The sequence below is a fragment of the Ursus arctos genome, unplaced genomic scaffold (genome assembly GCF_023065955.2).
Source record: "Ursus arctos isolate Adak ecotype North America unplaced genomic scaffold, UrsArc2.0 scaffold_14, whole genome shotgun sequence".
NCBI classification, from domain to species: Eukaryota; Metazoa; Chordata; class Mammalia; order Carnivora; family Ursidae; genus Ursus; species Ursus arctos.
This window is the reverse complement of record NW_026622808.1, coordinates 10,695,098-10,975,515: the sequence shown is the minus strand read 5'-3', so window position 1 is coordinate 10,975,515 and position 280,418 is coordinate 10,695,098. Positions and strand designations below refer to the sequence as shown.

At 52.6% G+C, this 280,418-nt stretch overlaps 10 protein-coding genes across 25 annotated transcripts; 7 read left to right on the top strand and 3 right to left on the bottom strand.

Annotated features, from left to right (window-relative positions):
* Positions 1-45,476: 45,476 nt before the first annotated feature.
* NLRP1 (NLR family pyrin domain containing 1) lies at positions 45,477-80,517 on the top strand. Of its 4 annotated transcripts, XM_026520711.4 has the most exons (16): positions 45,479-46,283; positions 46,880-47,077; positions 49,064-49,267; positions 57,460-59,086; positions 61,993-62,163; positions 64,606-64,776; positions 65,102-65,272; positions 66,747-66,836; positions 68,183-68,271; positions 68,816-69,218; positions 70,488-70,711; positions 75,173-75,435; positions 75,865-75,990; positions 77,880-78,021; positions 79,245-79,289; positions 79,739-80,517. In XM_026520711.4, the coding sequence occupies exons 1-16, from the start codon at positions 45,836-45,838 to the stop codon at positions 80,065-80,067; spliced, it is 4,701 nt and encodes a 1,566-aa protein (XP_026376496.4). In that variant the 5' UTR covers positions 45,479-45,835; the 3' UTR covers positions 80,068-80,517. The 4 variants fall into 4 exon arrangements, with proteins under 4 accessions (XP_057167362.1, XP_026376496.4, XP_048082860.2 ...); XM_048226903.2 differs by lacking the exon at positions 77,880-78,021; XM_057311380.1 differs by lacking the exons at positions 45,479-46,283; positions 46,880-47,077; positions 49,064-49,267 and adding an exon at positions 56,258-56,600.
* A 15,343-nt stretch (positions 80,518-95,860) lies between these two features.
* Positions 95,861-97,294, top strand: LOC113271076 (uncharacterized). Its single transcript, XM_026520764.4, has 2 exons — positions 95,861-96,747; positions 96,842-97,294. The coding sequence occupies exon 1, from the start codon at positions 95,876-95,878 to the stop codon at positions 96,242-96,244; it is 369 nt and encodes a 122-aa protein (XP_026376549.1). The 5' UTR covers positions 95,861-95,875; the 3' UTR covers positions 96,245-96,747; positions 96,842-97,294.
* Positions 97,295-103,537: 6,243 nt separating this feature from the next.
* MIS12 (MIS12 kinetochore complex component) lies at positions 103,538-108,482 on the bottom strand. 9 transcript variants are annotated; one of them, XM_044391696.3, is made up of 3 exons: positions 108,117-108,206; positions 107,479-107,607; positions 103,538-105,311 (listed from the first exon to the last, which is right to left on the bottom strand). In XM_044391696.3, exon 3 carries the CDS (start codon positions 105,269-105,271, stop codon positions 104,651-104,653), a length of 621 nt encoding a protein of 206 aa, XP_044247631.1. In that variant the 5' UTR covers positions 105,272-105,311; positions 107,479-107,607; positions 108,117-108,206; the 3' UTR covers positions 103,538-104,650. The 9 variants fall into 9 exon arrangements, with proteins under 9 accessions (XP_044247631.1, XP_048082861.1, XP_048082862.1 ...); XM_048226904.2 differs by having other exon boundaries at positions 107,475-107,607; positions 108,117-108,200; XM_048226905.2 differs by lacking the exon at positions 108,117-108,206 and adding an exon at positions 107,933-108,057 and having other exon boundaries at positions 107,475-107,607.
* Positions 108,483-108,524: 42 nt separating this feature from the next.
* On the top strand, positions 108,525-119,455 carry DERL2 (derlin 2). Of its 3 annotated transcripts, none has more exons than XM_026520744.4 (7): positions 108,525-108,929; positions 109,771-109,833; positions 111,814-111,887; positions 112,997-113,090; positions 113,987-114,182; positions 114,642-114,732; positions 118,947-119,455. In XM_026520744.4, exons 1-7 carry the CDS (start codon positions 108,837-108,839, stop codon positions 119,050-119,052), a joined length of 717 nt encoding a protein of 238 aa, XP_026376529.2. In that variant the 5' UTR covers positions 108,525-108,836; the 3' UTR covers positions 119,053-119,455. The 3 variants fall into 3 exon arrangements, with proteins under 3 accessions (XP_026376529.2, XP_026376528.2, XP_057167359.1); XM_026520743.4 differs by having other exon boundaries at positions 109,768-109,833; XM_057311376.1 differs by lacking the exons at positions 111,814-111,887; positions 112,997-113,090; positions 113,987-114,182; positions 118,947-119,455 and having other exon boundaries at positions 109,768-109,833; positions 114,642-117,982.
* A 5,110-nt stretch (positions 119,456-124,565) lies between these two features.
* On the top strand, positions 124,566-138,816 carry DHX33 (DEAH-box helicase 33). Its single transcript, XM_026520724.4, has 12 exons — positions 124,566-124,897; positions 126,972-127,132; positions 127,729-127,956; positions 128,131-128,301; positions 130,430-130,615; positions 131,201-131,312; positions 132,364-132,523; positions 132,608-132,696; positions 133,238-133,365; positions 133,683-133,886; positions 135,364-135,450; positions 136,418-138,816. The coding sequence occupies exons 1-12, from the start codon at positions 124,642-124,644 to the stop codon at positions 136,724-136,726; spliced, it is 2,091 nt and encodes a 696-aa protein (XP_026376509.3). The 5' UTR covers positions 124,566-124,641; the 3' UTR covers positions 136,727-138,816.
* Positions 138,817-140,202: 1,386 nt separating this feature from the next.
* C1QBP (complement C1q binding protein) lies at positions 140,203-145,024 on the top strand. The gene is made up of 6 exons (XM_026520742.4): positions 140,203-140,476; positions 141,133-141,283; positions 143,016-143,115; positions 144,239-144,334; positions 144,444-144,566; positions 144,652-145,024. The coding sequence occupies exons 1-6, from the start codon at positions 140,272-140,274 to the stop codon at positions 144,799-144,801; spliced, it is 825 nt and encodes a 274-aa protein (XP_026376527.1). The 5' UTR covers positions 140,203-140,271; the 3' UTR covers positions 144,802-145,024.
* Positions 145,025-145,077: 53 nt separating this feature from the next.
* On the bottom strand, positions 145,078-153,217 carry RPAIN (RPA interacting protein). Its single transcript, XM_026520748.4, has 7 exons — positions 153,103-153,217; positions 151,482-151,652; positions 150,440-150,500; positions 148,457-148,568; positions 148,263-148,326; positions 147,160-147,300; positions 145,078-145,222 (listed from the first exon to the last, which is right to left on the bottom strand). Exons 1-7 carry the CDS (start codon positions 153,181-153,183, stop codon positions 145,193-145,195), a joined length of 660 nt encoding a protein of 219 aa, XP_026376533.1. The 5' UTR covers positions 153,184-153,217; the 3' UTR covers positions 145,078-145,192.
* Positions 153,218-153,262: 45 nt separating this feature from the next.
* NUP88 (nucleoporin 88) lies at positions 153,263-176,604 on the top strand. The gene is made up of 17 exons (XM_026520726.4): positions 153,263-153,992; positions 156,568-156,737; positions 157,478-157,603; positions 160,190-160,276; positions 161,319-161,495; positions 163,950-164,136; positions 164,439-164,586; positions 167,873-167,971; positions 172,560-172,650; positions 174,251-174,352; positions 174,757-174,915; positions 175,122-175,247; positions 175,332-175,397; positions 175,503-175,583; positions 175,810-175,936; positions 176,021-176,139; positions 176,391-176,604. The coding sequence occupies exons 1-17, from the start codon at positions 153,690-153,692 to the stop codon at positions 176,452-176,454; spliced, it is 2,232 nt and encodes a 743-aa protein (XP_026376511.2). The 5' UTR covers positions 153,263-153,689; the 3' UTR covers positions 176,455-176,604.
* Positions 176,605-178,118: 1,514 nt separating this feature from the next.
* Positions 178,119-271,198, bottom strand: RABEP1 (rabaptin, RAB GTPase binding effector protein 1). 2 transcript variants are annotated; one of them, XM_048226906.2, is made up of 18 exons: positions 271,073-271,198; positions 237,551-237,679; positions 217,188-217,391; positions 215,350-215,510; positions 211,942-212,061; positions 206,202-206,337; positions 202,851-203,029; positions 200,833-200,964; positions 196,122-196,589; positions 194,998-195,102; positions 193,422-193,538; positions 189,130-189,228; positions 185,407-185,547; positions 182,714-182,903; positions 181,939-181,994; positions 180,375-180,473; positions 179,551-179,667; positions 178,119-179,038 (listed from the first exon to the last, which is right to left on the bottom strand). In XM_048226906.2, exons 1-18 carry the CDS (start codon positions 271,104-271,106, stop codon positions 178,937-178,939), a joined length of 2,589 nt encoding a protein of 862 aa, XP_048082863.1. In that variant the 5' UTR covers positions 271,107-271,198; the 3' UTR covers positions 178,119-178,936. The 2 variants fall into 2 exon arrangements, with proteins under 2 accessions (XP_048082863.1, XP_048082864.1); XM_048226907.2 differs by lacking the exon at positions 237,551-237,679.
* Positions 271,080-275,575, top strand: LOC113271079 (F-box only protein 11-like). 2 transcript variants are annotated; one of them, XR_003322052.4, is made up of 3 exons: positions 271,234-271,322; positions 272,548-272,649; positions 274,738-275,575. XR_003322052.4 is itself a non-coding variant. In XM_057311375.1 (2 exons), exons 1-2 carry the CDS (start codon positions 271,105-271,107, stop codon positions 272,579-272,581), a joined length of 252 nt encoding a protein of 83 aa, XP_057167358.1. In that variant the 5' UTR covers positions 271,080-271,104; the 3' UTR covers positions 272,582-272,743. The 2 variants fall into 2 exon arrangements, 1 of the variants encoding a protein (XP_057167358.1); XM_057311375.1 differs by lacking the exon at positions 274,738-275,575 and having other exon boundaries at positions 271,080-271,322; positions 272,548-272,743.
* Positions 275,576-280,418: the final 4,843 nt, after the last annotated feature.

Sequence of the window (280,418 nt, the reverse complement as noted above, 5' to 3'; positions counted from 1 at the left end):
CTGACCTGACCGGGGCTGGGAGCTCACGCAGCCCAGCGAGGGCCACGGAGGCCACCCGGAAACACCACCCGCCCGGAGATGAGCAGAGATCCCGGGATCCAGGAGTCGGGGCTGCTCCGAGGCCGATACCTGCAAGTGACGGGGCCTCGGGTGCTGCCCCCGCCCGCATCCCTCCCCAAGCAGGAGCCCCGGGTGGGGCCTCACGGGCCAGGTGGCGGCAGCAGACCTGGAGTGCCAGTAAGCAACCGGAGCTCGAGGAAGGGGGTGCATGCACGAGGCACTCTGTTCCTCAGTTTACTCATCCATGAAATGGAAAGAAAACCCACCTTTTATGGTTGTTAGGGAAATTAAGGTGCCGCTGTGTCCGAAGCAGTTAGCACAGTGCTTGGCCTGTGATGAGTGTTCCCGTTAGTATTTGTCACATTAATACCTGACGGCAGGACCAGACTCATGGCCAAAGCCTGGCCGAGGGGTCCTCTGGGCGACCCCAGCACGGCCTCACCCCTGCCTGCCCAGCTCTGGGACTGAACCTGGGTGGGGCTCAGAAAGCCCTGCCTGGGAGGGGTGGACGCTGAGCCAAGGGGCACGGTCAGCGTGTCAGTCCCACGGCAAAGGAAGGCCTCGGTCACACAGGACCCCGAGACCCTGTCCGGGACACAGTTGGAGCCCCTCCCTCGGCAAAGCTCCTCAGAGCTACTTTGAGGCTCAGACACACCAGCTCAGTCCCGGGCTTCCCGGTGAGGCCCGAGCGGACAGAGGACACCGGACCCTGGACGGGGAGGGGCGGAAAGGTCAGCGTGGCCTGGGGCATGTCACAGTCTCCCCTCCTGGCCCCTTCCTCTGTCTGTGTAGGAGTTACGTCAGCAAGAGCACAGCCGTTTTGCCCTATGAGCCGCACTGGAACATTCTGGGCCTCCCTCGTTCAGCTTTGCTTACAGAGCTTCCTGGGAAAGGGCAGAAGCAGAAACCCTCACAATACGCACAGAGATAACAGCACCTCTGGTCCTGTTTCCTCCCCACGAGGTCAGGCTCCCGTGAACGGCTAGCCTTCTCTTTCCTAAATGCGTTGTCCCCGGGTCTACGTTTCACGTGAGGGACTGCACAGAACTAGTGAGTGGGGGAGACAGACGGAGTCGGCATCGAAACTCCCGCTGGCCTTCGTGGAAGCACGGGGCTGGGGCGGCCACGCACAGAAGTGCGGGGCCTCGGGGACGCGGCACGAACGGGAGACGTCTGGGACAGGAGTGCGTCCCCGGGGACAGGGCCCTGGAGACGAGGGCAGGTTGGTGACACGGCATGGCCTCCAGGTTGGAATCTTGTCTCCACCACCCATGTTTCCTTGGATAAGCCTCTTAGCCTTTCGGAGCCTCAGTTCCCTCTTCTGTAAAATGGGGATAAGTAGAACCAGTGTTGCAACCTGTTGTGAGGTGTGAAGGGTCAGGAGCAAAATGGGCCCTCAGCGCACGTGACTTCGCTTCCCGTCCCTGAGCCCAAAAGCACCAGCATGGGCGGGGGTCCAGGGGTGGGTTGCTGCCCCGGGGAGGGACAGCCAGCAAGGGCAAGCTGGGTTTCAGCCTGAAGAGGACACGGGGCCCAACAGTGGCTGAAAGAAGTAGATCTGAGAACAGGCCCGGTTGTTCCAGACGCAGACACGTGGCATCTGGGGGAGGAAGACAAGGGCCGGAGCTCCAGATGGAGGCCGCGGTCTGCTTAGCGCACCTCGACCTCAGGCTGACAGCAGGCCCGATGCTGAGCCCAGGGCAGAGGCCGGAACAGTAGGACCGTCCTGGCACCCAGGCTCCAAGCCCAGCCAGCTGCGGGGTCTGGTGGCCCCATTGCGGGAGGGGAGGGTCTCCCAGGATTGCTGCAGGGTGACAGGGCTGCTGCGGGAGGGGAAGAGCGTAAGCACCGGGTCCTACATCCCCCTTCCAAACTGTGCATACGAGGGATGGGGACGTGACTGTGTCCAAACTTAGCCACCTTCCGTATTATCTGGGCTGCCCTCCAAGCTGCCACTACCCGGGCCCCCCGACCCTGAAAGCAAGTGACTTTGCCTTTTGGATCCAGTCCGAGCGTGTGCCACCACTCCCTCTCCTGGGAGGTGGATCCTGTCCGGTGAGTCCCCTCTGTCACCGTCACCGCAGCCCTTCTCCCCTGCCCCTCGGCAGACAGCAGGCCTGACGCCTAAGACGTCACGGAGCGCAAGCGTGGACTGGTGCACGACCTGTTCCCCAGTCCCGGGCTGACCGCGGGGACCAGAGGACTCCTTAAAGGGAAAATCAGCAACTTGGCCCCAGATGGCGGCAGATCCTGAGCCCGGGCCCAGACCTCAGAGCCTCAGAGCTCTCGCACAGACCCGTGTGTCACGCTGCAGGCTGACAGAGCTCTTCCGTGTCCCAAGCCTGTTAAGTCCCCACAACGACCCGGATAAGCAGGGTGATCAGTAATTACCTCCATGGGGCGCAGAGGGGCAGTCTCAGAGAGGCCAGGACACTCACACAAGGTCACACAGCTAGTAAGTACCAGGAGTGAGACGAAAACCCGGGTCTCCCGGCTTCCAGGAACTTGCTTTCTCCTCCCTGCCTCCGCTGCCCGTTTGGAGGGGCAAGGTGAAGCTCTGGGAGGCCCCCACGGGAGGCTGCATCTCGAGGACTGCCTGAAGCCCTGGGTCAGGTCAGGTGCAGATTTGTCTCGAGTTCTCTTGAAAAGAAATCACGCTCAGTTCTTTGGGCAACATTAGCCCCCTGTCCTTCCTCATCATAAGGTCAAAACACCCAACACGGGGCAAAGGCTGCTTTCCATTTTCCCTGGACAGAAGCAGTGGGAAGAGCTCAGCACCATGCCTTCAAGCAGAGTCCTGGGTCAGCCACGTATGCCCTGTGGCCTCGGGTAAAGCTGCTCAAATATCCCTGACCTCCGTGATTCATCCTCAAAACAGGGCTCTTGCCCTAGCCTGAGCTCCCTGCCTCGGACCCGGGGTTCGAGGTTCTCACCCTCCCCTCCCTGCCCTCCTAGGAAAGAGGAGGCCCCCCTGGGTCCTCTCCTGGCCTTCCTGATCCTCCCTCCTTTGGCGCCCCAGCCCCAGCTCACACCCAGTTGCCAGGAGCGAAAACAAGGAGCACAGTTCAATGGAAAAATCAGCCCGAACAATTGTCTGGCCAAATTGACTTGTCAGTCACCTGCCCAGACAGGGCCCAGGAGGATCACCTGATCTCCACACAGGAAAGAGTGATTTGTAAGCTTTGAGGCCAGGAAGAAAAACACCCAGAAAAGGCCCATCACGGCGAGAAAGGCTCGGGCTGGGTTTCCATAGCGATGCCGGGAGGAACAGGGGGAGCGCGAGCTGCTGGCATGACTCAGAGCTTCTCCAGCGATCCCCCACTCCACGCGGGACATCTACCCCCATGCCCCTCGGCAGCAAGGACCCCTCCAAAGCCAACCCCTCCCCAGACCTTGAGTCCAGGCAGACATTCCCCTGGAATGCCTCACACGCCCTCTTCTGGGTCTGTGATGTTTTGGGAGAGAAATCCTCAAATCTGGTTCATACAACACGTTGGAAATATGTACCATCAGTTCATCAAATCACTGCCCTTCTCGGAGCCTCGTCGTTAAAAACAGTCCTTCTACGTGGCGCTATTGTAAGCATTAAATAATAGATGCTTGACAGATGGGAACTTATTTACCCTCAGTTCGCTCGGCACTCCACAGTTTGCAGAGCTTCACCCCCAGGGTCTCATGGAATTTGCCCGGACACCCCCATCTGGCTGGTGGGGACGTGGGCTTAGAGCCTCGTGCTCTCCCTGAGGTCCTGCCACTGACAGCCCGGGCGGGCCCTCCCCAGTGACTTGGGACTCTCCATCAAGCAGACTTTTCAAACGGTTGTTTAGATGTTTGGGAAAACAAATTAATTCTGAAGACGCAAACATGAAACATCTGATTCCGGAGAAAAGAAGAGACGTCGAGTGAGTCCAGTGTGTTTGCTGGAGGAAGGACGTGGGGCCAGGGGCAGATCCGGGCGCACAGGCTCCGCTGGGCTGCACCCAGCGTGAGCAGAAGCGTTTGGGGAAGACAGGCGCCAAAATCAAAGTAGTAACTACCTCTTTCACCTGGTTTTCCTCTAGGTCGGACACTGCGGAACGTTTACGCTGGGAAATCCCATGTAATCTTCCAGACAGTCTCATGTAACAGGTGCATCTTTCAGTTGGGATGTTTTAGGTTGCAATTAATAATTTTTATTTTAAAAAAAGGGGGGGTTAAACACTAAAGGGGCCTCCAGCCAAGAAGGTATAGATGTCAACGCTGTCTCCCTCTGACCCCAACGCACAGCGCTCATAGATAAAATATAAATAGTGAGAACAAAAGGGACATAGCTACTTTCAAGAGCAAGAAAAATATCTTTCTGTACTAGAGGTGCTAGAAAAACAGAGCAAAGGCTGGCTGGGTTGCAGGTGTGCTGGGAGGCAGGCAGAAGGGTCTGAGAGCCCTGTCCTGTGGGGTACAAGGGACTACAAACGCCACACAGGAGATAGAGGTTCTGACACAGACTCCCCGGGCCCGGCGTAGGGTTCCCTGACAGGGAAGGAGTGAAAACCAAACCGTAATGTACCTCAGCCTGGGTTGGGGTTCACCTGAAATCCCGAGACTGGGAAGATGAGAGAAGGAAGGAGCAGCCTTCCCACCAGGACCCGGGAAAAGCAGCCGGGCTCTTGGATCTGCATCGTCCCCCATCGCCTCGAAAAACTGCCCCCTCAACGTCATGGTGAGCCCAGGTCCTTGGATGGGGCCTCGGTGGAGAAGACCACAAGGGGGAATGTGGCAGAGGGGACGGAGGGGATCCCCACTCAACATAATCCCACAAAGCTAAGCTCTGAAACGTGGGACAGAGACCAGCGCTAAGGAAAACAGCCAACAAAGCCAATCGTCGGGAGGCTGATCCACTCCAGACCAACACAGACTGATAGAGCAACGAGAACACGGCAGTTCTGGTTGTCGAGGACCCGCAACGGAAAAGGAAGAAATCGCGTGAGTGATAACAGTAAGTGACTCAGAACACAGCTCAGAGAAATAAGAAAGAAAAAGAAAACTATGGAAAAGCTGTCAAAAAAAAAAAAAGACTCTGGCTCAAACACGTGTCTAACCCGAGTCCCCAAAGAAGAGAATAGACAGGATTAATTGAACATATACAGACAGCGAAATAACATACACTTTTTAAGCCACATCTCATAATATGCCAGTGAGACTAAAGAACACCAAGAACAAAGAAAACGTTGGGGCGCCCGGAATGGCTCAGTCCATTGAGCATCTGACTTCATTTTGGCTCAGGTCACGATCTGGGGGTCGTGAGATCGAGCCCCTCATCGGGCTCCAGCAAAGAGGTCTAATAGGCGTGGGCTTCTATTCGTCTCCATACCCTGCCTCGAAATATATAAAGTAAAACCCAAAAGAGTGACCAGGAGATATTGACTGATACCCGATCACAGAAGAAGAGTCTCATGCTTCCCCATCCAGAAGCAGGTAGGTCAAGCCGTGAGGACATAGGTTATTTGAACCACATATTCCAGAGAGTGATGTAATAGGTAAATCTGGAAACCTGCTCCCGAAAGCATGGAGTGTTAATTATTTTCGGGCACACCGAGCACATCATAAGAGTTGATAGTATTGACCAACTGGGAAGAATCCACATCACACAGACTTATGTCCTCCAACCAAGGCAAACATGTGAGCATTCAACAATGAAAGTAGTTTTGAAATGCATTTGGAAAAGAAAAAAAAAATGCTCCGGGATAACATGAATTAAAAAAGAAATTCATGATGGAAATGTATGAAATACTTGGAAGCAGACCCCAAGGGCTATACTCCACGTGAGATTTGTGGGACGTGACGGAAGCCGTACCTAGAGGAAACCCCCACCTGCAATGTGCTTATTAAAAAACAGGAAAGATTAAAAGAAAATGAGTTCCTTGCCTCCCTGGAGAATCCAGGAGAAGAACGTCAGGGTAGAAAAAAGGAAATAAGGAAAATGTCCGCAGAAATTAATGGAACGGCGAACGTATTACAGAAGATTAAACCCAAACACGACTCTGGGAAAAAATAATGAAACAGACAAGCCTCAAACCAGGAGAAAAGATACAATAAGGCTTGAAATTACCAAAAAAAAAAAAAAAAAGGCAGAAAAACACCTATGAATAACTTCAAGACAATAAATACATGGACCATTTTCTATAAAAGCATACATTATGAGAGCCGGGAAAGAAACAGAAAACTTGAATAAACCAATCATTTTTTACAAATGTAACAGGGAGTCAGAAATCTCTTCCCCTTCCCAAAGACAGCAAGCCCAGCAGCAGAAGCAAGCTTTGGAAAACCCACGACAGAGATGTAATCCCTATTTTTTTTTGCAAGCTGTTTCACATAGTGTGTGTGTAGGGGGGGTGACCTACTCATTTTTTTTAAAGATTTTATTTATTTATTTGTCAGAGAGAACGCTTGTGGACGAGTAGGGGGAGCGGCAGGCAGAGGGAGAAGGAGGCTCCCCGCTGAGCAAGGAGCCCGACGTGGGACTCGATCCCAGGACCCTGGGATCATGACCTGAGCTGAAACCAAGAGTCAGACGCTCAACCCACTGAGCCACCCAGGCGCCAATACAGGTTTTCTTCAAATCCTAAATAAAATAGTGACAGATCCATTCCAGAAGTGTGTAAAATACAACATGACCCCTATAGAGTTTATCCCAAGAACTCCAAGATAGCTCCGTATTAGGAAATCTGTTGATGTAATTCAACATATCAGCAGATTAAGGAGAAAATATTAAGGAATCATCTCAAAAGATGAAAAAATGCATTCGGTAACATTCAGTGCTCGTTTGTGATCAAGGAAAAAGGAAGAAAACTCGATAAAATACAGACAGAATGTAATTTCCACAACCTAATAAGGCATACATAGCAGGAGCTTCCAGTAACTGTTGCAATTGAGGAAATTGTAGCTTCCTTCTCAATCAACTTAGGGGGAAGCGCAGGGTGCCTGGTATGGCCAGCATTCTTCACAATTGTCCTGGGAGTTCAGTGATGCAAGAGAGAGCGTGGGGGTGGGGGCACGAGAGAAAGTTCTGGAAAGGAAGCTGTAAATAAAAATTGGTCATTAATTTCAAATGATACACGTATCTGCATAGAAAAATACAACATAGATGCTCGTTGAGGGAGTGAGTGAGGGAACGAAGGAATGACATGCGGTTGGTCCCTCGGGATCGGGCAGACACAGACAGGAGAACGTCACGGCTCACCTCACGGTTCGTGTCACGGTTCCCTGGGACTCAGCCTGGAGGGGTGGGTGGGAGGGCAGGCTGGTCTGCTCACCGGACCTCACCGCCGTGCCCCCCAAAGTCAGGAAGAAACTTTCTGTCCTCCTGACCCTGCTTGATTTAAATGGTGGATAGTTTTTCATCATGGATTAACTTCGGTTTTCAAATCTTGCAATCAAAGATCGTTTGTCTTGGTGGCTGAGTTTTGGGTGGCTCCCTGGAAGTCTGGACGTGTCGGACTCACCTGAGCCTGGCCCCAGCCCTGCGGGAGCTGCTGAGCACTCGTGCACTGACGCCCCACCACCACCACCACCAAAGAGGGGATATTGAGCCTCAGGGCTGAGAGGCACCAATCTATTAAGGGATCCCCTGCTTCCGAGCTTCCCACGCACATATCACTGCCGTCCTCCAGGCAGATGCAACGAGACGAGGCTGACACCCTCCCTGTCTGAGTCTGAGAACGTGGGAGGCCACGTTGTGCCCCAAGTGCAAGGGGCTTGGTTTCCTTCACCAGCCGGGGCAGGTCCGGTCTGCCGTTGAGCTGAGCAGGCTTCCACGGTCTGATGCTCGGAAGGACCCAGCCCTCGCTGGGGTGGGGGGTCACAGCCCACGTGGTTACCGACCTCCCACCTCCTGGAAAACAGCCACACTCACCCGGACCACAGAACCCCCAACCCTGCCACCTCCTCCCCAGTCCTAGCCCAGGGAGCTGACGTTGGAGGAGCCCCTCCTTACACTACACGGGCAGGTCACCAGTCTCAGAGGTCCGACTCCAGCCGCCTCCCGGCAGTGCGACCCAGGGAGCATGTCACCGAACCTCCCTGGCGTCCGCTGCCTCATCTGTGGAGAGGGGATCCGACACCTGCTTCCGGGCATCATGGAAGGATGCGGTGGGGACAGTGCCCACGAGAGCTCTGTGGACGGTGGCCACTGACCTCTCGACAAACACATCGTCCAAACGGAATTAAATAAAGACACGCGATGCGGGCGGGAAATGAAACGTGCAGGGTTTCATGGAGGGGCAGCTCAGGAGCTGATCTGGGGATGAGAGGGTCTCAGTGGGCAGAGAGGGGCACAGAGGACGGGCGCCCCGGGTGAGAGAGGCAGGAGAGCGGAGTGGGGCAGAGGCTGCAGGACGGGCAGTGGTCCCACGGGTGGTTGAGGGCCAATGAGGAGCTTACAGTGCCCCGCAAAGAGCTAGAAGCGCCCTGGGAGGTCATCCATTTCTGGGGGAGCACGATGGGGCGAGATGCCCTGGTGGCCACTGGGGGGCCATCTGGATGGGGGGCCATTACCTCTGTTCACTTCCCAACCGTGCATCTTTTCCCTCCAAAGTGTGAGCTCCCAGAAGCAGGTGCTGGGGGGACCGACCCCTGGTCCCCGGGGCACAGCAAACAGAGTCAGACTTCGAGAAGGTCTCAAGCTCCCCTCTCCCCACCCCTCTCTCCCCAGAAGGAGGAATCCACACTAAACACAAGAAAGTCCACTGTCTCGGGGAGGAGGCAGGGTCTGGTTGACCGGATCTCAGGGCATCGACTGGACGGATGTTTCTTGCAACAGGATTTTCAGGGGGCTGAAAAGCTTCCGTCCTGTTGGCGTGCTGACCTCCGACGGCAAACCCTCCTTCCGAGCAGTGGGTTAAATTGTGTGTCAACCCAGAGATCTGGTCCAGCAACAACCCACCCCCCCGCCCGGGCGCCTCTGTGAGGGTGTGTGGGATGAGCTGGCAGGTGCCGCCCCCACCCCCATCAGTTGGGTCAGAATACCCACAAAGGCTGACCCTCCCCCAGTAAGAGAGGACCCCCCCCTTGCCTGATTGCATTCACATTGGGACTCACTCTGAAACACAGCTCTGCCCGGGTCTCAGGCCTTCGGGCTCAGCCTGAAACTAAACCGTCAGCCTTCCTGGGTCTCCAGCTCACCAACTCACCACACAGATCATGGGACCTGTCAGCCTCCATAACCACACCAGCCACTCCTTATAATGTATATGGTGTGTGTGCGTGTGTGTCCTGGCATATGCAGTCGAGCCGAGGCCACTGCCCAGACCGGGAAGGGCAGGGTGAGGACAGCCAGGAAATCCTCTCTTTCCTCTGCTCTCTAGACCTGCTCCCTCTGCTGTTGGCTTTTCCTTGCACTGTAGCAACAAGAGGTAAGGTTTGGGTTTGAGCATTAAGGGAGAGAACAGACAGCCTGACCTCCCTCCCAGCCGTGGGTCTAGGCCATCCGGGCATCTGTAGCATAAAAGAAGGACGCCTTCCACAAGGTGTAACCGATGGACTTGAATTCTGCATCGAGGTTTGGGTATCCAAACCTCGGCTCCTTAAAAACGAGTTCCTTAGCCTCTGTGGCTGGAGGCATTTTCCTAAATAATGCAACAGAATGTCTCATCCCATGTGCTCCTCATGCAGCATGACGTGCGGTCAGCCGTCCTCCCAGACTCCGGGACCTCCAAGGGCAGGGAAAGGGACCCCCGGGGGGCAGGAAGGATGGAGCTTCTGCCCGGTTCACACTGTTCAGGGAACGCTCACGCTGGAGAAGCCAGATACATGCGATGAGGAGACTCAAACCCGCCCACGCAGAGGGACCACATGGAGAGAAGGGTCCCCGACCAGCAGCCAGCAGCAGCCACCACACGTGTGATGTGAGTGCGCGGGCTTCTGGATGGCCTTGGGCATCGTAAGGACAGAATGACGTTCCCGGTCCTCTGATCATACTGTCCTCTCACGGCCCCCAGTCTCACCAGCTGTGCACCTGGAGAACAGGAGGCATGAGACGGGGAGGAATGGATGCTGGCTGTGAAGGAGAATGCTCTTGGCCTCCCTCAAAGACCCCCAAGTTCCCCCCATCCTTGTGGGACACATGAGTCCCTGCCTGCCCTAATGAGACGGTCAGCTTGGTCAGACAGCAGCAGGGATTGTCAGGACGGTCTTTGTGTTCTAACCACTGTCCTGCATTGGCCCAGCCCAGCAGGACTGGGGGGGCTGGCGGGTCCTGGCCCAGAGTGCTCGCCTGCAGGCCTGTGCACAGAGCAGGCGCCAGACGCCACGCACAGAGCTCCCCAGGGAAAGGAAACATTGCTGGAACCCCAACACAAGGACGAGAACAAGAGGGTTTCAGCAGGCTGGAAGCCAGATCGTGCAGGGTCACGGGCCATGGGCAGGTGGGATTGCAGGCAGCAGCTCTGTCTACACCTCCAGCAGCCCTGCTCCATCCAGCTGGCTCACGTGGTCATGTCAGTGGCCATGGCAAGGGCCCAAGGTCCACCAGCACTCGATGTGTGACAGCGGGGTCTCAGGAAGCACCAGGGGAGTTTCCTGTCCACACTCGACAAGAAGGAAAGTGAGACAGACAGAGGGCATGATCGTGCTGGACCCTTCCTATCCCCTTACAGCCTTTGCAAAGACCTCCCCGCCCCCAGGAACAGCCTCATCCACTCCTGGCTTAGCTGGCTTGCTCACCAGCAAGGGAACCAGCTAGCCGAGGTCAGGCCTGAGTAAAGCCTCTGAGCTCGGCCCCCAGCTCACACACTGGAGCAGACATTGGCCCATCCGCTCACGGCCAAGCAGATGAAGACCCAGCCCTTGGCAGCCCCAAATCTGATGCCCTCCCACTTGGCAAAGCTGGCAGGTCCACGGAAGCCTTGGCAGGTACCGGCCAACAACCTGAAAGTGAGCCCTTTAGGAGGACTCGGGGAATCTGCTCACGAGGCCGGAATGTCAATGTCCCTCCGTGAGGCTCTGACTCTGTCCTGACAAACGGTACCCGGCTGGCCCATCAAGGGGGCCCACAGTGGCTCATCCCAGAGCTCTCCACCGAGGAGAACGCTGCATGGCTTCTCCCCAAGTCCCTTCACCAATTCAGCTCAGACACTTAGTCATACCTACCATGGTAATTAACACACGGTGTCCAAAAAAAGACTATTTAGATGCCCTTTAATATGGGTCATCCCATCTGTTCCTACAGAAGCCCGGTTCCCAGAATAGCCCAGCCCCAGGATCTGGATTGAGGGTAGAGGCAGATTGTCGGCAAGTGCCCACCTGCCTACGGACGGCCGCCAGCGCCGGAGCCCACCAGGTCCAGGGGCAGCTGTGACACCAGGGAAGTTCACACCCCAGCCTCTCGTCGTGTCCCAGAGTCAGGGAAGGTGGGCGGTGATGTCAGCTGAGCTCCGTGAGAAGTGCAGTCCTCAGAATTCCCTTTCCTGCGTGCTTCCGACTTCGGGGTGGCCCCGAGAGAAAGAGGCACGAGATCTGGGAGGCAGAATAAAACACCGGCCACTATTCTTTGAAGGTCAGGGGAGGAACTCCACAGACCACGTGGCAACTGTCTGCTCACCCTGTGGGTATGGGGGACACGTGGCTTGCCTCCTCCAGCTCCTACTGCGTGTCCTCCTTAATTCGTCCAAGTCCTGGGCCAGGTGTGTGTTTAACTCTGCAACGAAGGGTCCCGGCTTCTCCAAGCCCTCCGCGCCATCCAGAGTGGAGCCGTGAGAAGCACGCACGCCAACCGTCCTCTCGGCAAGTGCAGCTCGAGCGTCCGGGCCGGTACCGCCCCGACCTCAACGTTGGTTGATGTTCTTGTTTATGGTAACAGGTAAGACAAAGGGAAATCCTTGCTGAATTGAAAAATAACTTTGAATGCCAAAAGAAGATTTCCTTTATTCACAATGTAACTGCTTTTTCTAGAGCTACATTGAGCCATAAGTAAGTTTTAAGTTTAATTTTATGAACGCTTTTCTCCCATACAAGCCGAGGCAATCAACAGTACAATAAATCAAAGCCTGATTTAAGCATTTGCCAATTTCTGTGGTATAAATACTCCCACCAGGGGGCTAATTTAAAGCTACCAACGTGATACCACTGAACGTGGGGTTGGGAAGAGGTGCACGGTGGCACGTCGTTCGTTATATGGTATTTCCACCCTACGGATTAAATAGACATAAATAACCCCTAAATCTCAAGTAATAATAAGACACAACAGAATCATGAGGAAGTGTTAAGTTTTGAGTATGTATTACCTCTATTATTCACGCTATTTACTTAACGTAAGTTCATATCATTAAACTTTTGATAATGGCCGTGTTTAACAACCGGATCACAAAGTTCCTGAAAACGTCACGATGAGCCCTCGCACGTTGGAACGAGCCAGCTGTGGCGTGACAACAGTCTTACGAGCAGGTCTGACCCAGCTCCCACAACGGCACAATGTCTGCCTCCCCTAATAGGCCCCCTTATTCCGTAAAACTCAGCATGTTTCCACTTCTGTGGTTGAGCCCAGCTTGACTAACACAGAGCTTAAGGGAATTCATGAGGTCGAAGAGGATCGGGGTGGCCGTCCGCACAGCAGGCTCTGGGGCTGACCATTTCCCAACCGTGACATGGTGGCCGTCCACACAGCAGGCTCTGGAGCTGACCATTTCCCAACCGTGACATGGTGTCCGTCCGCACAGCAGGCTCTGGGGCTGACCATTTCCCAACCGTGAGCACGCACCCACCTTCCCAAGGGCTTGTGGATCAGATGCATTCACACGTCCGCAGGAAGGCACACATCCTTCCTGCACGCACGGGATGGGAGGATGCAGAATGGGGTCTGGACCGTGGTTCCCAGCCCGGTGGAGCAGCCAGGACGTTAGGGAGGGACGACCCAAAACACGCACTGAGGGGCTGTCCCTGCAGCCGAACTGCCCAGACCTCAGGCCGTTGGGCACCCAGTGAACCACTGGGGTCTCGCAGCAAATGTGGGGACACAGCCGTGAATCTTAGTAGCAACTAACCCAGGCGGAAGGGCTGTCCTGTGTTAGCATTCACTTGTTCATTCATTTGTTCACTCACTGCGCATTCTGGGCTGCGCCTTGGGCTGGACACTGAGGGCACAGTGGTAAAAACAGATGCTTTTCCTAAACACGGTGTGGTGCCCTGGAATGGATTCTGGGACAGAGAAAAGGGCACCTTTAGAAAAACTGGTGAAATCTGAGTAGTCCCTAGTTTAGCTCATGGCATTGTACCAATGCTACTTTCTCAGTTTTGCCCAAAAGCACCCGGTTATGCGACAGATTAACACCGAAGGAACTGGGGGAAGGGGACACAGAAACTCTCCCTATTATCTCTGCAACTTTCATGTAAAAAAAGATTACCCTAAAATGAGAGGGTTTTTTTTTTTTTAAGATTTATTTATTTAATTGAGAAAGAGAGTGCGAGCAAGGGGAGGGGCAGAGGGGGGGAGAGAGAGAGAATCTCAAGCAGACTCCATACCCAGCACGGAGCCCAATGCGGGGCTCATCTCACAACACTGAGATCATGACCTGAGCCAAAACCAAAAGTCGGACGGACACTTGCCTGCCTAAGCCACCCAGGCGCCCAGAAAATGAGTTTTATTTTTTAAATGTGAGAAAGAGAAAAAAGAAAAGAAAAGAAAAGAAAATCCAGACGCACCCCTTGCCCGCCAAGGCCAGGGCCAATCAGATGAGAGACAGATTGAGGAAGGCAAGGTCTGTCTTCTTGGAAGGGGGCTGAGGACTGAGCCCCTCACCAGCACTTGGAGCAGGAACTAAGCCTGGAGCTGAACACACCCAGGACCCAGGATGCTGTGACTGCAAGAGGCTCGAAGGCTAGGCTTCTTCTGGGTGCCCTGGACGTGCCAGGCGTGCCTGGTTGGGCAGAATCCAAACTCTCCTAGGGAGTGAGACATACATGTGGCCGCTTCTTCTCTATATTGGTGTATCGTTCTAGGAAAACTTGTCCCATAGAAAACTGTAAGGGGTCACCCTTTACCTCTCGGGGGAGGACAGCAACTGGACATTTTCCTGATCGTAGGACTGAATGCTCCTGCCAATCGGTCAAGCAGCAGGAAATGAGGCTAAAAACCACCCTAAGGGAACGAACGGAAGGTGCGGAGAGGCGGCCCCAGCTAATGTAATGAAGAGTTGGCCTCTGTGCCATGCCCGGCAGCCGCTGGCAAAACCCTATTTCCAGCCCAGCTTGTGACATGTGGCTGAGAGCACATGTGGGGACCAGGCAGCTGTTGGCTCAGGAGTCCCCACGGGGAGCACCAAGAGCCAAGGGCAACACAGGGTAAGTCCCCGAGAACAACGTGATCAGCCCAGGGACCCAAGCCAGCGAGTGCCCCATCTCAGACACAGGTGGGAGAACAGGCTAGACCAGTTTTCAACAGCGGTCTGGGCTGACACCCCACCTGCCTACTGGTACAGGGGTCGTATTTCCCAGTTCCACCATCACAAGGACTCAGGCGGACCTCAATTTGGGATCAAGTACACCCCAAATTTTTTTTAATCACCCAAAAGCTCCAAGAGATTTGGTGAGCTTTTTAAAAATATGGCAAGTGTCCAGAGTGGGGCGGGGAGTGGGGAGGTTAACCACTGAAGTAACCATATGAAGTATAACCAAATTCACATCCACAATTATGAAGCTGGACATCCCAGTGATAGAAACTCAATTCAACTCACTTCCAAGTCTTCCCTGATTCGCTTCTGCTGGCTCCAGCTTATTCTGTGATATCTCAGAAAGGCTTGCTCAGAGTTTTGAACCCAAGGCTTCAAAAGCATATTTGACTTCTTCAAAACAGAGACGAGGGCCTTTAGTTGGTGGCTATGGCTTGGAGCTGGAAGGCAAGGCTGCAAGTAGGAAGAAGGAGGTGGAGAAACAGCTCGGGCTGTTTGCAGACTCCTCGGTGCTGGGTCCTTGCTGCCAATGAGAGACCCTTCCCGGACTCTCAGAAGCATCTTTTTCAGGCACAACTGTGCTCTCTCTGGACAGATAAGGAATCAGACGCCGGGTCTCCTTAATCTCTGTTGCCCAAAAGTGTCGGTGAAAGTCACAAATCTTGAAAGTAATTGATCTGAAAGAGCACAGAGCAGATGGTGCCCTCCCTGAGGAAGGAACTCCAAATCCTCTTCCCCTACACGCCCTCTGGTGTGTCCAAGGTCAGCCTCCCCGACATCTCAGAGTGGATCTGCCAACTCAAGCCCTGACGTCTGCCCTTAGTCCCTGGGGACCACTGCGCTGTGGGGTTACCAGCCACAGCTTACCCTGCAAGAAGGGGCAGGGGGAAGGACACCAGGAAAGAGACAGGAATCCTGGCATCAAACAGACCTGGGTTTATTTCTCAGCTCTCCCCCTGGCTAGCCGAGGGGGCTTGGGCAGCCCGTGTGACTCCTCGGGGCCTCAGTGTCCTCATCCCTTAAATGGGACAATAATAGCAACTACCTCATTGGAATGTTAATGCATGTAAAGTGCTCAGCACAGGGTCCGGGCTTACAACACACTAAAAAAAAAAAAAAAAAAAAGATGAGTTGTTGGAATGTGCACAACACTTAGTTTCTAAATTCTCTCAACCCATTTTCCATTCAAGCCTCACATGCCTTTATGAGCAAGCTGAGCAGATATGTTCGCCCCCAGCCTCAGATGGGGATACCCATCAATCCTTTTCCCGAGATCACACAGAACTAGCGACAGGGCCAGGACTGAAATCTGTGCGTGGCTGCTTTAAGTTCTGTGAGCACAGCTCCCCTGCTCCGAGGCCCTCTTCCCCTCCCTCAAGCCCGGAGCCTTCCCCCCCTCCCCTCCGCCCGCCCCACATCACCAGCTGAAAGGGATCAGAAGAGATGAAATCCCCAGGCCCTCATCATTTAATTCACTTCAGGTGATATTAAAGAAAGCTTCTTGGAGGGATAAAATGGCACAGCTCTCTGCCACCATTCTCCTTGGGAAGGGTTTCCATGGAGAGAGTGCCTGTGTCTCCAGAAGGCCAGCCCCTGGCTCCCTCACCGGGAGCTGCTCTGCACCACTAGAGCAGGAGAGATAAATCCGCTTCCAATCTGCCTCACTGCGGTCCAGAGACCAGCAAGGACCTGCTACTTCAGCCCCCCGTGGAGACTGTATGGGCATGTACTAGACAGGATGGAGTGTGTCTGGGGGGAGGCGGCAGAAAGGCAGCTGCTGTCGTGACGGAAGGGGGTCTCGCCTGCTCTAGGGAAGCTGGTCCCATTAAGGGGAGTTCCTCTACCTGCACCAGCAGATGGGAGAGTCCCTGCTGATTCGTGTTCAAGGAAAACCACTGCCATCCCTCTCTGTTCCCTAATGAGGGATGGAGGCCTGGATGACAGTCCTCGTCAGCACCATGGAGAGCTGCCTGCTCCCAGGCCTGTGGGAGCTCAGCTGGGCTCTGGGCCTGGGGGGGGGGGGGAGGCAGGGGGAGAGAGAAGCATGGGGGCCAAGAGGGAGAGGGGGAGGAGGGGGAGAGAGGGGGGAGGGGAGAGGGAAAGAGAAAAAGGTGGGAGCCAAGGGGGGGGAGAGGGAGAGAGAGGTGGGGGCCAAAAGGGAGAGGGAGGGGAGGGGGAAGAGGAGGAGAGAGAGAGGGTGGGGTAGAGAGGGAGGGGGGAGGGAGAGCAGGGGGAGGGAGGGGAGAGGTGGGGGCCAGGAAGAAGAGAGAGGAAAGAGGGAGGAGGAGGAAGAGGGAGAGAGAAACAGAGGCAAAGATTTGGAGGCAGCAGAAGACAGAGGGAGGGACAGAGACAGACAAACAGGCAGAGTCATCAAGGCAGACAAAGAGACATACACAGGGAAGGAGACAGAGGAGGAGACTGTTCGTTCCCCAGATCGTCACACACAGAGCATCTTGACGTCGTTCGGACTGTGCCCGCACCACTTCTCCCTTCTCTGGGTGCCTGTGCACAGCCATTCCACATCCCCTTGCCAGGATGAATCTGTTTATGGTGTCCTGTGTCTCCAGTGAGAGTGTAGGCCCATCAGGGACGGAGATGGGTTCATACTTGTGCATCTAAGTCCTAGAGGGAGACATTCAACTAACATCATGTGCATGAACGTTGAAGGGATAAGATCTTCTTCCTGGAACCAGTGGTCAGTTGCTGGTCCAGATGCAAGAGCTTGAAGTTAGAAGTGAAGCCAACAGTACCTGTGACTCCATCTAGGACCTATGCTGGGAACCCCACGGGGATTAAAGGAGGTCTTCCAGAGACCCTATATTTTATTGTACAACATGAGCACTGGAGGTCACATGACGGAGAGGTCACAGCATCTCCATCAAGCCGTCACCTCCAGCTGGTGCCATGGGGCACTGCCCGGGTCCTTCTTCAGGCTCATTCTCCCAGCGCCAAAGCTCCCTAGCAGCTGACGGCTGCTCTCCCTGACTGCCCTCAGCCAAAGAGAGCAGGCAGGCCAAAGTTGGCCCCCATGCCTGGGGACAACTGCATCCAGTGACTGGTCAGTGTGAGGTCCCTTACCTCAAATCAGGATGGCGTTAATGGCTCCAGGGCACCCTGTGGGGTCAGGTGTGGCTGAACACGGCTCACCTCCTGTGTCTGCCCCGATGGGCTACTGATGACAAGGGCACGCCCTTACGGATTTGTGTATTCACAAATACATCTCAGAGTCATGTCCCGGGCAACCCAACCCAGGGCACCATAACCACCCCACATGCCATCCCCTCTCCAGGCAGCAACAACAGGGAGAGAGTTCTGCCTCGGACTGACCGAGCAATGTCTCTGTTTGGTGTCCTCCCATCCACAGGGACCAGTCCTCTCCCTCGGAGCCACACAAAAGAAGCCATATCCCTCTGCCCCCAGACGGCCTCTCAGATATTTGAAATTAGCCATCATTATCAGGGAGCTAGAGGAAAGGGAGCCTCTCACACTCTATGCATGTATCAAGCCACACATTGAACACTTTAAATGTCCTGCAAGTTTATTTATCAATCATATCTCAGTAAAGCTTAAGAAAAGAGAGGGGGGGGAGCCTGGGTGGCTCAGTCGATTGAGCGTCCAACTCTTCACTTCAGCTCAGGTCGTGATCTCAGGGTCATGGGATCAACTCCTACATCAGGCTCTGCACTCAGCAGGGGTACTGCTTGGGATTCTCTGTCTCCCTCTGTCCCCTCCCTCTGTAAAAAAAGGGGGGGAGAGAGAGAGAAAGAAGGGAGACAAAACTGGCCATCATGTCTCCTGAACGCCTTCCGCCACCCCCTCCAAGCCAACAGACCCCACTGCCTTCAACCATCCTGACACTGGGCACCCACATCTTGCTGCCCAGTCTCATGGCTTCTACAGCCCCATGGGCTGCCAGCTGCAGAAAGAGGAGCCATGCCCCGAGTTGGGGTAGCAGCCTCCCCCCAGCACAGCCACACGGCAGGGCGGGGACACCTCACGCCCGCACGCATGTGGTATGTCTCCGTCTTCAGCTACTTCTCCTAAGCCCTGAGCTCTTTCCTTTGGAAAACATGGCAGACGTGGGCAGACCACCTCCCAAGCCACGTGTAGTCACTGCTGGTGATTCTTTCCACCGGAGATTTGCGCCTTTTGTTCTAAACGACAATTTTTGGCCAAAATGAATCTGGCCGTCACATCATCCCACGCAGCAGCCAAGATTCTCACGGCAGCAAAGACGAGCCCTTTATTCCTTCTGTCTCTGACTTGGGTCAGGTTGCAAATCCAGCAGATACTGCCCTGGTGGGGGGATAAGAACACATTATAAAATGGTCTGTTGTCTTTGAGAGGGGAAAAAAATCTCATCTTAACGGGCGCAACACATGTTACTATGACTACAGTTTTCAAAAGATTATGAGCAAGCCAAATGTCTCCCATTATTCATACAGAAAAGACAATGTTTTGCCATCAGCAAACGATGTGCCCACATCAAGACTCACCGCCTTCTGTCCGCGTGTGCGGGAGGGAGCGGCAGGTGTGTGTCCTCCCCCACCTGCCGTTCCTGGGGCCCTGGGGAGGGCGCGAAGCCCTGGGGAGGACGGGGCATCCGGAACGCCACAGCTGCAGGCAGAGGGCTATGGAAGGCTGCAGGGGAAGGAGGGGCCCCGAAGCGTGGAGAGCTGCTTCCCAGGAGGAAACCACAACGGGATCTGCCAGAAAGGAGGTGGCCGGGAGACTGCGTGGGCTGCACTGTGTCTGAACCCTCCTTCCAGAGACCACGGGACTGACCAACCAATGGCCTCCTCAGCCTCTATGCATCCCGCCCCGTGCACAGCCCAGCGTCCCGAGAGCGGGAGTGTGGGGTCAGCCCTGCCCTCGAGGGGTTCACAGCACACCGTCAGTACTAGAGAAGTATTGCCACATAGTCTGGAAACGCCGTGGAATGAGCCCCGATGAGATGTGGCTAATTGCAAACTGGCCGCTCCCAAGATCCTAAAACCGAGAGACTTTACATAAACTCTCAGACTTGTTACAGCAAATCAGGTCCGGCCGCATTGAGTCCACAATCCAAATGGGCAAGGATGATCCAGACCCACCACACCCTGGCTCTGCCTTTGCTCCACGGGCATGAGTCCGGAGCCTTCTGGAGACTTCTTCCCCAGGAGGGAGCTGTTGGATTAGTCCCCTGGGGGGGAGCAGGAGTTCTCTAGGCGGAAAGGTTAAACAGCGTGGGAAGAAAAACCCCAGCCAGATGAGGAAAACGGTGTGTGCAGAGGCACTCGGGCATGGGACAGCCTGGCGCTGGAGTCCGGCTCCCTGGCAGCTGGCCTGGCCCATCCAGGTTGGCCTGGGTGAGGGGTTGGAGGAAGAGGAGGGGGTGGGTCCCTCCAGGAACTTGCAACAAGGGAGATCACGTCTGAAGGAAGCCTAAGAAAGGAGGCTGCTGAGGAGGGGGCAGGCCTGGAGGGTCTGAGGGGGGCCCTGGCGCTCCAGCTGCCGTGAGGGCATGACAAAGCCCCCCAGGGCTCCGTGGGTCAGAAGCTTGGAGGGAGCACAGCGGGGACCATCTGTCGGGGCCTCAGCCGCGGGTTTCACCGTGGTGGGAGCTGGAATCCTCTTGGGCACCTTTATTCACGTGCTTGGTGGCTGGCACAGGCTGTCGGTGGGACCTCGGCTGGGCTGTTGACCAGAACACTCCATACGGCCTCTCCACACTCTCCACGTGGGTTCATGTGGGCTTCCTCTCAGCCCCACAGCTGGCATCCAAGAGCATCTCCGGAGAGCGGGGCCGAGGCACGCGGCACGGTGATGCTCTCGCTCTGGAAATCACGCGGCATCGCCTCGGCCACGCTCTATCCGTCAAGACCGTCCCCAAGGTCTGCCGGGTTGCTGGGGACAGGGCGAGGGGTCCACGTGGGAAGTGAGATGAGAGGCGTGGCCGATACTGCTATGCACATCCTCGGGGAATACCGTCTGCCACCTTTGGCTCTTTGCAAAGATCAACACAGCAGATGCGTTCCCCCAGCTTGTGTGTTCACCGCGAGAACGTGGGCTGTGCCACACAGAATCGGGCGAGGGTGATCAGCCAGTGACCCTTGCAGCCGACAGGGAGCCATGGGAATGTGTTTGCAGCCAACAACACTAAGTCTGAGCTGTGTTTTAGGAAGAAATCTGGGAGCGCAGTGTAGGGTGCCTCAGAGACAAGAGGAAAACGGGAGCGATTCTCTGATGACGGGATAGAACCCTGTAACTCAGTCCCAAGGGGATTTAAGAGCCACAGAGCCCCCCTCAGAGAGCTGGATCTGCAGCTGGAAATGCAAGGCAGAGCCGAGCACAGATCGGGAGTGGAGGCAGGTGCCTGCGGGGGGGGGGGGCAGCTCAGGGAGAGCCTTGCACCTGACCCCACGCCAACACCAACACCCAGGGGCTTACCCTCTATCCCTCAGCCCCCGACTCGCCACAACCCCCTGGCGAGGACAGGAGCTATCAGGGGACTAGTAGGGACGGAGGAGTCCACATGCCACGGCTGCAGGAACGGTCCCCACACTCCGTGGGAGGGTGCGGAGGTGCAGAGCTCTGTGTCATCAATAAAAACAGGTTTTCAAAAGGACCCCCGGCAACTTCTTTACTGCCTCTCTTTGGCCCCAATTCATTTTGATGAAGATTCTCCGCTCTCCTCTGCACGTTTGTCGAAAGCCTGTAAAAACCCAGTAAACGGTAAAGAGCCAACGGGCAGACCTCTGTGCCGAGAGATGCTCGCGGGACATTGGAGGCACATTCTCTCGGCTGCTCCGGGTCTGGCTTTCAAGCCGTGCGCCGCGAGGACCCTCCTCGCTCTTTGTTACCTTCTCTTTCTTCTTGTCATTGGTTTGGTTCTCCCAGCATTCGCTCTTGACCTGTGAGAGACACACGTTCTCCTGGACATCAGACCCGGGGTTTTGCTGCCGCGCGTCCCCCGGAAACGCACTCTGAAGCCGTCGTTACCTCCGGGGTGAAGTCTGTGCGCTCAGGGGCGTCCACGGGCTGTCGTCTGTGTCGGCAGACGTCTGACCCTCCGTCTGGGGGTTTGGCATCGCAATGGGCTGCATGTTCGTGTCCCCCGCTGCACCCCAAATTCCTATGTGGAGATCCTGGCCCCCAAGGTGATGGTATGAGGAGGTGGGGCCCTTAGGAGGCGCTTAGGTCATGAGGGGGGCCGTCACGATGAGATGGGCGCCCACATAAGCCGGTCCGCGAGCAAGGAGCAATCCCACGCTCTTTCCGGGACGTGAGGTCATGGGCAGCTGGCAGTCAGGAGCCCAGGAGAGGCTCCTGCCACACCCCACGTGCGGGCACCCGGATCTCGGACTCCTGGCTTCCAGAACCGTGAGAACTAGATCTGTGCCGTTTGGAAGCTACGGAATCGGTGGTGCTTTGCTGTGACAGCCGAGGGATGGAGACAGTCATCTCAGAGCTCACCGGGGCGGCTGGAACACTGAGGATTCCGCATCCCAATGCTGAGGGGCACGTTCTGCCTTGACAAGCTTCTTAGCAGCCCGTTTATGTGTCCACTTGTTAATTTCCTCTCCAAGCAGTGAACTGTAAGTAAAAACGGAGTATTCTGGATACTCTGGGTGGGCCTGGTTCGATCAGGTGAAGGCGTGGAGCAGGATGGAGGCTTCCCTGAGGAGGAAGGCATTCTACCTGAGCACGGACGCTGCGGCTCGGACAGAGCTCCAGCCTGTCGCTCCCCATGGCCTGGCCCGCCCAGCCAGCTCCCCGAGAGCAGAACACACACGTATCTGCACGCATCCCACCTCCTTCTGTTGTCTGTTGGAGCCTGACTGATGCAGGGAAGGAGGTGGCCTGGCAGCCCCAGGGGTCCCAGGAGGGAGGCTGGGAGCAGAAGCAGCACACACCCCCACTTCCTGGTGACCAGGACACCTGTAAGGAGGGCGTGCGTGACCTGGGGCCTTGCTCAGTGCAGAGTTCCCATGTCACCCTAGAATGGCTTGCTTCAGTGTCCACGAGATACCAAGGGCCTTTGCACAACGGCAGGGCCGGGTCCTTCTCTAGAAGACCGTCGGGCCTCCCTGACCCCCAGGGATCCCACATCCACCCACTGGGGGGCTGAATTCCAGCCCAGACCATACAGGGGTCGTACTCCCCCTGCAAGTCTGCTTGCGGACTGACCTGCGGCAGAAACCTTACCTCCTGCTTCCTGCAGAGCCGGGCCAGCCCAGAGCCGGGCACCGGGGTCGTCGGAGCACCTTGCTGGGAGAGCGAGGTCATTGGGCGTGGCAGAGCCTTGCTTTCCCACAGCTGCCCAGCAGTGACCGCCTTCGGGCCACTCACAGGCCAGCGGTGGAGACAGAGGGTAAACCCGGCGGGCAGTGCTGTGTGATCTGAAAGATGCTGGAGGGGAGCCGCGGCCGAGGGAGTCAGAGAAGGGGGTGCATGCTCCGGGACGCTCAGAGATGGCTCCTGGGGCCACGCTGGCTCTCGCGGGTAAGTGGGAATGCCCAGGGGACGACAACAACTCACTTTCTGTCCTTTTGAGAACTAACTCTGTGCCTCCCATATTCCTAAGCGCTTTACCCGGGCTCTTCCCTTCATCCTCACGATGGCCCGAAACGGAAGCCCCGTCATTGTGGTATCTGCCCCACAGACGCAGGAAGGAGGTGCAGAGAAAGTAAATCCCCGCCCCCAAATCACGCAGCCAGCCGGTGGTGGGACCGCGGTGTAGACGGGGGCAGCCCAGTTCCAGAACCGCTCCCCGAGACCACCTGGGCAGGAGAGGGGCGTCCCGGTGCCAGGCGAGCGCCATGGAGCCTGATGCAAAACCTTCTTCCCCACAGATTCGGAAAGTGTCATGATCTTGGGAGAGCATCACCGAGGCGTGCGCGTCCACCAAAGCCGAGAGAGTGAAGTTATAATAAGCTCTGGTTTCAGTAAAAATAAAATATTTAAACTTCAAATAACGCCGAGAGTGTTAACACACCTCGTCTTCTAGTTTTCGGAATTTAAGTGAACCCTGCGGGAAAAAAACCACATGCATAAGAACGCGGTGAGAGACTTCAGAGCGGCGGTCTCCGGCCGAGGGTGAGGCGCCCACGCGGGACACGGACTGCGAGGAGGCGACAGGCACTCTCTGGGGAATGGAGATGTTCACAGAGCGAGGGCAGGCGTGGTCGTGGTGGTAGACACATGACGAGAGTCCCCCGGGCTGTACACTGAAGACGCGTACCGGGTGCCACGGATAAGCCACACCTCGATTTTAAAATACACGAACACACACTGAACGGTTTCTAGAAGTGACCGATGTGTGCGTACAAGTCTGTGCAACGGCAGAACACGCGAGTTTCGGCTGAAGCCCCACGGGGAAGACCAACCCCGTCCTGGGGAAATTCCTCCGCCCGCGGACACGACCTGCGCGTCCGTGCAGCTGCTGATCGTGGGAAACGTGCTGGTGGAACGGGGACCAGAGTTTTTTACTTTGTGTCATTTTAACCAACTTAAATTTGAGTGCAAACAGCCATGCGTGGCCAGTGGCTAACGGCCTTGGACAGAGATTTCAAAGACAAAGTGGATGTCCCACCGGGGCGTATGGATTTCCCGCAAGGAGATGACAGGGGGGCTTTGAGCGACCCCTGCGTGGGGGCTGGGGTGCTACATTCAGGGACGAGGCGGAGCTGGGCGGGGGGTGGGACTCCCTCCAAAGTCAGCCGATCCGTTCAGCTCACTCCGTCGTCCCCTGAGTAATTCGGTCACATCGGTCACTTCTAGAAACCGTTCGGAATCTCTGCAAATGCTTGGAGATGCTCGGTCAACCACTTGCTGCACGGGGGAGGGGACCAGAGGCCTGACCGAGCTCAGTGTCCCCGGGGGGGCTGCCACCTCGTAGCATTCATGCCACAGGACTCCAAGTCCCCAGGAAATGCCAGAAAGTGAAGGATCCTCCTCCGGGCCCCAGCCCACACCCACGAGTCCCCGGTTCTTGGAGGACACTTTGCATCATTTCATAGGAAACACTGTTTGGTTTGTCCTGGAGGGAAATCCCAGACCATCATCTGTTCTATACCTGGGGAAAGAGAGCTGTCCCAGGAGAGGCCGGCTTGAGCTTCTGGATGGGAAGCCCTCCAGGGATATCTTAAGCTCTTGCGGACTCGGGAAGTTTTCCAACCCCTCTCGGGACTGGAAAGGGCAGGGCTTCCACGTCCACCCCGGGGGGCTCCCAAAGAGACCTCACCCCCAGCCACGCTAGGAGCCAGGCAGTGGGGTGGGCCTGGCTCCAGGCTGTCAAGAGCTCCCAGTAACCAGCTCAAAGCGGGGAGATGGTGGTCTGGGCACACGGGGAGCCAGGCATCGTGGAAAGGAGGCTGGGAGCCGCGAGCTCTGCGAGCCTGCCGTGCCTCGGTGGGCTGCACGTGGCCAGGTAGCTGCAAGGGAGGGAGCAGACGGGCGAAGGCCCAGGGCCGGCCCTGGCTCCAGCAGAGGGGACATCTGTTTCGGCAGGCAGAGCACCACGTGACAGACACGGCCTCGTTCAGAAGGGAGCAGTCTGTGTTTGAAGAGAAAGGGCTCATCGCTTGTAACACAGAGAGAAAGGCGGCTCCCACTCAAAGCCTATCTGTACTGATCAAAGGACAACCACGAAGGGAATTCAGGAAAAACAACAGAAAGCCAGAATTCTCTATTGGCGTGAGGGTGTCTGTGGCCCCTCGGCGCACAGTCTTTCAGGATTTTGGAGAGTTGTGCGAACATGGACTCACTCGTTTCTATGAACACATAGCGTGGACTCTGCCAGGTGCCGTGGTTCTGGGGTGGACCTGGGATGAAGTAGGTCATCATCAAGAGAGGTCGTCGGGCTGAAAAGCCTCTAGCTGGGCCAGCGTGACATTCGGAAGTTAGCTGGCCCGGCACGGCCAGCCACCACTCAGAACGAGTGTGGCCTTAGCAGCACGTCCAGGCAGACAGGTGCTGGCCCCCAGCCTGGGGGAGACAGGGAGGGGGACCCGCTGGGCTGCACCTCATGGGGGCATCGCCCATGCTGGGCTCTACTTTCCTCTGGAGACCGGCACTGGGGGAGTCTCTGGGAAACTGCCCCCCGGGCGCCTGGGCTCCCTGCTTTATTACATATTTCTCCCTTTGCTCACCCGACTATCTCCAATTTGGGGAGATGCTCATAAGCCTTACATTAAGAGCAGGCCAGTGCAACATTATGATGAACCCGTCTAAATTCAGACCCAGTGCTCCGCTGGAAATCAAAGGGCACGTGCAGGGGCTAGTAATAGAATTTTTAAAAATTTGATAGATAACGTGTGTGCGGAACCACCCAGCCCCTAAATACCTGGATTCTGGGTAGAAGTCATGACTACACAGCCTCATACATCAGGCGTTGTCTTTGGGAACCAGTAGCAGAAGCTAGAAATGACCATTTATTTCTTTCCCCTATAAAAGAAGCCCCGAGATGGGCAGTGGAAAGTTTTCCACAGTAATGAGGAGCTGGATCTTTAATCTTTCCGCTCCAATCTCCATGGAACACGGTGCCATCCTCAAGAACCCTCATGGCCCAATATGACTGCTGGAGACCTAGCCATTACGTCTGTGTTCCAGGCAGAAACCAAGCAGAGGAGAGGAAACAGAAAAGTCACAGGCCACTGAAGCGTTTCTGTCCCCAACACGTGGAATAAAGTCGGGGTCCCGCGTGGAGGGCAAAGAGGAGGACGGATATCCGGGAAACAGGCAGCATTCTGGCTTGCTTGCTGGGGCCACCCGAAGTGATAGGAGGTTGTGCCAGCCGAGGCATCCTGGAAGAATGGCTGACTTTCCCCAGAGTGCACATGGCAGACTCAGTTCCTCAGGCCCCTCACTGGGTGGTGGGAGGCTGCTCCGAAGCTTAGGAACCCCAGCTCCCCGTGAGGAGGAAGGCTCCTCGTGGAAAATGGGATATTGGTCTTGAATCGCGCTAAGTCCTCAGGGAGAAGGATTGGTGCGCAGTGCCTGGATGGTCAGCCTTGTGGGGCGTGGGGGCCGCCGTTGCCTTCCCGGGGTGGGGGGCTGGGCGTGCGTAGGACGTGGGATTAGATGTCCCTCCTGAGGAAACTGGAGGTGGTAAGTCAGGCTCTTGTCTTCAAACAAATTACAGCACGGGGAATTTGCATGGAAACCCAGCTGGAAACAGGAGGAAAGAGGTCCGACGCTGACCTGCCAGGGAGGGGGTCAGAGAAGCCGGACTTCTCTCTGGCCTCGGGGAGGGTGAGATGGGAACAGAGGCAGCATCCTTTGACAGGTCAGCGTGGGGCGAGCAAAGCTGGGAGAAGGGACCCGCTGGCTCGTGCCGTCTTCCCCTTCCTCCTCCTTTTCCCTCTGCCCAGAAATTCCGTCCCGCCCCCGCCCCCCCAGGAGGATGGCAGGGAGGCCCCCTCCAGGCCGACAAGTCAGCCCCAGACTGACGGCTCCACCAGTCAGGACTTGCCGGTGCCCGAGACGACAGTCGGCGCCCGCCCGCCATGTCCTGTCTGCGCGTCACCGGCACTCAACAGTTTTTTGGACAAATTCACGGGTGAACAAATGAACAGCAGAAAGCGGCCGCAGGAGCAGCCGACCTCGCTCTTTGAGGGATAATCCCCACACAAGGAGGCACAGACCTACCAAATGGACCTGTTTCAGTTCCACCCGGGACCGTGTCTCAGAGAGAAAAGCAATCCATAAAATGTCTGTGCAGTAAAAACGAATGATCTGGGTATCAATTGCTCAGAAATAAGCCTCTAATGTGAACAATCAGAAGTGAGGAAAAATCAATACGCTGCTTCTCATTGGGTAGAAATGGAAAACAAGCTTCATTTTCCGCCAGCCCCGGGGACAAAAGAGCAAATGAATGGCTCCTGTCAGGGGCCCCGTGCTCCCTCTCTGCGCGGAGCCCGGCTGGGGAAGGTGAACCCCCGAGGGAAGGCAGGTCCATCCCCACGCCTCGCGTGTCCATCTGCACGAGCACTCGTGCGTGTCAGCACCCGAACACAGGTGCCCGCACCGCTCGCTCACACGGGCCCCCACCCCCGCAGACTCCAGACACATGGAGCTCGTGGAGGTCAGCCGCAGGGCTGTGCCGCTATGCGGTTGGCTGACAAAGGAACGGACAGGAAGTCTGCGGCACTCCGAGGACCCTGCCAGTGTCTGCACCCCGTCCGGTCACCCAGGGGGCTCCCCGCCCTCCAGGACGCTTAGACGTCTGTGGACACGCACGCACTTAGGAGACCCCCTCTAAACACCTGCGGGAAGCCCAGCCCCGGGGATATTCTCTACTGGTTTCCTACTTCTCCCCAAAAAATGAGCACAAACTTCGTGGCTTAGAAAGACACAAATGTATCATGTCACGGTTCTGGGGGTGGGAAGTCCAAAACGGGTTCAAATGGGCTAAAAGCCAGATGCCGGCCGGCAAGGCGGTGTTTCCCCGCGGAGCTGCCCGGGAGGATGCGTCCCCAGCCCCTCCCAGCCGCGGGAGGCTGCCTGGCTCTGAGGCTACCATGTGGCATTTCCAGGTCCCCGCGGCTCTGCACCCTCCCTTCCTCTTGCACTCCGAGAATCCGTTCTGCCACCGGGTCCTCCCAGGCAAAGCAGGACTGTCTCCCGTCTCAAGGTCCGCAGGTGCACAACCGCGGCAGGCAATCTCACACACTCCCGGTTCCGGGAATCAGGACCCCGCATGTCTGAGAGGCTCCCACTCTGCCCCACACACACCTTTTCACAGCACAGTAGCAGAGGCGTGTGCGCGGTGAGAGGCAGACAGTTTTCTGATCAAGATTGTGGGTTTCAGAGTCAGGTGCCCCACTGAGTTCCAGCCCTGGCTCTGCCTCCTGAGGCTGCGTGACCTGGGGCCCCTTTCAAGCCCCGTCTCAGCCTTGGTTCCGTCATCTGGAAAATGCAAACGATGACACCCTTACTGCATTAAGCATGTCTTTTTATTCCGATGTTTCACATGTGGGACCTCCTGCGACCAGCCCGTTCCCAGGGATCGTCAAGCACCTGCCTGTGATGGCGGTTTTCATGTGCAAACTGACCCCAGAGCTCGTGCACCCCGCCACCTGCTCTGCTGGGCTCCCACACCCAGGGCTAAGCCTCCCCTGCACCCCGGAGCCTGCTGAAATTATTCAAACTCACCAGTCCCAGCCCGCATTGCTCTGCCTCACCTGTTCCTCCCCATGGAGAGCACAGTGAAGGACCTCGTCCACATCTTGCCCTCACTCCCTCTGCCTCCTGGCCAACCCCATGCAGGGCATGGCCTCTCCTCTTCGGAACAGCAAGCAACGAATTATCTTTTCAATAGTAATCATCTCCCGGTCTGTCGGTTGGCCTTACTTGAAGAATAACAAAGCTACATTTCATGGGAGTGTTCTATTATGGGCTGTTGCAAGGTTCCAGTGGGCTCGTGCAGGCCAAGCGATGGGTCGAACGCCCAACCATCCATCAGCTGTTGCTGGGACACAGCCCACAAAATCTTACGTACGAAGCCTGGAACTCAGTCGTCTCCCCAAGGCTGTGTTGTAATGGCCACACCTTCCATTGGTGAGGAAGCATTTGGTTTTCCAACCCCGTGACTTCTGGGCTGGAAACTCCGCCCACAAAGTGGCCAACTCCTCCTGGAGTTTATGTCTTTCACATGCAATCGGCAGCACCCAGCCCGTGCTTTCAACCCCTGGCCTCAAAATCCCTTCACCCAACGTGACAGGTGCTTTAGGCGCATTTTGCTACCTTTCAGGTTGGTGCCAGGCTTCCCCGCGTGTCTCCCCACTGCAGAGCGTGGCTGCTGTTTCACCAAGCCTGCTGCACACACCCAGGCTCCAGGCCGACGCCACACGCCTCAGGTTTTTGCTGGAGGAGCATTGCACCTCAGTGCATCAGCCAGCTACCGCCGTGTAACAAGCACAAGACCTCAGGGCTGTACGGCGATGGGCACGTGGTCTCGCTCACTCCTGCCTGGGAGGGAGACGGAGCAGCAAGCGATCACTGGTGGACTGTAATGCGATCTGCCACACGCAGTGAGGACATCGTGAGTGCTCAGCGGATTCAAAGTCCATGCCAGCTCCCACCACGGCGACGGTTAAATCGTCCACATGCCACCAGGACTGTAACCATGACTCCATCAGCCTCTCACCGTGAGGCCTCAGAAAATCCCTTAACTTCTCCAGGCCTCGGCATCCTTGTCTGAAGAGTAAGGCTGATGGCACCAGAAGGCCAAATGCTGGATCCCGCCATCACCCCACCCAGGCCTGTGGCAGACTCATGATCCATCAAGGCGCCCGCCCACTGGACTCGCACCTGAGCTCAGAGTTGCTCCCCTCGGTGCCCCGTGTGGAAGTCTGCACAGCCGAGTGGACAGAAGCTCAGACTCCTCTGGATGTGAATCCCGGCTGCAGCCCCTTTCAGCCATACCACGTGGGGCAAGCCACAAGCCACTAAGCCACATGTGCCTCGGTTTCCCCGTCTGTAAAACGGGAATACTTGCAGTAAGCACATCGGAACGGCTGTGAGAATGCCGTGTGCTACAAAGCATGTGACTCGGAGCCGCATCCGGCACATAGTAGGACCATATAAATATTAGCTGTTGGCTATGATTATCGTATTACCTTAAAATAAGGGGAAGGGCACCAATTTGGAGAGCTGTGCTCTGTGCAGCCCTGCCCCCACCCCCGGCCAGGAAGCCACGGCGTCTGGTACATCGGATAAACCCAGGAGGTGGGAGGGACCCCGAGGACACGGTCTCGGTCCGGTCTGTGAAATCCCAGCACGTGATTCTCAAGCAGGACCCACAGGTTTTGGGAACCCATTTCTAGCAGGGAGAAGCTGCGGGCCCGGAGTTTCCGAGGCTTTTCCGTCCGCGTGTGTGACTCATTTAGAGTGACAGTGACGGATGAGGGGCGCGTGCGGAAGCCGGAGAAAGATGGCACATGCTCGCTTCGGGTGGAGGGGAGGACTAGGCACCATTGTCTGCAGAGGCTGCAGGCAGACACGCGGCTTGCTCGCGAGTCAGTGGTAATTAACTCAACCCGGGATGAAAAATGGGGTGTGTGTGAAAATGTTATACTCCCCGTGTAATAATAAATCGTTAGCAGATGCTGCAGGGACGCGGATTATTACTGATGACTTTGGGGAGACAAAGGTGTGTGTGGGAAATGTCGATTTCAGGGGAGCTCAGCTCCCGCCCGCCCGGCTGGCCACGCACTGGGGCCCTGGCGTTGGCACAAGAAGCAGGGAAGCACCGTGCACGCGGACCCGACCCGGTTCGCCCACACTCGCAGCTGCTGTCCTCCCAGGATGGGGAGGTGGACACCTCCCCTGGGACCCCTCCTGCAGGGAAGCCATTCCTGGACTTCTCCCTCGGCCAAGTCCCGAGGGCTCACGGGCACAGCCCCTCCGGACACGGTGTCCTCACCCTGCCAGGTGCCACGGGACAGGACTGTGCGCAGGTGGGAGGCCTCTTCATCTGGGCCCCATGCCAAGATGAGCTGATGCTGCAAATCCCTGCACATCAGCACCCCTTTACCCCGTCCCCCCCACCGCCCTGCTCCTTCCCTGCAGTCCTGCCTCCACAGAATACTGGGCTCCTTCAAGGCAGACACAGCAGAGCTCACATTCACGCTTACTTGCTGTGTGACTTTGGGCAAGTTGCTTAACCTCTCTGAGCCTGTTTAATCACCTACAACTGCAAGGATTAAGTGAGACAATGCATGCCACACGCCTAGTCCACAGCCTGGCACTGTTTAAGGGTCGCACAGATATGAAATTTCCCTTATCAGCCATCCTCAGTGCAAACCCCTTTTTCCTGCCTGACAGGCTCTCCTGACCGAGCATCTCCTCCAACTTGCCGTCCTCAGCCCCTGCTGTAATGAAATCAAAGTGTCCCAAGTCCAGCACTTTCTCTAGAAGCGTCCTTTCCATGCACGGCCACATGGAAATGGCCCGCTCCCAACCTCCCAGCTCCTTGCTGTGGTCACTGGTTGCATTCATGGCTCCAAATTTGTTTGCTGCTTCCCGCCGCCGCTCCGCCGAGTTACCTTCCCCGGCTGGCCGTGTGACTTACCCTGGACACTGGGACCACAGCACAGGCGAGGCAGGAAGACACTCGGAGAGTGTGTGTGCTCTGAGGCTCGTCCTCTCCTTCTGCTCTTGGGACCCCGAGACAGCCGGGCAGCCAGCCCAGCCTAGCCCATGGGAGGAGAGGGTCCCCAATCATCCCAGCCACTGCAGCAGACACATGGGAAACCCCTCGACCCCAGCAGGCCCGGCAGCTGACAAGGGCCATCCTGCTGAGCTCAGCCTGCACGGCGGACCCATAAAACCCACGGGAACGAAACAAATCAATGATGCTCTCGGGGGCTTGTTACAGCAGCAACACCCTCTCCCTACAGCACTCGGGAGTTTGGGATGGGCTCTGATGGGTCTAATTCCACCAGGCCAGTCCCAACCTCCTCGACCCGGGCTGGGCCACGGGCCGGTGTGAGCTCGCTGTCCTTACGAAGCATTTGCCAGGAAGCTCCTCTTCCTCTGGAGTTTCTAACGTGCAGATGTGAAGCCAGACCCGCTGCCTCCTTTTTGCCTCCGTAAGCAGAGCAGTGTCACGACAGAGACAAAGACAAAGCAAGCGGAGAACACGGAAAATCGGAGGCCGGCACCAGTGCAGGAAGTGGACCCTCCATGCTGCTGGACCTCCCGCCCGTGAGCTGGTACCTGTCCTTACTGTTTAAGCCACTCTGAGCCCGATCGCGCCAACCCCACACCAAAATCGTCCTCGCTGCTGCGTCTCCTCTGCTACGATGAAGAATGAACGTCCCCCGGACGACTATACTTCCCAGCCAGGCTTCTCCACTCCGAGAGCCCTCCTCCCGTCCCACCCGACAGCCAGGCGAGACCCTGGTCAAGGTGTGAGCGCCTCACTCCCGAGCCAGCGGATCTGTTCCCTGCAAACCCTTGACTCTGTGTAGCAGAGAGTCAGTCTTTCTGGTGTTTAAAGCTGTGAGAAGTAGGACTCCAAGCTGTCCTGCCGCGTGAAGAAAGTTACCCACCACGGGAACGGCAGATGGAGCAGACATGCCCGAGAGGCAAGGCATGGACAGAGACGGGGACAAAGCTGCAGAATGTCCTGGGTTCCCTGCGTTCTTGGGACCCAGCCTCTGCTCTGTAACCCTCCAGCCCCAGCATGCAGACACAGCCTCATCGTCCCGCCGGGCGCGGTCGAGAACCTCGCCCCTTGACCCACATCCAGCCGCAGACCACTGAGCTTTGCGGTAAGCGAGCGCCCTGTGGCAACATCCCCTGTCACTCCCTCCACGGGCACTTACAGAGAGCTCCGGTCAATCGGCGACGCGTCAAGCCCGGCTCCTGCTTCTACCAAGTTCAAGATCTGGCGGGAGTCACACCATAAGCAAATAAGGTCAGCATGGTACAGTAAGTCCTGCGTTTAAGACTGGCGTGTCCTAACAGCCCCACGGAGAAGCACCCACCAGAGAATGTGCTCCGGAGTGGCTGAGCCCTGAGTTCAGGCTTGAAGAGTTCACAAGAACGTGGAGGCAAAGGGTGTTCTAAGCAGAAGGTAAATGCAAAGTCACCAGAGTGTCACTCATATTTCAAAGAACGTTCGTTGAGCACGCACTGCTTTCCAGGTGCCATTACGAGCACAGAGGACGGTGTGAACGAAATTCCGCATATTCGTGTCCCTTTCCGGACAAGGCTGTGAGCTCCCCCTCCGCTGGGGGGATGAGAACCACGTTAACACCTTAGTGACCCGTGAATCGTCCTTGTTCCTCGCCCCAGCCACGGAGAGCCACCGATCCACCGACCTGTATGTCGTTAACACTTCAAATTTATCCGTGCTCAGTGTCACCTTGCTCATCTCAGGAGATCTGCCGACCTACCGAGATCTTTGCAAATGCCCAACAATCGCGCAGTGCATTTGCCGTCCCGCTCAGACGTGCATTACCTGTGGCCGGGAACACACCTGCCCCCGGCATCTTCATCCAAGCCCAGAGGTGACCCAACGGACATCAGACCTCCCGCACCCAACAAGCCCGAACTCCGACAATGTGCTCGACGTCGTCTTTGGCTGCATACGCAGACGAAACTAACCCTGCCCTTGACGAGTTCCGCGCCCAGCCAGACCTACAGACAGGCGGAGACCAACCTGACCCGGGAAGGAGGGAAACATTTCTGAAAGAAGGGGCCATCTAGGCTGGCTCCTAGCGGACAAGTAGGAGTTGGCGGGGTGGATATGTGGAAAAGAACACTGAAGAGGCAGGAACAGCCTGTGCAGAATATGACATCTATGGGAGCATAGATGTCCCTTCAGTGGGAGCATATGGGTATGGTTGCAGCTTGGGGCACGCGGGGGTTGCGGAGGGGGGCAGGGACCAAACAGATGGTTATCAAGGCCACAAAAACATCTGGAGAAGCCACCCGGTTTTGTGGTACAGCCGAGCATGCCCGAGGCTCCAGGCAGCCCTGCTACTTGATAAATAATTCAAAGCCCCGTCTTCAGGACTCCACATACATCTCATTCAAGGAGCGCTGATGTATGGACATGGCTTTCGAACACAAAAGCCTCTGATTCTATTTTGTTTAAAAAAAATAAAAAGCAAGCCAGCAGAAGCACTCAGGATGCGCTTCACGATAGGCGTTCACGGAGCGCGAGAGCAGGGGGGCCCCGCGGGCCAACGGGAGCAACACGCAGGACCCCCACGCGGCCCACCCGGAGAGAAGCCCCTGGCCACCTGCTCCCCCGCCGCACCCTGAGGGGCAGAGAGGGACAGAAGGGCCTCGCGGATGGGAGCCCTGCCCCAGCCACGCGGGAATCTGGCGCAGTGCCCCCACCAGAGCCCAGGCAGGTGCGGTTTCCCCTCCCATGAGCCTCGCTGGTTTCTTCAAATCCTGACCGTTTGTGTGCACAGACCCCTTTCTGTGGCAGCAGCGAGACCCACAAACAGCAGAGCCTCCTCTGGTCTTCGGCAAATTGCTTAACCCCTGGGTGCCTCGGTTTCTCACCTCGTACACGGGGTCAGTAACCAGTAGGTACCATGGGATCAGAGAAGGTTCCCCATGGCTTCCTGGACACTCTTGTCTTTAATTCAAATCGTGCACAGGGGGCAGGATGCCTGTTGCCATGTTCGTCTATGGGCTGTTGGTCTCTTTCATATGATTTGTGGGTATCGACGGTGTGACTCACGGACTCACCTTTGTAGAAACACTGTTACCATACACACACTTCGCTGGATATTTCTTTACTCTGCAGTTACCAGGTGTCGGTAAAGGTTGGCTGGGCGAGCTTTCTTATCACCCTGTCAGTGAGAATATAACTGGCCCCGTATTTTGGCAAAAATGTGTAAATATATAATGAAATTTCAAATATCCATTTATACACACCCTGAAATCCTCTGATCAGAATGTGTATCTTGCAAAAGCAGTGTTACAACATTGCTTGTGGAAATAATGTAAATGTCTGTCCATAACGGAATGAATAAATTATAGTGACTACATACAAATAAAATTTTACACAACCATTTTTTAAAAACGCCATATGGGCAGACTTGGAAAGATGTCTACAACATACTGTAAATCGAAAAGGGAAGTCATACACAACGTGTATAATGTTAATACTCGTTTTTTATTTTAAAAGCCCCATGTAATAAAACCTAGCTAATGATTTGGGGAATACGTATTGTTAGGCATGTACCTAAATATGTCATCCCTCGGGAGATGAGCACCATCATCCCATGTGTCAGAAGAGGAAACCGAGGCACGGAGTTCAGCAAATGCCCCAGGGCTGTGAAGTTAGTAATGGCGGGAGCCCCAAAAGAGCCTGGACGCCTGGCCCCTGAGACACCGTCTGCAACCACAGCTCCACGTGTCCTAAGCAAAGAAAAAGGTCTCGCACCAGGAGGAGGAGGAGGGGGGCCTCTCTCCACCCACGTCATCCACGTTCGTGTTGTTTGGGTTTGTTACAATGAGCATGTAATTGAAAAATAAAAATTTTGTAAAAGCACCCAGCCATGTGGAATCCTTGCCTGGGATGGGAGCCAAGAGGGGGTGGAGGGAACCACAGGCACTTTCCTCGGGCTGGGCTGCACTCAAAGCGGGCTACAGGCATCTCCCATACACACCTTCCCCGTCAGCAAGGAGTGATCCCAGGGGAGGGACCAACGTCAGCAGGAGACAGTCTGAGGCCAGTCTAGCTGGGTGGTTTTGCCAAGAATCTTGACCTCTCTGAGCCTCCATTTCCCTCTGACGGAGCATTGGTGCCGTCCCTACGGACTCATTAGGGGCGAGGGTCAGAGAGTGGGAAGGGGCTGCTCCATCCTGGGCCCCCCATGCTCTGGGGGACCTGGAACCACATGAATGATGAGGGTCTCTTGGCTGACCTCGTCTGGGAAGGTTTTCCTGTCCCATGGCGTCCACATCCAGCTCTTGGGTCCAAACTCAGTTCAAAGACGGGGGGTTCACAACGATAGTACAAACTCAGAAGCCCAGTGACCTCCCCTGACTTCAAGCCCTCTCTCATTGCAAAGGACAGAACGCGCAGGACGAGATTCGTCTGGTCCCATCTTGCCCGGCGCTCCGGTGTCCGCCGTTGCTGTTCCGAGTCTGGGCCTGTGTTTGGAAGAAGCAGTTTGCCTCAAGGTTCCCTCTCGGTGCGTCTGGAAACCTCCAGGACAACAGAATGCAAACCCGGGGTGTGGAAAGAGCAGAGCTGGGACTGTGGGGTCGGCCTTTAGAAACCAGACCAGGGGGCCCTGGGGGGGCTCAGTCGTTGAAGCGTCTGCCTTCGGCTCAGGTCATGATCCCAGGGTCCTGGATCGAGTCCCTCATCAGGCTCCCTGCTCAGCGGGGAGCCTGCTTCTCCCTCTACCCCCTGCTCATGCTCTCACTCTCTCAAATAAATGAATTAAAAGAATAAAGAAAACCCAGACCAGAGGCTGCCTCCATGAGCAGCAGAAGGAAGCACTGGGCAGTGTTCGGGCCCCTTTGCAGTCTCTGCCCTGACCTTAATACGACATCAATATTAGCCCCCCGAATATTACTCATTATCACCTGAGTGGATCGGATTACCCAGATAGGGTCTCAAACGCCCACCACTGCACCTGCAGCCCTCACGGCAGGCCGACCTCGGAGCGCGGAGGGTTCTCCCCTCAGACGGTCCTTGAGACATCGGCGTGATGCTCCAAAATGTCCCAGGCCGCTTGCTTCACCCCCGGTGTGCGTGCTCCACGTTCTCAGCTTTAACGACACCCTTCAGGGGCAGCAGCGATGGCACCGAATGGCACTTCCACTTCCAGGAAAGCAGCCAGACTCATTAAGTTAATAAAGGAATTTAGTGTAGAGAGATGCCTCCTTCACACGCGTTCCCGGAAGCCCGCGCGCCCCCAGCTCGGCGGCAGCTGCAGCCTGGTGGCCCCACCGAGTCACCGAGCCATGGCCGCCGCGACCGCGCAGGACAGAGCACTCAGAGCCAGCCCGGACCTCTCTCCCCATTCTGCACCCAACGCAGCTCCCCAGGGCCCCCGTCTCCCAGCCGGGGGGAGCCCCAAGGAGCCCTGACTGCTCCAGGTCAGGAGCACGGCCCATCCATCCGCCCAGGTCCTCAGCCGGACTGTGTGAGCTCTCAGAGGAGCCATCACCAGAGCCGGCCTCCACGTAGCCCTCCCGTCCCGCCTCCCCTTGGCGGACAGGGCCGTCTTTCCCAGCTGCCCATGTGATTCTGCCTTGTTCCTCTTTCAGCCCCCCGCTGCTCTAAGGAAGACGGAGGACGGTCCCACGCTGTCCCCGCTCACCCCAGGCCTTCGGTGCCCCTCCCCCCCACGGCTCCCTTGCTTCTTGACAACTGCAACTCAGCCCTCAAGTGTCTTCTCTTTCCTGATCCCCAGGCCTCTTTCCCTCCCCCTCCCCTGTCAAACTGAAGCTAGAACACCCTTTATTTCCCGCCGCAGGGGAAGCCTGTGCGTGGTCCCAGGTGGCCCGTGCACCTCCCCTCCAGCCCCCTTCTCAGCCCCCACACCGTGACTCCACCACGGGTTCCAAGAGGCTCTTCATCTCCCGCCATCCTGCAGGGAGCACGGGAACTCCGGTGCGGTCAGCCTTGGGTCCACCCAGCCCAGCTTCTGTCTCCTACAGGGTCCCCTAAGGGACCTTGTCACCACTCCCCTGCGGGGATGACTGTGTGATGGACTTGCTCCCCTCAATCATCCCACCCGCATCGATTGCTGGGTTCAGCCAGGCCTCTCGGGAAGGGTTTTCTGTTTCTTATTGGCACCAACTCTTGGTATAATGAATTCCTGAAGCTTGCTGCCTTGTGACTATGCTTCACACATTGTTCTTCCGAGTTCAAGGCGCAGAAGTCACCCAGCATCCTGGACCCAGTGGTCCTGCACCACTGCCCTGAACTTGCTCTGCCAGGAGCCAAGACCCTCCTTCACAGGGCAGGGGAGGATTGGTTCAGCCAAGGGTGCAGATCGCCAACATCGCCCAACGGGAATTGTAAGCCACGTGATGTCAGGGGACAACTCTGGCTCTTAAGTGGACCAGCAGTGGGTGGCTTGCAGAAACAGTGTGCTCAAGGCAAAGGGCCCCTGGGAGCAGAAGCCCCCAACAGAGGTTGGTCCAGGACTGGACCTTCTGCAGGTCTAAGCACTAGACCGACGGGTCCGGGGCCTGCTGGGAAAACAAAGCATCTTGTATTCCAAATACAGGGAATTTAATACAGAGGATGAACCATGGTCAGGATGAAAAGGCTAAGAAGCCAAACAAGGACACAGAAGCCCCCCCCCACCCCAAGTTAGCAATAGCAGGATCAGCATCCCTGTAGGGCTGCAGGACACAGAGAGGTGACGGTTTATTACCAGGGACATCCAGCCTGAGCTAGAGCCGCTGCAGGGGCCACCAGCCAGGAGGCGAGACCGCAGGCCGAGGCAGGTGCAGCAGGAATCTGCAGCAGGGAGCGCCGAGGCCAGAAAGTGCCCAGAGCAGAGAGGGGGAAATGCCCCTCCCTCCCTCCCATGCTCCAGTCTCCTGCCAGACCCAGACGGAAACCAGGGGCAAGGGGCCAGGGGAGCACGGTTCTCGGGAGAAGGGCCGAGTGACACTTGCTGGTCCAGGGACCAAGAGATTCACCCACCCCAGCTCCGCTCCACTCTCCTTAGAGTTTCAGAACCTCTGGCGTGACCTTTCTCCGCCTTCGTCCTTCCAGCACCTGTCCGCCCGGAGCAGTTTCTGTGTCTGTCCATCCTGGGGCTCAATTAATTCTACAATCCTCTAAGTACGTCTTATGCACCCAGCACATGCCAGGCCCTCTGCAGGGCAGGGCGAGGAAAGGACCAGGGAAAGAAATAAGAAGTAAGATCCAACCCTTGTTCTCGAGGAGCTCACGGTCCGAGGGGCCAAGAAGCAGAGTCTGTATCACAAGACATAAGCAGGAGCATGGTGGGTGAGAGAAGGCTTCCTGGAGGAGGCAGCGTCCAAACTTTCTCCAGGGCCTGTCTGCCACACCGCTCTCTCCAGTCTGAGGTTTGCTCCCCCGGATGCACCTTTTGCTCCATATCCAACCCTCCTTCCTCCCTCCCTGTCTTCACCTCGTATCACACGAGGGCCTCAGACGGTGGCAGGAAAAAACGGAGGAAGCAAGGTGGGCTCCTCTCGTCAATGCAGATGTAAGCACAAGAAGGGTCCCTCCTCTCCTGCTCCTCGGGGAGACTTCCCTGAGCCATCCCGGGAGCTGAGAACCGCATCTGCGTTTCCCACGTCCTCTGCACGGTCCTGCACAACTGGAAATGATGCCCCTTGGACGGAGCGCCTCCTCCGTGCCTGGAACCATGTGGGCCACCGTGAGCCCTCAGGGGCCGGCGAAGCGCGCTCCCCGCCCCACAGTTCCCCCCTCGAGCCCCCACGAGCCGACTCCACGAGCCGACCGACTCGCTTCTCCGGGCCGCCTCTGGCACACGCCCTCCACCGCAGGCCCTGCAGGGACTGGCAGGGAGAGAGAATTCAAAGCCACACAGTGCACACGAGCACTGCACATTTACCCCATTTGGCTGCAGGCAGACCTGACCCTGCAGGGTCCCCCGGGGCCACCAGGGGCAGTCATGGCATCAAGAGAGGACATAACTCAGCGAACATCTGTTAGCAGCAGGTTCTGCAGCAAAAGCCTGGGAAGAAAGCAAGGAGACAAAGGTCTGACTGGGGCCGGAGGCAGCCGGGGGCTGGTGAGGAGCCCAGGCAGCTCCGTGAGGCCGGCTTCTTGTCCTACTGGTCATTCACCCCTTTGCCCGACAAATACGTAGTGAGCTTCCAGTCCTCTCAAGCACCTCTCTGCAGCCAGTGCTGGGCAGGGCTGTGTGCTCGGGAGGCAGAAACCGTGCCCTGGGCGAAGTTACAGCCTGGGAAGCAGACAGGCAAGATGGGAGGACGGGATGACGGGAGGACGGGAGGACAGAGGTCCCCTTCGTGGGCCGTGCCTTGCAGCCTTGATGGGAGAAACTGGATCAAAGAGCCTTGGCCTGATTGTTCCAGGCCATGCCTCCTTGAGAGGGCAGACCCCCCTCATCTGTAGGATCCGACTGGGTGGCAGGCCATGTCCTGTGTTCTGACCCAAAGTGACCAGTGTGGGGGCCCAGGAGACACTTGAGAGGCGACACCTAATTCCTCCGCTCTCTGGGACGTAGACAGGAATCAGGAGAGGGGAGACCTCATCCTCGCAGCCCACCCCCTGAACGGCCCCCTCGTGGTCCCAGAACCCTCCCGGGCTGCTTGCTTCTGGTGCGTTCTCTGCAGCTCAGAGTAGCCAACGGTCTTATCTCTGCTGATCTGTCACCACCCAGCGGCCAAAGAAGACGTTGTCGGTAAAAGAGAGCCTGAGTGATGGAGTTTAATGACCCGTTGGCACACGGACTTGTGTTGTAAGGAGGCTTAGTGGGGCTGCCACGAGGGGCCTCATTAATTCTCCACGCCGAGCCCCAGACGGCTGAGGATTTGGCCTGTTTTTGCAGGCTCCTTACCTCCCAGAATTATTCCCGCACTCAGCACCTCTCACTGGGCAGAAGTCCAACCCCAGAGCTAATCCCAGATCCATCTCTGTATTTTGCAGCTCAAAGCTCCGCTTGGGTGGGGGGTGGAGGGAGGGAGGGAGGCGATATTCACCTAGTGCAAGGGGCACAGATGCGTTTCGGGAAGGCTTGGGCTTCCCCGGGTGTGAGGGCCAGAGCGAGCAGCAGGTGCACCCAGACTCAGGCAGCCGCCTTGGGAGCGAGGAGAGGATAATAAGCCTGTTGGAGGTGGACGCAGCTCGTCACCCTAGGGCACACCGCGCAGCGCCCCGGGAGCGGTGTGAGGCACAGTGGGGGACACACAGGGCTTTGGAGTTTCCGGTCTCCGCTGAAAAATAAGCATGAGGATCCCCCGGCTTAGAAAACTGTTGGGAAGATAAAGTGAGCAGCTTGGCAAACTCTGCCTGAAGTGGGTCCGTTTCGAGAGATGCCACCACCCGCCCCTCCCCCCCCCAGGACCGCCACCAGAAACACCAGCTCGACCGTTTCCTGCCCTCACCGCCCGTCTTGTTCTGGAAGGACCTGGGATGTACACGTGGGCCCATACGAAGATGTCAAGTGAAGTTATTACGTTGCCTTGTATATCAGGCACGGTCGCAGCGCGGGTGGGGACGAGCTGTAAGGGCAAACCAAACGCCAGGTGGTACGTGAGCCATGTGCCTGATGCCTGCATCTTGTACGGGTTTCTAAGAAATGGGCCAAATGCGCGACTTTAAAACTTCTAGACGACAAACCAAAGGCTCACGACATTTCGAGAGAAGGTGTTTGAAAGCAAAGCATAAGTGCGTTCCCAAGAAACGTACGTTTCTGAACCAAAATTTTAAATGTGTGTTCTCTTCGATCCGTAAGTTTCTCTTCTTGGAGGGGTTCACAAGTGTGCTGGAGGACACCCGTACGCACATCGGCGTTCATTGCCACGTGGTCGCTAACAGCAGAATGCCGGAGAAAACTAGCTAAATCTCCACCCAGTGGACTGATTACATAAATTACAGTACAGCTCATGGCCGGGATTGCTCACTGGTCCACAGGACGGACCACACGCCCACACAGATGATTCCGGAAGGTGGTGGACGCTGGGCCTGTGTTGGGGGCTGGGGGACGTGGGGGAAGCCTGCTCTCTTCCTGGGGGTCTGAGTCCACTCTGCCCCACCTCAGAGATGGGGAGGGAGCTGAGGAATCCTAGGGCTGGGGGTGATGGGACTGGTCAGAAGGGCATCAGCCACATTAATTTTTAATAGGAACTAGCATTATTTAATAAAATCAATGAAATAAATAAGATAAGATAAAATAAAATAAAATAAAATAAAATAAAATAAAATAAAATAAAATAAAAATGTTTAATGTGCTCCTAAAAGGCCCTGGAGCAAAGACCCAAGACACCAGAACAAGGGAACTGAACACCCAGAGCCAGAGGGAGCACGCCTTTGGGTCCTCCGGCCACCGAGGCAGGACCTGGTTTCGAGGCACAGAAAGGGCTCCAGTGCCATCCAGTGGCCACGGTGGGCACTGTTCAGACGGACAAGGAGGAGGCCGGCCGCTCAGTGTGGACTACGCTGGGACTGTTGGAGGCACAGACACTCGCGGTGAGCAAAATGGTCTCAGCACCCCACCCCGCCCGGTGTTCAGGGAGCTAAGGTCCTCCTGGCAGGTGAGGGTGACAGGAAGCCAGCAGCACACCTCTGAGGCCAGACGGTGCAGAAACAGAAAGCAGCTCAGGGGTCTCGGGGAGGGAGGGGGCGGCCCTACAGGAAGCCAGGAAACAAGCCTTCTGCTATCCAGGGGCAACCATTCCAAGAGGATGGGAGAGCATGTGCAAAGGCCCTGGGGTGAGAGCGTTCTTTGTGTTTCAAGGATCAGAAAGGAGACCAGAGGGGATGGAGGTAGGACAGAAAGTCAGAGAAGCATCAGGGGCCAGATCATACGGGGCCTCGTGAGGCACTGGTGCGACTTCAGTTTTTACTCCAAGAGAAATAGGGAGCATTGCAAGGTTTTGAGCAGAGAAGTCACCTGGCCTGGTTTATGTTTTGAGTAATTCTGGCTGCCAGATGGACAGTAGACAGCCAAGGGGCAATGTCAGAGCTTGGGGGCAGTTAGGATGCTACTGCAGTGGTCTGGGTACAAGATGGGGGGGGGCTCCCCAGGGCGGGAGCTGTGGGCACAGTGAGAAGTCAGGTTCTGGACGTGGGGTTTGAGGGAAAGAAAGACATCAAGGGTGCAAGGGTGACCCCAGCGTCTGGGGTCCTGAGCAGTTACTGGCTGAGATGAAGAGCCTGGGAGCGGCAGGGTCCTTCCGTGCGGGCACGTATCGAGTACGACACAGTAACAATGGTGAGCATGGTTTATGATAAACACATTGCACAGTCCAGCAAAGCCATTCATTTTATGTGTTACACGTGTGGGTCTGTGTCTGTCCGTCTGGAAGGACACGGAGCACAGTGGGGACAGCGGTATCTTGCGCGGTGCGTGAAGCCGTCCCGTTAAAACTGCACTCCTCTATTACTGGTGGAACAAAGATTAATATCTCAAATCACTACTTCATTACCTTTGTGGTCTGACACCAACGCTGTGCAAAGCAGGTGCAAAAAAGACAAGGCTCGGTTCCCTGCCTTCAAGGAACCCATGATCTTGAGAAGGGGTAGTAAACGGTGTTTCTGGACCCTCTGCTCCGTCCATGTCCCGTGCGTGGCCCGTTCACACTGGTCCGTTTACCCGTCACAAGTACTTGGGCCCGTGGCCGTCCCTTCCTTCCCTATAGACAAGATGCAGAGGCTGACGTGGCACAGTCACGGAGAGCTGATGGCAGAGCCATCCAAAGACCCCAGACCCACCAGATGCGAAGCCCCTGTGCTTTTCCTGGCAGCAGCCACCTCCAGGCACAGACGGCAAAAACACAAGGAAACGGTGGGGTGAACGGTGAAAGCAGGAGGGGCTTCCTGGAAGAGGTGCCAGTTGGGTTGGCCCTTCAGAAATGAGTAGGATTTGCGCAGGTGAAATTTTAAAAAGGGGAGAGAGGGTGACTCGGTCAACTTCCCTTAAGCACCTGCCAAGTGCTCCAGCAGCTCTGTTCACTGCATCCACGAGCATTATTCGGTTTTAAACCCTCTGAAGCAGACGTGACTCCCCCCCATTTACAGATGTCCGTACTGAGGGCCAGCGCAGGAAAGTGAGTTGGCCGAGATTTCAGAACTGCTAAGGACAGAGCCGGGCCCTCTGATTGCAAAGCCTGTGTTGTTTCTTCCGAATCCTGCTGACCTAGAAGTTAGCGAGCCAGAAGAGGAAAAGGCCTTGACCAGGGCATCCGGACACCTGGCCCCCAGTCCCAGCTGAGCCACTGACCTGCTGTGTGATCTGAACAAATCCCCTCGCTTCTCTGGGCCTCATGCCCCCCCCCAAGCTTGAAATGAGAGGTTTAGTCCAGGACTCACACACTCCACGTCTGATAGCCTAGGGGCACCAAAGCTGACACGCGCAGATCAGACACCCAAGAGAAGTGGGGACAGGTGAGTGGGCAGAGGTGGAGGTCGCTGGGCTGGGGGGAGGGAGCTCTTGTTCTGCTCTGTCAGCCTCTCTCTGCCTGGCCTTGGCCTCGGCCTCCAAGACCTGGGGTCTCCCTCATTATCCAGAATCCTAGGGCCCCCCCTTGTGATGTATTAGAAGGTAAATATTTGGGTTTTGCCCCTAGTTCCTGGCACACAGCTCCTAAAACCCTCAGGCTCTCAGTCTGCATGCTAATGAGGTAGCAGGTGGCTGGGCCCCCCAGAGCTGCAGGGTGGGGGGTGCTCACCCAAAGACCAAGGCAGGATGTCCACAGACAGGGGCCAGAGGGTAAGTTAATCCCCAAAGCCAATGTCTTAATCAATCGCACCTAGGAAATGGAACCTCTGTAAAGCCCCTAAATGACAGGGTTCAGAGAGTTTCGTGCTGTGAGCACATGGGGTGCTGGACCGCCCCCCTCCCCACACCTTGCCCTCTACACCTCTTCCTGCCTGCTCCTGACTTGTATTCTTGATAATAAACGGCTAAGTACAATGTTGTCCTTTGTCCTCTGGGTCCTTCTAGCAAATAATCACAAATAACAAACCTGAAAAGGGGTCAGGGGGACCTCTGGATTTGCTGACGAATCGGGCAGAGGGAGGGTGACCTGGGCACCCCATGTGCACCTGACAGCAGGAGGGGGGCAGTCTTGTGGGGCTGAGCCCCAAACCGCGGAGCCTGTGCTAACCTGGGCATACCTCCCACTGTCCAGGGCCTTGGGGTCCCTCGCGGAGGGCTCAGATCCCGCCCCCCCCCCGACATAGGAGCAAACTGATGTCCAGAGGAAGGAAGGGGTCGCAAGAGAAGGCGGTATGCAGAGGAGCCTGCGCTGTCAAATCACGACGTCTCCAGAACCGCTTAGGCAACAGGGAATCTGTCGGTCCTGTCCCTCCTCCACCCAGAGACCCTAATCTCTGCCAACTGAGAAAAGAGGAAGACAGCCGGCGCCTGTCTCCCCAGAGGCCCCGCTTTATGGCCAGGGGCGGGGGTTGTTCCTCTTTCTGGCGGGAACTTCTGGTAGCTGAGTGCCGGCAAGCAGACGCCCCTGGGGCCAGGAACGCACACCTGGGTACCCCTCGTGGCTCAGCGGGATGGGCAGTGGGGCTCAGGAAGGCTGGCCACCCAGGACGGGCTGGGGGCAGGCCCCCTGGCCAGGACGGAGCGGTTCAGTAAGGAGCTGCCCTAGTGACTCCACCCATCCCGAGCACGCCCATCCCGAGCACGCCCCCCCCAGGCGACGCCCACCTGCCGGGAGGGTCCACACCCTGGCTGCGAGGCCCCGGGCAGGAAAGAGCTCTGGGTGTCACGTGGGTCTGAGCCCCGCCCCACGGCGGCCTGTCTGAGCCCAGACCCCACCCCCCACCCCCGCCTGCGGAGAGGGCCCCTCCCGGGTCTCCGGCATGCCCAGCCTGTTTCCTCTGCGGGCTCTGGCTCTGGCTCTTCCCCGCGGACGGTGTGCCATGGCCAAGAGGGGCGTGAAGAGGCCTGGAGCGCTTGGCTCACACACTTTCCGGCACCATCGAGGCTCAGGCTAGGACCCTGAGGAGCACGGAAGGATGAGTGTCTCGGGCACATCCCATTCACTCTCCTGGCCGGCTGCACCCCACTCTAGCGCCCCCACAGAGCCCGGGCTCTTCTATGTCTCCCAGGCCCTCTGGGCTCCTCCCTCCCGCGCTTGGCTCCCACCCCACCCCCACCCCCCCGCGCTGTCCGCAAGGGCAGCGGCCCTAGAGTTCGTGCTGAGTGCTGAGTAGGAATTCAGGAATGGACCCGACGCAGACGAATGATCCCAGTGGGCGTCTTGCCCTGGGACAGGAGAGGGGCAGAGGCGAAGGGAGACCGTTGTCCTTTGCCCGCCTGACGCCCCTTTGCGCCCGCCACCAGCCCCAGCCCAGTGGCCATCCCGAAGGTTCCCTCAGCAAGGCAGAGACGGCCGGCAGAGTCCAGTGGCGGCTGGCCTGGTACCTGGACGTGATGGGGAAGGAGGAACTGAAGGAGTTCCAGCTTCGGCTGTCTGAGAAGCCGCTCTGCGGGCCCTCTCCCGGCCCCACCGTGGCTCAGCTGCAGAAGGCGGGTGGCTTGGAGGTGGCCTCACACCTGGTGGCTCAGTATGGGGAGCAGCGGGCCTGGGACCTGGCCCTCCACACCTGGGAGCAGATGGGCCTGAGCGGGCTCTGCGCCCAGGCCCGGGCAGAGGCGGCCTTGATGTCAGGTGAGCGCAAAAACCCCCTCTGTCCCCTGGCCATCGCCTGGCCCCCGATCCCCTGGGGACCCCCACCGAGGAGCCCCCTCCAGGCCTTCCTCTGGGCAGTGACTCGCCAAGCCAAGTTTGTTTCCAGGCCGCCCTGAGTCCCCGCGGCGCCTGGGGGAGGGGCTGATGGCCCGACGCGCGCGGGGGGGAGGCGCGCGCGGGGGAGAGAGGCGCGCGGGGTGGGGGGAGGCGCCCAGCTCCCAGGTGCAACTACTTTGACGCCGTCGGCAGCGCGGGCCCCGGAGCCCCGCGGCGGCGGGCGCCATGTCGGGCAAGCGCCTTCCGGCGTCTCTGCCTGTTTCTCATCTCTGGAACGGGAGTGGGAAAGCCTGTCTCCTTGGACCGTGAGAGAGTTAAGGAAATAATCCGCGGGAAACACGGAGCAGCGAGCCTGACAGGCAGCGAGTGCTCCTTAACCCCGGTCTCCGCGGCTCAGGGGTCGCAGGCCTCTCCTGGCGCAGACAGCGGAGCTGCTTCGTGCGCAGAACCCCGGCCTCAGCCCCCAGGTCCTGCCTGTCCCGGCGACGAGCCCCCACCTCTGTGTCTGCCTCCCGCAGCCGAGTGCCCCTGGTTCCCCTGCTCCCCGAGTGCACCCAGCGAGCAGTCCCCCAGCGGGCCCACCTCCACCGAGGTGCTGAAGTTCGTCCAGGACCCAGAGACGGGGAGTCGGAGACAGCCGCCGGGCACATCTGGACACATGTGGAACCCTAAGGCTGGCCCTGCCGGCCCCGGCATCCCCCCCGATTTCCACCCAGGTGAGCCTGGGGCTGCATGGGGCTCTAGGTGGAGGAAAGGGGAAGGAAGAGGGTTGGGGGAGCCAGGCTGGGGTGGTGGAGGCAGGCGGCCTGGAAGCAATCTTCTAGAAGGTTCCACCGCTGAGGTGACACGCCGTCGGAAGTGAGAGATGGGGGCAGGAGACCTAGGCTGGGCGGGTGGCACGTCTTACTCTGCTGGGCACCAGGTGCAGGACCGTCCTTGCCCAGGCAGAGCTCGGGGTTATCTCGGACTCTGAACATCCTCAGGGCCAGGGTGGTCTGGAAAGTTCCAGGGTAGACTGTGCTCCCCAGATAAGCCCCCAAGAGGAGGGCAGGCTCATTCCTCAGCCGCGTAGTTCCCTTTCCTGACTTACACCTTATTTCCGCCTCCACCATCCTGAGTAGCCCGGGCTGAAGATCTTCTGTTTTAAGATTTGTTTATTTTGAGTTGGGGGGCGGGAGGGGGGAGAAGCAGAGGGAAAGAATCTCCAGCAGACAATGCGCTGCGCGGGGAGCCGGACGCGGGGCTCCAGCTAGCAACCCTGAGATCATGACATCAACTGACTGCCCCCACCCAGGAGCCCCTACCCCGGCCACAGATCTTGACCACAGCCCGCCTCTTCCCCCTTCTCCTCCCGGCTCTGAGTGGCCGCCCGCCTCAGCGCGGTGTGGAAGGGCTGGTCCGCGCTCGGGCAGGGCTTGCAGACGGAGCCAGGGCTGGAACCTAGTACCGGCCGTTCCTGCTGCCGCGCGGTGCCAGTCCTCATTGCTCATCGCGCAGCCCCTCTGCTTTCCCTGCCCCTGGTGCCCACCGCACCTCTCCGCTCCCCAGTGCGAGCTCCGCTGCCCTCGTTTCCCCTGACCTCACCTGCTTTTTGTGTGGCCGAAGCAAGCCGCTTCATCCTCGCCCCCTCCTTGTCCCCACTTCCCCATCTGAGCCTTCACGCTCTGCGGTCTCCCCTCCCCCCACCCCCCAGTACAGAATGGGCACGTCCATGATCCACACCAAAGAGTGCATTTGCACAGAAGTGTGAGTGCACAGTGCTGACATACTGTGGGAGAGAGGATTAGACCGGCCACATGTCCCCTTGCAAGGGCCCCTCTGGTGCCCCCCCCCCCAGGCAGCACCGGGTCCCACTGCTTCTCCCTTGTGATGATTGTGATGCAGAATGATGCTGCCCAGTCCCATGTCCCGGGTTTAGAGGCTGCCTGGTAACTTCTTGTCCTAGAAAGCAGGCGCGCGACCCTGCTAAGTGGCTTCTCAGCATCTTTCTACCTAATAGACATTCTCGCTGGAACTTCCAGACCGGCTCCTAAGAGAAAACCGTGTCTCTGTCTTTATGATTCTATTTGGCAGTGGTTTTATCGAGATAGAATTCACCTGTTTAAAGCGTCCAACTCAGGGGTTTGCCGCCATCAGTGTTAGAAGATTTTCATCTCCCTCCAAAAAAAACACCACCTTACCCACTCCCAAGAGAAACAAAAACATACCTTCGCACAAAAACATGTACGTGAATTTTCATCGTACCGTTATTCATAAAAGGCAAAAAGCATCAACAACCCAAATGCATATTAACTAATGGATAAACAAAATACAGTCTCTACATACAGAAATTATTTTCCGATAGAAGAATGAAGTACTGATGTAAACCACAACATGGATAACCCCTGAACGCACGAGAAGTCAAAGAAACCAGTAAAAAATGGTCATATAGCACGAAATTCAGTTTATATGGGATGTGCAGGACGGGCAGATCTGGAGAGGTAGAAAGTACTTTCGTGGTTGGCTCTAAGTGGAGGGATGAGGGGAGCAGTAGGCAACGTTGAAAGGGTAAGGTGGGTTCTTCTTAATCTTTATGGTTTTAAATCTGGGATGAGCAACACCCATCCCAAAGGATTGTAGTAAGAGCTCAGAACGGAGGGGCCTAACATAGAAGGGGTGCTCAGTATTCGGCAATTTCCTTCCTGTCTTCCCCTCCCCCCCAGGAGACCCTTCCTCGCCCTTTTATCAAGCCCTTCCAAGCTCCCCAGACCAAGAGTCACCACTCCAGGAGTCACCCAGTGCTCCCACGCCCACGTTGGTGCTAGAGAATTGGAAGTCCCTGATGCACCCCAGCCCTGAGCCCAGAAAGCAGGAGGCTTCCAGCGCTTGGTGGTCTCTGGCTGAAACATCTGCAAACCAAAGTACAGGTGAGGCCCCTGCAGAGCTCCTGGAGAGGGGTGGGTGGGGCCGAGGCGTGGGTGGGGCCAGTCGGGCAGGCTGATCACAGAGGGTCTGAAGCACATCTGAAACCCCTCTCCGGAGCGCCCATGCTGGCCGGCGTCCCTCCATCGGGCTAAGCCACTGTTTTTAGGCGGCCCTAGAAATTATAATGCAGGTGCATTGCCCAGTGCAGGAAACACATCAGGCTTTGTGCCCAGTGCCTCCCTTGCACACTTGCTCAAATGTCGCAGCCGTTCCCTCCATAGGGCCGATATCCTTATCACCCCATCATGGAGATGAGAAAAACAGGGCTCAAAGAGGTGAGATTGCACAGTTCCTGGAGGCAGGGGTGGATTTCAGCATCCGTGTCCTCCCTGATGCCAGAATCCACACCTTTAACCCCCACATCGTGCTCCCTCTACCGTGTGGGTGACAAGGACAGTCACAGGCTTGCGGGCTCCCCATGCCACCCAGGGCCTTAGCCACTGCCAGGCCATCCCCTTAGAACCGACCCTAATGCTCAGAGATGCACCCTTGAAATCTGAGAGATGTTAAGTGGAAAGGATTCTTTCCGCACCCAGATAGGAGTAAACTTGCAGAATTCGTGGTCCTGAAATGTGTATGGCCCAGGATCAAAGTTGATTGATTGACTTAATAAGTTACACTGCCTTCTATTCAAAAAAGGATGGAAGGGAGAGAGGGGAGAAAGGAAGGAAGGAAGGATAGATGGATTAGAGAACATTTTACAGAAACATGCAAATTCAATAACCTTAAAATAAAGCAAGGATGAAAGCCACGAGTAATTTGCAATTACTTGCCAATAATTAATTATTAATTGATTTTGAGCATCCTAGCAAGCAAGGCAAAAAGGGGAATGTAGTAGGGTTACATAATATCTGTTAACACAATAGAAAAGATCAAATCAAAAGAAGCACAGTTTTTTCCTGACTCTCAAGTCTTTGTTTTCGCCAGCTTTATTAAGGTATAATTCGCAAGTAGAATTGGATTTAAAGTGTGCAAAGGTTTGCTAAACGTACGCATGGTGAAATGTTCACCACAATCAAGTTAATTAACACGTTCATCACCTCACATACCTGCGTGTGTGTGTGTGATGAGAACCGTTAAGATCTGCTCTCCACAAGTTTCCAATACGCTCTACACCAGTCTTAAGCATAGTCACCATGGCTGCACATTAGACGCTCAGAACTTAGTCATTTGATAACTGAAAGCTGGTAGCCGCTGACCAACGTCTCCCCATTTCCTCACCCCCAGCCCCCCCCTCCCCCGGGCCACCAGCATTCCACCCTCTGCTTCTATGTTTGACTTTTGGTTTTGCCTTCTTTTTTTTTTTTTTTAAACATTCCACATCTAAGTGAAACTGTGTGTTTGCCTTTGTCTGGCTTATGTCACTTCACGTAATACCCTCTAAGCTCATCCGTGTTGTCACAAATGGCAGAATTTCCTTCTTTTTATGGCTGAAAAACTGTCCATCGGACATATGTGGCACATTCTCTTTATCCATTTATCAGCCAGAGGACACCTAGGCTGTTTCCGTGTCTTGGCTGTTGTGAATAACGCTGCAGTGAAATGGGGGTGCGGATAGCTTCTCTCGAGATTCCTTCAGATAGATGCCCAGAACTGGAATTCCTGGATCGTAGGGTAGTTCTGTTTTTAATTTTTTGAGGCAGCTCTATACTGTTTAACATCGTGGCTACGCCAACTTTCATTCCCATCAACAGTGTGCAAGGGGTCCGTTTTCTGCACGTCCTCGCCAACACCTGTTCTATCCTATTTGACGACAGTCTTCCAGACAGAGAGAAGTGCTGTTTGAAGTGCGTCTCCCTAATGATTAGTGACGTTGAACACCTCTTCGTGTACCCATTGGTCATTCGTACATCCTCTTTGGGGAAAAAAATGTCTATTTAGGTCTTTTGCTCATTGTTTTTGTTTTGCTGTTGAGTTGTATGAGTTCTTTATATATGCTTTATATTAACTCCTTATTTGATATATGGTTTACAGATATTTTCCCCCTTTCCATTGGTTGCCTTTTCATTTTATTGGTCATTTCGTTTGCAGAAGCATTCCAGTTTGATGTAGTCCCACTTTTGTATTTTCACTTTTGCTACCTGGGCTTTTGGTGTCATATCCAAAAAATTATTGTTGAGATCAACGTCAAGGACCTTTGCCCCCATATTTTCTTCTGGGAGTTTTATGGCTTCAGATCTTCCATTTAAGTTTTTTAATCCATTTTGTGTTAATTTCTGAGAGTGTTGTAAGGTAGGAGTCCAGTTTGATTGTTTTGCACATAGATATCCAGTTTTCCAACATCATTTATTGAAAAGATGATCTTTTCCTCATTGAGTATCTCGGATCCTGTGTCAAATATCATTGATCATTTATGCATGGGTTTATTTCTGGGCTTTCAGTTCTGTTGTATTGATCCATGTGTCTGTTTTTATGCCAGTACCATACTGTTTTGATTACTCTAGCTTTGTAATAATGTTTGAAATCGGGAAGTATGATGCCTCCAGCTCTGCTCTTTTTTTTCGAGATTGCTTTGGCTATGAGGTTTTTGTGATTTCATAAGAATTTTAGGATTGCATTTTTTCATGTGCATGAAAAAATGCCGTTGGAATTTTGATAGGGATTGCACTGAATCTGTAGATTGCTTTGGGCCATAGGGACATTTTTACAATATTAATCCCTCTAATCCAGGAACATAGAATATCTTTCCATTTATTTGTGTCTTCTTCAGTTTCTTTTGTCAGTATGTTACAGTTTTCTGTGTATAAGCTTTTCACCTCCTTGGTTTAATTTATCGCTAAATATTTTATTGATTTTGATACAAGATAAAAAAAAACTATCAGAAAGATAGCTTATTGTTAGTGTATAGAAATGCAATTGATGTTTCTGTGTTGATTTTGTATCCTGCAAGTTTACTGAATTATTTTATCAATTCTAGCAGGTATCAGTGGAGTCTTTAGGGTTTTCTATCTGTAAGATCATGCCACCTGCAAACAGAAACAATTTTACTTCTTTCTTAACGATTTGGATCCCTTCTGGTTTTTTGTTGCCTAATTGCTTTGACTGGGATTTCCAGTACCATGTTACAAAGACGTGGGGAGAGGAGCACCTGGGTGACTCAGTTGGTTAAGCATCTGACTCTTCATTTCAGCTCGGGTCAAGATCTCAGGGCTGTGAGATCGAGCCCCACATCAGGCTCCGGGCTCAGCAGGGGGTCTGCTTAAGATTCTCTCTCTCCCGGGGCGCCTGGGTGGTGCAGTCGTTAAGCGTCTGCCTTCGGCTCAGGGCGTGATCCCGGCGTTCCAGGATCGAATCCCACATCAGGCTCCTCTGCTGGGAGCCTGCTGCTTCCTCTCCCACTCCCCCTGCTGTGTTCCCTCTCTCTCTGGCTGTCTCTCTGTCACATAAATAAATAAAAAATCTTTAAAAAAAAAAAAAAGATTCTCTCTCTCCCTCTCCACTCCCAAAATAAATAATAAGTCTTAAAAAAAAAAGTGGTGAGAGTGGGCATCCCCGTCTTGTTCTTGATCGTGAAGGAAAAGGTTTAGCTTTTCATCATTGAATGTGATGTTCGCTGTGACCTTCTCGTATATGGCCTCGGCCATACTGAGTATGTTCCTTCTGTACCCAGTTTGTCGAAGTTTTTATCATGGAAAAATTTAATTTTGACAAGTGCTTTTTCTGCGTCTACTGAGATGATCATTAATTTTTATACTTGATTCTGTTCATGTGGTGTATCACATTTATTGGTTTGCCTGTGTCGATTCGTCCGGGCATCCCAGACATAAATCCCACTTGGTCATGGTGTATGAGCCTTTTAATGTGCTGATGAATTTGGGGTGCTAGTGTTTTGTGGAGGATTTTTGCATGTGTGTTCATCGGGGATATTGGACTGTAATTTTCTCTCTTTGTAGCGTTCTTGACTGACCTTGTTATCAGGGCAGAACTGGCCTCGTAACGTGACTTGGGAAGTGGCTACCTGCTCTTGCATTTTGGAAGAGGGTGAGAAGGATTGGCTCTAATTCTTTAAATATTTTGTAGAATCTGTCAAGGGAGACGTCTGGTCCTGGGTGCTCCTCGTTGGGAGATTCTTAATTACTGATTCAGCCCCTTACTAGTTACAGGTCTGTCCAGTTGTCCTATTCCTTCATGATTCAGTCTTAGTGGGTTGTGTGGTTCTAGGGATTTATCCGTTTCTTCTAGGTTGTCCAGTTTGTTGGCTTATGATTACTCAAAGCAGCCTCATGATCCTTTGTCTCCTCCATTTCAGTTGTAATTGATTTTATTTATTTGAGTTTTCTCTCTCTTTTTTTTTTCTTAGTCTAGCTAAATGTTTGTCGATTTTGTTTATCTTTTTTAAAAAATCAGCTTTTAGGGGCGCCTGGGTGGCTCGGTTGTTAAGCATCTCCCTTCGGCTCAGGGAGGGATCCCAGAGTCCTGGGATCGAGCCCCGCATCGGGCTCCTCTGCTGGGAGCCTGCTTCTTCCTCTCCCACTCCCCCTGCTTGTGTTCCCTCTCTCTCTGGCTGTCTCTCTCTCTCAAATAAATAAATAAAATCTTAAGAAAAAAATCAGCTTTTAGTTTGGTTGGTCTTCTGTTTTTCTAGCCTCTCATTTATTTCTGCTCTGATCTTTGTTATTGCCTTCCTGCTGCTAATTTTGGGCTTGGTTTGTTCTCCTTTTTTCTAGTTCCTTGCGGTGTAAAGTCAGGCTTCTTTATGTCAGTGTAGATCTCTGTAAACTTCCCTCTTAGAAATGTTTTTGCTGCAAATCTGATCTCCTACTCTGCCCCTGGCGATATGTTCTGGTATGCTGTGTTTCAACTTTCATTTGTCTCTATTTTTTCCCGCTTTTAATTTGTTCTTTTAACCCATTGATTGAAAGGGTTGCTTAATTTCCACTTTTTTATAAATTTCCCCAGTTTCCTCCTGTTAGCAATTGCTAGTTTCATATCGTTGTGGTTGGAAAAAATACTTGAATGATTTCAGTTTCTCAGACTTGTTGAGGCTTATCATAGGATCTGTCCTGGAGAACATGCTATGTGCGTTTGAGAAGAACACGCATTCTGCGGCTATTGGATGGAGGGTTCTGTGTGTCTAACACATACGTTCTGTTTGATCTAACATGTGGTTCAAGTCCAGTATTTCCTTACTGATGCTCTGTCTGGATCACCTCTCCATTGTTGAAAGTGGGGTATTAGAAGTCCCCTACTATGACTTGTGTTGCTATCTATTCCTGCCTACGGATCTGTTCGTATTTGCTTGACAAATTTGGTTTTATAACATCCTGATGAATTGAACGCTTCGTTATTATATAATGACCTTCTTTTTCTCTTATACTTTTTTTTTAAAGATTTTATTTATTTAGTTGACAGAGACAGCCAGCGAGAGAGGGAACACGAGCAGGGGGAGTGGGAGAGGAAGAAGCAGGCTCATAGCAGAGGAGCCTGATGTGGGGCTCTATCCCATAACGCCGGGATCACGCCCTGAGCCGAAGGCAGACGCTTAACGACTGCGCCACCCAGGCGCCCCAGTTATACTTTTGACTTAAAGTCTATTCTGTCTAATATAAGTTGAGCTACTTCTCCTGCTCTCTTTTGATTTCCATTTCCTTGGAATATCTTTTTCCATCCCTTCACTTTAGCCTAAGTGTGTCCTGAAAGCTGAAATGAGTCTCTTTTAGACAGGATGTAGTTGGGTCTTGGTTTTGGGTGTTTGTTTGGGGTTTGTTTTTGTTTTTTTTTTTAATCCATTCAGACATTCTATGTCTTTTGATGGGAGAATCTAATCCATTTACATTTAATTTCAACAGGTACGGACTTACTATTGCCATCTTGTTTATTGTTTTCTGGCTGCTTTTCTGTTCCTTTATTCTTTACTTACTCTCTGGCCGTCTTCCTTTGTGAATTGATGATTTTCTGTAGAGGTACGCTTTGATCCCTTTCTCTTTATCCTTTGTGTATCTACTGTAGGTTTTTGCTTTGTGGCTACCGTGAGGCTTGCATAAAGCATCTTACAGCTATAGCACTCTATTTTAAGGTGAAAACAGCATAATTTTGATTACATACAAAAATGCTACCCTTTTACTTCCATACATGCACACACTACATTTTATGTTTTTGATGTCACAGTTTGCATCTTTTTATATTGTGTACCTATTAACAAATTACCGTAACTAGTTATCTTTAATACTTCTTTTAGCCTCTGTACTAGAGTTCAGTAATTTACACACCACCATTACAGTATTAAGAGCATTCTGAATTTCACTATACACTTACCTTCACCCGTGAGTTCACTTTCATGTATTTTCATGTTACTAATTAACATCCTTTCATTTCAGCTTGAAGAACCCCCTTTAGCATTTCTTGTAAATCAGGCGTAGTGGTGATGTGCTTTTGTTTATCTAGGAAAGTACTTCACTTTCATTTCCGAAGGACTGCTTTGCCAAGTACTTTTGGTTGGCAGCGTTTTTTTTTCTTTCAGCACTTTGAATAAATATATCCACCCACTCTGTCCTGGCCTGCAAAGTTTCACTGCTGAGAAATCTGCTGAGAGCCTGATGGGAGTTCCCTGGCATATGATGGGTCTTTTTCTTTTTTCTTGCTCCTTTCAAAATTCTCTCTTTGGGTTTGTTTGTTTGTTTGTTTTACAGTTTTATTATAATGTATGTAAGTGAAATCCTCTTTGGGTTTAATCTGTATAGAGATCTATGAGCTTCTTGTACCTGGATGTCAGTATTTTTCCTCAGTCGTGGGCTGTCTTTAGCCATTATTTCTTTAATAAGCATTCTGTCCTTTTCTCTTTCTCTTCTCCTTCTGGGCTTCCCATAATGCAAATCTTACTTTGCTTCATGGTGTCCCATAATTGACATAGACTCTTTTTTTATGTATTTTTCTTTTTTCTCCTCTGACCAGGGGGTTGCAAACGATCTGCCCTGGAGCTTACAGGTTCTTTCTTCTGCTTGATCACCTGCATCGTTGATGCTCTCCTTTGCATGTTTTTTCATTTCATTCATTGACAGAGGTGGGGTGGCCCTCCGTCACCGTAGACTCACCAATGCTAGAGGCCCACAGGCCCCATCTCCCCCAGAGTCTTCCTAGCACACCCACAAAAGTAGCAAACGTAACTCTCGACTCCGGAGGCCCCGCAGGTTCCCCAAGGTGAGCTGAGTCTCGGGACCCAAAGGAGTCCCTTGTGTCGTCTCTGAAATCTGCCAAAGGAGAGAAGTGAGAAGCGCTCAGAATATTCTGATTGAAGAGGAGATGGTGTTTTAACAATGATTCCATGTGGAATCGAAGGTAGGAACCCGAGGTCCCTTCCTGGGGGACCGTCTTTGACATGTGCTCAGCCCCTCACAGTTCACAGAGCACCCTCCTGGCTGTCCCGGGCGGGGTCCCCAGAGGCAGCCCCTGAGGCAGGATGTGAGTGCAGGTGGTTTACTGGGGACGTGACTCCCCGGAAGCAACAGCAGGAGAGAGAAGTGAGACAGGGGAGGAAGGAAGACAACGCAATCTGCCCTGTGAGAAACTGAGATTTGGTGTTTCTGGAACCTGTGGGAGATGGTGTAGAACGCACAGCAGGGTTGTCTGTCCTGGGGCCAGGGGACCCCGTCCGCTGTTGGTCAAGGGCTCCTTCCGGAGACAGCCCTCAGACAGACCACCACAGGCGCGGGCAGAAGGACGTCCCTGGCCTGTGCTTCTGTGGTGGGGGCTGAGGTCAACATAATCTCCTTCACTCCTCTGTGACCTCCTACGAGGAGATGCCGTGATCCCGTTTACAGGCGAGAAAACCGAGGCCCAGTGGGGCAGACGGCTCAGGCCATGGGCTTCACGAGAGCAGAGCTGTGTTGCGTGTCTCATTCCCTCTTTATGCTCAGCCCCCAGAGCAGCGCCTGGCACAGTCAGCCCTTGATGAATATTTGCAGCATGAAGGAAAGTCACCAGGGAGTGTGATTTGGTCAAGTCAAGGCGAGCTGGCATTTTCTCCCCACAGCCCACGCTCCTTCCGCGGCACTGGCAAGAGCATGCGAGCACTGGCAGCCAGCACAGCGTGTGGCTTCTAGCGGGTGCCTGAAACCGTTGTCGATTGAATGAATGAACGAACACAGGAGCAGATCTGTTCTAACCTTTACGTCCCATCTTTCCCTCCCTTACATAGAAATCGGAGAAAGTTGCCAGCACCAGAAGAGAAAGAGGCCCTGCCCGACACAGTCATGGGAAAATGAGGATTTGCACCAAGAATTCATACAGCTGCTGCTTCTCCATCAACCTCGCCCCAGACGCCACGAGTCCCTCATCGAGTGGAGCTATCGCCACGGGGTAGTGGAGAAGCAGGGACATTTGATTGAGGTCAAAGACTTATTTGGCCCAGGCCTGGGCGCCCAGGAAGAGCCTCGAACGGTCATCCTGCATGGGGTTGCTGGAATCGGGAAGTCGACGATGGCCAGGCAGGTGAGGAGGGCCTGGAAGGAAGGCCGGCTGTACAGGGATCGTTTCCAGCACGTCGTCTACGTCAGCTGCAGAGAGCTGGCCCGGTCCGAGACGATGAGTCTGACGGAGCTCATCACAAAGGACTGGGCTCCCCCCATGGCTCCCATCGAACGGATCCTGTCTCAGCCCGGACAGCTGCTCTTCATCCTTGATGACTTGGACGAGCCGAAGTGGGTCTTGGGGAAGCAGAGGCCTGAGGGCTGTGTGCAGTGGAACCAGCAGCAGCCGGTAGACACCCTGCTGGCCAGGTTGCTGGGGAAAAGCCTACTCCCTGAGGCTTCTCTGCTGATCACAGCACGGACCTTGGCTCTGCAGGAGCTCATTCCCTCTGTGAGGCAGCCACGGTGGGTGGAGGTCCTGGGGTTCTCCGAGTCCGGCCGGAAGGAATATTTCTACAAATATTTCAAGAGTGAAAGTCAAGCAGTCAGAGCCTTTAGCTTGGTTGAGTTAAACCAAGCCCTGCTGACGATGTGTCTCGTGCCCTTGGTGTGCTGGCTGGTCTGCACTTGGCTGAGGAAGCGGATGGAGCGGGGAGAAAGGCTCTCACAGGTGCCCCAGACCGCCACAACCCTCTGTCTGCACTACGTTTCCGAGGCTCTGCCAGCCCAGCCCCTTGGGTCTCAGCTCAGGGGCCTCTGCGCCCTGGCTGCCGAGGGCACCTGGCGGGGAAAGAGCGTGCTCAGTTGGGAGGATTTCTGGAAGCATGAGTTGGAGGAGGCCACCGTCTCCGCTCTCTTAAAGACGGGCATTCTTCGAAAGCATCCCTCCTCCCTGAGCTGCTGCTTTGTTCACCGGTACCTGCAAGAGTTCTTCGCGGCAGTGTCCTGCGTGCTGGGGGGTGAGGACGAGAGAAGCCATCCTCCCGACGGCGTCGGAGGGCCGGACGACCTGCTCAAGGCGTATGGGAGGCTTGACGTGTTTGGGGCTCCAGCCACGCATTTCGTGTTCGGCCTCCTGAGTGAGCAGGGGCAGCGAGAGATGGAGGCCGTCTTCCGGGTCAAGGTGCCTGTGGAGCGGAAGCGGACACTGCTGCAGTGGGCCACGTCCGAGGTCTGGAACCTGTTCCACACTCTGCCTCAGTGCTCTCTGTCGATGTTCCGCTGTTTGTACGAGATGCAGGACGAGGCTTTCCTGACACGCGTGTTGGTCTCTTTCGACGGGGCGAGCACGTGTGTCCACACTGGCCTGGAGCTGCTGGTGTTCACGTTCTGCATCAGATTCTGCGTCGTGAAGAAGCTTTACCTGAATGAGAGTGGACCGGACAGCCAGCCGTGGGGACTCGTCCACGAGGCTCTGTGAGTACCCCACACCCCTCCCTCCAGCCCCCGTGTGGGTCCCGCCACGCTGGGCACCGCGGCCGCTCCCACGAAGCCTGGGGCCGGGAGCTAAAGAATCCGAGGTCACCAGTGACTTCTGACCGCCACATCTGACCCCCGGTTCCCTGTCTGCTTCCGTGTCCTGCCTGCCTCTGGGCAGGCCCTCTGTGGTTTCCCGTCCTGTGTCTGTGACGATCGCCCCCTTTGCTCCTGAGGCACGTTTCCACCCCCACGCTGGCCTGACTTGTCTGTCTGTCTCTCTCGGAGAAACTGCTCGCTCAGCTGCCTCAGGCAACCCCCTGATGGCCGTTGACAATGACATTGGCCCTGCCATGTCCCCCCATCACCTGAGGATGTGTGGGCCTGCAAGAGTGTCTCTATTTTTCCCTGAAAAACTGCCTCCCTTGCTTGTACCCAGGATGCACTGCTGGTCAGCCTGAAACCCACCCCGTTCGAGGGGATGGAGCACCTTGTTCTAACCGTCCTCCAACCCGGGTCCCCCCAGCGCAGTCGCAGTACTGATCGCTTAGTACCTGGATGATTCATTCCGTAAATACTTATTAGAACCGATTTTGTGCTAGGCCCTCTGCTCTGAGATCACAGACTAATAAAACACAATCTCCGTCCTCAAGGAACTCAAGACCTGAGGCAGAAGACAGAGGCCATTCCCATGATTAGAGTAGAGAGCGGTGCCCACAGGGACAGGGGCACGGACACGGCTCCGCCAGAGCCTGAGGAAGGGAGTGAGCACACAAGTAGAGCAGAAAAAGAAAGGGCCTCAGAGGAAGAAATGTTGGACTCAGGGCTTTTATTTTTTTATTTTTTTACATTTTTTTCTTTTCACGATGACGTTCGTGTTTACCGCAGAACGTGAGGTTATGTCGATACGCAAGCAGATGAAAATCAGCGTGGACCAGCATTCTGTCACCCAGAGGTGGTCCTTGTGAACCATCAGGGGCTACCCGCAGTCTTTCTTCTACGCACTTTTCTTTGGCAGAGCTGAACCGCGCTGTCCATTTTATTTTGTGGTCTCTGTCTTTATTTTTTAAGTCATCTCTACCCCCAACGTGGGGCTCAAACTCACAACCCCAAGATCAAGAGTCACATTCTCCACCGAACGAGCCAGTCAGGCACCCAGGTCTTTTATCTTCACACCAAGGCAGTCTTCCCCCGTGTAACGAGGGAGCCCGCCACAGCCTCATTCTGAACGAACACACGGTATTCCACGGGGAAGGCGCCATGACTGTTTTGACCGCTTCTCTATTCTGGGCACGTAGGCTGCTTCTCACTGTGCGTGGTTATACATGGGAGCTGGTCCGTCAAGAAGGACCTGGGCACAGGTGTTGCCAAGGGCGGCAGCCTGACGTGGGGCCTTCAGAAGCATGCAGAGTGGGTGCGTGGGCAGAGGCTGGGGGTGAAGCAGGGGGAACCCGGGCGGTGAAGCCGGAGCAAGAGCGTTCCCAATGGCGGTGACAAACGGAGAGGGTCCCAAGGTGGGGCGGGAGATTTGAAAGGCAACTGAGCCGGGAAGGCAAGACAGACGGAGCAGCAAGGGGCCACTATGAACAGACAAGACAGACGGAAAGAAATGGAAGATCAGCCAGAGGTTAGAGGAAGGGAGCAGGGGATCAACCCAACGTGGTCGGAATGGGCAGCTTCCAGGCATTTGGCTTGTACTTAAGCGTTGCACGTTTTGAATGATAAACGTTTAACTGTTTCTTATTAAAGCCCCTCTGATTAAAGATGGCACATGTTGGCTGAAACAAAAATGTAAAAATTTATGGTTCGAATTCCACAAAACGAAATAGGCATAAAAGAAATTTAAATAATTAAGATTTCAAATGATGGTTTTGGGGGAGGTATGTCTGTAGCATTGACCCTCCTGGGGCTGTTGAAGCTTTGAAGTGAGGTAAGGCGTTGGGGGTGCTCTGTAGTATCTTTCAGTCCTCACAAAACCCTCTGCAGGGGGTCTCTTGCTGCCCTCCTCTTGCAGCCGAGGACGCTGAGCGAGGCTCGGGGAGCTGGAGCGCGAGTACATGTGTGTGCAGAGCCAGTGCTCCACTCCTCTGCGCAGTTCTGCAGACCTGCGGGAAAGACTACCGGAGTGGGGGGCACACTGAGACGCATTGGGTCGAGGTGCTACTGGGTGTCAAGGTGGAGATGCCAGTCTGGACCCCGGGGTAGAGTTTGAGCTGCTGAAGCCTTGGAAGTAGATGAGCTCACTAAAGCCGTGTGTGAGAACGGAAACATTAAATGAGTGGAAGGTATACGGGGCAGAGAGCCAGCTCTAACACCCCCAGATGGAGCCCATCATCCTCCGTCCTGAGACACTCTCCTTTGGCACTTCCTCCCAGGGACCCCTCTCCATCCTTGGGAGGGGGTGCCAAGCAAGCCAACCCGGACAGCCATATACCCGGTCACATATACCGTTCCCCTCATGTGTCATCCTCAAACCACCTCTCCCAGCCTCTGCTCCCTCTTCCCCTCCCTCCTTTCCTTTCTGGGCACTGGGATTCCAGAATGTCTGGACGAGAGGAACACAGGTGTGTCTGCATTGAAGGGAGGAAGGCTCCCCGGGCTCCTCCTCTGCACCAGGACCTCTGCTGGGCACTTCAGATAAAAAGAGGAAAAACAGCTGCCCTCGAGAAACTCCCAGACCAGGACAGAAACAGACACACAAAATGCACACTTCAGATGATGTGTCAAGGGCTGCAGAATGAGGAACCACACAGAGGAGGGGCGTGCAGCCCAGGGGGACAGGGGGCAGAGGAGCCATGGGGAGGCTGCTTGGTCGGTCCTGGGCTTGGCATCCCGAGGGGCAGAGCTGCACTTCAGGCCCTGCACACACAGCTCACGCCCCTCCTGTCCCTGTCCCCCTCCCTCAGGCTCAGGTGTGTCCCCATGACAGATGCCTGCTGGCGGGTCCTCTTTTTCACTCTCCGGACCACTGGAAACCTGAAGGACCTGGACCTGAGTGGAAACCACCTGAGCCAGTCCGCAGTACAGAGCCTTTGTGAAGCCCTGAGGTTCCCTTCCTGCCACTTGGAGACCCTGCGGTGAGTCCGAGCTGGGTCCTGCTCTGAAACAGGGATGGGCAGGAGATCAGAGATGGTAGCTGAGTACACTTTTGGCTCTTCTGTTCAACATTGTACCGGAGGGTCTATCCAGGACAATTAGGCAAGAAAATGAAATAAAAGCCTTCCAGGTTAGAAAGGAAGAGGTTAAACCATCTCTCTAGAGTTAGTGTAATCTTACATATAGGAGATCATAGCCATTAGAACTAATGCACGAATTCACCAAGATTTTAGGATATAAGGTCAACGTATAAAAATCAGTTGTACTTCTGCACACTAGCAATGAGCAATCCAAAAACGAAATTAAGAAAACAAGTCCACTTACAATAGCATCAAAAAGAGAATAAAATACTTGGTAGATTTAGCAAAAGAAGAGTGAGGCTTATATACCGAAAACTACAACACATGATTAAGAGAAATCTAATGATACCTTAAGTAATGGAAAGACATCCCATGTTCATGGATCGGAAAAATTAATATCATTATGATGGCGACACTCCCCAAATTGCTGTACAGATTTAATCCGTATGAAAATCATAGCTGCCTTTCTTGCAGAAGTGGTTGAGCTGATCCTAAAATTCATATGCCAAGATAAGATTGCATGTCAAGCATTGGGGAACCCCCCCAACGTTTACTGCCCAGGAAAAGAAAAGCCAACAAAGAAGACTGAGAAGGAGCAGCCAGGGAGGTGGGGAGAACACCAGCGGAGTGTGCTGCATGGAGCCCAAAGGAGCGGAGGGTTCCGAGGACAGTGTGGCCAGCAGGGGCCGTGGCTGCTGGGAAGCCAAGTAAAGCAAAAGCTGAAAACTGTCCAATGTTGGATTCGCGTTAGGGAAGTCATGGGTGATCTTAGCAGGAACGGCTTCTGCCATGTAAGGGACCTGCAACCAGACTGGAAATTTCCAGGTGGAAAATGAGACCACAATATCAAGACTCGGTGATAAAAAAGAGGAAAGAGTTACAGCAGAGGGGAGCGTGGGACCAGCTAAAGAAGAGTGTGTGTGTTGGACTACTTGCTTGCGTTTAAGAAGAAGGAAAAGACCGGACTTTGAAATTCGATGATGAAAGATACAGGAAGGGGAGGAGTAGGGGACTGACTGGCCTTGGTGGGGAGGGAGCGCCTTCTCTGCGTCTCAGGAAGACAGACAGGACGGGACACAGAGAGGTAGGCACAGAGGCACACGGGCTGGACTGTGGGACGCTGTGAGGTTTCCATCTGATGGCTCCATTTTTCTCTGTGGGGTAGGAATCGAGTTGTCTGCCGAGAGCGTGAGGGCTGGCTGTGGATGTTTGGGGAAGACACCGTCCTGAAGTGGCCACTGTAAAGTGGGGGGTTTCCACCTGCTCCTGGTCATGGTTCCTAACGGCCACACCTGTCCTGTGACTCAGGCGGGAGTGGGGGTTGGGTTCGGGAGCAGGAAGATGGCAGAGTTTGGGGTGAGCCAGAAGGATGTGACGGAAGGTCACCTTTAGGATGTTGGCGAGGACAGATGGTGGAATCTAAGCTAGATTCCAAGGGAAGTGAAGAGAAGGAAGGGGGGATGGAGAGAAAGGGGAGCCAACGGAGTGTGAGAAGGCAAATCCAGCCTTGCATTGTGCCTTCCTGTGTCCTCTTCCAAAACCATTGCCAGTGAGAGCTGCTTGGGTCTGGTAGAAAAGGCTTCTGAAAGGGACTCAGAAATCCCACCTCACATCCTGGGGGGAAGACATCCATCTTCCACAAACCCCTCACGGGGTATAGAACTTCATAATCTCCATGTCTTCTGGGGTCTTCAGGAAAGAACCCATGGACATTGCACAGAAGGGACAATTATTTCTGTTTCCCAGACGATAAGAACTGAGGCTCAGAGAGGTCCACTGGCTTGGCCCAGTTTCCACAGCCAGAAACAGGAGATCTGAGACGGGAACCCAGCGGGGACACAGTCGGCACCGGCAGTACCTCTCTGTCGGGAGAGCCCAGATCCGGCTCATGCCGGCTCACTGGGGTCATGTCATAAAAAGCAGGGGTGTTGCCCCAAGAGCATCGGCACTAGGTCGGGTAGACGTGACTCGTTCTCCTCACTGGAAACACTGGGGGAGCTCAGAGCATTATTGCTTTTGGATGCAAGACCATCTAAGTAAGACCCTCCAGCGAAGTCCTGAGTGACGACTGGAACGCTCCCGTAAGAGGTTGCATGGGCTAGGATGGAGGATCCCGGGGTGTTCTGCTTTAGGGGGGCACGTCGAATTGAGCATATTACTTAGGCAAAGAGAAGGAGCTGGTGATCTGAGAGAGGAGTGTCAGAGCAGAGGCAGGACGGCATGGGGGAAGTCTTGGGCCGCCTCTGGGACAGAAGGGAAGACGGGCTGCCTGGGAGCGAAGGCTGGGGAGGGGCAGGACGTTGGCAGGTGTCAGTGGAATCGGCAGGTATGTGTCTCCCACAGGTTGGCCCGCTGCGGCCTCACGGCTGAGAGCTGCAGGGACTTTGCCTCGGCGCTGAGCGCCAGCCAGACCCTGACCCACCTGGAGCTGAGCTTCAACTCGCTCCTGGACGCGGGAGCCGAGCACCTTTGCGAGGGGCTGAGACAGCCAGGCTGCAGGCTACACCGGCTGCTGTGATTGTCCTCACTGACCGTTTGTGGGGGTGGGCCGGGAGGGGGAGAGCGGCGGGAGCTGCGGGGGACAGAGCAGAACAGACACGTCATTCCGGTAGAAGCCACCACACTCCCCTTAGCTTTCTCTCCTATGTTAGAAGTCCCCGGTCTGTTGTCCTGCACCGTAAATGCCCTGAGTGTTGAAACCCACCAGGGCTCCCTCGTCGGCAGGCTCTGGGCACCCGGCAGGGTCGATGTGGTTAGCCCCGACACCCAGCCGTGCAAGGGGACACCGGGCACATTAGTCATACAGGTTACGGTGGGCCTGGGCGCGTCTCTCCTGCAGACTGGTCGGCTGCGGCCTCACGTCCGGCTGCTGCCAGGCCCTGGCCTCCACGCTCAGCACCAGCCCCAGCCTGACCGAGCTCGATCTGCAGCAGAATGAGCTGGAGGACGTCGGCGTGCGGCTGCTCTGCGAAGGGCTCAGGAGCCCTACCCGCCAGCTCATGCTCCTGTGGTAAGGCCTGCGGGGTCTCGGGCGGGGGGCCAGGGGAGGGGAGACGCACCGGGTGGCAAGGTCGTGGAGGCCGTGGAAGTGGACAGGGGAAGGAGAAGGGCCCCATAAATGTAGGTCAGCCTGGGCTCTTCACCAGCTCCAACACGGACCCAAGCCGAGGGGCTCGGGGAAGTCTTCATCGGAGACTCAGGTGTCTTCATCTGTGTAATGGGCGCATGTGTCCACCTCACGAGCTACGAGAAGTACAGTGCACGTTGGAATGTGGGCAGTCTGGGAAGAGACTCGGACAGGGGGACATGATCATCAGGAGCGAGGCGGGCGACTGTAAGGGGACCCGCAGGCCACTTCTCCCTCCTCCCCTCCTCACCGCGTGCCTCCCACGGGCCCGCGCCAGGCAGGCTCTCGGGACATGGGAGTGAGCAAGCAGGTGGGGGCCCTGCCCTCCTGACACTCACACTCCAGTGGGAACGAGGGGAACGCTAGTCGCCAGTCCCGTGCTAATGCACAAATGCGGATTTCCGAGCTCCGCCGGGAGCTGTGAAGGGAAAGCGAGGGTCTTCTGAGTCTGTGGGGTGGGGGAGGATGGAGTGGACTGAGGGACCTCGAGGCCGAGACCCCAGGCAGAAGCAGGAGCCGGCCAGGCTCAGGCAGGGGGAGCAGCCCCGGGCAGGATGGGCACAGAGCAGATCAGGCCTGCAGGGTGGGGGCAGCAGACCACCCTCCCTTCCGCCCTGAGGTCCTGGACAGTCGCCCAGGGAGCAGCCATCCCCGCTGGGTTCTCTCTGCCTCCTTCCTCCACACCCTGAAAACAAGCCCGTGGCTCTTTCTGGCAACACCCCTCCCTGCAGCCCCCGGCTGGGCCCTGTCGCATTCAGCAGGCCAGGGGCTCCAGGACCCACACACCCTGGTCCCTGTAAGCTCCAGTTGGCCCTCGGAAGGGGTCTGCACAGCCTGGGTTCTCAGACCTAGGGAGCGGGGGGCTGGACACCAAGGGGCCAGACCCCGGGGACTGGACAGCGTGCAGGGAGCCCTCCCAAAGCTGACACTGACCCTTCACGACCCGGGGGCTGGCACCTCCACCCCCAGCCCGCTCCGCACACAGCGTTCTTGCCTCTCACGGTCTCCCACACATGGGAGGGCCTGCTGGGGCTTGGTCCTTGCGGGCTGGAGGGACTGGGCCCCAGCTCCCTGGCCACGAGTCACATCCTGGCTGCTTGCCCTCTGGCATGCCGCAAAGGTCTCTGCCTCCTCCCCTCCCGGACCCAGGGGACCCGACCCACAGGGGTGAAGGGCTCTGACGGCTTTGGTGAGTAGGGCGTGCACCTCCCCGTATGGGGCGCGGGGCTTCCCACCTGCCACCTTGTCTGTGGCTCGTGCACGTGGAGCAGGCCGACGTGTGTCAGAGGTGAGGACTCAGAGACCCCGAGGGGGCAATAAGCATCCCGGGAGAACCAGGCTTCCTTTGTGCTCACAGTCTGGACCAGACCCAGCTGAGTGAGGAGGTGACCCAGATGCTGAGGGCCCTGGAGAAGGAGAAGCCTCCACTGCTCATCCACAGCGGATGGTAAGGGGGTCAGGGGGACCCAGAACCCCCTCGGGCTGACCCAGGCCCAAGGCCGTCACTGGCCAGAGCCAAGCCCTGGGGTGGAGGCAGACAGACCCGGGAAGTAGCCAGGAGGCCACGGCTGCCAGAGTGGGCGTGTGTGTGGAGTGCAAATAGAACGGGTCACTGCGCTGCTCAAACCCTTCCAGGGGAAGACCAGGGAGATGAACGGGAACAGAGGCAACGGGAACGCGGGTGGGGCTGGGAACAAGAAACCAGAAACCTGGAGGGGGAGGCAGAGTCAAAGAGCGAGAGGCTTGGGACCAGACCAACGCCGGGCTGGGGGGCTGGCGGGCGAGCCCCGGGCAGAGTCCATCTTCCCCACGGGGAATACGCTGCAGCTGCCCTGCTTCCCCCGGTTTGGGGCACTCGGGCCCTGACCCTGCATGGATGCCCACGTTTGTGGCTGCAGTTCGAAGGGAAAGGGCACGAGGCTGGGTGGACCTTCCCTGCAGACCCACTGTGTGTTGGGCAGGCCGCAGGGAACAGGGCTTGGTGCAAGTTACCCCCCAGCCCGTGTCGCTGTACCGGGGGTGGGTAGGGAGTGCTTTCAAGGGCTGGTTTCACCCTGTCCGAGAGGAGCGGGGCTGAGCCCTGAAACACTGGAGGGATTAGCTGGGCCCAGAAGGGGGGATCCCAGGCAGAGGAAGAGGCTCCCAGCTCGGCTCCTTCGAGGAACAGACCGAGGCCTGGTGTCAGGAACAGCACCACTCAAAGTGCGGTCCGTGGACCAGCAGTGCCTGGGAACGCGCCAGAAATGCAAATTCTCGGGCTCCACTCCAGACCTGCTGAATCAGAATTTCTGGGTTGGGGGTACCAGGCCCGTGTGTCTGACAAGCCCTCCAGGCGAGTTTGAGAACCCCTGGTCTAGGGGTGAGTGAGCAGGGGGACGGGCGCAGCGGGTGGGGGCAGGGAGACAGGCAGAGCAGAGCCTTCACCCCAGCAGCAGTGGACAGACATCTCGGGGCTTCCGAGGGGAGGGGGAGCAGCCTCTGTGCCCGGAGGGACGGCCTGGGAGGGGCGAGAGCGGGGGAGAGCAGAGGGGTGCCGCAGGCCAGGGTAGAGGCCATGGAAGGGGAAGAGGATACAAAGAGCTACTATTCTGGGGGGAATGACAGGTGACCCGTCAGTTCTCCCACATGGGGGGTCAGGATGACACCCCAGTTCTGGCTCTGGCCTGGAGGGCTGAGCAGATGGGGTCATTCACAGGGAAGGGGCTCCTGGAGAAGCCTGGACTCGGGCCACACGTTCAAATTGGGACAAGCTGGAGACAGCCCTAGCTTCCTCTAGGATCTCTGTGTGTCTAGGACACCGAGTGTGACGATGCCTAACGAGGGCCCAAGCGAGGAAGGGACAAGCGGCCTGTCCTTACCCAAGCAGCACGGACAGGACTCAGGTAGTCCGAGGGTCCAGGCTGGGGGCATCATGGAGGGGTGGCTCCATCCCCTTGCCGCTGGGGTGCGACAGGGCGGGTTTCCCCCTAATAGAGTCTACCCCGTGGGAAGCCTTCCACTCCCAGAACCTTGCAGGACTTCTGCTTCCCTCTGTCCCAGCCTGGGGGTTGGGGCCTGAGAGTCCTCTCTCCATCCCTGCCCATCCATGCTTTGAGCCATGTTCGGCTCACAGCTGCCCACCTGTAGCCGCTGGGAAGAGCAATACTTCTGGGCGGGTGGGGGGTGCAGGGCTGGGGCTGGAGCAGGGCTGGGACTATGTTGGGCTGGGCTGGGTCACGGGCTGGGGCAGGGGCTGGGGCAGCAGGGCTGGCCCTCCTCAGGCAGCAGGCAGGCAGCTGCAAGAGCGGGGACAGAGGCTTCAGACCCTCCCTGCCGTGAGCCAGGGAGCCCAGCCTTGGGAAGGGCCCCCCGCCATGATCTCGTCACGGGGCTGGGGGGGGTCAGACAGAAGAACCTAGAGCTGACCACTGTCCTGCCTGTTTCCAGAGAGAAGCTCCCTGCAAGCAGCTCTGGTGGAATTCTTTCTGCCTCTCCCTGTCCCTCCGGAGGACCTGGCTTCCCCTGTCTCTCCGGAGGACCTGGCTTCCCCTGTCCCTACGAAGGACCTGGCTTCCTCTGTCCCTCCGGAGGACCCGGCTTCCCCTGTCCCTCTGGAGGACCTGGCTTCCTCTGTCCCTACGGAGGACCCGGCTTCCCCTGTCCCTCTGGGGGACCTGGCTTCCCCTGTCCCTACGGAGGACCCGGCTTCCCCTGTCCCTCTGGAGGACCTGGCTTCCCCTGTCCCTCCGGAGGACCTACACAGGGAGCCTCTGGGGACCAAGGATGACTTCTGGGGTCCCCTGGGGCCTGTGGCCACGGAGCTGGTTGACGAAGACAGAAGCCTGTACCGGTGAGGGGGCTGGGGGCGGGGGTGCTGCTGACCCGGGCTGGCCTCCCACATCACCCTCCTCACACCTGCTCCCCACAGCCCGTCAGCACCACATCCAGGGTGCTGGGGTCCCCTCCCCTTCCAAGCCCGCAGGCAAGGACAAGGCTGAGATCCTGAGTCAGTGCTTTTATTATGGAAAAGGGGGTTTTATTGTGACAGTTTTCAACCTTGAACCAAAACGGGGCCCAAGGAACTTTCATATACCCATCACCCAGGTTCAGCAGCCGTCTCGCCCAATTTATTCCGTTCTCCCACCTTCCGTCAGAGCATTTCAAAGATTTTATATATTTATTCATTTAAGAGAGAGAGCGCAAGTCAGAGGGCGGGCGGGGGCAACTGAGCGGGGAGTCCGATGAAGGACTCGATCCCAGGACCCCAGGATCATGACCGGAGCCAAAGGCAGGTGCCCAACCAACTGAGCCACCCAGGTGTCCCTCTATTAGAGCATTTTAAATCCAAGATATTGGGTGATTTTACCCCTAAATATTTTGTGATGCATTTCTGAAAACGCAAAGAAAGACCTTTCTTCGCTAACACAATAACCGTTAGCAGATGTAACGTTCTCAAGTCCTTCCGATCAGCTCGGGCCCAGTCCGCGTTCAGAGGGGCCCACTCGTCCTGGCTTATCAATATCCACAATGTGCAGCTGTGGTGTCCGTGGTCACAGTCGTGATCCCCTCCACGACACATGGCCACGCACCTCCTCTCTGCTGAGAGGTGGTTTCCCTCCCACCTTACCCCTGCGGACGCTGCCCGCCTGCGACCCCACTACTCACCGCCCGCGACCCCACTGCTCACCGCGTGGGGAACCTTGGGAATATCGCTCGAGGCCCCGGCAGAGCTGTTTTCATTTCCAGGGGTGTGTCGTTAGTAGTATTGTGTAGACTATATTGGCAAATAGGCCTTTAAAAACAAGAACGCTTTCCTGTTTCATCACCATCACCATAATAGAAACGTAACCGCCCCCAGGCTTACGTTAATGTGTCTGCGGGCTCCAGGTCCCGCAGCACTCACACCTCGGAGAAGGGTGTGCCTGTCACCCCGGTTTACAGAGGACACGATCAGGGAAGTTCAGTGACCTGCCCGTACAGTCAGAGGGCAGCAGGACACCGAGTCCTTCTGGCTGCCGCGTCTGGGTCTGCGACGCTCCACTGGGTCCACAGCGCCCTGCACGGGGTCTGGTGAGTTGGCACAGAGTAATTCTGGGTCCCCCTCTCCCTGTTCCCTCAGCATTCGCTTGCCTGTGGCTGGCTCCTACCACTGGCCCAACACGGGTCTCCGTTTCGTGGTGAGAGGGCCCGTGACCATCGACGTGGAATTCTGCGCCTGGGACGCCGGCCTGCGCGGGATGGTCCCACAGCAGGACTGGGTGGTGGCAGGCCCTCTGTTTGACATCAAGGCGGAGCCAGGGGCCGTGGCGGCTGTGTACCTCCCCCACTTTGTGGACCTCCGAGGTGAGCAGCGGGGAGGGGACGGTGGTAATGAGGGGCCTGGAAGGGGCTTGGGTGGCGGCGTCCTGCGGGGGGAGCGCGCGGCTTCCTCAGAGAGACGGGGTTATGGAACGGAAGCGCCGTGCTCTGCGCAGCTCTTTTTTTGAGGCATGTTGGTCTCCCAGCCTCCTCATTCTTCTCTCCCGAATTACTCGAAAGTTTCCCTGAATAGGAAGTATTCTCCTCGGTAACGAGAATAACTGGCATCTACTCAGTGCTCTCTACCCAGGTTGTGTCCCTCATGGTCCCGGCAGGAACCAGGCCATGTGGTCAGTGGTGGATTTGGAAGAGACAGGGCCATTTACAAAGTGAGGGGCAATGAAGTAACGGGGCTGTCGGGTCCCCACGGGCAGGACTAGCGCCCGACGGGGAGCCGGGAACGGGGGCTTCCCAGGAGGATATGGAGTCGTGAAGAGTAACGAACGCACCTTTCCCGACCTCTCTCGCCTCCGAAGACCTCCCCCGTTAAAGTTCTAACAGCTGTGAGCTCACAGTCAGAAATCTCCCACACCGTGAACAAGGCACCGCGAGCGAGAACCAGTGGGAACGGCAGGTCCCAGGATCAGCCCCACGAAGACTTCAGACGTTGAAATCATCAGACACGGCCCGTAAAATAACTATGTTCCATGTGCTTGAGGAAAGGGTCCTTAAGATATGCGCGAGAAGCAAGGCGCTATTACCAAGGGTCAACCGAGTTCAGACACAAACTAAATTTCAGAAAATACTTTAAAACATGGAAAAATAAAGATTCAGCGACGTGGAAGAGGCCGTAAGAAGGCCTAACACACACGTCTGATCAGAATCCAGGAGGACGTGACGGACAGGACAGAGAAGATGCAATGTTCGAAGAGAGACTTGCCAAGAAATTTCTCCAGTCGCCGAAAGATGGGACTTCGTTCTCAGGATGAAAAAATCCCGAGAGTCGAAAGCAGGAGAGAGAGAGAGAGACATCTGGACCCATCGTAGCGAGACTGCGGAAGGTGGAAGCCTAGGGGGAGGTCGTGGCAGTGGCCAGGATGGACACGCCCAGCAAGGTGGGGCCGCCAGGCTGACCACAGACTTCTGAACGGTGGCTCTGGACGTGTCTCCCGAGGTTCCCTCGTAACAATGGTCCATCGAGAAATTGCAAACACAGAAAAAATCGTTTTTCAAGAGAAGAGTAAAATTGGTGAAACGTTTAAAGGGTTTAATGACGATCGGTGATTTGATGGACAGTCGGTGTTACGGCGGACACGGGGCTGAGCACTCACACTGTGTCTGGTTGAGTTAGATCAGAAAGGGGGCTGTGGTCGTCACGGTCCGTTTATGTGTCGGCTGGTAGATTTGTTTGTAGTGCTGTCCCAGGAATTAAATATATCTGGGTAAAGGTACGGATTTACTTTAGACTTTAACGCACATTAAACTACCAGGGTCATCAATCGAAGACCATACGTGTAAGAAGAATCATTGACAAAGTAGCAGCAAGAAAGATATGGAAAGAAAAATGAGAAGCAAGGAACTTGGCCAGTTCTGGGGACCGGAGGCTCATTTGTCAAGAGCACACAGGCTCGGTGTGAACCACTGAAGCTTCGGGAATACAGCATGGGGGCCAGGACCAAGGGGAGAGGCTCGGGGGTCCCGGGGGTGCCTGGCTGGATGGACAGGGTCACTAGGGAAGATTCCAGAGTGAAGCATGGGTGGGGCAGGTGCGAGATGGCTGGGGGGGGGGGGGTACCCACAGTAACCATCCTGCCCCTTCCACAGAGTGGGACCTTGGCCCAGGGCGTCTCCAGGTGCCCTGTCGGGGACAGAATGCTTGGCCGGTGGAGTCGGTGGGCTCAGCTCTGCCCAGCAACGAGGGACTGTGGCCTCCACACTCGGCCCAGGATGCTCGGGGCCACACCACCACTCCCCCTGCTCGATGCCAAGATATTCTGGGAAAGCCTCCGCGTCTGAGGCCTGGGCGAGAGAACACGATCAGGGCCGCGAGAAGGCGGCCTGCCTTTTGCTCGGGGCTTGTGCCCTTTGGGGTCTGTCCGCAGACCAAGAAGCAAAACGCACAAAAGCAGCTTGTAGCTCAGGCCAACCCAGGAAACGGCCCCTCGAAGGAATCCACGCACCTGCCCTGTGGGCTGCAGCTGGGTCCTGTCCTGGAAACCACGAGCTCGCTGCCCAGCCCGGCCCGGTTTAGGACCTGGGCCCTGGCTGCCTGTTCACTGTCCGCCGTGAGGTCCTCTGTCGAGTTATGGCATCGGGTTATAGCTTTCCACGGTGAGCTTTCTGCCGCTGTGGCCAGAGCCTCGAGCTTCAGCCCCTCCAAGTCTCAGCCGCACCCCAGAGCCTCCCAGACCCCATGCTCGCGGCGCTGTCATCCTTCTGTGGGACTGGCTCCGTCAACCGCGGGGTCCAGGGCAAAGTGAAAACCCGCAGCCCTCTGTTCCACAGTCATTCGGAGCCTCAGCACCAGGACAGCGGGCCACTGAACCAAGCACAAGGCCCTCGTGGGCACGGAGCCCTGTGGGACCGCACAGGCTGCGGCCCCTGCAGCCAGTTCTGTCCTTTTGGGCCCCCCTCCCCCGGCCCCCGTCTCCTTCAGCGCACGGGGCAGCCTGCCTTCCACAGAGCTCGTCCCCCCAGAAGTGAGTTCGCTGGCTCCAGGGACTCAGTCCTGTCTGTGCTGCCCACAGGGGAAGGACAGAGCTCGCACAGCCATCCGGGTGGGGTCACCCCAGCTCCTGTGGGAACGCACCTGTTCCAGATGGCCGGGAGCCCCCGGCACGCCCTCCGTGCCGTGAAACTGTTGCTTCTCTGGGACCCACACCTCCTGAGTCGTACGGCAATGGAGTCCAGAAATCACTGATTCTGCAAAACGTATCTTCAAGAGACCTTTCCCTCCCCAGAACCCCACGTGTTACCAGGAGTGGGCCTGTCGTTGAGGGGAGAAGCAGGAGGAACCACACAGCCTGCTTATAGCGTTCCCAGTCAGGCTGCATTTGACCCCTAGCCACAGCAGGCGACCCTTGCCGTTCCCAGGGCGTCACGGACAGAATCCCCACAGTCCCGTGGGGAGGGGGATGCTGCACAGCGAGGCTAGTGACTCAGACCCTGAGAGCAGGTGGTGCTTTGCGGGGAGTCAGAGCCCGGCAGCCCCCGTCACTGACCGCCCCTCCAGCCAGCTCTCCGCCCCACCTTCACGTGTTCCTCCTCAACCAGGAGAGTCGCGTTACTCCTCAGCAGCTCACCTGAGCCTGGAAGGTGCAGGTGACACGCTCCGCAGGGAGGGCAGAGCCCTGGGACCAGCCGCAGAGCCGAGTACGGGCTCCTGGACTGTGGGGGCAGCAGCAGCCCGAGGCTGGGCAAGGAGGCGTGACGGCGGCACTCGGGATGCTCTAGGTCCTTGTCCTGTTTGCCATCTGTCCCTGTGCTGGGCCGTGATCTCCAGGACTTTAGTGCCCGGGTCGTTCCATCACGGGGCAGAGATTTACTGGGCACCTTTGTTTAATCAAGAGATGAGTCCCTGAGCCCCGACCCTGCCTCTGAAACACCCTCCTCTCGATGGCGGGCTCCGAACGTCTCCAGTGAGGCCAGCCAGAGGCAGCGTCTCGGTCCAGGATCTTCCCCGCGGCTCCCCTCCTCTCTGCAATCCGTCAGTACAAAGACACCATCCAGCAGCAGGAAAGGAACGGAAATGTTGGTTCTCGAGTAGCCGATAGGTTTAATGAAAGATCGGGCAACAAGTCTTTAAGGAAAAAAAGAGGGAAAAGGCGGTGAGCCGAGGACGCTGAGAAGCCAAGACACCCAGGGTGGCAGCAAGAAAGGGAGGGAGGGCCCTCCTGCCACAGCGGCCACCGGCTCCCCACCCCATCCGGCTGCCAGAAAGGTCCCTGCCTCTTCATCTGCCCTCCACCGCCTCCAGATCCAGGCCCCGGTCAGGAGCACCCACGGGGGCCAGCCTGGGCGCAGGGGTGTGTCTCGGCCACTGGGAGCAGCGGCTTCCGGGGGGGGGGGGGGGCTCGGTTCCTGCCAAGCCCCTCACAACGGTGGGGGACGAGGTTCTTCCCAAAAAGGGGAGTGTACACATGACAAACGCAGACACCACGTTGGTCACTCCATGTCCTCGCTGTCCCTTCCTGCTGTTTGTTCTCCCGCAGGCCTCCCCCACCGGCCTACACGGTCAGAGTTCACACCAACACGGCTCCACGGGGCCAGATGCCCCCAGCACTGGGACCAGGGGCTGGGCCTGGTATGGGCTCGGCTCAGGGGGGCCCTACCGTGCTCCCGCCCTGGAGACGGGGTTGCCCACAGCCTCCCAAGGCCCCAGACCGAGGCAGGACCCCCCTCCTCCCGGACAGGCCACTGAGCCCCCGTCCCCGAAACCTGCTGCCCCGGCCCAGCCCGATCCCTCGAGGCACTAAATCCTTGTCTCTCAACTCCGTGCTTTGACAGGGGGCCACGTGGACACCTCCCTGTTCCAAGTGGCCCACTTGAAAGAGGAGGGGATGCTCGTGGAGAAGCCGACCAGGGTGGAGCTGTACCACGTGGTCCTGGAGGACCCCAGCTTCTCCCCCATAGGTGTGCTCCTGAGGACCATCAACGCCGCGCTGCGGTTCTTCCCCGTGATCTCCGTGGTGCTGCTGTACCACCGTCTCCAACTGGACGAGATCGCCTTCCACCTCTACCTGGTCCCCAGCGACTGCTGTATTCAGAAGGTGGCCCCAGGAGCCAGGCCGGGCCGGGGCAGGCTGTGGGCAAATGCGGGGTGCAGCCCGAGAGCCCCCCAGACGGGTCAGCGGGAAGAGGGCGGGCGGGTAACCCTGGGACCTGGTCGGCCACGGGCTGCCCCCCGTGAATCAGCTTAGGGGGCCTCTTGCCCGGCATCCGTGCCCAAACCACCTCCGCCCCCCGAACTTCCTCTCCAGCGACGCCCCAGGTCCCACCTGGCATCACAGAGGCCCAGCACGGGGCTCTGGGTGCCGCAGGCCGTGGGGCAGAGCGGCCCACTCCGTCCACACAGACACACAGAAGTACCACCTCCCTTGGCTCAGACCACATTCCGTGGGCAGAACGCCGTGGACGGACCCTCTGAGCCACACGGCCGGCCCAGCCCCTCCCCTGACCGTGCTCTGTGTGCCCCTCAGGCCATCGATGACAAAGAGAAGAAATTCCAGTTTGTGCAGATCCACAAGCCGCCCCCGCTGGCCCAGCTCTACGTGGGATCCCGCTACATCGTGTCCGGCTCGGGGACCCTAGAAGCAATCCCCGAGGTAAGCAGGCCAGAGGCTCGCCCGTCAGCAGGGTCAGAGGTCATACCCGGAACTGCTGGGGGGCGCGGCGGGGAGCTGGGGCCCAGCTGACAGCACGGGGGAGTTGGGGCGAGCAGCGTGAAGGAGGTCAGGTGGAGGAAGGGGCACATACGGGATGGGGGCAGCGTGCAAGTGGGCCCCAGGGCACTGGGGGTGCGGCCTTTCCAGAAGAGGCTTGCAAAGAACAAGTCCTGGCATTTAGACATCGGTAGGATATTTGGGGGAACACGAAGACAACGGAAATGCACTCTAGAAGCGGGCCGTGCTCTGAACCTCGGCTAACCCCCTCAGCGCCAGGCGGGCCACACGCAGGGGCACAGCTGTAACTGGGAAAGCAGGCCGTGTGTTCTGCGAGGGGGCATGTCTGGCGTTTGTGGTTGCACGGTGACCTGTCTGGAGGGGACAGTTCTGTGAGATCGTGCCTGTCCCCCAGGAGGACACGGCAGGGACGGCAGCCTCGGGTCAGTGCGTAAGAGCACTGAGCTCCCACCGCGAGGGGCTGGCTGCCTTTTGCTCTCGCTCCGTCTCCCGTTTGGGCCGAAGACGGATGATGTCGGGTCCCTGGACATTCGTCCACCGTATCCGGATGTTCACCGCGGCCCAGGTTCCGCTGCTCGGGCCAGAGTGTCTGGGGAACAGCAGCAAGTGAATAGCTGAACCAGAGTCAGTCCCTCCTCCTCATGCGGCCAGCTGAGTCCTCGAACGCTCTGTGTGACATGACGGGCAGGACAGATGCCCAGCAGGACGAGGAACTGATGGTATCTCTTGAGTTAGGAAATGCTCACCCAAGGATGGATAGCTTGGATTTTCCTGTCGTGTCGAGCATTAGCAGGGGCGTTTATCCAGTGCCAACTGTGTGCCGTCCTCCGTGGGGACAGTCCAGGAATAAGACCGACAGATCCCTGCCCTCGGCACAATGACATCCAGACGGAAGGAGACCTATGTAAATCATAAAAGAAACAGTGGCCACAAACCACGAGGGGCTGTGAAGGAGACACAACCAGGCTGTGTCAGAGCGTGACGTGGACCCAGCCCCGGGGGCCCGGCACGTGTCTCTGGGGGGGTGACGTTGGAGTGGGGCCCGAGTGACAGGACGTGACTCAGGCACGCGGAGGCTTGTGGCAGACAGGTCACACACGTGTGCAGTCTGGAGCAATGAGAAGCTCCTAGCGGGTACAAGACGGGGTCTACTTTCTGAGAGGGGCTCCTGGCCGCTGGGCAGGAGTGGACGGGAAACGCACAAGAGCGAGAAGAGACGGTCGGAGACAGTTGGCAGGCCATCGGGGTCCTGCAGGCGGGAGCTGTTGGCCTCACTAGGGAGACCGCGCAGGCGGAGAGCCATCCACAGATTCAGGGTTGGCGCTGGCGATGGAGCGGGCAAGACTTGGCGTGCGGTGTGAGAGGCAGGGATTGGGGATGGTGCCCAAATCCAGTGGCATTTACTGAGTTTGGGGAAAGCGTGCTCGGAGCCAGCGGACGGTCTGAACGTGGGTCACGTTTAGGACCCATTGAGGAGACAGGCCAGCAGCTGGCGAAGCGAGGGTTCGGGGTCAAGACGGGGGCGGTGGAGGGAGAGGGTCTGGTTTCGACCCGTGCGTTTAAGGGCGAGTCCTGACTCGTCCACGGGGTGCCCGGCGCCACTCACCCTCACCCTCCCCTCCCCCCACCCCGAGTCAGGATTTGCGGGAAAACCAGGAAAAGAGAAGGGGCTGAAGGTGGCACTTCATTTCAGTGCAGGGGACCGGGGGAGCGTCCCCATGGGGCCGCGCTGGGCCACCGGGAAGGTGTTGGATGGGGAGAGACCACCCTCCCCCAGGACGCGGTCAGCTGACGGCTGTTTCGCTCTCCAGGAGCTGGAGCTCTGCTACCGCAGCCCCGGAGAACCCCAACTTTTCTCTGAGTTCTACGTCGGCCACTTGGGCTCGGGGATCAGGCTTCAAGTGAGAGACAAAAAATACGGCACGGTGGTGTGGGAAGCCTTGGTGAAACCAGGTGAAGTCAGGTGCAGGGGTGCGGAGGTGGGAGGGAGGAAGTCCGTTACGCCGTGCATATGCGTGTCCGTTGTGTGACCACAATTCGCCGAGGGGAAAACACGGGCCAGGCGTTTTCTAGTCGTGCCCCAGCTGGTACAGGCACAGAATTCGAACACGGGTTACCCCGCCCGTCCGCCAAGGCGCTCGCCCACATCCACGGCGACGCCACGCTGTCCTTGAATTAGTGGGTTCTGATCACAGGGCCTTTGGCAAAGTTTCTCATGAATAAGAACACAAGGGTTCTGGGGTTGAAGGGCTCAAGCCAGTTGGGGCAGCACCGGATCAGACACGCGAATCTGGGTCGTTCCAGTATTTTCACGGTAGACAAACCCGGATCGAATAACGAACTTTCAGGAACAGATGGAACTTCACAGGTAGTCAGCACCGACACCCCCAAGAACCCAAATCTCCTGGACGATGTCTTCCTCCTCTCGGTCTGAATTCTGGCCTCGGGGCTGACGGAAGTCTGTGTGCTTCCCCACGGGTGGGAAAGCCCTTCAGACACTGGCCGATTGTGACCGCGGCTTCCTGAGAGTCCCCTCTCCGGCGAGTTGATAGCTCCGGTTTCTCCCAGAGTCCTCTTCCGTTTCGGTCTTTAAATTCTTTGCCATCCCCGTCACCTTCCTCCATCAGTGCTCCTATAGGCGACGAGTCAGGATGGGCCCCAGGACCCCCATGTGTGGGTGTCTGTGTGTCCTTCCTGCTGAAATTCTTGTTACTCCCACGTGCTGAGATTTTCTTGATTCTGACATTGAACTCCAGGACACACAGATCTGGTCCGTGTGCACCCAGGCCAAACAAGGACAAAGGGGTAGATTCCTGCTCAAGGCAAGGACATTTCAAATAGTTCACGTTACCTAGCGAGGGACCTGGCCAGTTCTCCGCCTCGGTTCTGTTCAGCCCGAGACCGGACTAAACCATGCTTTCTGGGGTTCAGATGCCTCTCTCTCTGTCTCTGACTATGATCCTGGCCTCAGTTTCCCCACGTGCACAAGGAAGGGACTCACCTGGACGATGCCTAAGGGCCCCAGCAGCCCTTGCCTCACAGTATGACCAGAACTTGTCCGTAGCTGCTTGTCAGAATCAAAGAATCTCAGAGTGTGGGTAGGGGTTTCCAGGATCCTCACGAGGGTCCCTAACCAGCTCGGGCACAGATGCTGCTTCATCTCTGTTTCCCTGCAGGGGATCTCCGGCCTGCGCCCTCTCTGGTCCCTCCAGTCCCAGCAGGTCAGTAACAGCTGCCGGAGACCACAGTGCCAGGGCAGTCCTGGGTGCACTGTCTGCCTGGGGTGGGGGAGAGAAGGGACTCGACCACTGCATCCCCCACAGGGGTCAGGCCTTGGAGGGTGGCATGTGCCCTGGGGCAGAGACACTCCTCATCCTCTTACTCCTGCCCACAGGGGCCCTGGTACCCCCTCCATGGAAGGAGAGGGGGCCTCTCTCCCCACTGGACGGCCTCAGATGCCCCCATCATGGGCCCCGACCCCAGCTCAAGCCAAATAATCCTGGCTAGATGCCGACAGAGGGGAGGCAGGTGCCCGTCTGGTGGTCAGATGCCTTTGCAGGGGAGAAGGAGGCGGGATGCAGAGGAAGTGAGGGAAGAGAGCTGGGAGGGTGGGGGTGGATGGGGTCAGAGGTCAGAGCCGCTGTGGGAGCCCTTCTTTGTCCCTGGCCAGCCTCACCCTCGCCCCCGGGCGCTCCGGCCTTGCTGCACTTCATGGACCTGCATCGGGAGCAGCTGGTGGCTCGAGTGACGTCAGTGGAGCCGGTGCTGGACAAGCTGCACGGGCAGGTGCTGAGCGAGGAACAGTACGAGAGGGTGCGCGCCAAGCGCACGACGCCCGGCCAGATGCGGGAGCTGTTCAGTTTCAGCAGGTCCTGGGACCGGGCCTGCAAGGATCAGGTCTACCAGGCTCTGAGGGAGACCCACCCTTACCTCATCATGGAGCTCTGGGAGACGGGGCGCGGTGGCGCAGAGCGGGGCACCTCCCCGCCGGCCCCGTAGCTCCATCGCCAGCACCGGCTGAGGGCTGGCTCCGCGGACCGCTCACCGGGCCTCGGCTTCTCCCTCGGCACATCAGTGCCCATCTGATGGGTTGCCCTCTCGCTCCAAAGTCATGGGGCTCCCATGAGGCCTCTGCTGCACGTTCCCACGCCCAGGGATGCCATGTGGGGTTTGGCTTTCCCGGGCCAGCTGTCCAGGTGCGACGGCAGCATTTCAGGTGACGTCCCTCTGGAGCTGGCAGGACTTCTGTGGAACTTCTAGAAGCCTAACCCAAGAGCCTGGTGTGGCGGCCACCGCAGCCAGGCCTAGAGCCCTCCCCGGGCCATCAGATTCAAGGAGGAGGAGGAGGAACGTGGGGCTGGCCACCTCTGGCTGGAGACAGACGGTGGGAGTGGATGCCTTGGGGGTTTCAATGGCTTGGAAACGGGCAAAAAAGAGCTTTATTTTCCACTTGTCCTTGCCGAGCTTGGTTCTTCTATCGGTCCAAAGTGTGCTCGGTTGTTTCTGAAATCCAGATGGGCTGCTAGAGCTGGGACGGGGTGAAGAAGGAAGCGCCCATGGGGAAATGGACTCTGGATCCTAGCTTAGACATCTCCTCCTGCACAAACGGACTCCCGACCTTTCCCCTGTCCTACGCATCCCTGGCCCGTGCTCCCGCGGCACCTTGTGCCCCCCACCCCTCAGAGCTTTCAGCGCATGGCGTTGTCCCTCCTGCTTCATTGCTGGCCTCCCCCCACTGCCTGGGAAGCTCTCAGAGGGCGGGAGCCGTTTCAGATCTGCTCATCAGTTTATTCCCAGAGCCTAGCACAGTGCCTGGGACATGGTAGGCATAAAGTGAGGCTTTATTAACAGGCAAGTGGTAAAGGAACCCTCCCCAGGTACATCTCTTAGCTCCCTTTCCGGCCACCGTACCATCCACGGGAACCCAGGGCCGCCTTCGTAACAGTCCCCAGTCAGGAGGCCACCCCGCGGTCCCAGTGAGCCAGCAATCTTAGAACAGAACTCACTCGTATTAAAACATGTACACCGTTGCTGTTCTCAACTCGGGAGAACTAGCCCTGCCCGAGATAGGGAAGCACAAGCTGATTGTAGCCACCACCACCCTTCCCGTCGCCGGTCACCCTCCTCTCTGAGAGTCACTTCTCCCTGCCATCCCCTAGGGCCCACACCCCTTTGATTTAGGAAAGACGTTAGGGCTTGAAGCAACTGCCAAGAAAGAATTCTTGAGACAGCTTTGGTGCAAAAAGGTGGTTTTATTAAAGCACAAGACGGGACCCGTGGACAGAAAGAGCCGCGCTGGGGTCAGGAGGAGTGGCCCATTATATACTTTTAAGTTGGGAGGGGGTTAGGGATAGAGTAAGCCTCCCAGGTATTTTGGAAATAAGGTTTCCAGGACCCTGAGGGGGCTGGCTATTGTTGGGAAAAGATCATTTATTACCATCTAATAAAACCTGCGTCATGAGACCCTTCAAATGTCCAGATGCTGGGGGATGACTGCTAACACGCATCTCAGGGGAGTAGAGATAAAGGAAGTTTCCAAAGAAATTTTTTTCCATAAGGTCAGGTCTTCTTCCCCTCGGCACCAACGTTGATCCCGCCCCTCCAGGCCTCCTCCACCTGAGCACATCTCTCTCTCTCTCTCTCTCTCTCTCTCTCTCTCTCTCTCTCGGATCTCAGCGTCCGGGCTTCTCTGAACGTCGCTATAAGCTTGCAGCCACTGCCCCAGAGGGCAGCCCTTCCGCGCACCCCTGCCAAGACCCCCACTTTGTGCAAAGCGCGAGTCCGGGGACGTCTGCAACTGCGGGTCCCACGCCCCCCAGCGCCAGCAAAGCCTAAGGCAGGAAAAACGCACAGTCCGGGTCAGCTCAAGCCCCTGGGGACGCGGCGCGCGCCACCTGGACTATCGCCACTCGCTGTCTCCTGCGCTCCCGCGGCGTCCGCAGGGCGCTCAGGTCCGCCGGGGGGGGGGGGGGGGCCTAGCTGGTGCTCCGGGGACGAGGCAGCATCACAGGGCTGCGGCCCAGCCCGGGCCACGGCGCCGACCCTCCCTCCCCGGGGGCCCTCTCTGGAAGGCGGAGGCCCGACACTGGCTCGTCCCGGGGAGACCTCGAGCGCACCCACCGACTTGCAAACAGCGCAAGGACGAAGGGGACGCAGGGACTCCTTGGCCGAGGGAGCGGCCGACGGGGGGTGGGTGGGGGGCATGGAGCAGCGAGTACGCCCAAGCACAAACGACGGAGGGCCGGGTGTCCCATCGATGTTCATTCCTATGCACCCTTCCGGCCCCCGCTGTCGGGACCCGCCCGGAGGCCTGGGCTGGCTGGAGGTGCGCGGGGTCCAGAGAGAATCCCCTGCAAGTGGAGCTGCCCAGGCCGCCGGGTCCTCGCGCGTCCTCCCGGAGAGGCTCCCGGCAGATGCGGGGAGCCGGCTGGGGACCCTGCACCCTGGGACCCGCCAAGCCAGGGCCGCGGGCGTGGGGGGGCGCGGGGAGGGCTGGGCAGCTGCACCGGGAACGCAGGGGAGGCACAGGGAGGGTGGGCGACTGGGGGGCGCGAAGAGGGCGCGGGGGGCACAGGAAGGGGGGTGACGGGAGGCGCGGGGAGAGCTGGGCGGCAGCGCCGAGGGGTGCAGGGGGGAGGGCGGGGCGACCGTGGCGCGGCCCCTCCTGCGGCGTTGCACCCCACCCCCGCCCCGAGCCGCAGAGGTTTGGGCCGGAAGCAGCGGAAATCTATTCCCCAGTGGGAGCGGTTTCCATGGCAGCCATCGGGGAGGGGGGCGGGTCTTGGAGTGGGAGGAAGGCGGGAAACAAACAAGGTCGGGGGTGGGGCGCCAATGGGTGTCTGGTTGTTCCTGTAGGGCTGGTACACAACTAGTCGATCAGTGAGCAACCATCAGGAAGTCAGTCAACAAACCTCTCCTTCCTTGTCTGAGGCTGCCCTAGGTGCTAGTGATAACCAGCTACGGAGTGTCTGCCCTTCAGCAATTTACATTCCAGTGGCAAGGAGATAAGAAATCTGTAAATAAGAGCATTTCTAAGATCATTTCAATTACCACTAGGTGCTTTCAAGAAGATAAAAATTGGGGAATCTGCTGGTTGGGAGGGAGGGCGGTGCACATCTTGGGTTAGGCTGTTCAGGGAGGGCGAGACATTTGAGTCACTTTGCCCGAGGACATCCGTGCTGTTTTCCGTACCCTGCAAACCCAGGAGCCGTGATATAACCTACTGTGTGTTCGTCCACACCCGTGTCCGAGCTCCATATCACAGACGCTTAGAAACTGTCTACACTGACCAAACACTGAATCCTGCTCACAGCCAGGCCTTGACTTTTGGACTTCGGTGTCTTTCTCTGCGTTGTCCCATTCTAGCAAGAATCCTGCTAAATCCCTTTAGCCCGAAACCGCCCCCCCCATATCTGATAACCCCTGATATCTGATCCAATTCCTCCCCTCCCACCCCTGCATCCTCCAGGTGATGTCTGATCACTCCCACCAGCCTTCAGCAAGAAACTACCCACCCCTGCAGCAGTTTCCCATCCCCCCCACTCTCGCCTCCCCACCCCATTCTGCTCCTTGGCTATAAATCCCCAACTTTTCCTTACATTTGGGGGTGAGTCCAGGCTCTGTCCCATTGCAGCTGTCTCTGCACCTGTCATGAATAACGTCTGCCTCACCCTATTAACAAGTGTCATGAACAATTCTTTCTCTTTTTCTTCAGATTTTATTTATTTGTCAGAGAGAGAGAAAGAGAGCACAAGCAGGGGGAACAGCAGAGGCAGAGGGAGAAGCAGGCTCCTCGTTGAGCAGGGAGCCCGACGCGGGACTCGATCCCAGAACCCTGAGATCATGACCTGAGCTGAAGGCAGACGCTTCACCAACTGAGCCACCCAGGCGTCCAATGAACAATTTTTTCTTTAACAGCACATACACACACACACACACACACACAGGATTTCAGTCTTTTAAAAAAAGAAGAATAGGGGTGCCTGGGTGGCGCAGTCGTTAAGTGTCTGCCTCCGGCTCAGGGCGTGATCCCGGCGTTCTGGGATCAAGCCCCACATCAGGCTCCTCCACTAGGAGCCTGCTTCTTCCTCTCCCACCCCCCCTGCTTGTGTGCCCTCTCTCGCTGCCTGTCTCTCTCTATCAAATAAATAAATAAAATCTTAAAAAAATAAAAATAAAAAAAGAAGAATAAAAGAAAAGGATAGAGCATATAAGATTTACCCCCTTCTCCAAACCTCTACAACTCCTCCCAATTCATTCCTGCCAGGCATGTTTCCTCTCTAGGGCTTTTTTTTACCAGCTGTTTATCAGCCCGGGATACCCTCCCCCCCCATAACTATGGTAAACTCCCTCACTTTCTTCAAGGCTTGGCTCAAATGTCACATTCTCCAGCTGGTCTACCCTGACCACCCTTTCACGGGCCGATCCGTTCTCCTCTGCCCTAATTGGTTTTCAATTTTTAAAGCGTGATCCCTGATGCATCTCAAGGGCCTCGAGGAGCCGTGAGGGCTGAACGAATGCAAGCATGGAGGACACAGGTTACGCCGTGGAAATCAACAGCTCCCAGCTACCTGAAGGCTCTGTACACAGTTATCTCCGTTCCATCCCGACATCCCACGAAAACATCCCGAAGGGAAAAGAACAGGTACAACCCCAGGAGAACCATGAGCTCTGGAGAAACTACAAAGGAGGGATGTCAACACACATGGCAGGAGACGCAGAGCAGAGGAAGACAAGCTTTATCAGGCAGAGAAAGCTGAAGCCACAACGTGCAGAGTTTCAGAAGCCTGTCTGCCCCGCAGAACCCGCGAAGAGGCAGACCCAGCGCTCGGCATCTCTCCGCAGTCAGCATGGGGACAGGAGGCAGGAGGTCTGTCTCACCCCACCAGCCCGCAGAGCCAGCCCACTGCTGCGGCCTTTCCCCCACGGAAGCCTCAGTGTTCGGTCTCTGCTGGGGCTGAACCCGGCAGACGGTTCAGGAACGTCAGGCATGGCTGGGAAAGCAGAATGAGGTATTGTGTTGCCAAGAGTAAGGGGGTGATTCCTCAGTTGTATATAACACGCAGTGCTCATTCCATCACGCGCCCTCCTTGACGCCCGTGCCATCCCCCCACCCCCTTCCTCTCCAGCAACCCTCAGTTTGTTTCCTATGATTAAGAGTCTCTTATGGTTTGTCTCCCTCTCTGGCGTCGTCTTGTTTCATTTTTCGCTCCCTGCCCCTGTGTTCCTCTCCCTTGTTTCTCAAATTCCACATAGGAGTAAAATCATATAGTTGTGTTTCTCTGATGGACTTATTTCGCTTAGCATAATACCTTCTAGTTCCATCCACGTCATTGCAAAGGGCACGATTTCGTTTTTTGATGGTGCATAATATTCCACAATAGATATATGCCACATCTTCTTTATCCATTCCTCTGTTGCTGGATTCTGGGCCCTTCCCAGAGTTTGGCTGTTGTGGACGTCGCTGCTATGAACATTGGGGAGCACTGGGTGTTCTATGCGACTGATGAATCACTGAGCTCTACCTCTGAAACTAATAATATACTATATGTTAATTAATTGAATTTAAATAAAATAAAATTTTAAAAAATACAGAAAAAAAGATCCCACTTCTAGGGGGTCCCTAGGAGTCAGATTCATACAGAAAGAAAGTAGATGGGGAGCCAGGGGCTGGGGGAGGAGGGGGCTCAGTGTTTTGTGGGGACAGAGTTCCAGTTTGGGAACGGGGGAAAGTTCTGTGGATGGGTGGTTGGGACGGTTGCCCGACCAAGTGAATATACTTAATGCCCCTGAACTGGTGGTGAAAAGTGGTTAAGATGGTCAATTTCATGTTATGTGTATTTTAATACAATAAAAATGAATAAATAAATTTAAAAAATGCAAGAGTAAGGGGGTTGAACATCCTTCCAATGGGACAGTGGGTTCTCAGGGTGCTGGCAGCCAGGACCATAAAGCCAGTGCCGGTTCTCACCTTAGAGACGTGAAGGCACGTGTTCATATAAAGATCTGTACGCGGACACGCATAGAGGCTTAATCTGTAATAGCCAAAAACTGGAAACAACGCAGGTAGTACCAGGTGACAAACATATAGTGGTACATTGGGATGATGGGACCCGACGCAGCGAAAAGAGCGAACTCTCAACACACCCGGCAACGTAGGTGGGTCTCCAAATAATGGCGCTGGGTGAAAAAAGCCAGACAAAACAGAGCAGGACCGTGGGACCTCGTTCACTAAAATCTAAAACATGCAAACGAATCTACAGTAAGACAAAGATGAGCGGTTGCCTGAGGGTGTGGTGGGAGGAAGGGTTCTGAACGGGCGCAAGAAAATTTGGAAAGAATTCTTGAGACGGCTTTGGTGCAAAAAGGTGGTTTTAGTAAAGCACGGGGTCAGGACCCGGGGGCAGAAAAAGCAGCACCGGGGTCAGGAGGAGTGGCCCATTCTATCCTTTCAAGTTGGGAGGTGGTTGGGGGTAGAGTAAGCCTGCCAGGTATTTTGGAAACAAGGTTTCCAGGACCCTGAGGGGGCTGGCTATTGTCGGGAAAAGGTCATTTATTACGATCTAATAAACCCTGGGTCTTGAGACCCTGCAGATGTCCATCGGTGGCCAGATGCTGGGGGTGATCGCCAACACGCATCTCCGGGGAGTAGAGATAAAGGAAGTTCCCAAAGGAATTTTTATATGTTAAAGGAGACGTACAGGGTCCTGGGGGTCGGGCTAGGATTGCCTTTTGCCCTTAGCAAAGTGTCAATATCAAGGCGGCTGAGTCCCCAGAGGAAGGTCACTCTGCCTGTTTCAAGGACTCATCAGTGGGCGTAGATAGTAAGGAAATTTAACGATTGTTCTGCTTTCATTTCCCACGTCAATAGGTGTGCTCATTGCTGATGGTGGGTTTGTGGGTATAGACACAGGGCAAAACCACAAGTCCACACCATGAGTGTGTATAGTTGATTGCACGTGAGGTGAACTTCCGCACCGCCGTAGAATGCTAGACAGCCAGCACGCAGGGGGGCCGCCCTGTCCCTGCACGTTTCCAGCGATGAGACGTTCACTGCCTCGGAGCAGCTCTTCCCACCTCTGGGCAGCTTTGACGGGGACCCTTGTGCTGCCGGCGAGCTCGGTCCTCTCTTTGTGCGGGTGACGGTTTTGAACCACAGTGACAATGATACCTTTGACAGGCTCAGCAGAGCACTGCGGCCCCCACAGAGTGGTGACTAACACGCATGCTCGGCGGTCGGACCGGGCATCAGTAGACAGAATTGTTGGTCTACGAGACCGAGAGAGAGAGAGAGAGAGAGAGAGAGAGAGAGAGAGGACAGCTCCATGGTGCTGGAGGTCTTTGTCCTCTCGTTGGGGGGATCACACGGCCCAACTGCCCCGGGCTCAAGTAGCCCGGCCCTTCTGATGAGTCTCCCACCGAGCTTCTCATGCAGCCATGCTCTCCCTTAGCTCTAGCTGGGCGCTCTCCCAGTTATTAGGGCTTAAACGCTGACAAAATGTATTTTGCCCGAGACACGAAAAATCGAGAAGGGCTCGGATCTTAGCTGGAGAGAAGCAGAAGCTGGATCCTTTGATGACCTAGCCTTAGACGTCACGTACCATCTCTCGCACCACGTTCTAACGATCGCAGCAACCACACTCACACACGCGCGCGCACACACACACACACACACACACACACGCAAGCCCAAATTCCAGGGGAGGGAACCAGACCCCACCTCTCCATTCGCGACAGCTGAAGGAGAGCACACGTACATGGGAGGGGTACGGGTGGGTTCAGCCGTCTCTGGAAAATAACAAGGCATCACATCCTCGGAGCACATTAAACACCCTTTGCCCTCAGAGTTGCCCGGCTCACGATCAGGGCTGCCATCATCCCAACCTAGAAGAGAGGGCCTGCCCGTTACTGGCTCCCTCCCCAGCTTCCTTGGTTCTCAGAAGGCACGTGGGACCCTTTGCCATTTTGCAGATCATAGGCACTGGAAACACTGCTGATTCTTTCGATCTGGGGGTAGGTCTGCAAACGGTAATAGGCCACAGTGACGAAGCGGGGACCCATCCCACGAGGGTCTCTGTGAGCCGGGGAACCAGGCCCCGGCTAAGCACAGGGCAGGTTCCTCTGCTCGTATCAACGTTCCCACTAATAAGAAGCCTCCGCTGGTCCCAGGGCAGGAGCCGTCATGTCACATTTGCCGCCAGCCCACGCTGGTCCGGCCTTTGTGGCTCGCCTTTGAACGGAGCAGCCGCTAGGGAAGGTAACGTCCTCCTTAGGTTGAGGGTGCCGGGGGTGAGAAGTGCGGGGCGGCCGGATCCTTCTCAGCACAGGTGGAAAATCGGGGGTTCTCCAGAATCGCTGTGTGCAGTGAATCCATCCGAGATGATTTTCTTCTCTCCTTAAAGTAAGCTACTTAGAGACGTCCGTGTGACCGCGGTCAAGGAACTCATTCAAGGCTCCTGGATTTAACGCTCCTGTTGGGACAGGTGCTGCTGGGCTGGTAAGGCCTGGGCTGACCTCGGTGGCTTTTCTGGAAGAATGACTCCCTCAGGGCCCTTCTAGAAGGCAGGCAATACTCGCCCCGATGATGAGAGCAGGACGGACTTAAGCTTGAAGCCATGCACTTATTCTAATCCAGGCGCTAATCTTGGAACTGGGGAAGGGAGGCGGTCCCCTGGAGCCTGTGATCCCCTGTACTGTGGTGGGCTGTCTGAATGTCAGGGGCAAGTGAGCCCCAGCAAGGTGGGGAACTTGGAGGGAGAGCAGGGGAGGAGGAAGACTGCCCGGATGGGAGCATGACTCGAGGGTCCTTGATGGAAGAGACTGGTGTTCGTCAGGAGTCCTGGCTCTGTCCCTGGTTTCCTAGCAACTGGTGCTGAGCAAGTGGTTGCTAGGCAACGTGGGGCCATCCAGACAGTTGGGGGAGGTCCTCAGTCTGCGTGGGCCGGGATCCGAACACCCATCCCGGGGCATTGTGAGCCCTGAGAGCGGCCCCTTGGTTCATTACTTAGATTTTCTCATCTATTAACGGCTTCGGTTGGTCAGAGAATAATAGAACGATGGTACGCGATGTCTGGAAAAAGGAGAAAGCCCCATGATCTCACCATCCAAACAACACAAAAAGGACCGTCTTTACCTTCCCAGTTCCAGCCTTTCTCGGCAGGAATACGTTTTCATCTCGTTGCCATCCTGGCACATGGGGGTTCAAATCTTGCCTTTCCGACTTTGAGTTAGGTCGTCCACGAGGACTTGCCAAGAGTCTTCAGAATCCTTCTGTGTGAAGACTGCGCAGGGTTCCCTCCGGTGGGCACGCCGTCATTGAGTTCCCTTTCTCCCCGCCTTGTTCCAACACCGAGTTTGCTTCCAACAATTTTTTCCCGTGCTGAGCAATACTGCAATAGACATCTTTTTACAGAGAACTTTTCTTTATTCTTAGATCCTTGTCTCTCAATCAATAGTAAGGGGCGAGAGGGTCCTATCAGAGGCGTGAATACCCGCATGACTTTCCAGGTCTTATTCCGTCGCGCTCCTCACAGGTTCTCAGCACTGACGATGTTCAAATGCACCGATCTCCCCTCACCTGCCACCGTACTATTCATGCCTTTGCTTCTTAATGGGGAGACGGCCCGGGAAGAAAGGGTTGGCCCAAAGTCGCAGAGCCAGCACTAATAGTTCCAGGCATCAACACAGCTGGCTGTCACCAGCGTGACTGAGTTCAGGAATGTCCTGTGCACCTCCTGAGTCACTACCAGCTGCGCTTGACCTGTCCACCGGCTACAGAGCAATTCCTACGTCTCCCAAACACTTTGAGAGCGTGTTTGCGTTGACGATCTACCGTGCGTGGACCGGAAAGGCACAGACGTACTTGGACGGGCACCCGGGTGGCTCAGTCGGTGAAGCGGTGAAGCGTCTGCCTCCGGCTCAGGTCCTGATCCCAGGGTCCTGGAATCGAGCCCCACATCCGGCTCTCTGATTAGAGGAGTCGGCTTCTCCCTCTGCCCCGCTCATGCTCTCTCTCTGTCTCTCTCAAATAAATGAAGCTTCAAAAAAAGAAAGAAAAGAAAAAGAAAAGCACTTGGAAAATCCTGGTCCGAAGGAGAGGATCTTTGCGGGGGGCTGGGCAAGGGATCGTCGGCACAACAGCCGGGCCCTGGAGCTGTCTTGGCCATCTCAGAAATCCTCAGGATAACCCGGCACACAGCAGAAGTGTTTCTGAGCGGGGTTTGGAGCCAGGGCCCCACGTCCCACACGGTGCTTGGGTTGGTGGCGCTCGTGGTCATTCACAAGCAATGAAAGGAAGGGACTCGGGCTCTGGCCGGGAAGCCCATCGGCTCCGTCCTCCCTTCCCGGCCAGGCCTGAGCAGGGGCCTGGGGGTTCAGACTCATCCACATGCCTGCTGGCCGGGTGGTCCCCACACAAAGGCTCTGGGGAGCTGCTGGGAGCACAGGGCTCAAGAAGAGACTCGGACCTGCTTGTTGAAAGAGTCTTGGTCGTGACCTACCCCTCGGGGCTGTTAGGGAAGCTGACAGCTCAGAGTTCAGAGTCCTGTCTAGGGTGAGAAAGCCCAGCAACGTGGAAAGTTAGTAACGCACACGGGCTCCCACGGCTGATGGTAAAGGGCCAGTCAGGGTGTGTGTAGGGCCAGCGTCATGGGTCACTCGCACATGCCCCCTCCCACTTAAGGCTTCGTGCTTGGGGTCACTGGCCTGAAATCCTTAGTAATTTTGTCTTTGGCTTTGTGTTTTGGGAGTGAACTACATGGGACAACGGAGCTGGGGGGGGACTGCAGGCTGGGGGAGCAGGGAGGCTTAGAGCCTCAGCTCACGTGGGGTCCTACATCCCCTAGACAGGTTCTCGGCCACCTGCTCCCCTGGCCCCCCCCAGCCTGTTCCCTGTTCTCCCCCCACCTCTCATTCCTCCCATCCTGTGCTTCCCCCAACCCCCCTCTCCCCACCACCCCACGCTCCCCCCCACCCTGCGCTCCCCCAACCCCACATTCCCCCATCCACAGGCCCCCACCCTGTGTGCTCCCCACACCGCACTCCCTTCACCCCAGGCTCTCCCCCTCCCAGTGCACTCTCCATCCCTTGCACCCCCCACCCTGAGCACCCCCCACCCCCTGCCTCCCGAACTCCCTCCTAGCCCGCACTCCCCTCTACCCTCTACTTCCTCCAACCCTACAGTCCCCCTACTCAGTGCTCCCTCCATCCCAGTTCCCCACCCCAGGCACCATCCACTCCACACTCCTTCCACCCTGGGCACCCCCCCCCACCCAGTGCTCCCTCCACCCTGCACATCCCCCCACCCCACACCCAGCCCACCCGCACCGCCTCCACTATACTCTCCCCCACCCTGCATTCCCCCCACCCGGCACTCCCTCCCACCCCACGCACCCCTCTACTTGCACTCCCCCCCAACACACAGAGTCAACCACCAAAGCTCGTTCCTCACTGGGTGTGAGCAGTGAGCTCGAAGTGGTCTTTGGGAATTTTGCCTCTTGCTTTGTGTGCAGATTCTAAAGGACAACAGTCCTGTCTGGCTAAAGGGGAGACCAGGATGTGGCCCCAGAAAGGCCGGCAGGACCTGGTGTGGGAGGTGAGTGGGAGGCAGACCCTGGACAAGTTCCTTCACCCCTCGAGCCTCAGTTTCCCCACTTCTAGACGAGAAAATACTGGTGCATGACTCATAGGGTCATAAAAACCAAGCACACCATGTCTGCAGAAAGGCCCAGAGCAGTTCCTAGTGCACGGTACGGGCGGGCAGTCCTTATGGTTACTGTTCCTATCAGCGCTATTAGTATGGGGACCTGTGTCCTGGGACTCCCCATGGGGCGGGAGCATCCCCAGCATCGCCATATGACCTTTGACGGGACAGACTCAGATCCCTGACCTTTGACGGGACAGACCCAGATCCCTGATTCTTGTATCCTTTTTCTGCAAGCAGATCCCCCTAAATGGATGAAGGAGACCTACCACCTCAGCCCGGGAGCAGAGACTGTCGGGAGAGGCGGGCTCTCACCTGGGAGAGGGGAGGGTGCTCTGGGCCCTTCCCCGAAGCAGGAGGGAAGGGCAGCTTTTGTCCATTTGGGTCCTTTGGTGGATTTTGGATCAGGGCCCCTGGCTCCTGAGGGTTTTCCTGGAACACTCTGGCACCAAGCAGAGAGTGAGGCTGCAGCTTGGAACCTTCTGGTATCTGCCGTTTCGGGGTTCCCTGGCCTGGGACAGACGTAGCTCTCTCATTGCAAGCTGAGCCCACCCAGTTGGCCGAGCTCTGTCAACTCAGAGGTAGAGCCCCCAGGAATCCCCCTGGCTGGGACCAGACTTGTTTGGCACTGTGGGCATTTCTGTTCGGGTGGACCAGGTGGGAAATGGCAAGGCGTCCTAGGAGGACCTTGTCTTTGTGGTTCAGCCTCACACCTTCTTAATAAGCAATGAACCCCTGCACTTCCAGCACCTCCACGCCTCACTGACCCCTGCCCCTCCCCGTCCCCGGAAGTCCTTGCGTGGCCACCGCCCCAAGCCTCCCTCCTGCTCCTGAGCCTTCCCTCGACCACCACCTACTCCACTGCTCCGGCCATTACCCAAATTCCAAGCATCCTCACCTGACTTGCTGATTTTGGTCATGTCTGTACAGTTCAATTACTTAATTTTCTTTTTTTTTTAAAGATTTTATTTTTAAGTCATCTCTACACCCAACATGGGGCTCAAACGCACAACCCCAAGATCAAGAGTCGCTGTTCCACCGACTGAGGCAGCCGGGTGCCCCATGTGATTTTTTTCTTTAACTATAACTCAGTTACAGTTGAAAATGTTTAGACTTGTGCTAAACAGTAATATCTGTGAAATCTTACAGTTGGCGTACTGGTTTTATTTCTCTCTAACACACAACCGTCAAATGTTGGTGGGCCTCCGGGTGCTCTGCGAAGCCTCAGCTCTTCCCACCCTGCTGGGCCATCTTATCTACACCTGCGGCTTCACCCATCACCTGCACGCCAGTAATCCCCAAATCTGGATTGCTAGCTTAGACCTTGCACACGAGGATGCCTTTGGCAAAGGGACATTCTCCCCCATATCTCCCATACGGACCGCAGAGCCAACCCAGCCGCTGGGTAACTCATCATCGTCCTCCAGACCTACTGGGGAAAGTTTAGCTCCCCCTCCCTCGTCCCCACCCCTCCCATCAGTTATCAGCAAAGTCCTAATTTAGCTCCAAAATGTCTTTTGGCTCTGTCCTCTTGTCTTCATCTCCTCTGCCACTTCCATCTCCTTTTACCCCTAACCTGGTGTAATGCAATGGCGTCCTCATCGGTCCCTCTGCCATCAGCCTCTCCATCTGGTGTCTGGCCTCCATCCTATGGCCAGAGGGAGCTTTCCAAAATGCCACCTGGCTTAAATCTTCCAATGGATTTCTAGTGCTTTTAGATAAAGTCTAAACTCCTTTCTGGCTACATATCCAGCCGATCTCCATCTCACCCACTACATTCAAACACCACTCCTCGCAGATACCGTGCCGCGAACGGCGTAGTGGGTAAAAGCGTGAGCCCCAGAATCCTAGCTCTGCAATGTACTAGCCATATACCCATAGTCTGTTTCTCCGTAGCAGCACGCAAAAAATGGTCACTAATTCTGCCCCTCACTTTGCAATGTGGCTTCGCACAGACTTTGAATCTGGATTTGGCTGTGTGATTTGCTTTGGCCAGTGGGACAACAAATACAATACGAGCAGAGACTGGAACGGTCCTTGTGCTCTGCAGGGTTCCCTGTTTCTGTGCTTGGAACCCTGAGACCACCAGGTGCGTGCATTAGCTCAAGCTAGCCCACCGGAGAACTAGGTCACCTGACCGACGGCTTGCCCACCTCCGGACACAGGCGTGAGGTCATCCTGGATCACCCAGCCTCAGCTGACCCGCCAGACAAATGACAAAACCCAGGAGAGATCAGGTGAATCAACTCAAACCAGAAGAACCACCCAACAAACCCGCAGAATGGAGAATAAAATCCGCGGTTTTTGTTTTGTTTTGTTTTGCCCATCTGGTATCTGAGAAATGATAACCCAATGTGGTTTTGGGTTTTGGAGTTTTTTTAACAATGGTCTTACTCACACGTCATGAGAGTCATCCACGTTAAGTGGACACATCCATGAATTTTAGAAAAATTAAAGTTTAGCTGCACAAGCATCACCACCACCGGGGTTGAGAACATGTCTATCCCTGTAAAAAGCTGCCCCGAGCCTCTCTGCAGTTCCTGGCCTCCCCGCCTCCCTCTTCAGCCCTGGCATTCACGCATCTGCTTTCCGTCTCTCTAAATAAATGTGTCTCTTCTGGACATTTCCCGTAAGTGGGATCCAACAATCTGCGGTCGTGTGCACCTGGCTTTTCTCCACTTAATGGAGAGGTTCATCATGACACAGCTCACTTCTTTTTATTGTGAAATATTATCCCATTGCACGAATAAGCCACATTTTGGTTACCCGTTTATCATTTGATGAACATCTGCATCGTTTCCAGTTTGGCGATATCACCAAAAACGCCGCTATGGACATTCACGGACGAGTCCCTGAGTCCCTGGTTCCGTATGAAAGCCTGTCTTCATTTCCCGCACGTAGGCGCCTGGGAGTGGAATTCCTGGTACGGAAGGTGTATGTTTAACATTTTATGAAACTGCCAAACTGTTTTTCCAAAGACATTTCCAGCCGCAGGGGTGGAGGCTTGCTCCTTCTCCACCTGCTAGCGGATCAGAAGCTCCCTGAGCTGGGTGGGGGTGGTAGGCTCGAGATGGGAGTCCGCTGGGCCAACCACCATTCATCCCTTGCCTTACTCATTCAGCAAACACAATCTGAACACCTGCCACTGTGTGGGAGGCTCTGGCCCTGCAAGAGACCCCTGGCAACACCAGGAGATGGAGAGAGAAGGAGAGCACCCTGGAGACATTGTTTCTGCACCCTGGTCCTGGTCCCCCCACCCCACCCTGGTGCCTTTCCCTTACAGGAGGCCATGAGTTCCTTGATGACAGTCTGAGCTGGGCCTTCCAGCATACCCCTCCAATTCCCTGGGACCCCAAAAGTCCTAGTGGCTATTCTCCCCACATTCCACAGGGGAACCTTGCCAGCCTTGGAACCTAGGTGTCCAGAAGCTTGGGGCAGTGCCAGTGGAGGGAAGAGAAGGGCCTGGGGGATGCCCGGAGGGGCCTGGGGGGGCGTGCCTACTCAAAAGTCAGCCGCCCACAGGGCTAGGATCCTGGGTTTGGGGCGAGGAACAGAAGGGAAAGCCCCGATAGCAGCAGATAGAGACGTAGTGTTAGGGAGAGGGGAAGGAGGAAGAAAGGAAAAGCACCATCTATCTATCTCTGGGCCTTGGGATAGTGGGAGCCTTTGTTTTGTTCCTGTTCTTGTCTATGGGGCTTTCTAACTTTCAAGGTTTCTACAAAGATTGCGTATTTGTTTTTTCATGTATTAAATTTTAGATTTAAAAAACAAAAACAGAAAGACTGGTAATAAGTATTTCTTTTTAAAAGGCAAATACATCGGGGAAGGTCCGCGCGCAGCCACATCGCAGCTCCTCTGGCGCGGAGCCCCCTCCTCGAGCCCCGGGGTCCGGGCTCGCAGCTCACACCCCTGCCCCCGAGCCCCGCGCCGGGTTGCCATGGGAACAGGCCGGGGGCCGGAGCGCGGGGCTCGGGCGCGGGCGGGGCGCGGGGAGGAGCGGGGGGAGGTGCGCGGCCGAGCAGTGCCCGCCCCTCCGCGGGCAGAGTCGTAGCGCAGCCCGGCCACCGCCCACTGCGCTCCGGCCGGCGAACCCCGAGCTCCTCGCCCATGGCGGCCCCGCTCTTCCCGCGCCAGCCCTGGGCCCCCGCGCCCACCCGCTCGGACCCCGCCGACGACTCCGGGGGCCTGTTCGACGAGCCCCCCCCGGAAGAAGAGCTCCCCGCGGCCCGTGCGCCCAGGGCGGCGGCCGCCGCGGGCAGGAGGGCCGGTCGGCGCGCCGGCGGGAGGGCGCAGGGGGCCCGCGCCGGGCAGCCCCCCAAGGCCGCGGCACGCCCCCCGCCCGAGGAGGAGGCGCCCCCCCGGGACGAGGGCTGCTACCTCGACCATTTCCCGCACCTCTCCATTTTTATCTACGCGGCCATCGCCTTCTCCATCACCTCCTGCATCTTCACCTACATCCACCTGCAGCTGGCCTGAGCCGCCGGGGCCGGGGGCGCGGGGCCGGGGGCGCGGGAAGGGAAACCACGGCTCTGCGTGGCGTGGGCGGGAGACCCTTCATCTAGCTTCTTTTGTCCTGTGCTTGTCACTACCTTTGCGTCCCTGCGTATCTGGAGGCACGTCCGGAGCAGCGGCCACTATTGATAGAAGGCTCTGTTTGCCCCTGAGGCTGGGGGAGGGGGCGGACATCCCTTGGCGTTTAGAGGAGCGGGGTGCGGCTCACGATTGGGATGATGTCCCTGGACCCTACACTTCATGAGGTGGGAGCACGCGCAGCGAGCCCAACCTTCGGTTGCTTAAGAGACGGGCTTCCGGAGAGGGCCCCGCGGGGAGCGGGGGTCTGCGCCATGGCCCTGGCGGGCCGCAGCCCTGTGATGCTGCACTGTCCCCCGGAGCACCAGCCGGGACCCAACCCCTCCCCCCCCCCCTCCCGAGCTGGCGGACCTGAGCGCCCCGCGGACGCCGCCGGAGCGCAGGACACGGTGAGTGGCGATCTCCCGGGTGGCGCGCCGCCGCGTCCCCCCCCCCCCCCCCAGGGGCTTGAGCTGACGCGAACTGTGCGTTTTTCCTGCCTAGGCTTTGCTGCAGCTACCGGGCCGGCCGAGACCCACAGCTGGAGGCCACGCTGTTGTCGCGCCCTGGACGGCATGGGACCCGCGGCTGCAGACCTCCTAGGACGAGGGACCCTCGCTCGCGCGCTGCGCGGGATGAGACTCGGGAGCCCGGGGCTGGGGTCCGCGGGAGGGCTCTCTCTCTCCGTCTTTGGCGGCTTCATGCTGGCCCTGAGCGCTTCCGCAGCAATGGGACCCTAGACGAGGGCGTGGTGTGTCTGTCATTGGCAAGAATTCCTGCTGGAAAACCGTTGGGGTTGTCATTTCAGACCCAAAAGGCCTAACACCAAAACCCACCTTGCGGGCTGCTCACCCCCCTACCATCTCTTTTTACTCTTGAGTGTTAAATGTCATCAACCCAGTGCTGTACTATGTTACCTGGAAATGTCTATCTTACCTCTGATGAAATAAATCCCTTTTTCAGTCTCCTGTGTACTGAGTTCTCGCTAATTCAGAGCCATGCAGTGGGGCTGCCAAGCTTCCCAGTCTGCTCTGTTTCACCCCATAATCCTCAGAGCATCCCTACCGTCCCTCCCAAACAGGTGTGTCCCGTGATGAGCCTTCCCAGGGGCAGCCTCTCCCTACACTGAAGAGCCGCCCAGGCCTCTCTATGGCATCTTTTTCCATATCCGGTTCCCAGCAAATGCGAGCGTCCTGTTCTGTCCCCTCACGGCAGGTCTGTGACTGTCCCCTGTGGCTTCACCGGCTGCCCCTCAGATATAGTCCCTGCCTGCTTCCATTATCAAGACACTTCTGCCCCAATATGGTCCCCATACTAAACTCTAGAATCTGGCCCCCCATTCGCCCAGCTTGTGTCTTTATAAACTCAGCATATGCCAATATCAGAGCCTTGTCACTTCCCAGGTCTGTGTTCCCACGATCCTGCATCACCGCAGGGCTTAGCCGACTGCCCCTCTGCCTTTCATCTCAGTGCTACCGATACGATGCCCACTGTTCCCCGATGTCAGCCTGTGTTTACACCCACGGTTTACTACAATAACACCCCCTGATAATTAGTGGCACTCTTCCCCGAAATTAAGTCTCCAAGGAACCCGTAATAGGTACCTCTCACTGGTTTTCCAGCCTTCGGTCTTGGCTATTGGATCTCCTACTGACTTTGAATATTGACTAACCACTGAGTCCCAATACATAGCTCCGTGTTCTCCAAACAGTCCCATTCTTTCCCATTCACACATCCCCCAGAACAGTCCTTCAGGGACTACTCAGGATATGATCCCCCAATATTCTCCCCTCCACTAATCTCCAGAGAGTAGGTTCTCCCCTCCATTTCCAGGGTCCCCTGTTCCTCAACATATGCGCCCACTTTCTATCCCAAATTCCACTATCTGGCTCCTGTGACTATATTACAATTAGATCCTCTTGCCTCTACAATCTGAACATAGACTCCAATATTCTCCTAAATGTCCAATCCCATGTGATCTCCTTATTTCAGAATTCATTGTGTGGTTCCCCCCAAAACAATGATTATCACTGCCTCTCCAATATGGCGCTCCAGCCTTCCCCAACATTCTCAGCTTCGCTGCCGTCCTCAGTATTAAGCTGCCCCCATCCCCAGAATGAATTGCTTTCTTCCCATACACCCATATTCTCCCCTATTAGCCCGTACTTTTCCCCATACCCTGAAATTTCCCATATCTCCTTGAAATTCCTGATTCCACTGGGCTCCAGTGGGAGCTTGGCCTATATTTTCTAACCAATATTAAAATTCTGCTATTCTCCCACCACCCATGTGTACTTTCAGCATTCCTTTGTGCCTGTCCTGGCCAATTTTCCTCTTACATAGTTCAAATATCCCACGATATTTGGTCCCATATCCCCTCCACCGCCCACCTAATTTCACAGTTACTGCTTCCCTGTATGGAGCTCTCAATTGTCCTCCAACTTTTCGGCTTCCAAAATATCCAGCCTCTCCATTCGAATACTAATGGACTGTCTTTCCAGGGTCCAACCATAAAAACAAATGGGCTCATGTTGGGGGTCCTTTTGCCACGTTGCTTAAGTATCTTATCCCAGAGAGTGTCTCACTGACCTGGCTAGGGTCACATGCCCACCTTTGGCCAGAAGGCGAAAGAGAGAATTTGATACGGTGTCCCACGAAGGTAGGATGCAATGGGAAAGGAGGTTTCCCAAAGGAAAACTGAACTCGCCACGACCATGGAGGGTGGGTGGGCAAAAATAACAGGACATCCAGTAAAGTGACTCTCAGCAGACCACAAATGATGGCAGGAGAGACGACCGTTTTGGGCAACTTGTCCTCTTACACATTGAGCTGTCAGGGGTGGGGAGGTATACGGAGGCCGTGAAGCGAACAGTGGTTTCTGGATACCATGGGACAGTAGGAAGTTTATGTTGGGGGACGCGGTTGGAATTGAGCTGTGTGGACAGTGGAACCTCAAGTTGGGAGGAATAAATGGATCAGTTTGTTAAGTGTTTCATATTTGCTTGGGTATCTAGCCCTGGAGATAGTCATTAGCAAGACGTAACAACCCTTTCCTTCACGGAGCCCGCTGTGTTAATAATGGAACTGGCGCTGCAACAGGCTGCATCCTATATGGCTTAAAGGTTCTCAACCCCGTTGGGAGTTTCTTTAATTTCCCCCATTTTGCAGATGAGGAAACTGACATGGGGAAGTGATTTGACCTTGGTCGCAAGATCAGTGAAGGAGCCAGATGAATGCAGGTATAGTTTCTGGAGTGTGCACGCCCATTATTCTTACCAACGTCGTCGAGATAGAGTTCACATGGCACAGAACTAATGCATCGAGCATATTCACAGAGTGGCATGTCCATCACCATAATCAATACTAGGATATCTCATTACCCTGAAAGGAAACCCTCCGCCCCTTACCCGGCTCCCTCCAACCCCACCCCCACTCCTAGGCAACCACTAATTGGATTTCCTGGTTTGCACATTTCCTATAAAAGGAATCGTACAGTGTGTGGTCCTGTGTGACTGGCTCCTTTCACTTAGCACGACGTTTTCGAGGCTCGTCCCTGCTGCCGCGTGCAGTCGTGCTTCATTTCTTTGCTAAGCGATAGTCCCTGTACGGATACACCGCGTTTTATGGTTCCCTCCGTTAGTTGCACTCGTTTGGGTTGTTTCCGCTTTTTGGTTACTAGGACGAATGCTGCTGTAAACATTCACGTACAATGCTGTGTGTGTGGACTCGTGTTTTCATTTCTCTAAGAGTGGGATTGCTGACTCATGGGGTAGAAACCGCTAGACTGTTTCCCAAAGTGGCTGCGCCATTTTCCATTCTCACCAGAACTGTAGGAGGGTTCCAAGTTCTCCACCTCGTTGACAAAACTTATCTTGTTCTTTTTTTAACTCATAGCCTTAGTGTGTATGCAGTGGAATCTCTTGTGGCTTTGATTTGCATTTCCCTGATGGCAAGGACATCAAGCATCTTTTCCTTCCCTTACCAGCCGAGGGTCTACCTTTGAAAAAACATCTATTTAGAGCCTCTACCCATTTTTTAAATCAGGCCATTTGAAAAATATGCAAAGAAAAGGTGGGGGGGTGACCGACTGGATCAGTCAGTGGAGCATGGGACTCTTGATCTCGGGGCCATGAGTTTGAGCCCCATGTAGGGTGTAGAGATTAAAAACCATGCAAAAAAAAAAAAAATCAAATACGGGCACCTGGGTAGCACAGTCGTTAAACATCTGCCTTCGGCTCAGGGCGTGATCCCGGCGTTCTGGGATCGAGCCCCACATCGGGCTCCTCCGCTAGGAGCCTGCTTCTTCCTCTCCCACTCCCCCTGCTTGTGTTCCCTCTCTCGCTGGCTGTCTATCTCTGTCAAATACATAAATAAAAAATCTTAAAAAAAATCAAATACATAAAATTGGACCATTTGTCTTGAATTCTATGAGTTCTTTATGTATTCTGAATAAAGTCCATTATCAGATATTATTTGCAGAACGTCTCTCCCGTTCTATAGTTTGCCTTTTAACTTTAGTGACGATGTCTGACGTACCGAGGGTTTCTTAAATCTTGATGGTGTCGTGTATCTATTTTTTCCCTTTGCTGCTTTTGTGTTTTGGGTGCTACGTCTAAGAAGCTCCTGCCTAACTCAAGGTCAGGAAGAGTTAAGCCTGGGTTTTCTCCCAAGCATTTCTATAGTTTCAGCATTTATATTTAGATCTTTGACCCGTTTGGGGTTTGTTTTCTTTGGTGTGAGGTAGGGACCCAACTTCAAACACCAATGGCCAACAATGTACGTAAGAAGCCTCCAATGGAGGGGGTTTGGAAAGCGTCCACATACGGCCATGCTGGGCCCACACCCAGGGGGGCCAAAACTCCTTTGTTTGGGGCCTCACCCTACATACCTGAATCACCCTATATATATATATATATATATATATATATATATATATATATATATATATATATATGATTGCCAGGTACGCAGGCTCAGAATTGAGTTGAATTGCGGGACACGCAGGTGGTATGGGGACCCTCCCCACCCCCCCCCCACACACACACGTAAGGGCTGAGTGCAGAACCTCTTACGCACTGGGCCCCTATAATCCCTTCTATTTCTAGAAGGGTGGTAGTTGTAGGAGTGCTGACAATACTGACTCCATCATGGGCCCTCCGTCTCGTTCATGTTCACGCCATGCCCTCTCATGAGGCTAAGTGCTCCAGGTCCCTTGGAGATTAATACACAGAACTTAGAAATGCCCACCAAGGGCAGGATGAGGGGAGGCTTGTTCTGATCTCCCTCGAGTCTTAGAGATAAAGCAGTCCTTCCCCTTCCTGAGGCATAGACGGTGCCACAAGCTCTCATTCAAGGCCAGCTGTCAACAAGGGGGACAGAAGTCCTTCGAGGTGCGTGTGAACCCTCTGATCTCACTGCGGTGTCCTTCTGCGTGTCCCCTGGCTCTGTAAAAATCTGTGGACGGGGGACCGGACTTGGTGGAGAGTAACTGGGCAGCTGGATGGTCGACCGCCCGACCCCCCCCCCCCCCAGCAGTAAGTTCGCCTGAATGACCCTGTGTTAACCAAACGGAGTCACCTCCTCTGTTCTCTGGTCTCAAGGGGCCTTCTCGGTTTGCGGGATCCTCGACTGTCCCTTCCCCACGTCCTAACCGCACTTACTTTGTATTCACGCCATGCCCAACTGTCTACCCACTGGCTGCCTGGCACTGCAGCGGCAGGACGGGGGTAGAGAGTGGGGGACAGGCGTGGCGGGAGAATAAATATGAGGGGGAGCATGAGAATAGGCGTCTGGGGAAACTAAAGGTTGGCGGGTCAACGTCAGAGGCTCTAACACGAAGGAGGGTAGGAAACTCGGTGAGACAGATGCTGGGTGGGCACGGGGCCATGAAGCAGAGGGGGAGGGGGTAGCCAAGGGCTTATTATCCTGACTTACTTCTGAATTTCTGAGGGAGGAATTTAATTATCGGAGGACCATGGGGCCAAGTAGATTAATCTGCTCCTGCTGAGACACTGCTATGACAAACAGTATCCGTATCCACCAGTTACTGAGCACGCGCTCAACATGCAATGAACTCCTGAGTTTTTTGGGTTTTTTCTTAAGCTGGGTGTGGAGCCCACGCAGGGGTTCAAATTCACGACCCTGAGCTGAAATCGGGAGTCGCACCTGAGCCACCCAGGCGCCCCTGGACTCCTGAGTTCTGAACACTGTGGGCTTCACCCTTGTGTCCAGGTCACGTCCATATATTAAGTGCATTGAGACAAATCGTATTATTGCACCTACGGGGCCAACCGGGTGTGAGCTGCTGCTTCCGTAGAAAGCCGCCAGCTCCTCCTGAGCGCGGACACGCTCGCATCCTAGTGTCATCAGCTCTGTTAGTTCACATGTAACAAACCCAGCGACTTGGAAGAACAGAAATGCACTCCCTCTGTGCTCTGGAGCCCAGGCATCGAAACAAGGGCGTCACGCTCCCCTGGAGGCGCCAGGGAGGAACCTCATCTTGGTCTCTCGCAGCGGGCGCTGGCTACTGGGCGCGTGGCCGCACCGCCCCCACCGGCCTTGGCGGTCACCCTGCCCCCCCCTTCTGTCTCCGATCTGCCTCTGCCTTTCTCTAGTGAAGGCACTGGCCAATGGACTTCGGGCCCATGCAGATAATTCAGGATGCTCCCCTTAGCTCTAGATCCTTAATTATTTCTGCAAAGACCGTTTTTTCCAAGTAAGGCACAATGACAGGTTCCAGGAATCAGGACGTGGACCTACCTTTAGGAGAATCACCATTTAACCCTCTATACTGGGAGATTTTTTTTTTTTTTTTTTTAAGATTTGAGAGAGAGAGAGCGCACGCGCGTGCGTACACACACACACACACACACACACACACACACACACACGGGAGCAGGGGGAGGGGCAGAGGGAAAAGAGAACCTTCAAGCCGACTGCCTACCAAGAGCGGAGCCCAATGCAGGGCTCGATCCCATGACGGTGAGATCACGACCTGAGCCGAAACCAAGAGCTGGACAGTCAACCGGCTGAGCCACCCGGGCGCCGCTCTATACTAGGAAATTTTAAAGAAGCTACAAACACAGGGAGCCTGGCCGGTTCAGTTGGTGGAGCGTGCGACTCCTGATCTTGGGGTTGAGTTCAAGCCCCGCCTTGGGCGTTGACGTTACTTAAAATTATAACAGAAAATGGAAAACTGAAGCCTTTAAGATATATATATTTCATGTACAGGATTGGAAAAAAGACTCCTTGATAATAAACATATTCCAGGTAAACACAGGCATCTTAAATCTATGAATACTTAATTGCAAACATTAATGTCCCGTGTTAGTCTTCTACGTAAAGGAGAAAGCCCGAATCCCTCTTTAGGAAGACACGCAGGGCAATGCCCTAAGAGCAACTCTGGTAGTCACGCTCTTTCTCTGGGTCGCGTAACAGGTCGCATGGATGAATTTCAGAAGAAAACATTAGACTCCACTAAATTTATGCACGACACAGCTAAAATGTCCCCACCGTGGGTACTAAGAATTTGATGCTTGGGAGTATGAATAAATACTTAAAAAATATTAGGTACAAGGCAGATTCCCAACGTGACTGAGGTATGAAGGAAATAACGTAAATGCCTGGCAGTCAGTCCACATCAGCTCTGCTACTGCTCTGTTCCGGGCTTCCCTTTCCATCCCGGTGAGACCTGCCTCTTCTTCGTCCACGGTCTTCCCCTGCCGGGCTCCCAGATGGCAAACTGCTCCTTGTCACTGACGCCACCATCACAGAAAGGATCTAGTTGAGGAACGGAAACGACTTCTTTGCTCTTACTGAAGATCACGGGTGTTGTTGTACTTGCTTCTTTCCCTGCGCTGAGGTCCCCGTGGAAGACGCGCAGGTGGACGAGAGCAGGCAGGCTGTGCTGGCGTCTCTCGGGGCAGTGGCTGGCTCGTAACGAAGCCACCCACTTCACCTTTTTCTCAGCTCATTGCATCCGAAGAGTAAGTCGAAGGGTCAAGGTTACAGAGGACCAAGGAACAGCTTTACAAAGATCTCTGACCTGCCTCTTGATTCGTGGCCCCCGGTAAGTTGTCCCTGGACCAGGAACCCCATCCCGCCAACGAGAGGCCTCTAGGGAACACATGCCCCAGGGATGAGTTCAGGGCGGTGCGAAGCTACCTCGGCACAGCGGACCAAAACGGAAGGAGGTGTGGAGTACAAGGAAGAGCAAACACAGGAAATCCCGTAAGACGTACAGTTCACTAGAATATCACTGATGTAAATCCTTACTATTCTACTTTCTGATGAGCTCCTGTTACTACTTAGAAATTAAGATATTTTCATTCTCTTGCCTTCCTGTTCCACGGTGTCCCTAATAGTCTGGAGTTTTCTGGAGTTCTGGACCAGGAACACCAAGCTCTCCCTAAAATCACTAGTCCCGTGATCTCTGCCCGTATTTTCAAGCTCATCAAACAAAGCCAAAGCCTGTTTGAGCTTGGCCTGGACGGTTTTTTGTTCCTCTAATTCTGCGAGGAGGGCCTGCTTCGCGCACAGCTCCGTCTTATACTTCTCCTGTAGCTGTTCGATTTCTTTCTGGAGAAGCTGGAACTCTTCCTCAGTACAAGGATGTGTCTCCTGAGGCTTATCTTCTGGAAGCAAGATGTTTGGGGGAATACGCAGTATCAGCTGTAAAAACAGCTGCTCCATTTTGCCAAAAAGGTTATCGAAACGTCCTTTCATGAAGCCAAGAAACTTCTCCGTGCACGTACGAATCTGGACGGGGCTGATCTCACAGTGCGGGGAGTCAGCCAGCTTCTTCAGGATAACCTGCTCCACGGCCTGCATCACTTCGAACAGGTAGTCTTGAAACGCAATATACACCCTCAGCATGCAGGTCTGGGGCGTGAAGCCGAAGAACTGGGCCTCGTAGCTCATCGGGTCCACGGACATCTTCGCGCGCTTCGTGTGGTTAGTTTTGACCGTGAAAAATCTGCCGGTGTAAAGAGAATAAAATTCATTTGAATTAAGAAATCACCTGATGAAAGTGACAAATCCTATTACAGAGACTCAGGAAGCAAGCGAACACAACCCAAGGCGTGTGTGTCTCCTGATGGCACCTGCAGCCCCCTCGTCCACAACGGGATACAAACCGTTGGCTCCCTGAAGCTCTTTCCCTCGCTTCTCATGAAAGAGGGCCCTGGCCTAGGGCTCAGTCTCCTGAACTGTGCCAGCATCCTGGACTGCTTTCACGTCTGGATAAAGGGCCTAAGTCATGCCCGAGAGACGTGGTTTCTTGAGTTTCAATGGCCGTCATCTCCACTCTTCCAGCCACCCAGCTCCTGCTATTTGTAACCTCTCCCCAAGTGCTCCTACTTTTGACCACAACCTGATAGGCTATTCTTCCAACTCCCCTTCACGTACTCACTTATTTCCATTTCCTCCCTCCCCCCTTTGCCTTCCTGCAGGATCAAGTTCAAACTCTTCGAACACAGCTTACAAGGGCCTTCATCATCTGACCTTCCCCAACCGCCGTCTTCCTGTTGAAGGACCTCGTTTGTCCACCTCCTAGGTCACGGCACTCTGGTTTTGGTCCTTTTTTATTCTCCCATCTTTCGTCTCCCATAGGAAACAGCTCCAGCGTTTTAACATGTGCCTTTTCAATCCATCTTTAATTCATTTCAGATAGGTTTTAGGTAGTCTTTTTTTCTTTTCTTTTCTTTCTTTCTTTCTTTTTTTAAGATTTATTTATTTATTTGACACAGAGAGGGAGCGGGTGTGCACGTGCCCAAGCAGGCAGAGCGGCGGCAGAGAGGGAGAGGGAGAGCCCGACACGGGGCTCAATCCCAGGACCCTGGGGATCACGACCTGAGCTGAAGGCAGATGCTTAACAACTGAGCCACCCAGGCGCCCTGGTTTTAGATATTCCTGAAAGAGTTTTGTATATAGATGTTTACATTTTTATGTTTGCAATCACTTCATGTTATCATACGCCATTGCTTCTGACTGAAGTACTCCATCAACTTTATCACGTGCACCCGCCACATTCGGCATGTCCGTTCTTGTCATGGACACCGGGTTTGCTGTCAGCACCTTGCTGCCAGATGTAATGCTGTCATGAACACCCTCCCATAAGGTCTCCCCAAGGACCTGCATGCTATTTACATTGGTAAGTAACAGCTGGGCCATGCGGCTTAGTCATACATGATTTTTCACCAAATACTGGGAAATGTTCTCCAGAACATCTGGGGGAGGAGGCAGGTTAGGCCGACTGACACTCCCCCTTGCCATATATGAAAATTTCTCATGTCTTTATCAACACTTGATATTATTTAACATTCTAATTTTTGCCAGTCTGGTCAGTGTAAAATTGTTTTAGGGTGTTGATTTTTGAAAACCAAAACCGGGGCTCCTGGGTGGCTCAGTCGGTTAAGTGTTCAATTCTTCACTTCGACTCAGGTCATGATCTCAGGGTCGTGAGATGGAGCCCCATGTCAGGCTCCACGCTGGGTGTGGAGCCTGCTTAAGATGCTCTCTCTCTTCCTCTGTCCCTCCCTCCCCCCAACCCTGCGCATGCTCCGGCACTCTCTCTTAAAAAAAAATAAGTTATGAGAACTTATTCATTAAAAAGAAAAAGAAAAAGAAAAAAGAAAACCAAAACCAAAACCTGTGTATCCCACACACAGGCTGGACACCAAGGGCTGAACACCCACTTTCCCCATCCCACGGAACTACTGTTTACATTAGCATGACTTTCTTATTCTAGGAGACGGGAATATTTTCACTATTCAAAGGGATCAACTCGGGCGCCTGGGTGGCTCAGTCATTAAGCGTCTGCCTTTGGCTCAGGGCGTGATCCCAGAGTCCTGGGATCGAGCCCCACATCAGGCTTCTCCGCTGGGAGCCTGCTGCTTCCACTCCCACTCCCCCTGCTTGTGTTCCCTCTCTCGCTGGCTGTCTCTGCCAAATAAAAACAATAAAATCTTAAAAAAAAACAAAAAACAAAAAAAGGGATCAACTCTTCAATGGGAAGAATGTACCCTAAGGTTCTGAACCCCTTGCCTCACTTGTTTCTACCAATCCTGGACTGTGCGTGCAGGACTCCCCCCCCCCCCAATCAAGCCCCACAAATGGAAAGATCCAGCTCAGTCCACACTTGCAATTCTCAAGCACGTCCCATCTCGCCCTTCATCCCTGTGAGACACTTCCAAAGCTCCGTGGAGGTGTTCTCCGTCACCAGGGCAAGCATCACACTCAGCACGGTTATCAACGGGTTGTGAAAGTGACATCTGGGGAGCAGACAGAACTTTTTTTTCAATTTATTTTTTTTAAAGTCATCTCTACAGCCAGCATGGGGCTCTAACTCACGACCCTACTCGCAGGCGCCCCCAGGCAAAGCTATTTTAACCTGGATCTGTCCGATTACCGGTGAAGTCCAGCACCTCTTCCTGCATATGAGCTCCCCGGGTTTGCCCCTCCGCCCGCTCTCCCCAGCCCTTTACTCGGATCCTTCCTTATCCGCCACCCGATGGTCACTTCCTGTTCCAAAAACCTTACGTGCTTCCTTGTAACCAAGCGAATAAAGCCTGACACTGCCTCCCGGGACCGAGCTACCTTCCTTCCCCCGTGATGTTCTCGCCCCTTCAAGGAAAGGTGCTGCGGCCGAGCATCCTCCGAGGGCCCTCGGCGGCCGAGCGGCTCCGAGCTCCCGCCAAGACCGCCCCCACCCAAGGCCTTCCCCTCAGCACCTCCCCCTCCCCGGGGTCCGCCCCCCCGCCCCAGCGCCTCCCCACCCCACCCGTCCCCCCGACGCCGATCCCGCTCTCCTTCGGGACGCCCGCCTCAGCCACGCGGGGCGGGGACCACTTCCGGCGCACCGCCCGCTCCCGTCGGGCCCCGCGGCCCCGCGGCATGCCGGGAGCTCGGGGAAGGCGGCGCGCGGCCCGTCCAGCGGGCGCCCGGCGATGCTGCCGAGCGCAGCCCCTCCGCTCCCCGCTGCTCGGAGGAGGAGATGCTGCCCCGCGGCGCTTACCCGAGCGGGCGCGAGAGCGACGAAACCAACCACGCACCAGCTTCCCGCCACCGCCTTTAAACCACCGCCTGCTGCTACGGAGAGGCGGTGTCGCCGGCTCCCCGGATGCCGACCAATTCCGCCCTCAGCGAACGGGGGCCCGGGCGGGACGCCGTCGTGCTCCTGATTGGCTGGCTGCGCGGGGCCGCCTCGCTTGGAGACGCGGAGGGGCCGGGCGGGAAAGCCAGCTGTGGCCGGCGGGGATTGGCGGAGGGACGCGGGACTTACACGCCTCTCCGCGACGTTGGTGGGCTGGTGAGGGGGTGGCCGGGCTGGGCCCCGCGGAGGCGCAACTCCTGATTGGTCGGCGCGCTTTCCCTCGGGCTCTGGCGATTGGCGGCTGGCCGGGGGCGTAGCGCTGATTGGGCGGCAGCCCGCCTTGGCCCGCCCCGCCCCTGGGGTTGACTGGCGGAAGTGGAAGTGGGGGGGCAGGCGGCGGTGGGGAAGATGGCGTACCAGAGCCTGCGGCTGGAGTACCTGCAGATCCCACCGGTCAGCCGCGCCTACACCACCGCCTGCGTCCTCACCACCGCCGCTGTGGTGAGCAGTTGCAGCGCCAGCCTCTCTCTGTCCGCACTGCGCCCGACCGGGGCCTCGGGAAGCCGGGGTTTGGGCCTTGGGGAAGCCCAGAGGGGTTGGTCTCGGGTGGGTGGAGGCGTACGGGGCTCGCGCTGGGGTCTAGGATGGCCTATCCAGTGAGCCGAGACGCGAGTGCTGCCCCAGGAGGGGTGGAGGATCAGGGCTGCAGGTCGGTTTCCGAGAGAGGAAGGCCGGACCTGGAGCAGGTCGGGGCTGCGGGAGCCGCCCACCCAGGAAACGTGTCTGGGAAGGCAGGCGAGGGGCAGGTGGTACGGTGGTGACTAGCGGGAAGAAGGTCCACTTAGGGAGGAAACTTAGACGTCGAGGACAGAAGGGGAGAAGTTGTCGGGAGGGAAGTGCCCTGAAATAGAGTCCGGGTATCGAGACTGGAAGCGCCCAGCCCTGACGGCGGCGGGGTCTTAAGTCTCGGTTCTTTGGGGTGAGCTGGGTCGCTTCGCACAGCTATTTCAGGTGGGGACCGGGCGGTGGCAGATGCGTGGCAGCCACTCCTTCTTGCCCTGGATCTAGGATAGCAGCACCTGCCCCCCTCGCCTTCAGGTCAGCCTCAACTACCACAGCATAGAACAAATTTTTATTTTTGTGTTAGGTATGAGGGATACAGAGAATCGTACCATTTCTACAGAATTTTTTACGGATCTTTTCCGCCTGCCTAAGAAAGCTTTAAAGGATTCAGCCAGAGTGAGAGTTGGAAGCTGCTAGACCTACTAATCTTTTGTTGCAGATGGTGAAGTTTTGTTTCTTGATCGATTTGCTTTAAGAAGCTCTTTTTCTTTTTCAGCAGTTGGAATTGATTACACCTTTTCAGTTGTACTTCAATCCGGAATTAATCTTTAAACACTTTCAAGTAAGTGGTCCATCACAGCCACAATTCATGTTTCAGTTGTTAAACTTGTTTTTCATGCTTTTTGGTAGCCGATTCTTCCATATGCTATCAAAAAAGAATCCAGTGGGGATATTTGATTGTAAGTCTCATTGTTGGGGGGCGGGGAGGGTGGTAATAAGGATGTGATTCTGCTTCCTGACTGGGCTTCAGAATCACCTAGGGAACTTTTAAGAGATTCTCGGGTTCTTCGTCATGTACCAAAATCGCAGTCACCAAGGGTAGGAATTAAGAATCTGTATTTTATTTGTTTCCTGCATGGTTTTGATTTGATGTGTCCAGTTTCTGTATGGAAAAATTACTGGCTCAGGGTTAATATTGTAGTTTGAGAGGAGACTGACCAGCCCAGGGAGAGCCTCAGAGGATGCCCTGTGTTGTCCACTCACCACCTTCGTGTCATCACCGCAGTCCAGTTCAGAAACTCAACTCTGTTAGTGCTTCTGGATGGATCTGTCTTCCAGGGATCAGATGCTATTAACAAAAGTCCAAAAGACCGTCTCCTTAAACAACATGCGAGTTTATTAGATTCTAGTAGGAACTAGTCCTTCCCAGTAATTAGAATGCTAAAAGAGAGACGTGTTTTCCTGCTCCAGGATGATCGGATAGCCTGCAGGTGGAGTGGGAGAAGGACCCAAGAGTCAGCAATTTTCCTCTATGCTTGCTGTTCCCTTGCTGTTCCCTCCGTCTCCAAAGTGTGTCATTCACTTTACACCCGCTGAGCTCCAGCTTTTGTGTAGCTTCTCGTATTCACCCTCCTCTGTGTCCCCAGGGCATTTGTAAATCCTTCCTTTAGAGCGTCTCACTTTGTACTTGAATTTACTTAGATGCTTGTCTCCTGGCTAAGTTGGGGACTCTAAAAGCCTGGAGGCAGTTAGTATGTAGAACTGAATTGTTTCACCTTTGTTCCCAGTTCTGAAGAACTGAATGACGCACAAGGCAGTCCTGTGGACTCTTGTCACTGCCTTTGTCCTTCCCCACTCTCCTGGCCTTGCAGCTCCATGCAAGCATTGCTTCCTGTTAATGTGCTTGGCTCGATTTTGCCTGGGGTTAAACTCTTGATGACACCATGTATCCGCATTTGGAGCCAGGAGTTCCAGGCCTGGATTCGGAGTCTCCCGTACAAGTTTCCCTGGGCAGGCCATTTTTAAGCCCTCCAAGTGTCCCCGTTTCTTCCTTGTGACATGGGGATGGGAGCACCAGCCTGTGATTGACCGGGTTAAGATCACACGAGATTATAGGCCGTGCTAAAACATTTTTAAAATGTGAGGCTCTGTCCTGTTGTGAGTAGTTGTTTTTATTGTGGGTGTGGATGGGTTGGGTAGGGAAAGTGTATCAGGGTTTCCAGCATGAAAACGAGTGTCCTTGTATCTGCCACTTAGACTAATTACTAGAGCGTTAGATCTTTACTTGTAGGGAGTTGGCAACAGCCAACTCAGACCAGAACTGGAGTGTTTGCTTTAGGATTACTCTTTCGTCTGGATGTTTCTTATGGACTATAGAAACATTGCTTGCAACTTATGTGAAGTTTCTGGAGTTTCTCTCTGGCCTCTCAAGACTGTTCATTAGATTCTGAAAGTAGATGCACAAAAGAACTGGTCTCTGTTCTGTGAATTAACGTAGTCTTTCCATCCAACTTTTCCCTTAATTTTCCTGGTAAAACGGTATGGGCTTTTTTTTTTTTTTTTTAAAGACGACAATTTCAAGTTTTCTGTCCTATAATCCTTGCAGATTTCGGGGGCCGAGTGATATCTTTCAGAATTCCAACTGGAAACAGCAGAGAAATCCAGTGTCAGATCGCATGCGCCCCACTTTCTGGTTCAGATCATGTCACGTTTTGGTGGACTTTCAGCCATCGCAAGCCCAGGATATGTCTATTGTCTTAACGTGGAAATGTTTTCTGGTATATTTTACTTAATCTGTGTTCTCTCCATTTTCTTTTAACAGATATGGAGGCTAATCACCAATTTCTTATTTTTTGGTCCAGTGGGATTCAATTTTTTATTTAACATGATTTTTCTGTATCCTTTATTAAGTGGGGGTTAGCATAAAAACTTGAGGTTTGCTTAGGGAGTAAAATATAAGTTAAAGCTATTAATGTTGCTGTTTCGTTACTATCTTAACTGACTTCCGGGTGCTGGCTCTGTCGTACGGACTAGCTGGTCAGAAAGGCATATTTTGAGGGTGTTTCTTGGCCCTGTTTGTTCTAATGGGAGGTGTTCACCTGAGGAGTGATTACACTTCTGCCCATGAATCCCTTACAAATCAGATCAAGGGAGAGAAGTGGATTCATTGACGCATATTTACAACATAGCATCAGCACTTGCCCGAGTATGGTGAGAAGTCCCAGAGAGTCGGCACAGGTCTGGGAGTGGCTTCTTGGGGACTGGAGCACGTGAGATCTCGCTGGGTCTCGGTTGTGGGGTCTGCCGGCTGGAAAGATAGTGCCGTATGTCTGCTCGGCGGGCCACGTGCTCATTTTTGAGGAGAAGAGGGATGCTCTGGTCAAGTGGTAATTGGGGCCCCTGAACAGGCCATTCCTCCTCCTCCCGACCCTTTGGATTGACAGCCGAGTTACCACTCAGCTTGTGGTCTTGTTGGGGTGACAGGATCCCTGCCCTGGGATGGATTCCTGTGTAGCCTGTGTGATACGCCATCCTGGTAAGTTTCTAATAACGAAAGATTGTCCTCATCATGCATCGTTACTGACTGAGGTATAGAAATGCTGAGTCTGCCTGGCCTGCAAACGTAGATGGTCACGCAGGCTTCTTGCAGGGCGTTTCTTCCGAGTTGGGTTGTGAAAAAGCAAGGGTGGCTCAGGTCGTGGTGGGGCTGAGCTTGGGAAAGACGACCCTGCTTTGGAAGGGTTTTGTGAGTCCCTGTAAGCACGTGTGTGCAGCCTCGGGCTTCGCTCCCCGGTCGGGAACACTGACAGGCGGAGCTGGTCTTCACCGCGCCTGAAATGCCGGGTCAAGGGGAAGTCACCACACTGCCCCTCGGGAACACGCTCACGGACGCGAAGCCTTGGCCTCGTACAGCTGACGCGGAGCCCGACTGTACTGCAGCCGTACGTTGAACTTGACTTTCTTCCCACTTGTGTGCGTAACATTTTCTTAACTTGGAACTTAAGATACCGCTACTGTCGAATGCTAGAAGAAGGCTCTTTCCGAGGCCGGACAGCAGACTTTGTATTTATGTTCCTTTTTGGTGGATTCTTAATGACCGTATCCTTCAACAAGTAGAACAAATACGGGGAAACGCTCGAGAACACCCTCTGTCTCGCTAAAGCCCTCCGCCTGTCTTCCACAGTCCGCCAGGTCCGCTCAGCACACAGACGGAGCGGCCCTCCAGCCCACAGCTGCAGGCACGGCGGTGATATCACAGCGTACTCTGTGACCGCGCCTGAGCCTCGGTGGGCGAGCCAGAGGGGCTTTTAGCCCAGGTGGGTTACTGTTAACTACTTTAGGTGTGGGATTGTCCATGCGTGTACGTCTTTTTAGAGAGAGTTTGTTGCGGGGGGAGGGAGGGGGAGAGAGAGACTCTTAAGCAGGCTCCACGCCCAGCATGGACCCCAGCACAGGGCTCGATCTCATGACCCTGAGCCACAACCAAGAGTCGGACGCCTAACGGACTGAGCCCCCAGGCGCCCCTCGATGTGTGTACTTTTAAAGTTGGTAAGACATTTATTTGGCCACTATCAAAACTGATAAAGTATTATTATTTTTAAAATTATTGTCATGGGTATAACAGACTTGAACGTAGTCCTGTCTGACGAGATGGTTTGGCTCCGACTGGCTTTACTCACCTCTTAAAGGTGCTAATGGAGAGTGAAATTTAACGAAATTACTGACCAGGGAATTAATATATTTTCCAAATAGTCAAGAACTTCATGGAAACAATATTAATGGGAAGCAGCTACAGTCCAAATGTTTTGGCCTATGCAGATTTTTGCCTGGTTGCTCTGGGTAATTGCTTTCAGGCTTTTTTTTTTCCTCTAAAGATTAGCGACTGTGGGACTTCCCGACCTCAGACCTCTGTTAGGACACACCCCTTCCTTCTCTCGCTCAGCCTTCCCTGTTGCTCTTGTGATGCTGACATTTTCCTTAATGCCGTCTGCCAGCTTTTCGGTTTGTTCGTGAGCTTGGTTTTCCTGGGCCAGGCCTTCACAATAATGCTCGTGTACGTGTGGAGCCGGAGGAACCCGTACGTCCGCATGAACTTCTTTGGCCTTCTCAACTTCCAGGCCCCCTTTCTGCCCTGGGTGCTCATGGGCTTTTCCTTGTTGCTGGGGAACTCGATCATTGTGGACCTCTTGGGTAAGAGTCTTCATGGCTACTTTTTCTGTTATTTTACGCGTGAACTTACTTCGCCACCGTTGTCCACGTCTGGTGCTCACATACGGCTGTCTCCGGCTTATTTGGTGGTTATAGGCTCAAAGACTACGATATTTTTCAATCTTTAGTAATTGTATTGACGTTTCTTCCTAAACGTATGGAATTTATGTTGGTAGATCCGCCTGCGGTCAAAGTTTTTGTTTTTGTTTTTTTTAAGATTTTATTTATTTATTTGGCAGAGACAGCCAGCGAGAAAGGGAACACAGCAGGGGGAGTGGGAGAGGAAGAAGCAGGCTCCCAGCGGAGGAGCCCGATGTGGGGCTCCATCCCAATCACACCCGGAGCTGAAGGCAGACGCTTAACGCCTGAGCCACCCAGGCACCCCCCCTGCAGTCAGAATTTTCATCCTCTCCCTTGTTCTTTGTTTTTGGGCAACTCTAGGCATTGCAGTTGGACACATATATTTTTTCTTGGAAGACGTATTTCCCAATCAGCCGGGTGGAATCAGAATTCTGAAAACACCGTCTATCTTGTGAGTATTCCACAGCTGGTTGCATGTTTCTTGTAGCTAACCCGGGGCAGGGCCCGTGATCTGGGTTCTCGCTGGTTCTCGCGGGGCTCCCGTAGCTCCTGGCGCTCATCGTTCGGGTCCGTCAGTATTTGCAGATTGAGCTGCGGGCTGAAGTGGAGGAGCGTTCAGATTGGGTCGGAGCAGATGGTGCCAGGGTTGTGCCGGAGTGAGCTCCAGGAGCTCGGGGGGTCCTGAGGGTGACGGGGCAGGCAGCCTGCTGACCGCCAGGCCCTCCTGTCCCGGGGCGGAGCCTGCTGGGTTCCAGGAGAGCTGTCTGAGGTTACAGAAGCGAGGCGGCAAAATGGGCAAAACTGACCACTAGGAAGTTTCTAGTGGTGGGATTTCTGGAAGGTTATGAAAATAGGAGGAGAGCTGAGCCCTGAGACGGACTGGGAACCAGGTGTGGGCTGATCCGCCCACGGGCTGTGTGATGTTAGGAAAGTCCGTGTCCATCTTGCCCCTGGATTTCCCGAGAGTGGAGGTTTGACTTACAGGACCTGTTTCTACTCCAGAAATTTGTGTCCTTGAGACCTGCTGCATTTAGAAGGGTCCACTTGAAGAGTAGAATGTGAGTTTTTATTATAAAATGTTGGTTGTGGAGTAGTTAAGCAAAGCAAAGAGCAGAATCCTCCGTAATCCCCCCACGTAGCAGGAACCCTGGCTGGCATTGTTGACATTTTGCTGTATATTCTTCCATCTTTTACTGTGCGTGCGCTGAATTTTTAAAAATGCTCTTTCATAACCTCCTTTTCAATGTAACGTGTTGTGATCACTTTTCCATTATAAACGTGCTACGGAACTGCACCAGCCACGCAGCAGGAAACCAGCATCCTCCCCTGCGGATCGCCGCTGGTGCCGGCTTTCCCCCCGGTGCGTGGCTGGCACACATCCGGCATGGTTTGCAGAGGATCCATTCCCTCAAGTGGGGTTGCCGCGTTACTGACGAGCCGCCGTCGGAATGGACGCTCAGGGTGATATTTCTGCGGGCCGCATAGAGTGTTCCTTTCCCCGCAGCCTCTTCCGACGGGGGGAGGGATCCTTTACTCTTTCCTGCGGTGATAGCTGTGAGATGCTGTCTCGTTTTTATGCTTATTTTATTATTTTTTTGGAAACGGGTTCAGACTTAACCTAAAATTACAAACTGTTGAACACACTTTTTCTTCCTTAGGCGTTTGAAGGTAAACCTATTGATGAAATGCCCCTGGCCCCCCCTTTAATGTGTATTTTCCTTGAAGAAGGACATTCCCACACTGTCACAATCAGGAAAAACATGAGTGCTCAGACCTAGGCCACTCCTGGCCGTTGTTCCAGTAAACACTCTTGCCGGAAGAGCCCAGCTCAGGCCCGGCGCCACGTGGACTTGTCACGCCTCTTCCGTCTCTGCCAGGTTCCAACAGCTCCTGAGTCTTTCCTTGACTTCAGGACACTGACATTTTTGTGGATCCTTGGCCCATTCTGTAGGAAGTCCCGCCATCTGGGTTTGTCCTCACGTGTTGGTAGGAATGTCAGAGAAGTGACCCTGTGTCCTTCTCCCCAAAGCCCTGAGCACCGGATTCTGGAGTGCCGATCTGTCACACTGGCCGTTAATCACTCTGATGGCTCAGTTAAGGTCCATCATAAAGGTCCTTTTGTTCCCTTTGTGATTGTTCTGGGGAAGGCACCTTGAGGCGGTCAGCAGCCCTCTCCCCGGTCGTTGGGTCGGTGTTGGGTCGGTGGGTCGGTGGGTCGGTGGCGTTTCTGCTCCTTTACACCTGCAGGGGTGACGGCCTCCTGTTTCATTTGTGCATTGTGGTCCCTCGTTATCATTGTCGCTTTGCTGTTCATATTGCCCCAGATTTGGCCAATGGGAACCCCTTCAAGCTGACTTCTAATTACTTTTCAACATGTCCCCATCTTTTTTCTCTTTTTTGTCAGGCGATTTAGTATTTTCTGGCCGGACAAGACCTCCCAGGCCCATCCTCTGCTCTCCCTGATGCAGTCTTAGAATCCACTATTTCTGCAACAGTCCTAGTTCCTTTCTAGTGGGGGGGTGGGGGGTGGGAGCCACGACGTGGTGCTGGACATGCTTACTACTGCTTTTGGAGTTCCGGGGCCTGACCAAGAATGGAGCAAGGGAATGTCTGCATTTGCACACCTGTATGTTTTTTAAAAACACAGGGTTACTGATGTTCCCAGCTCTAGGACAACTCCGTATGATTCCTTCTAGGTTTATTTTTTTTCTTTCTGTAGTTTTCTTCTAATATTTTATTATAAAAATTTCCAAACTCACAGAAAAGTGGAAAAAATTATACAGTGATGCCATTTACCCACCACATAGATTCTCTGGTTAATGTTTTACTGTTCTTGCCTTTTATACATCTGTCCATCCCTCCGTCCCAGTATCGTTAATTCTTTGAGTGCCTTTATTGTATATATCACTGACTAGAGTTTTTTATCTCTGTACAACAGAATACACAGCTCGAGCGTGTCAACTAACGGGTTTCATAAATGCACAAACCTGTGTGGCCCAGACTCCTATCAGGAGAGTAGTACCATTACCCAGAAGGTTCCCTCATGTGGCTCCCCGTTGATCCTGCCCCGTCCCCCGGGATGCTGCTTGTGTTGCTCCCGAGATGAGCTGACGAGTGCCCCCGTTGGCTGACCACGCTCCGCCAGATGGATATGGCACCTCCTTACTCTCGTGGACACCGAGGGACCTGACCCTGTGGTCATGACCCTCTTTCCTGTTTAGCGACCCTGCCGGGTAACCAGTCTCGTCACGGGGCCTTCTCCTGCTCTGCCCGCACTCCCTGTGCTGGGCTGCCCTGTTCCGGGGAGTGCCCGCCTGAGCCTCCCCAGCCTTCGCCACCCTGCACCAGGCCCGTGCACGCGTGCGCCCTACCATGCCGGGATATCCCTATGACCCCCGCCCTGCTCAGGGCCACTGTGGCCCCACGTCTTGCTCACACAGCCCCGTTATTCAGGCCTGTGCGTGTTTGGGAAGTAGAAGCAGCCTCGCTGTTCAACATGCTTTCTTCTCATTCTTACAAAAGCGAGCATGTTCGTGTTTTATCGGCCTTTGGGATTTCCTTCCCGCACTGCCTGTTCAGCCCTGTAGTTTTCTGCTGGTGTGTGTTTGCTTCTATTGTTTGTAATAATTCAAGGGGCTCATGTTGAAGTGTAGATGCTTTCTCTGGCCCTACTATTAAATAAAAGTTTTCAGATACATTTCTAATTGTACCCGCGGTGGGCGGGTGTCATTAGAAACATCAGTTCAAAGAGCGGATATTGTTTTAATGGTCAGTTCTCTAAGGAGAACTTGAATGACCGTCTAACAGGATTTTAAAAGTCTTCTGGACACACTGTCCTTTCCTACGATCTGCGTAATTTTCATGGAATGACTTGTGAGTTTTCTTAACTTCAGTTGTGATAAAAATCCACATAACATGAAATGTGTCATGTTACGCATCTCAAATGTGCAGTTCCCGTAGCGTTAGTCCCCTCATGTGGCGCTTCTGTGACCACCGTCCATCCTTACAACTCTCAGTCCTGCAGAAGTGAGACTCTGCCATCACGAGCACCCGCCGTGCCCCGCCCCTGCCCTCGGCGGTGACGGCACTGCTCTCCGTCTCGAATTTGGCCACCCTCGGGTGCTCACACACGTGGAATCATGGCTGTTTCACTGACCCCGGTGTCCTCAGGGCTCGTCACGAGGTAGCTGGTGTCAGAACCTCCCTCTTTTTTAAGACTGAACACTGTCCTGTTGTGTGGACGGACCATTTTCTTCATCCATCCGCCAGTGGGTACGGGGCGGTACCTTGTTGGGGGGGGGATGTTCATGATAAATGTACTGAATACCCGGTTATAACACAAATAGTGCGATCTAACTTTTGTGAAATTACACACAGAAAAGTTCTGGAAGAGCGATGACAACACCCACAGTGATTCTCTCTGGAGAGTCAGGATGTTTATTTGTGGTTTCTGTTTTCTCTACAACTAACATGTATTGCATTTGTAGTTAAAAAAAAAAAAATTCGAGAAGTAAAGAATTAACGCAAACGTGGAATGATTAGAACACTTTCATAGCGATGACGGTTTTGGGTAGGCGGGTATAACGTTTGTCCATTGGTGGAGGCCCCGGGGCCCCTTTTCGAGGGGACCCTGGGACTAAGTGCCCTCTGTTGCCTGTCTTTTAGGAAGGCTATTTTTGATACACCAGATGAGGATCCAAATTACAACCCACTGCCTGAAGAGCGGCCAGGAGGCTTCGCCTGGGGCGAGGGCCAGCGCCTTGGCGGTTAAGGCGGCAGGTGCCAATCTCGAGACCCAGCTGGGAAGGACTCGGTGACGCGCCCGTTGGGATTCTTTTATCCTTTGTGTTGCAAAAGTGTGGACACTTTGACAGCTTGGCAGGTTTTAACTCCAGAAGCACTTTACGGAATGGTACACTAATGGATCCAGAATTCACCCGGAGCGGCCGGCCAGCGGCTCCTCACCGCCCTGGCCCTGGCAGCGTGATCTCTCGGAGCCAGACCGCTGGAGAAACAAATACCCTGCCGCCTCTGGCCAGCGCGCCCCCGAGCACTCGGGCTCTGGGGTGTCGGGCAGCTTCCTCCTCCTCTTCTTCCTTGAAAGACGAGGCCGTGGGGTAAATGGAAGTTTCGGAGAGGACACAATAAAACTGAGTTCCATCTCTCTCACTGAATGAAAGCGTTCGTGTGTGATCTTTTAAGTGACGACGTGGGTTCTGGCTCTGCCGCGCAGGCCTGGGCTCCCAGCAGCTCCGGGCCCGCTTGAACCCGGCCCTCGCAGCTTTCGACGGGATTGCTTTCCACGAAGGAAGAACGTGGCCGCTGCGCCGTGGCTGTGCACACATCTTACTCATGCAGAACGCCGGCTCCAGTAGGAAGAAGATGGGCTGGTGTTGGCCTGATAGCTTATTCTCCGTCTGGGTTTTGTGAAACTGCCGGTTGTCCGAGGAGTGGCAAACAGGGCGGGTAGGCTGGCTGTTGCCGCAGCAGGAGCTCAGCTAAGGAGGGCCGGCTGGGGGCGCACGGGGCATCTTACCCACTCTACGTGCGTTTCTCCATTCAGAACTCTCCAGGGGAAGAGACGTCATGCCCACCCTTTTGGAAAACAACAGATCTGTGTTAGTCCTGGGGTGTTGACTTTGGAGCCACATGAGCCGGTACCAGGTAGGCGGGAGTCCGTGGGTCCCGGGCTGGTTCCACGTGTGTCATTTTGCTTAACGAAAAGCCCACGAGCTCCTCAGGGCCAAGCACCTGGTTTACCTTCGCCGTGGGTAGAAGTTAGACGAGATCCAGAGGAGGGGACCCTTGATGCCTGTGATTCCATAAGGACCTGTCCAGAATATTAACTTCCCTGGGCCTCGGCAGGTTTGCGCTCACAGGGTCTAAGTCGTCGAGAGAACCCACGGGCACGAAGTGGAAGAGATGGTTGCAGACGGTTGTAGCAAACGGGACGGAGGCGTGGACCGTTTCCCCAGTAGTTGCAGCTCGGGCAGGTGGTAGCTCTCTTCCAGAATGAGATTTCCCTCAGAGGGATGGACGTGGGGTTCAGAGTAAGTGGGGATCTTCAGGGGCTGCGGGGAGTAGAACCCACGGTTCGTGCGTAAGTGATGGAAACAGACCGGTGGCGGACGTGCTGCTGGTCAGTAACTTGGAACGTGGGTGTTGCAGCTTTATGGAACGGGGGTTGTTCATGGGACGGCTTTTATTTATTTATTTTTTTTAAGATTTTATTTATTTGACAGAGACACAGCGAGAGAAGGAACACAAGCAGGGGGAGAGGGAGAAGCAGGCAGGGAGCTGAGCAGGGAGCCCGATGCAGGGCTCGATCCTAGGACCCCGGGATCATGACCGGAGCTGAAGGTAGACGTGTAATGACTGAGCCACCCAGGCACCCAGCTTTTTTTCTAAGTGATGGAAAAAAAAAAACAACTTGAAATGCCAGTCTGAGAATGTACGATCCTTATGGGATTCTTAAATTTTGTCATGTCTTGTCTCTGTTCAAGAAAGCCTGAATTTAATTAGGAGAGTTTTTTGTTGTTATTGTTTTGTCTTGCCTTTTTATTTATTTATTTTTATTAAGTTCAATTAGCCAACATATAGTACATCATTAGTTTTTGATGTAATAATTAGAAGGGTTTTTAAAATTATTTAGGGCCTAGAAATAGGTTTCTCTGGTTTTAAGTAGGGAATGTGTATACATATTGATGATGGTAGAACAGGAAACCGATTAGGAATTTGTGGCCTAAGCGTGGTCAGTGGTGGGATCTCATTTCCGTGGTGTTAACCGGATGAAAATTCCGTGGTCAGTGGCAGGATCTGCATTTTCGTGGCGTTACAGGATGAGAATTCCGTGGTCGGTGGCAGGATCTCATTTCTGTGAGGTTACGGGATGAGAATTCCGAGGATGCTGGTCTGTGCCCCTCGGCCATGTCCCGGGCAGTGGGGGCGCCCATCACCCACCTCCCTACCTGTAGGGCGGGCCCCCTGCCGCGATTTCTTCGCCTCGTGCCGCCTGCCTGGGGCCCCTTCTGCCCCAGCTCCTCCTCTCCGTCCCGACTCTTATGGAACACGCTACTGTTCCGTCATGCAGTGAGACTTGATAGATGGCATTTTGTGCCCAGTTTCCTGACACACACCTGGATTCTGCCAGTAATACTTGCAAGCACACCTGAGGGAGGCAGTTTGCTGCTGGAGAAATGCAGCGGACATTCACTAGAAAACAATGGACGCGCACCTGGCATCTCCCTGGGAGACAGATTTTCTGTATGTTTTGGTGTGTTTTCTTCCCCGGGTGTTTCCCTCTTCCATGCATCCTTTCTTCTGCTCCTCCTGTGGGTCCCACTGCCTTGCACACCGCAGGTGTGGTCTCTCCGCACACAGAGCGCCAATCCCCGGGTCTTGGCGGCAAAGCCCCCGCTCCGTCTGGGGCCCGTGGAAAGCAGGGGACACCGAGCTATTGGGTGAGGGGCTCCCGGAACTGTCACGTCTCCCTGACTGCTGGGCTTGGGCAGGTGAGTGCTGTCTGTGCTGCTGGTTGCGACACCACAGGGTTCTCCGTGTTGCAGGACCGTCCCCGAAGCTACTCGCATTATTTCATGAGTTTGCATTAAAGCTGTTGAACTGGACACCAGCAAGCCCCTTCTCTGCTTGGAAGTCCGCGGTGACTTCTTGGCCCCCAAATCCAATGCGCGCTGTGTGTCCCTAGCAGGGACCGCGGTCTCTTCTTAGACTGGCCCCATTCCCTGGCACCTCAAGAAGTCTGGACTCTGAGGCCCACTTCCCGGTCTGTCTTTGGATCCCAGTAAAGCTTCAAGTCTGTACGATGCCCGCACACACCAAATTACAAATTGTCTCAAACTGCTCCTGGCCGGTCCACGAACATGAGGCTCGTCTCCTGCATGAGAATGTGTGCCCCGGAAGGACGGGCTCCCGTCTCCGAATTCAGTTCGTATCCACCACTGCACCTGGCACACGGAGCTGAGTAAACCCTTTGTTTACCGACCAGCGGACTGTTACCTGGGGTTTTTAATTACACAGGGGCTAACGTGTACATACGCCCCGGCACCCCGTGCCTGGGGCTCAGCTGCTCCGAAAGCGGGGTGGAACCGAAGCGAGCATGCAGTGCCCACGCCAGCCGGCCGGCAACACCAACCATCGGCCGGTAGCTCATGGGAAGAACAGACATCCAGAGAGTGTCCCGGAGCCGTTAAAAATGACACGTGTGTGACGAGTCACCTCTTGGAAGAAGAGCCCCAGCGTTCTTCGAACGGTTATCTTACGATGGCCTGCGTGTGGCGCCACTCAGCCATGGGAGCCCGCCTTCGGAGGTCCCAAGGATCTCAGGCTTCAGCTCCTCGCTGCAGCACAGCGGGGTCCCCGGGACGAAGGTGGTGGGTGAGTCACCGACCCATGCGGTTCATTTTGCCTGTGCCGTTTTAAAAGTGGGAGCCGACATTTACTATGGACAGATTTCACATGAAAATCTTCATTTGGGGCTTTTCTTGAAAAAGAAATGGGAAGATGTGGCAATGCCGGCCCGGCAGCTACTGCTTAGAGGTGACGGCTCGCGGCTGCTTCTAGAGCTGGGACACGCGCTCCTCCAAGAAACTACTTCACAGGTTCATGTTCCTACCTGGACTCTCGCCATCATTGGGCACACACGTGTCCTCCGGGAGGTTAGTCTGGAAAGCACCTGGGGAGAGAGGACGGCTGTCCGTCTGCTACAGACGCAAGGTCCGTGATCTGAGAGTAAACATTTAGTGCTGTGATGGGAATGTTTGAGCCCCCCCAAACTCCTCTGTGGGTGTGATGGTATTAGGAGGTGGGGCCTTCAGGAGGGGCCCTCACGATTGGATGAACGCCTTATCAAACCTATCAAACCGCCGCAGGGAGGTCCCTGGTCCCGCCTTGCTGGGAGGACACAGCAGCGGCAGCAGCCACGAGCCACACACGCAGCCACGCTCACTGGGTGCTTCCTGGCCTCCCAAACTGTGAGCAGTGTGTCGCCCTCAGCCTGTGGTATTTTTTGTTACCGCAGGCTGAACAGACTAGGTACTTCCCTTTCGGTTTTGGGTTGCCTTTTTTTTCCTCCTTTTTTTTTTTTTTTTTTGTGGATGAGTTGCCTTTCTAAGTTAGTATTTCGGGGTAGGAAGTGACATTTTGTCAGTTAATTCTGAACACACGTGCTGTGAGTTCAGCATGCACATTCTTAGCCACCCTTGATTGCGACACTGTCAGTAACTAGAGGAAAATCATCTCTTCCCCGGAGGAAAGGGGAAGAAGGATTTTTCAGGATTTATGCTGAAAAAGATAGGATGAGTTTCCCCAAGACAGACTTCAGAGGGTGCCTGGGGTTCTTCACGAGGGTTGAAGCGTCCTGGATTGCAGCGTCCGATGAATTCTCTGGAACAGTTCCTGCCACTATGTCTGCCTGGAACCAGCAGCTGAGAGCTTTGGATGCAGGCAGGAGACAATTGGCTGGTATCATCCTATCTTCCCTGCCGGAGTTTTCAAGCTTTTCATTGATGGGCCCGGCAGCCTCACTGAAGAGTTCTGCCCGGGAGAGGGGGAGGAAGGAGCTGAGAAGGAAGGAGCTGGGAAGGAGAGAGCTGGGGAAAGAGCTGGGGAGGGAACAGGAGAGGCAGCTGGGAAAGCAGCTGGGGGAAGAAGCTGAGAAGGGAACGGGGGAGGGAGCTGGGAAGAAGGGCGAACCACAGTCCCCGCCGGCCACCGAACCCCTCCCCCCGCTGGCCAGGCCCGCGCGGACCCATTCCCGAGAGAACTCGGTTGTCAGCAGCACACCGTACAAGGCCTTCCCCTGCGCTAACAGCAGGTGATCACCAGCACCCTCGCCAGCACCCCATGTGGCGGCGGCATCCGAGTTACTTTCAGGAGTGTCAGGATCTACCATATGGCGTGCATAGAGGGTTCAGGAATGCACATGTTTGCGCGTTCCGCATTGATTTCACGAAAGTACTTCCCTTGCAGAGCGGGTATTACTGCGGGCGAGAAGGGGAAACGCGTGTTTACTGGGAGGAAAGAGTGTTACCAGGACAGTAAAACGGTCAGGAACATCGTCAGTATCGGGGCTGGAGGTTGTGCGGAACCGTCCCCCCAGCCCCTCACTGTTGTAGCTCCGGGTCTTCCTCCCGTAGTACCTCGGGACCCCCTCTTCCGGCCCCCTCTAGCGCACAGCGTCCCAGGCCCCCAGTGCATGCCGGGAGCCGTAGTCCTTTGCCGAGGCCGGCGGCGGCGGCCCGTGAGGTCATCGGTGGGCGCCGCGGCGCGCGGCAGGAAGGGGGAGCACGCGCCTGCCATCGGCGGCTGGAGCCCAGGCCTCCCGTCGCGGCGCCCGCCCGACATGCCCGAGGAGGCGGGCTTCCCACCGGCCAAGAGGTTCCGGCCGGGCTGCGGGCCTCCCGGGGGGCGCGTGGTGATGCTGCTGACCGCGGGCGGCGGCGGCTGCGGAGGCCGGAGGCAGCAGTCGGCCCAGGCGCAGCCCGCGGCCAGCCCCTACCCCGAGGCGGTGGAGCGGCAGCGCCGGAGCCTGCCCATCTTCCCGGCGCGGGGGCAGCTGCTGGCCCAGCTCCGGAACCTGGACAGCGCCGTCCTCATCGGTGAGTGGCCCGAGGGGCTCGGGGTAGAAGCCCCGCCGCGTCCCGGAGGCGCCCCCCCAGCCGGCGGGCCGCCACCCACGTGCCCGGCGGAGGGGCGTGCCGGGGACTTTGGGGCTCATGGGGGCGGGTCCGAGCCGATGCAGGAGGCGGCCCCCGGGGAGGGCAGTGCGCGGCCGGGGGCGAGCCTGCTGTGGGTGAGCCGTCCGGAGGGGAGAACCAGGCCGGTCTGATGCGAAGTCGCAGTTTCTGGAGCGCGAACTAGGAGGCGGGCTTGTGATTCGGGGGCGTTGATCTCCAGCGTTTACGTAAGAAGAGCTCCCGAGTGACCGACGGGATGAGCCCTCAGAGGAGGGAGACCCAGGAGGGCGATAGTCAGAGGAGTCGAGTCGTAGGAAGAAGGGAGTGAACAGTTGCAGCTGTGAGGCCCCATACAGGAACCAAACACTTGCCCACAGGATTTGCGTGCGGGGTACTGCTTGTGGATCCCGGTGCGCGCCGGTTCAGCAGAGCTGTGGGGGGTAGGAGCGGATTTGTCACCGGGCTAAGGGCTGAGTAGGAGGCAAAGAGAGGAAGGCAGTGAGAGCAGGCTTCTGCGGGAGGAAGGGAAGGGAGCTGAGGAATTTGCAGCTGAGGGGAAGAGCTCAGAGGAGGAGAAGTCTGAAGGTGGAAAGCCGGCAGGACTAGAGCAGAGGTTGGGGGGCGTGTGGAAGGGGGGCGCTTGGAAACAAGGGCTAGATGCAGAGCTGGCCTGGAATAGGAGGAAGGACATCCAGGAGTCTGGGGGCTGGCAAAGGAGGTGAGCGTGGGTGTGGCTGGGGAGAAGTTTGTAGGGGAGGGAGAAGGAGAGCACATTTGAGGACTTCACTGCCGTGGAATGGGTGCAGGAGCTGAGAACGGTCGCCCCTTGGGGAGGATGGGGACAGAGCCAGGCTGCAGAAGCGAGAACAGGATCAGTGGTAGTGCTGGCGTCTGGGTACATTGGCCTCACTACAGACTCATGTCTTCGTCTGCACAGATGGGCTGTTTGACTTTAGCAATGCCCCATAGTCTGGTGTGAGAGCAGAAAAGATGGACAGGGAGACATTGCTCCACATTTGGGGTTTTGCCTGGTAGATTCATCAGGAGTGCAGCAGAATAATCCCATTCTTAGTCTGTGATTCTTGGCTGCATTGGGAAGGATGAGCAGAGCAGAAAATTCAAGAATCATGGAATTTAGGACTCGAAGGTCAGAGAAGCTTCCCAGAGGAGAATGACGCCCAGGTTTACGGAGTTCTCTGTTCTCCTTAGGAACAGTTAGAGGAACCCACGCGGGTGGGAAATAACACTGGGTGCTAACTGTATGCAGGATGCTCCAGTTCATGGAAGAGACAGGTAGACGCTCCCTGCCCTTCAGGGGCTTGTGGTGTGGGTGCCCAGTGTAAGGTGGCCGGTGCTGGAGGAGAGATGGACAGGGTACCAGGGACTCAATAGGAGGAGGCCACCAGCACAGCCCCAGGGAGAGAGTTTGAGGTCTGACTCATCCTGTGGAGTTTGCCAGGCAGACCTGGCGACAGCAGGCGAGTCCTAAAGTGTGGGCCAGGGTGGGGGCCTGAGAGAGAGGGCAGTCTCCGGGTGCGGAGTTTGTGGTGGGGTTTGTTGTGGGGCGGTGTGTGAGTGTGCACATCTCGTTTATTCTGAGAAGTAGCCATTTTATGTAATAGTTGTATTTCTTCCTGTGGCTTTCTTATGCCGGTTACCTGTTGTTGAACATTTATATTGTTTCCAGTTTTTTGCTGTCTGCAACAAAGTTGAATAACACATCTCTGAAGCTACATTTTTATATGCATCTTTATTTTCTCAGAATCAGTTCCTGCCAGTGAAATTGTTCCTCCAGGGTATAAACATTTTAAAGGTGTTCCTGATACAGTTCGGCCTTCCGAGACTCCATTCCAACGAACAGTTCTCCAGCGGCACACATGAGTGCCCGTTTTCCCGGGGCTTTATCAACTTAGGGTGTTGTCTTTCATCTTTTCCTCCTGACTTTGGTGAAATTTGTGTTCATTTGCATGTAAGTGAGACTTGTCTTCTTACTCAGGGGAAACGGGCTCTGGGAAGACGACACAGCTCCCGCAGTACCTCTACGAAGGGGGGATCGGCCGCCAGGGCGTCATCGCCGTGACCCAGCCTCGCCGAGTGGCCGCCATCTCTCTGGCCACTAGAGTCTCCGATGAGAAGAGAACTGAGCTCGGGAAGCTGGTACCTCACCTCCTCTGCTAACAGCCCGCCCACCCACCCGCCCACATGGCACTTTCCTGAGCCAGGCTCCCGGACGCAGGGGAGGGTCTCTTACCTGGGTCGCCCAGGCCTGTCTGAGTCTCTCAGACATCACGTCTGTGCCCTTTGCTTTGCATTCAGAGTCTGTCAACAAGTCGGAGGAATTAGTGCTTTCCTCGAGATCCTTAGGCTTCCATCACCTCTGTGAAATCTCTGTGTGTCTGTCTGAGAAATCGTAAGCACATCTTTAGCGTATGCGTGGGTACCGAGAGCGAGCCCCAGAACTGTGGCTACGTCAGCTTCGTGGGTGTGTTTATGCCCTTCACTTTCAACATCTGGGACATCTTTTCTTGTCTGCACGTAGCTTCACTTTGTTATTAAGGAGCTGGGGTAAGAGTCTAATTTTAGATTCTTTGTAGCGTGAGCCTGACTGCAGTTAAAGGGACGTGTCCGTGCCCGAGGGAGCAGGGCCGGGCCGGCCTGGGCCCCGTTCCCCACGAGGGCGCACGTGCCCGCACAGCACCGGGTACCAGCGGCTGCTCAGCCCGCTCCGACTGAACGAGCGGTTCCTCGCGCAGGTGGGCTACACGGTGCGCTTCGACGACGTGACCTCAGAAGACACCCGGATCAAGTTCCTGACGGACGGCATGCTCCTGCGAGAAGCGATTTCCGACTCGCTGCTGCGCAAGTACAGCTGTGTCGTCTTGGACGAAGCCCACGAACGGACCGTCCACACCGACGTGCTCTTCGGGGTGGTGAAGGCCGCCCAGAAGAGGAGAAAGGAACTGGGGAAGCTGCCTCTCAAAGTAGGTGTGGCTCGCGCCTGGGGACAGGCCTGTGTTCCTTCCTGGGCCTGGCGACTCTGTCCACCTGCTTCCGGCCGTGGGGGCACAGGCCTCACCGGCTGCCCGTGGGACTGTGGGGGGAGCTCCGACAGGCCCGGGGCGGCCTTGCCATCGCGCGCTTCGTCCCGTCCGCAGGTGATCGTGATGTCCGCGACGATGGACGTGGATCTGTTCTCGCAGTATTTCAATGGGGCTCCCGTCCTCTACCTGGAGGGTCGGCAGCATCCCATCCAGGTGTTCTACACCAAAGAGCCGCAGCAGGATTACCTGCACGCCGCGCTCGTCTCCGTCTTCCAGATCCACCAGGTACGGGCTGGCTGCGAGTGCCCGCGCAGGCCGGGCTCACCTCGCCGTCGGGGGCGCACTCGGCCTTGAGAAGAAACGCTGCTGACCGAAGCGCCCTGTGAGCTGCGCCCTTGACATGAGTGGGCGCATGCGGCTTCTTATTTTTTATGGCATCTCCTATCTAAAATGAAAAATAATTCAGCTCTGAGTGGCATCCTGCCTCAGCTGAGCCAGGAGACTTGTCACGTCAGAGCCGACTGCGTTGGGCGTAAATCCCGGCAGGGAGCGCGTGGTGCAGCCCAAGTAAGGCGTGGGGGCCGCTGCAGTGTCTGCTCTTTGCTGCTGCGTCCTGAAAAGTCGGTATCAACCCAATAACAGGTAGCTGTTCAGAGTTTCTGGCTTCTTTAGAACAACTGAATTAGAGAAACATTTCAAAATTTCTTCTCATTTTATTTTATTTATTTTTTAAAGATTATTTATTTATTTGACAGAGAGACAGCCAGCGAGAGAGGGAACACAAGCAGGGGGAGTGGGAGAGGAAGAAGCAGGCTCCTAGCAGAGAAGCCTGATGTGGGGCTCGATCCCAGAACGCTGGGATCACGCCCTGAGCCGAAGGCAGACGCTGAACGACTGCGCCACCCAGGCGCCCCTCTTCTCTTTTTATTAAATATTATTTAAGTTTGAGTGATTAAATCCCCTCGTTTTTGTTGGCGTCATAAAATTGATTGTTCATACTTTCCTATTAAGTTTCCGAAAGAATCCAGAGGCAAATCTTTAGAAGTAAGTTTTATCTTAATCTGAGTGGTGAGTGTGTAGTGTGAAAGTGCAGTAGTGAGTTCTAAAAGGGTCATGAAAACCAGCAGCAGGGGCGCGTGCGTGGTTCAGTCAGTGCGGCGTCCGACCCGTGATTTCGGCTCAGGTCGTGACTTTCGGGCCGGGAGCTCAGCCCCACGGAGGCTGCAGGCTCCTGTCTGGCGGGGAGTGTGCTTGAGGTGCTCTCTCGCTGCCTCCACCACCCCAGCCTGCTCCTGTGCGCGCTCCCTCCTTCTCTCCCTCTCAAGTAAATAAGTGAATCTTAGGAAACAAACAAGGCGGAGCTGCTTCGAAGGCACGTCCCAGCCCCTGCTGTTTCGGGTGACTCCGCGGCTCAGCTGCTTCCTCTGGAGTCCCTGCCGTGTTTCCAATGGTGCCCGCCCACCCTGCAGCCTTGGGCGGCTCCTTCCGCCGGGGAGCCTTTACCCTTGCCCTCCGCCGCCTGCTGCTCCTCCAGCCTCTCAGCAGAGACGCGTCTGGTTTTCCAGCCACCCGGCGGGATTGCAGATCGCGACCCGAGGTCGCCAGCACGGCCCGTCCCGGTGCCTCCTTCCTTGTGCGGCACAGTTGTACAAGTTTTCTGCGTTCCCGTGGCTCGTTGTCTCCCAGGTGTTCCGACATCTCCTGTCCACCCGTCGTGAATGTTCTTCCTGCGTCCCCGTGCAGTCCGCTTCGCCCCGGAGCGCCTCGTGCTGCCCTCCTGCTCCGGGCAGCTTGCTGCTGAGCCTCTGCACCGCTGTCTGGCCTCGTCCCGCGGCCGAGCTTCGGCCTTGAATCCCAGTCTGGCCTCCCCTGTCTTCCCGGCCTCCTGCCGTGTCGGCTAGAGGAGGGCGGCTGGGGTCACCACACGGTCCTCGGGTTTCCCCCTCCCAGGACCCACCCGTGCCTCACGGCTGAGTCCCGGGCCTTCCGGTCTCCTCCAGGGAGCTGGGCCCATGTCTGGTTGCCGTAGCCCTTCAGACCGCGCCTGGGCTGGAGCACCTTCCGCCCAGTCCTTCACTCCCCATCTCATCTCTCAAAACGGGTCGAAACTTCCGATCCCCTTTCTCTGCTGCGTCTGTTGCTCTGGGTTTTGTCGCTTCACTGCCATGTAGATGGAGGAACGTGGTCGCTTCGGCAGCACATGTCCTAGATGTGGGAACTGGCTTTTAAACATAGCTGGCTAACTCAAGTGACAGCTCCGTGCACTGTCGGGGAGGGCGTTCTCCCGGGCAGAGGCCCGAGTGCCTCTCCACAGTGAGGACAGGTCTGGGAAACTTCCTCGTGACCGCTGCTCTGTTCTGTGCAGCCTGTGCTCTCGTCGGCACCCAGTGATCCCACGCTCCCCCTTCTGCAGGAGGCCCCTGCTTCTCAGGACATCCTGGTGTTCCTCACGGGGCAGGAGGAGATCGAAGCCATGAGCAAGACCTGCCGAGACATCGCAAAGCACCTCCCGGACGGCTGCCCCTCCATGCTCATCCTTCCTCTCTATGCCTCCCTGCCCTACGCCCAGCAGCTCCGTGTCTTCCAGGGGGCCCCGAAGGTGAGCGCACGCCTGTCCTGTGCGGCCCCGTCCCTGGGCGCCTGTGCGGCGGCATGCTCGGGAACCAAATGCACGAGCCGCAGAGCTGCGGGACCAGAAGAGCCAGCCCCCAGCCGGGGCTCCCCGCCCTGCTGAGAACGGGAGTGGGGGAGACCATGGGGGGTGGGGTGGGCAGAGGCGGTAGGTGAGTCCGACACACAGCAGCCGTGTGCGCCCGCCGTATGGAGTATCGCAGTGCTGGCTGGGCCGGGCATCGCGCGTGTACTGCGTGCGCAACCTTGCGCTCCGGAGAACTGGCAGGGTAGGGGCGGTCCCGTCTTGTAGACACAGCGGCCCCGAGAGGTGGAGTAAGGGTGCTCAGGGCGTGCGTGGCGGGGCCGCGGGGCCCGCCACACCTGCCTGTTCCCATGCGTCTCATTCCCTCAAGCCCTGAAGACGGGAACCTCCCCGGTCAGTACTGGTCATTCCCGTTAGTAACTTGGTCTTTGTTTCTTGAGTGCGAGTGGACTGTGGAAGCTAACGGTGAGGACTGTGTGGTGAAACGGAGTTGTTGGGTCCTACGGTTTTCTGGTCTCTTCCTTCTAGGGCTGTCGCAAGGTGATCATTTCAACCAACATCGCAGAGACCTCCATAACCATCGCGGGAATAAAATACGTGGTTGACACAGGCATGGTTAAAGCAAAGAAGTATAATCCTGGTGAGAATCGAGCCCACGAACCCCTCTTCTCCCCACAGCTTCTCCGAGCGAGCACTTCCTACTCAGACTCGCTGACTGACCGGGGTGGCGCCGGCAGCGCGGGTGACACAGACTGAAAGCAGTCAGGTCCGGGAAGGAGGCTGGCCACGGGAGCCAGGGGCCAGGCAGGGCGGGACGGGGGCCCGGGCTCCACGGGCTTGAGAACAGGGGCCAGGCTTGGCCTGAGACCCCCCTGGGCAGCTAGGTGGGGGTGCTGAGCGGCCAGGGACCCGACACCATGTTGGGAGCTTCGTCAGAAGGGACGTTTGAGCTCCAGGCGTCCCAGGAAGGAAACCTCCCAGGCCAGGGGGATGTGTCCGCTGTTCCTGGGGGTGTGCGCTGGGAGCCTGCCCACGCTCCGGTCCTCCCGTCTGCTTTCCGCCTGGCTTTGTGCAGCGGAGGGTTAAAGCAGCGGAAACGTCTGATTACAGTGCACCAGGAAGCGTCCAAGGGTGAGGACTTGGACGCGCGTCCCTTGGAGGTTTCGTGTGGAAGGAGTCGTTCCCCCGTGCCTGGCACGGAGCACACCTTTATCCAGGGCCCGCGTCACGTTTACTCCTGGGAGTGACTCCATTCCACCATCTCCCTCTTACCGCAGAGCCGGGAAGGCAGGTGCGGGCACGGCCGGTGACGTCTCGTTTCCGAGGCATCGACTGGTGACCAGCTGCCCTGGTTTCCTGGAGATGGGGTTTGGGCACTGAAAAGCCCTGCAGCCTGGGAAACCCTCGGTCCTGGGCAGACTGGCGTGGCTGTGGCCCTGTGGTCTCAGCCCGACCTGCGGCGGTGAGCCCGTGGGCTTTCTGACGTTCCCGCGACACGTCCCCGCTGTTTGGGTGTGGAGCGCTCTGCTTCGGTGCTTTCCCATGCGGCCTTGAGGTTCCTGGACTCACGTGCTGCAGGAAGGCTCGCTGGTGTTCTGAGGAATGCTGCTTTTCGTCCACGCTGTGGAACCCGTATGTTCCCGTGTGGGGCAAAGCGCTCACGCGGGCCGTTCTCCCCCCCCACCCCCCAGACAGCGGCCTGGAGGTGCTCGCCGTGCAGCGCGTGTCCAAGACCCAGGCGTGGCAGCGGACGGGCCGGGCCGGCAGGGAGGACAGTGGCATCTGTTACCGGCTCTACACAGAGGACGAGTTCGAGAAGTTTGAGAAGATGACCGTGCCGGAGATCCAGAGGTGGGTGCCCCCACGCCCCTGCCGCCGCGCGCCTCGGGCTGGGGTCTGCAGCAGCTGCGTCAGCCGCGCGTGTGCCTCTCACAGGTGTAACCTGGCAAGCGTGCTGCTGCAGCTCCTGGCGATGAGAGTCCCCGACGTGCTCACCTTTGACTTCATGTCCAAGCCCTCTCCGGGTAGGCGGAGTCTTCGGGGCCGGGCCGTGGGGGGACGAGGACCCACAAACCGATGGGCTCTCTGAAAAGCGTCTGGGGGTCTCCTCCTTTGTTTCATTTGGTGCGTAAGCTCGGCGGTCAGAGGGGCACGTGGGGATCTCGAGGGGAGAGTCTGTGCCGTAGCACCCCCCTGGCGGGAGCCGTGACTTCACTTCGGGCCTCGGCGGATCGCTTCCTCTCAGCGTGCATTTATTACGTCATTGGAAATGCCGCTTTGTCCTTCAGCGGGTGATGCGCGCATGTGGTTGGAAATGCCGAAAGTCTGAAGGGGAGAGCAGTGTTTCTCAGCCGGGCCTGGCAGGGCCTGACGCCCGCGGCTCTGCGGCTCTGCTTCTGGAGATGCGGCTCCCTGGGCGCCAGGAGCGCGCCTGTGACACAGCGGGGTCGGGCCGTTGCCGTAGACGGAACCAAAGACGGTGTCACCGGGCTTTGACGCAGAGTCTTCCGCTCCCTGGAGCACAGATCCGGCTGCAGCTTCTTCCTCTTGTCCGCCGTGTCGCAGATCACATCCGGGCCGCGCTTGCCCAGCTGGACCTCCTAGGTGCTCTCGAACACAAGGACGACCAGCTTTCCCTGACTCCGGTGGGAAGAAAGATGGCAGCTTTCCCTTTAGAGCCCAGATTTGCCAAAGTAAGTCGCCCCCTCCCCCAGTGCCGCTTCTGTCCCGCAGCTGCTCCCGTGGTCGCCTGCGCCCCCGTAGCCCCAGCTTCACCTTCGCTGTTGCTCCTGAGTAGCTGGGCCCTGCTTTGTGTCTGAGGCGAACTGGCCTGTGAGAGACTCAGAGCTGCACTGAGCCGGGAGCCCTCCCTGTGAGGGACGCGGGAGCTGCGGGAGGGCCGTCGGGTTCCAGGGAGCAGGCGGTCGTGGCTGGAGAAGCACCTGGCGTCTCAGGCCGCAGGGGGGCGGGGGAGAGCTCAGTGCACAGAGTTTGGCATTTCGCCTTGCAGACCATCCTCCTGTCCCCCAAGTTCCACTGCACCGAGGAGATCCTGACCATCGTCTCGCTGCTGTCGGTGGACAGTGTTCTGTACAACCCTCCCTCCCGGCGGGACGAGGTGCAGGCCGTCCGCAAGAAGTTTGTGTCCAGTGAGGGGGACCACATCACGCTGCTCAACATCTACCGGACCTTCAGGAGCCTAGGTGGAAATAAGGTCAGTCTCGCCTCGGGCCTTCTCTCCCACGTTGCAGGACTTCCCCTCGGGCAGAGCGTTGCCAGCCGGCCACGCCTGCGCACAGGGCTCACCGGGGAGGACCGCGGTGCCACCCTCCGCCCCGCCCGTGTCCCGCTCCTCCTCGCCAGCCAAGGGCCCTAGGTGCTCCACGGCCCAGCTTCTTAGCTACAGAATGCGCTTTTCCCCGCGTGCCCCTGCCGTTCTCCGTAGTAGCGTTTGCTTGGATGACATTTCCGTTCCTCTCACCTGATGGGAACAGCATTCGAGGTCCCCGCTGTCTGAAGGCAGAGCAATCTGTGAAACCTCTCGTAAGCCAGAGCGGCGTAAAGGGAAGAACCAGTTGTCATTAATTCACATGGAAGTGTTTTTCCGCATTCCCAGGCACAAAAAGTAGCTTGTGTTAGGCTTTTCTGATACCGTAGGCCCCGCGTTGCTAACAGATGCCCCAAAATAAATGCAGGTAAAGCCCAGCAGCTCCTGTGGCGGCTGGATGCCGGAGCGCCCAGCACAGCGCCTGGGTCCGGGCAGCCCCGGGGTGGGGGCCGGGCGGGCTGCTGCCGGGGGGCTCGCAGCAGAACAGTGGCTGAACGCTGCCTTTGCTCTTCCTCCTTTTCCATAAACGTGAAAATTCTACCGTGCTTCCTGTAGTTAGTGAGACGAGTACTAAGTTAGGTCTTCGCTGCACGTGAGACGGCGTGATGCACACTTTGAGAAATACGCCCCATTCTCTCATTGGTCCGTGGAATCCGCGCACCTGGTGCGCAGGCTTCAAGTCTGTCTGCGTCATGACGCAGTCCGTTCTCAAAAAAAGCCACCACTCAGGTTTGGTGGTTTTAAACATTCTGTGTTATTTTTCTCAGTTTATTTTGAAGGAAATAAAATGCTGTCCATCCAGCCCTGACCTGGGGTTCTCGTCCTTCCCGTGCGCGTGATCGTTGCCCCCGTCGTCCTGGCACGAGCGCTGCGCTCTACGAGCGCGGTGTCTCTCCACCCCCAGCGGCAGGGAAGAGTTCCCACTCCCCGTCCCGACCCTCCGCAGAAATGAGGCATTTTTGCCCAGTTGGTGGATACGAAACCCTGTCATGTCTCCGCGAAGCTGTTCCGCTGTGCGCCATCAGAGGCCGAGCCTCCCGCGACTGTTGTTGGACGTTCGGAGCGTCTGCGGGTCGTCTGTTCACATCCCTTGTCCTTTTTCCTGCCGAGTTGTTGGTCATTGTCTCATCGACACGGAGTTGTTTTCAGAGTGTATTCTGGGTAGTGAATCCAGGACGTGAGGGAATTTCGGTCTGCGAAGTATTTCTCGCTGCCCCTCAGTTCGTGCTTTCTGATAGAAAGCTGTTCTCCTCTGTCTACTTTTGGCACCTGCCGTCCTGTCTGAATTCAGCTGCGCTCTCCCAGGTCTGATCTCTTCTCTCTGTGGCTGTGACGGCAGGCTAGCTTTTCTTCTCCCGTTCAGGATTGGTGCCGAGACAACTTCGTCAACAGCAAGAACATGACGCTGGTGGCTGAAGTCCGGGCGCAGCTGAGGGACATCTGCTTGAAGGTACCTGTGGTCCTGGCATCTGGGAGGCCCCCGGGTCCTCATCTGAAGTCCTCGCGTCCCCACTGTCGGTTCCGTTCCCACTTCCCAGACGCCGAAACTAGAGCCTAAAGAACTTAGGCAGCTTGTCCCGAACCACAGCCAGTGGGTGTGGGGCCAGCAGCCTGGAAGGAGAGACCCGCAGTTAGTGAGCGGCAGGGCTTGGGGGCTCCCTGGAGGTGGTGACAGCTGAGATGAAGAGGGTCCCCCGCCGGTGGGGATCAGCAGATTGCAAAAGACAAAAACCCCTTGGAGGCCTCTTAAAGGGAGAAGTGGGGATAGAGGGGTTTCTCTGGGAAGCTGTGGACAGGAAATGGTCAAGCCCCATAGGGACAGCGGAGTGGGGGCCTCTGGCCATTCCATGCACGCCCCTCCCACTTCCAGCTTTTGCTCTTTCCGGGGATTGCTTTCCCAGGCCTCTCCCCTCAGGGGAGCTGCACACAGTGGTCAGGTTTCCTGAGCTCCCACTCCCAATGGCTGGAGGGAAGAAGAGGGGAGAAGCTGCGGGGGGGGGGGGGGAGGGGGGTGTCAGGCCGGAGTCTACCAGTGGTCTGGCTGGCTGGTGCTCCACTTCCCTGGGGCGCAGGGAGGTTGACTCAGGCTGGAGCTGAGGGGCAGGATCTTCTGGAACTGGTGCTGGGGGGTGACTGCGGGGTGTGGACTGGGTGGGGGGGCACCTAGAAAAGGAAGGTGAATTTGGCCCTGGTGGGAGTGCGGGGGAAGGCCTTCCCCTTGGGTGGCGGCTGGTCGTCCATACCAGGCCTCGAGGCGGGTGGGGTCCCCAAGCTGTTCTGAGCCCTGGCGCCCGTGGGCTTCCGCGCTCCGCCCCCCCCACGTCCAGCACAGCAGCGCCCACCGAGCCGGGCCGGCGCCGGGGCTGCATGGGAGCCTGACCCGCGGCCGGTGTCTGCTGCTTCCTTCACCACCGCAGATGTCCATGCCGATGGTGTCCTCCCGCGGGGACGTGGAGAGCGTCCGCCGCTGCCTGGCGCACAGCCTGTTCATGAGCGCGGCCGAGCTGCAGCCCGACGGCTCGTACGTTACCACGGACACCCGCCAGCCGGTGGCCATCCACCCCTCGTCCGTGCTCTTCCACTGCCGGCCGGCCTGCGTCGTCTACACGGAGCTGCTGCACACCAGCAAGTGCTACATGCGGGGCCTGTGCGTGGTGGATGCCGACTGGCTGTACGAGGCCGCCCCGGACTACTTCCGGAGGAAGCTGCGGGCCGCCCGCGACTGAGCCGCCCGGCCTGGGGCCGGAGCGCAGAGCCGCAGACCGTGCTTCTGTTTACGGGGTGGAAGCCGCAGGCCTGGGCGCTGCGTCCTCGCGGCGCTCCCGGGGACCCCCGGACCCCCAAACCCCCGAGCCGCAGTTCCCCGCCTGCCGCATGGGGGCGTAGGAACAGCACTCGCAGGGTGGGGCTCGGGAGGCTTAGGTCCCTGCGGGCCTTCACGCCCCCGAGGCCTTGCGATGGGGTTTCCCGGGAGGAGACTGGGGGGGTCGCAGAGCTCACATGTGGTCCCCGGATCTGGCCTGTCGTCCGCGGATGTTTGAGGACGGAAGTGCTGTTGTCCCTTCCCTCCTGAACCTCATGTCCCAGGGTGCCAACCTCCTCCGGTGACCTGCGGGCAGCTGCTGGGGCATCTGGAGGGGGTGGGGCGGAGGGCCGGCGGGGACCCAGACGCCCCTGGGGTTGTGCTCTTGCATCGCATTTGTTGTCTTGGCGCCAGTTCCTTCTTGGGGGGGACGGGGGACACAGCCCGGTTTTGCTCCTTCCTCTGCGAGCCGGTGTTCCCCTCCCCCGCCCCCTGTTTGCACGTCTGTCAGAGGGAGTCCCAGGGTCATCAGTCTCTTCCTGGCCTCCTGTTCTGAGAAGGGAAGAGACACCAAAGGTTTGTCTTCACTGTTTAATTACCAAAAGCAAGTCATTTTTTCCCAGAGAGTGTTTTTCCCTAAAAGAAGCCGATTTAGCATTTTTTGGGGGCTTCGTAGGTCTGAACACAGATGTGCAGTATGTCCGTCATTCCTTACCTGGTGGGCCGTGTGGTTCCGAAGCCGAGCCACACTGCCTGAGACACTCGGCGGAGACCGCGGGCGGTCTTCACTCCAGGCGGGGTCCCCGGCCTCCCCTTCCCGCTGCTGCCCCACGTCTGGCCCGAACCCCGCGGCGTCAGGCCAGGGCGGCGGGTTCTGTACACCCCATCTTCCCGAATTCTTAGACTTTCAGCGGGCTCTTCCTCGCACCACCTCGTTCTTTACGGTTGTGGACTTTCTGACGAGTTTTTCAGAAAAATTTTTAAATGTATTTTTCTCAATTCTTATAGAGGCCTAGAATGTTCAGCCTGACTGGCGAAAAATACGTTGTATTTTTTAATAAAATGTGAATCGTGCTGGTAAAGAGTGGGGAGCGGGCGGTGACGGGCCTCAGCACGTTCCCTAGAGGCGTTCTCTGGGCTTCTCCGGGGCCAGGGCGCCCGTCCTGCTCAGCACCCCTCCCAAGCGGAGCCGGGCGAGCTTCCGACAGCTTCGTGTTTCTGCAGGAGGACGTGTCACTGCGACATTCCCGCGGAGTTTTGATACAGTCGTGTTTTTATTGGGCTTTTTAAAAAGTTAATTTTTAACTTAGCTGCTCAGGGATTGAACCAGATTGGAAACCCCATTCTGCCTACGGATCACTACCAAGAATTACACGGCTGTTTACACTGAGCTGCAGGCGCCACCGCGCTTTCTTACAAAGGTTCCGTGTCTCATACTGATGTCGCGACGTGACCCATGAGAAGACCTCTGGGGGAGGCGCTCTTCTCCAGCCTGTGCCATCTCTCCGGGTGAATCCCCAGCCCGCAGGAGCGGCTTGGAGGAGGGAGAGGCCCTCCGGTGCTCACGGTGTGCCGCCCGTTAGGGCGTGCGACCCATCGGGGGCGCCGAGTCACCGCAGGGACCAAGCGCCAGCACCCAGTCCCTGATAAAAACCCTTACTGGAGCAGCACCTCTGCTGGCTGTCCGGGGCGGGCCGCACGGGGCCCGGCTCTGCTCTCAGGTGCCGGGACGCGTCGCTCCGTGAGACCCCGCTGTCCACCAGGTCTTGACAGCCCGGGCGTGACGATGGGAGTCCTCTGGCGAGCCGGACACGCCACACCTGACGGGAAGCAGGGGTTTATGTTCTGATTAGAGTATTAGAACTTGCAGGGAAAAACCCACTTTGTTCAGGTTTTCGTTGTATTTTGAGTCTACTCTTGTTGGGACAGACAGCTGCACGGGACAGCAGCCCTTGTATGTAATGCCCTTGGCAACGGACTGTCAGACCCATTAAAGACTCACCTTGTCCATGACGTGTGTGGCTCTTTCTTGGGTCTCCTTTCCCTGCTGTTTAGAATATATTTAATATTGGTCTTATCTCTGCCACTCACTCGGAAAGACAGACTTTCTCGGAGTATCGGCCACAGGCTATCGAAGCACTGGAACCTGACCAGGTGGACAGGAGGGCCAGGTCGGGCCTTACCGGGGCTGATGCGCCAGCCCGCAGCGGGGAGGCCCACACAGAGTTCTGAGGCTGACTCCCTGGGGAGACGTCGGGGGGGGGGGTGCCCTCTACACAGAGAGCCGGGGACTCATTAGCACGAGTGCAGTTAAGGTCACACCTCTTCTTGATAAATGTCCACCCCAAGGGTGATTTTCACGGTACAATGAGAGAAGGTCATTGAAAGGTACGTGTGGGGGTCCACCTTGGCACAGACTGGTCAGGTGCTGTCTTAGGGGGGTTTTGTCTCCGCAGGTAGAAGTGGGCATGAGACTGTGCGGGCACGAGGTTGAAAACCAGCCTTTCCGCGCATCCTGTGTGATGTTAGGAGCCTTGTGCTACCCCTGGGGCAGAGACTAATCTTTAAAGAAGCAGTGGTACCGGTCGGGCCAGGGGAAGGGGCGGTGGGTGCACTGCGGGGCCAGTGTAAACGGGATGAGGTCTTGGGCTCAACTCCGTAAGCGATGCCGGCCTTGTTTGCTTTTAAAACAGCCCCGGCAGTCTTAGCACTCATTTGTTATCTGATGTAGTTCGGCTGGAGACAGCTTCTGCATCCCCCTTTGTTACCTGAAAATCCTTCACTACTGAGGTTTTCTCATCTCTTTGCCATACCGCCTAGAAATTCTCCCAGAAGCTGCTTGGACAAGTAGGGTGTAGGTCGGGGAGCATAGCTGGGGGCCCGAAGTGACCTCTCTGGTGTCTCGAGAGCTCTTTTCCTGGGCCGCTCGCTCTGGCTCCCAGCTTCCTGGCCCCAGAACAATGCCGTGCCTTCGGAACTGGCTGCTCGCCGAGGCGGGTGTGATGGGGTGGGGGACACGCTGCGGGGCGTGTGTGTGTGCACGCGCTGGGGGACGGGGTACACGCGGTGGAGTGCACGCCGGAGGACGGGGGTACGCGTCGGGGTGGAGTGTACGCAGGGGGGTGTGTGCACGCCGGGGACGCGGTACACGGGGTAGGGTGCACGCCGGAGGAGGGGGGTACGCGTTGGGGTGGGGTGCACTCAGGGGCGGGGGTCGCAGGAATTCAGAGGTCCCGCCCTGGAGCAGAGCGGCCCGTGGGGCTCGGCGGCGCTGCGGGTCCTGCAGCAAGATCTGGCGCGGGCGGCCGCGCTGACCTCGGAGGCTCCCAGCAGGGGGCGCACTTAGCCCGGCGCCTCGGGCCCGCACTGCGCCGGCGCGGAAGCACTCTCGGCGGGGGCGGGACTTCCGGCGGCGCGCAGGCCCGGGCCTGGGTTCGTCCTTCGCACCCGCACGTGTCCGCCGCCGCGATGCTGCCTCTGTTGCGCCGAGTACCCCGCGCGCTGGGGTCCGCCGTCTCCGGCCTCCGCGCCGCGCCCGCCCCGCTGCCTCGGCCGCTGCTGCAGCCCGCGCCCCGGCCGTGCGTGCGGCCCTTCGGGCTTCTCCGTGTGCGCGCCGGCCTCCTGCGCTCCCGCGGGCCCTGCAGTTGCGGCTGCGGCGCGCTGCACACCCAGGGTGAGGCTTGGGGGTCGGGGGGCCGTGGGGGTCAAGGGCCGGGAGTGTGGGGTCAGGGGGGTCAGGGTCGGGGAACCACGGGGCGAGGGGTGGAGGCCGGGGGACGGGGGGCCTGGGCTTGGAGTTAGGGGAGCCGTGGGGTCAAGAGTCGGGACTGTGGGGTCAGGGGTCGGGGCTCCGGGCTGGGAGCTGGGGGCCCCGAGCGCACCGTCCATCCGCAGCCTCCCCGCTGGTGGTCGACCTCCGGGTAACCCCCGCGTGGGATGGCGTTTCCTGTCTTCACCCAGCAAGTGTTGCGCTTCGGGGCAACGCTGCTTCTGAACCCTGGCGGTGGGCTTCATCTTCAGCTTTGGGGAGGCGGGGGTTGAAAGTAGGAGGCCATGTGTGTGGCACGTCATGGGGGGAGAGGTAACGGTGAAGCCCGGTGGCGAGTTCACTGTTGGTGGTCATTTTTCCTGGAGAGTATCGCACTTTTACAGGTCCGGACCCTGAGGCCTAGCAGGGGTGTGACTCTCGGTCCCAGAGCCTCAGCAGCAGCAAGAGTGTCCGAAACAGCCCCGAGGCCAGATTTCTGGCTGCGCTCACCCCAGATACTTTTTCGGATTTAGACTGTGACTGGTTTTTCTTTTTCTGTATCTTACGGATTTTCCTTATAGGAGATAAAGCTTTTGTTGACTTCCTGAATGATGAGATTAAGGAAGAAAGGAAGATACAGAAGCACAAGTCCCTCCCCAAGATGTCGGGAGGCTGGGAGCTGGAAGTGAACGGGACGGAAGCCAAGCTCGTGCGGAAAGTTGCTGGAGAAAAGTAAGTATGGGGACCCTGCCAGCCGTGGGGGACCAACTCCCTGACTTGCTGGACCTGCCCTGCCTTCTCCCAGAGCCGCCTTTACTCACAGCAGGTCCTTGGACACAATTTCCAGGTGGTTCATTTGCACACAGATTTGCTGTGAGTTGGTTTATTAAGTAAGACAGTAGGGAAGGATGTCGCTGGAAGTCTGCTGGACCAGTACAGGTGGTTGTCCTGGTGCGGCCAAGCTTGAATCCAAACTCGCAGATTCAGAAGCTTATTATTGTAAAGATTTACTGGAGGGAGGGCAGAAGCAGGCTCCCCACTGAGCAGAGGACTCCCCCACATACCAACGCGGGGCTTGATCCCAGGACCCCAGGATCATGACCTGAGCCAAAGGTAGATGCTCAGTCGGCTGAGCCACCCAGGTGCCCCAGATGCAGAAATTCGTACAGCGCTGACCGAAGCAGACTGGGCTCAGGTCTGCGGGCTGCCTCACGCACTGCGGGCTTTGCTGGGGGAAAGCAGGCCCTGCCCCTGACGTTTATAGCAGGGACCATGCAAGCTGTGTAACTCGGGTGTGAGCGGCGGAGGACCCAGGGCAGTGAGTGTCCCCAGGAGAAAGGTGGGGAACTTTCCACCTAGTTCAGCTGTTCACCGTCCCCTTTTTGAGTAAACTGCTGTATATGTCATAAAGTAGGGTCTAATTTTCTTGCCCCCCCCCCCACGTGACCTCTCCTAAGCCATCTTTCTAGGGTGAGTCACAGCCAGTTTGGGGTCATTACGGATGATGTTTACATGAGTAGAAGTGCACCTGTGTGCCCAAGAGCTCAGCTTGGTTAGCACGAGGGCAGATGAGACAGGGTTTGTGGCCAACGGGACACCAGCATTACTGTCCCGCTGCGGCTTCCTGGCAGGGCGTGGGTGAGCGCAGCTCCCGGAGGGCAGCGGGGGGGCGGGGGGTGTCCCGAGCAAGCCCACGGGACCCGCGGGGCTCGCACAGCCGGCAGCGTCAGTGCCAGCGTCCCCTCCGTGCAGCTGCCAGTCCGACTCGGGATCCGGGTTCGGCAGCTGAGGATTCTTGCAGCTTAATTGTCTTGAGTTGGGTGTTTCTGGCCTGGTTTGTGATACAAAACTTCCCACTGCTGTTTTAAAGAATGGATTTGGGGGCACCTGGGGGGCTCAGTCAGTGAAGCGTCTGCTTTCAGCTCAGGTCATGAGCCCAGGGTCCCGGGATCGAGTCCCGTGAGCAGGGAGAGTCTGCTTCTCCCTCTCCCTCTGCCTGCCGCTTCCCCTGCTTGTGCTTTCTCTGTTTCTCAAATGGATAAAATCTTTTTAAAAAGGAGAGAAGAAGAGCGGCTCTGTGCAGCCGTAGTGTTGGTGGGGTCCCTCCAGGTCCTCCACTGTCGGCAGCAGCCCTTGGGTGCCTCTCCCCCTCCCCCTGTGGGCAGATTTTCTCAGGAAGAAGAGGTTTTAAAGGAGGCTTCTGTTGGGTCCCACTGCTCTCAGCTGCTCACCACCAGCGGAGCCCCCCCCCCCCGGACCGCATTGGCGGGGGACGCGGGGCCTGTTTGACCTCCAGCCCCTGGCACAGAGCGGGCAGACGTGCTGACTCCATGATGGGGGGGTGCGGGTTCTGCACGGGGTCAGGGGCGGGTCGCAGACCCTAGAGACAGTGTTTCAGCCACCTTGTAAGTGCAGCAGCACTCGCTGCTCGTCGCTCAGGGAGCCTGGGCTTCGCCCTGTGCAGGGTCACCGTCACCTTCAACATCAACAACAGCATCCCGCCCACGTTCGACGGGGAGGAGGAGCCGACTCCGGCCCAGGGGCAGAAGGCGGAAGAACAGGAGGTGAGTGGGGTGCGCGGGCATGGGCCTTGATCTTGCTCTGGCCTCCGTTCCTCGGCCGCCCGCAGGCGAGGGCAGGCAAGGGGCGGCCCTCTCTGGGCCTCTACTCCCTGAGCAGCGGTCCTGGCTTTGGCGGCAGAACGGCAGCCCCACAGGCTTGGGCTTACGCTGCGGCCTGCGTTCACCCCGTGGGAAGGACGGCACCGTGTAAGCCCTCCCACGATCGGGAGAGGTTTGGTATCGGGGTGCTCCTCTGGCGTGTTCGCAAGGGAGGAGCGTGCTAGCGTGTCACAGGCTGGCAGGGAGCACCCGTCGCGGAACCTGGAGCCGAAGCTGGGGCATCAGAGACGCGTCCGTCATGCGGACAAGCTGTTTGTCTGGCCGCTGGCCCTCCTGCTTGGACCTGGAGGGCGCCCGCTCTGCACATGTGGGAGGCTGTGTGCCTGGTCTAGGGACCGGCCAGTGTGGGGGGCCGCAGGGTCCCCGGACTTCCTGACAAAGCAGGAACTGGGACCGTCTCATGGCCGCGCAGAGAGGACACGCCCGGGGCACTTCTGTCTCAGCCGCCCCGACCGTGATCTCCCTGATGAGGGGAGGGCTCACCACCACAGGGAGGGTCGCTGAGATTCCTCAGCATTAGGACGGCCAGTTACCCCGATGCACCAGCCTGGGTCTTGAGCGGTGACAGAGAAAGAGCCCAGAACGGCCAGTGGGAGCGAGATCCGGGAGGTGTGGGCAAGCTTTGTGGTGCACGGAGCGAAAAACAGGCCTGGGGGAGAGGAGATGAGTTAATTCAGCTGGGGCGGCGATTCAGATTTCTTGAGACCAGGAAGTTCCGTCAACAAGTAGGGGGCTAATGGCAGTGAAATCCTGTAGACGTGTGATCCTTCACCCTCTAAAACCTGGTTCAGAACTCCGGGAAGGACCACCAGGAAGAGTAGCCTGGTCTCCCGAGGGAGCTCGTGCATGGCTTGAGTGCTGTGGAACGTTCTAGGCTCCTTATTGAGGAGCAGGATTGTGTCGGAGTTCAGAGGCGGCTAGGGACCGTCCTAACAGTGGTTGTCAGACCCCGGGACCCTGAGCCCCTGGTCTGGGCAGCGGACTGACAACACACTCACTTTCTCAGCCGGAACTGACGTCCACGCCCAATTTCGTGGTGGAAGTCATCAAGGACGGTGGCCAGAAGGCCCTGGTGCTGGACTGTCATTATCCGGAAGATGAGGTATGTGGGATGGGGCGGGGCGGGGGGGAATCTGGGGCGTTTGCAGTTATAAGTAGTCCGGCTTGTCCTGGGAAAGGTTGCACTTCCCCCAAACCCCGTCTCTTCTCAGGTCGGGCAAGAGGAAGAGGAGGAAAGCGACATTTTCTCCATCAGGGAGGTGAGCTTTCAGTCCGTCAGCGAGTCTGAGTGGAAGGACACGAACTACACGCTCAACACCGACTCGCTGGACTGGGTGAGTGCGGGCAGGGGGTGGGTGGGGGGCTCGGCGCCCGGCGGGGGAGCGGCCTGGGACTAGAAAGGGCCGTCTGTCCTCCCAGGCCTTGTACGACCACCTGATGGATTTCCTGGCCGACCGCGGGGTGGATAACACGTTTGCCGACGAGCTGGTGGAGCTCAGCACGGCCCTGGAGCATCAGGAGTACATCGCTTTCCTCGAGGACCTCAAAGGTTTTGTCAAGACTCAGTAGGACAGACCGACGCCGGCCTTGGGCCGGGAACAGGCCTGTCCGAAGCCGACGCACACGCGCTCGGAGGTGGTTTCCTTCCTGCTATCATGGAGAATGATTCAGATTTAAATTATTTCCGTTGCCCTCTCTTTACTCTTTGTTTATTGCTTCCCTACAACTCTGTTTGCTCCGAGATTTTTGTATGACGTAATGATGGACAATAAAATTGGTTTATCTCCTCCAAGGTGCTGTGTCTTCCCTGTTCTCCCTTCAGCCTACATCACAACACACCAAGAGCAGAGAGTTTGAAAATTTTAATATGAAATAAGTTATAAATTAAAGGCTGGTATTTACAAGGCCCGGTCTCAGACGAGCGCGTCGTGTCCCCCAGAACGAGGAGCGGAGGCCGGCTCTAGACGATCACAGCCCACGTATCGCACGCCTGGATGTAAACAGAGAACAGTTCCGGTCACGAACATCCTCTCCGTATACGGTTCAGGTCCATCAGTACGGACCCACGGCGCTGCTCGGTGGGCGTCTGCACTCGGGAGTCCCTCCGGCAGCCCCAGGACAGCGGCATGGGCGCCTGGAGCTCAGATGAGACATGGACTCCAAACCCCCTCCCGCTCAGGACACGGGCGGCTGGTGGCTTCCACAGCCTCGCAGGGAGGTGAGGCTCTCATTGAACCCAAGACTGGGGCATGCCCACTGCAGGCAGGATCCGGGGCCCCCTCGTGCCGGCTCACTTTCCTGGGCCTCCCCTCGCAATCAGTGAGCGTTGGAGCACAGAGCGGTCTCGCTCGGCCCCACCACCACGCTGAGGAACCCCTGACACTCGCATGAATGATACCCCTGGCTTTCTGGCAGCCTGGCACACTCCGTCCCATGACCACACCTCACACGTGCCACGTGCTCGTGGCTGTGCGTTACCGTCTAACCCACACCTACCCCTCCACGTCCAGGCTGAACCCCTGCCACCCGACCCCGGCTGTCCTGAAGTCCCCTAAGTGAACCTAGAAGCCTAGTGACTTGAGCTCCAGGGTGGTGACCTTGGACAGCAACAGACACGACTGTCCTCCCTCATTCCTGTCTCGTATTCGCCGTGACCCCCTGCGTCCCCCCCCCCCCCCGGCGGTCTCCCTGCCCCCTGGGAGCCGGTGCGGCCAACCCCACTGTGCCTCCACCTGGCTTCCCTCTGCTCAGAGACGCCAGGCCTGGACAGTCGGGAGTGAACCCCGGGACTGAGGCCTGTGACCACCGTGCCCAGCAGCCGGGCAAGCCTCCACTTCCCATCCTGCCAGCACCGGGTCTGGACTCTGGCCCTGCGCTCTGCAGACGGCGCCCCTGTCGCTTTCAGCAAGGAGGCAGACGCCGAAGCCGCCAGACCTGTGCCTTCCACTGACCCCCCACCTCAACTCCCGTCTGCACACGCATGAGGGACCTGCCGCTGGGCTGAGGGCTGGGAGCACCAAGGTGTGATCTTGCCGCCAGGACAACACGGACGGGTCACTGTCACAGTGTTGCGGGCACACGGCATCAGGCACAGGGGAAGCCCAGGGAGAGAAGTCAGGCCCTTCATGACCTGGTGCCCAGCAATGCTCACTACACATGGGTGCGAATCCTCCCAGAGCCACGTGGATGGAGCCGAAGGCCTTTCAGACCCAGAGCCGCGGGAGCAAGTCTGCAGCCGAAGACACCTGCGTATTGGAGGGTCTGCTGGCGGTTCCGGACGGCAGGAGCAGAGGGGGTGTCTGCCTGTTCCCTAAACTCCACCCAGCGCGCCCCCTTCCCCCACCGGAAGGCCGGCAGGGTCCCTCCACCGAGGCTCCGCCTGGAGCAGGGAACGGCAGAGACCTCCAGCGCCCGCTCTGATGGCATCTGCCTGCTGCCCCCACAGCCGGGCCCGCGGCACTCAGGCAGTCCCACCGCCTCCTGGCCCACCGTCCGGCCGTCCGGCGGCTGCGGCCCTCGCTTCCTCCGCGACCCCACGCTGTCCTGTTTCCTCCGGCCAGACCGGCACCAGCATGGGCTCTCTGGGTTGCATGAGCGTGACCTATCGGCTGGGTCTGAGCAGCACTGCCCACCACACGAGAGCAGGAGGCAGCTGGGCCTCCCCACGCCCGCCCGCGCTCCCGCCGTCCCCGCGCTCCGGGTGAGGACCGGCCCCTTGGTTTATGTGATGCGTTACCTCCACTCTCCGACGCAGGTAAATTCCAGGGACTAAAGGGCATTTATGAGCATCTACCCGTTTCAGAAGAACACAGTAACGTAAAAAGAAAGCAGAGGAGCACCTACCCTTTGTGGGATTCCTGCCGGGGGTCGGGGGGGAACAAGGCCCAGCGCGGGCCACCCTGACGCTGGGTCCCACGGGAGGCTTACCACGCAGCTCATGAGAAGACTGGGCTTTTCTTCCGTCCCATCTGTGACCGAAAACGCAGGCGTGTGGGGACAGTGTGCGCTGTGCTCGTTCACGCTGTCCTCTAAACAGGCCCGAAGCTTCGGCTCCGTCAACTCCGGAGACTAGCAAACAAAGACGTTAAGCTATGACCTGACCCCGTCACCTCCGAGTCCACGGCGCGAAAATCCCGATTCCTCAGCCGACCACCGCCACGCTGGCTCGCTGGGCTGGCCCGGCTTTGCGTGGCTCCCGATGGCACGGACACCCCGGCCTCCCCCACCTCAGTGCCCCCCGGGTGACCCCTGCCCCCCCAACCCGGGCTCCTGCACGAGCAGCACCAGGAGCGCCCGGGCCACCGCCTCCCGGGAGCCAGCACCGCGGGGCCCAGATGGGCTGCGCTCCCTGAACCGTCCATCATACACGTTCTGCGACTCGATGCAGAGAACGGAAACGTTTTCTTTTCCTTTTTTCAACGATAAGGAATGGAACGGTTCGGAAATACTCAAAAAGGGAGTGGTTTAAAGAAGAAAAGTGCTGTTGAGTTACGTCAAGGATGGAGAGGACAAAACCCTGCGTCTGCCGTGGGCTCAGGGCGCACTTTACACGAACAGACCCGGGAAGGCAGACGGCGCCCGCCGGGGCTGGCAGAGGACGCGCACCCGACAGCAGAGCCCCGCTCGGGGCCCGGCTCACAGGGTGTGTGTGAAGCGGAGAGTAAAATGGCAAACTTTCAGTCCCCATCTCGCCAGGTAAGGGGGCGCCTTCCGTATCTTAGGGCCCCTGAATACGGTTGCATCTTCCCACGTGGCAGCTGTGAACGGAAGGCCGGACACGAGTGCTGCCAGCTCTCCTCTGTCCGGTCTTGCGCACGCGTGCGCTCCGTGGCGGGGAGCAAACGGGGGCAGCCGCAGTGCACGCCCATCTCCGGGCCGGCCCCCGGGGCACCGCGGCCGCTCTCCAGACACCGACGGAGCTGGCTGTGCCGCCGGAGCAAACGCGCACCATCGGCTCTGGCTCCAACGAAGGGGCCTCCAGCAAGCACACATGGGAAGGGTGTCACGGGATGTGTGCGTGGGACACTCACGTGCGAGGAGAGGTACAGGCCACACGGACACGCGACCACGCCTCCTGACACTCTCAGGTTGGACCTGCAGGCAGAGCTGGGATCGCCACGTGCTGGGGCCAGCACCCCGGGACCCCCAAACCTTTCCGGACAGCCACAGGAGTGGGGGAAAAGCCACTCACCCGTAATGCCGAAAGGGGTTTGGAGTCTCTTACTTTGTGCACACAGGGCAGATGAGGGGGTTTGCTTCCCACTCAGCCAGCATGACGCTGAGACACTTCTCATCGAACTGCAGGCTCTTCTCGTACTCGCTCAGGATGCACCATTCTGCGGGGCACAGGGCAGCTGCAGCGAGCCTGCGCCTCCCTCCTTGGGCCCCGCCGCCTGTCCTGCTCGCCAAGCCCCACCCTCACCAGCGAAGAATCCAGGCAAAATCCCGCCACCCGTCAAAAGATGTTTACTGCTCTAACAGGCTTCGTCTTGTTGGCTCCCTCCCCTCTCGCCTGGCGTGTGTGTGTGTTGGGGGGGGGGGGCGGCGCAAGACGGGCAGCACTGGGGCCAAGGGGACAACGTTCACACGCATCCCCGGAGGCGACGGGAGCACAGCCAGAGCGCATTGGGCTCTGGGGGCTGCTGGAGAGAGCGGACCCTGACTGGGCACTAAGTGCTGAATTTAAAGCCATCTGTTCCCCAACGCCCGTACGCTCAGTCAACGTTGTTCACAATCCGTGTTCGTTCATGCAGGGAGCACACAACCACGCCGAGGACGTGGCAGGAAAGAGGGACAGACGCGGAAAAGACAGGTCCCTGCACTGCGTGAGCTCACAGTCTACACGACAGGGTCAGCCAACCACAGCCCACAGGCCACAGCAGCCCACCTGCGATCTTCTAAATCGAGTCCTACTGGAAGGCAGCCGTGCCCAGGAGCCTACGGGCATTTTCACACCGAGCAGGACCGACGTCCTGCCACGGAGACCGTATGGATCACAGAGCCCAAAACATTTACAACCAGGCCCTCCCCAGAAAGTTTGCCAGCCCTCTTCTAGAGTGTTCCTAATGACCACCTATGGCCAAACACAGGACCTCATAACCGCTCACACTTCTTAGCTAAAGACACCCCAAATATGTAGTGAGTCCCATGTCCCACCACAAGATGGGCATTGTAGGTGAAGATTAAGGGACAATAAAAAGGTGTGGGGCGCCTGGCTGCTCCGTCAGAAGAACCTGTGACTTATCTTGGGGTCATGAGTTCAAGCCCCACGTTGGGGGTGAAGATTGCTTCAATAAATAAACATAAATTTAAGAAGGAAAAACAGACAACTAAAGCGCAGGGATCTGCGGTCTGGCCCGAGTGGATGGTGCCAGCCGTGGCGACGCTCACTTGCAGAGCACAGACGACGTGTCTGGGGCTGTTTCAAACCCTTCACACGGACGCACTTCACCGCTCTCTCCGTCTCCCCTTGGAGCGGAGGAAACGGGGGCTCCGCCCGCCGCCCCAACTGCAGCCGCACAGCCCAGAAGGGCGTCTTCGTGCTCCAGCCCGACATTGACCTCTGCCATCTCCTGGGGCAGCCGCCGCTTAGTGGCCCTGCTCCGACCCTTCTCCACGTGCCAGTCAGCCTACAGACTTGGGGGCAGCCCTGCGACCTCTCCGACAGGCAAGAAACACGAAGCCGGGGCCTGACAGGGCTCCGTGACACGGGTGCTGGACTCTGCCCACCACGCACAAGCGCTGCCCCAGGGACTGGGCCACAACAGAAGGCACTGCCATTAGGTGACGCGAGAGGTCTGATCGCGACTGTGTCCTGTAAGGTGACAGGACTGCTATCCAGCTATTAACAGAGAGGAACCGGGGACAGAATAAACATGGGACCCGGACCCGCCACACCGAGGCGGCTTCTCGGCCCACCGCTCGCAATGCCGCCTGCGCCCCTGTCCTCTGTCTCATGCTAGCTGTCAGCTGTCACCAGGGGAAAGCCATAGCACGGAGCGATGGCACAGAACCGAGCACCAGGCCCAGGCACAAAAGACTCGTTCTCGGGAAGACAGACCGCCAAGACTTCGGAGTAAAAGCAGGTACTTCTGACACCCGCCTGGAGCTGGGCGCAGAGGGGGGCAGTTAAGAACGAATTCTGCTTTGAAAAGCCCTCAGCGCCAGAGTGGCTAGACGCAGGCAGAAAGACCCTCCCGGAGGTCACCTTGTTCAGCCAGCTCCTGCTGGATTTCCTCGAGCACAGCCAGGTCCAGCAGCTCCTCCAGCTGCAAGAGAAAGGAGAGTTTCAATCAGCCAGCAAGTCCCACGGTGACTGAGGCCCGGGAGGCTGGCTTGAAGAACTCCGAGTTAACTGAGCACATCAGTCCGACCCTTCTGTAGGCTATGCTGACAATGTGCTAATGGAACCGGCTGAGAAGTCATCAACAAATGATTAAACCACCCAGTAACAAAATAAGGGCCCCAAATTTGGGGGAGAGGGTAGAGGGCAGCAGGTAAATACTTGTTCTGCTAAAGCTCTGGAACTTCTGGGGAGTTCCTAACCCCATAAGCCTCACTTGGGGCCTCTGGGAAGCGGGAACGGACCTGGAAGAGCTCTTGTGAGCACTAAGTAGGACTACGTAACCCAGACACCCGGCCCGCACTGGGACACACGAGAGGCACCGATGATGCGTCATGACTACAGACGGCACTGATGTTTTCAGAGAGTTTGCCAAGGTTTTCCTATATCGTCCTCACTGTGCTGACCACGCTCTCTTCTTCATCGTACAAACATGAAAGCAAAGCTCAGAGGCACAGGACAGTGAAGGGTTCAAGCAAAACCGGGGTCAGAATTCCAGAAGTACTGACGTCCAAGCCAGGGCTCATCCTGGTGCAAGGTAAACGGTTTCCGATCCACATCCAGCCCCCGACTGGGGCGAGATAAGAATCGTAGAGCTCCCGGACTCCCTCTTCGAGAGAGACTGGTAGCCCATCTCTGCTGAATCAAAATTTCCAGCAGGGGAGCCCAGGGTAACACATCCTTCTTTCTAGTTTCCTAAAATGCGATGACACAGCAAATTGGTAGAGTCCGGTATTTACGAACCATGAGTCTAGAAGAGTCTAACCTTAAAGATCGAAGAGCCTGGGTTCAAGGCAGCTGGAATCCTGACTGGGGGCTGGAGGGTGGATGGGTTCGGAGGACTTGGGGACACAGGACCCTCCTGGTGCCGTAGCACCCTCCCCAGAAACACATATCCCAGCCTGACCTGGGACAAGCCCTCCGGACAGCTGTCCACGGACTGCAGAGCGCTCCACTCTTCCTCCATCACCTCCTGCACCAGCAGGCTGCTCTGAGCTCTCCTTGGCACACTGCCTCCGGCCTGGCGGTATCTGTTGAGAAGCCTGTCGCGGCTGTTTCTCATTCTCTCCAGGCATCCCTTAGAAGGAGAAAGACAGGGAGCGAGTCCGGTTAAAAAAAAAAAAAATCCGTAGGGGCGCCTGGGTGGCTCAGTCGGTGAGGCATCTACCTTCAGCTCAGGTCACAATCCCGGGGTCTTGGGGTCGAGTCCCACATTGGGCTCCCTACTCAGCGGGGAGTCCGCTTCTCCCTCTGCCTCTGCCCTTCCCTCCCCCCCCAGACACATGCACTCTCTCTCTCTAAAAAAGAATTTTCTTTTTCTTAGACTAGGTGTTAAGTCATTAAAAGAAATTTATAGACAAAAAATTTCAACTATAACTCTAATTATTGTTATTTTTGCATATTTCTGTCCAGTCCTTATCCACAGACAGGTGAAATTATCATGATTTATGTATTCCAATCAGCACATTCAGATTTTATTTATTATTTGAGAGAGAGAGAGAGAAAGAGACCGTGAGGTGGGGGAGCAGCAGAGGAAGAAGGAGAGGGACCGGGAAAGAATGCTGAGCATGAGCCCGATGGGGGGCTTGATCTCATGGTCCTGAGATCATGACCTGAGCCGAAATCAAGCAGAGTCGATGCTCAACGGACTGCGCCGCCCAGGCGCCCCCAGATCACCATATTTCATAGGCAGCCTTCAGTGACAGCGTCCTTCATAACTGGTCATAACAGCTCAGCATTCGCTGAGCTTTGATAAGACCTTTGGGTCCCACCCACGTTCCTGGTGCTCTAGATACGGCAACGGGAGCCGCTTTCCTGTACAGCGTTCCTCCGCTTGGGGCAATGTCATCCCTCCTGGGACATGTGGCAATGCCTGGAGACCCTTTCTGTTGTCACTTCAGTTGTAGGGCTCCTGGCATCTAGTGGGTAGAGACCCGGGATGCTGCTAAGCTTTCCACAATGCGGAGAACAGCGGCCCCAACACCGAAGACCTGTCTGCCTCGGATGTCAAGAGCCCAGGCTGGGAAGCCCCTGCTGTGGGCGGTCATTCCAAGCATCGGATTGTTCTCCAATGGGGGATACACACGCCGGCCCCTTCGGAGATTCCTGGAAAGGTGGGCCGTCTCACAGGAACTCCGCTGATGTTAGAACAGGTCAGAAGTGACGTAGGGGCGCGCTGCCACTGAGACTCAGTTGGAAATAGACATCACCTCCCGTCTGGAGCAGAACTTCCCGTTCGCAGGAGGGAAGCAAGCCGAGCGCCCCCGCCCCGACACCAGTGGGTGGTAGGTGCGCACAGGTGCACTCTCGACGTGCAGGGACTGGGCCGGCTCGCCACGACCCCGCACGGAGGGCCCAGATGCTCCCGCAGCGCCCGGTCCGGTCCGGGTCCCGCCCGGTCCCGCTGCGGGGCGGCCGCCGCCCGGCGCTCCAGCACCTGCCTCGCCCGGCACGCGGGACGGCGGCGGCCCGGGCGGATAAGGGGAGTAACGACGACCCAGCCGAGGCTTCCCAAACCCCACGCCCACCTGCCGGAAAGCCTCTTTCCACGGCGGTGAGCCCACCGCTTTGTACAGCGCGCGGCGCCCCGAGCCCGGCGCCTCGGCCATCTCTTCTCCGCAGGCGCCGCCGCCAGGAAGCCCCGCCCCCTAGGGCTCGCAGAATCCTGGGAGTTGTAGTTTCCGGGCGCTCCCCGCGCCCGCCCGCGGGGCGTTCTGGGAGAGGCCGTCCCACCAGCCGGCCCCGCGCAGAGACAGACTGGGGCGACCCCCGAGGATGCGGGGCCGTAGTGGCATTTGTGAGGTCAACCCAACCTGGACTAAGAGAGGTGAGTTTTGAGGGAAGGTTTCGGACGTCTAGGCTTAGCCAGACGGACATGTCCAAGCAGCAATCAGAGACGCAGGTCTCAGGCTGTCCCTCGGGGGGCTGGGCTTTCCGCAGCGACGGCCCCGCCTGGGGGCCGGTCCTCCCTTTCGCCCCGCCCCCAGAGCCCCGCCCCCGCAGCCCGCGTGCTTCCGTGCTGTCCGCTCGCTGATTGGCCGGGGTGCGGTCGCCCGGCCGCGGATTGGCTGCGCTCAGCGGCGCGCGGAGTCACTGGGGCGTCGGGCGCAGTTGGATGAAGATGGCGGCCGCCGAAGGTCCGGCGGGCGACGGGGAGCCGTGGCAGTCCTGGCTTCCCAACCACGTCGTGTTCCTGCGCCTCCGCGAGGGGCTGAAGAACCAGAGCCAGGCCGAAGCTGAGAAGCCGGCGTCTTCGTCGCCGCCCTCGTCGCCGCCGCCGCCGCCGCTGACGAGGAACCTGGTCTTGGGCCTGGGCGGAGAGCTCTTCCTGTGGGACGGCGACGGCAGCTCCTTCCTGGTGGTCCGTCTGCGCGGCCTCGGCGGCGCGGGCGAGGAGCCCTCCCTGTCCCAGTACCAGGTAGGGCCGGGGCCTGGCGCGAGCTGGCTTCCCCGCGCATCCCGGCGGGCGGGCGTGCTGGGCAGGCGTGCGGCGCAGGTGTAAGCGCTCGTCCTCGGGGCGCGACCGGTTCTCCTCGCGTCTCTCCTCTTCATTCCGCTTTGTCGTGGCCACTTCGGAGCCTCTCTTTCCCGGGGTTCGTTCCTTCGGCAGAGGTTTGCTGACTCCAGCATGCTCTCGGGGTGCTTGGGTTCTTGGGGGGCCCGGGAGCAGGGGAAGGGCCGTGGAAAAGCCGGCGGTGCAGGTGCTCCGAAGGAAAACATAGCAGGTGAGCCGAGGGAGAGCGTAGTAGGCTGGTTCTGAGAAACCGGGTTCGTGGCGGGACACCCACCAGGTGACAGAGATAATCCTGACTTTCTCCTGGAATTGCAGTGAGGACCGAGTCAGGGGATAGGTTTGAAAGCGCCCAGTCTCGAGTTTTGTGCCTGAGGTGGAGGAGGAATCCCTTGGTCATTCTTTTCCCTTCTAGAAGGTGAGCCCATTCTCAGAGTTGGGAGTTGTGCTTGTTTTGGTTTAGCCGACAGCATGTGAAAGTGGGTGTAGACAGAAAGCATTCCGGACTTGCTGTAGTCAAACGCTGCTTTAAGGAAATGCTTATTTGTAATAAACGGATTCTGGTCTTTTAAAGATTAAAAAAAAATCGAACACGTGATACCTGTTCTGATACATGCCTTCTGTTGTGAGCCACTGTCCGGTTCTTGTTGATGAGAAATGATTGGATTTTAACAAGGTACTAGCTGTGTTTCTGCTGTTTTGAAAACAGGTCACAAGTCAACAATCTATTTTCTGTAAAATTTCAGTTCACAGAAGTAATTCTCAGCTGCTCGGCACACCATATTCAGCAGCTGTGCAGCATTTAGACCAGTCGTGATTGAATTATTCGTACTTGTTGTGTTTCTTTTCTGCCCCATAACCACCAGGTGGGGTCGTGTCTGTCTGCCTTGGTTTTTTTTTTGTTTTTTTTTTTAAGATTTTATTCATTTATTCGACAGAGATAGAGACAGCCAGTGAGAGAGGGAACACAAGCAGGGGGAGTGGGAGAGGAAGAAGCAGGCTCATAGCGGAGGAGCCTGATGTGGGGCTCGATCCCATAACGCTGGGATCACGCCCTGAGCTGAAGGCAGACGCTTAACCGCTGTGCCACCCAGGCGCCCCATGTCTGCCTTATTTTTGTATCCCCATCCTTCACAGCGAGCCTGGAGTGCGTAAGCTCTCAGGAAATGGTAAGGACTGAATGATTCTCAGTCTTCCAGGATCTCACAGGCAAGAAAGCAGCCTAGCATGAGCTGCAAATTTAAACATCAAGGAAAGAAAAGTGGTGACTCCAGAAACAAAACAAAACCCTCTAAGTGCTGTAATTATCACCTGTGATCTCGGGTGTTTGGGTGGTAAATATAGCCAAAGAGAGGTAGCCTCTGATTTGAGATAGACTCAGACAGAAAGAGAGTGGGGGTCGAGAAGCTAGGGAAAAGAAAGAACCACCAACGGGAGAAACAAGCATTTAGTTGGACTCAGCAGTGGGCTTACAGACCTCAGTCACGAACAGTAGAAATCTCATTGTGTTCAGAATGGTCTTGTTTGAAAAGATCCTGGCTGAGGGGGATTCTCCTTACAGGAGGGTAAGTGGTATGTTGTCAGTCTGGTTTATGAGTGAAAGTAGAAAGGACAGAACATGGGATTGTGAGGTGGTCAGGAGAGAATCAGCAGGACGTGCCCGTCAGAAGAAGTGTGTTGTTGTGAGGGCTGGTGATGCGGAGACAAGCAGCTTATCGGAACCCCCGAAAATGCCACGGCTCTGTGATTCGGCCTTGGTGCAGCAGCGTTTTACTGGCTACGGGAGCTCTTGAAGCTGTTCTCTGTCCCGTTGGACCGTTTCCAATATAGACAGCAGCTGCCGTTTATGAAGACTTCGGAGGTTACTTGTTGCTTCACTGAAACACACTGGAGTCAGCAGTCTGCCACGTATTATGCCGAGGGTAGGCGAGGCAGGACACAGGTCTCAAGAATTCACAGTTAGCTGTCCAGGATGGTCAACTGGAAGGATGACTAAGATGCAGGGTGACAAGAGCTATGTGACAGAATCACACAGAGTGCAGAGAAGACGCACGTACCCCTGGCCAGAAGATCAGGGTAATGTCGCAGGAGGTCTCCCGGACCGTGCCAGCCAGCCACAAAAGGAGAAGGAAGAGTTGTCGAGGGACACAGGCTGACTTGATGGGGTGTAGAGACTGTCAGGGGCAGGCTGGAGTTCGGTCTCAGAAAGGGAAATTATGTGCAGTGTTTATTTTTCAAGGTTGGGAAATCTGGTGCGTTTTATGTTACATTCCAGCCTCAGCCGTTAAAAATCTCTCATCAGCTCCTCGGCCAGGTGTGAGCACTTGCCCAGAATGCTTCGTTGCTCTGCAGTTCCCGGCCAGGAAAGCAGGGCTGCCCCAGTTGCCGTACGAACTGTACTGAGACGGTCCTGCTTTCAAGTACCTGCCACACGTATTTACTGTGAAATGAAGTATTTTGACCAGTTTGCTTTATTTTCCAGAGATTGCTCTGCATAAATCCACCCCTGTTTGAAATCTATCAAGTCCTGTTAAGTCCAACACAGCATCATATAGCACTTCTAGGAATAAAAGGACTCACGGTGTTAGAACTGCCTAAAAGATGGGGGAAGAATTCTGAATTTGAAGGTGGAAAATCAACAGTGAACTGTAGGTAAGTTGTATTTCCATTTATCGTATGTCCGCCTAGTTTGTAATACCCGTGGGCAGTTGTTCAAGCCGGGCCCGAAAGCTACATTTTCGGTGCTGCTGATCCGGAACCACAGGCTTCCAGCTGGTCTGCAGCGTCCTGCTGTCCTGTTGTGTGATTGATCCGTCCGCGCGCTCCTGCCTTTCTCCTGCCTGAGTGATCACAGCCGTCTCGGTGCGGCTCAGCTCATTCATGTGGCAGAAATGAGATAACTTTTGAAAAGCAGTTACTATGTCTGAGTCAGACAGTTAAGTTTAAGTTTAATTTTTGTATTTTTCTCAACAAATCCTGAGAAGCGAGAGTTTGAAAGATCTGTTGAAAAGAGTATAAGATAGAAACCACCTTTAGTTCCGTTCCTTTAAAATGTTCCCTGTCTAAAATCGGTTTCCTCGTTTCCACAGTCGGAACGATCATGTTTACGCTGTGGTTCTCTTCCCAGGCCAGTAAGGGGATCAAATCAGTTAGTGTTTCTAGAGTTACGTGTAAACTATAGTCTAAAATACACTGTGATTTAGAAAAGAGTTATGTTTTGATCTTCACTAGTGTTGGCTAAATAGAAGCTTTGAGTGCTCTTCTCAGCAAGATTTGAGAGAAAGAAAGATGGTGAAGGAAAGAGCAAAGACTGTTAAAATGGATTTTCCCGTAGAAGGTCTTTGGTCCACATTCTACGGAATGTTTTGGAAAAACTGTTGTCTTTATTTTAGTACCACTCCCGTTGCTGAGAGATTTTTCACCAGTTCTCCGTCTCTGATTCTGAAGCACGCTGCCTGGTACCCCAGTGAGCTGCTGGACCCCCACATCGTGCTGTTGACGTCAGATAATGTGATAAGGTGCGGTGTGTGTGTCTGTCTGTACCTTCGCGCGGCAGTGGCTTGGGGCGCCGCTGGCCGGGTCCCCGGGTGCGGGGTTGACCCGTGTCAGGCTGCTGCAGGCGCTCGAGCCCAGCGGGCTGTCCGACCGCCCTAACTTAGACGCCCCGGTTCCTGCTTGTCTGCCCAGCCAGGCCTCCCGCCCCCAGTCTGTCCTTCACTAACCTTCCCCAGAGCTCTCCTCGTCCCGTCGCTCGTCTAGAGGTGACGCCCTGTGGGAGAGGACAGTGTGACTGGGAGTTGAGAGATTGGAATTCTTGTCCCAATGCGCCACTTTCGTCTTGGAGATCTTAAACTTGAGGGAGGCCTCAGTTTCCAGTCTTGTAAAATGAGCTGGTTTGATCTGACGGGTTTTGAACTCTGTGACTAAAGGCCCTGATCCTACAGAGATTTCTGTCATGCTTTTATCAGTTAACTTTATGGATCTGCCTTACGTTAAATGGGGTGACTCGGCTGAGGTCAGATAGTTCTGTTTTTCCTCATCACGGCTTTTAACCGTGTTCCACCAGCTCTTCCTCCGTGCGGAGTGCTCGATCCCTTCCTGGCCGCTTACACAGATCTCATCGCTCTCTGCTTACTTGCAGTCATTAAACTGGGTGTGTCCAGCTTAAAACTCCGATGTCCAGGCCATACCAGCCCTGGGTCCTGGCCCGTCACACAGGCCAGACCCCGGGAGAGGGGAAGCTTGTGGGGAGAGCATGACCCGCTCTGAGGTGGGGTCATGTGTAGGGACGGGGTTGCCTCCTGCTTCTCGGGGTCTCACTCCTTGGGAGGGAGGGCAGCTGACGCTGGCTTTCTGTCGGGGTGGGCCTGACCCGGATCCCCGTGTCATCTGGTCCCATCTGCCGCTGGTGGCCTCCACTGACACGGTAACTGCACAGACGGTGTGTGTTTCTCTGGGGCCGCTCATCACTGAGGAGCTCTGTCCCCCTCCCGCTCCGTCCGCCATCAGGCGGGGCCTCTCTCGGGATGGAGGGTCCTCGCACTCACGATGCAGCCGTTGTGGTCTTTCCTGTGGCGTCATGGTGACCGCCAGGGTCCTCTGCTCTGCCCTCCAAGGGCCACAGGGACCTGGGCATCGGTACCACAGTCCTTTCTCACTGTTCCAGCCCACCCCCTGTAGAAATTTCCGTATGAGCGGTAGATACCACGTAGCAGTCACAAGCCGCCAACCCTAGGGTGTGACCTGTCCGGTTCACTTGGGGATTCCTTACCTGGGGGCCTGCAGTTTTCCGCAGCACATCTGGATTCAGCCAGGACACTCCTCTCCCCTCATTACAGGCACCCCGAAGTCTGGTGGAGTGTCTCCCTCCCCACCCATTTGGCTTTGGAGTTGGGGCTAAAGAAAGGAGGGGATGCCCTCCCACCACAGAGGTTATAGTGTACCCGGAGGGACTCCTGACGCCCTCTCTCCTGGTCTGTTTTTCTTTAAAGATTTTATTTATTTATTGGAGACAGAGAGAGCACAAGCGGGGGGAGCGGCAGGCAGACGGAGAAGCAGACTCCCCGCGGAGCAGGGGGCCTGATGCGGGACTCGATCCCAGGACCCCGGGATCATGACCTGAACCGAAGGCAGACATGTCACTGGCTGAGTCACCCAGGCGCCCCTCCCCTGGTCTTCCTTCCACATGTGCTGGGAAACGGGGTGGTGGGAAAGGGTGCAGGTCAAGATCTTCCTCGAGTTATGCCTGAAAGGAAGTATCTGGTCTCAACTGTTGAAGGTTCTTTTTAAATATGGGGTACTTGGGGCGCCTGGGTGGCTCAGTTGGTTGAGCATCTGACTCTTGATTTCGGGTCAGGTCATGATCTTGGTTGTGAGATCGCGCCCCTCGCCCCCTGTCAGGCTGAGCGCTCAGTGCAGAGGCTGCTTGAGATTCTCTCTTTCCCTCTCTCTGTCCCTTCCTCCCACTTTCTAAAGAAATAAAAAATAAAAAATATGGGGGTGGTTATCATTTTTCCTAAGCTTTGGACCCTGTTAGTAATTTCTGGGCATCAAGATCTCCCCCCGCATCCAATGCCCCCGCTCTTCCTGTCACTCCCCCCGCTGCAGTGCGTCCCCCCGCGTGCGGCGCCCCCGCTCTTCCTGTCACTGCTCCCGCTCTTCCTGTCACTCCTCCCACTGCAGTGCGTCCCCCCGCGTGCGGCGCCCCCGCTCTTCCTGTCACTCCCCCCGCTGCAGTGGCGTCCCCCCGCGTGCGGCGCCCCTGCTCTTCCTGTCACTCCCCCCGCTGCAGTGTGTCCCATGTGGCACCAGCGAGTGTGCTCAAGGGCTCAGGATGGGAGAGATGGGGGTGCGACGCTGTGCCGGAGGCCGGGAGGGACTTTGGTGAGGATGGGGAGTATTTCTGGAGGTCCTACGGACACCCCGCTCTTACGTTGTTGAGGAACAGATGGAAGTACGCTTCTCCGGCAGGAAGAGCAAGCTCCGTGGCGGAGAAATGGCTGTGAGCCCGCCCGAAAATGCCGGACCAGTGATTACACGGAGGGGAGGGCAGTTTGGAAATGAAAGCATTCTAAGCGCCGGCTGTCTCCTCCTCTGCTTGCCAGGATTTACTCCCTGCGCGAGCCGCAGACCCCCGCCAGGGTCATCGTGCTTTCAGAAGCGGAAGAGGAGAGCCTGATACTCAATAAAGGGTAAGTTCTTCGTGTCCTGAAATGTGTTTTCAGTTAGTTTATTGGGATTACAAATGCAGTTTTAACAGAGATTGCAAGGTTTTCCATCGCTGACCGGCATGCTGGTGGTGGTGAGAGCAGACACCCATATTTATTAACCTCGAATGGAATTGGAACCTTTTTGGATGACCAGTTACGTGAAACTTTAAAATACAAAGACGGCCTGTCTTATCACTGTTCTTCCTAATTGTAGAGGTGACACGCATTTATTGTAGAAAATTAGGAATACCTGCAGAAAAATATTGAGAAGAAAATGAAATATTTTGTGAAATCCCATAGTCTCTCCTCCCCACAGCAGCCAGTGACACTCTGGGTATAAAGCAGGTCGCTGTGTCCCTGCTGCCCTCCCTCACTGATTTCCCACAGACGTGCCCTGCCTGCCCCTCCGCGGCCCCTCTCCTGCCCTGTGTCCCGGCTCTGGCTCAGCCACCTCGGCCTCCTTGCCCTTCGTTCTCCGCACCGTCTCCGCCCACGTAGAGCCTTTGCGTCTGTGCTTTGCCACGTGACCGCAGACTCGTTCCCGTCCGTCCTTCGGGTCTGTGCTCAGGTCTCACCGCGGCAGAGTCGTCCCCAGGCCACTCGGTCCGAGTCAGTGCCGTCTAGCCACGCGTCACTTCTCTTCCTGACGTCCGTGGCCAACACCGTGTCGTGTGCTCCTTTCTCGTGTCGCGTGTGTCGCTGTCATGAGAGGGCGGGGCCGTCAGGTATACGGACGTTCCCACAGTGCGCCCCGCGGGGCCTCGTGGACACTTGTAGAAGGAACCTATCCCACACTCAGAACTGGCTTTCCTGTTTTCTTCCTCTTCGGTTCATGCGTGTCTTTGTGGAGGTTTTACCGTGTCTGGGGGTTTAGCCGCTGAGGACGGCAGCCTCGCTGGGGGCGTCGATGCTTCTGTCATTTAGGTGTGATTTCTTTGTCTTCTCCACGGAATACAGATCCCACGCCCACTTCCTGTTACTGGATATTTTGTTTCAACAGGCCGGTTTCTAACTGTCTTTTCAGGAGGGCGTATACCGCGTCCCTGGGGGAGACAGCAGTCGCGTTTGACTTCGGGCCGTTGTCCGCGGTCCCGAACAGCATGTTCGGGCAGAAGGGCAAAGGGGACATCGTGGCGCACCCGCTCTACATCCTGTATGAGAACGGGGAGACCTTCCTCACGTACGTCAGCCTGGTGCACAGGTGAGTGAGGGGCGGCCGCCTGCGCGGAGACCTAGCCGGTGCCCAGTGCGCACCTGCCACAGGGGGCGTGGGTCCGTGGTTTTCAGTCTGTGGCAGCGCGGCCACCCTGCAGGGCTCGGTTTGCGTGTTTTGGAGAAAGACCAGTACCGATCGTTTGACCTGCCATTTCCTCACCGTCAACCACCAAACCGTGTTAGGGACACAGAGACTGAGTGCTCAGAGGATGGAGAGAGATCGCACTGAAGGAGGTCGGGACATTTTCGTGGAGAGGGACGCGTGTCTGATGCGGGATCCACTGAGGGCCGGGAAGGGCGCATCAGGCGGAGTATGTAAGCAGGTGCCCGTGTCACTCGCGGCTCAGCGATGAGACACTTGTGGCAAGAGCAGGGGTTTCAGCTAGGCAGCATCAGATGATAGAGCTAGATTTATCTGCCAGGGAAAATTCGGTGGAGTTAAGCACAGTCAAGGAACGTGGGTGTTTTCTGTAGGAGCAGGGCCGTAGGAAGCCGGTGACGGCTTCTGAACAGAAGGATACGGTTAGGGACACGGGGGCAGAGAGACATTTGAAGACGCTGTGGTACACGTTGGCGGACCGTCTGCGGGACTCGAGCTGGGGCACGAAGGCAGACGTGCACACGGTGGACGGCACGGAGAGCGGGTCCCTGAGACCTGGCTGCTGGCCGGGCGAGGGGGCGAGCCACTCACGGATACCGCGGTCTGCAGGGGCAGTTAATGGGGCGGGGGTGTGTTACTGAGGGTCCATGTGACCCTGTGTTGGACAAGAAAGTGGGAACGCTCCTTGGAGAGTTGGAAACACAGGCCTGGGGACAAGAGGCAGACCTGAAGATCAGGAGCTGAGGCGCTGCTGTCATGGGGGCGAGTCGAGAGAGGATAAGAACTGGGGGCAAGTTTGTGACTGGAAAGGCCTACGGCCAGAGGCTGAACATTGTGCTTCATTCCTGAGTCGTCTCAACAGACAGTAATCCGGGCCCAGGTGCGTGGCCCCTTGTCCCCCAGCAGTCCCGTAGCAGACCGGGCCCGGGCGTGGCATCGCGGGCGCTGCTGAGTGGGGCAGGGGACGTGCTCGGCCGCCCAGCTTGCAACACAGGACACTGCTGACACAGGAGCTTGGACAGGGGGATCCGCGGGGAGACATGGGGCGGGAGTGGCTCCGGAGGGAGAGGAGGGCGAGCAGGGCATGAGGCTAGAAAGAGCTCGATGTGTGGCGAGGCCGTGAGGACTCACTCCGGTCCTCAACCCAGATGTTCTCCGCCTTTCACACACACCCCTGTCTGGGGGGCCTCCGTGCTGACACCGTTAGCCTCCCGCCGCTCGGCCGGGTGCCTTCTGCATCCTCTTACGTCCAGTCCAGTCCCAAATTCTCTCGATTTTACCCTAAAAATTCCTGGAACGCAAACCCCCCTTCTCTCCATCCCCTTGTCCTGGCTTTGGACCTTCATTGTCTTCTGTCCAAATCCTTCCTCCCTTCACCAGCGGCCCCGAGTCCCATTTATCCCTGCACGTCCTCCCCTCACTGCCGTCACATGCATCTTGGTGAAGCGCGGCTCTGTCACCCTTGATGTAAAGCCATGCTGGTAAAGCCATGCTGACACGTGGTTACCCAGCGGGGAGACCAAGCACGTGAACGTGGCCGGCGAGACCGCCGCGTCCTGCGCCAGTCCCGGGCTACTTTCCCGTGGCCTCCCACGCTAGTAGGCGGACTCTCCTTCCGTGGGTCCTTGTCTTCCATGCTTCCAGAACTTTCTAGAGCTGCTCCTTACCTTGGAGTGTTCACCACCCCCTCCCAGAATGTACCCTATCCCATTGATCTTATTAGTTTTTGATACCTTTTTACCTCATTTGTTTTTTTAAAGATTTATTTAGGGGTGCCTGGGTGGCTCATGCAGTGAAGCATCTACCTTCGGCTCAGGTCATGATCCCAGGGTTTTGGGATCAAGTCCCAGCCTCCGCAGTAGTGATTTTTTTTTTTTTTTTTTTTTAGTATTTTATTTTTTTATTTGACAGACAGGAAACACAAGCAGGGGGAGTGGGAGAAGGAGAAGCAGGCTCCCCGCCGAGCAGGGAGCCCGATGCAGGGCTTGATCCCAGGACCCTGGGATCATGTCCTGAGCCAAAGGCAGATGCTTAACGGCTGAGCCACCCAGGCACCCCAGCGCACTAGTGATGTTTGAGCTGAATAGTGGGGAGCGTTCGGCACTCTCTGCCCCCGTGCACCAGTAAGCGCCCATCCACCTCCATCCCCCCCATGGCGACAACTGGTGTCTTCAGGCACAAACTTCTCTGCAGTTGAGAAGCACCGGGGTGAGAGCTGAGCGGGGAGCGCGCACGGTCGGGGTGGGCCGGCCGCAGGCATGCGTGGTCCGAGCCGGGCTGGGAGCAGCAGCGTGGTTTCCCTCCGTGGACGCCTGCCAGCGTGTGTCACTGTTCCCGCAGCCCCGGGAGCGTGGGGAAGCTGCTGGGTCCCCTGCCCATGCACCCCGCAGCAGAAGATAACTATGGCTACGACGCGTGTGCCATCCTCTGCCTGCCCTGCGTGCCCAACATCCTGGCGATCGCCACTGAGTCGGGAGTGCTGTATCACTGTGTCGTGCTGGAAGGGGAGGAGGAGGACGACCAAACAGTGAGTTGGGCGCGGGGCGAGCGGGCGGCTCCATCCCCGAGTGTGGCTCCCGGGCCAGGGGAACGCCTGTAGCAGGAGGGGCTCTGTGTCACTGCACACGCACGGGGCTTCCCTGGCCTGTGTGCCCCGGGGTGTGGCCTCCAGTGACGGACACACAGAACCGTGCAGTCCGTAAACGGGCTCTTCTGAACTTGATTCGCATCTCCCTGCAAGAAGAGGCCGTTTTGTCCTCTCATCGGGACACGAGGGGGGGTACAGTCGGGTGGGATGGACGCAAATGGCTGAGACTGTTTCTTTCACAGTCGGAGAAGTCCTGGGACTCCAGGGCCGACTTCATCCCCTCTCTGTACGTGTTCGAGTGTGTGGAGCTGGAGCTCGCCCTGACGCTCGCCGCCGGGGACGACGACCCCTTCGATTCTGACTTTTCTTGTCCGATCAAACTGCACAGAGGTAATGTCACCGCATTGACTTCCAGCCTGTCCTGCTTGTCGGGGACAGTGCCGGCCGTTCCCGGGCACGTGGTTTTTTGGTTCCAGCTGCGGGAAGGCTGACTGAGCCCCGAGCGCTTTCCGGGCTCTGCATGACCCTCCGGGGCCAAGAAAGGCTGGGCCGGTTTCCCGGGTTTTTGCATAGTCTGCCATCTGGATCCACCCAGATCGAGAGTGGGGAATTTCTCCCGGTCCAGTCGAAAGCTGATTTTGTGATTCAAATACTTAAACGTATACAAACTTTTTTTTTTTTTTTTTTTTTATTTGACAGAGATAGAGACAGCCAGCGAGAGAGGGAACACAAGCAGGGGGAGTGGGAGAGGAAGAAGCAGGCTCATACCAGAAGAGCCTGATGTGGGGCTCGATCCCATAACGCTGGGATCACGCCCTGAGCCGAAGGCAGACGCTTAACCGCTGTGCCACCCAGGCGCCCCAAACGTATACAAACTTTAATAAACTTTAACAGGAACTTTAAAAATCAAATTACAAGATGCTATGAAGATACTGCTTTAAAGCCTCTTTCTTCACTTTCAGACACATCATGGTATCTTGTTACTTCCAGACCCGGTTTGAACACTGGCCTTTTCTCTTTTTCTCTTTTAACTGACCTGGGTTGGTACCACATCTTTCCGGCAACTTCTCTGTGTTCATCTGGGGAGCTTCTGGGCAGACTGAGCCCCTGGAAGCCGGGGCTGTTGAGGCACCGAGGGGCTGAGTGGAAGGAGCCTGGTGCCTGCTGGGTTTGGGGCACGGTTCTGACATTAACGGGCGTTCGGTCAACCCCTCTGGGCTCTGTGTTCTCATCTGGAAATGGTAGGGGTGACATCAGATGACCCGTGAGGCCCTCTGACACAAGCCCCTGCGATCCCGCTGTCCTTCCACCACTTCTCGGAGTCTCCTCCCGGTTTCCCGGTTTCCCGGGTCCCGTGCAGAGGCAGGAGCTCGTCTGCTCGCCGACCCTGGGGCCAGCCCGTGGGGTTTGGTTCAGCTCCGTAGAGAGGACAGCAGACGTTTCGGGGCCCGTGGTTCTCGTAGATCGGCATGGGGAGCTCGCTAAGCGCGTCTAGTTCGACAGTCCAAGCGGTCAGGGCCGGGACTTAGACACGAGGACACTGGGACACTTGCTTCTTGGTTTTCTCATAGAGAATAGGTCTTTGGGAAATCGTAAACGTGGACATTCTCACCTTGGTTTTTCCAGTGAGAGTTAATATTTCATGTGTGAAGTTAGGAAACTTTTGACTCGTTCCTATTTGTGCCTAGGGCACATTGCCGTCACTGAAACGTACCCAGATCTGTCACGACGTGACTGGGTGGCCGCCGTGTAGCGCCGTCTGGCCGATTCCTACATGAGTTACAGTGTGGCCTCTCTTGTGACAGATTTCTGGTTACTTCCCAATACGGAGATTTTTCTGTTGACTCAGCAGCATGGACACATTTTGAAAAGCAATACGAAATAACAGACCTAAGGAGATGATTCGAGCCTGAGATAAAGTCTTCACTTTGGGCAGATGAAAAGAGACTTAATATTTTATTGTTCAGAGAGGGGACTGCCTTAGGCCAGGATTTTCAAAACTTTGTAATAGTGTGATGCTGTTTTCAGAGGGTAGTCACACAGGCCCACAACATAACAGGAAAAAAATGTTAACATTCACTTTACAACATCAATTTACTGTGAGGTCAACAGTAAGAAAGGCTGTTAGAAGGAAATTTTCATCTGGGGCTTAGGGATGACAGTTGCATCTTTTTTTTTTTTTTTTTTTTTCTTTAAGTAGGTGCCATGCCCAGTGTGGGGCTTGAACTCACGCCCCTGACGTCAAGGGTCACATGCTCTACCAACTGAGCCAGCCAGGGGCCCAAACTTTTTTTTTTAAAGATTTTATTTATTTTTTAAAGATTTTATTTATTTATTTGACAGAGAGAGAGACAGCCAGCGAGAGAGGGAACACAAGCAGGGGGAGTGGGAGAGGAAGAAGCAGGCTTCCAGCAGAAGAGCCCGATGTGGGGCTCGATCCCAGAACGCCGGGATCACGCCCTGAGCCGAAGGCAGACGCTTAACAACTGCGCCACCCAGGCGCCCCTAAAGATTTTAAGTACTCTCTACACCCAACATGGGGCTCGAACTCACAACCCCGAGGTCAGGAGTCACCGCTCCACCGACTGAGCAGCCAGGCCCCTCGACAGTTGCATCTTGAATCCGCTTTAGCATGTGAATCATTCCTGTATCTTGTTTTAGTACCGCTGAGGCACAGCGGTAAGTACGCATAAATATGCAGGAGCTCCTCTTTTAGTCTCGTAGCCTCACTGGTGCTGGGGCTCTAGAGAAGTATACACGATTTCATCAAAATTATGTCACGGTTCCTCGCATTTCGTAGTATAAATATAAAGGATCCTCTGGGCGCCTGGGAGGCTCGGTCAGTCAGGTGTCCGACTGTTGATTTCGGCTCAGGTCATGATCTCAGGGTCGTGACATCGAGCCCCACGTCAGGCTCCAAGCTCAGCGGGGTCTGCTGGAGATTCTCTCCCCCTCCCCAACTCTCTTGCATGTGTGCACATGTGCACTCTAAAATAAATAAATCTTTTTAAAAAAATAAGTAAACATAAAGGATTGTGAAATAAGAATTGCATTTAAAAAACCCCAGGTATTTACTTGGGACGACTGGCGGGCTCCACTGGAAGAGCATTTGACTCTTGATCTCAGGGTCGTGAGTTCAAGCCCTATTTTGGGAGCAAAATTACTTAAGGATAAAAAAAAAGAATTAAACTAAACGTGAAAGCATCCGTGAGTCAGCGTTATCAGGAAACGATTGCCCCGCCTGTCTGGATGCGCGGTGATGGGACTGCTGACTCCGCCACCGTCCTCGAGCGCCAAGGCATGTGCCCTTGCTCAGGGAGGGTCACGAGGGACGCGTGCGAGCGCGGGCGCGTCCGCAGAGCTGCACCGTTTGAATTTGGAGAACCGTAGATAAGCGCACAGAGGTGGACAGAAAGGCAACAGGCATGTATGTTTTGGTGACCTCTTCTGTTAACGTTGAGAAATATTTGGGTTGTGTTTATTACTTTTAAAAATACTTAACATATATTTGAAAATTCAGATTTTCAAGTTTCAAGGCCCCTGACACGGTAGCACAGTGTGAAGGTCCCACAGACTGTCTGTCTATCCCTCTGGCCACAGATGTGTTTGCGGGGTGCCGGGGTGAGTGTCCGTGTTCTAACGACTGCCACTGTACGGTTCATGGTTCCGTCTGCAGATCCCAAGTGTCCCTCAAGATACCACTGCACTCACGAAGCCGGCGTGCACAGCGTTGGGCTCACGTGGATTCATAAACTTCAGAAGTTTCTTGGGTCAGGTGAGTCTTTTGTACTTTTCAGTATATTTCAAAGATTCTATCAAAAAGTAGTTTGGAATTGGGGTGCCTGGATGGCTCAGTCCATTGAACATCCGACTCTCCATGTCGGCTCAGGTCATGATTTCAGGCTTGGGAAACTGAGCCCCGTGTCAGGCTCTGTGCTCAGTGGGGAGTCTGCTTGAGATTCTCTCTCCCGCACCCCATTCCCCCCAGCACGTTGCATGCACATTCTCTCTCTCTCTCTCTCTCTCAAAAAAAAAAAAAAAAAAAGTACTTTGGAATAGAAAAATAGGGAAAATCAATGAAATCAAAAGGTGTTTCTTTGAAAAGATCAACAAAATTGACAGACCTTTGGCCAGACGGACCAAGACCTGGGGGAGAGGACTCCGCCCACGGCTACTGAGGGCAGAGGAGGGAGGGCTCCCGCCCACCTCCCAGACGTGTTCAGGATTCGGAGGAGGTACCAGGGACAGCGCGGCACCACGCTGATCACCAGGATGACAAGGACAAATTCCTAGAAAGTCACCAACAACCAGTGCTGATTCGAGAGAAACTAGTGAAGAGATGGAGAGTAACAAAAACTGCCCGAGCAGAAAAGCTCAGGAGGACAGTGTTGCGCATTTAAAGAGTACCAGCTGTTGACAGGCTCTTCCAAACAGCAGAAGGAAGAGAAGTGCTTCCCGGCTCGCTCTCTGAGGTCGTCGTTACCCTGGTAGCAAGACTGGATGAAGACGTGCGAGGACGGGAAGCCACAGACACGTACCTCCCGCGAAGACAGATGCCGAAGATCCTCAGCAGAATCCTGGCAGAGCCAGCCAGCAACACACGCAAGGGACTGTACCCCGTGACTAGGAGGGCTGCGTCCCGGGAACGCGAGGTTGGCTAACGTCCAGAAAGCAGTCTGTGATGACGTGGCATCAGCGGAAGGACAAACCGTAGGAGCTTCTCAGCAGACACAGGAAAGCCGTCTGAGGAAATCAGCCTTTCCTGTTACAAACAGGCAGCAAACTAGGAACACACGCCGGCTTCCTGTGACGGACGGCGTCTTCGGAGGGGCCGCGGCCAGCACGTGCTCACGGGGAAGACCGGGTGATTTCCTTCGCTTCCTTCGCTGCTGTGACAAGTCCCCATAACCTCAGTGGCTCAGACAACGCAGATTTATCTTCGTGCCATAGGTTACAGGTCCTGGGCTGTCTCCCTGGGCAGAGCGTGTCCCTTTCTGGAGACCAGGAGAGAATCCACGTCCAGCCTTTTCCCTCTTCCCCCGCCTTCCTTTGCTCGGAGCCCCTTCCTCCCGTCAGAGCCACGGGGTGGGGGGGGACACATCTGACGAGCCGCTGTAACCCGGTCTGCAACCCTGTTCCCCCGTCATGTGGCCTCACATTCTCACCGGCTCGGGGGGTTTGAATGCAGACACCACTGCGGGAGTGGGGCCGGTGTGCCTACAAATGCACCCCGTGGCCTCCAAAGACTCATCTCTGCCCCACAGGCCAGACACGCAGACCGTGGCAGCACAAAGCAACACGGAGGTCAGAACCTCGGCTACGTCTCTTCCCAAATCATCCACGTCAGCGACGGGCAAGACTCGGAGTCCAGTCCACCCTGGGGCAGAGTTCTTGCTGTGGACCCATGAAGCCAGAAAACACGTTACCTGTTGGCACACAAACCTTGTAGAGTTTTCAGTTCAAAAGGGAAAAAAATGGAAAGAAAAAGAAACCACAGGTCATAAATAAGTTCACAGCTCAGACTCTGCTGGGTTTCAGGGCCTGGGGGTAGCGCTCCGGGCTCCACTGCTCTCTTAGTAAATGTTCCTGTTTTCCAGAAAGGGGGCAAGTAATTACCCTGTTTCCCGCCTGTAGGATTTGGGGGGCAGAACCCCCTTTTCTTACTGTCCCTCTGACCCTTTCAGCCCAAGGCAGCAGTGTTTCTGTGGCTGCCAAGTCCTCAAGAACTTCTTGGATCCCCGTATCACGAGGAGGCTCACCCACAGATCTTGCCTGGGGGGCCCCATCTCTATTTTAGGTTCTGCTCAGGTGACCGGAGCATCTGAGCCACACTCCTGATCTCTTCAGAGAGCCTTCGCGAGACTGAATATTCTGACCTTTTCACCTTTCTGAGCTGTTAGCAGAAGATCGAACGGCTGCACCAGTAGTTTTTTCCTCTCAAACATGATTTCCTGACCATGAATCTCTTAATTTTAGCATCTTTTGCCATCCAGATAGGTTGAGAATTTCCCAAATCATCAAATTCTTGGGATTTTTGTAAGAAACCAGTTATATTTTTTCTCCTATTTTACTGTAATTAGCGAGAAGAAACCAGGCCACGTAGCCGACGTTTTGCTTGGAACTGTCCGCTGAACGTCCATTTTGGTTGTTTACACGTTCTGCCGTCCACACTTTCCCCTTAAGATCTGAAGCACAAGGACATCGCTCTTGCCACTCGTGTTCAACGTTGTCGAACTGGCAAACGAGGAAATTAGCCGAGAAAGTGAATAAAAGGCTTCAAGATTAGAAAGGAAGAACTAAAACTCTTTCTTCTGAAAATGTGATCTTTTATATGGTAAATCATAGGGGATCCATTACCACAGTGTTTGTCCTAATGATTTCGGAGAGCTTGCGGGATAGAAGAGCAGCATGCAGACGTGTTTCTGCGCACTAGTGACAATCCAAAAGAAAATTAAGAACACAGGCCCATTTATAATAGCTTCAAAAGAAAATGCTTAAGAATGAATTTAACAAAAGTGTAAAACATACGCCTAAAACTACAACATGTTGCTGAAAGAAATAAGCCTAAATAAATAAAAAACCTCCCAGGTTCATGAATCAGAAACCATGATACTATTAATGGTAATACTCTTTAAGTCGTGCAGACCCAGTGCCATTCCTGTGAGAATTCGCGGAAAGTGACATACTGATCCTAAAATTCATTTGGAATTCCAAGGCCCCAGAGTAGCCAACACAGTCTTGAAGAACAAGAACAGAGTTGGAGGACCCACACTTGCCGATTTCAGCTTCTTACAGAAGGTATGGTCATCCGGACAGCGCGATGCTGACAGAAGGAGACGCGTGGCGGTCGGGGGAATGGGGTGGAGAGTCCAGCTGGTTTCCACAAGGTCGCCGACACACATCAGCTGGGGAAAAGCAGTCTTGTTGACGGGTGGTGCTGGGACACGTGTGCGTGTACCTGCGGAGGACGGAAGTGGACCCTTCCTCACACCGTAATGCAAGAATGACTCGAAATGGATCCTAGAACTAAAACTATAGAACTCTCAGAAGCAGACGTCACAAAAGTGAAGAGACAAGCCACAGAATGGGAGTAAATGCGAATCCCGTGTCTGGTAACGGACTTGTAGCTAGAATACGTAAGGGGCTCACAGAACTCAGTAATAAGAAGACAAGAGCCCGATTTAAAAACGGATAAAGGATAGGAGTAGACATTGTTCCTCCGACGAGGTGCAGGCGGCCAGTAAGCACATGAGAACGTGCTCGATATCTGTCACGGAAGTGAGACGCCAGACAACCGCTGGGTACGACTTCACGCCCATCGAAGCGGCTAAAAGCAGAACTGACAGTAATGTGAGCGGTCGGCACAGGGCTTGCAGACACGTGACGTGGTATGGCACTGAGGAAACTGGCTGCTCCCCAGGTGACCTACACAGGGTTACGGTATGACCCGGCGGCTCCGCTCCTCGGTGCCCACGCACGTGTCCACACCAGCCCAGTTAGTGGACGTTCGCAGTGGCGTTCTTGTGACAAACAGCCAGGTGTCTGTCACTGTGGCCAGGTAGTGATCCCGCCGTCCGATGGAGTGTCCGCCAACAGCAGGAAGGGACGAGGTACCCAGACAGCCACCTGTCGTGTGATCCTGCACATGTGAACTGTGCGGGGGAGGCGGGTGCGTGGAGACAGATGGTAGATGGGAGTGGTGGTGGCCTGGAGCCATTGGCCAAACTCGCGTGATTGCTCACGAGGATGGGACTTCCTTTTGGGTCATTTAAACATTTGTTGTTTTAAGATTTTTTATTTATTTGAAAGAGAGAGCAAGAGAGAGCACGAGTAGAGGGAGGGGCAGAGGGAGAAGCAGGCTCCCTGCTGAGCAGGGAGGGAGCCTGATGCAGGACTCAGTCCCAGGACCCTGGGATCATGACCTGAGCCGAAGGCAGACGTGTCACTGGCTGAGCCACCCAGGCGCCCTCGTGAAAAGACTCTCAGGTCTCTGTGTGGTGCTTGTATGATTCTCGCACAAACCCCCTGGAAGGATACACTTTAAGTGGGCGGGTGGTGTGCTGCTGGGGATCACATCGCAGAAAGCTGTGGGAGAGCCCGCCGAGGCGTGCGAGGTGCGCGTGAGGCGGCCGCTGGCCGGGAGCGATGGCCGGGACTGTCGTGCTCGTGGAACATGCCTGTGTTTAGACAGCTGGCCAGGGAGAACCCACTTTCCCTGTTGGGCCGGGAACCTGGAGCCCCGGGTCAGGAGGGCGTGGTCGGCACGAGGCCGGGGTCTGAGCCGGGCCCTTGGCTGTGTCCCGCCGGCGCCGGGCCGTGTGCGCAGAGCGGTGACCCATGTCCCTGTGCCCCTCCCCCCGCAGACGAGGAGGATAAGGACGGCTTGCAGGAGCTCGCCGCGGAGCAGAAGTGCTTCGTGGAGCACATCCTCTGCACGAAGCCGCTGCCCTGCAGGTAAGGCCGCGTCCACCCGCACACGGGTCCCAGGCCCCCCCCCCCCCCGGTGGACTCACATTGCCAGGGGCGCATGGGTCACACGCAGACACGGCAGCCGACCGAGGGGCTGTGGGGCACGCTGCCCGTCTGGAGCCCTGCCTGCCCCACGGCCGCCCGCGCACTGTGTGCTCCGCCCCTGTTGGCTGCCGTCACCCCGTGAGCTCTTGTTCTCGTGTGTGACCCTGAGTTCATGTCAGGTCTTCAGCGGGGGCCCCATGGGCCCCCGTCTGCCTGAGGTTCTCCTGGTTCTCTCTCGGTTGCGCGTCCTGGAGTTGGGGTTTGTGTTTGCCGTGAGGTCCATGAGGGCAGAGAGCGCGTGTCTGTCGCACACTGTGTCAGAGTCCGTTTCTGGCTGAGGGACAGGTGGTCCGTGGACGTTCAGTCAATGGAGGGAACTATCTAGAATGACTCCCAGCTCTGTACTGGGGTCACTGCTTCGCTGTCCTGCGGTTCACACACATGGGCCCCAGGAGGAAGGGTGGATTCAGGAAGGCGGAAGACGCATGGACGGGGCCGTGCCGCTGTGGGAGCCGGGACCGTGGGGAAGCTGCGCCGGCAAGGGCGCAGGACTGGGAGGGGAGGCCTGAGCGCCTGGAGCAGCCTCACCCCGGGGGCAGCCTGGGTGCGGGTGTCTGAGAGGCCAGGCCGACCACAGAGCAACGGCGAGCAGGGAAGAGGACAGGGGCTCGGAGATGCGCAGGGAAGGCACTGTGGGGGCGGGAGGACGGCGCTAGGTCAGAAAGCGAATGGGGAAAATAGGGAACAGAGTCCCACTTGTGTACGTTTCTCAAACAGGTGAAATTAAACCATGTCGCTTACGAGACAGTCCACAGACCGGAAATCGCTGAGCACCATCAAAGTCAGGATAGCCATTTGTTCCGCGGCACGGGGGGTGAGGGGAGCTTGTGAGCAGGGGTCCCCCGGAGGCCGCCGTTTGTGCAGCGTCTTTGCTCTGGGCCTGTCGCGGTCACAGCGTGTGTGCGGTCCTCCAGGTGCAAGTTTCACACTGAAAACGGGCATTTTCACCTCCTGAACCCACCGCCTCCCCTTCCAGAAGAGGGGAAGGCCGGCGGGAGGGCGGGCGGGCCGGGGTGACGGCTGCACGGAGAACGCTGCCAAAGGGCAGGGCCGGGTGACGGCAGCAGGTGGGCAGCCGAAGCTGCAGGCGGTAGGGAGGCCGCCATCCCTGCTGGGGCCCGGTTCCACTAGCTCCACGGAGCAGGGCCGGGAACGGAGACTTTCGGCGAAGCCCTGCGACCCGGGTGCTCGGTCCCTGAGGCGGCGGACGCTCGCCTTCTGTGCAGCCTGTGCGCGTCTGCGAGCGCTCCCCCGGGCTGGGCCTGACGCCGGGCGGGCAGCAGCTAGTGGTTCCGTGAGCGCTGCTGTGGTTCCACGGGGCCCAGGGGCTGCGGCTCCCATGGGGCTCCTGCCACTACGGCGTCCAGGCTGTTAGGTGACCGAGACTCTCGGTGTGTCGGCCTTCAGTACGCAGTGTCATGCTCTTGCAGGGGTGGCGCGTCCTGGGCGCGCGTCAGCCCCTGTGGCGGTGTCGTTCCAGGCAGCCGGCGCCCATCCGAGGGTTCTGGATCATCCCCGACATCCTGGGGCCCACGATGGTCTGCGTCACCAGCACCTACGAGTGCCTCATAAGGCCCTTGTTGTAAGTCCCCTCGCGGCCCCACACGCGTGACCACTCCGCGGGGAGGGTGCCCTCCGCCAGAGTCGAGCAGACGCAGAGTCCCAGCTGGGAGGTGCACGGTTTATTCACGGGACAGACGGTGCTCCGGTGCTTTGCACGGGGCCCATGAGGAATCTGTACTTCTGTGCTGCCTCTGTCGTTCAAATTCTTTATGGAAAAGATGCCGTCCAAACATGCCGTGACGAACGGCAGCGTTGGCAGGACCGGGGGCACGGCTTTCCCAAGGTGACCTTCAGGGTGGAGAGCTGCAGTCTCGTCCTGTTACTGGAGAGACGCGTGTTCCCGCCGCTCTGCATAGACGAGGCTCCTGCGGGGCTTGCAGCCGATGAGCCGCGGTAGACGGTGTCGTCACGTCTGTTTTGCAGAAGCACGGTGCACCCGGCGTCTCCTCCCCTGCTCTGTACCCGAGAAGACACAGCGGCGGCAGAGTCTCCCCTCCGCATTCTGGCCGAAACCCCGGATTCCTTCGAAAAGCACATTAGAAGCATTTTGCAGCGTACTGTTGCAAATCCCGCCTTTTTGAAGTATGAGATTTGGGGCATCCGGGTTTTAACGGGTTCCCGTCTCTGTTCGCATCATTCCTGTCCGTCCTCTGTCCTCCGCGGTCTCCTCTCCCCTGTCCTGCCGCGCTGCTCGCGAGGGGAACGGGGCGCAGTCTGTCCGCGAGGGATGGGGGTGGGGGGAGGGGCCGCGGGCCAGATGGGAAGGTCACGGCAGAAACGTGTCCCAGGTCGTCTGACAGGGATGCGGCGCCTGCCCCGGAGGAGTGTCTGCAGCTGCTCAGCAGAGCCACGCAGGTGTTCCGGGAGCAGTACGTCCTGAAGCAGGACCTGGCCAAGGAGGAGATCCAGCGCAGGTGCGCGGCCCCGCGTGTCCCCGCCTCAGCCTGGGCTGGTAGCGTGCCGCGCCCGACTGGCTTCTGATGACATGTTTCCCCCAGGGTCAGGTTATTATGTGACCAAAAGAAGAAACAACTGGAAGACCTCAATTACTGCCGCGAGGAGAGGTAAGTGCCCCAGCGAGGGGGGTGAAGCCGCGTGAGGGGCGCAGAGCGCGCACCGGGTTTCGTCATCGGGGCGGAGCCCATGAGCCCCTGGGTTTTTGCCATTAGGAAGTGTCTGCGGGAAATGGCGGAGCGCTTGGCTGACAAATACGAGGAAGCCAAGGAGAAACAAGAGGATCTCATGAGCAGGTCAGTGCCCGCGGAACATTCCGGTCCAAGTCCTCGGGTACCGAGCACGTCGAGGACGACGGGCCTGGGGCAGGGATGCCGCTGCCCGTGCTGGGAGGCATCGGGGCGACAGCGCGGCGAGCCCCGTCCCGTCCCGCGGGGGGCGCAGATGCCGGACTCGGGCCCCCGGGGCTCTGGTCCGCCGCCGGCCCCCCGCGGCCTGAGATGCCGGCCTGCCTCGCTCCAGGATGAAGACGGTGCTGCACAGGTTCCATGCCCAGCTCCCCGTCCTGTCCGACAGCGAGAGGGACATGAAGAGGGAGCTGCAGCTGATTCCCGAGCAGCTGCGCCACCTGGGCAACGCTATCAAGCAGGTAGGCCGGGGCACTGGGCGGCGGGCACGTCCCCCGTCAGCGCGCGGCAAGCCAGAGCCACGTGCCCGTGTTCTGACACTCCAGGTCACCATGAAGAAGGACTATCAGCAGCGGAAGATGGAGAAGGTGCTGAGCCCGCAGAAACCCGCCATCGCCCTCAGCGCCTACCAGCGCAAGTGCATCCAGTCCGTCCTGAAGGAGGAGTAAGTGCCGCCCTCCGACGGGGCTGCTGGCGTTCGTGGGGCCGTGTCGCGGGGCCGAGGGGTCCCCAGGCAGCGCGGCCGCCATGGCCTCGATGAGCAGCGAGCACCCCGACGCTGCATGGCAACCTTAAGTGGCTCATCGCAGCCGAGCAGTTCCCACACTTGGCATCGCCATTTAAACCCTTCACACGCGTGTTAGCGGCTTGTTCGTTCCTCGTGTCCCCGGAAGTGATGACCTGATGCTCTTTCAGGGGCGAGCACATAAGAGAGATGGTGAAGCAGATCAACGACATCCGAAACCACGTCAACTTCTGAGTGCGCGGGAGCAGGTCCCCATGAGCAGACACGGCGCAGGCTCAGACAGTTGGTGCCACCTCAGCTACAGACGTCGTCGAGGAACTTTACGCTGGTGATTCATCTTTCCTGTTCATTTTATAATTATCGAATAAATGCTTTTATTTAAAAGTTGGAATGTACTTTATATTTAAGCCGAAATTTAGGACTGTTTCAGCAAAGACCTAGGATCTTTTTAAAACCGTCGCGTCTCCGTGCTCGAGCCAACACGGGCTGCGTTTCCCAGTGGCGGCGCCAGGACCGTGGCGGACAGAACCCGGACTGAGCGGAGGCGGCCACGAGGCGTGGGAGGGAACAGCTGTCTAACACCAGCGCTTTCTTAAGGACATATGTCGAGTCCGATCACATGGTCACCGCTGCGGCCGCCCAGAGCCGGGCACAGGGGCCACCCTTCGGAGCGGCGCTGGGCTGTGCACGGTCCCCGACAGGTACTGGGTGGGTCGGACCTCGGCAGGAGACAAGCCTCGCCGGGCGCGGGTTTGTCCTCAGGTGGCGCCAGTCGGGTCTCGTTCCCACCGGTGTGAGCTCTGGAAGGTGGACACAGCAAAGGGACCGCCACGGAAGAGCCAGGAGGGAAGGGAGGTTCCAGGTGCAAGGGCGGGTCAGACGTGTGAGCATGGACACTCGGGGAACCCGGCTGACCTGTCCTTTGTCTGCGGGGGCTGAACCCCACCTCCTTGGCCGCTTCCTGTTGCACATACGACCCGGTTTCAAGCAGTGCGTCCTCCACGGGCGGCTTGACCGCGGTTTCACACCAGAGAGACTGAGCAGAAGCTGGAGTCTATGTTCGGGTTTCTCTAGGTTGTTCTCAGCTGGGTTCCCCCAGTTCGCCTCCGCCACATGTAGACTGCCGTTAGTTCCTGAGGAGGTCTGCGAGGTGCTGGCATTCCCTGGGAGCCGGACAGAGGTCGTCCGCAAGGTCATGATGCAGCCGCAGTCCTCTGACATTCGCCCGCGGCTCAGCCACGTAATGAAACTCCCTGTAACTCAGGACGTAGGTTCCTTTCTCTAAACCAAGCAGCACTCTTTATACAGAGATTTTTTAAACCAATTAATGTCTTGTGCAGGGCGGGCCTAGAGCACTGTTTCCGTAATTCATATTTACTGAGAACTGCAACGGGGGCCCAAGGGTGAGGGGTGCAGTCCTTCTTTTGTCCTGTCTCTTGGGAGACAGCAGCAGACTCTTCCGGCTAGCCCACCCACCCTGCAGGACCAAGCGCTCGGAACTGTAAGTGCACGGTGGCCGAGCCAGTGTCCACCAGCCCCTCACCCCCGCCGGGTTCCGTCATGTGCCCCGCTGTGCGGCGCCAAGCCCGAGGGTTACCTGAAGACGCATCTGTGCGCGGGGCTCCAGCCAGCAAGCGGGAGCCCAGTCCGTGTGCTTCCTGACGCGCGGGGGAGGCCGGCACCACCTGCTCACCGAGCTTTCTGCACCGAGGGGAGGGATCTGACCTCACGGACACGACCGGCAGCGCTCCAGCCTCGCGGCGACCCCAGGCAGCACACACGCCACACCAAGGTCATAAAAGGGAAAGGCAAACGAGGCATCTGTCCTGGGCGCTGGGAAATAAGGCGCACAGGCCCACGGACTCGAGGTGGAAATAAGCAGATTTAGAAGTTTATGCTAGATGTCAGACATAGCTTGTTTTATTAATATTATTTTTTTCCACTGATCAATAACTAAACTAAAAGAGTTTTCAAAAGAGTAGACGTGCCCGTTCAGCTTAACCCTGGTACCTGCGGGCCCGCAGAGCGCGTCCGGGGGCAGGAAAGTGCTTCGCAGTCTCTTGTGCTTTTCCTCGGACCTCGGCTTCCCGTGCAGGGCGCCTCCGCCACGCCTTGTCTCACAATTCATTCAGCGCCTGCATCGGTGGTGTCCCCACCGTCCTGTGGTTCTCAGGCAAGTCTCAGTCGCACGGACGGTCCTCCAACGCAAGATAAAATGGTAAAAAAGAAAGAAAACGCACTGAGCTGAGCAATACAGTCCCTAGCCGACGGCCTGCTCTCCAACTCCATATTTTAATATAAAATACTCGTACAGCACACTACACCTGTCTGCTAGCTGAATACGGCTACTGGTGAACTCTAGACAACAGAAAAAGGAAATGCTCTCTTCCAATATCTAGGAACAGAAAAGAATTCCAAACACGATTGGGATGTTGCTTTAAAGGCAGGAAAACGTTGGATAAAGCAGCACTTCCTCCGTCACCGAGCGGACCCCACCCCCCGGGGTCCAGTGTGTCCGTCTGTCCCCACGGGGAAGTCCTTCCGCGCACGTCCCCCTGGCTGGTCACAGCTCCCACGCCGCAGTGTCGTCTCCCACCAGAAGCAAGCATCGCTCCAGGCTCCCTCTTGTGACTTCTTCGGTTAAGAGTTAAATAATAATTAATGTTGCTCTAAGAGTTAAAAACCCAGGGTGCAGGCCGGTGTCCTGCTGCGGGTGTCATGTCTCGGGGAGCTGGTTGATGTCCGTCAGCTTGGTGTCATTCAGGATGGCCCGGATCCGCTCCAGGGAGCCCGCCTGCCGGATCCGCTCCAGCTGCACCTGGGAAGTGACAGTGAGTCAAGTGCGTGTGCCTCAGGCCCAGATTTTCCCAAACGGACTTGGTTTCCTGGAGACGGGGGCCCCCTCCGAGAGCTTCGTTGCCCGTGGTAAGCGCTGGGACTGCGGCACGGATGACCCCTGACCCCGCCGACTCCACAGCAGAGTTGGGGGAAACAACCAACCTCCTGGATGTCCCCGCAGCCGGGTGTGGGGCCGAGAGAACCCTCCAAGGGGAGGACCACGCTACGCTGGGCCTTGAAGGGAGGGGTGAGGGGACGGTGGCACGGGGTGCTCAGCAGAGGGAAGGCGGTGCTGTGGGCTAGCAGCTGCGGGAGTTCAAGGACCGCGGGACGCAGGAGACGAGCCAAGTGCCAACGCCGGCCTGGCTGGGAAGGATCTCCCATCTGTGCCCAGGACTTCACTTCCCTCGCAGAGCGCCAGGGAGGGGGGCCTCACCCCGAGGGCCAGCAGGTACGCTGTGCGCAGCAGCGGCCCGTTCCCCAGGGCCTCACCTGCAGGGTCTGAGAAAGCTTTACGAAGTCTCTCTGGACTTGCTCACTGACGTCGAGCTCCGTCTGCAACCTCTGAGCTTTGTTCTTCTCTTCAAACATCAGCTGTTCCACAGTCACCTACAAGGTACAAGTTTCCAGTGAGGACCAACACCGAGCACCACGGCCCGAAACACGCAGGAGACCAGGAAGCCGAAGCCTGCGTCTCCGGGACGACAGCCGCGTGGAATCCAGTGCCTCCCCCCCGGCTGCCTGCTCACGGCCTAAAATGGCTCGAGGACAAAGCCTACCCACTGCTCACCCTCACCCCCAGCAGCCCCGGGACCATGATTTGTCAGCAAAAAGCTGCAGTGAAGACCCCATACCCGCCCTGGGCGGCCCCTGCGACCTCCAGTCTGTCCGGCAGGAAAGCCTTCAGCAGGACCACGCGGGACAGGACTGTCCGGAACACGGACGCGGTGTTTTTATCCCTCAAGGCCTGAACACACAGCTCGCGGAGACCCATCCTAGGAAGCAGGCCTGCGCTCAGCCTCGAGCGGGGCTGATCTCAGGCAGCACGTACTTGGGGGATGGGTCCCACGGCTGGCTGACAGCAGTGTTCACGGCGGCAGCCAGTGCCAAGTGCGCCTATGAGCCTGGAGGGCCGGGCCTGCGGAGCTGGAGGCCAGCCGCGGCAATCTGACTCTCCCAAGGTCCTTTCCCCTCCTCGCATGGACAGCCCGCCAGCCCTCGGGGGCACTGCTCCCGGCTGCCACGTCCTCACACAGGCAGCACACGACCCCACATTCTTAGCACTACTTTTATTAAATTACCAATAAAGGTATCACCTTAGCAGCAGTCTCTTTCTTTAACTGTTCTTCCAAAGTGATTTTCATCTCCTGGAGTCCCTCAAGCTGCTGAGACTTCTCTCTCAGTGTGGCCTCCAGCTGTGAAAGAAAGGGAAAGCCAAGCTGAGAAAGTTCCTGGGGCCTGGAGAAGGAGCCCCAACCCTCGGGCGCCCCAGGCCCTGCACCCCGCCTGCGCTGTGCCCACCCTCTCACACCGCACGCCTACTGTCCAGGCTTCAAGACCTCCTCTTTCTTTCATCAGACATCTGTCAGGGACCTACTACCAGGTCCTAAGGCCTGGGGACTGAGAAGGCAGGAGGTAGACGTGTGTGTGACTGACGGCACGTGAACACGGAGCAGCTTTTAATTCTGCCAGAAAAGCGGACGTGACATTGGCCCTTAACAGAAAAATTCTCCAGAGGGAGGAGAGTGGTAAGGGGAGAAGGTGGGAAGATACTTGAGGGGGACTGTAAAAACACGCTCAGAACTGGGGTGAGTCCCTGCTGTACCAGGCCCTGCAGGTGGCTGCGGGAGACGACCCCAGCTGGGCCGGGAGCACGGGCTCCACCCTGGAGACAGCGGGAGCCACAGGGGTTTGACAGCGACAGTCACGACGGCCACCCAGTAATTCTGAAATACGAAGAGGAGCTGGAGGGGTACACGCTGGAGGCGGAGAAGGACATCAGGCTGGTACGACACGCGGGATGAGCACGGAAGTCTGAACCCAGACAGAGGTGCGTGTGGACAAGATGGGATGCACTCTGAAGCAGGTGACGTCTGCCCCTGTGGCCTCCACAGCACAGGAGCCAGACTGCACTGGGCTGAGGAGGGACCGGAGGATGTGCAGTCCAACGGGACCACAGCATGTTTGTGGAAAAGAGGTCAGGAGGTGAAAGTTACAGGCCCCCGACTGGGAGGAAAAAACGGAGGATGCCCGGAAAAGATGGAGGGATCAGCAATGGAAGGCCCAGCAAAAGCAGGCCATCCCCTCCTGAAGGAGCAAGAACGGGCCGGGAGTGAAGGCGAGAGTGCGCAGCGAGGAGCCAGGACACCGAAGGCGGTCGTGTGGATGATGGGCATGAAGAGGACTGGGGGGGACAGTGGACGGACACACGGACCCGCAGAGCTGCTCAGCCAGTGCCGTTGGCAGCCAGGGGGCAGGGCCGGAAACGGACAGAGTCCGGGCCGCGGGTGTAGGTGGAGACGGCGTGAAGAGGCAAGCAGCTTGGAAGGAAAGACGGTTGAGCCACCGGGAAACCACAGACAGCGAGAAAGGAAGGGTGGGAAGGAGGGGCTGAGAGGGCCGGGCCTGTGGGATGAAGGGCGCACCCAGTGGGGGCACAGGTCAGGGGTCGGTGAACGGAATGGGGTCGGCAGGCAGAGGTGCTGACCTCAAGAGGACCTCAAGCCAGTGAGAAACATGCCCTCTCCTTTGTCAGAGGCTGCGCTCCTGCACGTGACCCCGCCTGCCTGTCCCCCTTTCCCCGCGCGGCCTGTCTTCGTTCGCTTGCCCCGGCACTGCGGGATTCGAGGAACAACTTCCCGCGAACCTTGGGAGACTCACCTGTCCTTTTTCTACTTTTATTCTTTCTAGTTCAGCTTTTAGACTAGAAATGGAAGCTAGAAGGGAAAAAGGAGAAGCGTTAGCGCTCACTGATTACTTTCCTCGTTTGCATCTTCTACCGCACGCTCCATCTCGGTGAAAGCAGACACTGAGCGCCGGAAAGCAGCGCCCCCTTCTCAGGTACCCAACCCCCCGGCAGCAGCATGGAGCTCAAGTACAGGCAGAGGCCACACGGAGTGTGTGTCCTGCACCACGTCTAACTCCGGGGGTGCGGGGGTGCAGCCCAGCAGGGCTCTGGTGACACCGCAGGGTTCTGCCAGCAGCAGCCAGCTCCACTCCCTGAAGGGGGATTGTGCAGCTGTTACGTCCCAGTTAAATCTGAATTTACTCTGGATGTACCAGAACATCTGAAAACCCCTTCATTCTTTCCTCTACCTCCCCTACCCATTTTCTATCTTCCACATTCCTAAACCAGACAGTACTGTTTGTAATCCGGAGGTCGGCCCGCGTCCCCACCCACTTCTCCAGGACCCTGCACTCCACCCACTTCTCCCAGGCCCCACCCACCTGCCCCGCCCACAGCCCGCGTCCCCGCCCACTTCTCCCAGGCCCCACCCACCTGCCCCGCCCACGGCCCGCATCCCCACCCACTTCTCCAGGACCCTGCGCTCCGCCCACTCCCCCAGCCCCGCCCACGGCCCCGCCCACGGCCCGCGTCCCCGCCCACTTCTCCAGGACCCCGCGCTCCGCCCCCGCAGCAGGGCCGCGTCCTCACCTAGCTCCTCCTTGCAGTTTTCTATCTCCAGCTGCAGGGTCTCCTCGAGGTTCTCCTTCAAGCACTGCTCTGCCTGAATCTGCTCTTTCAGGAACAGGATCTCGGCCTTCAGCTTCTCCTCCGTGTGCTCCGCCGCGGTCCGCACGTGCACGATGCTCTCTCGGTATTTGAGGACGAGCTCCCGCAGCGCCTGCACGCGAGGAACCAGTGCTCACCAGGGGTGTGACGGGACAGACCAGACAGCCCGCCAGCACTTCCTGCCACCAGACTCGCGGGTGTGGTTTTAGATGGTTCAGAAGCTAAGAGCGAGCGCCAGCTCCCTCAGGCTCCCCGTGATAACGTTCAGCATGGTGTAGAAAGAAGCCATGTCCAGCCACCAACGTGCACTGCGGACCGCATGTCTCTCCCTCAACACTAGAGCGGCTTCGAGGCTCCCACGATCCGCGGGCTAACTCTGGGGGCAGACGGCTGGCGGTGAGGACCCAGAAGATGGAAACGGGGAAGCGAGTGTGGGATCTGAGGACGAAGTGGATGTACTCACTCGGGGACTCAGACACTTGCACGGCTGAACGGCTGCCACAAGCCGGTGCTACCAAAGAGCAGCTTTCCAGGCTGGGCGCCTGCCCCTCTATGATAAATTCAGTTGACATCTTATTTCCCTAAATTTTAATTGTCCTCCTTAAAAAAATCCAATTATATCCTGAAGGAACTCTAAGGTGAATGCTGGGAATCTCAGATAACTACCACATGTATACGAAATCAATAACAGCAGAAAAAAGAGTAATGAGAACACGGGTAAGAAAAACCTCCGAAGATCTACTCCTGGAGCAGGTCTAAGAATCAGGCCTCACAGGCCAGACTGCTTACGTGCTTCAAGCATTCTAGAAGTGTGGTCAGTCTAGGAATGCAAAGTCCAGAGAGCACGGAGAAGAGGATCACGCCCCCACAGAGAACCGCTCATCAGAGCGCTGGGAGCACAAGCGGACAGGTCCCTACACTCTCTCTGCCGAGATCAGCCACCAGTTCAGAAGGGGGAGCACCAGTGACCTGCATGGAGACACAAGGCCGGCAGGGCAGGGGGCAGAGATAGGGTGCTGGGGGCAAGTCCGCAAGGTGGCCCCATGAGTAAATACAAACAAAAACCAACAGTAATGTTAATACGTACACAGGAAAAAAAAACAAGGAGGCCCAAATTGTGGAGGTTGAATCTGCAGGGTAGGATCAGGGAAAACTGTTACAAAACTATAAACTTCTGTAATGTTGACTTTTAGATAATTATAATTTTTTTAAAAAACTGACATGAAAGATCTCACAAGTAACATCTATTTTGTTTTGAAAATTGCTCCAAGAAGTCTCTTCCTTGCCTGTACTGTTGACAGTCTCCTTGGGTTTAGCCTCCGATGCCGTTTGCGGATGTTGAAGGACGTGATGATGGGGCAGCCCCAGGGCGGGGAGGGTCAGAAGATGTGAACGTGCCCGATCCGGCTGATCTCAGGCCGGGTTAGTAATCGGATGGGAGACGGTCAGGACCGTCTCTGGGAAGTGGGTGGTTTCACAGCCCAGATTTGTCCAACGACAGAGGAACAGAAGTGACCCGGAGGGGGGCGGGTGTCGTTCACCCTTTCCAGTGTGATACAGAAAACCAAGCACCATGAGGAGCCAGCCTGGCAACCCTTCACACATCCCATTTCTGGTGCACTCTCAGCCTGGCCCCGCAGGAGTCACAGACCGACTTGGCAAAGAATTCTCGGGACACTGAAAGCACGAGCAACAGGAGGGAAAATAGGTAAAGCGGACTTTCTCAAAGCTCAGAGCTTTTGTGCTTCAAAGGGCACCATGAAGGCCGTGAAACAGACAATCTGCAGGGCGGAGCAAAATATCTGCAAATCATTTATCTGGAGGGACTTAGATCCAGACTAGATAAGAACCATGTAACTCCACAGTAAAAAATAAATAACCCAATTTAGAAATGAGCAAAAGATCTGAACAGACGCTTCCCCGAGGAACACAGACAAATGGCCAATACACGGATGGGAAGGCGCTCAGGATCATTGGCTGAGCGAGCAGGGAGTGCAAATGAGAACGAGAGGCCGCCCCACACCCACCGGGACGGCTGGAGCAAACAGCGAGACGAGTACCAGCGAGGACGGGAGGGACCCTCAAGCCATCCCCGCGCAGCTCTCACAGGCCCTTGCAACTCCTCTGAGGTTTGTCCCCAAGAGAAGTAAACCCCAGTGCGCACACGGAGATGCCCCGAATGCCAAGCACAGACCAGCAGGTAAACGAAACGTCCACACGGCCACGAGCAGGCGCTGGGACGCCGCTCCACAGCACGGCGGCCCCAACAACAGCTGCTGTGGGGAAGAGCCACACACACACCACCACACGTGGCAGGATTCCAGCCCCACGGAAGTCCACGGCAGGGCCGTCCACGGGAAGAAAAGAGGTGCAGGGCGGTGGGGAGAATGAAGGGGAAGGGGCTTCTGTTTGAGGTGATACACATGTTCTGAAACTGTGGTCATGTGGTCACATCTGAGAACATACTAAAAACCACTGAACTGTACGCTTTCAGTGGGTGAATTACTCGGTATGTGAATTCTATCTCAGTAAAGCCTGTTTTAAACCAGAGTTGGTTGGCGGCCATTTCAGAAACGGTATTAGTTTGCATTTTTGATCCCGTGGAAAGGAGTTACCTCCACAGTGTCTGGGAGAATGAAGTCTTCGGCTTGTTGTAGCGACACGTGCAAGCTATGCTTTCCCTGCAGACTGTCGTTCTCCTTCTGTAACCTCGCCAGCTCTTCCGACACCTGCTCCCGTGACTGCATCAGCACCGCCTGAAACACACACAGCGATCACAGCCACCCGGGGTCCCACCTGCTGAGAGCTGCCCCAGAGAAGAAGCAGGCCAAGCCGAAGGAGGGCCGAGGATCGGGGGACGTGATGAGGCTCTGGGAGACTTCCAAGAAGCCGCCCAGACACGCTTCTGTACTTGCAGTCTTTTCATCTACTTGAGGAGACAGGCAAGAAGCAAGGCCTGAGTACGTTCTCTACTGACCGCTGAAAAGTACTGGGTCTGTCCCCGACAGCCCTGCACCTGCAGCGGCCGACACAGCCAGGACTGTAATCCCATGGAGCACGTACTGCAAGACAACTGCGTCTCCTCACGGCATCCGTTCAACAGAAGCAGGGAGAGCCAAAGAGCACGGTCTTCCTCCTTCGCACGTGCACATGTGGACATGCAGTCATCTCAGGCTCTCTGTGAACGGCCCAATGACCCCAAAGAAGGGAAGTCATCAGGAGGAGCCACGGTTAGGAAGGACCTGAGCAGCTCGTTCTTAGAATGGGACAGGCTCCTACTTCTGCATACTGACATGCAACATAATTTTAGGTATTTAACGAGAATTTGAGTCAACATAAAAGTTATTCCAGTGAATCTGACTATATCATAAAATTCTACAAAAGTCTTTGATTTCTGCTCATTTTTAATACTCATGTAACTTAAATGTAAATATAATTACTCCGCCAACACTTCTTTAGCAGCCGCTACGCTCTACGAGGCACTGTGCGGCACACGGGGTACAGAGATAAAAGCCAGAGCCTCTGGGGCGCCTGGGTGGCACAGTGGTTAAGCGTCTGCCTTCGGCTCTGGGCGTGATCCCGGCATTGTGGGATCGAGCCCCACATCAGGCTCCTCCGCTATGAGCCTGCTTCTTCCTCTCCCACTCCCCCTGCTTGTGTTCCCTCTCTTCACTGGCTGTCTCTATCTCTGTCAAATAAATTAATAAATTCTTTAAAAAAAAAAAAAAAGCCAGAGCCTCTGCCCTAAGAAGCTCACACCGGGGTGGAGGGAGAGCTCGGCAAAGCGACAACCGCCCGGCGGAAGTGGTCCGAGCGCTGGGACAGAGAGTGGATGCAGCAGCGGTAAAAGGACAGAGGTGTCCCAAGGGGAGAGGCTCAAGGCCATTTCCCAGAGAAGGTGATCGCTGCATCCTGAAGGACCAAAAGGCTGCTGGTAGGCAGGCAAGGTCACACATGAATTTTTGTGAATTTTCCTGGCTCGCTCTTCTCTTCAGACCAGAATCCGCTGTGCCTTAGGCTCACTTCTAACCCACTTACAACGTCATGTTATATTAACATCCCACTCTCTCTGGGACGTGAAAAAGGGGAAAGAATAAAATGTATATAGTTGCTAACTTTTGTAGAGAGAAAAGCACAAGGATAAAGCAAAAATAAAATGGGAGCGGGTAAGAACGGGGTGAAAGGAATAGGGAATGGACGAAATCTGAACATTTATCCATTTTTATAGTTTTGACTTATGAACCATGTTGCATGTTCAAAAAAAAAAAGTAAATCAAAAAGGAAAAAGGAAAATCTGAAAATGTAATACAAACGGAAACAAATGGAACTGGTAACATAACCACAAAGGAAATGGTTACTTCAAGTAACTTGAAACGCAGCCCGTGGCCTGTAAATCCTTAGCTGGGATCCGTTCTAAGGGCAAGAAGAGCTACGAAGAAACATGGAACCTCGCTCCGTAGTTCTGCTGTTGGTAGTACTGAAGTGGTCACTCTGGAACTGTGCTGTCCCCGCCAGAACCAAGTGACCGCACTGACTGCCGACAGCACAGCCAGCCCTCACAGCAGAGCCCCCTGCTGTTCGGAGCCCCCGCCGACACGCTGCATCTCTGTGCTGCTCGTGCCCAGACCTCTAACCGGAATCGAATCATGCGGGAATAACCAGACACATGATCCTTGGAGGCAGTGGGTCTGGGCTCTGCAAAAATGCTAACATGTCACAAAAGACCAAAAAAAAAAAAAAAAAAAAAAAAAGGAGGGGGTGACTGTTCTAGATTATCGGAGACTAAAGTGACAAGACAGTAAAAAACAGTATGTGACCCTTGACTGGTTCCTCCATCAAAAAATCAGAACAAAACACCGAAACCACCCCTACAAACAACACGGACTTTGGGGACCATGGTCACATTTTAAGGAAGTGAGGACAGCGCTGTGGTGGAGGAGAACCACCTCTGTTCTCGGGAGACGCGCGCGGCACGGTGTTTGCTACTGATTCCAAATGGCTCAGAAACACACGTGCGCACACAGATGGGAGAGAGGGAGAACACACCGCAGTGCGTGTGAAAATGTGGCCAAATGCTGACAACCGGGAACCCTAACTGAAGACGTTAGGAGGGTTCAGTCTGTGAGCCGCTCAAGAGGGACAGTTTTCCAAATACACTGTTGGGGGAAATACTAAGACCCCAGGCACGGCCACAGCTGCTCCTGTGTGAAGGGGCAAAGAAATGGAGTCTGTCCCCCTCACTACGAGAACCGCTGAAGGTCTGTCAAGAGAAGGGTCGGGCGGTGGAGCTCGCAGGACCCCAACCTGACTTTGAACGCTTCTATGGCACCTGCACCACATTCGTTTTAAGTGAAGTCCACTCGGAGCGCGTTTGCAAAGGCAGGTGCGGCTGAGAAGACAAGCGAGGGAGAGATGAGAGAGGAGGGAAAGGAACTCGACACTGAAATTCGGTCGGCCTGTGGCAGTGATTTCTCCACCGACAGGTATATTTCATATCCTCTGACGCGTGAAAAGGTATGGAAGCTGCTGGTCAGTGATTAGAATGAGATGCTCAAGAGACCAGGGCTAGTATTTAGGGATCAGCTCAGAAGACGCTCAGGTGCTGACCCGAGGCCTATCCCAAACAAAGCATTCCCACACAAGCAGAGGCTCTGCCTCGTCACCCCGGGCAGGGCTGGACAGAGGCGCCTCTGTAGGACCGTCCCAGCGGGCCAACTCGCCATCGGCTACTACGGGTCATCAGGTGTCGGGTTCCAGCTTCGAGGAAAAGGAAGAGCACGGCCAACAGAACCAGCCTGGTGAGGAAGGAGGCTCCAATCTGGGGAGCTGCTCTGCAGGGGTCCCAGCCAGCTCTGCGAGAAGCTGTCTGCCCCGCCCTCTCAACACGCCGGCGCCGACACTCCCGGCCGCACAGCAGTGACGGTGCGCCTGTCGACTCCCAACTCCCGTGAGGCTAATGAGACCGCTTTCAATCAATGAGCTGTTCAGGAGAGGGACAAGGACGGTTCAAACGCTCCATCTGCTGGGGCTTTGGGAGATTTCAATGTTCACCTCGTATTTAGAACCGACAAGCAGTCCGAAGTTTATTCTGTTGAGGTTTCCCAAATCAGAAAAGTGAAGTAAGTTAAAGGTGAGAGTGTTTTTTGGTCGGGAGGCAGGTTTAAAAAAGGAGTGAGGTCTTTACATAAGCTTGTCCGTTACGAATGTTGCTTCAGCCGCAGAGGGCGGAACAGTGTGGCCAGCGGGTCAGGGAGACGCAGCCACGGCAGAGGGTCTCACGACGGAACAATAAAAGGACCTGTGTAACACAGTTAACGCTGATTTAAATGTTAACTTACCATCTGCTCCTGAGCGTCCCTTTTTGCCTGGGAGAACCCCTGCTGTAACTCTTCAAGTAAGATCTCAGACGCCTGGGCTCTTAGGACGAGTGCAGAGATCTTAAAAGACAAGAACGCACACACACACAGTATCGTTAGGAAGCCGGTGATCCTGATACGAGCCCTTCCATCCCCTGCTTATTTCATGTCCAGAACTGATGTTTTCTTCGTTTGTCATAACCCGTCCTCCCTCATTCCACAGACGTGCGTGCCTCTGCTGTGTCTCAGCCCTTCGCGTCACACAGGACAGCAGCAGAGGTCCCCGGGGTCGTTCACTGCCGTCCACGGATCTCTAGACATAGACGTCAATCCACGTGGCCTACTTTTATTATCCTTTAAGGAGCTTTTAGGAAAGAATCAATAAAAACTTTGAAACTCTGGGGCGCCTGGGCGGCTCAGTCGGTGAAGCGTCTGCCTTCGGCTCAGGTCATGATCCTGGGGTCCTGGGATCGAGCCCCCCATTGGGCTCCCTGCTCAGCAGGATGCCTGCTTCTCCCTCCCTCACTCCCACTCTCCCACTCTCTCTCTCTGTCAAATAAACAAAATCTTAAAAAAAATTTTTTTTGAAACTCTGTCCACCAAAAAAAAAAAAAAAAAGCACACAGTGTAAAAGCATAAATGGCTCTTCCCTGAATGAGCTTCCGTCTTCCAAGATGATTTACTTAAGAGCAATAAATACATGATTAACACCACTGAGCGCTCAACCCTTAGTTTTCATGGTCCTGAGAGGGGCCCTGTGAGAGCTGGGGGGCTCGTAGCCCACCGTAAAACAAACCAACATGCGTGTGTTCAGATGTGGCAGACATCGTTACCGCCGGCACCCTGTTTCCAGGACTGGGAGAGTAGGTCGTGGGACCCAGACTTCCTAATGAGAATTAGGAAAACCAGACAAAAATATGAATGGTAGCTACTGGAAGGCACCAGAGAACAGGGCACAAAAGATCCACAGAGCCCTGGGCCAGACGGAGGACACCTGGAGAGTCAGGCAGCATCTGGAACAGCTCCTCCCTAGAACCACGTGCCAGTTCCCAGAGAAACACAGGGGACACCATGAAGCTGAGCGCCCCAGATCAGGTGGCAGAGATGAGAGTCAAAGGGAGCCTGGGAAACATGCTGCACCAGGGACTGGGTCCCTGGAGGGCGACATCCGAGGGTAAGGGAAGACTTTAACCCGACCTCGGCAACTTGATGTACTCTCAATTCCTGTGACCGGATGGATGATGTAATCTCAATTCCTGTGACCGGATGGATGAAGGTGGTCCAGGATTGTAAGGACCACTACTTCCTTGCCTCTCATGAGGAAAATGGCTTTTTTTTTTTTTAGAGTTTTATTTATTTATCTGAGAGAAAGAGAGCATAAGCAGTGGAAGGGGCAGAGGGAGAGGCAGAGGGAGAAGCAGGCTCCCCACTGAGCAGGGAGCCCGATGTGGGGCTCGATCCCAGGACCCTGAGATCATGACCTGAGCCGAAGGCAGATGTTTCAGCAACTGAGCCATCTGGGAGCCCCAAGAAAATGGTTTTATATTATTTCAACGTTTTCCCATAGAATGTCCAGCAGTCTAGTAAAAATGCACAAAGAAACGGCAGGATAAAAACAAAAGGAAATAATAAGACACACACAGGTAATACAAAGAGGTCTAAAGTGAATCCAGGTTTGTGAACTGTCAGAGACAGACTTTAAATGTATTTGACCTGTCCAGAGATTTAAACCAGAGAATGGGAAACAATGGAAAGTAACCAAAAGGAAATGATAAACAGAAAGAAAAACAATTATCTAAATCAGAAATTTCAATGGATGAGTTTTAACAGATTAGACCCATTTGAAGAGAAAATTAGTGAGCTCTAAGACCGATCTGAAGAAAGTAAAGAAGTCAGAAAATCCAGGAGAACCCTGAAAAGCCACGTAGACACAACGTGCAGGCCTCACGCATACAGGTATCGGAAGAGACACAGCCCGTGGACGCAAGCCGGCGGAAGTAAAAATAAGCCCCCGCGGAAACCCTGTACTCGACCCCAAGGGACGCCCCAGAGAGAGGCCACATGTCCACCTAAGTCACACACAGGAGCCTCAGGACACATGTGTCCCCAAGAGCTAAAAACTAGAACCAACGCCAGGATCCCTCCACAGCAGAATGGACACATTACACCACGTCCGTGTAACGGAACACACCCCGCATGGGTGTCTGGCCACTGATGCATCGACAAGACGCAGGAGCCGCGCAGACGTAAGAACGAAAGAGACCGGGTGGGACGACAGGATTCGTTCACAGGAAGTTCAAGAACGAGCAAGACCACACACAGTGCCCCAAGTCAGAAGCCTGCCGCCTCCGTGTGCGGGATGCTCAGCAGGAAAGAGCACGACTGGACCAGAAAGTTCCTATCTTGACCCAGGTGACGATCGCCCTGGTCAATTTTTTCGCATGTTAAAACTCATCAAATTTTACACTTGAGATTTATGCACTTTACTGTATGCAATATCTCAATAAAAGCAAGTTTTTAAAAGACACATAATGGCTGAGAATATTCCAATTATGATGTAAACACATCCATTTAGAAATGCAAGAAACCCTGTGAGAATCCCAACAGGAGAAACACGAAAACACACACCTTGGTACAGCACAGTAAAACTGCTGAAAACAAGATGGAAAAACAAACCCTGCCCCTCACCTGTATAGCACGTGCACCAAAGTCAGTTCTAGATGCATTTTTAGATATAAACGTGACTACAGACAATGAGGCTTCTACAAAAATACATAAAAACATCTTCATAACGCCAAGGTAAGAAAATGTTCTTTTTTTAAAAAAGATTTTTTATTATTTATTTTAGAGAGCGCGCGAGCACACACATGAACAGGGAGAGGAACAGATGAGGAGGAAGAGGGAACGGAAAGAATCTCGAGCAGACTCCACGCTGAGTGCAGACCCCAATGTGGGGCTCAGTCCCACGACTCTGAGATCATGACCCGAGCCGCGATCGAGAGGCGGATGTCCGAATGACTGAGCCCCCCAGGCACCCCAAGGAAATATTCTTTTAAAAAACAGAAAATCACCAATCGTAAAGAAAAGATCAATGAATCTGACTACCTGAAAATCGACCTTCTGTTCATCAAAAGACACCATTAAAATAATGAAAACACAAAATACTGAAGAGCAGACATGTCCCACCCAAGTCACCAAAAGGCTAGTACGATTGTATAAAGAGCTTCTAACAAATTAGAAAAATAACCAAAAACAGATAAACAAAACAAAGACTAGGCAATCCAACAGAGAATCAGCGTAAGCCTTGAGAAGGACTCTCTCTCTCTCTCTCTCTCTCTCACACACACACACACAACCACACACACACACTCTCTCTCTCTCTCTGATACCCCAGCGGCCAGGAAACAGGACAAACATAACCTGGGTGGTCTTCAGAGCAACACCAACGAAGCCACCGTGAAGGACCATAACCAGCTACCACGACGACGGGCCCACAGGGACGCCCCGTGCGCTGCTGGTGGGAGTGTCAATGCCGACGACCAGTGTGGACAACAGTCTGGCTTTGTTATCCACCGAGTGTGTTCCGAACACCCCGACCCGGGCACGGCACTTGTAGGCGGACAGGCAGCAGAAGCACGTGCCACCAGCCCCGCACGGAAATTTCAGAGTAGAACCACCAACATCGCAGACCTGGAAACCACCCGAACGCATCAGGGCGGACAGACTGATGGATCAGGAAGCAGCCCCTGCTCCAGCGTCTGGTCAGAAGGGCCTCACGACGCTGCGTGGAGGAAGACAAGACAGCACACACAGGCTCCTCTGTCCCCACAAACACAACGCCCCTCTGCGGGCGTCAGAGTCAGGGAGGGCGGGCCTGGCACACGGGCTCACGCTCTGCCCTCGGGTCCTGACGGGCCACGCGGAGCGGACTGCTGGCGTGTTGGGTCTATGTGGGCAGGTTTGAGTTTTTTCTATTTGTTATACATTTAAAAAGCCAAGAAGAGTTTCGTTAGTATCCTTCCTGTTGGGAGGTTTTTTGTGTGCAGCAGAAAAACCTACTAAAAATAAGAAACGAGAGCCTGATACTCATCAACCGGCATTTATGACGTTATTCTTTGAAGAGCTGTAGGACCTACAGCAGAGAAAGCCCAGGAAGAGATCTTTACTCCCCGGGGGAGAAGAGAACTGCCGTGTCTCGGGCCAAGAGAGCAGCAGGGCTGTGTCCTCAGGGCCGCCGCCCCCCGGCCGTGCAGGCGGCGCCAGGCCCCGCGTACCTGGTGGCCGGCGTCCTGGGCGCTGTGCTTCAGCGCGCCCTCCAGGTCCTGCCGCTCCCTCGCCGTCCTCTCCAGCTGCTCGTTCGCCTGCCTCAGCATGGCCTGCAGCTTCTTCACCTGCGCAATTTTAAATGAAAATCAGGACACAGTTCCTGAGGATTGTTTCACTCGTTTTAAAAAAAGCCCTAACTCCAGAAATTATAAAAACCTCATCTTTTTGGGGCGCCTGGGTGGCACAGCGGTTAAGCGCCTGCCTTCGGCTCAGGGCGTGATCCCGGCGTTATGGGATCGAGCCCCACATCAGGCTCCTCCGCTGGGAGCCTGCTCCTTCCTCTCCCACTCCCCCTGCTTGTGTTCCCTCTCTCGCTGGCTGTCTCTATCTCTGTCGAATAAATAAATAAAATCTTTAAAAAAAAAAAAAAAAAAAAAAAACTCATCTTTTTTCTTCCTGAGAAACAGCACAGATTTGTCAATTCAGAACGACTGACCTCATTGGACGTCGGGGCCGTGCTCTCCAGTTAACACAGCCTTTCTCCCATACGTTATCCCATTGGAAAAGCTCTGCTCCTCCTTCCTGGGTCCTGCGGCCCGGGGCACCGCCCCTTACTCTGGTCTATCCTCTGCCTCCAACCTGTAACCCACACTAATACTACGAATTTTTTCTAAAACAAAAGTCAAATCACATTATTTCCCTACTTAGAATTTCTAAATGCATCCCAAAGTCTCCAGGGTGGAACTCGAATGCCGTCCACCAGCACTGCTCCCTCCGTGATCTCGCCTTGGCCTTCCCTCTGCAGTGTCCTCCCCCCTTCCTGTCCCTCACCCCCCAGCTCCTGAGCTATTCCTCCTTCGAGGACACAGCAATGCCCTTCATAACGGCTCCTTGGGGCTCTTTTCCTGTCCTCGAACACCCTTTCCCACTTCTTCTCCTGATTTTTATTCCAGCTCTGAAACAAACTTGGCACAAGTGTTACCTTCCCTGAGCGCACAGTAGGGCTACACGCCCCTCCGCGCCTCTAGAAAATCATGTTTCCAACATCTTCGAAAACTAGTACATATGGAGGAAATGCCAATGGCATTTGAAAATATTAAATCATTCTAATCTGCTTAAATTTATTTTGAAGACCAAAGGAACAATCTTTACAATAATCAAATAACGATTTGGAAATATAAGAAAAAACCATCTTTTCCTTGTATACCCTTTCACAAGCCTACTCTCCTGAAACTCTACATTCCCCAAATGTTCCCAAGGAATCCATCACTAGACACCATATTTGGAAAGGTACCTGCCAATCTCTGCAAACGAAATCTACCAAGTCTACATCTCTGTGCTCCCGTAAACTAACCTTCATCAGTTCAAATTTATGACAAGTAGGCAATAAGCCACGAAGGCTCTAAGTAATGGTTAAGATGACGGTGTGTCCACCACAGAACGTAGCCAACGCTGTAAGGACCAGCTTATTTCGGGTTGCCCATGGGTATACTTCGCCAAGCAAACGGGAGGGAAGAAGCCATTATTTCTACACCCCGGTGAGAAGGACGACATCGGCAGCCTGGCACTCCAAAACAAACTCACCTGGTCTCTGGTGTCCGCCTCCTGAATCTGAATCCCTTGTAACTGTCTCTCGTAATTGGAGCACATATCGCACCGTCTGCCAAGTTTGTTTCCCGCGTTCTGTACCTGAAGCACCAAAACGACCTCTTACCAGGAGGAAGACACTAATTCCGCATCGCATACTTGAACACACGCAGCCCTTCCTACGTTACTCAGAGGGGAACGTGGGCGGGGTCAATGTCCGCCGAGGTTTATGGCAACACAGGGCCGGACTCTCGCCGAGAGCCACACGCGGTAACTGAGAACGCCACCAGGAGAGGGGCTGCGGGCGGGCAGGAACCAGCACCCACCGGCCATGCCCCCGGCTCCAGTTGCAAGCAGCCATCCCGTGAGCGACGCGTCCTGCGTGAGACGGGGCTGTGGGGCTTCATCCGCGGTTCCACTCACGGCTCAACAGCTCCCACAGGAGCAGGGCCCCGTGAGAGAAAGCGCCGCAAGTCTGAGAACTTGGCCTCTGACCCCCGTCTCCCTGCTCACAGTTACGGGGAAAACGCACACGACTCCTGTGGCCTGAGACGAAGCCCTCACCTGGGAGCCGAGGACGACGTCACTATCATCCTGAAGCCAGAGCACGGGGCTGGGTGAACCCGTGAGCCACTGCGCAAAGGCGTACAGTTAGCTCCTAATCACACTTCCGAGTCTGCAGACACGCTTAGGAGGAAAGTGAACCTCCTTAAATGTCGCCTTCCTCTCTCCCACAGTCTCCGGCCCCTCCTTACCCGCACTTGCGCACGGACTGCTGACAAGCAAGTGCACTTCAGATCCCCAGGAGACATGATGGAAGGAGTCTCGGAGCACACCGACACTGGAGACAGTGCACAGCTAACCAAACCCGCGCTCCTCCAACGTAAAGCTGCCCAAGCTCCCACTCGGGGGGGGGGGGGGGCGGTTCACACCCAGTGTGATCAGCCAGTTCCCTCCCCGGCCACAGCCACCTGGAGTGGCAGTCACAGGATGCGGGGGAGAGTGCCTGTGGTGACACGGCGTGCAGGGACTCCAGGGGTATCTTGTGAATGAACAGTAAATCCCACAGCTACCCCGTATCCCACAGAGTGAGCGCGAGGGAGAACGTCAGGACAGCTCACCTCTTTCTGCAGGAGATTCCATTCGGTCTCACTGACCAGGCGGTAACCACTGGGGGACACGTAAGCGCTTTCCACACCCTGGGTGACACTGGAGAGGAGAGACGCGGTCTCTTCTTGCTCTGGTGTCATGGCCTTGATTGCTCTCTCCTGATCTTTGGTTAACATAAACCCACTTGGCATTTGTAGTGACCCAAGGGAGGCGGTATCAAAGTTCTCAGACACCGAATCTGCTCCCACCAACGGTCCAAAATCCGATTCATCCAGGTTTCCGGCAGATTTTGCTTTGTAGTTATAGCCTAACGCTTTGGACTGCAGTGAGCCTGAGGTCCCCAAGCTGTCTGTAGACTGTGCTCTCCTGAGTCCGTCTTTAAACATGTCCGTGTCCGGCTTACTGAACGGGTCTCCCGACGGCAACAGTAAGTCCGCATCCAGCGAGTGGACTGAACCGTGGGTGCTATCCAAACGCTCCTGAAACACGGAAACACACGGGCGAGTCAGACGCCTCTCCACACTTCGGAGACAAAAACAACCTACCGCAGAAGCGTTTGCGGCACAGGACGTATGATAACCCTTAGCGTGCTCCCTCACACGTTCCCCGACAAACATGCGCCGAGTGTCTTCCATATGCTGACGCTAAGCCAGGCGCCCAGGACACAGCCTTGAGCGAACCCTGACCTCAACATGTGTGCCGTTCCATGGAGAAAAGAAGCAAGCAAGCAGGCTGGTAGAAAACCGTACGTGTAGGATGACAGGCTAGAGCTCTGTGCCGAGTGCTCTGGGGGCTCAAGGTGGGGGCTTGAGCCCAGACACGCGAGTCAGGGAAGGTGTCCTGAAACTCAGTGCCGGGCAGGCCGGACGTGAGGCACTACTTGTACACGCACAGGAGATGCCCACCCGACAGAGGGACCAGAAGTCTTTAGACAGAGGCCAGAGAGGAACCGCCACATGATGACAATTAAAGTCACAGCAGCAAATCAGAACACCTACGATGGGTCTGCAGGATGAGAAGGCTGAGGGCAGAGCCCCGAGAAACACCAACGTTGTCCACTTTGGGGAGGAACAGAGGAAGGAGTAGCCTGAGTGGAAGGGAAATGAGAATAACGTCGAATGCCGGAAGGTGGGACAAGCACGTTAAGTGGGGTGCTGCAAGTGAAAGAAGACAGGAAAGGTAACACATCGTGTGATTCCATCCACACGAAATGCCTGGAACCGGTAAGTCCATAAAGACCAGAAACAAATCAGTGGTTGCCAAAGGCTGAGGGGAAAGGAAGTTGGGGAGTGGCTCCCTGGAGGACGTGGGGTCCCCTGGGGTGGGGGAACCAGACAGACCTGACAGCTACACACTGTGTGTGCACGCTTCAAGTGGTTAATTCTAGGGTGTGTGAGTTTCCGCTCAGGTAAGGAGACACGTGGCGTAGCGTGTTCCCAGAGTGACCAGCACAGCAGCGCACCCTCCCCGAGGCAGCGACCGGGAAACCAGAAACCAGAAACCAGAAACGTGTAACAAGTGTTTCTTAAAATTCAACGTATTCAATTTAAAGAAGCAGCCTACATTTCAAGATGATATCCTGTCTCCTTTTTGTTGTTAAATGCCCTTTCCTTTAGGCACTGGAAAAGACCGTGACTTACGAAACTTTTAACTGTTGTAAAAATACCCTTACTCAGCAAAACGTTGACAACTTTTATGTGAATTCCTGCACTTCTGTTTAAAGATGCTTTTTCATCCGCAAGATTCAGATGTCTGAGGAACACACATCTAGTCTGTGTTCACGTCGCTACGGCCAAGGTCCCAAGTAAGTGCCTGATACAAACCGGGAATCGATCGTACCGAATCCCTTCTGCTGGCTTACGAAGGAGCCTCCCTGCGAGCACCGTCGCACGCGGTGCTGCCGCGACAGGAAGGAGGGGAGGGGACAGGGCAGAGAACAAGCCAGACCACGGAGCTGGTGACCACACAGGGAATACACGCTCCCAGGGGAAGCGTGAACTGTATGGTGTTTCTCAAAGATGACTCAACGGTATGTCCTGACATCTTAAAAATGTCTACGCCCTTAAACTCCATGGTTCTTTCCCCGTAGCTCGCACTAAGGGAGCCATCATGATGGTCCATATTGAGTTTTTTCAGGGAAGAATTACATGCAACAGCATTACGGTGTTCTTCATAATGATGAAAACTCCTGGTGGAACCAATTTGACCAACAGTGTGTTGGTCCTGTTTTTTATTTTCTATGTTTTATGATGTTTTTCCCATTTTGAGGACCTTGCTGGCTACGGAGAGACTGCCTGCTAAGCCACCTGATTCCTCCGATTACTCCACAAGTCGCCTACAAATGTGCCTCGCACGGATACCCAACCCATCCCGCGTCCGGCCCCAACCACCTCCTTTACTTGCCCTCACTACCCCACACCGGTACTCCCCTCGCCTAAATCAACCTGGGGCCAGGCACCAGGAAACTGAGGACGGACTCCACACCAAAGCCTACTGGGATTCCTCAGACAGGCCAGCCCTGTGCTGTTTGCCCCACCCTGCCCTCAAAAGTCCCCCTAACGCCTGGGGCCTGTGCTGTCTCCATGCTCCTGCTTCTGTCCTGTGACCAACGCTGCTGCATATGCACGTGGCTCTGCATGGTGCCCGTGACCCACTTCCGGGGACGCCGTGAGCAACATTATACCTTTCTTCCAATGGCGCGGACCCGTAGACCTGGGCACCAATCAATTAGGATGGAATTATGGGGTATTTGCATGCCGAAATGCTGTCAGCTATTAAATACCACTTGTGGGAAAACATTTACTGATATGCCAAAACCTCTAAGATAGATTGAAGTGGAAAAAACTTACATAAACTATTATCTAGGGTTACAATATGGGTTAGGTTTAAAAAGTGAAAACAGAAACACATTAACTCTGGAAACGGAGCAAAGAAACAGAAGGAAGCAGAGGTATGCATTAGAATGCTCATGGTGGTCTCATCTCTGGGCAGGAGAATCCCCCAGAAGCTATCCTTGCTTCGTAGGACCTTTCTGTACTTTCCACGTTTCCCACCGTGAACACACATTACTTCTGTAGTGAGAAAAGGGTGCTCTATGCATCAGGCTAAAGAAGGTGTCGGGTCCTACAAATGTTCACGGTCTTTAGCCATAAGGCTAAGTCTCCAAAGTGGCCACTATGAACTTAACATCCACAGGCGAAAGTAAACCGTCATGACTCAATACGACGTGAATGTTTTGAATTTACATTTAAACCGTAAAATACCAGATCTGAAAATCTAAAATACGCTGCGAACGTCAGAAAATAATGTTACGCACAATATATACGACAGACCAACAAAGACAGAATCGAAAATTTTAAAAAACGCTTCACTGTACATTATAACAAAACTCCCTTTACTGTTTTTCTGCTAAAATAGTTTTTGAAAAGTCTGAAACTTTCAAGCATTCCTGCACACAGAAACCACATAACACTGGGCAGTACCCAAAAACGGAAACACTCTCCTGGGAGTCTGACTATTAAAAGAATGCACAGCAGAATCAGGCCAAGGGGTTCTCAGAGTACGACCCAAAACAAAGAATGCAGAAAAACAATTACATCATCCTTTTCGGTGTCCACTAGGATATTTTTAAAACCTTCACGTCCAACAATCCGTAAACGGGGAAACAGAAGCCACCAGGAAGCAGAAGGCACAGGGCTGAGTATACGGGTGCCAGCTACAGAGACACATGGTACCCCCGAAAGTGGGGACAGACCCAGATCCGATCTGGCCGGGAGATGGGGCAGGGCTGGGGGCAGTGGGTGCAAGGCGTGTGAGCTCGGCCCACACAGGACAGACCTGGCTGTCCCCACGTGGGGAGTGTGGGAGGCACAGAGGGCCACTCAGCGGCGCTGGGGGCCCGAAGGCTGGGGGCCTTCGTTCTCATCCCGAAGGCGGTAACAGCCTGCGTCCTGAAGATGAGCAGGGGATCTCAGCACTCAGCGAGGGGGGGAGGCGGCACTGCGGGAGCAGGGGCCAGCGTGCGAGCACAACGGGACGGCGACTGCGGCTGGAACGGTGTGCAGCAGGAAGTGGAACCTCCTGTTGCCCCTCTCGGGAGTCCTCGGCGTTTCTGAGGAGGGGAGTGGCCTGGTGCAGCTGCACTTACCACAAGGGAAGGGGCCGGTAATGCTGGGGGTGCAGGGGGCCAACGGGCTGCAGACAGAAAACCTGATGGGGAGGACCCTGCCGCGTGGGGAGGGGGTGAGAGGCCCCAAGAGAGAGCCCTGTCTCTGCGTCCGGGGCTCCCCACTCCGCCTGACTCATCCAGCCCTGCCACCAACCTCCCCCGCTGGCCTCAGATCTGTTGACGCACAGGCAGGTGCTGCAGGCACTTCGGTGCTTCAGGACTCGAGCTCGTCTTTTAAAGAAAAAGCCAAAGTACCAGCAACGCTTGCTATTCGCTCCAAAACAGACTTTGCAGGTGCCCTTTAAGTTCCCCTCTACTGCTTCCATTTCGGAACCACTGAAAAAAGCCTCTGAGCAGTCCGTCGATGGTGAGAGGAGCCCCGTGTTTCCGGAGCACGGCCTGTGATCTCACAGACACGACGAACAGAACGCAGCCGCTGTATTTCGTCGGTCGCTCTAGCTCTGAGCTCCCGCACGCAGGATGGCACCGACGTGCGAGCAGCCGCACACGGTCATGTCGTGTACACGGGGACCCCGACGACAGATCCACCCTACCTCTTCATTCGACAACTGGGCCGAAGACTCCTCGTGCGCAAAAGCACACACCGCTGGGGCTTTCGCCTCCTCCTCGGCATCCGTCCTGTTGTGGTCCTTCCTCTTGTGAAATCTCTGTTGCTCGTCTTCCTCCTAAAAGTTAAAGACAATATATACGCACGTCACCCAGGGGATCTACACTTCCCGATCAGACAGTCCTTTAGCCGCTCAAAACAAATAAAAGAGAACAAAGCTTTACGAGGAAAGTGGACACTGAAGTTTACTGGCTTTGTGGTCAGGTGTCAGGACGTCTGGATCTAACACTGCGAGCACAAAGTACGAAGGCCATCATAAAGGAGAAATCAGGGAGCCGCTTCCAAGAGTGCACTCTGCAAAAGCAACACGAAACACACCCATCTCCTCCACGGGATCCGAGGGGGTCTGCTGCACGCTCCCTGCGACGACTACAGACACAGGCAGGGCACGGCCGCTACAACAGGTACAAATGCACGTGAATCACAGAAGGAACGGCTGAAGGTGACGCCACAGCGCGTGCCACACAGATGAGCAGAGCACCTCAGCGCCCCCGAACGGCCTCGGCGCCGCACGGGGCGGGGTGGGGGACGAGTGCACAAGCGTTGGTGGGAGCAACAGCACGCTCTCCGCAGAGGCAGCTAGACACGGGCCCACAGAAAGCAGCACGTTGCTGGATCTGCAGCAATCAGCAAGGGGAGTCTGCGAAGAGCTGAGGGGGCGAGCAAGGGCTCCAGGGAGGGGAGGGCGGGCGCACAGGGGAGCCCTGAGTATCCCGTCGTGGCTGAGAAGAGGGCAGGCACACAGAAGTGGGGGGCACAGGCCTCGAACCCCAGATCTGCCAGCAGTCCGTGCCGCACCTGGGGAGTTTTCGTGTCTGTTTGCTCTGAGAACTACAAACATAACGCTTTACAGGCAACGCCTTAGCACAACGCGGACACGGAGAAAAACCTCAGCAAATGTTAATAAAGGCCCTAAGTGACCAGTTCCAGCATTTCGGCTGTTTTAATGAACAGCAGTACTTCAGAATCTCATCCTTAAGTTGGCTGTGTCTATACAGAAGAGGAATGAGTCATAATTCAAAGACAGAAATTTTAAAAGGATGAAACTTCTAACCACCAAGATCTAACCTAAGTCACATGAGGCAACTTAGACAATTTTACAGTAGCTAGAAGAGCTTCTACGCGGCTACCCTAGGGAGATCCCTGCACCCACACACAACGCGGTGCAGGAGACGAGCATGTCACTGTTTGAAAGGAAGAAACAGAGCGGCAGCCGTCTGGGCGCCGGGACAGGGACAGGGGTTGAGTCCATTACGGTGTGCCCACCCCGGCAGTGAGCAAGAGGGACAGCGTCCGGGGCGGACACGCAGCAGGACAAGGCTGGTGAGCAGAGCAGGTTACCGGATACGTACCCGTACCCACTATGAAACAAACCAACCCGACACCTGCTTACGACACAGACGCCCGGCCCATGAAGACTTGGGACAACACAGGTGCTCGCTCCTGGAAGGGAGGCGGCGGGAGATTCTCCCGCTATCACTTTGTATTTACAACAAGACATTTTTAACCTGAGACGCATTTGCGTATTACTCGTGTAGTTCAGACAGTCTTTCAAAAGGTAATGAGAAAACAGGGTCTCGGGTGAGCAGCGCTCTGGACTCCTGCCCCTGCGGGTCACTCAGCCTCTCCCTCCCCGCGCGGTCACCGTCCAATGAGGCTTTGAGGGCAACGCCACAGAAGACGTGAACTGGACAAGCGGGATTCCAGAGCCCCGGGAGGACAGGACAGAGCTGTGGAGAAACGCATGCGCTGTCCCGTCCTGCCGTCTCCACCGCTCCGTGCTGCACCAGTTCTTCTCCCCGGACAAGGCCATCTCTAAAGGGGAAGAGCTACATCCCCCCAACGCAGCTACTGCGTACTCTGCAGGGGCGCGTCCGTCTGCGGCTCTGCGACGAGCCTGCGCGGGGACACCGGCGGAGCCCGCGCCACGGACCGGCCGCTCACCTGATCCCTCTTCTTCAGCTTCTCCACCTGCCGCAGCTGCTCCGACGTGAGCACCATCTCCATGCGCTGCATGTCCCTCATGAGCAAGCGTTGGGACTCCAGGAACTGGTCGTTGGCCTTCTGCCATGTGTGTTTCAGCTGGTTGTGCTGCTGTCGCTCTTGCTCCAAGAGATGGCACACTGTTTAGGAACCCCAACCAGAAACACTGAATTTCAACGGCAGGCAATTCCTGTAACGTGGGGCCACCGGACCAGGTCTAGCCAACGGTCCGCCCCGCCTGGGCCTCCGCCTCGGACAAGAACCGAGGGGCGACCTGCTGTCCGACACACAGCAGCTGTCCTCACACCTCTCCCTATGCACAGGCTCCCCGAGCGTGCTCCCAGTAACGGCGACACGTGAAGGAAGGATTTCTGTGCTCGGCGCGCGTCAGAAACCCCGGTTACGTGAACGTTTATAGGCTCCTCGCTGCAGGCCTTCGAGCTCAGCATCTCAAGTATGCCTGGGTTCTCCTGCAGGAGGATACAGGACGCAGTATCTCCCCCATTCCTCCGACCAGAAGTCCTTCCTCCACACGGCCACTCACGGAACAAGTGTCCCAGGGAAGACACTTCGGGAGACGCTGCTCTAAAAGCCACAGGTACGCTAACCGCCGCTCAGTGTCTCTAAATACATGCTGACAAGTCTGTTGCCCAGACGTCCTTCCTGAGCCCACGCGGTTCTGACGTCTCAGGACAAGTCAAAGGTTCTCTGTGACGGCGGGTACTGCCGACACCCCCGGCTCGGCCGTCTTGTACTGACCAACGACTGGGTGGCATCACCCAGGAGACAACCCACGCGGGTGACGTGCCTCACCCCACCCACAGCCCCTGCGACAGGGGCCTGCCAGCCCCATCCTGTGCCGGGGTACACAGCCCTCTTCTGCCGCCGGCCTCAGCCCAGCTCTCATGACTCACACAACCGGCAGCTTCCTGCCACCCGTCTTCTCTCGCTGGCCAACCCTCCACACTGCTGTCAGACTGCACTCCTTAAGTACAAAATTTATACGATCGCTCTCAAGTGTAAAGACCCTCAGAAAAGCCAAACACAAGGCCACATATTGTATAATGCCATTTCTGTACACACAGAGAGGAGACCAGGGTTGCCAGGGGCTGGGAGGAAGGACAGAGAAGGAAGTGACGAGTACTGAGGACAGAACTTCTTTCTGCAGTAAAACTGTTGTGGAATCAGACAGTGATGATGTGCACAGCCCAGTGAGTACAGCAGACTTTGACAGAGTGAGCGTCCTGGCATGTGAATTACTATCTCCATAAGGCTGTTATCTAAGAAAAACATTTATTATTTTTTTAAGATTTTATTTATTTATTTGACAGAGAGAGAGACACAGCAAGAGAGGGAACACAAGCAGGGGGAGCGGCAAAGGGAGAAGCAGGCAGGGAGCTGAGCAGGGAGCCTGACATGGGGCTCCATGCCAGGACCCGGGATCATGACCTGAGCCAAAGGCAGGCGCTTAAAGACTGAGCCACCCAGGCACCCCTATTTCATTTAAGATTTTTTTTTTTTAATTTATTTATTCAACAGAGATAGAGACAGCCAGCGAGAGAGGGAACACAAGCGGGGGGAGTGGGAAAGGAAGAAGCAGGCTCATAGCGGAAGAGCCTGATGTGGGGCTCGATCCCATAACGCCAGGATCACACCCTGAGCCAAAGGCAGACGCTTAACTGCTGTGCCACCCAGGCGCCCCCACCTATTTCATTTTTTTAAAAGATTATTTATTTATTCATGAGAGATGGGGGGCAGAGGGAGAAGCAGGCTCCCCACTGAGCAGGGAGCCCGAAAGAAAAACATTTTAAAAGCGGTCCAGAAGCTCCTTCCCGCCCATCTAATACCATCACAGACCCTCAGCATAAGGTGTCCACAACCTGGCTCTCGTGCGCTCCCCACCCCTGGTGCCCTAACGCTGGTGAACGGATTTCTTCCACTGCGTCACCTTGTTGCACGTGCAAACAGCCTTGAACATCAGGCTCGTCTCTGGCCCCCCGACAAACACCCGCCCGTCTGTCAAGGCCCCCTGCGCACTGCCACCTCTTGGCGCTCTTGCGAGTTGGCCCCGGGAGAGGCAACAGCATGGACTTGGCTGCGCGGCCGAGTCTCCCAATTCGGCCGTACGTTACACGGCTGCTCAAGTGCACCTTCCTTCCTCTCAGTACTAGTTGTGGTGTGAGTGTTTCCGGATGGAAATTAGCCCCTTACTCATTTTAGTGAGACTTCTCAGACACTTTTCCAGGTATGTTAGGAAGGCTCGGTGGTCTCACGCTATTTCTGGAAGGGCAGGGGCACATCGTTGAAACAGAAATTCCTATTTCTTTTGGACACTCTCAGAGTTTGTGTGTCTTTCTGACGCAGCACCACACCCAAAAAGTGCTTCCTGAAAACCAAAGACCTGCTCAAACTTTGGGTGATTTTCATACATTTTAGGAAATAATTCTGTAGGCTTATAGAATTTCAGCTTTCCACTATTTGGGGGAAAAAAAACCTAATATGCAAGCCTAAATTACTGATGGCAGAGCTCTATTTCCCATGGCACTTGATATCTTAAAAAGTATTTACTGTAGGACTCCTAAGAGGGTTTCACAAGATTGCCAAAGGAGTCCATGACACGACAAGGTTAAGAACCCCAGGTAAGGGAGGCTCTGTCGGTGAAGCGTCCGCCTTCGGCTCAGGTCATGATCCCGAGGTCCTGGGATCGAGTCCTACACTGGGCTCCCTGCTCAGCGGGGAGTCTGCTTCTCCCTCTGCCTGCCGCTCCCCCCTGCTTGCTCTCTCTCTCTCTCTCCCTCTCCCTGACAAATAACTAAAATCTTAAAAAAAAAAAAAAAAAAAAAAAAAGCCCCACAAAACTACGTTTTAATGGGGAAAAAATAAGCCTTCTCCCCCAGGCCGGGGAAAAGAGAGTCAACTTGTGTAGAGCTCTGCTAGCAGGCTAGGGCACCCAAAACCGTCCCCTACAAACAGGGACACTACTGGAGGCCGCCAGAATATACTACCTGCTCTCTGTCCCATTTTCACTCTTCAATAATCTACCTCCATCAAAATGAGTCTGGGGGCAAAAGCAGTTTAAGCAGAACTTCCCAGCCCTCTTGTCTTTCTGTGACGTTATTCCTGGAGTCCTTGAGGAAAGAGGACCGTTAATAATCCACGTATCTTTAGGAGACCTCCTGGTGCGCACTCGAACCGACCGCAGGACTCGAAGTGAGTCACCAATATGTCAGAGTCTAGGATTTGTTATAGTTTTTAATCGGTATCAATTCTACTTAGAAACGGAGACTAAAAATATACGGCATCTATATTTACCTTCATGCAATTCCTTCCGAAGTTTCTCAGCGTCTTCCTGCAAGACGGATTTCTGAGTATTCAGAACAGCTACGTACATCTCCAGGTCGGTCCTGCAAGATTTCTCAGCTTCCAGATAATGATTCAGTTCCTTAACCTGAAACAAAATGCAATTCCACGAAACCAAAACTTACAACAGTTTCTACTTTAGGTATCTTGGTAAGTTCTGGATGGGACTTGAAAATAATTTATATTTACATTTTACACAAAATTTTAAAAAGTTAACCTATAATTTTTAATTACAGAACAAACACATACTTGTTAGAGAAAACTAGGAAAATAACATAATTAATAGTAGGTATTATCCATAACTGTATCGCCAGAGTAAACGCTAACAGCTTTGTACCTCGCTTTCCAAAAAGCTAGCTCTCGTTTGCATTCCCAGAGCGACACGTGCTTGGGCTCATTTTGTCACATTCTCAGTAACACTGGGTTGTTGTGGGGGTTTTTAAACAGTAGTTAATTCCCAAAGATAAAAGTAGTGCCACACTCTTGTAAATGTGCTTTTCTTTGATTTCTGGTGAGGTAGTTCCAAATGCCTTAAAATTTATAAAAAGGACCCATTTTCACAGACACATATATTGGAAGGAAAAAAGAGGAAGTCATGATGGAAAAATAACTAGTCTCATACTGTAATAAACACAAACTTCAAGGCAAGTGTGGAATGTTTCTTAAAATCACATCTTTTTAAAAATGCCTTATTTCTTCTTAGCTGTTAATACTCAAATGTTAACAAGACAGTCTAATATCTGAAGTAGTTATAACCAAAATAAAATGCACTCTTGCCCCAGAGAGTGAATATAGACAGCATCACTGGTTTCACCCTGTCTTATATATTATCCGTCCTAAATTCTGGCCATTTATTTACGTCCACTTTTCCAAATGGTTATGTCTAGTTTCACCTGCAAGCTTACTTTCATGCCTTTTAACGTCCTACCTCTTCCAACTTGAAAACGCTGGCTGACCTGTTTTCAGGTGTCTTTACTCTACACCATCGACACAAGACGTTAGTGCTGGCACAGCCCGAAAGGACTGAGGAAGCGACCGCGCTGGAGGCTGCGAGCCACCCGGACAGAGCGCGGGCCGCCCCGAGGCGCGTCCCTGCCACCGCGGACGGCGGGGACTCAGCGCACCATAACGAGAGTCCACGTGGCAGACGTAACATGGTGGTAACTGAACCACTAACTCCAACTCAGGCTACTTCTTAGCATGAATATTCGACTCAATTAATAATCAGTGAACTTCTAACACTGGAAAGCCATTGAGCAGAACTCGGAAAATGGTGGCAGCGTCCGTGCATGTCCTTGAATTCCATCGGCCCTAACAACAAAGCTACTACAATAACGAAACCCAAAACACACGGGCAGCCACGAAAGAACCTGAGTGATAGCTAGAGGGTGGGGTCAACCACGGAAAGCCACCTCTATGGACGTCCATGGTATCGGCATCAACACACGACAAAGTAAAGGGAGGGAATGACGATCCCGAGGGCCCCAAAACTGTCCACTGAGTCTTCAACCTGCCAGTGGCTAAAACCGGAAGCGTTTCGCACATTCCAACAGTGGGAAAATGCAACAAATCTGTATGGTGACACTTACAGTGTGGAGAGGGTGAGGACACATTCCCCTGTCACTCAGGTTCCCCTGATTTCCAGTGAGGCTGAGGATCTTGTCACATTTGTGACGATTCTGGTTTCCTCTTAGGTGAATCGCTCGTTCACATGCTCTACCAGTTTCTCCACTGGGCCATGTGTCCCTCACGGACTAAGCAGCTCTTGGTAACGCTGGATACTAATTGTTCACCAGGTGTATGAGGTAAAGAGGTCTCCCAACAGCCCACAGCTTCTCTGTGCAACCTTTTGTAGCATCTTTTAGTAAGGAAGGTTTATATTCTAATGCAGGCAAATCTGTCACACTTCTCTTTCACAGCATTTTTGTACCTAATTTAGGAAACGTTTTGGGGTGCCTGGGTGGTGCATTCTGTTAAGCGTCCGACTCTTGGTTTCAGCTCAGGTCATGATCTCAGGGTTGTGAGATCGAGCCCCGTGTCTGGCTCATCATGGAGTCTGCTTATCCTTCCCCCCCCGCCCCTCCCCCCACTCATGTTCACGCTTGCTCATGTTCCCTAAAATAAATAATTTTTAAAGTCTTTCTGTACCCCAAATAACACCTCTTTAACACCAATAAGTTTTAAAGATTTACTTTTCACTCTTTTGTTTTTAATTCATTGAAATTAATTTTTGAAAAGTGTGAGGGAGAAAGCTAATTTCACATTATTCCACATTTAAAACTATTTAGGGGCACCTGACTCTTGATTTTGGCTCAGATCATGACCTCAGGGTCCTGGGATCAAGCCCTACATTGGGCTCGGTGCGGAGTCTGCTTGAGATTCTCTCCCTCCCTCTGCCCTCCCGCCCCCCAAACCCAACTCACGCTTTCTCTCTCCCTTAAAAAAAAAAAAAAGTGAAACTATTTAAAAAGGCTATTTTTTTTTTGTTTAAGTAGGCTCCACAGCCAGCATAGAGCCAGACATGGGGCTTGAACTCATGACCCTGAGATCAACACCTGAGATGAGATCAAGAGTTGGACGCTTAACCAACAGAGCCACCCAGGCGCCCCTAAAAACGCTATTTTTTTTTTTTTTAACAATCCATTCCTTTCCCGCTGATGCGCAATGCCAGCTCTCCTATATGAAATTCCCACACACATCTGGCTCTGTTTCTGGGCTCTTGATTCTGTTCCATTGGTCCACTGTTTGTCCCCAAATCACCTTAATTACAGTAGCTTATTTAAGTCTTAATATCTGGTAGGCAGGGCAAGGCTCCCCACCTTGTCTCCTTCCAAATTTTGCTAGGTACATTTCTGACGCTTTGCTTCTGCGTAGGAATCCTGGGATCTACTCACCAACTTCCTTACTAAACCCTATTGTATGCGGAGTGGGATTCTGAACTCGGATTAATTTGGGGATACGCTACCTTCTCTAGAATACATTATCTTCTCGTTTACGAACACACATGTGCTCGGACCTTCATCATAGTGTATTCCATGATGATCTTACCCATTTCAGTTTAGACATATTCTCAGGCAACATAGAGTCGATTTCAGGGTTTTTTTTTGGGGGGGGGTTGCTTTTTTTTTGTTTTTGCTACTATGAATGGGACTCTTCCCCCATTACATTCTTCACTTGGACAGATTACTGGAGAATATTATTTATGCTGATCTTGTTGGAACAACTTTCTTGAACTGTTGTTGGCTCTGACAATCTGCTGGTACGTTCTCTTGCTTTTCTACACAAACGATCATCAGTTTCACGGTCTCCATTCGGTGCTTACGCCCCATGTCTGCCTCTCATCTTGCTGTGTCATCCAGGACCACAGTCACCCGCACAAAATCACGGCGCGCAGGTCTCCCCGGTGCTCCCGTCATTAATGGTAAGCCTGCTAAATATTCATCGACTATGATGTTTGCTGACGATAAATAGCTCTACATTACGGGGTGCTTAAATTCATCAAATGCCTTTCAAAATCCAAGACGACTAGCTTACTCTTCTACCACCTTCTCCTGTGGTAACAGTAATGCATTTTCTGGTGGGTGTGCCCTCCTAAAATTCCTGGGAATACATCTTATTTGGTTATGATGTCCTTTTTTTCTTTTTAAACCACACTGCTGAAAATTTTTGTTTCTGTAGTCCAAAATGAGGTAATCTAGATTTCCTTTCCGTCTACCACCTCTCTGTGATTGTAATGAAAGTATGCAAGTCTCATGAAATGAGCAGCAGGGCTTTCCCTCTGTTCTGTTCTCTAACACAGGTTGTAAGCTGTAAGGATTCTCTCTACCCAGGAGGTCTGGAAAACCTTGCCTGCAAAACCAATGGCGTCTAATGTCTTTTGGGGGAGAGGAGACAGGAGAAAGGATGACTGGATTATAAATTCACTTTCTCTAGTAGTTACTACTTTCACTCTCCTATTTTGGAGACAATTCTGGCTAATTGTCTTTCTTTAGAACTGTTTTCATGTCATCAAATTTACTGGTGTGACACTGTTCATAGTATGTATTACTTTTAAGTCTCTCCTGATTTGTAGTCTTGTCCCCTTCTCATTTCTAGTGGTTTGTCTTTTTTCCTGATTATTTTTTAAAATATTTTATTTATTTACCTCAGCGGGGGGGGGGGGGGGTGTGGAGTGGGGGGCAGAGAAGAGAGAGAACCTCAAGCAGTCTCCATGCCCAGTGCGGAGCCCGATGCAGGGCTCATCCCAGACCCTGCGATCATGACCTGAGCCGAAATCAAGAGTTGGACGTTTAACCAAGTGAACCACCCAGGCGCCCCTCCTGATTAGTCTTAATGGAGGTTTGTCTATCTTACTAGTTTTCCCGTTTTCCCCATTATATTGACATTCTCAGTTTTTCTTTTGCTTTTCTATTTCATTAATTTCTGCTAAGTAAATTATTTCCTTGTATTCATATTGTCTGTGCTACTATTCGCCTTTTTGGATTCTTGAGTAAAATATTCAAATCACTCTAAATATTTTAGAATTCCTTTTTCCGTTTTTTTCATTTCCATTTTATTTTAGCTACCATTTTACTGTAAATAATTTCATAACCTATGGTCAGAGATTTGAGTTTACATAACAATTCTTCAAAAATTTTTGGCACCTCCTTTGTGACAGTATGAAAAGCAGAATGAACCTAAAACGAACAGTTACTTTGCCCCATGCACTATCCTAAGTGTTTTACAGGTGTGGACTCACAACCCTATTAGTGGCCTTGTGAGGAGGGTACGATGATCCCCATGTTACAGCTGAGGAAAGCAAAGCACAGTCAGATGAAGTAAGCTGCTCGAGGCCCCCCGCCAGTAGCGGCTGAGCTCCCGACTGCTATGTTGTGCTACCACAGAAGATGTGGTCTCTCTGTGGATCTGTTATGTCTAAGCTGGTAATCAGACTGCTCGAAACCCCTACATCCCTGCTAACAGTTTTCTCTGCTTATACTATCACTTGCTGAAGATCGGTTTCAATCTCCTAGTAGAACTGGGCACGTTAATTTCCCCTTGTAATTGTCCCTTTTAGTTCACATATTTCAAGGTACATACAGTGCATTCGATCACGACTGTCACATCCTACTGATGAATTATCAGATGGGGTCCCTCTATCTCTATTCTTTTTCCCCTTACATCCTAAATGTCTCATATTACAATTACTATATCAATTTTCTTTTGGTTAGAATTTGGATGGCATATCTTTAAATATCCCTTTATTTTCAGTCTTGTAGTTTTATTTTAGGTGTATCTATTTTAGGCAATATAAATTTAGATTTTTTTAAAAAATCCCATCTTATCTTAGCAGGTGATTATCAGTTTACAGTTATTAGGATCATGGACACATTCCCCCTTTCTATAGTCCTCAAACTCCAACAGCTCATTTTCCTTGATAAGAAAACCAATGAGATCGGGTCTCATTTTGACACGAACGCGAAAACTAACTTTGTTAACAAAGCAGCAAGTGCACCACTGTTGTGATTATTTACGATATCCATCAGGACAAAAATCACCTCCAAGCATTCTTTTTCTCTGCATTTTAAAGAAAGCAAGATTTTTAAGACACACAGTCTAAATTCCAGTTTTTACCCCCTCCGTGACTCTAACTTTGCTCATAGCACGAGGTCAGGGTCCCAGGTTAAAGGAACGGGCTACAGTGTCTCACAACCTTTGAGGCCTCCAGCTCTTTGACCTTGTCTTCCGCCTCTGTCAGTTTGTCTTTCAGAGCCGCGATTTCCTTCTCCATGGGCATCACGACAGACCGAAGCTTTTCAGCATCCTCTTGAGCCTACGGTTAAAGAGAATTAAATGCTACGGCTTACTGGTTCACCGCTTTTCTAAGAAACGCTGACTCACACACTGCTGGACTCGGTACAACAAGCAACCCAACAGGTGCTGTATCAGCACTCGTTAAACTGAACGGCGCCGGACTTTCAGCTGCCGCACAACTCTAACCTCAAGTCGTCATCGCGGTTTCCCCCGATATTCCACTTAGAAACTGCAGTAGGAGAATGGATTCCCTACGACAAACCTGACTTCTTAAATCCCTTAACTGGAAAAGACCGTATATATATAAAAGGAAACACACGTCATACTTTCGTTTTCATAATTCTAGTCACTAAATTCATGAAACCGTAATTTCTTATGGAACGGTGGGATGAAAGGATGGATTCGTTTTTAAACATCAACAAACAGAACAATGTGTTTCTAAAATTTTAGAAAACTATGTTGCTATAAAGCAGCTGCCATCTCAGTTATTTTAAGGAATCGTTCACATACTTTACTTTTGATATCTAAATGAGACAAACCCAAAGAATGACCCCTAAAACTATCATATTGTTTTCTTTCATTCTCAAAATCATAGATTAAAAAGGAAATAATATCCATAAATCAGTAAACTGGTGAGAAACTTGGTTTTCATTCTATATATACATTGCATACATGATACGTATTACCTATGTATACGTGTGTAATATGCGTGTACGTAATGTATGCGTGTATATGTGTGTGTCTGTATATATTTACATACACACAGAAACAAAGGTAGACTTAAAAAGTTAGCATTTTCCTTTCTAGTGAAAATGAACATTAACCTTATTCACTAAATTTAAAAGAGCTCAAGTTTATCCTTAAGTGTTCACGATAGGGAAAATATCATATACGCCCAAATATGCGTGGAAATTTTCCTCAAAAAACATCTCTCTCAGAAAAAGAGGGACTCGCTTTGTTTTCCAGTCCTTAAAGAGTCATTTCATCATTTATTTTATTTTTAACTAAGTCCTGTTTGGAAAAGACATATGAGCTTAAAATATCCAGAGTCAAGGCTAATTTGGGATACTTACAGAGACCTGCTGATGAAAATCGGCAGGAAGAAAAGGAGGGAAGAGGCGAAGAAGTTAACACAGACTGAGCTGCTAACTGATGTACCGATGACCCCACGAGGGCTGCGTATCACTATAATCAAAGCTCGTAAGGATGACCTTTTTAAATGGCAGCAGGAAAACTCATTAAGGAGGGCGCGTGTGACAAGCGCCGGGCGAGTGCACGGAAGCACGGAGTCACTGTACCACTCACCCGACACTAAGAGAACACTGCGTGTGGACCATACTGGGATTACAACTTTTTAAAAATTTGGGAAGAAAACAAAACAACAATAACAAAAAAGAAAGTGTCATCCAGCTATAAGGGTTTTATGGAGTAACAGCTGACCCTAGTGACTTTTCCTTCCTTTCCTCTGCTTTATCGCCGAGGCCACAGCTTCAGGGTGGTATTGAACAGAAGACAGAAAAGCTAGCATTCTTCCGCGTTCTGTCTTCCGGGCAAACAGCTTTCAAGAATTTCATATCAATTAAGATATTTATTATCGGTTCATTTCTGATAAACAAGGAAATAAGGAAATTGCCTTCCTTTATGAATTTTCTTAGAACTGTTTTTATGGCTGGGTGTTGCATTTTATTAAACACCTTTTTGGATTTTTTTTTTTTAAGATTTTATTTATTTATTCGACAGAGATAGAGACAGCCAGTGAGAGAGGGAACACAAGCAGGGGGAGTGGGAGAGGAAGAAGCAGGCTCATAGCGGAAGAGCCTGATGTGGGGCTCGATCCCATAACGCCGGGATCACGCCCTGAGCCGAAGGCAGACGCTTAACCGCTGTGCCACCCAGGCGCCCCTGGATTTTTTTTTTTTTTTTTTAACAACAACAAGGAATATTTTAAAAACTGTCACAGTCAAGAGGAGCCCAAAGAGACACACGGCATCACGCAATGTGGTTTTGTACAGGAGATCTCAGAACAGTAAAAAGGACATTAGGTGAAAACTAATGAAGTCTGAATAAAAAACCTGGACCGGAGTAACAATGAATCAACGCTGGTTTATTAGTTGTGACGAATATATCACACTAACAACAGATACTAATAACAGGGGAAACCAGGAGTGGGGTATATGGGACTCTCTATATCTTCACACTGTTTCTGTAAATCAAAAACCGTTCTAAAAAATAAAGTTTATTTTAAAAATAAGTTTTAAGACTGACAAGAAGTGGCAGGTTGTGAAAATCATGGATGTGAATGTGTCAGAAGAATGAAAACAACAACGATCTCCTGTTAAGACGTGGGCTACAACTCCCAGGGACAGCGGAGGGGACGGCGGCCTGCTGTGGACCACACGGTCACACGACTCAGCGACTCTAGCAACATCAGGACACTGTCCGGTCCTCATGGAGATGCTGAGTCACAGCCTCGTCCTGGAACAAGACGGAGCGGAAAAAACTATTCTTCGTGTTTAAAGCTTCTATTTGGGGTGCTGGGTTCTCAGATGATTTTTATGTTATTATAAAAACCAAATAACCTTCTAAATACACGGAAGTAGTCCTTGTATGGACCAAGGGTTAGGAACCAAAGAAGATGATTACTCCGAAAACATCAAATCCGTTATTATTTTACAGAATATGTGACTTAAAATAGATGAACGTACCTACATTAGTAAAGGAAAAGTTCATGTAATTACACTGGCCACAAAGCTTTTCAATTGTTCTCCCTGATGCAATACTGGCCTTCTAATCAGTTCCGGCATCCGCGGTCATGTACTCGGCGTGGCACGCGGCACATGCATCACACCGGAGCCACAGGACGTTAAGACAGAAAATCAACCTCTGTTGTCACGCTCTGGTCTGGACACACCCCCACTCACGGAGTAGACACTCCTGCAGGTAGGGTCCTCGCTAAACAAGCCTCCTGCCCTCAGGAAGCTCCCACTCCAGCACGGACAGAAAGGCCGCGAACAGTGAGCATGAGAAGCAGGGGAACTCTGTGCGTGCGACAGACAAGGAGAAGCAAGCGCAGGGTAAGGCGCCAGCAGAGCTGTGGCAGGTGCGGGGGGAGGCGGTCGGTCAAACATGTGAGGACGGGGAGGGAGTTCGCCACACGGGGGTCAGGTCATGTCGTGCTGCATTCTGGTGCGTGTCCACACAACCCCCAACAGAACACAGAAAGGTCCGCTGTCGCCGCAGTAAGGTCAGCGGAAGCATCCTGTGTTCGGATGCGAACACTCCTACAGACGAGTATTTTCCTACATACCTTTTTCATTTCATTTTCTAAGTTCTCCTCCTCTTGGCCTTCGGACAGCCTCCGCCTCAAGTCCGCTATCTCCCTGTCTGCAGACTCACGGTACTGCGCCCACTGGCTTCGCTCCTGCTCCAGCCTGAGGTGCAGCTGGTGCTCGTAGTCGCGGACGGTCTCTAAGAACAGAGCGGAGAGTGCGGTCTGAGTGCTCTGAGGACGCGCGTCCTGGCGCACCGGAATGTTAAGAGGCTTGCATAAAGAGCTCATGCCTAACTTACGTAAAACAACAACGAAAACTAAAGTAAGATTTCTGGTTCTTACTACGTGTAGCTCTGCTAAGAGCTTTAAACCGTCCCTGCTCTTCACGACAGGCGCGTGCCGAACGTCGTCTTACAGACGACGAAAGCTCAGCAAAGGTTCAACACTGGCCAGTGGCGGAGAGCAGCAGGGCCGGCATGCAGAGCTGGGCCGACCTCTGCCAGACCTCGGCTCGCACACGCTACGCTCCGGCTCCTGATACAAACAGGACTGTCACCCCCATCCAAAGACCTGAACGTGGGAGAAAAGGGATATGCACCTGGAATAGCTTACTGTCACCCAGGCTTCTAAACTGAGACCATTTCTATACAGTCTTTATTAAATGGCCTTATCTTTAATATAACCTTAAAGCATTATGGGGTAAACACTGTTGGTTACCCACTCCCACCTCTTCCTCCTTCCTGACAAAATTCTGTTTAAGAAGTCAGTGGCCCAATTTAAAAACTAGATTTTCCAGCTGCCTTTGTAGTTATGGGTAACCACACAGCTCAGTAAATGGGAGGGTACACACTGGAGACTTCTAGAAAATGTTTGCTTCTCTGTGGTGACTGAAGGAGCAGCAGCCACTTTTCAGCCGTAAGGAGAATGGTGTTGAAAACCATGCGCTAAAGGATGGAGAACCAGAAGGACCGAAGGAACTGGGACATTGGTACCATCATGGAGGCCGTACGTGGCCCAGAGTCCCCACCCCAGCCTCCTGCTTCTGTGGCAAGAACGGACTCCCACGTGGGTGAGCTACGAGTGTCGGCTGCCGTGAGGCTTACAGTCATCCCGAGGGGAGCTAGCGTCCCCCGCCTTCTTTCAGAGCACTGGGCAGAAGTAACACGTAGGCCAAGACGGGGGAGAAAGTCACCACTGTTTCACATTCATAATATGAATGACACGAATTCAGGAACCCAAAGCTTCAGGGGCAACTTCCTTCGTTTCATTATGGTCTGGCCAGAAACACAGGCGGCCACGGAGCACTGGCACCGACAGCAGACAGGCTAAACGGGGACTCTGCCTTTAGTCCGGCATCAGAGGCCGGCAGCCCATCAAGCCTGTTTATTCGAGCCCGTGCCTTTCTACCTCGGAGACTGCAGGGAAGAGTCACAGCAAAACCCAAACTTTCCCTGAAAATGTAAAATTTTGGCCACGCTGGACTGGATGGGCGGTAAGGAAGTGTAAGTAGTGACTTGACCCCGAGTGGGAGGCCTCTCTAGCCCCGCACACCCCCCGCATCCACACTGCTGGTTTCTCTGATGCGCCCAGCCTCGCTCCTACAGAAGAGCCGACCCTGCCTGCTGCAAAGCTGGGGTGAACGCGGCCCTCGCTCAGCGCCCGGCACATGCTCACGGTGAGCCTCCAATACCAAAGCCAGGACAGAGGCAGACGGCGGGCCCTCATTTCAGAGACAACACTGCACCCTAATGACAGTCACACATAAAGCCACAGATAAGCTCAGGACGCAGTCTAAGACCCTCTGAGAACGTCGTCCACCATCAGCAGCAGCGCTCAGGAAATCACGGCACAGATGGAGCATTCTCGGTCTTTACCTTTCATCACAGCCTGAAGCGAGGCAACCTCTTCCCTCCACTGTCTTTTCACTTCATCGATTGCTTCCTGCTTGGTGTTCTCAGAGACGGTGGCAATGGCCTTGATGTTCTCCACCTCCGCCTGGGCTTCCCACAGCTGTGTCCGCAGCTGCCCCAGGTCGTCCTGGGCCGCCTGCAACACTGCATTCTGCCTCTTCAGATCCTCTGGGGAGAGAGTCAAAGCCTTTCCGTTAATGAAGGGTTCGTGACATCGGGCTGACATCCCAAGGAAGAAATAAAGCATTATGTTTATGATGTTAACACTCTAATGAAGAAATTAACCATTAAATTTTAAAATGTTAACTTAGAAAATGGAGAATTTTTTAAAAGATTTATTTTAGAGAGAGTGCGCACACACGAGTGGGGGGAGGGGCAGAGGGAGAAGCAGACGCCCCGCTGAGCGCAGAGCCCGACTGCACTCGGGGCTTGATCCCAGGACCTGGGGATCATGACCTGAGCCAAAACCAAGAGCCAGACGTTCAACTGACCAAGCTGCCCAGGGGCCCCCAAAGTGAAATTAATAAAGATAAAATTGAAGGTATGCACGGTATCACAAATCCATTACTTATTAATTATCCAACCAGATAGTGATTAAGGCCATAGTTTTAAAGCTAAATAGAGACTCTTTCACCCACTGGCTAATGAACTTATTTAACCTCTCTGGCCTCAGTTTCCACATCTACAAAATGGGGATGAAAAACACCCATCTAGAAGGCTGCTTTAATGATAAAACAATTTACCGAAAATGTTTATTAGTACAACACTTGCACAAAGTAAACGTTCAAGAAACGGTTAACGGAGGAGAAAAGAAAGCCAGAGCACGACACGGCAGCTGGACAAGATCAAGGATTTCTTAAAGCAGGATGAATCTTCCCCACATCCCTTTGGCACCTCTTAAATATTGTTCCTCCGACGTGCCCCTGCAGGACTGAAGCCCGTGTGTTTGGCCAAACAGACTCTCCCACCGTGGGAACCTGCCAACAGTATGTTCCCCAGACACTTACCGACAGTCAACATTCTCCACTTTCCAAAACCCTTGCTAACGTCATAGGGAGAAGCTGGGAACAGCTGTAATCTGAATTCCCCCACCAGTAGTGAGGCTGAGTATCTTTTTACACGGTGATCAATGCCCGTGTCTCTTCTTTGGTGAGAGCCTTTACTGGGGTTTCTAATGAACTGTCTTCCCTCTGATCGGGAAGAGTATTTTACATATACTGAATACTGACTCTACTTTCTTAGAAAACTCTCCCAGTTGGCTGCGGTTTGTCTCTTAACTCTTCCGTATCTTTCACCATCTAAGTTATGAGACATTTACGCAGAAGGGCCGTTCATCCTTCTGCAAAGTCGTCGATTTCCTTTACAGACTAACTAAGCTGACCGGCCAGGACAGCAGCCTGACTTAGGACCTAACTCTGTTACCGGCCGCCACATGACATGGAGGGATCACGCAGCCCTCAAGCCGCGACAGCGGCAACGCTTCTCGGCATCGATTTCTAAGTACTTGAAAAAATCAAATAGATAATAGTAAAGAACTCTGAAACACTGTGAGGACATTCATCATGATCAAACACTCAGTAATTAGGTTTGGCAGTCTGAGTCACAGAGGAAACACTAGTCGTGCTAATTTTAAGTCGCTCGATCTCTACTCCCTCAACACCTGCTTCACGTTGCTTTGCCATCGCGATTAAAACTTTTGGGGGGTGCCTCCGTCGGTGAAGCGTCTGGCTCTTGGTTTCGGCTCAGGTCATGATCTCAGGGTGGAGGAAGAGAGCCCCACAGGCCCCGGGCTCAGTGGGGAGTCTGCTGGAGATTCTCACCCCCGGCCCCAAATAAATAAATAAATCTTTTTAAAAAACCATTCTGAAACACTCGCCAGAGACAGGGGTAAGAACGTTAACTGCAGAAAGTAATGACCTATCTGGAAGGAAAGACGGACATGTAGGAAGCACTGGTGGGTGTGTGACCCCAAAAGTGACCCCAAAGCCACAGACAGAAAGCTGTGTGCATCAGCTCCACGTTCTGAGTGTTTTATAAAATGTAAGGTAAGAGAAAAAGCCTTGTCTTTGGAATACCCTGTTCATTTCTGAGAAGTACGATTCTGCCAAGGCTTGGGTCTACACACTCACACCCGCTCAAGCTCGTTGTCCCTCCTCCTCTTTATTCACCGGAAAGTACCCAGTGCTAAATACACACCATCCCATTGTCACCGTGAACAAAAACTGCAAATACAAACCTAAATGCTAGTTTGCGGCATGTTTCCACAGAGTTAAAGGCAGTACAGAGAGCCTGCAGGAAGACGAGGTCCAATTTTGTTCCTGGCTTACTTGATGTGTATTTAGGTAAGAGCTATATTACACACTACATATTTCTTATTTATATTTAAATGACGTAACAAACAGAAGGTAAAAGTTAGAAAGACCTACATTTTCCGTACCAAAACATTTCAAAGCTGCTTGCCAATGGTCCCAGTTATTATTAAAGAAGAGTTATTATCCACTTTGGTTTTGGATATGTAATGATCAAGGTTTTCAAACATACTCCGAAACGGAGAATCTAGCACGATAATCTTTCATGTACCCATCACCGAGATGCACCAAGATTTGGCCACATTTATTTCAACCATCCTTTTTCTAAGAAGTATGTTAAAAATAAGCCCCAGAAACAATGTAACATCACGTAACACACCACACATGTCTCTCTAAAAACGTATCTCCTTACACAAACACGGTGCGACTACTGCACCTGACGGGTTTGATGTAAACTAATACCCAAGCTGCAGTAAAATTTCTCCAATTACCACAAAAACGTCTTTTGGAAAATGTGTTTGAATTAGGACCCAAACAAGACGCTTCATTTGTTTATACTAAGCCTTAACAGAATACTTCAAACACAGAGACAAACATATAGAAATCTGTAATGGACACTTACTACCTATCACCTAGTTTCATCATTGGGTTTTTGGGCTTTTTTTTTTTTTAAGATTTTATTTTTAAGTCATCTCTACACCCAACATGGGGCTCGAACTCACGACCCTGAGATCAAGGGCCTCACACTCCACTGGCTGAGCCAGCTGGTGCCCAAGCTTCATCAATTTTTAGTATTACTGTTACATCTGCTTCAATTTCTTTTTAAGAAATAAAACATTACAGGGGCGCCTGGGTGGCTCAGTCGTTAAGCTTCTGCCTTCGGCTCAGGGCGTGATCCCAGAGTCCTAGGATGGAGCCCTGCATCGGGCTCCTCTGCTGGGAGCCTGCATCTTCCTCTCCCACTCCCCCTGCTTGTGTTCCCTCTCTCGCTGGCTGTCTGTCAAATAAATAAATAAAATCTTTGAAAAAAAAAGAAAACATTACAAACGCCCCATCTCCCTCAGAAGTAACAACTATCGGGAACTTGGAGGTCTCCTGACCACACATGTTTTACACCTTAATGCTCTCCTAGCCTGGGACCCTTCTGCAATCACCTCTATCCGTCAACACTGCTTCTGAGATTCGACCTCGTGCGTTAACTGCAATACCGCGGCACCGATCACTGGCTATCACCTTAGTGGGCATGCAGGTGTGGAGCAGGAGTCTAGCTCTCCTATACAGATGTTCCCATGTTATAATGCCATCTACGTCGTATATCAAATTTCTGCTTATGTGAGGACCCGAGGATGGAAGATCTGGTCTCTAACAATGCCCCACTCTCATGCCAGTACTATACCGTCTAGCCCAGCCCAGCAGTACTTGTGCTATTTTGTCTACTCCTGCACTCACAGAAAGTTCGTCACAGTTTAATAAAAACACCACAGTGGTTCTGAATGAAGTGGGGACACCTCCCCTACCAGATTCAGAAGTTATTATAAGCCTCACGTACCCACTACCCAGCTCCAGCAATCACAGACCTAGGGGCAGTCTTGCCCCGTCCCTCCATGTGCACTCCACAACACACTCTTACAAGCCTCAGACATTTTTTTTAAACTAACGAACTTAATTTTTTTAGAGCAATGTCAGGCTCACGGCAAAACCGTGCGTGAAGTATGGAGTTCCTGTACATTCCCTGCCCCGCCCCCACACACGCTCCCCTAGTGTCCACATCCGTCTCCACAGCAGTACATCTGTGATCAACGCTGAGCCTACCATGACACATTATCAAAGTCCACAGTCCACATGAGGATAACGTATAATGACCTGGGTCCGCCACTGTGAATCCTACAGAGGACTTCCACTGCCTAAAAATCCTCTCTGCTCTAGTCATTCCTCCTTCCCTCCTAAGCCCCGGCAATCACTCACTGTTTTACTGTCTCCGCAGTTTTGCCTTTTGCGGATGTCCTATATTAGAATCCTACAGGAGGGAGTCTTTGGGTGGCTCCGTTCTTTTTTATGCTGAGTACTCTACTGTCTGGATGTACCAGCCTCTCTGTTCACCTACTAAAGGGCGTCCTGATTGCTTTCGAGTCTGGGTGACTGTTAATAAAGTTGCCACGCACATCCACGCGCAGGTTTCGCAGGGACGGTTTTCAGTTCACTCAGGTACATACAAAGGAGGAAACTGCTGAATCGGATGAGCTAAGAGTACGCTCAGTTTTGTAAGCATTTCCAATTCCCAGCAGCAATGAAAGAACGTTCGAACCACTCCACGTTAGCAACATTTGGTGCGGTCAGTGTTTCAGATGTGGGCCATTGCAACAGACGTGGAGTGGTATCCCACTGTTTTAATATAGTCACAAACTTATGCAACCATTACCACAATCAATTCTGGAACATTTTAATCCCCCCAGAAGGAAAGCCAGTGCTCTTTGCCTCCCAACTCTCTAGCTCCCCAGCATCAAGCAACCACTCATCAACCTTCCACCCCACTGACCGTCTACCTACTCCGGATATGTCATAGCAACGTACTCATACGTGACCCTCTGTGACTGGCTTGTCACTTAGCACGACGGCTCCAAAGTCCACCCCTGCTACGGCGTTTCAAGCGGGAGTAATAAAACAGAGTGTCCGTCCGTCAGGGGACATGCAGGCTGTTCCCCACATTTCGGCTATTATCAATAATGCTGCTACACATTTTCTCTTCTCTTGTGCATACACCAAGGAGTGAAATCCTGGGTCAAGTGCTAACGCTATGTTTAACCATTTTAAGAACTGAAAGACTACTTTCCAAATCTTTGGACCACGTAACAGTCCTGCCAGTAGTGCGTGAGAGTACCTCTTTCTCCACAGCCTATTGTTAACAGACTTCTTGATACAGGATCCTAGTGGGTGTGAAGTGGCATCTCACTGTAATTCTGATCTGTGTTTCTCTGATAGCTAATGACACGGAACATCGTAATCATGTGCTCACTTGTGCTTCTTCTTTGGAGAAATGTCTATTCAGACCTGTTGACCATTCTCAGCTGAGTTGTCTCTGTACTACTTAGGTTGTAAGAGTTCCTGATATATAGAGATAAAAATCCCTTATCTGATACAATATTTGCAAAAATGTCTTCCATTCAGTGGGCTATCTTTTCATTTCCTTGGTAGTGTCCTTGGAAACACAAAAAAAAAACATTTAATTTTGATGAAGTCCACTCTGTCTACTTCTTCACTGGTTGCTTCTGCTTGTAACATCCTAAGACGTCACTGCCTAATTCCAAGGTCTCAATTCCAAGATTTATCCCTAGGTTTTCTTCTAAGAGTTTTATGCTCTATCGTTTAAACCTCTGTCCTTGACACACTCCAGGTGAATCAGCGTAGATGCTGGGGCCCCAACGTCATTCTTATACACATGGATATCCAGATGTCTCAGCACAATGTGTTGAAAGGATGGTTCTTTCCCAGTTGAATTATTCTGGCATCTTGTAGAAAATCAATTGACCATCCGTATAAGAAGGTTAACTTCGGGATTCTAAACTCTACTCCAAGGGACTCCTACCTACACTTAGGCCAACACCACGCTGTCCTGATCATGGCTGCTCTGTAGTAAGCTTTGAAATCAGGATATGCAAGTCCTCCCACCTTTGTTCTGTTTTCCAAGGATGTTTTAGCTATTCTGGATCCCTAACACTGTCGAATAAATTTTAGGATCAGCTTGTCCACGTCTACAAAAAGGCAACTGAGACGAAGAAAGACACTGCATTAAATCTATACGTCAGTCCGGAGGTATTGTCAATATTAAATCTTCTGATATATGAACACAGGATGTTTTTCCAATTATTTAGATAATTTTAAGTTTTTTCAATACCCTTTTTAAAGTTTTCAAAGTACAAGCTTTACAATTATTTTGTTAAATTTCTTCCTAAATATATCATTAATTTTGATGCTACTATAAATTGTTTCCTTAGTTCCATTCTCAGATTATTCATTGCAATTATACAGAAACACAACTGGTTTGAACCCACAGGTCAATTAATCTTTGACAAAGCAGGAAAGAACGTATCTAATGGGAAAAAGAATACCTCTTCAACAAATGGTGTTGGAAAAAACTGGACAGTGACATGCAGAAGAATGAAACTGGACCACTTTCTTACACCGTACACAAAAATAAATTTAAAAAAATGGACCAAAGACCTAAATGTGAGACCTGAAACCATAAAAATCATAGAGGAGAACACAGGCAGGAACTTCTTTGACATTGGCTGTAGCAAATTCTTTCTAGATATATATTCTGAGGCAAGGGAAAACAAAAGCAAAAATAAACTACTGGGACTACATCAAACTAAAAAGCTTCTGCACAGTGAAGGAAACAACAAAACTTAAAAGGCAACCTACAGAATGGGAGAGGATATTTGCAACTGACATATCTAATAAAGGATTAGTACCTCAAATCTATAAAGAATTTACATAACTCAACACCCAAAATATGAACAATCTAATTAATAAATGGGCAGAAGACACGAATAGACATTTTTCCAAAGACATACAGATGGCCAACAGACACATGAAAAGATGCTCAACATCACTGATCAGGGAAATACAAAGCAAAACTACAATGAGATATCACCTCACAACCTGTGAGAATGGCTAAAATCAGGGGCGCCTGGGTGGCGCAGTTGTTAAGCATCTGCCTTCGGCTCAGGGCGTGATCCCAGCGTTCTGGGATCGAGCCCCACATCAGGCTCCTCTGCTAAGAGCCTGCTTCTTCCTCTCCCACTCCCCCTGCTTGTGTTCCCTCTCTCGCTGGCTGTCTCTGTCAAATAAATAAATAAAATCTTAAAAAAAAAAAAAAAAAAGAGGGGCGCCTGGGTGGCACAGCGGTTAAGCATCTGCCTTCGGCTCAGGGCGTGACCCTGGCGTTGTGGGATCGAGCCCCACATCAGGCTCCTCTGCTATGAGCCTGCTTCTTCCTCTCCCACTCCCCCTGCTTGTGTTCCCCCTCTCGCTGGCTGTCTCTATCTCTGTCAAATAAATAAAATCGTAAAAAAAAAAAAAAAAAGAATGGCTAAAATCAAAAATACAAGAAACAATGGGTATTGGCAAGAATGTGGATAAAGGGGAACCCACTTGCACTGTTGGTGGGAAAGCACACTGGTGCAGCCACTCTGGAAACGTTAAAAATAGAACTACCCTATGATCTAGCAATTGCACTAGTAGGTATTTACTCAAAGAATACAAAAATACTAATTCGAAGGGATACATGCACCCCAATGTATATAGCAGCATTATCTACAATAGCCAAATTATGGAAACAGCCCAAGTGCCTACTGACTGAAGAATGGGGAGAGAAGATGTGGGGTGTGGTTGTGTGTGTACAATGGAATATTGCTTGGCCATAAAAAAAAATGAAATCTTGCCATTTGCAAAGACATGAATGGAGTTAGAGACCATAATGCTAAGCAAAACAAGTCAGTCGGAAAAAGGCAAATACGGTATGATTTCACTCATATGTAGAATTTAAGGAACAAATGAGATGCGCCTGGGAGGCTCGGTTGGTTAAGCGTCTGACTCTCAACCTCAGCTCAGGTCTTTGATCTCGGCGGGGTGGTGAGTTCAAGCACCATGTTGGGCTCCACGCTGGGCATGGAGCTCACTTATAAAATAAATAAGAGCAAAGGGGAAAAAAAAAAAAAAGAGAGAGAGCAGCAAACCAAGAAACACTCTTAACTACAGAGAACAGACTGACGGTTACCAGGGGGGAGGCTGGCGTCAGGTTGGGGGAAATAGGTGATGGGGATCCAGGAGTACACCTGTGATGAGCACACGGTGATGTACGGAAGTGCTGAATCACTATGTTGTACACCTGAAACTAGTATTACATTGTATGTTAACTACCTGGAATTTAAATAAAAAGTTAAAAAAAGGAAATACCATTGGCTTTTTTATACTCATCTTGTATCCTGCAACCTTACTGAACTCATATAACAGTTCGAAAGGCTTTTCAGTGGATTCCCTTCAATTTTCTATATAAAAGACATCATCTGACAATAGAAATAGCTTTACTTCTTTTCCTGCTTCACATTTACACAACTTTAATTCCCACAAAATATAGAAAGGTTACTCCTCTATGGCTCTTTTCTTTTCCCATGTCTATGCTGTTATTATTATATATGCTGTCACCTATATACGCTACAAACCCAATGACACCTTGCTATAGCTACTGTTCCATATGATTGTCTCTTAAAGAAACTGAAAGGAGAAAGGAGACCAAATATATATTTATAGCATGTGTTATACTAACCTTATTTACCATTTCTGGCTTTCTTCAGTTGATCCTTTGGATTGGAATTACCATCTGGTGTCATTTCCTTAGTCTAATGTAGCCTTCCTCCCACCCAACTCCTCTGTGCTGATACTGGCAAATATATTACATTTCCATATGTTATAGGGCCAATAAAAACAATAATATACATATTGGCTTATATCATTGCTTTTTTAAAGAAGATTTGAGAAAAAGCACGAGAGAGAAAGAGAGAGAGAGCTTGCGTGAGCAGGAGGGGAGGGAGGAAAGGGAGAGAGAGAAGCAGGCTCCCCACTGAGCAGGGAGCCCAGATGTAGGGCCCGACCCTAGGACCCTGGGATCATGACCTGAGCCAAAGGCAGACGCTTAACTGACTGAGATGCCCAAGTGTTCCTTGTATCATTGCTTTCCACAATCCATTAATATTTATAAACTGTTATAATTGCACAATTATCTTACCAAGGACCCCTTTTTTTTCACATAAATTCAAAGTACTGTCTGAAATGACTCGCTTTCAGCTAAAGAATGCCCTTTAGTATTTCTCATAAAGCAATATTCTAGGAAAAAATTTTTCTGTTTTTGTCTATATGAGATAATGTCTTTATTTCATCTTCTTTGAAAGATGCTTTTGCTGGATATAGGATTCTTGGTTAAGTTTTTTTTTCCCCTTGAGATTTAAAATGACATCCCACTGACTTCCAGCCTCTATTGTTTCTAATGAGAAGTTATCTGTTAATCTCAGTGAAGGTCTCTTCTAGGTGACAAGCTATCTTTCTCTGGTTCCTTCTAGGATTTTCTCCTTGTCTCTGGGTTTCAACATTTTTATTATGATGTGTTGGTAGGTGGATATCTTTGCATGTCTTTATCCTACTTTGAGTTCAGTGAGCTTCTTAGATATGTAGATTGCCACTTTTAATCAAATGTGGGAAATTTTCAGACATTATTCCTCTTCAAATATTTTTTTTCTCTCTCACCTCTCCTTCTGGCCCTCCCATCACGCATACGTTGGCAAACTTAATGATGTCCCACATTTCTATTAGGCTCTGTTCATGTTTCTATTTTCTTTCTGTTCTTCAAACTGGATAACCTTAAGTGAACCATCTTCAAGTCCACTAATTCTTTCTTCTGCCAGTTCAAATCTACTACTGAGCCCCTGCACTGAATTTTTCATTTTAGTTATTGCGCTTTTCAACTTCAGAATTTCCACTTGGTTGTTACCGTTTCTTTACTGATATTCTCCATTTGATGAAACACTGTCACACTTTCCTTTACTTCAACTTCATTAAACATGGTTTTCTTCGGTTCTTTAAATATATGTGTGACTACTCTGAAGTCTTCATTAAACCTGACATCTGGTCACTCTCACAGGCATTGCATGTTTTCCTTTGTATGGATCACAGTTTCCTGTTAATCTCAAGTTTTTTTGTTGTTGTTGAAACTGACATTTTTTGCAGCAACTCTGGTGCTAGTCTACCCCACCCTCTTACCAGCTTCTTGTTGTCATCTGCTGTTTGTCTAGTAGTTGGCTGGATTTCAGTATAAACTGATTTCTTCTCCCCCACCCCCGCAGCAGGAAGCTGCTGCTGGTGCTCCTCAGAAGGTATGCCTTGGGCATGTGCAGACTGACTCTGGAATGACAGTTTTTGCAGGGCTCCCTCTTGAGTGTCTCTTTCCCTGACCATATCCATCAAACTCCACTTAACTGCTGGTACTCTTTTTTTTTTTTTTTTTTAAGATTTTATTTATTTATTTGACAGAGACAGCCAGCGAGAGAGGGAACACAGCATGGGGAGTGGGAGAGGAAGAAGCAGGCTCATAGCGGAGGAGCCTGATGTGGGGCTCGATCCCATAATGCCGGGATCACGCCCTGAGCCGAAAGCAGACGCTTAACCGCTGTGCCACCCAGGCGCCCCACTGCTGGTACTCTTCTAAGTAACGCATCTGCTTTAGCAACAGGACAGAGTTGGGGAGACGAAAGTGGTAGCCGCTGGTCTTTGGCTTGTTTCTGCCATCATGGACCCTCCCTCCGTACACCACACCCAAGGTACAGCTTCTACCCTGAGTGGAGGCCGGGCAGACGAAAGGAGTGCAACCCCTCAGCCACACTCAACTGCAACTTCACCTCTGCAACAAGTAGCTGGGTGGGGGTGGGGAGGAAGGTTCTGAGGTCCTCAACTGTGAGCTGAGGGGAGCACGAGACCTGTGTTCTTGGCATCATCTGCCTGAAGTGGAGTTTCTGTAACACCAGGCTGGGGGGGAGGGAGGGCGGGCAGTTCATGGATCAAATGCCGCAGACTCTGTTTTCACCAAGGTTTAGTAGATTTTCTTGAACAAATGTCTCATTTGCTATAGGACCACTTCTAGAGACTTTAAGTGGTTGTTTTTTAAAATTTTTTTCACCAGTTCTGCTTGGGGAATGGGTTTGTGGTTCATGTTACCATAGAAGAAACGGGGCCCCCAAGCTTATCATTTACCTATAAATACTTCAGCATGTATCTCTAAAAGGACCATATTTTTTAAATACACATAAAATTTACCATCTCAATCACTTTCAAAGGTACCGTTCAGTGGTGTTAGAAGTATTCACATTATCGTGCAACCCATCCCCACAACTTTTCATCTTAAAAAACTGAACTACACCCATTAAACAACAATTCCCACTCCTCCAAGCCCCTGGCAGCCACATTCTACTTTGTTTCTAGAGGTTTAATTATTCTAGACACCTAAGTGGAATCATACATTATTTGTCTTTTTCTGGCTAATTTCACTTTGTAAGGATCGTTTTCACAGCTGAAAAAAAAAATTTGACAATGTCTGAATACCCTCAAACATCTAGTCAGTGTGGAAAACTCCAGTTGTCTAAATTTTTTTTAATAGTTCAGCCCTTTGAGTCAAAATTCAAATACGGTCCATAAATTAGTCGATATGTATTTTAAATCTCTTTTAATCTATAGGTTCCCCTCCACTTGTTTTTTCCCTTGAAATTTACTTATAGGGTAAACTAGGTTGTCCTCCATGCCTCTTGCAGTCTGGGTTTTGCTAACTGCGTACCTGTAACATGGCTGAACTTGTTCCTTCGCTCGTGGTATTTCCTATAAATCAGTGGTTCGATATAGTAGGTCAGCATTTTCTGGATCCTGTTCTTCCTTGTAAAACTGAAGGTAGTCTGAAGCTCCGTGAAGGAAAACTGAGACTTTAATTGGAACTGCTTCGAATGTACAGACGGAGGAGAGTTAGCTTCTTTACGACACGAAGTCTCTCCACCTACGAACACGGTGTCACCTTCCATTTATTAGGGTTTCCTTTCGTGTATTTCAACACTGTTTTACAACTCTCCTCTCTAAAGGTTTCACACAACCTTGTTAGACGTATTCCCAACTGATGAAAAATTCTGATGCTTTTTCTATTTGTCTTTTTTTTTTTTTCACAATTTCTTTTTCTTCTATTAATTAGTTACCGGTACAGAGAAACATTACTATATTGCTCTCTTTAGTTCTAATAGTGTAGATTCTCTCGGTTCCTCTATGTTGATAACCATATGGACTCCACATGGAGACAAAACTATCCTTAACTTTCCAGATTTTATAACTCACTTCTTTTCAGTTTATTGCATTGGCTAGGAGGACCTCTAGTATAAAAATGAAGTACTGATAATAGGCTTTCTTATCTCACTTCACTATTAAGTATGATATACACTATTGGTTTCTAATAAAAACATTTTCATGGGCTAAGGCAGCCCCCCCCATCCTAGTTTGCTAAGAACTAGTATGAACTCATTACTAGAGGGTGTTAAATTTTATTGAATGTCCTTTCTGGTGTTTCTTAATTTGTTAATGTACTGAGTTACATCAACAGATGTTCTAATGTTAAACTATCCTTGAATTCCTACTATGCATGGTCATAGTGTACTATTTTTTTTTTAAAGATTTTATTTATTTATTCGACAGAGACAGAGACACCCAGTGAGAGAGGGAACACAAGCAGGGGGAGTGGGAGAGGAAGAAGCAGGCTCATAGCGGAGGAGCCTGATGTGGGGCTCAATCCCATAACGCCGGGATCACGCCCTGAGCCAAAGGCAGACACTTAACCGCTGTGTCACCCAGGCGCCCCTATAGTGTACTATTTTTGAACATTCTACTGAAGTCAATTTTATTTAGGATTTTGAACTCTGTGGTCATAAATGAGATTGGTTTACTTGTATGCTAGTATTAGTGCTTCTTGTTTAGGTATCAAGGTTAGCCTAACCCCACAAAATGAAATGGATGGCTTTTTGTTTCTGACATCGCATATAAAAGAAACAAATTTTCCTTGTGGATTTAACAAAATTTGCCTATGCCTGTGGCATCTTTTATAAATAAGAATTCTGTTTATTGACTCAGTTTTTCTTATGGTTATGCTTTATTCAGGGTTTCTATTTGAGGTAATTTTGGTAATTCATATTTCCTGGGATACTATTCAACTAAATATCCAAGATTTTTGGCACAGACATACACAGTATTCTTATACTTTCACAGTTCTACTGTATCAGTAATTGTCTTATTTTTTGTTTTTTTTCCAAAAGATGTGCTTTTGATGTTATTGAGCTTATTAACTTTGCTTTCCATTTCATCAATTTGTATTATTTTTTCTTCTACTTTCTTTGTGTTCACTTTTTCTAGCTTCCAGAGCTGAACACTTAAATCATTTTTTTTTTTGGGGAAGATTTTTATTTATTTAATAGAAAGAGAGTGAGCGAGTGAGAGAGCAAGCACAAGCAGGGGGAGCAGCAGAGGGAGAAGGAGAAGCAGGCTCTCCACTGAGCAGGGAGCATGATGTAGGACTTGATCCCAGGACCCAGGGATCATGACTTGAGCCAGAGGCAGGCACTTCACCGACTGAGCCACCCAGGCGTCCCAGATCATTTGTTTTTCAATCTCTCATTGTCTTTTAATTATTTGATTTTAATAAATGCTTTTAAAGTTACAAGCTTATTCTCTAAGTATTGTTTTAGCTGCTTCCCACAAGTATCTTCACCATATTCTCAGATTTTGCAATCTCCATTGTGATTTGCTCTTTAAGAGCAACAGGAATGCGTTCTTAGTTTCCAAACTTTTAAAAAACATTTACATTGTTGTTTAAAATCTTTAACAGCATTAGTAGCCTGTTTTTAATATGCTGAGTCCTTGAGACATATGTACATAAACCATTTTTTTGTGTTCCTTATGAACATAAAAGGAATGAACATTTTTGGTTCCTTGGGTACAGAATTCCTAGATCAAGCTTTTTCAGATCCTGTTGCTCAAAGCTATTATATCTTTACCTAGTGCTTGATCTAACAATTGGTACAATGTTAAACATCTCCTTTGTGTGCATCTACTGATTTCTTCCTTTAATTCGATCACCTTTTGTTTTACACGGCATGTCATGGCCATTTCGTTAGGTGTATACAAGTTCACGACTGTCGTATTTTCCTTTTTTTTATTTTTTAAGGTTTTAATTTATTTACTTGAAAGAGACAGAGTGAATGAGAGAGCGAGAGCACAAGCCAGGGGGTAAGGCAGAGGGAAAAACAGACTCCCCGCTGAGCAGCGAGCGCGACGCGGGGCTTGATCCCAGAACCCCAGAATCACGACCTGAGCCGAAGGCAGACGCTTAACCATCTGAACCACCTAGGCGCCCCAATGATTGTCGTATTTTCTTGGTAGATTGTTTCTTTCATTATGAGATAGCCTTCCACATTCCTTCAATGTGTTTTGCCTTAGGCCCCAATCTTGTTATTACGGTCTCATTTGTTTTACTTTCTTCTTTTAAAACCTAACATGAGCTTTGAAGTTGTTTGGTTTTGTTTTTTATACTCAGGCTTATCTGTTTCTATGGCTGGTCTTGTTTCTTCCATCCTATATTTTCCCTGTGTTTACTCCTTCTTGCAAATGTCGTCTTTACCAGCTCTTCTGGTGATTTATGTGGGTGACAAATGCGCTTAGTTTTTATATGCCTAAAATACCTATTTTGCTCTTGTTCTTGAATAATTTAGCTACGTATAAAGTTTTAGGTTGAGAATTAGTTTTCTCTGCACTTTGAAGATATTTCACTGTCTCCTGTCATCGATTTTGCTTACATGGCATCTCCCGACAATGTAATTGTTTCTTCTGTTAGCTTTCAGTATTTTCTTTTCATTCTTGGTTTTCTATAGCTTAAGATGTGTCAAAATATGAATTTACTATTACCTACCTACTTGGTACTCAGTATTTATGTTAAGGACTCACTTTTTTCCTTAATCCCTGAAAAACCTCAGTTATTACCTCCTCAAATATCTTACCCTCCACTGTCTTCTCCTGCGACTCTTTCCAGAAATGTCTTAGAGACTCACTGCAGCCTGTGTCTACTGCTCCTTGATGCTTCTCTCTCTGTCCCACTGAGAGGGAGAACTCCCAATACCATTTTCTAACTTACTAAAATCTCTGCACCGTATCTATAGTTTAGACCATCTACTTACCTTATTTCAATTTATTTGTTGTTTCTAAGATTTCTAGTGGCTTTTGACTTTATTTAGTATACCCTACTTTTATTTCCGTATCTAAGTGCAAGGTTACGGCATGTGAACCACAAACCCCTTCCTTAACCGAGCTTTTAACTACTGAAACTCCGGCTGTTGAGCCTCCGAGCCTTCTATAAGTTCTGGCCACATATAAAATCCTTCTGACACCCCTAGAAAACGTCACAGTCTTCTGGTGATTCACGTGTGCTATACCTCTACAGTTTTCCTTCTTATTCAGAACTCTATGGCCTTCTGTTTGCTGCATTACGCACCACGCTTTCTCTTATTGCCCAAGACGAGGCTTTCCAAAACACAAAGCCCGTCGGAGCGCCAAGCTGCACACTGAAGTTGACTAAGAAAGAAAGCCAGATCAAATACTTTTTTTAAAAGCTAAATACTCTTCCTTCAAGTTCAGTGGAAAAGCAACGAAGCTTTCGGAAACACTTGCAACATTCCCAACTGAAGTCGGCTGAGAAAAGAGTACGTACTAAGGCAGAAGAGGCAGCGGAGAGGAGTCCGAAGGTAATCATCTCTTTCACTAGCATTCCTTCCTACTGTTTGCACTTACACTTCAGCTGTTCTCCAAGTACGAAAGCACAGCTATTACAACACCGAAGCAAAAGCTGTTCCTACTGGGAAAAACACAGATGTTTGGACTTCCAGAGTTACCTCGACCTGGTTTGATGAAAGGTAAAACAAAGCCTGCTGAACACGTCAAACCCATGACTTGCACTGCTACCATCTGTGACCAGCAAGGAAGACTAGGTTTACACTTCGAGCAGATGCCATAAGAGAAGCTGCTGCTTTAGAGGACATCCGTAAGTCTTATTTTCATTATGACGTAGGCGAACAGCCAAGACTGAAACCGAATCAACATTGGCCTTTTACATACTACGCATTTTCTTTAGAAATGACACCACTCTCAAAAAGGATCACATTATTCCTTTTGAAATTCTGTGAAGTTACCTCAACTCACTGGCCAGCTGAAGTTCACCAAGAACACCACACAGTGAAGATACAACAGCCCACGTGCAGATTTATCAGGTCTAGATGTCCGTAAGGCAACTTTTACACGCCAACAATGTTTTCTGAACAAATCCACACGACAAGCTTGTCTGGATCAGAGACAGAAAACTGCGAATGATCGTGCATTTCAGAAATGAGAGGTGCTTGGTCATTTTCATTTCTTCAGAATCTTACAGGAAAGTCCATTTCATAATTTAAAAGAAGAAAATAAGAAAACAAAGGAAACCCTAACAGCTCTATTTGGGGACAGTGGAAACCAGAGAACAGAATGAACAAACTTGGGGCAGGAGTAACTTGAGTTTACTGAATAAGCCAACACTGAAAGAAAAAGTTGTAAGAAGGATTGCTGGTGTGAGCGGCGGGAAAACAGGACGTCCGCAGCCAGTCCGGCAGCGAGCGCTCACTGGTCATCAGGGGCGTACGGCCACGACGTCACACACAAACACCAAAGGTATCCCAGGTCCTCTTGACAAGGACACACACTGCACAGCTGAAAGTGATGCCTCATCAATTCAAGGTTAAAATGAGTTTTGTAAGGGAGAATTAACAAAGTCCCATAAAGACACTGAAGAACTGGACATTAACTTCTCTCTCATGACACTCAACACATAGTCAAACGATGATACTGTGCAAAATGTATTATCTGCTCCACAAGACTGTACTTTTTTGAAGATAAAACCGTATCTCAGTCATCCCAACCTCCATGGTAACTTGCAGAGTGCCACCATGCTGAGATAGGAACACCAGCCTTGCCATCTCCGTGTCAGCCTACGAAGGAACCAAACCCAACAGGAACACAAGCCACGGCAACGTGGAGCCCCATTCCGTACCGCAGGCAGCAAGCCTCTGCAAGTCTGGGCTGCATTCGGTGAGGCCTGAGAACACGGCATCCTACGGAATACCGGCCTTCAAACTTCTCTGACCACAGTTCACTGCAAAGACCTGTTTTACATCACAGCTCCACACACACACCTGTGCACGTCACGGACACAAAACAGTCCGAGTGACTCTACTTAACTGAGCCTTACCAAGTATACCGTGCTGTTCTTTTCCATTTTATTCCTTTCTCAAAAAAACTGCTGGTTATGACCCACTGAATTTTTTTTAATCCATCAAAGGGTTACAACCCGTAGTCTGAAGAACAGCACTGCAGGGCAGTGATCTTCAATGGGGTACAGATACCCCTGGGGGTGCACAGAGATTTTTCAAGGATTCATAGACACATATTGTTTTAAAAGAATCAACTTCTTGACCCTCAATGTTCATAAACATTCTTCCCTAAAACAGAGTGGGGTTTGAGTGCAGATAATCCGTGCCTACCTCCCTTCCTTCAACAGCCTTCCCCCACTTAACAAGAGACAGGCCTTCTGCCCACCCTAAACTGGACTGTGGGTCACTGCCCCGTTGTGTAAATGCTCCTCTCCCATATCAAACCAGAGGGACAATTTAAAATATCAGTGTCGGTAATAAAAAAGTGAATGACTAATAACTGGGTAACAAATCTCTGGCAGGTCAGGTGATTGCAAAGTCTGCTTTCAACAAAACTGAAGGAAGCCTAATCGAGTTGCCAGCCAATAGAATAGGAATATTTTTGAAGCTGAGGACTCTGTCACTTAACAGATAATTCAGAGAGAATTTAAGAGAATGCAATAATCATCACTATAAAATAAACCTCCCGGGGCACCTGGGGGGGCTCAGTCGGTTAACCATCTATCTTCGGCTCAGGTCACAATCCTGGAGTCCTGGGATGGAGTCCTGTATCGGGATCCCTGCTGGGCAGGGAGTCTGCTTCTCCCTCTGCCCCTCCCCCTGCTTGTGCTTTCGCTCATTGTTTCAAATACATAAAATCTTTAAAAAATAAATGAAATAAATAAAATAAAATAAACCTATTTCCATCTACTTATTTATGAGACTAAGGGTTCTCAGCACTCACATCGACTTAAAAAAAAAAAAAAAAAAAACAACTGGGGTCACCTGGGTGGCTCAGTCTGTTAGGCATCTGCCTTTGGCTCAGGTCATGATCCCAGGATCCTAGGATCGAGCCCTGTGTTGGGCTCTGCACTTAGCAGGGCATCTGCTTGGGTTTCTCTCTCTCCCTCTCCCTCTCTCCCTCCCCCACTCTGACTTGTGCTCTCTTTCTCTCTCAAATAAATAAAATCTTAAAAAAAAAAAAAAAAAACAACCTGTAACTTACCCTTGCCTACAAGTAAACATTATTCACGCAGAGGTTATGACTTCATTGGGAGGGAGACCCAATTATATCTCATACGACCTGCACTTCTAATAATTATTACACTTTGTTTTATTTTAAATGTATAAAATATTTAGTGTGATCAACCGTGCACTTATGAATAACTGTAACGGTAACTCAGTGCAGAAGAAATATGCATGTGATTTCCGTTGCAGAGAAGTCTGACGAAATTTTCTTTAAAAAAGGCTTTAAAAGGGGCGCCTGGGTGGCACAGCGGTTAAGCGTCTGCCTTCGGCTCAGGGCGTGATCCCGGCGTTGTGGGATCGAGCCCCACATCAGGCTCCTCTGCTGGGAGCCTGCTTCTTCCTCTCCCACTCCCCCTGCTTGTGTTCCCCTCTCTCGCTGGCTGTCTCTCTCTCTGTCAAATAAATAAATAAAATCTTTAAAAAAAATAAAATAAAATAAAATAAAAATAAAAAAGGCTTTAAGCATCAATTATCACCGTGGCTCTCAAAGTGTGGTCCCTGAGCCAACAGCATCAGCACCACGTGCTAACCCACTAGAAGCGTAAACTCTAGGAGCCTGCACACCTGGTGAGTCAGAAACTCTGGGGCCAAAGACCCACACTCTCTGCTCTAATAAACCCTACAAGTAAAATTCTGATGCACACTTAAGCTTGTGTTCCTAAAAAAAAGAAAAAAAAAAACCACAACTTTTTAGAATAAAATTCTGAGGGAGATGTAGAACTCAAAACCCAACACAAGGAGGGGAAAAAATGTAAAATTTCTGCTAAAAAGCTTATTCACATATTTTAAAAAATGAATGGTGATAGATATTAAATCACTGATTGATTCTGCTGAATATGTTTAAGAGTAGGAAGTTTTAATTTAAATTCTCAGTGTTGACAATATTACAGAATTTATGTCTTTTGCACCTTTTTACATTTAAAATGAGAAATTTTAAAAAAGGTGTGAGGGTGTATGTGATTACTTATGGAGTACTTCCGCAGAGTGAAATTTAGTAACTGGGTGGTCACCAGTCTCGAGCAGCGGTTCCCAAACTGTGGTCCTTACACTGCAAGCACCTGCAGCCCACCAGAAATGCAGACCGTCCGGCCGCAGCCCCCCACACTGTGATCTAACAAGCTCTCGGGGGGTGGGGGGGGGGAGGGATTTATCCAGCATCTGAATCACCCAAAGAGCTGCTTAAAACACCGACTGCTGGACCCTGAAGCCCAGAGCTGCCGACTCAGGACCCAAAACGGTGACTGGGACGCTGATGCTGCTATTCTGCGACGACCCTCTGGGGACCACTGGTTGGAGGGCCGTGGAAGCCACAGCCATATTTTCCTAGGTCAATGCCCAGCACGTAACCCTGTCCCTAATCCTTCGGGGCCAGGCCCTCTCGACAGGCTCCCAGATCTGCCTTGTATGCCTTCCCTCTCTTCTCACTCGGTCCAAGTCCTAGGAGTTACAGATCCGTGTGACTCCGGCTCCTTCTTCACAGCCAGCACCCAGGCACCACGTCTGTCTCACAGGGGGTCCTAAGTCTTCACCGGTAGGTAAGAGATCATCTGTGGGACTGACTCCATGAAGTGTCAGTACGTGACGGTCTGCGACACGGCCGAGGCTCCTTCTGGAACACGCCCGTGCTGCTTCGCCTGGGCTCTCTCTCAGGCACGAAGAGCACCGAGAGCCCTGTGTCCCAGGGCTGGAGCCTACCTACATTACGTACTACCGTAAAGTTCACAGACAAGGAAAAACCTGGGTCCTGCACTTTCCAGCATGTTCTAGCAACTCCATTCTTAACTGTAGCCTCTGAACAGGCTTTTGGTGTACAGCGTAAATACAAGTAAAATCAAGGTGTGTTCAACGATAAAATTAACATCGTACTACCAAGAAACTTGACATTTTAAGGCAGTCTTAGTAGGGGGGGTTAGAGAGAGACTTAGGAACTTACCCTCTTTAGCCAAATATAACTCTTTAAATTTTGCTCTCTTTTGATTAAATTCTTGCTCAAGCTGCTGCTGTGCACGTAAAAATTCTGCATTAATTTTTTCCAATTCTGCTACCCGTTGCTGAAGAGAAACTGGAAAAAAAAATACTAGTTAACAAGTAATAACTTTTATTTATAAATTTAAGTTACAAGAATAAATTAGTATTCTAGCTGCACATTTCTATAACGAAACAAGTACTCAAGCTTCTTCCAAAGATCCAATATAGTCTAGAAAATTCTAATCTTCACTTCTATAGACTTCGTACACACTGTGAATGAATCATATAATGTGCAACAGCATATATATGGAGAATCATAGAAGGCAAATTTCCCAAAAGAGAGCTTCTAAAATTCCTTCATACAAATGACAGAATGTCAATCTACTTCTGGAGTTATCAAAGACTGGAGTATTCGGGCCCAATCTTGCTAGCTCTGGTTTCTCTCAAGCATTACAAGCCAAATTTAACAGGTTCTCTGATTAGGAAAGCCATACCAGCCTAAATTGTTCTTCCAATTTCAAGAGGACTCATTACCATTATACTGAAATCATAATCAAAAACCCTTTCATATAGAAAGGATACAGAACTATATATTATGTATGAACTCTCAATTACTGGGAGATTATCCGGTTTGTAGATGCATGGTAACTGGGATGTGTCAGGGACTGAGACACATTTTTACTTCAGCGGCTACATAATTTGGTTACACCGGATTAAATGCTTACCCTGAACAAACCCAGAAGTTTTTCTGCTTCAAGCAAGAGGTGGGAGATCCAGGAGTCCAAACCCCACCTCCTCCGCCCCAACAGGAACCCAGCCACAAAGCTGTAACTCTAATCCCTCTGGGAGATACCGACTGGTACTAACGCCACCACTGCCTAAACACCCAGGACAGCAGAGGTCCCAGGTCTCTAGTAAAAACCACTCCACATAATGATGATTTGTTACAATTTTAACCATGATCTGAAACTATCTCTGAAGGCCCTCCCCTCCCCTAACCCGGTCGTCAATTATAGTACACAGAAAAGACTGGGGGAAAAATGCACCAATGATTTATCTGTGAGTAATAGATGTGGGCTCATTAATTTCTTCCATGTGGTTTTCAAAGTTCTCTACAATTCCTCTGATTAAAAATAATGAACTAAAAAAATCAGCATCTAACACCATGTTCATCCCCACAACATCTTCAGACTAGCCTCATTAAAGATCTGACACTACGGATACAATCCGGGTCACAAAGGGGAGGGACTGCTGTTTGAGCTCCACTGTCAGCTACTAAAGGTGAGGTGTCAAAGGCAAAGATCTAGGGTCTTTAGGTCACAGCAAAAAATGACATCTGGTCATGTGAACATTCGATAACTTTTGGAGAAAAAGAGGGAGGGAGAATCTATTGGAGGGGGAAAATACGCAGTTATCCCGTACTTACTATCTGAAATCTCCAAGGAAACTTGTTATCTGTGCTATTTATTTCTCTTGGTATTTTTATTGCCCAAATCCCAACTGTTAAATAAAACAAGCTTTTCACTTAACATTTTGACATTACGGTTAGCTACTGATTACTGCAATGAGGTCCGTACTGACTCAGGGGAATCAAGAAAAAAAGAAAACACAAGATCCCTGTGTCCTTCCTTTTCCCTAACACACACACTCCCACCCCACTCCTACCATCCCAAAACACGCACAAAAATGGCCACACCTTTCAACATTATATTTAGGAACTGAAGCTAATGAATCAATAAAAACTAAAATGCAGCCTTTAAAACAGCAGCCAAGGGGCGCCTGGGGGACTCAGTTGGTGAAGCGTCTGACTCTGGATTTCAGCTAAGGTCGTGATCTCAGGGTCCTGGAGCCGAGCCCTGAATGAAGCTGTGAACTCAGCGGGGAGTCTGCTTGTCTCCCTCTCCCTCTGCCCCTCCCCCTGCTCCAGGCTCTCTCTCTTAAATAAATACATCTTAAAAACAAAAACAAAAAACAGGGGCGCCTGGGTGGCACAGCAGTTGGGCGTCTGCCTTCGGCTTAGCGCGTGATCCCGGCTTTCTGGGATCGAGCCCCACATCGGGCTCTTCTGCTGGGAGCCTGCTTCTTCCTCTCCAACTCCCCCTGCTTGTGTTCCCTCTCTCGCTGGCTGTCTCTATCTCTGTCGAATAAATAAATAAAATCTTTAAAAAAAAAAAAAACTGCAGCCAAAATTAAGTGCGGCTCCAGCACTCCCAACCCCGTCCCGGCTCTGGCCCACAGAGCAGACGCAGCCCACACCCACAGGTCTGGCTGCCTCTCTCCGGCTCCGGGACAGTTTTCAATTCCAGGAATCATGATCCCTTTGAGGATATACCAGCTCCCTTACTCTCATTTGTTTTTTTAATTAAAAAAATTTAAATCCACCTGAAGTACTTCTAACATACTGCAATTCTACAGCAAAGAAAAAGGCCAAAACAATTTAAAAAAAAAAAAAAAGGAAGAAAAGAATGCCTCTACTGCTGTATCTGGAAAAATCAATTCATCTTGCATAAGACAGCAGAGAAATTTACAAATGGGCATACCCTAATGCATTAGCAACCGACCACAAAGTAAACTGAAAATAGCTCTCTCTCATCACACAAAGTACTATACTATTTTTCTAACATGGTCACTACCAAGTTCACAATAACTAGCTAACAGTTCATGTTAAAAATACTTAGCATGGCACTTAGAAAATTAGCTGTAATTATTAAACTAGTGGTATTTATTTTTTTATTATTATTTTTTTTAAGATTTTATTTATTTATTGACAGAGAGAGAGACAGCCAGCGAGAGAGGGAACACAAGCAGGGGGAGTGGGAGAGGAAGAAGCAGGCTCCCAGCAGAGGAGCCTGATGCAGGGCTCAATCCCAGGACCCTGGGATCACGCCCTAAGCCGAAGGCAGAAGCTTAATGACTGAGCCACCCAGGCGCCCCTAAACTAGTGGTATTTATTTAACGAATAAGGGAAAAAGGCAGAATGATCAGGTGACTTTGTATGTAGCCACAGAAGACCAGAAGTCACTCCAGCCTCATGACCCTGACTCAGTTCCCATGCCTGGACTTCCAGCTTAGACCCTTCCCTATGACCCGTATCCTCACAGCACCATGAACAAAACGTCAGTACTAATGCCAGCCTTCAGCAACATTAAGCCTTCCGTAACTCAGCAGTTGGAACTATTCGTATCTCTGCCTTCCTGAACCACTCCACGCATTCTGCACGTTGTCACCTTCATCTGGATAGTAAGAAAAAGTGGGCACCTGGCTGGCTTGGTTAGAAGAGCGTGAAACTCCTGATCTCAGGGTTGTGAGTTCAAGCCCCACACTGCGTGTAGAGGTTACATAAAAATAAAAGCTTGGGGCTCCTGGGTGGCTCGGCTGGTTGAGCATCTGACCCTTGATTTTGCCTCAGGTCATGATGTCAGGGTTGTGAGACTGAGCCCCACATTGGACTCCGCACTGGGTGTGGGGGTTTGCTTAAGATTCTCTGTCTCTGTCTCCCTCTCTCTCCCCCTCTGCACATCCCTCCCCTGCACACACGCACACCCTCTAAAAAAAATTAAAAAGGAAAAAAGAAAGAAGGGGAAAACTATCTTATGCAATGGCTATTTTTAATGCTTGACACCCAAAGGGAAACATCATTACATCAATTACTCAAAATGTCTGAAATAAGCAACCATACAGAAAGGAAAAAGAAAAAAGAATAATATGGTAAATAAATGAAGGAAAGACTCAATAATTCTTAGATATATTTCCTTCCCTAATCCTGTTATGAATGGGAGAACATGTAAAAACTTAAAAATACTTCTAAGTCCCAAACTGTATTAGGTTTGATGAGACATAAGCAATAGAAGAAAACCAGGCTAAGTCAAATACTACTACAACCGTATCTTTTTGTTTAAAGATGTTCAAGACCCAAGAAAACACCTAAAAAAATAAAACAACAACACATAACTTCAGTAGAACAAGAGAATCTGAACATTTTCTTTAACTCAGAAGTCTTAATTTGTGTCTCTTTGGGTAAAATGAAACTACTAAGTATGGTAGGCATATCCACCCAATGGAATAATATCAAGCCAGAAAAATTATATTAAATAAAAAGAACAAGATACAAAATTATACAACCCAATATGAGCTATGCAAAAAAATGCATAGAAAAAAAAAAAAGACTGGAAAGAATATGCCAAGTTACATTCAGAGTGGTTGCCTCTCTGAACCGAAAACTACAATAATAAATTACATTGATCACATTGATTTAAATTTAAAAAGTAATGAAGTCCTTCATCTTTTTTTTTAATCATTATAACTGTATCTTACCACTGCATCTCAATCTCTCTGCTTTTAAAAGTGCACATAATTTATCTCAATGGTCTTAAAATGTTTTAACATACTAATCATTTTTATAAGCTACACTTAATTTTCTCAAGACAAACAATTTGCTAAAACAAACAAATTTCCTAAAAATATATATATAATCTCTTAAGTTCTGTTTCAGAAGTGGCCTTCCAGCTAGTAAACTGCCTTCTCCTGGTGCTCTAAAACTGATCACGTACAACTTCTTTTAGGAATTACTAAAAATGATTATTATCACACTAAATCTACTCACTAAGCTGTGCTTTGTTCACACTAATATTTAAGTAAATCTCCAAGTACTCAGCACGCCTCAGGAGAAGGGAGAGGCAAAGTCGAGTGGGGAGGGCTAGCAGGGAGTTCTCATCGCAGACAGACCACATCCACGAGCAGGTAACGGACTACTGTTACCAACGGTTTCACAGTATTAGAGCAAACCGACGTGGCATTTGGGAATCACTTTGTCCAAATGACTGAATAATCATAATTCTTTAGTACCACAGAAAGCTGTCCTTTCACACAATCCCATTTCACTTTCTATCATCTCCAAAGCATCTGACTTTGGCAACTTTAAAAACCTGCATCCTTTTACCTTGTCCACTTACTCGGATAAACCAGTTCTGCCACAGAACTCCATCTAGTTAAGATGTCTACACAGAACAGCTTCTTAGCCTTTCCTTTTGTGAATCAAAGTGAAAAACCTTAGTCTTCTTTTTTTTCTTTTTTGCAACTCTCAAAGCAATTAGGTGTCAAAACACTTCAGGTAGAAGAACACTTTTAAGGTCATGGGTTTCAAATAAGAAAGGCAACTGAAGACGTTATTACGAACCCAGGAAAGATACGAAGTGAAAGAACAAACTAAACAAAAACAATGAAGAAGTATTCAGGAAGAGATTCTTCAAAAAAGTAGAGATGAATTAAAGAAAATAAACGATGGAAAACCTGATTTGGGGGTGGGACTGGGGGCAGAGGTGAGAGGAATCCAGACATAAGAGTCTTCTCATTTTCAGCCTCCCTAACGATGCTGGCGATCAAAACCGATGAACAGTCACCAGGCACCTGCAGGGTGGATGGAATCTTGTGGGTCTAACGTTCAGTTACAGGTTACTGAGTAGAAGAGTCACAAGATGACAGTTTTGCAAGGATTTGAGAGATTAGTCAGTGCATTTCGGACTGAGCCTCAATCCGTTAATGAGTTGTTAAATTTAGTGATTAGCAACCCGCTTTTTAAAACTAATGAAATAGAACAGAAACTATCAGCAACACACTTAATCTGGGTTTACGTTATTTCATGAAATCTGTATTTCAGATGCTCACACATTTACACGGCTTGCAATGGGAAATGTGTTTCTTACCGCAGGCAGAGGTCAAAATAGTCTGAAAAGCACCAATTCCTAACTCATACAGGACCCCACTCCCACAACACCACAGACAGGTTGACCCACGGCTTCCACTGGAACCTAAAACTAGCAACTCATTTCACTGCCTCGCAGAGCAGTCGGTTCCACCATTCACAGATATTAGACCCCCTCCCTCCGGTCATGGGTCATCTGTAAGATCTATTTTTAGTCATACAACCCTAAACCAGCTTCCTCTGAGATCTTAGTTCTGCCCTACAGAATTCGGAAAATGTCTCATGTCTGCTATCTCCCACCTGTCCTCTCCTTTCTCCTCCAGGTGAAACACCTCCTGACCCTTTAATAATGCCTAAATTCTTCACTATCTCAGTTGCTCTCCCCACATACTACAGTCAAAATTCTAAATAAAATAGGACACTCTGATCCTAACGCATCACCTACAGAGTCTAGCAGAAACACTGTATCTGGAAGCTACTTCCTTAAGAACATTCTACAGATTGGCCCCAGCTTTCTTCGGAGACAAGCCCACACTCCCATTCTTACCCCACGAGATTAACATAATCTAACACTGTCCTTAAATCCTTTCTGCCTGAACTTAAGCCAAGACTCCCTCCAACCAACACCCAGCGCACTTTAAGCCTCGTTGCAGAGTTCTGTTTTTGTTTTTGTTCTTAAAACAGAGTTTTAGGGGCGCCTGGGTGGCACAGCGGTTAAGGCGTCTGCCTTCGGCTCAGGGCGTGATCCCGGCGTTCCGGGTTCGAGCCCCACGTCAGGCTCCTCCTCTGTGAGCCTGCTTCTTCCTCTCCCACTCCCCCTGCTTGTGTTCCCTCTCTCGCTGGCTGTCTCTGTCTCTGTCAAATAAATAAATAAAAAATCTTTAAAAAAAAAAAAAAAAAAAACAGAGTTTTAAGTTAGAACCAAAGAGAGAGTTCTCCAGCACATCACTCGAGATCTGGGTGGAGGATTGCTCCATTAGCTACAAATTCATTCCAACCACCATTGTCTCAAATCACACTTCTTCATCTTACCCGTGATTTGGTAACAGTGCAGTCAAATACTTAGCAAAATTCAGAGATAAGCTACCTACAATTTTGGAGTCAGAAAACTGTGCTTCAACCCAAAGCCACACTCTTATTATATGAACTGCGGCAAAAGCTCAACCTTCCCAAGATTTCATTAAAATAAAGGTGACACCCGTTTTGAAGAGTATCACAGGCTCTGAGGATTAGAAATGCCATCATACAAAAGCCACCCACATATAATAAGCGCTCCAATGATAGTTACTGTTAACTTCAGAATTTAAGAGTTGCAGGTTCAAAATCCTGCTAAAATAAATAAATAAGTAAAGGGGGCACCTGGGTGGCTCAGTCAGGTTAAGCATCCAACTCTTGATTTCAGCTCAGGTCACGATATCAGGGTCATGAGATCGAGCCCCGAGTTGGGCTCCATGCTCAGTGGGGAGTCTGCTGGAGATTCTCTCTCTCTCTCTACCCCCACTGCCCTCTCTCTAATGAATAAATAAATCTTTAAAATAGAGATGTTCATTTGGCTCAACTTTTTCTAGAGAGTCTTCCTAGTGATAATTATAAAATCACTATATTTCTAAAAATTCTCAAACCACTTGCTCAAATCATCTATTTTTTTTAAATGTTCCAGAAATTATATTCAAGCGAAGTTATCAATTGAGACAAACATGTAAGCAAAGCTTTGACGAAAAGTAAAAAATACAGGAGTAACTATGAACAAAAAAATAGGGGTTTCAGTGAACGTTCAGGAGGCCAACAATGAAGTCTAAACCACACTCCAGGCTCCATGCCTACAATACTCTAAGCCCATAAAGCTACGTTCCACCATGTGTTCCCACTGGGCATACACAATGTACACCATGAAGAAAGTCTCCAATAGTTGCCAAACAAGGATAACTTCAGAAATAAGCCAACTATGTGGCTGAAATAAACTCTGAACGTTTCTGAATACCAGTCAAGATATACGGTAAGTTCAGGCATCATTATGTGCACTTGACCAGGTAAACTTTAAATCATCTTAATTTCCAATTACATTTAGTCCAATCGCCGTACCCGTCAAACGCTGGTGTTCAACAGTGGATTCAAGTATGCGTGGATAGAGATGGACTGTACTCAGTCTGTACTACTTCCCAAGTGTTTCCAGAACCACAGAACAAGCCAGATGAAAAGGCACGACGGCCAATGGAGTGATCAGCAGATCTATTTTCTAACTCTGGATATTTAAATAGTTTAGTTGCCACTTACAAGACAAAGAAGGCTACTCAAAACTCAGTATCAGGCTCACTTAACAAAACGGCGAAAAGAATTCCGTTTTCTGCCTAGAATTCTAGTGGCATTCATAAGTAGAACTATGTCCTACCACTTCAGGACCGGGATTCGGACTTTTAAAAATTCAGTATTGGGGCGCCTGGGTGGCTCAGTCGTTAAGCGTCTGCCTTCGGCTCAGGTCGTGATCCCAGGGTCCTGGGATCGAGCCCCGCATCGGGCTCCCTGCTCCGCTGGGAGCCTGCTTCTTCTTCTCCCACTCCCCCTGCTTGTGTTCCCTCTCTCGCTGGCTGTCTCCCTCTCTGTCAAATAAATAAATAAAATCTTTAAAAAAAACTTCAGTATCAATGAAGTTAAATTCAATCCTTATTTTGGGCTTGAATTTACCAAGTGTTGGTAAGGCTGCTGGTGGGAATGCAGAACAGTGCAATCACTTTGGAAAAGTTTGGCTGGGTCTTATAAATGCACACTTACCATACAATCCATATCCCACAATCCCACAAATAAAAACATATATCCACACGAAGATTTGTATACAAATGCTCGCAGCAGCTTTACTCACAAAAGCCAAAAGTTGAAAACAAGCCAAATACCCCCTAAAGATGGACAAATAATGATGTACCCATACAATGAAATGCTCATTCAGCAACTAAAAGGACTGACTCCTAACACACACGACAGGGATAAAAATCTCAAGAACATCATGCCCAGTGAAAGAAACCAAACACAAAAAGAAGGATCGCACTTATATGAAATTCTAGAGTAGGCCAAATTATAGTGACAGAAAGGGGATGAGTGCTTCCCCAGAAGCAGGGGTAGGGGTTAAACCGTAGGGGCACAATCCAATTTGGGGGAGTAAAATGTCCTAGAACATGATTATGGTGATGGTTACAGAACTGCCTGTGTTTGTGAAAAACTCCCGGATCTACAGAGTTAAAAGTTATTAACTTTCATCGTATGTGAACTATTTTAAAAACTTGATTGAGGTAGGAGTTAAAAATCACAAGAATAGGGGCGCCTGGGTGGCACAGAGGTTAAGCGTCTGCCTTCGGCTCAGGGCGTGATCCCAGCGTTCTGGGTTCGAGCCCCACATCAGGCTCCTCTGCTACGAGCCTGCTTCGTCCTCTCCCACTCCCCCTGCTTGTGTTCCCTCTCTCACTGGCTGTCTCTATCTCTGTCAAATAAATAAATAAAATCTTTAAAAAAAAAAAATCACAAGAATAAATCAGTGCTTGGAACAGAAGTGATTTCCTTGTCAGGCCGACGTTATTATCCTTGCAGCACTCCTCTGAAACTATCTCTCTGAATATTTAAATATTGTTCCTTACTAGAAACAGTGAAAACAGACCTCCTATATCCTGCTCATTGCTAACCTTTCCAACACCTACGACTGTGACGGGCCCACAGAAGGTGTTCACTAAGCATTTCCTAGAAAAACACGTGAACAAAGAAGTGAGCTACAGTGGCTAACCCCATCTGTGCAGAGGAACATTAGTCAAGACCTGAAAAGACAGCAAGGACCTAGAGAAGCAAAGAAGTGTACTTCACTGGGAATTATCAAGGACAAAGGCAGCAAGGCAGTAAGCATACGTATGCAGGAGCGAGTGAGAGAGCAAACGTCTCGGGTTTGCAGAAAACTGTTACTTTCCCCACATAGCACAGGAGTTCCCTGGAGCTCCTTCTGGGCTTGTGCTTCCCACCTGGGCAGCCACCAGCCTCATGAGGCGACTGCACGCCTGAAAATGTCTAAACTAAGTACGTTAAGTATGAAACAAATATGGAATTCTGAAACCTTTGTACAAAAATATCTAAAATACCTTAATTTTTATAGTGATCACATGTAAAAATTATCTGGAATATACTGTGGTAAATAAAATACATTATTAAAATTAATTTCCATGGAAAGCTGTACACCAATGTTCACAGCATTATTCATAACAGCCAAACAAGGAAGCCCAATGTTCATCGACTGATGAATGCATCAACAAAATGTGGTATTCATACAACAGAATATTGTTTGTCCATTAAAGGAACACAGTACAGGGGTGCCTGCCTGGCTCAGTCAGAGGAACGTGCAACTCCTGATTTCAGGGTCATGAGTTCAAGCCCCAAGATGGGTATAGAGCTTAATTTAAAAAATTAAACCTAAAAAAAAAAAAAGAAGTACTGATACATGCTATAAGATGGATGGCCCTTTTAAACATTATACTAACTGAAAGATACCAGACACCAAAAGCTACATACAATATGATTCTATGTATTAATAACTAAGATAAGAAGATCCAGAGAGACTAAGAGTAGGAAAGTGGGTACCAGGGAGAGTGGGGAGCAGTGGGGAGTGACTGCAGATGGTGTGGGGATTCTTTTTAGGGTGAGAAAATTGTTCTAGAAATCAGTGGTGATGGGTGCATGGCTCTGTGGAAATTCTCAAAACCAGAGAACTGTCCACTTTAAAATGGATGAACTTGATGGCATGTGACCTTCCGGAATCTCAATATAACTGTTGTTTTAAAAAGTTAATGTCACCTGTTTTTCCATTTGGAGCTCTTGCTTTGGTTTTTTACTCTTTTAACGTGGCTACTAGAAAAAGTTCCGTTACACTCTTTGGCTCATGTGACATCCCTATCAGCCAGCCCTGTTCTGGAGGGCTTGCCAGCACCCTGGCTATTCCGAGAGCTCGTCTTGACCCCTAATTCTCCTACCCTCACTAGTTCTCCCAATTTGCCAGCCTGCTTCAATTATCCCCATCCTCCGCAGCCGACTTAGACCCTGAGGTCAGTCATCTTAAAACCCCAGGTTCCCTTCCTCCCCGTGCTTTCACAGGCATACATGCTGCCCGAACGTGGCACGCAGACTTTAACTGCCCTAAGGAGCTAAGAAGTCTGTGCCAGAACATAAAATTCACTAAGACACTGAGCACCTCGCTCAGTTCCGCGGGCATTCTATGATGACGGATGCAGCGCACGAGCTCATGAGCTCACGAACTCACGAACTCACGCTCGGTGCGAGCGCTCTACCCCCTGCAGACCACGGCTGTAGCGGACAACCACCGCATCAATGGCTGCCCACCAACTTTTCAATGGTCTTTCCACATTTATTATTTTTTTGAAGATTTTGTTTATTTATTTATTTTTCAGAGAGAGAGAGAGAGAGAGAACGCGCACAAGCAGGGGGAGCTGCAGGCAGAGGGAGAAGCAGGCTCCCCACTGAGCAGAGCCTGACGTGGGACTCGACTCCAGGACCCTGGGATCATGACCTGAGCTGAAGGCAGATGCTTCACGGACTGAACCACCCAGGCATCCCCATAAACTTTATTTTTTTAAATGCCATTGGTTAAACTTTGAATGGTTTTCTAATTCAAAAACATGAACACCTTTAGTAAAGCTGTAACTAGTGGTCTGGCAACTCTGACCACCTCCACATACTATCACCACCATGTCCTCCTACCAAAGTCTGCAGGGTTCAAAGGAATGAAAAACTCACGTAATTCAAGGCTTAGCTCAGAAGTAGACTTCTCTTCCCATCCAACTTAATACAATACTTTGTAAGATCCAATTTTATCTCCTAATAACCCTTAGTGTTCTTGGCGTCAGAAAACAAAGGATATGGACAAAGCAGAATTTAGGCAGGAACGCAGAGAGTATGCTGAAAAGCCTTGTAGGCGAGAAACAGACCCCACTGACAGCAAGGAAGGCTGGGTCACAGAGAAACAAAGAACAATGACTAGAACTGAGCAGAAATTTCGTACGTTTAGTATAAAAGCAAACAAATCTAATTTTAAAATTCAGCAGCACTGGAAAAGTCACCAGCTTACAGCTCAGTCCTAAAACTGATGTTCATAGTAATAAATCATTGATAGAAGATTTAATGATGGGGGCTCCTGGGTGGCTCAGTCAGTTAAGTGTCCAACTCTTGATTTCAGCTCAGGTCTTGATCTCAAGGTCATAAGTCCAGACCCCACACTGGGCTCCATGCTGGGCACGGAGCCTACTTTAAAAAAAAAAAGAAAAGAAAAGAAAAAGATTTAATGATGTCCAGCGCATTTTGTTGAAGGAAACGGGGTAAGTGTAACTTATTTTGGAAAAGCTGCTAAGAAAAATACATGCTATGCTCTGAGCACCCAAAATGTGGCCTCTATATACTGTTTCCCACTAAAAGGAACCAGAGCTCCTTGGAAAAAATGACTAATTCCAGGCGTGTACAGGAAGATTACAAGACAAAGCTGAAACATCGTGGCATCTATTGGGATTGTATCAAAGGACTTAGGAGTCTTAGAGAATACAGTGGCCAAAAGAGATCATTTGAACATCAAAGTACCCCTCCCCCTCAAGATATATTCATTTCCTAATCCTCAGAACCTATAAATATTAAACTTCTGTGTCAAAAGACATGATTAAGGACCTTAGGAGTTTATCCCGGATTATCCAGTGGGCCCTAAACGCAATCCATATGTACCTTTTTAAGAAACACGAGTTGTGCTACAGACACACAGAGGACTGCAACGTGACCGCAAAGGTGGAGGTCAGGGTGGGGTAACCTGGGAACACCAGCAGCCCCCAGACGCTGGAAGGGGCAAGAACTGCTGCTCCCCTAGGAGCATGGCCCTGCCAACAACTGACAGCTCAGCCCAGTGATACGGACTCGGGACTTCTGGCCACCCCAGCTGCAAGATGGTAAATTTCTGTTGTTTTAAGCCATCCAGTTTGTGGTAGTTCGTTGAAGCAGCCACAGTAAACTAATACGATCAATAAAAATAACAACAATGGGGGCGCCTGGGGGGGGCTCAGTCGTTAAGCGTCTGCCTTCGGCTCAGGTCGTGATCCCAGAGTCCTGGGATCGAGCCCCGCATCGGGCTCCCTGCTCAGCGGGGAGCCTGCTTCTCCCTCTCCCACTCCCCCTGCTTGTGTTCCCTCTCTCGCTGTCTCTGTCAAATAAAGAAATAAAATCTTTAAAAAAAAAGAACAATGAAGCAAAACACAAATATACATTATTTAAATCCACATATTCTTGATATATAAAGGAAAAAAAAAAAAACCTGATTGGTCACCTTTGAAGGATTCTAGGCAACCAAGTCATTACTTTGAAAACCTACCAGGGAAAAGTATCACTCCTTTATTCTCCATTTCCTACACAAACTCTCCCTTACGGTAGCAGAATTTACAAGGAGCATTCTTCCTTACAGAAGTACTCCAGCTGGTAATTACCATCGAACAAACCCTAATGAATGGAGGCATCTAGGAAATGGTCATCAATGGTCCTCACACCTCGAAAAGAGCCAACCAGACATTTTGTGCCCCCTGAGGGAGGTATACGCTACCACTATGGGATGGTCTTTAAAAAGCAAAAGAAAACCACCACACACACACACACACACACACACACACACAACACACCAAAAACCAAATAACATACAAAAAAAACCCTAGATCTGAGTATGACTTTAAATCCAACTTCCAATTTAGAGGAAACACAAGACAGAAGAATATGGAGAACACCAGAATATGGATGCAATTAGGAAGTTATTGGGGCGAACGTGCCTCAAGATGGTCTTCGACAAATAAATTACAAGGGGGGGGAAAGAGACAAGATAGATCAACCAATTTTAATGGCCCTTATTTTGGATCCTGATTTGAACAAACTCAATTTTTTAAACTGAGACAACTGACGAAATGTCCACCCTGACTGGATATTTTGTGTCGTGATAAAGAATGACTGTTAACTGTGTTTAGTTGTGATAATAGTATTGTGGCTATGTTTACATAGCCACTGAAATGTTTCCAAATGAAATCATAGATGTCTGAGATTTGCTATTTAAAAATCCAGGAGAGCAAGTAGGAGAGGGTTATAGACAAACAAGACCGGCTACACACTGACAGTCATGACACATGGAGGGAGGGTGGTGGGTCTACCTACTAAACTTTTTATTTTTTAAGTGTTTAAAATGTTCCACATAAAGGACTCTAAGTTTGTTTTTTTTTTTTAAGTCTCTCCTCTTCTTTGTTGGAAGGCTTACCTCTAAATTAGCTGAAAAATAATATGCCCATAAAACATCATTCCAGAGTGCCTGGGTGGCTCATTTGGTTAAGCACCCAACTCTTGATTTCGGCTGAGGTCATGATCTCAGGGTCAGGAGACTGAGCCCTGCGTGGCTCCGCACTCCGTGGGGAGTCTGCTTAAGATGCTCCCTCTCCCTCTGCCCCTCCCAGCCCTCGTGCTCCTTCTCCCTCATTCCTCCACCAGTCCAGATAATGGGGCATTATACATATTCACACATATAATTCACAACGGAGAACTACTGAATAAAAAATTTGTTTCTGATCACTACAAATTCCTTTCATATAAAACGGTCACTGGTTTAGAATATTCTTTTTTAAATCTGACGGGGGGGGGGGATCGCGCACAGAGGGGAGAGGAACAGAGGGAGACAGAGAAGCAGGCTCCCCACCGAGCAGGGTGCCTGATGTGGGGCTCGATCCCAGGACCCTGAGATCATGACCCGAACCGAAGGCAGACATTCAATCAACTGAGCCACCAAGGCGCCCCAGTTTAGAATATTCTTAAGATTTATCATTTATAGGGGAAAAGTCAAACCTCTCTTAGAATCATGTTTTATTATACTGTAAATTCAAATTCCCTATGTACACAGTGTCCTTCACTATAACACAGAAAATCTAAAAGATGTCATTTCCTGTCTCCCTACCCGTGTGTTGTAAAAAGGCTACCTACAGCTACAGAACTGACATTAGGAGTTATTTATCAGAAAAAAAATTCTTCATAAATATATAATAAAAACACAAGGGTTTATAGTTTATTTATAAGGAAAGTTGAATGCATTATTTATGAGCTTTTCAGAAACATCAAGGGCATACGTAAGAGGGATCTAAATTTTGATAAATAGCTATCCTGCCTACAAGATAATTAATTATATGTCCCTGGAAGGGGACACGAGAAACCAACAGGTAAAACATTTCAAGGAGAGAGCACTGATGTTAATATTAGCGGGGGGTCCGAATATTGACCTGCTAAGACCTAGACAGATCTCCCTGTGACTGTGCGTAATTAACGGGGAGAGTAATACAATAGACTCATGCGTCACCTACGTGGGAATTACAAACAGGTGTAATACCACCTCCTAGGGGTGCTCTGTCAGTCACACTGTTTACTTACATGCTGAAGCTCATTACTTAATTATAATTTTCCTTTACGCTAAGGGCTTTATGCTGTTACGTTGTTTTTTTTTTTTAATCGTGTGTATAATTTTGTATCGGAATGGTACAGAGGCATTCTAAAGCATTCTGTTAGAAACCAGTGGTTCTCGGCTGGAGGTGACTTTGCTCCCCAGAGGACATCTGGCAACGTGGGAAACGTTTCCGGTTGTCATGACCTGAGGGGAGGGGTACTGACACCCACTGGGTGGAGGCCAGAGATGCTGCTCGACATCCTACAATATCCACGACAATGAATTATCTGGCCCGAGAGCCCAACGGTGACGTAGGTGAGAGATCTGCTACGAATTCACAGGGCTCAGACCTTTGGAGCCAGAGTGACCGTGCAGATGACAGGTAAATAGTCCTTCCTACCCTAAAGTTCTGAGGTTCATCCAGTCCAAATCTACAGCGAGTCCCTACAGTTCCGCCATATTCTCTCCCACGCTCACTTAGCATCAGCACAGGGGCTTCTCAACACTCACAATCTCACAAGAAAATGAAGTCAGGGATGCCTGGGTGGCTCCGTCGGTTCAACGTCTGCCTTTGGCTCAGGTCATGATCTCAGGGTCCTGGGATCAAGCCCCACATCCCCGGTCATGATCCCAGTCCTGGGATGGAGCCCAGCATTGACCTCCCTGCCCCATGAGGAGCCTACTTCTCCGTCTCCTGCTCCCCCTGCTTGTGCTCTGTATCAAATAAATAAATAAAAACTGGGAAAGGAAGAAAAGGAGGGGAGGGGGAAGGGGAGGGGAGGGGAGGGGAGTTTGATTTAAATACTGGAGAAATCCAGGAAAGACACAGCAATCCTACCAAAACTATGCAAACCCACATATAAAATATTCATGGATGTTTTTCAGAGTCAAAAAAAAATGTTTTTAATGCAGAAAGACAGTGCATAAGGAAGTAATTTGATTTCTTTTTCCAAATTCAAATCATTCAATAACAGTCAAACAAAAAAGCTTTCACTTTCTTATCACCAAACAAGAAATACTCTGTGACGGGAATAAGAAGAAGTCTTCGTCCACAAGTGTCTTCTGTACAACTCTGAAAGAGTAAACGTGGCCCACAGGTATGTGATGTTTCCACCACATCATCACAGTCCAACCAGGTGCCGACACGCCCCCCCCCCCAAATCCCGTCAACTCGTTCTCCTTTGATCAGTCTGCCAAACTAATTCATATTTATGGCAACAAGGTTTCACACACACGAAAACATCTAGACTTGCTGGAGTAATGTCTTTGTATGAAAAGCTCTTAATGATCAATAAAAAGACAAATATATAAAAAAGAAAAAGATATATATCATATATATATATATGAGATATATATATATACATGAGATATATATATATATATATATGTGTGAGATATATATATATATATATATGTGTGAGATATATATATATATATAAAAGACCAAGATGGATCATTTGCAAAAGAATTCCAAAAACCAACAGAAATCAAAGAAATGCAAATCTGAACAAGACTCTGCTCACCAAAACTAGCCAACATTTTTGTGGATTTCTTTCTTTCTTTTTTTAGTAGGCTCCACACCCAGCATGGAGCCCAACTCAGGCCTTGAACTCACCACCCAAAGATCAAGACCTGAGCTGATACCAAGAGTCAGATGCTTAACTGACTGAGCCACCAGGTGTCCCTGTGGATTTCTTTTTTTAAAAGATACCACTACATAGTGTCGGCAGGCTCATGCACTGCCAGGGGACCACAAAGTACTACAATCTTAAAGGATGGTGTATTAATTAATGTTTTTGATTTTCCATACGTTATGATGCTTTGACATCATGGGGCCCTGCTGGCCAGGGACTGCCGCCTCCAGGGTCAGCCAGTTCCTAGAGATAATAAAAAATTCACTTGTGAATATGCCTGTCGTGTGCAAACCCTCTAAACCCACGTCTGCACCACAACCGCTGCATTCATCTAACTCTTCCACACCAAGCCAGTATTCCTGCCCTAAAATCACCCCACGGCCAGGCATCAGAAAACCAGAGACCCGCTGACATTATTCAAACCACGCAATCCTAAACCTGTTCCATCTTGCCTGTCTGCCCCACCTACTCCTTCCCATAGAAACCGCAATAAAGGCTCTAGGCCATGCTTTCCTTTTTGCCTCCTGACCAACCCCGGCATTCTCCCACGTGACCCTGCGCGGCATGGCATGTCCCTCCTCTCCTGGACACTTTGAGTACTAAACTCTTCTCTCAAAGGCAGCCGTCTCTGTGTCCGTCACCTCACCGTACCTGATTAACACAAATCCATGGTGTATTTCAAGACAGGTGACTATGTGGTAGTCAACAGCAGATGTCTTAAAAGTCTGTATAATCTTGGGGCGCCTGGGTGGCACAGTGGTTAAGCGTCTGCCTTCGGCTCAGGGCGTGATCCCGGCGTTCTGGGTTCGAGCCCCACATCAGGCTCCTCCGCTATGAGTCTGCTTCTTCCTCTCCCACTCCCCCTGCTTGTGTTCCCTCTCTCACTGGCTGTCTCTATCTCTGTTAAATAAATAAATAAAATCTTTAAAAAAAAAAAAAGTCTGTATATCCTTTAACCGGGCAATTTCACTGCCAAGAATTTATCCTGAAGAAGTAATCATAGATACGTGTAGATTTAATTACAAGAACATCGACTGTACCATCAATTAAAATTCTAAAACATCAAAAATAAGCCAACGTCTAACAGAAAAATGACCAAAAAATTATGAGAGAGCTTTAGAAGTTTCGAGATGAAACTTCAAAGAGAACCTAACAAATTCTATCAAGTCTGTAGGGATTTGAGAATAAATATTTCCTACATTATTTAACTCCCCTCAGTATAGCAAAAGATAGAATGTTTCCCAATTTATTTTACCAGGCTAGTATAATCAAAGTATCAAAACCCAAGGGAGTTCCAAAATGGAAATAAAGGCAACCACACTTAGGAACAGAACTGCAAACATAGTAAGTCGAATCCAGCTACATACTAGAACAGGACATACAACCAACTTGAGTGTATCCCAAGTATACAAAAATCTGTCCAACATTAAGAAACACATGAATCAATTTTGTTAAGGACCTGAAACAGTCTCAGTGAATACAACAAAAAGAAAAAAAGTAAAGCAATTAAAGAGGAAATCACTATGGGAAATAAAGATTGCCTAATGTAAGGACGATCCATGTGCCTAAAGGAAAGAATGCAACAAATGGAACAAAGAAAATACTAAAAGATTTTTTTTTTAAAGATTTTGTTTATTTATTTGACAGAGAGAGAGACAGCCAGCGAGAGAGGGAACACAAGCAGGGGGAGTGGGAGAGGAAGAAGCAGGCTCCCAGCGGAGGAGCCTGATGTGGGGCTCGATCCCACAACGCCGGGATCACGCCCTGAGCCGAAGGCAGACGCTTAACGACTGAGCCACCCAGGCGCCCCAATACTAAAAGATTTAAAGGAATAAATATTCCCAAAAGGTAATCAGAACTGCATCTGCAAGAAAAAAAGTAATTATGATGTGAGCAAACAGGCTCACATGGGAGGCAAGTGGAGAAGAGAAGAGCGCAGGCCCTTGGCCACCCCCGAGCAGTGAAACCAGCCCCTGGCCTGCTGTACTCCCGACCTGGTTACACAGAGAAACACTGAATCCTTTACCTGCGGAAGCCACTGGGGACTGGGCTTCCAACTGCTCTGAGACAATACATAAGAATACATCAGTATGTAAATGTATCAGACGTACCAAAATTTAAATGTACCCAACTTCTGAAACAACGAACAGAGACTTACTGAGGGAAGCATCTCTAGAGAGCTGTGCGTCCAGATGTTTGCTACTGTGCTCTCTGTACTGGGGAAAAATTAAAACTTAAACATTCACGGACAGAATTAAACATAGTATGGAATGCATACAGTGTAATACTCTGCGGTCATTACAAGTAACACTATTTAACATTACATCGTGAACATCTCTTCATGTAAGTGGGAAGAGCATCCTATAAAAGTACAATTTTTTATCAAATTTTAAAGAGTTTTTTTCATATATTTTAATACACCTATGCAAATTCTGGAATGGAAATTATCTTTAGGCGATCACAGTTCTATTCTTAATGCGTTTCTGCATTTTCTCAATAATTTGCAATAAGCAGTATAAATTTTACCAAAATTCTAAATTATTTGCAGAAAGAAAATGAAGGACTTAAATACAAGATGTGAAAGACCTAACTTGACAAACAGCTCATACAGAAAGAACTTAAAAATTCAAATAATAGTGAAAAAAAATTGGTCAACCATTTAGGCAGAAAACACCAAACACAGTATAGGTGGGTATCTAACTGATACAGAAATAGAGTAGGTCTTTGAAAGTATCAAAGCATTATCAAGTTTGTTCAAATGCAATCTTAGACTGATCGACACCATAAACTACCAAACAGTTAAAATAAGACAAAGGTTTGCCTATGCTATTGGCAAGAAAATTTTCAGCCTATACTTAACACTAGCAAGGGCGAGATGACACTAATGGCAGAAATATAAACTAGAACTGGATTTCTGGAAAGTAGTCTGGCAATGCACACATCAAAACCTCACGCTGCTTGATCCAGAACTCTCCAGGAAATAATCCAAGCTCAACGGCCGAGGATGCCTCCTATGGAATTCCTTATTAATAGCAAGATCTCACAAATAATCAAATAGGCAAGAGTAATAGGAAAATAATTAAGTTATGATACATTAATATGGTAAATTAGACTTTTAAAACCAGTGTGTTTTTGAAAGGTAACCTACATCACAAGGAAATTCCACATCATAAAACAGCAGAATAAAAAAACACATGTGCGGGGCGCCTGGGTGGCACAGCAGTTAAGCATCTGCCTTCAGCTCAGGGCGTGATCCTGGCGTTATGGGATCGAGCCCCACATCAGGCTCCTCCGCTATGAGCCTGCTTCTTCCTCTCCCACTCCCCCTGCTTGTGTTCCCTCTCTCGCTGGCTGTCTCTATCTCTGTCAAAAAAAAAAAAAAAAAAAAAACACACATGTGCGAGATGATCAACAGTTTAAACATTTCTCTATATAAGGAATCCTTTAAGATTTCATTTATTTACTTGAGAGAGAAAGAGAGCACACAAGCAGGAAGGGGCAGAGGGAGAGAATCCCAAGTAGATTCCCTGCTCAGCACAGAGCCCTTCGTGGGGCTTGATCCCAGGACCCTGAGATCATGACCTGAACTGAAATCAAGACTCGATGCCCAACAGACCAAGCCACCCAGGTGCCTCAACAATTTAAACATTTTTTATTTGTAGACATAAAACATGACCAGAAATAGACTAGAATGACAATCCTCTGAAGGATGGAATTATGGGCGAATCCAGCTTTCTTTACATGTTCTTTGTGCTTTATGATCAAAAAAGAAACTTGGGGTTTTGTTATAATTTTGCCCCTTTTTTAATGAGCTAAGAGTTTACTTAACTAACAATGACCTGAGAGACAGTGGGTGGAATGAACCTGAATCCTGGGCAAGTTACTGAAGTTTTATTTCCTCAATTGTGAAATATGGATAATACTACCCTTTAAGAATCTGGAGAAATAAATAATATAGTTAATGCATTTAAAGTGTCATAAGGCACTGTAACTGTAAAGATTTTTTGTTAGAGATACATATTCTCCTTAGTTTATGAACTCAGTCAATGAGGTTTTCTCTAAAGGCCTTTTTTTGGGGGGGGCAGGGGGAGAAGAGAGAATGGTGGGCAGACTTAATGTGCTCATTCTAAATTTTATCTGAATTAATAACATCAAAGAATGGCTGGGAGAAAACTCGAGAAAATGAATAGTGGGGGGTTCCTGGTTCTCAGAATATGAAAACAATAGAAAGTATCACTATAGCAATTGTTATTCTGGTATTACACCAGAATAGATAAATTAATAGAACAAAATACAATCTGGAAATGGACTCAAGTATCCCTGGATAGTTAGCATATAATAAATAGTTGCGTTTCAGAATCAATGGAGAGAAATGGATTAATCACTACATGGTACGAGAGCTTCTGGCTAGCCATTTGAAAATAAATTGTAAGAGCTGGATTCCTATCTCAGTCCTTACATCAAAACAAATCCCACTGTGATCAAATATTTAAAAGTAAATACCAGAAGATAACACAAGGAGGTAGAAGTAAATCTAGAAGCCATTAAAAAAAAGAAAAAACCTATTAAGTCACATAAAAATTAAAATATGTCCATATGCCAAAACATCTCAAAATTAAAATACAAACTGGGGGGGATTTCAGCTATGCCTGCTACACACAGGACAAAGAAGTCAACTTCCCCCCATGCAAAGAACTCAATTTGTTAAATCCAGGAGCTATAAGCGCTCTTATGCCCTGATGGTGAGCCTGTAAACTGCCAAACACTTTTGAAAGAGAATTTGGCATTTGCCATTAATTTTTTAAACCTGCACATTCTTTGACTCAGTTAATTCCAGTTCGAAGAATTTACACCACAAAAAACATTCACAGGAGTGTGCAAAGACAGGCACAAGGATATTCACTGCAGCATTACTGTAATGGCATAAATATTCATCAATGGGGACTTACTTTTTAAAGTTATAGTCCATTCATAATTGTACAAAAATGACCTATTTCAAAACTGATGACATAATTTATATCACAAACAAAGTTAAGAAAAGGAAGCTTGAGAACAGCATATGCAGCGTGATTCCACTTTTAAATCATCAGGGCACAGACTTTTTTAAAAACTGGAAAAAATATATATACCAGGCCTCTAATAGTGTTTACCCTGAGTGATGAGCTTATGAGCTTATATGGACTCTTCCTCTCTTTTTTAGAAATTTACAAACTGTTTTACCATAAGCATTTATTATTTTCGATGCAACATTTTTTTTTAAAGATTTTATTTATTTATTTGACAGAGACAGAGACAGCCAGCGAGAGAGGGAACACAAGCAAGGGGGAGTGGGAGAGGAAGAAGCAGGCTCCCAGCATAGGAGCCTGATGTGGGGGGCGCCTGGGTGGCACAGCGGTTAAGCGTCTGCCTTCGGCTCAGGGCATGATCCCGGCGTTATGGGATCGAGCCCCACATCAGGCTCCTCCGCTATGAGCCTGCTTCTTCCTCTCCCACTCCCCCTGCTTGTGTTCCCTCTCTCGCTGGCTGTCTCTATCTCTGTCAAATAAATAAATAAAATCTTTAAAAAAAAAAAAAAAAAGGAGCCTGATGTGGGGCTCGATCCCAGAATGCCGGGATCACGCCCTGAGCCGAAGGCAGACGCTTAACCGCTGTGCCACCCAGGCGCCCCTCGATGCAAACATTTTTAATTAAGAAATTTAAAAACACATGGCATTAAAGAGTAGACAAATCCATCCATGGAACAGAACAGAGCACCCAGAAACAGAACCACACAGAGTCAACTGATGCGTGACAAAGAAGGCAAGGCAGTTCAATGGAGAAAGGATGGTCTTTTCAACAACTGATGGTGCTGGAACAGCTGGACTGCACATGAAAAAAGAAGAATCTAGATGCAGACCTTACACCCTTCACAAAAATTAACTCAAAATGAGTCACAGACTCATGTAATACTCACTCATGTAAAACTCACATAAATGTAAAGTACAAAACACGGGAGAAAATCTAGATGACCTTGGGTATGGCAATGACTTTTTAGATACAACACCAAAGGCATAAGCCATGAAAGAAATAATTGATAAGCTGAACTTCATTAAAATTAAAAACTTCTGGGGGAGCCTGGGTGGCTCAGTCGGTGAAGCACGTGCCTTCGGCTCAGGTCATGGTCCCAGGGTCCTGGGATCGAGTCTCCCATCTGGCTCCTTGCTCAGCGGGGAGCCTGCTTCTCCCTCTCCCTCTGCCCCTCCCCACCGCTACTATCTCTCAAATAAATAACATCTTAAAAAAAAAATTGCTCTGCAAAAGACACTGTCAAGACAATGAGAAGACAAGCCACAGGCTCAGAGAAAATACTTGCAAAAGACACATCTGATAAAGGACTGTTATCCAAAATATATAAGGACCTCTTAAAACTCAACAGTAAAGAAAATGAACTACCTGATTCAAAGATGGGCCAAAATTCTGAAACGACGCTTCACGAAAGATATACAGACAGCAAAGAAGCATATGAAAAGATGCCCCACGCCACGTCATTAGGGAACCGCAAACTAAAACGAGACAGCACGCACACCTACTGGAATGGAGGAAATCCCAGACACAGACACCAAATGCTGGTGAGGAAGCGGAGCCCCGGGAATTCTCATCCCTGCCGGAGGGTGCGGCCACTTTGACACACTCATAGGATCCAGCAATCACACTCCCTGGCTTTCCCCATCCACACGGAAATCTGCAACACGGCGGCTTTACTCATGATCCGCAAACTTGGAAGCAACCACCATGTCCTTTGGTTGGTGAAGGGAAAATGGTACATCCATACAATGGAATACTCGTCAGTGCTGAAAAGCCACAAAAACGTGGAGGAACTTAAATGCATACTGCTAAGTGAAAAAGCCAATCTGTAGGATTCCAATGACCTGACATTCTGGAAAAGGCGAGAACTATGGAAACAGTGACAAGTTCAGTGGTTGCCAAGAATTTGAGGCGGGGGGAGAGTGATGAACAGGTGGGACTCTGAACGCACTGATACTTCTGTATGAAACCACAACAGTCAGTGAGTACATGTCATTGCACATTCATCCAAACTCACAAAACGTACAACACCAAGACTGAACCCTGATGCGAATGGCAGACTTTGAGTGATAATGATGTGCAGGGTGCCGGCTTACTAAGTATAACAAATGTACTGCACGGCTGTGGAAAGCTGACGGGGGGCAGGGGGGGGGGGGTGGCAGTCTGGTGGGGGAGGGGGCACGGAAACGACTTTCTGTTCAGTTTTGCTGTGGATCTGAAACTCTTCTAAAGGGGCACCTGGCTGACTCAGTCAATAGAGCATGCGACTCTTGATCTCGGGTTGTAGGTTCAAGCCCCATGTTGGGTGTAGAGAGTACTTGAAAATAAAATCTTAACAACAACAAAAGTACTTTTAAAAAAATCAAAAAGTAAAACTTCTCTAAAAATTCTCTAAAAAACAGTCTATTTTTTTTTTAACTGTATCTGTATCCCCAGCGCCTGGTAAACACTCAAAAAAAAAAAAAAATACACAGCATGGTGCAAGTCATTTTACTATGAACTAATATGACGCAGTGAGTGAACACGTAAACTGAGGGAGTGTTGGCATACCTTAGAAAAAGGGTCGAGGGTCTCGATCAAAAACAACACACAGGTCACACAGACTATGTCTGGAGTATCTTCGCCAGCTCGAGGCTGAGCACGAGCAAACCACACGGCATCAGGACATCTGGCTACCCTAGCAGAGGAAGCCATGAAGAATGGTGGGGGTGCAGAACCCTGACATGAGGAGCCACCAAGATGGGAGGGCCATCTGAAGGCCTTCTGTGTGGAAGAGAAAATAGCCTCGTTCTGATTTATTCAAAAGGCCAGAACCAAGGTGCATAAGCTATAGGGAACTTATTTGGGCCCAATCAAATCAAGAATTTTTTCTTTCTTTTTTTTTTTTTTTTTTTAAGATTTTTATTTATTTGACAGAGAGAGAGACAGCCAGCGAGAGAGGGAACACAGCAGGGGGAGTGGGAGAGGAAGAAGCAGACTCCTAGCGGAGGAGCCCGATGCGGGGCTCGATCCCAGGGCTATGGGATCACGCCCTGAGCCGAAGGCAGACGCTTAACGACTGAGCCACCCAGGGGCCCCCAAATCAAGAATTTTCTAATACAGTTACCACAGAAAATGGAAGTGTTCTAGAAAGACTAAATTTCCATCTGTTAGGAATAAATGCATAGCAAATTTCTGCAACAGAGGCAGATCTAAACTGTTAACGTCCCTTCTGTGACCATCTACACAAGCTTACGAGGTTCACAATAAAATGAAAGAAAGCAGTTTCAAACACACTCTGCTCTGGAGGAGATAAGAGAGTCGGGGACATTAGATCTGGATGGGGTGGGAGGCCGCGGCAGTCGTTATTTACAGACAACGAATGAAGCAGGAGCTCCTTTCAACAAATACCTATAGATCCCATGTACTCTATGACGGACATGGTGCCGGGGACAGCACTGCCAGCCAGCCAAAATGCCCTTTCCTCATGAGTCTGTCCGTATTCACCACTAGACTTTATATTCCACAACAAAAGGAGCGTTTCTGTTTTATGTAATATCCGCAACACAATGCCCACCACGCATCAGACATGAGCAGTAAATATTTAAAAAAACAAAAGTATTAAGGAAAAAGGAATGATATTGAGCAAGTTTTGTGCGTTTGACTAGAATCAAGTTACATCAATTCTATGATTCTGTTCAGGCAACATGATAACGAGGCCTCTAGGCAAAGTTCATTCTACATAAATAGAAGCAGTAACCAGAAGAGAGGACAGCCCCACTCTCCTAAATTCTAGTATTGTTTCTGCTGCAGTGCAAGTCACTTCCATGTCTTTAGTCCTTAATTTCCTGATCTGTAAAATGAGGGAAGACAACTAGTCTTTAGGACTCCTTTCAGTAATACGTCTCTGTATCTACTACTCCCTACAGGTAAAACACATCTAGAGAACATCAGGTCCCACCAGAAGTCATCAGCAACTGACATCTGTCTCAGAGATCATCAAGAGAATGTTTAGGATTGCAAGTGTACCAAAAAGAATAAAATACCTAGGGATAAACTTAATGAAAGAGACAAAAGACCTCCATAAACTATAAAACACTGATGAAAGAAATTGAAGACGACAAAAATGGAAAGACATTCCACGCTCATGGATTAGAAGAATTAATACTGTTAAAATGTCCATACTACCCAATACAATCTACAGATTCAACACTATCCCTATCAAAATGCCAACAGCATTTTTCACAGAACAAGAATACTACTAAAATTTGTATGGGATCATAAAAGACCCCGAACAGCCAAAGCAACCTTGAGAAAGAAGAACAAAGCTGGAGATATCACAATTCCAAATATCAAGCTATACTACAGAGCTGTAGTAATCAAAACAATATGGTACCGGCATGAAAACAGACACACACATCAATGGAACGGAATGCAGATCCCAGAAATAAACCCATGCTTTTATGATCAATTAATCTATGATAAAAGAGGCAAGAATATACAATGGGAAAAAGACAGTCTCTTCAATAAATGGTGTTGGAAAAACTGGACAGCTACATGCAAAAAATGAAACTGGACCACTTTCTCACACCACACCCAAAAATAAACTCAAAATGGATTAAAGACCTAAATGTGAGGTCTGAAACCATAAAAATCCTAGGAGAATACAAGCAGTAATTTCTCTGACATCAGCCATAGCAACATTTTTCTAGATACGCCTCCTCAGGCAAGGGAAGCAAAAGCAAAAAATATTTGGACTACATCAAAATAAAAAGCTTTTACAGAGCAAAGGAAGCATCAACAAAACTAAAAGGCAACCCAGTAAATGGGAGGAGACTTGCAAATAATTTATCCAATAAGAGGTTACTATCTAAAATACATAAAGAACTTCTACAACTCAACACCAAAAAGAACGAATAATTCGATTAAAAAATGGGCAGAAGATCTGAATAGTCATTTCTCCAAAGAAGACATCCAGATGGCCAACAGACACATGAAAAGATGCTCAACCTCACTCCTCATCAGGGAAATGCAAATCAAAACCACAATGAGATATACCCTCACACCTGTCAGAATGGCTAGAGTCAGAAAGACAGGAAACAACAAATGTGGACAAGGACGTGGAGAAAAAGGAACCCTCGTGCACTGTAGGGTGAGAATGCAAACTGGTGCAGCCACTGTGGAAAACAGTATGGAGGTTCCTCAAAAAATTAAAAATGGAACTACCATATGATCCAATAATTCCACTACTGGGCATTTACCATAAGAGAACAAAAACACTACCTCAGAAAGATTATGCACCCCCATGTTCATTGTAACCTTATCTTACAATAGCCAAGATATGGAAGCAACCCAAGTGTCCACTGATAGACAAACAGGTAAAGATGTGGTATATATACACAATGGAATTTTACTCAGCCGCAAAAAGGAGTGGGATCTTGCCATTTGTGACAATATGGATGGACCTAGAAAATATTATGGTAAGTGAAATAAGTCAGAGAAAGACAAATACTATGTGATTTCATTTACATGTAAAATCTTAAAAAACAAATGAATAAGCAAACAAAAAGCAGAAACAAACCCACAGATGAGAACAGATGGTTGCCGAAGGGGAAGGGGCAGGGGGGAGGGAGTGGATGAGTGGAGGGGAGCAGGAGGTCCAGGCTTCCAGTGATGGAAAGACCACGTCACAGGGATGAAAGGGTCAGCATGGAGAATATAGTCAATGATGCTGCAATAGTGCCGTGTGATGACAGGTGGCAGAATAACGCAGATTTACCAAGTCACTATGCTGTACACCTGAAACTAACACTATGTACTAACTGTACTTCCAAAAAAAAAAAAATGTTTTTAAAGACACCTTCTGAGTGCCTGAAAGGCAATGCAAGTTTAAGCAGACACACTGGGGGATCAGGGGGAAGAAGTTAAGGAAATTCAAAACTACCTGATAGCAGAAATAAAGAAAGTATCTGGGAAGGACAAAATATTATCAAATTTCTTCAGGCTCACATAGAGAAGGTGCCTTGGGTTTCCTCTGTGTGGTCCTTGGGAAGAGAACGAAAACCTGTGGGTAGAAGTTATGGTGAGGCAAGCTTCCGCTCAATTAAAGCACACACAAAACACTGTAACTAGCCAAAAATAGGAGGTAGTGAGCTCCCTCACTCTCCAGGGGCATTCAAACAGAACTCAGTCCACCACTTGGAAGAGATTCAGGTTATCTAATGAGAAAAATGAACAAAGATACCTTCCTTCATAGCCCTTCCTGTTCTGACGTAGTAGCAGCTTCCTCTGGGACCCAGCAGGGGAGAACCTCTAGGCACCTCCTCGGCTCACACTAGTGTGCCCCAGGCCCGTTCCTTCACTTGATCAAGGTTTTGGAAAGGAGAGCTGTATCTCTCTCGCAGTCATTTCTATATCCCGCCTCCCACGCCACCTGCCTCAACTGTATCATACAAAAATGTTTACTAAATACTCCTCTGAAGACTAAACTCAAGTTAATGATTATACAAGAAAAGCACATCAAATTTCACTGCATAAAGACCTATTGTATGGCGTAGTCACGAGATTTCAGAAACCAGAGCCCTTAAGACTCAAAGGCAGTTCTGCCCCCAGGGAGCCAGGTAAAACAGACAAATTAAAGAATATCACACAATCCTGGGCTACTGTGGGCTGCGATATTGGAGCAGGAGGACTGCAGGATGAACTCAGGGTTTTTGTGTTCTGGATCAAGTATCTCTGCAAGTCTATTAGTTGGGAGATTTCTCAAGGTATAATAAATGAACCAAATAAATTATTGAACACTGGTGTTAAAACAATTGGCTATCCATTTGGAAGAAAAATAAAATTAGATCCCTATGTCATGTCAAAAATAAATTCCAGATGCAGGTGGCTTCTCCCAGCAAGCCAGAAAGTAGACTCCCAGAAGGCCAACAAAGTCTGGATCTCAGTTCTGGGAGTGGCCTCTTGAAGATTGATTTCTTCCCTGGGCGCTCTGCCTCAGCCCTAGAGACAGCGGCTGCCCCGTATACTTGCTATTCCTGTATTCTTCAGAATTTTCTTTTTCTCTTAGGTAATCTCCTGTTTGGCTAATGCTTTTTTTTTTTTTTTTTTAAGATTTTATTGAGAGAGAGACAGTGAGAGAGAGAGAGGGCATGAGCAGGGGGAAGGGCAGAGGGAGAAGCAGACTGCCCAATGAGCAGGGAGACTCAATCCCAGGACCCCAGGATCATGACCTTAGCCGAAGGCAGACACTTCACCAACTGAGCCACCCAGGCACCCGCTAATGCTTCTTTATACCAAACTTATTTAGTATAAACCTTGTTAAAATTCAAAAATAAATAAATTCTCGATGGTTTAAAGTACTAAATATAAAAGACAAAACCATAAAAGTGTTGAAAATGAGGGGTTGCTTTTTTTTTTTTTTTTTTTAATAAACATGGGAGTTGGGGAGGTCTTCCTAAGCCAGAGCAGTAACCATAAATTTAAAAAACAGTCAGACCTACATAAAAATTAAAGCTTTCTGCACAACAGAAGGCAAACCAAATATATATAATCACTATTCGGGAAGTACAGATTTAAAAGCCATCATGTCACCTCCTTGCTTAAAACTCTTCGGTGGCTCCTGCTTTAGCTCGGAGGCTGAGACCCACTCAGGCCAGCCCATACCGGCCTTTCTCCAGTACTCTCACCACCCTGCTTCTTCCCCAACAGGGATTCCTGTTCATCCTTCAGATCGCAGCTCTAGCACCACTGCCTCAGAAACCTTTCCTGGACTCCCTACATGGGTTAAATCCCTAAATTATAGGCATTCATAGCATTGCGTACCTCTCACAGTTGCTCAAGCCAAAAACCTCTGAGCGATCCTTCACTCCTTCCTCTCTCTCCCCCTCATTCCGGATCTAATCCAAAACCTGTTGGCCCTACCTCCAAAATATAACCTCCGTCAATATACCCAGTCCAAGCCTCACCATCTTCTTCCTAGATTAGTGCCTCCCTTTACTCTACTGCCAATCTAGCAGCTGGAGTGATTTTTTAAAAACATAAGTCATATCACATCACTCCTGTGCTCAAAACTCTCAATGATTCCCATTGTAAAAGCCAATCTAATGCTTCTAGGGCCCTACAAGATCTGTCCCCACACCACAACCTCTCACCTCATATCCTACTGCTCTCCTGTTCCTCCCCTCTCCCACCTCCCCCCCACACCCCCATAACTTCATTCTGGCCATACTGACCTCCATGCCCTTCCCCAAACATGCCAGACACACCCTTCCTTAAAGCATCTGCAAAAACTGACCCCTGTCTGGAACACTCTTCCTCCAGACAGCCTCACAGCTGACACCTCTCTCCCTCCTTCATGTCCTCTTCTCAATAAGGCTAACCAGCCCATCCCCCTTCCTTTTACTCTGCTCTATTTCTCCTTTTTTCCACAGCATGTGTCACCTGACAATCTATATCATTTGCTTATGTTTGTAGTTTAGTATCTGCTTCTCCCCCCACCCCCCAAGGCAGGGCTATGTATCATCTGTGTTGCCCACTGATGTATCCCAAACACCTACAGCTGTCTCTGGCCAAGCAGTTCATCACTGGATTCCTAGAACCCAGCACAGGGTTTGGCAAAGACTAGGTACACAAACACTTGTTAACTGAAGAATATTTTTTCAATCTATCAGAAGATACAAATTTAAAACAGCTGACATCATCCTGGGCTGGTAAGAGTGCAAAGGAAATCCACCCTCTCATACACTGATGGCAGGTATGTAAATTGATATCTTTTTTGAGAGTAAGCTAGCGATCGCTATTAAAATTTAAACCACTCAGAGCTCATGTCAAGTCAGTAGTCTTGCAGAAGCAAGGGAGTACCTGAAAAATAGGCACAAGGAGATCTATGGCAGCACTGCTTATAAAATAATGAAAAACTTGTCCAATAATGAACACTCATTGTCCATCAACAGAAAAACAGTTGGACACTCGTTGTCCATCAACAGAAAAACAGGCAAATAAATCCTGCACGGTACACGAAAGTGATGGAATGAAGCAGATCTCTGACACTGACCTCGAAAGTGGTCTGTGATCTGGGAAACAGACCAGAGGGCCCTGACATGAGGTGGGCTGGACTCCCCCCACCTCCTGGCTACGGAACTCTATAGACACAGACCTTGTTTGTGCTTCAGTTTCCTCATCAGTAAAATAGGAACAATATTACAGTACCATGCGCCTCACTGACTCCAAGATCCTCTGAGACAAGGCATGCAGTGCAGAGAGCACAGGACACAGCCACAGGACCACTCACAAGCATGTAATAATTACAGCCAACAGGCACTAAGGGAAATAGACAAGCCGCAGCCCCAACTGCAGAAAGCATGTCCACTCCAGTGGAGAAGTTAGCACGTCTGTGTAACTATAGGAAAAAACTCAAGAAGGACAGAACTTACTAGTGGTGACCTCTGGGAGATGGGAGAAGACATAGTTCTTCTTTATACACACACTGTTAAATTTTAATGGAGGAACTTTACAAGGCAGTGTTTTTAAATAAAAAATAAAATCGGAGCAAATGCTTCTACGATAGAGTTTAACTTGGATCTTAAAATATTAAAATTCGAAAATCTTTATATATAGTCTTTGAATTCTCAAGGTGAAATGGAATAATTGGATGAAATTTCTATGGCTATTAAAATTACCTTGATTCCAAATGAATAAACTGAGATGCACCAGCAAAAAAAAAAGAAAAGCAAAAAAACCTGGTAAATTTACAAAACAAGAAATTAAAAAGAAAATTACATTTCATTCTACCAATTTACACACAAACGAAGTCTTCATCTACCATTATTTCCAAAACTGAATAGTTATCTTTTATTGTCAGTGTGGCTCGAAAGAATTCCACATGTATTTTTAAAACTCAGCAGGGCAAGGACATCTGAGTGTGCATAAGGCTAAGGTATTAAGAAGTGACCCATATTAAGTTGGGCCAAAGAGAAAAATGAAGTCCCCACCATCAACTTCTAAGAAGCCGCTGACACAAAGCACTCGGATGTACCAAACCCTCTCTCCTTTTGTGCCTGGTAGCTATGGCTGCTCATTTGCTACTAATTGAAAATAAACACTGCAATCTATGCAAACTGAATCTCATCTGGGAGTCACAGGATTTGAAAAGCAGGGAATAAACCTGCACTAAGAATAGCAAAAGAACACAAGATTTCCTAAAGCTAATTTTCCCCACCCTCTCTCAAGTGCTTAGTCATTTCTGTGTATTTACAAGGAAGACCATGTCGCATCCTCGGAGAGAGGAGAATTCTTGTTCCAGACTGCCGTGTCACCTGAGCCGCCCCAGACGCGTGTCTCCACCGTGTCTCCACGCAGCCCGGGAGAAGGCGGCAGCCAGCTGAGCATCCCTCCCACTCCAGACCACAGCCAGAAGCCACTGGGGCTCTCTGTGCTCGGCCTCTGTCAGCAGTAACAAAGAGGGGTTTGTGGAAAAGCAGTGTTCTTCCCTGACATCCAATGAGAAAGGTGAGGACTACACTACATGCAGCCTGACAACAGCCCCGCTTGCTCTCCCCCGCACAACTGCGGGGATGGGGACTCCCCACTCTTCGCGGGCGGGCTACTAACCAAACCTGAAAACTGGGCGCCAGCAAGCTCTGGAGCCTACTTCTAGCCCTAACATCTGATAACATTCTTTCAGGCTCCCCAAAGGCAGGAACAAACGCGAAGTTTTTCACGAAAGACTGTATCTTAAGACACCACCCTAGGCACGGGCCCAAGTTTTTCAGTAAGCACCTACTGTGTGCCTGGCATCACCTGCCAAGGTCCCACTCACGTCGAAAAGTCGCTGGGCGCACACGCCCATGGCAGAAACACACCTGCAGGAACTTTCTCACCTAGACACCCTGCCGAGGAGCAAGCTCACGGTCTCCCAGCCTTAACTCCAGGTGGTAACACCTGGAACGGGTGGTCGACCTCTCAAGTCTGGAGCTCAGCCCGCGCCTCCCAGAAGGTCTCAAGAAGAGCTCTGATAACCCACTTGGATGACTTAGGACGGGGCTCCCTCTCCTTCCAAGAAGGCAAACGCTTCCTCGACCGGCACTCAAACACCATTGTCCTTACTCCCCAAAGCCCCCACGACGACGCTGAGCGCCTGAGTACACGCAGGTGGCCGTCTTGCCCGACAAAGTATAAAGGCACGCAGGAGCCTCCTCTCGCCAGCGTGCCGAAGGTCAAAGACGCTGCGTCTGCCCAGAGCTCGTCCCTGGGGGGTCAGCGTCCTGTAGACCCCCACCCTCCCCAACCAGGCGCGGGCGCCGACCATCCGGCTGCACGCCCTCCCCCCCGTGAGCGCCACCCGGTCCCTGCCGCCCGGCGGGGGGCCCCGCGCGCGCGGCGGACACGGGCAGGGCCCCGAGGTCCGCAGCCTCCCCGCCGCACGGCCCACGTGCCGGGCCCTCCCCGCCGCCCGCCGGCCCCGCGGCCTCCCCGCGCCCCGCCCGCCGCCGCCGCCGCCGCCGCCGCCCCCGCGCGCTCCCGCCGCGCCCCACGGGGCCCCGGGCCCGCGCGCGCCCCCCGCCGCCCGAGCGCCCCCGCGCCGCGCCGCCCGGCAGGCCGCGCCCGCCGCGCCGGCCATGGTGGGCGCCTCACCGTCGGGCTGAGGAGCCGGGCCCGGCTGCGCCATGGCCGGGCAGCGGCCTCGCCGAGCGGGGCGGGCGGGCGGCTGGCGTCCCGGGCTCCCGCGGGCTCAGCTGGCGGAGGAGGCGTCGACCGAGCCGCCGCCGCCGCCGCCCAAGGAGGAACCGCTAAGGCTGGAGCCGCCGGCGCCGCCACAGCCGCGGGCAGAGACGGACCCGAGCGCCGACCTCCGCCTCCTCATCCTGACAGCGGGAAATAAGCAGTGCGCAGGCGCGGGGGGGACGGGGCGGCACGTGACGCCGCCCGAGGGGAGGGGCGGGGCCTCACGCCGCGGAGAGCGCCGGGCCGCGCGGGAGGAGGGGGCCCGGGTGCCGAGGGATGGGGCGCCGAGGGACGCGGGGTCCCGGGGAGGGGGACGGCCGGGCGCCGAGGGGGGCCGCTCGCAGTCCCCCGCCCCAGCACAGAGCAGAGAAAGCACTGGGAAAGCCCAGGACGGCGAGGAGGCCGGGCGGTGGGTGAAGGGAGCGCAAGTCCAGCCGCCGCCCCTTCTGGCTGTGTGACCTTGGTCCAGTCACTTAACCTCCCGGACCCGCACGGAGCTTCCTCTGCAGGGAGGCTAAGGAAAGTCGAAGTGGAGTAAACCATGAGGGACTGTTTCTGGCGCACTTAACACTGAGCACCTGTGCGCCATGTGACCTCTAGGTGCCGGGTGCTGTGATGGATGCTGGGAGACGGCCCAACACGGTTCCCCGCACTCATCGTGGGGGGAGAGGAGAGATGACGTGCACACAGTGCCGTCCCTCTACCTGGGCAAGAGAGCCTGCCCTAGGCCCCGTGCGTTAGAGGCTCCACTCTAGTCCCGTGTGGTCACTGTCCAGGGTGCAGGGACCGTGTCCACCTGGCAGCTGTGCCCCTCCTTCAGGACCAAGTGCTGGGAAACTGTGACCCCAGAATCCACCCCCCCAAACACACACACGCAAAGGCTGGAGCGTGTGCCTCTTTCCCAGGCACGGACTGGGCATCCCTATACGTAGCTAAGAGGCAGCTGTGTTTGTGGGAGGTGGCCGCACGTCACTTGGACATTTGAGTTGCTGTGTGCACAGAAGGCGGCAGTGGGCCCTGGGCCACCAGTCCAGCCCTCCCAGGGCTCCCCTTACCACCTCAGTCAGGTGCCCAAATCTCAGGACTTCAGGAATTCTGAATCTAAGCCTGGTCTTCCGCATCATCAAAGATGTGTATTTGGCAAGATAGAATAGAGTATATTAAGGTTAACTGTTAGATGAAATGATTTATAATTTTAAATGATTCGGGTAGACATGTGGCATCTATTTGTACTTTCGCCCTAAATCCTGCTAACATTAGGGGAGGACCTAAACAGACTTGAGGTTTTTGAGCAGTTAATATCCTCAGATGGGCGGCGTACCTTTGAGAAAGCAAGCAGGCTCATTTCCCTTACCCCCCCCCCCCCTTAAATGTCTCTTGTCCAGGATAGGGCAGCCTAGCGCATCCTCTGTCTTGTGATGACTAACGAGAGGCGGGAGCCATAAAGATAGCAGATACTGATGGCCTCTACGAAGGGACTCTTTCCAGTGAGTAAGAGGCATGTTTATTGCTATTGATAATCTGGGGCTTGAAGCCAGGCCCTCAAGATCAAGGTCACTCAGAAATGGTCAGGCTGCTGGTTTGGACACCTGGGGCTCCCCATGCCAAACAAGTGTTTAAAAAAAAAAAAAAGCAATTTTGAAATCAGATAAGGAGCATGCAAGACTTGTGTACATTTTCCTATTTTTACATAAATCCTAAGACTCAGCAATTCTACCCCGAGGTATGTATTCTAGAGAAAACTAGTGGGTGCTCAAAGCCTTTATTAGGTGTAAAAGGCAGGATTCCTCCATCCTGAAAGAAATTGAGAGACAAGATCTAAACACGTAAAATAATTACTTACCAATTACATCGCACAGGTGCCCCAGGAGACACAAGAATATTCGAGACGGCAGAGTTTCTAATACAATAAACAAATGAATGACCCGAATGTTCAGCAACACTAAAATAGATAAATTAACTGGAAAGTATTCGTACAATGGAATATACAGCAATGATGGTGAACAAACTGTCCCTACATTTTCAATGCAGATGGAGCTCACAAACAAGGTTTAAGGAAAAGAGGCAAGTTATAAAGTAATACACACAGCATGATTCCATTTATATGAAGTTCGCAAACAGGCAAAACTGAACATGGTACACACAGTAAACTACAGACAGGAAGAGCCCGAGTATCACAGAAGTCGTAACGACGGCTCTGGAGCCAGGGAGGGAGGGTCATATAATAGGAAGAGCACGTTAAGAAGCTTGCCTTCTAGGGGACTGGCAATGTGCTATTTCTTAACCTGGGTCCATCTAAACGAATTATAAATATGGAACACAGATGTTGTTTGGGTGAGAACGATTGCAGGGTATTTGCTTAAAATGCAAGTTTAAAATGAGCAAATTTGATGCAACTGCCGGAAAGCACTTGTTTTTTTTTTGTGCTGCGTGAATAGAGTCACAGGGTGTAGAGTATAGGAAGTGATGCCTGTCCTGCACTTTGCCCTGATTGGGTCATAGCAGCAGTGTTGGCTGTGTTTGTTCTGAGCACCATTATTTGCAGGGGGACACTGACCAGCTGGAGTGGGTGGGGCTCCAGGGAATGGAGAATCTGCGAGCTATTCTGTGCAAAGTACACAGAGATATCAGAGAAAAGAACTCTGGCGGGGGCGGGGGGGCGCAAGGATGACTAGAGACATGAAGCTGTCCTTAAATCCAGGAGGACAGTGGGTACAAATGTGCTGTGTGCCCAGAGATTGCAGCAAGACAGACTTCAGCTCAACCCAAAGAACTCTTTCTCAGTGAGTGCTAACCAGGGCTACCTTTGGAAGAGTGAGCTCCTTGTCACTGCAAGTGGCAGGCAGAGCTGGCTGGCAGTCGGTGAGGGGTGCCGGTGAAGGACTCCTCCACAGTTGGGGGATCAGATTAGACCATCTCTGCAATCCTCTTCAGTCTCAAGATGCTATAATAACAATAACAATAATAATCCTGTTGCCTTTTGAACTTTACTAGGCATTGACCCGTATATTACATCATTTTACTTCTCACAACCCAAAAGGTGGACAATAGGCACGGAAGAGATAAACCAAATTTTCCTGGATTCTAAAATTCTATCCTGTGCAGACATGGCTATCAGACCAGGTGTCCCAACTTGGGATTTAGCTAATAGCACTCAGTAGTGTTGGGGTTCTCTCTCTCTCTGCGACCCAGATTCTCAAGGGCAGGAAGGATCCAGGGAATAAGGTCAAGGCACCATACTTCTCTGGCCTTTGGTCAAGGTTATGAGGGAGGAACAGGAATCAAGGGGACTCTCCCCCAGGAGCCCCGTCTGTGTCCAGGCACCTGGAGACTTGGAAGGTTCTCGACCTGGGTACTGCCTTCCTCACTAAGAGTTTCCAGGAAGAGCCCACCAGGGGCAGACAACTTTATGTCCTCAGCCATAGTCCCCCAGCCTGGTCTCTGTCTCTGTCTCTCTGGTTATCCCCTTGTCCATCTGCCCTCCAGCAACTGCTTTCCACTCCTGGGACCTGGAGTGGTAAGATGGTGATTGGTAATCCTTGCTCCCATCTGTCCTTGCCCCACCCCTACCCCAGGTGAGAAGTATCCGGAGAGCGCCCCAACGGAGGGACGACTTCTCTCACAGTCTCATGAGATGCAGCTCGGCGTCCAGGGAAGAACTCCAGTCTTGGAATCAGAAGACCTGGAATCCTGGCACCAATGAGCTGTTGACCCAGAACGCACTACTTGACCTCTTTGAGCCCCTGTTTACTTAGCTAAAATGGGGATAATAGACCAGCCTCACGGCACATCAGGACAGCTTAAGAGAGAAAGCACCTAACACATGGTCATTTCTCTACAAATGGCTGCATCCAACTCTCCTTCTCTCCTTTCCTTCTTTTTCCCTGGGTCAGTATTTCCATCCTGGTGATGAGGGATCCCTGGACCTTAGAAGTCAGTGTGTGAAGGTATTCCTAGACATCCAGGGCAGAAATTTCCAACATTTTCAAAGCTTAACAGAACCGTCCCATTTACCCTAGAGAAGGTCCCAAGGCTAAAATGTCAAGTTTCTTTGCTTTGGACAGAAATTATACCACATTGCTTATCTCATGCTGATTAGAAGTTCTTACTCCAGCTTTATATTAGCTGTTGATTAATAACACAAAGGGATCCATTATTACCTGATCTATGTAGTTTGCCAGAGAGATAAGTGTCTTTAGATCCGATGGGCGCTCCTTTCTCTCTGATTTCCCCCTTTATAACAGCAACCACACAGGGACGTAACTGGAAATAAAAGTGGCCGACACGTACAAGTACATACCACGGCACCGAGCACCGGGCAAAGCGCTTTACCCTTGTATCAACGCCTTTAATCTTTTTAAGACCCTTAGGGTGGGGAGTGGAGGTAGGCAATGTGGACAACCCATTTTATAGATGATGGGACCAATCCAATAATCCATCCAAGGTCACAGGGCTAGTGAGTGATAGAGCTGGGAATGAGAAGCAGGTTGTCCGGGTCCAATGCCCACGTGGGTAACTCCCAACTGGCCATGTGTCTCTTCCTCCCATTGGCGGAAGATGTCAACTCCCAGAAAATAAGGATATTTCTTGGTTTTTTCTGTTTTTTTAAGTATGCTCCACACCCAGCGTGGAGCCCAATGTGGGGCTTGAACTCACAACCCTGAGATCAAGATCTGAGCTGAGATCAAGAGTCGGACAGTTCACCCACCGAGCCACCAGGCGCCTGGGGACACAGTCATTTTAACATTATATGTCTAGTGCCTAACATAAGAAGTGCTCAGTAAATACTTATTAAATGAATCAGTGAGTGAATGAGTAAACAAATGACTAACACTAGGAATATATGGAGCAAATTAGAAAGAATCCTCTGTGGTGAGAAGATGTACAACCTGCAAATTAAATCCATGGGTTTCGATGCTGTTTGGTTGCCATTCATCTGCTTCTTACTTCTCACTGGGTTAAAAACCATAATTTTAATTATTGCTACTAATAATACCCACCCCTTAACCGAGCACCTGCGACGTTCCGGATATTTTACCTGTATTATCTCTACAGCCCTCTGCTGTCGATTTCATTTACTATCCCAGAGCTCAGGGAAGTCAAATGATGTGCCCAAGTCACGCGGTGATTGGAAGGACCAGCATTCAAATCCCAGTCTGTCTGACTCCAAAGCGAATGCCTTCTTGCTGGCGGTGCCGGCTAACCACGTCGGGCAGATGTCAGCGAACCCCACGCTGCTTTGCCATTACCAACCACATTCATTCTTAGAACCGTCAGCAATATCTCCAAAAGTTATTTTACCTTTTATTTCTTGTTTTTTTCAAATTACTCCAGCAAAATTCTAATTATAATTTTTTTAAAAAATACAGATAAAGCAACAGTTCTCCCTCAACCTCTCCTCCCTGCAACACCCACGCAAGCCCACACCCCTCCCCGAGGCAAACGACTTTTATCAGCTTTCTATGAATCCTTTCAGACATTTTTCTGTGCACTTAGGGACATGCAGAATCTTGCCCGTTTCATGTCCTCCACGTGGATAAGAGTCTTTTTAACTCTCACGTAATTTTCCACCTTGGTAAATGCTTAGGTTAATTGCAATTTTGCATTATGTACAAGCATTGCTGCAAGGTACGTGCACGCCTGCGTGGGCATTTATGGGAGTGATTCTTCCAGGAGACTTGCCCACTCACCCGGGATTACCAAACCAAAAGTCCAGAACACATTTTTGTCGTAACGGATACTGACAAATTACTCTCAAAAAGTATCATGCCATCGTACATTCCTTCCAACGGTGCGTGAATGTGTTCTTTTCTGCAGCTCCTTGCCAAAGCTGGCTTCTGTCAATCTTTGTCTGCCAATCTGATGGGCAAAAGATTATATAATAATGTCATTTTAGTAAGTCATTTCCCTGAATATCAGTGAGGTTAGGGATCTTTTCATATTTTGTCTTTTAATTTGAATAACAAATTATTCTTTAGTCACAGAGGTTTTAAATTTTAATTAACTTTTCTGTCTTTTCACAGCTTCTGGATTTTATGTCTTCTCCAAAAAGGCCTTTCTCACCCGCAAATTCATGAATGTATTCGCAATAGTTTTCCCAATTTTTTTATATTTTTGGTTTCTCATGGTTAGCCTTGAATCTACTAGGAATAACTTTTCATATGACATGAGGGAAGGGATCTGAATTTATTTTTTTCAGATGGATAGGTAATTGTCCCCAGATCATGATTTCTCCACTTTTATGGCTGATAAATTTTTATAAATATATTATATATTTTATGGCTGATACATTCTTATATGTATTAACTAAAATTATTGTTGTTGCAAGAGAGAAAAAAAAACCTCAAATAGTTTTTTAAAATAATAATAAGAAGAAGGGTAATTTGTTCATATAACAGAGATGTTCAGAACACCAACGGGTTTGGGGAGAGGCTTTGAATAAAATCAACTAGAGCCGTGGAGGATGGGGCGACTCTAGCCGAGACCCAAGCAGGAAGATGGGGGCAGCCATGGGAAGATGTGGAGGGGAAGGACGTTCATGCAAAGAAAGGAGAAACGTGTAAAAATCCCAAGAGTATACCAAGCCTGGCATGTTCAACAGACAAAAGAAAGCCTTGAAGACCAGCAAGGTGGGGGACAAATGGAGGGCTTGGCAAGAGTCAATTCCCATGAGACACAGAAGCCACAGCAAGGAACTGAATTATACATTCTCTTTGATTCTTTGATTCCACCTGCAGTGGGAAGCCACGGGAGAGTTTTAAACAGAAGAGCCGTAGGATTTGATTTACACATTTAAAGAGATCATCCTGGTCACTGTTTGGAAAATGGGTTATGGGGAAGGGGAGAGGGAAAGGCAGAAGTGGGGAAGCCAGCTGGGAGGTGCCGTCATAGTCAGGGGGATAAAGGATGGTGGCTTGGTCCAGGGCTTCATCAGAGGAGATACAGAAAAACAAACCCGGTCAGGTGTTTGGATATAATTTATTGAGATGAGGAATTGCCAAGGAGGAAAATAAAGAATTCTGGCTTTTCCCATGATAGACCAAAGACTGCCTATTGGGTTTGTCGGTGGAAATATCAAGTAGATGGTTGGACATACGAATTCGGAGCTCAGCATGGGCATGTGGTTTATGGGTCACCAGTTTACACGACATTTATAGTCAACAGCCAGAACGTATCAAAGAGTGCTATAAAAATCTAGAACAAAACAAAACACCTGATAGAAAAACCTGATGGAAAACACTGCAGTTCATTTCAAAAATCATCAGAATTTCTTTAAACATATCAAAAGACGCTCACATCCACTCAAATTGAAACTCAAAATCAAACTACACTGAGATATGGTTTATCACCCATTGACTGACAAAAACTCAAAAGGTTGACAACCTACCCCATTAATGAAGCCGAGAGGAGAACAGGCACCCTCTTACATTGCCGTCAAAAGCACAAAATGGAACAAATGTTATGGAGGGAAGAATTGGTAATACTTAACAAAATTATGTATTAATATGGATTTACCCCTTGATCCAGTAATCGGGGGGGGGGTTAAGATTTTATTTTTAAGTAATGTCTACACCCAACATGGGGCTCAAACTCACCACCCCGAGATCAGGAGTCACACGCTCCACTGAGTGAGCCAGCCAGGCGCCCCAGATCTAGAAATCTGTTTTATAGGAAGTTACCCTGAGGATACACCTGTAAAAAATGAAACAACAAAGTTATTGATTGTGGCATGATCTTTAATAACAAAATATTAAAAACAACCCAGATGCCTCCTACATGGGAAGAATGAAATGAAGGCCAAGATACATTGTTAAGTGGGGAAAAATGCAGAGGTCAAAAGTATATACAGTGTGCTACATTTTATTTTTAAAAAATGGGGAAAGAAGCCTATATATTCTGTATTTCCTAATTTTTATTACAGTTTTAATGAAATATAATCCATGTAACATAAAACCATTTTATTTTAACTTTTATTTATTTTTTTTAGAGAGAGAGAGAGAGCACACACAAATGGGGTGGGGGGGGAGAGAGGAGCAGAGAGAAGCTTAGGCAGGCTCCACACTCAGTACGGAGCTCAACATGGGGCTCGATCCCATGACCCCGAGATCACGCCCTAAGCCAAAATCAAGAGTTAGACGCTTAACCGACGGAGCCACCCAGGCGCCCCAAAACTCGCCATTTTAAAGTATACACATCGATGGTGTTTAATATATTCATGAAGATAGGCAACCCTCACCACAATCAATTTTAGAACATTTCATCACAGCACAAGAAACCCCATTCCCATCACAGTCACAACCTACTCCCCTCTCCCTCCAGCGCCTGGCAACCACTTCTCTATTTTCCATGTATGTGGATTTCCCCATTCTGGACATTTCATACAGATGAAACCATAAATATGTTACCTTTTGTGTCTGGCTTCCTTCACTAAACACAATGTTTCCAAGATTCATTCATGCTGTAGCAGGTGTCGACATTTTGTTTCCTTTTGTGGCCAAATAGTATTCCACTGTATGGTTACACCACATTTCATTTATCCATTCATCAGTTGAGAAACATTTGGGTTATTTCCATGTAAGACCGCTGTGTGTATTCACGAACAAGTTGTATGGGCACATGTTTTCATTTCACTTTTGTTATATAACCACAAGGGAAATTACTGGGTCATAGAGTAACTCTGTGTTTAGCATTCCGAGGAACTGCCAAACTGTTTTTCAAAGAGGTACACCATTTTACAATTGTACAGTGTATGAGGGTCCCAAATTCCCCCTCATCTTTGCCAACACTTGTTATTTATTTTCTCTCTCTTCTTCAAGTTTAGCCATCCTGGTGGGTGTGAAGTGGTATCTCACTGAGGAGTATTTCCCTGAACCTCCCCGATGGCTAACAATGTCAAACATCTTTCCATGTGCTTATTGGCCATTTGCACATCTTCTTTGGAGAAATGTCTGTTCAGATCCTTTGCCCATTTTTATTTTATTTTTTTTTTAAGATTTTATTTATTTATTTGACAGAGATAGAGACAGCCAGCGAGAGAGGGAGCACAAGCAGGGGCAGTGGGAGAGGAAGAAGCAGGCTCCCAGGGGAGGAGCCTGATGTGGGGCTCGATCCCATAATGCCGGGATCACGCCCTGAGCCGAAGGCAGACGCTTAGCCGCTGTGCCACCCAGGCGCCCCCTTTGCCCATTTTTAAATTGGGTTATTTTTCTTTATATTGCTAAGTTGTAAGAGTTCTTTTTATATTCTGGATTCAGGT

What these genes read in the sequence shown, in the direction of transcription:
- RPAIN (XM_026520748.4), bottom strand. Translation starts at nt 153,183, where the DNA reads ATGGCCGAGGCGCCGGGCTCGGGGCGCCGCGCGCTGTACAAAGCGGTG. An exon ending in GGAAAGAGGCTTTCCGGCAG is followed by an intron (nt 151,653 to 153,102) that starts GTGGGCGTGGGG and finishes TCTCCTTCTAAG; the next exon opens with GGATGCCTGGAGAGAATGAG. An exon ending in GTCTTCTCATGAGCTGCGTG is followed by an intron (nt 145,223 to 147,159) that starts GTAAGCCTCCCG and finishes GTTTACATCCAG; the next exon opens with GCGTGCGATACGTGGGCTGT.
- MIS12 (XM_026520758.4), bottom strand. Translation starts at nt 105,271, where the DNA reads ATGTCCGTGGACCCGATGAGCTACGAGGCCCAGTTCTTCGGCTTCACG.
- DERL2 (XM_026520743.4), top strand. Translation starts at nt 108,837, where the DNA reads ATGGCGTACCAGAGCCTGCGGCTGGAGTACCTGCAGATCCCACCGGTC. An exon ending in TAATCTTTAAACACTTTCAA is followed by an intron (nt 109,834 to 111,813) that starts GTAAGTGGTCCA and finishes TTCTTTTAACAG; the next exon opens with ATATGGAGGCTAATCACCAA. An exon ending in TTGGTGGATTCTTAATGACC is followed by an intron (nt 113,091 to 113,986) that starts GTATCCTTCAAC and finishes GCCGTCTGCCAG; the next exon opens with CTTTTCGGTTTGTTCGTGAG.
- NUP88 (XM_026520726.4), top strand. Translation starts at nt 153,690, where the DNA reads ATGAAGATGGCGGCCGCCGAAGGTCCGGCGGGCGACGGGGAGCCGTGG. An exon ending in AGCCTGATACTCAATAAAGG is followed by an intron (nt 160,277 to 161,318) that starts GTAAGTTCTTCG and finishes CTGTCTTTTCAG; the next exon opens with GAGGGCGTATACCGCGTCCC. An exon ending in CAAGAGGATCTCATGAGCAG is followed by an intron (nt 175,584 to 175,809) that starts GTCAGTGCCCGC and finishes GCCTCGCTCCAG; the next exon opens with GATGAAGACGGTGCTGCACA.
- DHX33 (XM_026520724.4), top strand. Translation starts at nt 124,642, where the DNA reads ATGCCCGAGGAGGCGGGCTTCCCACCGGCCAAGAGGTTCCGGCCGGGC. An exon ending in TGGGGAAGCTGCCTCTCAAA is followed by an intron (nt 127,957 to 128,130) that starts GTAGGTGTGGCT and finishes TCCCGTCCGCAG; the next exon opens with GTGATCGTGATGTCCGCGAC. An exon ending in TGAGGGACATCTGCTTGAAG is followed by an intron (nt 135,451 to 136,417) that starts GTACCTGTGGTC and finishes TCACCACCGCAG; the next exon opens with ATGTCCATGCCGATGGTGTC.
- NLRP1 (XM_026520711.4), top strand. Translation starts at nt 45,836, where the DNA reads ATGGACCCGACGCAGACGAATGATCCCAGTGGGCGTCTTGCCCTGGGA. An exon ending in TGCCACTTGGAGACCCTGCG is followed by an intron (nt 62,164 to 64,605) that starts GTGAGTCCGAGC and finishes TGTCTCCCACAG; the next exon opens with GTTGGCCCGCTGCGGCCTCA. An exon ending in CCCTAGAAGCAATCCCCGAG is followed by an intron (nt 75,991 to 77,879) that starts GTAAGCAGGCCA and finishes TTCGCTCTCCAG; the next exon opens with GAGCTGGAGCTCTGCTACCG.
- LOC113271079 (XM_057311375.1), top strand. Translation starts at nt 271,105, where the DNA reads ATGGCCGGGCAGCGGCCTCGCCGAGCGGGGCGGGCGGGCGGCTGGCGT. An exon ending in CTGACAGCGGGAAATAAGCA is followed by an intron (nt 271,323 to 272,547) that starts GTGCGCAGGCGC and finishes TCTCTTGTCCAG; the next exon opens with GATAGGGCAGCCTAGCGCAT.
- C1QBP (XM_026520742.4), top strand. Translation starts at nt 140,272, where the DNA reads ATGCTGCCTCTGTTGCGCCGAGTACCCCGCGCGCTGGGGTCCGCCGTC. An exon ending in CGGCGCGCTGCACACCCAGG is followed by an intron (nt 140,477 to 141,132) that starts GTGAGGCTTGGG and finishes TTTTCCTTATAG; the next exon opens with GAGATAAAGCTTTTGTTGAC. An exon ending in AGAAGGCGGAAGAACAGGAG is followed by an intron (nt 143,116 to 144,238) that starts GTGAGTGGGGTG and finishes TCACTTTCTCAG; the next exon opens with CCGGAACTGACGTCCACGCC.
- LOC113271076 (XM_026520764.4), top strand. Translation starts at nt 95,876, where the DNA reads ATGGCGGCCCCGCTCTTCCCGCGCCAGCCCTGGGCCCCCGCGCCCACC.
- RABEP1 (XM_048226906.2), bottom strand. Translation starts at nt 271,106, where the DNA reads ATGGCGCAGCCGGGCCCGGCTCCTCAGCCCGACG. An exon ending in AAGAGCTGGAGGCCTCAAAG is followed by an intron (nt 206,338 to 211,941) that starts GTTGTGAGACAC and finishes ATTTTGTTTCAG; the next exon opens with GTTAAGGAACTGAATCATTA. An exon ending in AGCTTTCTCAGACCCTGCAG is followed by an intron (nt 179,039 to 179,550) that starts GTGAGGCCCTGG and finishes GTCACTTCCCAG; the next exon opens with GTGCAGCTGGAGCGGATCCG.